At 43.0% G+C, this 288,358-nt stretch overlaps 10 protein-coding genes across 15 annotated transcripts; all 10 read right to left on the bottom strand.

Moving 5' to 3' along the window:
- Positions 1-69,167: 69,167 nt before the first annotated feature.
- Positions 69,168-81,125, bottom strand: LOC311494771 (acylamino-acid-releasing enzyme). The gene is made up of 21 exons (XM_084553994.1): positions 80,715-81,125; positions 78,221-78,356; positions 78,042-78,117; positions 77,886-77,961; positions 77,655-77,761; positions 77,386-77,520; positions 76,361-76,452; positions 75,740-75,777; positions 75,523-75,644; positions 75,382-75,442; positions 75,079-75,173; positions 74,940-74,991; positions 74,259-74,362; positions 72,856-72,988; positions 72,684-72,767; positions 72,510-72,590; positions 71,762-71,850; positions 71,465-71,658; positions 71,254-71,356; positions 70,690-70,796; positions 69,168-70,555 (listed from the first exon to the last, which is right to left on the bottom strand). The coding sequence occupies exons 1-21, from the start codon at positions 80,830-80,832 to the stop codon at positions 70,456-70,458; spliced, it is 2,103 nt and encodes a 700-aa protein (XP_084410120.1). The 5' UTR covers positions 80,833-81,125; the 3' UTR covers positions 69,168-70,455.
- Positions 81,126-81,924: 799 nt separating this feature from the next.
- ifrd2 (interferon-related developmental regulator 2) lies at positions 81,925-97,492 on the bottom strand. 2 transcript variants are annotated; one of them, XM_084553809.1, is made up of 13 exons: positions 96,841-97,492; positions 95,899-95,955; positions 91,138-91,254; positions 90,824-90,908; positions 90,606-90,730; positions 89,186-89,343; positions 88,609-88,662; positions 88,062-88,240; positions 85,580-85,682; positions 85,314-85,448; positions 85,023-85,151; positions 84,461-84,553; positions 81,925-83,647 (listed from the first exon to the last, which is right to left on the bottom strand). In XM_084553809.1, exons 1-13 carry the CDS (start codon positions 96,884-96,886, stop codon positions 83,567-83,569), a joined length of 1,362 nt encoding a protein of 453 aa, XP_084409935.1. In that variant the 5' UTR covers positions 96,887-97,492; the 3' UTR covers positions 81,925-83,566. The 2 variants fall into 2 exon arrangements, with proteins under 2 accessions (XP_084409935.1, XP_084409936.1); XM_084553810.1 differs by lacking the exon at positions 95,899-95,955 and having other exon boundaries at positions 96,841-97,491.
- A 1,122-nt stretch (positions 97,493-98,614) lies between these two features.
- Positions 98,615-106,744, bottom strand: amt (aminomethyltransferase). Its single transcript, XM_084552742.1, has 9 exons — positions 106,575-106,744; positions 104,374-104,541; positions 103,509-103,589; positions 102,268-102,399; positions 102,116-102,194; positions 101,697-101,842; positions 100,577-100,757; positions 100,197-100,352; positions 98,615-99,820 (listed from the first exon to the last, which is right to left on the bottom strand). Exons 1-9 carry the CDS (start codon positions 106,728-106,730, stop codon positions 99,645-99,647), a joined length of 1,275 nt encoding a protein of 424 aa, XP_084408868.1. The 5' UTR covers positions 106,731-106,744; the 3' UTR covers positions 98,615-99,644.
- Positions 106,745-110,805: 4,061 nt separating this feature from the next.
- On the bottom strand, positions 110,806-125,325 carry hyal3 (hyaluronidase 3). Of its 2 annotated transcripts, none has more exons than XM_084553974.1 (7): positions 124,879-125,325; positions 115,589-115,888; positions 114,467-114,902; positions 112,581-112,728; positions 112,354-112,480; positions 112,167-112,256; positions 110,806-111,857 (listed from the first exon to the last, which is right to left on the bottom strand). In XM_084553974.1, the coding sequence occupies exons 2-7, from the start codon at positions 115,859-115,861 to the stop codon at positions 111,576-111,578; spliced, it is 1,356 nt and encodes a 451-aa protein (XP_084410100.1). In that variant the 5' UTR covers positions 115,862-115,888; positions 124,879-125,325; the 3' UTR covers positions 110,806-111,575. The 2 variants fall into 2 exon arrangements, with proteins under 2 accessions (XP_084410100.1, XP_084410099.1); XM_084553973.1 differs by lacking the exon at positions 124,879-125,325 and adding an exon at positions 122,282-122,316.
- naa80 (N-alpha-acetyltransferase 80, NatH catalytic subunit) lies at positions 116,776-126,037 on the bottom strand (the record flags this gene model as incomplete). The annotated part of the gene is made up of 2 exons (XM_084552534.1): positions 116,776-119,841; positions 125,983-126,037. 2 exons carry the CDS (start codon positions 126,035-126,037, stop codon positions 118,865-118,867), a joined length of 1,032 nt encoding a protein of 343 aa, XP_084408660.1. The 3' UTR covers positions 116,776-118,864.
- Positions 126,038-126,342: 305 nt separating this feature from the next.
- prkar2aa (protein kinase, cAMP-dependent, regulatory, type II, alpha A) lies at positions 126,343-175,643 on the bottom strand. The gene is made up of 11 exons (XM_084553441.1): positions 174,952-175,643; positions 173,791-174,076; positions 143,988-144,023; positions 136,321-136,457; positions 135,598-135,704; positions 132,221-132,362; positions 130,331-130,432; positions 129,839-129,913; positions 129,690-129,755; positions 129,230-129,368; positions 126,343-127,728 (listed from the first exon to the last, which is right to left on the bottom strand). Exons 2-11 carry the CDS (start codon positions 174,035-174,037, stop codon positions 127,604-127,606), a joined length of 1,176 nt encoding a protein of 391 aa, XP_084409567.1. The 5' UTR covers positions 174,038-174,076; positions 174,952-175,643; the 3' UTR covers positions 126,343-127,603.
- A 1,608-nt stretch (positions 175,644-177,251) lies between these two features.
- Positions 177,252-222,617, bottom strand: mgll (monoglyceride lipase). Of its 2 annotated transcripts, XM_084553443.1 has the most exons (8): positions 222,518-222,617; positions 220,776-220,911; positions 206,031-206,137; positions 200,969-201,105; positions 192,688-192,798; positions 190,928-191,017; positions 187,786-188,001; positions 177,253-185,629 (listed from the first exon to the last, which is right to left on the bottom strand). In XM_084553443.1, exons 2-8 carry the CDS (start codon positions 220,901-220,903, stop codon positions 185,498-185,500), a joined length of 921 nt encoding a protein of 306 aa, XP_084409569.1. In that variant the 5' UTR covers positions 220,904-220,911; positions 222,518-222,617; the 3' UTR covers positions 177,253-185,497. The 2 variants fall into 2 exon arrangements, with proteins under 2 accessions (XP_084409568.1, XP_084409569.1); XM_084553442.1 differs by lacking the exon at positions 222,518-222,617 and having other exon boundaries at positions 177,252-185,629; positions 220,776-221,479.
- Positions 222,618-228,789: 6,172 nt separating this feature from the next.
- On the bottom strand, positions 228,790-245,498 carry slc26a6.2 (solute carrier family 26 member 6, tandem duplicate 2). The gene is made up of 19 exons (XM_084553317.1): positions 245,424-245,498; positions 245,122-245,251; positions 243,394-243,533; positions 243,123-243,233; positions 241,413-241,588; positions 240,644-240,808; positions 239,519-239,671; positions 239,354-239,436; positions 238,521-238,668; positions 238,324-238,437; positions 236,927-237,004; positions 235,693-235,788; positions 234,952-235,058; positions 234,654-234,723; positions 233,932-234,024; positions 230,576-230,740; positions 230,288-230,428; positions 229,982-230,036; positions 228,790-229,167 (listed from the first exon to the last, which is right to left on the bottom strand). The coding sequence occupies exons 2-19, from the start codon at positions 245,247-245,249 to the stop codon at positions 228,989-228,991; spliced, it is 2,202 nt and encodes a 733-aa protein (XP_084409443.1). The 5' UTR covers positions 245,250-245,251; positions 245,424-245,498; the 3' UTR covers positions 228,790-228,988.
- A 5,841-nt stretch (positions 245,499-251,339) lies between these two features.
- On the bottom strand, positions 251,340-269,201 carry slc26a6.1 (solute carrier family 26 member 6, tandem duplicate 1; the record flags this gene model as incomplete). The annotated part of the gene is made up of 18 exons (XM_084553095.1): positions 251,340-251,369; positions 253,818-253,936; positions 254,242-254,296; positions 255,440-255,595; positions 256,477-256,566; positions 260,770-260,839; positions 261,657-261,763; positions 261,876-261,971; positions 262,541-262,618; positions 262,748-262,861; positions 263,712-263,859; positions 265,036-265,118; positions 266,032-266,184; positions 266,473-266,637; positions 267,383-267,531; positions 268,279-268,389; positions 268,814-268,953; positions 269,056-269,201. 18 exons carry the CDS (start codon positions 269,199-269,201, stop codon positions 251,340-251,342), a joined length of 2,010 nt encoding a protein of 669 aa, XP_084409221.1.
- Positions 269,202-279,440: 10,239 nt separating this feature from the next.
- wdr6 (WD repeat domain 6) lies at positions 279,441-286,809 on the bottom strand. 3 transcript variants are annotated; one of them, XM_084552910.1, is made up of 7 exons: positions 286,376-286,809; positions 286,053-286,173; positions 285,187-285,339; positions 282,257-284,918; positions 282,088-282,165; positions 280,729-280,845; positions 279,441-280,581 (listed from the first exon to the last, which is right to left on the bottom strand). In XM_084552910.1, the coding sequence occupies exons 2-7, from the start codon at positions 286,120-286,122 to the stop codon at positions 279,519-279,521; spliced, it is 4,143 nt and encodes a 1,380-aa protein (XP_084409036.1). In that variant the 5' UTR covers positions 286,123-286,173; positions 286,376-286,809; the 3' UTR covers positions 279,441-279,518. The 3 variants fall into 3 exon arrangements, with proteins under 3 accessions (XP_084409036.1, XP_084409038.1, XP_084409037.1); XM_084552912.1 differs by having other exon boundaries at positions 286,053-286,149; XM_084552911.1 differs by lacking the exon at positions 286,376-286,809 and having other exon boundaries at positions 286,053-286,354.
- Between the last annotated feature and the right edge of the window lie 1,549 nt (positions 286,810-288,358).

Here is a 288,358-nt window from a genome sequence, read left to right as displayed (position 1 = left end):
GTAGCTCCATGAGTGCCTGAATCGTTTATTTTTGCTGGTGCCTTTTGAAATTTTTGTGGCTTATAATTTATTTATCAGTTATCGATTTGCTTCTCCTGCTACACCAGCGCGCCCATCAGCTGCACCCTCTTCCCCTTGCACTTTTTTTTTTCCTTTGGCACAGGAACGGGGAGGCAGTGTGCCGAGGCAAAGGAAAATCCTCTGGTCTCTTTGTGTTTCACTTTCTCTCTCTCTCTCTCCCACACTCAGCCCTGTTTCTTCCGTCACAGCTAACCTTTAGCCGGAGAAGCCTGTGGTTTTCCTTTCATTTTCTTCAGCCTTTATCTAAAATTGCTTCCTCCCCTTTAAATCCCTTCATCGTCCACCCATCCCGCTCTCCTCTCCTCTCCTCCATTCACCCCACCCTCTCTTTGTCCTTCCTCTCTCCATCTCCATCTTCTTTTAATCATTTTGTCACATATTCTGACTTCATCTGCTCCCTCTCCCTGCCGCCGTCCTTCTCCCCCTGCTTCGCTGCCTCCCTAATCCCCCCCCCCTCGGCCTACGCTCGTCTTTGTTTCATTCGCCCTCTTTTCCCATCCATCCCAATTCACCCCCGTTTTATTATTCACCCATACGCCCGTCCGTGCCGGCCAACTCCCCCAAAGTGCCGTACGTCCTTGTTTCCCCCTGTTTTCCTCCCACCTCCCTCGCCAAAGGTCGCCCTTGCGCGCATCCCTCCCTCCTTCCCCCCCTCCGTCTCTATTCTCTGTTTGCTCAAGGCCTCTTTTAAACGAAGCCCGTCTCCTCCCAGGTCTCAACAGGCTATTGTCGGGACGCTGACGTCCGGCCTCGCGAGCACGAACACGCGCACCTTCATGAGTCAACGTGAGCGCGGCTCTCCGTAAAAGGTCGCGCCCTCTTCTGTCCTTTGTCCCGTCCTCTAATCATTCAGTTTAGCCTTTAACACGACACGGAAGGAGTGCCAAGTTCAGCAGGTCTCCTACGCTGAACTCTTTTGACTGACTTGAAACAAGCAACTTGTGGATGAATGGACATTTGGTTTCACGTCATGAAAAGACTGCTAAAGCGATTTAAATAAAAGCCTTAAAATCAACTAGAGTTAAGGACACGCATTTTTAAACATTCATTGCAGCAGTTGTACATATTTCAGTTTGACGGTGCCCACCTGCCCCCACCTCAACACAGAAGCTCTGGAAATTAAATTTCATGGTCAATCGATGGGTTGTCTGGTGTCTGCTGGTGCGCTGCAGAATCTTTTTTTATTGTTTTTATTTTTTCATGCTGAACCATTTTATATATTTATAAGAGGGGCAAGGAATAAAATGAATTCCTCCTGGTCTGTTTGGCCTTGTGAGCAACACCACGCTTAATTCCCAGTGACCATAATCAAACTTGGGTCCTTTGGGGTGTCTTATTAATGCAGAATTTCAAAATAAAAGTATTACAGTGAATAAAACCGATTCTTATTTAAATGCTTTTGGCTCAGCTAACAGCTTCACGAGATCTCTTATGGGTTCCTTTGTTCAAAACTGGAACCCAGCAGAGATATTATAACATACAGTAGCTCCGTGTCCTTCATATTTAGATGAATATACCCGAGAACTTTTGCAGCATCTCTGCAGCATTTTTATTTCTTTCTTTATTTTTTTGGCCAAGCAGGAAGCTATAGGAGTGTTTTTGGAGAGCAGAATCTATCAGCTTTTCTCTTCTCATGCTCATGACATAAATCATTAATGATGTGTGTGTGTATCTGCCTTCACCTCTCCCTGGTCAGTCCAGAACCTGGCGGTGTGCAAATCCACACTCTGTTTTACACCGCACGCCTCTCGATACGATCCTCTTTCTGTTTTTGCCGTATCTACCGCGTGCCGTATACGTGCATCATTATGCGTGTATGTGTTTGGTATTTGGCATGTGTTTGTGCACGAGCGAGCGAGGGAGCGATGCATACGCTGGGGGTCTTTGAAGTGTAAAGTAACAGGCCTTTTTAACTTTAGGATGTGAAATATTAATATGGGCAGGAGTGCTGCTTGGGGAGGATGAGTTGAGAGAAAGAGAGAAGAGGACAGAAGGAGGAACAAGTGTCTTTTGATGCCTGTTCAGAAAGTAGTGTTAATTATTTTATTATCCTCATAGACTTTCATTTAAATCACTGCAGACTACAGAAAGATGGCAATTCATTTACTTACCTCTATTTAACTGAGTGTCAGCTCCAGTTATGTTTTTATATATACGTATATATGTAGGACTATTACCAGTAAAGACAGCTTTTGTGTTGGTGCATATCCTCAATATCTTCCAATAACTTACCATCAGCTACCCCAAAGCGTAGCCTCTGCAACTAATTACCTCAACTACCCAACATACCATAAACCAGTATACACCACTCAGCCACAACATTAAAACCACTGTGAGGAAATAACATTGACCATCTTGTGACAATACGGATGTTACTTAGACATGTAGCACCCACCTAGACCAGACCAGGCACCCCCACCCCATAGCAATGACACTCCTTGATGGCAGCAGCCATCCCCAGCAGGATGCAGCCTGACACACACACACACACGCAAAAACACTTTATGAACAACTAAAAAAAAAACATAAAGAACAGCACAAGGTGTGGACCTGGCCTCCAAATTCACTAGATCCCAAACTGATCAAGTATCCGTGGGATGATCCACAGAGGCCCCTCCCCTCAACCGATAGGACCCGAAGGCCCCCACTAACAACATTGTGTTGCCAGACACCACAGGACACCCTCAGAAGGCCCATGTCCATTCTCTGATGAGTCACAACTGTTTTGGAGGCACAAGGGAGACCTACACAATACTAGGAAGGTGGTCATAATGTTGTGCCTGATCAGGGTACAGAATCTCTTCTCAAGTCAAGCAATCGTTTATTTTATTCGAATATATTTGCTGAAATGTTCCTTCATGACATCGCGTTCTCTGCAGAATATTAGTTTGCATCTACAGAATGGTTTTAATGCCGATGATGTCACGGAACGCCTTACGACACATTTCATGACAGAGCGTTATGAGGAGTGTTGTCTCTTTTTTTAGACTCTGCAATGGGTTGATTATAAAAGATCAGGAAGTCTTTAACGGAAAGTCAAATTAAACCAACCTTCTCAGATGTATGTTAAGTGGTTAGGGGAACATTGTGGTTGTGGCTGCTACATGGAGTTAAGACACGCTGGTCAAAACTGTGACTTCCTTATGGTCCATGTGACAACAGCTGTACTTCTCCTCCAGCTGTATATTCCTTTACTTCAGACTTTCAAGGTCTTGTTTTATTTCTTCTCTGGCAGCCTAAGATGGAGCACTGCATTTTTACTCTCCTGATCTGTAAATACTCCCCGAGACATGTATGGGTGTGAGTGTGTGTTGCAGCACATATCAAGCAGGTGCATTCGCCGTGCCTAATAACAGCCGAGCAGCCGTCCGTCAGGGCCTTTGTAGGCAGATAGAATGAAGCAGGGCTCAGTGGTGTGTTAGAGTCATCAAAGACTCGACAGTGGACCTAAAATCATTTTACTGCTCTGGAGAGCACACAGCTGCCATGATTGGAAAACCACCTGACCTCACTGTGTGTATGTGTGTGTGTGTGTGTGTTCAGGCCTCAGTGACTGAGTGACAGGTGGCAACCGGAAAGTATGTGACTTGGAAATTGTGATTTTTTATTTTTAATTTTATTGCGGTTAGACTGCGTGCTTACTTGATGTTAAGTGTGTGTCTGTGTGTTAGTGTTGTATTGTAGTTTGTGTAGCAGCCGGGCTGGGAAACACTTGACTTTCTGACATTTGAGCCCACAGCAATCTCTCTCTTTTCTCTCTTTCTCTCTTTCTCTCACTCTCACGATGGCAAAGGATGGATTGGAAATGGAGGGATGAAAAGGAGAGAAGAAGAGAAGGACAAAGTGTTCCCTGTGCTCCGTTATGAATCCCAGATCTCAGGGCGACTCTCCCAGGATCGAGGGTCAACTGAGTATCAGGACCAAGAGCCAGCACGGGACAGAACGGCAGTGAAGCTGAAGGGAAAATACTCAAAGAGCCAGAGCTGAGAAGCTGTTCAGTGGAGAATTACACCGGTCAGCCACAACATAAAAACCACCTTCCTAATATTGTGCAGGTCTCCCTTGTGCCTCCAAAACAGCTGTGACTCATCAGAGAATGGACATGGGCCTTCTGAGGGTGTCCTGTGGTGTCTGGCAACATAATGCTGTTAGTGGGGGCCTTTGGGTCCTATGGGTTGAGGGGAGGGGCCTCTGTGGATCATCCCACAGATACTTGATCAGTTTGGGATCTAGTGAATTTGGAGGCCAGGTCAACACCTTGTGCGGTTCTTCTTGTTTTTTTTTTTTTTGTTGTTGTTGTTCCTAAACCGTTTTTGTGTATGTTCCTGTGTCAGGCTGCATCCTGCTGGGGATGGCTACTGCCATCAAGGAGTGTCATTGCTATGGGGTGGGGGTGCCTGGTCTGGTCTGGGTGGGTGCTACATGTCTAAGTAACATCCACACCAATGAATGCCAGGTCCAAAAGTTTCCCAGCAGAACACTGATCATAATGTTATGCCTGATCAGTGTATTTCTGGTATGCAAAGACCAAATGGAATAGTAGACAGGTGATAAAAGAAAAGGAAAACATAAATCTGGAAATAAATCAATATAAATGTTGCTGTAAAAACAAATATGCCAGACCTATCAGTCTTTCATATCTCCGTCTGAACCCTCCCCTTTAAGGGAGGACAGGAATGCAGAATTGTGCAAAGGTAAACACACTCGACTGATCATCCCTCACTCCCTCCATGGTTCGCCGCGCAGGGCTCCTTTAATTAGATAAACTGCATGTCCAAGCAGTAAAAATCAGTAGCTACCATGCCTGAAACCTCACCCTTCCCCTGTCTTCAGCTCCTCTCCTGTCACCTCCTCTCCCCCTTTACTTCCATCAAACGAACCTTTCTCACCGGGAATCCCTTTCCAAAGAGAACAATAGCCTTGGTTGTTTCAGGAAGCATGTTTAGATGACACGAAGTCTTCTGGCAGAGGTGGTAATTGCAACAGAAGCAAAGGAAAAGAGAGGCAAATTCAGAATAGGGAGGAGGTTGGGGTGGATGGATGGGTGAGAACAGAAAACTTGGAGAAAGATCACAATTGTTTTTTTCTGTTTAAAAATGTAAGTCATTGTCGGCATTTTTAAGAAAGACCACAGTCAATGTCCAACTTTAACCACCTTGTCATATAATAAATAATAAATATTGCTAATAATAATTAAAGATCCCCCAACCTTGATGAGATCGTTATCAGGCTTTTCTGGATTTTTTTTGTTGTTTTTTGCATCTTATGATGTAGAACAGGAGCTGTACGAGGCGAATTTCAGCCAAAGACATATTGTTAAGTGGCCGCATGTTTACAAGAAGCATTTTGTGGTCCACCCTCATAAGTAACACAGTGTGCCAGGCGTATTTTGATTTCATTTTGTCAAATTCAATACAGGGATCATGACCTGAACATCACAAACAACCCATTCCCTTTAATTGTTTGTTCTTTTATAACTTGTATGTTTAAAAAATATGGAAAGAACTACTTGTTCTTTTTGAAGGATAGATCTGGACAAAGTTCCTGCAAAAAAAAAAAAAAAAAGATAAGTAAATAAAACAACCTCATTCCATCTGGAAGCAACATAGACTGATATGACTGGTGGAAATTTGGTGGTGGAGGACGGCAAAGGGTAATGAGAGGAACGAAAAAGACGGAGATAGTGATGGATGGAGGAGTGAGGGAGTGGAGGAGATAAAGATGTGTACAGCAATAGAAGGAGCCAAGCTGTCAAAGCTAGAGGAAAAGAGGTACACATGTCAGTTTACACACCAAGTTTTAATCGTTAGAAGATAATAAGTTCTAGTATCAGTTACCACGCTGAGACATGGACATTTCCACTGTGACCTTCTACACGGCTACTAACACTACGACCTGTTTAGATGGAGAGTGACCTTATTCTCTCAGATAAGATTTAGTTTCACAGCTAACTCAAGAGTATCTTCTCTAAAACGCACAAACACATGCACACAAAAATTGTGTGTACCAACAAAGAATTAAAGAGTGCGCCAAGAAAAGAGTAGCCTAGCGAAGCCACACTCTTCTTCTTATTTTGACCACGTCCACAGTTTACATTGCAACCATGCTGTTGCTATGTAAATAACAATCTGCACGACTGTATTTTACCATAGACATGTTCTCTAGTCCACAGTCATATTAATATTTATAGTCATATTTATATTGCATCCCATTCAATTCCATTCGGTTCCATTGTAATTTAGATTTAGATTATATTTTCTATGCCTGTTTTTTTATTTAATTGTTGTTTCTATACTGAGCATTTTGCAGAGCTGAAAACAAAACCTCATCACACTGTACCACCTGTGTTCTGCAATGACAGTAAAGACTACTCTATTCTATTCTCAAAATGTGAGTCTGGTAACACTAAAAATTACCTCTGCACACAACTGGATAATCCAACAAGCAATCAAGCAACAAAGTACTGTATGTGGCATTAAGCGATTGAGACAAAAGCCTTAATTGCAGTTATTGGCTTGTCCTTTTAAGTTATTTTGCTTTTAATATATTTTACGACATGCTAGCGACATTTTTTTTTGTAAAATTCAATCCAATCAGGTGATTTGTAAGACTACATTGACATTCTGTCCATCACCCCATAAAGTCCACCCAAATGATTTGATTGGCCCGGCAGTTCTTGCCAGAGCATAATCAGTTCCTATCGGCGTGACTCCAGACCGATTTTCTGCCACAAAACAATTGTAGGTGGGAGAAGTTGGTCTGCCAGCACCAGCTGTCACCATCTTGTCAGTACCAGACTCTGCTTAACTCCAAGCTTAGTCAAAAATGTCCAAAGTGGAACTGAGCTGGTAGCTACTGAAGAGACATGTTTGTTTCTGTTGTAAAGTTGTGCTTTTAACAAAGAGGTCTATAGACTCTATTGACTCCCATTTGGAGTCAGCCTTAAGTGGTTATTAGAGGAACTGCAGTTTTTGGCACTTTCCACTTTAGTTTTTAAGTGAAGTATTTCCACACGCTTGATGTACCGCTGCTAGTTTGCTGCAACGACCCACTGGGCTCCTCACCTGCCTTCTCCGAGGCGTCCGTGTTGTTATTGTCACGTGATCGGCGCCTAGTTGACTTCTTGCTTATGGCACGGCAGTAAAGTCAACTAGTCAGTACAGCCCCTATTACATATACATATCTATATATGTATCCCCACCCAATGCATACCACACACACACACACACACACACACAGGGCTGTTATGACACGACGGACAGATAAGCCTGACGCTCACAGACCAAATACTCTCCCCCTGCACCGTGGGAAACAAGTGTAAGTGAAACAAGTTTGTGTTTATGTGAATATCCAAGCCTGATACTTTATTTTCTCCAGTCCAACTAATTTGTATTTGTGTGCCTTTGTTGTATTTCCTCCCAGATATTTAGTTTCTTTCTGTTTCGCCTCTTTTTACAACAGAAATGTGTCCTTTTGCTTGAATCGGAGGACACAACAGAGCTCATGGATGTGTACGGTTGACTGCCTGCGCGTCCGTTGGTGTGTGTGTGTGTGTGTTACTCAAGGACACTTAAATGCTGATAAGTGGCGAGACACAACAGCCCCACACTGTGAAACCTTGAGAGCAGTCAGTCGAAGCGTCTCACACACTAACAGATAAACACACTCAGACGCACACGTTCACAAACACACAAGGAAATTGAGACTTATTATGGTTATAAAATCGCCTGCTTCTGGAAATGGAAGACAAATGAAGACAATCGGGATCACAGAATGGGACATAAACACACATACATATTGGTTAATGTCTAAGTGTCTAAATACACAAAACACGACTCACAAGCATGAACAAAAGATTACATTTTCCATCAAATTCACTCTTCTGCCCCCATTTTTATTCTCTCCTCCTCCGTCCTGTCCTTGGCTTTTATGTGTCCCTCTATTCTGTCTTCTCTCATCTGTCTCTCTCTCCCTCTCTCCTCTGCCCTTGACTCTCATCACTCGTTCTTGGTTCTGTCTGCTCCTGTTACGATCTGTGGCTTTCATATAAATATGTATATGTGTGCCTTTGCCTGCTTTGGCTGCACGTACAACCGCCCCGCATACTGAACCCACAATGTGTGCAAATTTATTACGGGTATGATGGACCTATGAAAAAATCCAACTCACTTTTATCTTTTATACCGCTTCTGGATATAAATTGGAAGGCTAACTACCTAGCTTGCTATAGTTTTGCAGCAGCTCATGCGTGGGAAGTTGTCAGACTCGCAGCCAGTCAGTCAGTCATTGTTGTTGTGCATCAACCAGGGAGGATAGACGACCCACAACTTTAATTTAATAGCACACAATCTATCCGGGCTACCTTTGTGATCTACTGGTTGAACGCAACCATCCCCTGATTAATCAAGCTTTTTGGAACTGAAATTTTGAACTCACTTTCATTACTCCAAAAAGCTAAATATGTCTGTGCTGGTCATTGTGCAACTTGTTTGACCCGCCTCTAACAGCAAAAAGCTTTTTCCCCTGCTCCAATTTGATATTTTTCAGAGTTTCTGTTCTGAAACCAATTTTACTCATATGTTTGAGGTGATTTTTAATTCAGCGTGTGAATGGCTTCTGGAGATGTTAAAGGGGCATTTGACCACAAAACTATGTGGAAAGCATGGACTGGAAGTCACAAGTTCAAAGTGGGAGACGCCTCAGAAGGTTAGTGAAGAGTTACCATGAGTCAAGATCGTGTGGGACTTCCAGATACAGACTGACAAGCTGGTGCTGGCTAATCAATAGGACAAACAACAGAAGCTGTCCTGAGTGATAGCAATATCAGGAAGAAGGAACATGAGAAGCTTGAAGAAGAGCTAGAAAAGACGGGGAATAGCGCATCCTGTGGTGACTGGGACAGTTGGGGTTGTGACCCCCAAGAAGCTTCAAGGGACAACATCCGAGCTCTCTTTCCAGGAGATTGCAGGACTAGGAACGGCTAAGATACTGTGCAGGACTCTTGAAGGAAAAAGAGCACCAACAAGGTGAGGGGGAAATTTGTATATATAAAATAAAATTACATTTTGATGTAAAACATATATATACACTGCTTGGCCAAAAAAAAAGTCACCACCTGGATTTCACTAAGCAAATAGGTAGGAGCCTCCTATTGGATAATTACTGCATGGGTGATTATCTTTCAGCTGGCAACAAGTTATTTAACCCCAACTGATGCAATGAGTAGCTTCTCATTTCTTAAACAACCATGTCTAAAGACACATCCTGTGGACATGGAAAAGATGTAAGTCTGTTTGAGAAGGGTCAAATCATTGGCATGCATCAAGCAGAGAAAAATCTAAGGAGATTGAAGAAACTACTAAAACTGGGTTAAGAACTGTCCAACGCATTATTAGAAATTGGTTGGATAGTGGAGAACCATCGTCTTGGAGGAAGTAATGTGGTCGGAAAAAAATCCTGATAGGTCGTGATCTGTGATTACTTGAACATTTAGTGAAAACAAATTGAAGAAAAACAACAGTAGAACTCAGGGCTATGATTAATAGTGAAAGTAAGAACATTTCCACACGTACAATGTGAAGAGAACTCAAGGGATTGGGACTGAACAGCTGTGTAGCCTTAAGAAAACCACTAATCAGTGAGGCGAACTGCTAGGGAGCATAAAGATTGGACTCTGGAGCAATGGAAGAAGGTCATGTGGTCTGATGAGTCCAGATTTACCCTGTTCCAGAGTGATGGGGGCATCAGGGTAAGAAGAGAGGCAGATGAAGTGATGCACTCATCATGCCTAGTGTCTACTGTACAAGCCTGTGGGGGCAGTGCTATGATCTGGGGTTGCTGCAGTTGCTCAGGTCTAGGTTCAGCAACATTATGTGTCCAAAGAATGAGGTCAGCTGACTACCTGAATATACTGAATGACCAGGTTATTCCATCAGTGGATTTTTTTCTTCCCTGATATTCACGGGCATATTCCAAGATGACAATGCCAGGATTCATGGGGCTCAGATTGTGAAAGAGTGGTTCAGGGAGCATGAGACATCATTTTTATACATGGATTGGCCACCACAGAGTCCAGACCTTAACCCCATTGAGAATCTTTGGGATGTGCTGGAGAAGGCTTTGTGCAGTGGTCAGACTCTCCCATCATCAATACAAGATCTTGGTGAGAAATGAATGCAACACTGGATGGAAATAAATCTGGTGATATTGGAGAAGCTTATTGAAACAATGCCACAGCGAACGTGTGCTGTAATCAAAGCTAAAAGCGAAATATTAGAGTGTGACCTTTTGTTTTTTGTATAAACACAGTGTATGAACACAGAAGTCTCAGAAGTAATTTTTAAGTTTTTCTAACAGAAAAATTATCAAACTGCTATTGACTAAATATTTAATCAATTCATCAAGACAATAATCTGAATTTAAAGTAATAAGAAAATGATTCATGAGAAATTTCGGTGTATAAAGAAGTAAGACATTCAGTTTGGTTGGGAAATTCAGGTCAGTCTGAATAGACGACTGAAGACTTGAAGAATGAAGAAACATTAGAAACAAAATATGTAAATTTAGGAGAGGATTCATCACCAGGAAACATACATCCCAGGCTATAAGTAAATAATGAATAGACACGAGAAGGGATTCCCGCAATCCAAAAAAAACCAAACCCAAAAAATAAAAAAAAAATAAAACACAAAGGAAGGAATCAGCTGGAAGGAGGGATTGGATGGGAGTGCTGGAGGAAGGTAGATGCCGTATGCGAGGGTTGAGGGGATAGAGGCGAAGGTAGGATGAATGGGGTTTTATGGAGGATGGCAGAACCTGAATGTGTGCAGAGGGGATAAGGAAGTGACCCAAAGGGGGAAAAAGTGGTTGCCAGATGGATCGGATGAAAGATTGAGACAGAAAAATAGACTGAGAGCGTGGAGACAACAGAGGAGAGACGGATAGATGTAGAAGTACCAGAGACATCACCATTGTTGGAGACTCTGAACTTGTGCCAGACATGATTAAAGTCTCAGCCAAAAAACCCTTAAGCGCGGGTAAAACCCTTCGCCGAAGTCGGTGCGCTGAAGGGATGAGTGGGCGGGTTAGTAGGATCAAGAGTAAGAAGAGAGGAGAGAAGAGGGTGGAGAGGAGGAGGGGGGAGGAAACGAGGAAGAGGAGTCGTGAGGATCCCCTCAGGAGGCTAAACAGGTTTTATGTAAGGCCGCTGCAGAGAAGACAGAAAAGAGTCATGACCATTTACTTGTGTTTCAACCATAGACTGTATATAAATATGGACAAAGCGTCGCCACTTCCTTGCATTGGCCAAACTGACGCTACTTTCCCGGGGATATGGGCAGCGCCATCTTGCGAGTTTGGAGCCAGAGTCTCAGCGTGAACCTCAGACCCTCTCACACTTCCTCCAGACTCACTCGCATTTTCGTTTATTTAATACTGCGCTCTTCACTGCCTCCACCAATTACAAGGAAGTGTTGGATTAGACTGCACTTATTTATTTTTTGATTTTTTCCTATTCTCAGGGTCTTACGGGGCAGCTTCACGGAGCGGTTGGCATGTTAGTCATCATGATGTCACATCCTGTTTCTATAGCGTCTATATATTATATAAACTGAGGGGGAAAGTGCATTTTATTTTATTATTCAGTACGATGGTACGAATATAGGCTAACATGGTCATCATAGTAATGACAATCAAAAATTTACCAAATGTCCCATTATGTCCCCATCAATGTTAAAATCAAATTTACGCTGTGTACAGGAAAAACTTTCTAAGTACAATAATTATGGGAATTGCCTATCTAGACATTTTGCTGCACAACTACCAGTGTATTTGTTTCTGTTCGCATCATGTATCTTTCAATTACCTTAACATCAGGATATGATCCCTCCTCGTCTGTCACATGTTTTAAAGTGTCCCTTTATCACATAGATACTAACCGGATGTGGGGAAGTGAGACGGAGCTGCTGTTAAAATCGCTGCCATAAACTGACACACCTGCAGAAGCACTGAGGGGAGAGAGAGACAAACGAGGCGAAAGCACCGGAGAGAGGCACAGGTGCAGCCAGTAAGAGCAGGTCTTAACGATGGGCCTCGAATCCTGGAAAATCCCACAAAATTTCACCAGACTGTGTTAACTAGATCTAGAGTTCCTGCAGAACTCACTGCAACAGCAACGACACACACATATACACAAAAAAATACAAAGCAACTGAGATGGAAAAACAGAATTGGGGACAAAAGCGGTGTGCTTGATTACTCTGTGAAATTCTAATAAGTTGACTTTACTTAACAAAAAATATGCAAACTCATTGCCTTAAAAAACTAAGTAAACTTAATATGGTTAATTAAAGCTAAGATGTTAACTGCTACTTAATTACTACTACTACTTAAAGATATAGTACAGCTAACATAATGTATTAAGTTTGTTTAACGTGATTTCATTTAATGTCCACTATGTGAGACAAATTGCCTTTCTCTGTGGGCAGGGCAGACGTTAATGGTGTAATTTGAAGGACAGCTTGAAGAAAAAAATGTAAAAAAGCAGCAAGTAGTAGGGGACTGATCTACATGTATCCAAATGGGGTTGTTTTTTTTTATAAAAAAAAGCTCTTTATCCTAAAACTTACTTTTTCTTTGGAGGTTGAACTAAAAATAATGAATTAGTCCAACTTTTTGATCCCAAATCTCCCCAAACTTATTTTTAGTAAGTGTAGACAACAAGTTGACAAAAGTTAGGGCCACTAAATTTATTTGATTAATACTATGTTAGAATTTACAGTGTAGGATAATACTGATTCAGTAGTTAAGGTTAGGGTTATGCTAATGTTTGCGATCAGCGTCAGGGTCAGGTTTAGGGTTAAAAAAACAGTTGCTGTGGTTATGGTTAGTGTAAAGAGTGGCTTATACCTCTGCGGGACATAGACACCGTAACCTACGTACATAGCCTACACCGGTGCGAGCAATTTATACTTGTGCGTTCGTCAGTCTGGCTTGCTCTGTAACAACATCACCCAAACGCCAGTCGGCGCTGTGTCTTTTTTCTCAGTCGAGTTAATTTTTGTTTCCACTTCCTGCTTCACTGTCAACAATGGCGACCGAAATTTTCTCCGGAATTTCACCAAAGACGAGTCGTACGAATGTTTGTACCTCCAAACCTCCTCAGTTAACCTTTCCTCCATGTGTTCCATCTTTATCGATCCAAAATATCAATCAGTCCAACTGAGATGGAGAAGCAGCTGGAAATACTAAAGTGGAAACCAAGCCGACCAATGCACGTCAAGCTACGCCGTCTGTGCTGTTGCTGTAGCTACGGCGTCAAATTGATGCAGAAGCATAAACCGTGCTCTAGGAAATTAGTTTAAGTCTAAGGAAATTCCCTAAATGTGACATTAGTAAGTGTGTACGTGTGTAAGTACATTATATCAATTTATTGCTGTTAGTTTCACCATAAGATCATCAGAAAATGCAAATATGCTAAATTGTTACTCTAAGATGTTCCCTCTCTTCAGAAATTGAGAAATCCTACTTTTCACTAATAATTAATAATTAAATTGGTCCGCCTCAACAAAAGGTAGCCCTGATTCAACTGAAAACTCCTGTTTTACAGAGTAACCAGATGAGACCATGTGAGATTTTAATCCTTCGTCAGATAACCCAGGAATCGGTGCCTACGAGTTTCCAGAGATTCCTTTCAACATCTGTTTGTCCTGTTTAAAAGCGTTCTCTATTTTCTCACCCAGATGGGCAAAAACGGTGGTTTTAAAGGGTTAAACAAAAAATGATTTCATCCAGCCCTTGTTTTTTTTTGTTTTATTTTATAGCGTGCGTGCCCTGCGTTTGGTTCCGACCTCCTTCCTACACACCATAACACTGCTAGCATGACTGCAGACATTACGTCTTGTTTAGTGGCAATTCAAACGCATGAATTTTGTTTGACAGCTGAATGAAAACCAACTATTGAACTGAATTGCTTTGTTTGGTTAAGTGGCAGCTGTGAAATAAAAAATGGGAAAACAATGACCGCTGCGAGATCCCCGGAGAAAGATTGCCTCACGGAGACGAGGGAGCACCAACATCTTTTCCGCATCAGATGTTCTTTTTCCATCACACACACACAGAGAAAGAGCTTCCATGGAGTCCAAAAAGAACAAAACAAAAAGGATGGTGCCGTTCTTCAGATGCTAAAACCTGACAGTCCATGTGAATTACAGTCACTTTACAGTTCATGACGAGTGAAAATGAAACAGCTCGGCACTAAATCTTATCTTCATGAAGGTTCTAGTATCCAACATTTGTTTCAAATAAATGAGAGAGCTGTTTATTCAACTGCGTTTTCACTGGGGAAAATGTAAATATACTCTAACCCTCATGTGCCTCTTTTTGTATAGGCCATACCCAATGTGTATTATATGTACATACTATTTTGTAAAACTTTCACATACACCGATAAGGCAAAACCTTCCAAATATTGTGATGGTCTCCCTTGTGCCTCCAAAACAGTTGTGACTCATCAGAGAATGGACATTGGAACTTCTGAGGGTGTCCTGTGGTGTCTGGCAACAGAATGTTGTTAGTGGGGGGCCTTCGGGTCCTATGGGTTGAGGGGAGGGGCCTCTGTGGATCATCCCACAGATACTTGATCAGTTTGGGATCTAATATATTTGGAGGCCAGGTCAACACCTTGTGCTGTTCTTCATGTTTTTTGAGATGTTCCAAAATTGTTTTTGTGGTGATCCTGCTGGGGATGGCCGCTGCCATCAAGGAGTGTCATTGCTATGGGGTGGGGGTGTCTGGTCTGGTCTAGGTGGGTGGTACATGTCTTAGTCCACACGAATGCCTGGTGCAAAAGTTTCCCAGCAGAACATTGTATTGTCACAAGATGGTCAATGTTGTTTACTTCTCCTTTCAGTGGTCATAATGTTGTGGCTGATTGGTGTATAGCAAAATTGACAATAAAGTTGACTTTGAATAGCACCACACTACCGTTACACTGTTCTAATATAAACTGGACATTAGAAGAGTCATGAAGGGTGATGTCATGCAGGATTATACTGGAATGCATTTGTTTTCACTAGTGTACGTAATGTTTTAGAAAGTGAGAGTATATGAGAAGTAACGGCAGCTAGACCGTTATCAGCATTGTCCATCACGCCTCATTCACTTCCATTCTTTGCAAACCCAAACCCTGCATTCCCATTCCTCAAAGGCTTGTAGATAAAAGATAGAACGATAGCAGCGAGCGAAATAAGTGAAATAAACTGTGATGAGGAGCGGTGAGCTCATCCCTCGGCTGATGAGGTGCTCATGAAACACAACGGGGCTGACGGCGACACGCTGAAACCGCAGAACAAGTCACGAATGACAAAATAACACCCAAGACAAGCGGGCGGTCCGGCGAAGGGGGAAGTCATTATTTTTACCCTGTAATTTTGGACGCCACAGTCTGTTCTTGTAAACATAAACACTGTTTCCCGAAGCTTCAAAACAAACTCGGCGGGTTGAGGAGAGAAACCCGTAGACTGGGCCTTTTTTTCACCCCGACGACAGTGTTGATAACTTCCAATAACATCCCGTAAACATCTCCACAAACAATACAGGCAGTGTCGTAAGAGGTCTGAGCCAGTTATTAGTCAGAGCCACCCACTTTATTCGTGACCCATGAGACTCAGATTCAGCGACAATGAAGTGCCTTTCTGTTTTTTCTCTCACTGCAACTCATTTCACACTTCCTTTATATTCCAATTTTTATCCATTCATCTCTGTAACCTCTTTTCCTGCCTGCAGCTGTCGGGGTGAGAGAGAGCTGTGTGTGTGTCCTTGTGCACATGTGTCACGTTAGCCTCACCACATAAAGGCAAAAGAAAAAAAAAAAGAGCATTTAATTCCAAACTCAAATTCCAGATGACATATTTGTACCTGCTTAACGAGACCCCGTAACAACCGCTTCCTTTTGGAGTTTGACAGGCCTGAAAATTCGATCCAGAACCCGAGGAGAACACCGACACCTCTTGTATGCGCCCGTGTGGCGGCCTCCTGAGTTTAATGAGCCGCGACCAAAGTCCAGAGTTCTGAATGATGTCGTATTAAAGCTGTTTTTTGATTCTCGGACTGGAAAGTTCATCACGTTTACCGCAACACCACATCACCTGCAGTGTCTTACCACGCAGGAACTACACGGAGGGCTGCAGGAAGTGGAGACGTTTTACAGTTTCTGAGCTGCAATGACCTGGATTCCTAGTAGACATTATGACGTTGTGTGGGCATAAAAAAAAAAAAGAAAAAAAAAAGAGTTAAAGCTCAACTTAAAACACTCAATTGAGTCATTTAATCTAAATCACTTAACTGGAGGTAAAACTGCAAGTGAGTGAAACACAAATGCGTAACCCTAACCCTAACCCTGGTGTGTGAGCTAGTAATGGTCACAACTGTTATATTTATATATTCAGTATCTATTGACAGCCCTAGGTTACGGACACAAATACACAGATCAACCATAACATTATGACCACTGACAGGTGAAGTGAATAACATCGACCATCTTGTCACAGTTCATTGTTCTGCTGGGAAACTTTTGGACCTTTCATTCATGTTACTTAGACATGTAGCTCCCACCTAGACCAGACCAGACCAGGCACCCCCACCCCATAGCAATGACACTCCTTGATGCATAAATCAGCATAATAAACTCCCACCATTCCCATCCTCCTTACATTTTACATTTTTTTCCAATTTTCTCTTGTTGAGTCAAACTAAGACCATTTTTTCTCACTCATTCTCATTCATTCTGGTCTTTCGTAACCTCTAGCATTTCTGTATCTCTTGATTTAATTCTTCCTTTTCCATTTTTTCTTTTAAATTTTCCTTGATCCATAAATCCTAAATCCCATCTACGCTGGATATGCTGGTCACAGTTCGAGATCTGGATTCTGGATGACACGCCCGGATAACGCTAACACTGCCGCGTTACGTGCCGCGCGGCTGAAATTTAAAACGTGGGTGACCAATCATCCCCACCGCAAAACAACTTTGAGGAAAAGCAGATGCAGTCAGTTGGGTCTCTGTAATTGATGCTTATGGTCACTTTTCTGGCCAAGTGGAGAAATCAGTTTGTAAAGTGATATCTCTGTTTTCAGGGAAAGATGCAGGACCGAGATCTTGTTTAACATTTCATATTTTTATTATGTTATCTGGCAAATGCTTCATGAAGCGGTGACATGTTTTTCCAACTTCATATTAGTCAAACATATATCCTGACGATGTGTTTCCAATTAAAAGCACTGCAGAACTGATACAGTGTTATCAAGAATGCATGAGGAGCTAACTTGTGTGGACTTGGTACAACCAGGTATCCCAGAATGCATTTCGTGGATGTCATCAAATACCCTTTTGTTCTAATTCCATTCCAGTGAGGGTCCTCCAGAGTCCATACTTCAGTATCAAACTTGTCAACATCAAATGACTGAAGTTTGCATGTCTAAAGTTACCACTAACTACTGATAAATGCTCTTGGTCATCATGAGCATCAGTGATGGGGTGAGTCTTGGGTGTTTCAGGTCGTTACCGAGGGATTCATCTCACCCGTTGGGAGGCTTGAAAAGCTAGCTGGCTACTTCGACACTTGGGGCATTTATCAATATGCGTTCAAGTCTGTACTTGTGCTCTTGTGAAAAGTCAACAACCAAGTACAGTCTAAATACCAAGATATGTTTATGTCTCACTGATGCATCAGGACGTAACTTGTGTGGACTTGGTACAGCATGGTATCCCGGTATGCATTTTTACATGTGTCATGAAGTACAAATCACAGAATGAGCGTCCTCCTGAGTCCATACTTAATCAAACTTGTCAAGTCCGAACTATTGAGTAAGTATGCAAGTTCAGGCATTTGTTAGCAATAGAATAGAACAGAACATCTTTATTGTCAGTGTAACATGTACAACGAAATGAATTGCTGTCCATTCAGTGTAAAAGTTATAAAAAATAATAAAAGGTTATAAAATAATAAAATAAAATATATGCTAAGACATGAAAGACAAACACACAGAGACATCTGCATTCCACAGTTATTGCACAATCCTACTGGATTTGTCTTTAGTCATGATAGTCATGAATTATGCATATTAAGCCTCTGTACCACTTCAGCCTTTGATTGACACCAGCTGGTTTAGCTACTTTAAAACTGATGCAATATGTAAATATTTTTTGTACCTTGGCATATTAACTGGTATATAGTTTCTCTTGTCTTACCTTATTTTATTTTTTGCATTCTCCGCTCTTTTAAAGTACTGCGGTACATAGACAGCGTAAGGTAAGGTTATGCTAATATTTGCGTTCAGCATCAGGGTCAGGTTTAGGGTTGAAGCAGTTACTGTGGTTATGGTTAGTATATAGAGCAGTTTATACGTCTGCGGGACATAGACGCCGTAACCTACGTACGTAGCCTACATCGGTGTGAGCCATTTAAACCTGTGCGCTCGTCAGTCTGGCTTGTTCTGTAAAAACGCCACCCAAACGCAAGTCGGCACCGTGTCTTTTTTGCCAGTCGGGTTGTTTTTTGTTTCTACTTCCTGCTTCACTTTCAACAACGACGACTGAAACTTTCGGTGAAATTTCGCCGGAAGACGAATCGTACAAATGTTTGTATCTCTGAACCTCCTCAGTTAACCTTTCCTCCATGTGTTCCATCTTTATTGATCCAAAACAATCAGTTAGAAAATTGCAGAGATGGTGAAACAGCTGGACCAATCACAGCTCTTGAGGTCTGCGTCGCATAGTTACATTTCTGGGCGAGGTGCACATCAGCTACAGTGCTAGGGTCTGTGAATGCTAAGGCGTCAAATTGATGCAGAAGCCTATAACACTTGAATTTCCCAACGGGGCTAAATGACGTCCTATCTTATCTTATCCCTGATGGCAGCACCAATCTTGTTCTCGGGGCCCCTGGGTTTCAAAACATGCACAGCTCATGGCCAGCAAGTTTTCCTACAGCTACTTTAGTTGCTCAGTTTTATGCCCTTAACAACATCTATCTAAAAGTCCTGTGTGGAGAACCCCTTGGCATTGCAGCTATACAAAGTTGTAATAAATGCTGAAAGCCCTCATCCCTGTAGTCTTAAGCGCCTCGTTCCGTATTGTTAGCGATGCCGCTATGCTTAGCTGGCCCTGCTCCGGAGAAATTTCACAGTCGGCAACCTTTAACTAACCTTTCTCTTCCCCGTTTCACCCAGCCGCATTTTTTCCTGGTCTCTTCCCATCAGGGCAGCCTCTTCGTCCTTTCCAAATATTTTCCGTGATGTAAGCAGCTCTGCTCTGGAAACTACTCCCTCAGCAGTGTCTGTCTCAGCCTCCTTTCACCCCATCTCACCAAGCAGTGGATAAAAATAAATAAATAAAATTACCGCAATTCCGGCTGGGGGATTTTTGATAAGAGACTGGTCATGTAACATTTCTGAGAAAAATATCATGAAGTATTTATAAGAAGCCTTATAAAGCAGGTAACATTTGACATTAGTGCAGCGCTGTAATGCTGAGAGCGCTATAAATCTTCACATACAAGAAATCCCCCAACTGTAACTACCTGTCTGACACTGACACTGACAAATGTACAGTCAATACACACAGATCTGTTCGGATGGCCTTGGAAAATACGTGACGGTGTGATGCGACCTCAGCTCTCACCCTAATCTGTTGCAGCACGCTCCAGTGATTGGAGATCCAGAATTTGTCCAGAGTCAGCAGCTTCGGCAAAACCTCATATTTTTCATTCACGCTGAACTTTGGGATTTTTTTTTATTTTATTTTTTATTTTTCTACATTGTGATAATGGTTGATCCTCGTGGCATTCAGTTACACCTACACACACCCACCCACCTATAACCCACTTGTCCTGCCAGTTTCAACACTTTCTATCTTCTAAGTAAGAATTTAGCACCTGCACCACTTTTCCAGTTTCTGCACAGTGAAGAACCCAGTCCATGTTTACTCTTTAAAAGTAAAATGACTCTTAGGTCTTCCATCTTATTTTTCCCCAACCTGTTATTATTATTTTTGCCATTTGCTTTTCACTGTTTTCCACTTGTTTCCTCTCTTTTCCTCCGTAAGCGTAAAGCCAAAGTGGACACGGCAAGGCTGCCAGGCGCCGCTTACCTCAACCGTCCGCTTGTGGGCAAAGCGAACGTGCTGTGAATCCAGATGTCGTTTACGGCTGCCCGCTGCGGTTCTAGCAGCGTAGGCTCGGATCAGACAAATCGGATCAGTGTGGAGGCCTTTATGCTGAAGAGCTCGGCGAGATGCGTCATGCACGCGTCCTTCTTGCTTGCCTCTGACCTTCTCTGGTTGGCTCTGGGTCGCTGCTGTCCCTGCGTTTCCATTCGGTTTGACTAGATTTCGTTCTTTGTAAATGTCCTATGTTTGCGAATGCAGAAACAGTGAAAGCGGATGGAGACGTGAAGTGTGGGTGATTTCTTTAGTATTAGAGCATACCGTGAACAAAATACCATGGCGATGAAACTGGAATATTAAGCCCCCACACCCAGTATTAGCAGACAAGATGCCTGTCATCTGCACACTAGAGACAACATTTAAATTAAACTTGCAATGTGTGTTTGAGGGTTGCACTTTGCAAGAAGAACTAGGATAACACATGCCAAGCAACTTTTTTAACATTAGAAGAGAAAGAACACAATGCAACTCTGCAAACATGCATGTCTGTATTTTAAAGTAGGCTAGTTAAGAATAGCTGAAGTCCAGTCCAATACAAAATATGTCAAAGTCTAATGAGAATGATGTGATGGTTCTGTGTCTGTGGTTTCTGTGTTCGCGTTTTGAGTTTTGTTCATGTTTCTTGTTTTTCTGTTTCCTGTTTTATTTTGTTAAGTTTTTTGATTTCCTGTTGCATTACTCCCTGTGTTTCCCTGTGTTGATTAGATCATTGGTTTCACCTTGTGTTGTCTCTTGATTTGCTTCACCTGTGTCTCGTCACCCCTCTCTTCCTCGTGTGTGCATATATAGCCCTGCCTTCCCCTTTGTTCCTTGTCGCGTCATTCTCTAGTGTTTTTTGCTCTACTGTGTTTTTGCCACCCCATGTGTCTGTAGTGTTTTTGCTCCTCTGTATGTTACCAGTACCCTCAGCGTTTCAAGTGTTTTTCGCCTTTAGTTTCTTGTTTCCTTTTTTTGTCTTTTGAAAGTTTTGATTTTGTTTGCTGGTGTTCCTGCTTTTTCTGCAGCGCTTTCTTGTTTTCTTTTTGTTTTATTAAACTCAGTTCTTTGCCTACTCCTGCCTCGTCACACTTCGTCCTGCACTTGGGTCCTGCCATCCCCGGATAACCCGTAACAAATGACTTACAATGTGGTTGAGAAAAATTCAACCCACCAATTAGTGTACAGTAATGCCCTGCTCTTAATTATAACAGGATTATACTGTTGATATTTCAATGTAAATTTACAGCAATTTCTGCACTGGAAAGCACACGCTAAGAAAAAGATCTGCTATCAACGCCTTGCTCCCCCCCCCCCCCCCCCCCCCCCCCTTCTTTACTTCACTTTCCACGAGTTCGTCATCTCTTTGTTTGTGTTTCTGAATCTGACTTGATGCATCGAGTTGTTTTCACAGTGGCCCTGTTGAAACGGTGAGAAGAAAAACACAGACGTGACCTCACACTCGTTTCTCTCCGATCCATTTGTTTTTCCTTCTCGCCTGCACTGTAAAACATTAAAACGCAGAAAAGGAAAGTTCACCTGCTGCCTTAAAAACATGAGTAAACTCAACCTGAAGAAAACCTCTGTTTATAACTAATAATCATTTACTTGATTCTATGAGTTAAAACAACTTAGGTCACATTATCCATTGAAGAAATCTCATTTTATCTTGTCAAATTAATTCCTCACTATTTTAACTCACATTTCCAAGTTAAGATCATTTTAACTAAATTCACATCAGCTGCCATTGTAAGTTGAGAGCACTAATGTTTTAGTTTCTACTTAGATTTCTCATCTTGACGACTAATGGCAGGTTTTAAAGTTTATGTAAACTTCACACAGATTCAGCTCACACCTTGTTTGTTAATTTAACGTTTATTTTATTTTAGGCCGTTTAGAGAGGAGGAAATTAAAATTTGATCCACCAAAAACAGCCACTTTGAGATTCATTCCTGGCAGGGAAAATAGTTTCTAAAATCCACCCATCCATTACGCTTATGGTGCCAATATCTTCGGCTGATATTGTAATACCGTGGTTTAATCTTCTTTTGTAGAGTCTTGTTTAGAAGGTATTGCCATTTTATAGTTATAGTTCTGTCTAATTAAAAAATCCGCCTCTGTATTTCCCAGTATTCATATCATATCACCCTTCCTCCTCCTCCTCCATCACTTTTTCCAACTCAAAACTTAAAGACTTAATGAGTTAAATGAACATTGACCACACAGACAAAACTAACAAGAAGTCAAGACAATGGATTAGTTTAAGTTTCATTTTAGAAAACGTATTAAACTGAGTTCAATATCAACAACTTGACGATTTGGAAAAACGTTCACATAACTTAATGGGGCTGTAATGTTTTACAGTGTACTCATGCAGGTTTCCACTGGAAAGGACAGGATAAAGTATTTACTACTAGAATATCACATGGAAAGCAATTAAATAATAATTCTCTACATTGATTATTATGTTTATCTGCAGAATTAAGTCCTTACATTTAAGATGCATGTTTCTGGGTTTTGACTATAACAAAAATAGACTAGGCTTCTTGGTTAGCATGACTGTTCCCTGCCGTTATTCAGTCTTCTCTCTTCTTATTCTTTCCCCACTCTCTCACCATATGGCAGCAGTGATGTGTTTTAACAGTCACTGTGCTCCCTCATTTTCACACTCCCCTCTCTATTCTCCGTTCCCCCGCATGTGGTCGCACACATCTCCGTGTTTTAACAGTTAACCTGCTCCGTAATCCTCCACCACCCCCACCACCCATCCCCACCCATGGCTAAAGCAGATGTCCGCCTGCTCAGTCCATTAACAACAACGGCGAAAAATAATTCTCCTCTTTCTTCGAATTTACCCAACATTTCCCGTCACATTTTCCTTCCGTCCCCTGAAACGTCTCTCCCCCCCCCCCCCCCCCACCACCTCTAGTTTCAGATTGACCAGCGAGCACGTGAGTCATCTGCGCCTGGTTCCATGTTTCCAAAACACCCTAAGATGAAAAAGCAGTTTTGAAATGGCTGCATGTAGAAAAAGGAAAGAAATACGAAGCCAGGACAAACCATTTTCGTGCTAAAAGTGACTCAGTGACTGTATTTACATGAACCATATTTCTTCAACCCAACTGAAATCATTATGATCCGGGGTTCCAGCTCAAATGTTGACATGATTCTAAATTAAATCTGAGATACGTGTTTACATGCACAAAAACACAATTTAGAATTGGTGCATCTAATGTCCACAGTGGAGCGTCAAATCTGCCTGAAATATAAATACATGTTTCGCCAACTTTACTGCCAGCACTGGATGCATTCTGCAGAAGAAGATGACCGAGACAAATTCATGTTTTCAGGGGCGCCCGCTCACAACAATTCTGGTTTTGTTGGTCTTTTCAAAAATGTGTTTGATCTACTTGTTTTGAGCCTTTGGACAATTGGTAACCACGGCCTATTTTTAAGGTCTCCAACAAACTACCTCCACATTTCTTCTCCTCTTGGAAACACATGTTTACCCCAAGCGGGGCAACGATGCTCAGAAATAATGGAGGAATGGTCAGATTTAGTGTTTTCACGGTTTTTAGGAGCTAATGTTTTCTGTCTGTTCAGATTTTTTATTCCAGTTGTGCCAGTGTGTGTATATATATATATATATTTATGGAATTCTGCAGCCTGTGACGTGGAGCTTTTTCCATTTACCTAGCCATAGACGAGAAAAACATATGTTACCACGGTAAACATGCACCCACCAAGATGCTGTCTTTTCAAAATGTTTTTGCTAAGTTTAGACTACCAGTGAAACAATAATTAATTAATTAATTAATTAATCAATCTACAAATATCCAAAAAACGTTTTAAAAAGGCAACTGGACTTGTAGAGGTTTTTTTTTGAGAAGACGTTTCACCACTCATCCAAGTAGCTACTCGTGGTGAAACGTCTTCTCAAAAAAACCCAACAAGTCCAGTTGCCTTTTTTGGATATATCTGGGTGACTGAGAACCTTCACAGACATTAATCTACAAACCGATTCCCTACATAAATGCCACCAACAAGTGTTTAGCAACAACTTAAAGGCTCAAGCCTGGTGCTTGTTGAGCACACATAGAATTACTGGTTACCGTAATTACCGTAAATGCAAGACATATGCATAGCTTGTTGTCTTTTCAAGCAACGCTCACAATAGTGGACATGCTACGTTGCTTATGAATGTTTAATATCGAAGTTTCATTAAGTATCTGGAATGTCCTACATTCAACATGGTTCCTGAATGCACCATGTAATATGTTGAGAATAGGGCGGAGAGGTGAGTTTTTTTTTGTTTGTTTTTTTTGAAAAATGGGATAAACCAGTACTTCTTGGTAAAAATTCAACGCCATCGCTCCACGATACGAAACCTGGCATCAAGCTCCGAGTGCACACATGCATGCAGACAGACTCATGTATATGACTGAATATTTTATGCAGCGGGAATTCACTTGTGCATATAACCGAACGACGACCTTTGGCAAATCTGACATTCAAGCAAGCTATCTCACAGATAAATAATTCTGTCTAGACTTCAGTATGTGTGTGTGTGTTCCTTTTGTTGCCATTTTTTACCCCTCTATCCCATTGCCTTTGAGCATTTATCAATACCAAATATGGAAACTTCAAATGTATTTCCGTATTTGGTAGTTCAGACTTGACGAGACCAAAATTTGAAAATCAGACTGTATATGACGGGAGGATGCAGCATGGTCATTCTGGAATTGGAACAACAGTGTACTTGACGACTCATTGAAATGCATTCTGGGATGCCTGGCAGTACCAGTGTTTCTTTGTATTGGAACAGAACTTGGACAGCGACTGACGACGTTTCACAAGTCCAGACAAGAACAAGACAAGACAAAAAAAATGTGCTTGACTTCCTCACTGTCTCTTCTTTTTCCTTTATCCTCTTTTCTCCTTGCTCACCAGATCATTACACCTTTAACCTCACTCTCCCTCCCTGACATCAGTCTATCCTGCGGCTCTACAGATTGCCGTCCTTGAAAATCTCATTTTCCTCCAGTTTCCACGTTCGCTTCTATCATTCAGTCAATAACCTGCTGGCCCTGTAATGTAAAGTGCACATCGCTGTATCCTTCTCCCTCCTCTGCATTCAAGGCCGAGGCTATATTTGCGCTGCATGTAGAGCAGACATAAATTAATGATTACATTACATTAATACACAGGAACGGATTAAAGGGCTTTGCTCTGAGGTTCAGTTGTAAGGTCTGGATGCAGGGTATTAGAAAATAATCTTTATCTACATGCAGTATGTGTGTTTTAAGAAGTTTGAAAGGTAAACATTTGTTGAGGATCACTTCAGAACAGATCAGTGATACGTGAGAATTATTTAATCACTGTGTTTACATAATCTTTGATTTAAATTACACAGTATACTGTTGTATTCTATATAGAGATATACATTTGTTCCTAAATATATTATACAATATCCAAAAAAAAAGTCGCCACCAAAAAGGTCACACACTCTGGACCGCCTTTAGCTTCTATGTTAATGATACAATGGCTAATTAGCATTCTGTTAATTTACCCACTCAGATGTCATAACAACAGTTTCCCTCCCTGAGAGAAATTGCAGGAGCTTATACGGAGACAGAGATGAGTGCATGAGCCGCTCTTCAGTGTTAACTGCCCATTACGGCGTCAAACAAATGACCTGTGCAGGCGTAGAAATTCAAACCCCCTGACCACACACGCGCTGTTGTGTCTGGAGCAGACAGGATACTAAATGATGTGTTGTCTTCAAGTACAAAGACTCTACTAATGGGTAGTTAACATCCATGATGAAATGACTAATGTTCCTCTCCCTTCAACTGATTTGGTCTTTCGTCATCCATCTGGTCGTGGTGTTGTTTGACAGGTCCACCAGTCGGTGTCTGTGTGTGTTCTCGTTTTTGAGTTGTGGGGTCCAAGCTCTTATAGTGGTAATACTAATATGGGCCCCAAGACTTTTTGAGAGTTACCTGTCAAGACTTCCACAGCACAGGTACTCTCTGTAGATTCAACATGTATCAGTGATGGTGAGGAGGCTGAGTACAGAACTGTGGTGGGAAACTTTGTCACATGGTGCGAGGACAACTTCCTGCAGCTGAATGTGACAAAGACAAAAGAACTGGTGGTGGACATGAGGAGGAAAAAGGCTCCGGTGACCCCTGTTACCACTCGGGGGGCCCATGTGGACATTGTCGAGGATTACAAATATCTGGGAGTGCACACTGACAATAAACTGGTCAAATAACACTGAGGCTACTCTACAGGAAGGGCCAGAGTCGACTCTTTCTGAGGAGAGACTGAGGCCCTTCAACATCTGCAGGACAATGTTGAGGATGTTCTATGAGTCTGTGGTGGACAGCGCGCTCCTGTACGCCGTTGCATGCTGGGGCAGCAGGCTGAGAGTGGCAGACGCTAATAGACTCAGTGATGTTGTAGGGGTGGAGCTGGAGTCTTTGAACACGGTGTCACCGAGGACAATGTTGGCAAGAGTGAAGACCATCCTGGACAAGTCCTCCCACCCACTCCACAACACACTGACCAGTTTAAGGAGTACCTTCAGTAGCAGACTCATCTTACCCAAATGCACCACAGAACGCCACAGAAGGTCATTCCTGCCTGTGGCCATCAAACAACTCCTCCCACTGAGTGTTGGTCGCTCTTATCAGTCCTTTATACTTTTTATTCTATTTGTATTTGACTCTGCCACCTTGCAAATGTCACTTTATAGCAGCAACAGCAACAAAACAATTTCCTTGAAGGATTAATAAAGTATTCTGATACTGATTCTGAAAGTATGGGTTGCAATTAGGTGATTAGGGTTAGGTATTTTCTTGAGATGGTTAGGATTAGGGTAAAGAGCCAGGGCAGGGATGCACGCACTTTATGGGCTTGTGGGCAACTTTTACAACGACCAAGTCGAATTAAACAAATATATATATATATATACCTTGCAAAAGTGCATGAACCTTTATGGCACAATGCATTTTAATACCACTCTGATGACTTGCACTGCATGGAGTCTGCCATAGTCCAGCTCACCCACTCATTTTTATACCTCTTCTTTTGTGGATATTTATTACTTAAATTACTTAGCTCACTAGATATTTGCAGCAGCAAGTCAAGTGTCAAATGCTGTAGTGAGGTCAGATGATAGACTAACATCTATCTTTTGAATAAGTCGCTATATACCTGCACTACTTTCACAATCTTCCGGTCAATCGCAACCAACGTATTGGGAACTCTTGGGCATTATGTCAATGGAAAGTCCTTTTAAAGATAGAAACACAACTTTGTGTTTCTTTTGTCCTTTGTGCGACATTTGGTTCAGATTTGGTTCAAAGATGACTAAAGCGCCACAGACAATCTTGTTTCTATTTAAGCCTTTGTTGTCAAGTCCCTTTCCGTCCAGAATACTGTTCAGTTTCAGTATACTCCCTGTGTGAGAGGAAACAAAGGAGTCAATCAAGGTTCCCATTTAGACTGAAGCGATGAAGGAAGTTCTGACCTTTACGTCCCCTCCACTGTAGGCTAAATGGCACGGGAGAAATCTTTGAATCATCTTCCCACTCAGACAGCCTCAGAAGTGAAAATATCACATACCGGGACGATGCAGTGGCCCACCAACTCAGCCATTTTGGCTGAGTTGAAGCAGAAGCAATTCCAAGTATGTGATTTGTCAGGATGTACGTGTGGTCTGTGTAACGCTGCGTCGTGCTCCCGTTGTGGAGCTACTCGGGGGAGGTCTGACCCCGAGTTCCTGCTCTCACCCCTAAAACACACACCTCCTGCTTCCCCTTTATCACACGCTGTTTTCCTCTCCTGTCGCCGCCTTGGCCTCTCCACTCTCTCTTTTCTGGTTCACCATTCAGCCTGCCGTTCCGCTCGAGTTAGTTCGCTTTCCAAACAAACAGCGTCCGCTTTATTTCCTCTCTCGTCGTTCCCGCAAAGAAACCTCTCCTGGTCCTGGTCTATGCTCTCCCGCTGACTGTGTGTGTGAAAGAGCAGTGGACCACGAACAACTCACAATATGGCAAATTAGTAAAAGCTAGACTACAGCTCAGCAATGGCTACACCTGCTTGCATTCATGCCCGGTTGTCAAAAACACAAAGACGATAACACACCACATTTATAATAGTGTGTTTTTTTTATAGAATCTGCTTTGTTGACCTTTCCTTTTCTTTATGGTGATGTGTGAAGCCCAAACAATACTCTGGATTTTTTTTATTATCCTCTGAAAATGGTCGAACTCGACTAAAGCTTGATTGTGCATTGAAAGAAAAACAACCTCCCCACAAGTTACCAGTTCCAGCATGTGATAGACATAGATCAGGTATTTTAGGTGAAGGTTTAGATGTTTAGGGTCCATGTTTATTAAGCATTACAGACTTACGCCTCAAAATCCAACTCTCAGACAGTCTTCGAAATAATTTAAGATTTTACTTGGACGTGTCCACCATTACTAACAATTATTTAACTATTTGGTCAGTCAACCAGTGTCAGTGGGAGCAACTTATGAAGCCCATAAATATATACAGTATTACCGATCAGCCACAACATTATGACCACTGACAGGAGTAAGTAAGTAAATAACATTGACCATTTTGTGACAATTCAGTGTTCTGCTGGGAAACTTTTGGACCTGGCATTCATTTCAGTGGATGTTACTTAGACATGTAGCACCCACCTAGACCAGACCAGACACCCCCACCCCATAGGAATGTCACTCCTTGATGGCAGCAGCCATCCCCAGCAGGATGCAGCCTGACACAGACACACACACAAAAACGCTTTAGCACATTGTATGTTTAACCATTTGCATAAACACCACAGTCCAGAGGAAAGTCTAGAGTATGCGTTTCGTGAGTGGTGAAACATCTTCTCAAAAAAACTCTAAAAGTCCAGTTGCCTTTTTTAACCTTTGTTGGATACAAAATGTGGATGCACAAAGAGAGTCTGATTTATGACGACCAAAAATGTCTGCTCTAGGTACTAGTACCTTCTGTCCAATTATGATAAAATTGAATGTCATATGCATAATAATTCTCCAGGAATGACACGTATTCACCTCTGCATTTCACATACGCTCATTCTCAGTTCTCTTAAATTTCTACACCACCTCACAAAAATCGACCTGGATCGCCAGCCCTTACAGGTTGAGACAAACATTAAGACACTTTGGCAAAGTTAGGAGAGACTGTGTAATTTAAGAAAGCTCACAAAACAGTTTTACAGTCCTAAAAGCAGGACCAAAAAGGAAAACCTCTGGCCAGTTAGGAATATTTTTTGTACTCCGTGGCCCTACAAATGCAGGTTCGGGTTTAGAAAAAGAATGAAAACCATTAGCAGTGCAACAAAAATGCCTCTTTTACATTTTTCACGTACTGCACAGTATGCATGTTAGAGCGAGAAGGAGAAGGGAAAGAGTTAAAAAGAACATGTCATAGTTTTTGAATGATATCCTGATATCCTAAGCAAACACCAGACACACCGTGGCAAGTAGGAGTTTAGATATAGGTCAGACTCTTCAGCAGAGTCAGCGCTAAGCACTCTCGAGCACACTCACACAGACTGCAGTACTTAATGGGGACAGAGTGGACAGGCCCTCCAGTGTAAACCAATGTCACGAAGCACTCTACATCAAGATTCATGTCGTGTTGGTTGTTTTTCCTCCTATACTTCTCTCCCTCTCTGACAGCTCACTGTACGTGGCCGGCTTCTCGCCGGGGCAGCGTGCAGCACAGAGGGATTTGATGCAACCTAATTACATTCACAGTACCTCCAGAAAAAGTAGCATGATGAACTGGTTGGTAAATACGTTTTAAGTCTAACAGGGGCACCCGCTGGTGCTACCGCTGGGGAGAGGGGTGAATAAACAGAAACAGGCACTTACTGTAATTCACTTAAATAGTGAAGCTAAAATTGAATTTATTTTCCAGGTGCACATACTGAACTGTCTGTATGAAGTCGGATGTTCTGTTTTTCTTTGACTTATTCTGGCTACCACTTCACTGCAGGCTGCACAAAACAAGGAGCTATGCTATACGTGGACACTACGAACGGAATAAAAATGCATCACGTAGCCTCATTAATCAGAATAGATCCGAAGGTGTTTTCACTGAGATCTTGGGTGGTTTCTCCAATAGGATGGTCAGGCGACGCCCTTTCTAAGGAGAAATCAAAGGACGGTGGTCGAATAAACACATTTAACTACAGTGTTTAGCTAGCTCTCTGTGTTGTAGACTGTTATGGTGCCTATGAATGTAGTCCAGTCAGTGTCAAGCCATGTTGAAAGGCTGAACAACCTCAATGGGCAATTTCAATATGGCCACGACCAGAACTTTTCTGGACTCTAGGCTAAGGTTTTTGTTTTGATCACTGCAACGGCTAAGTTAGCTAGCGATCAAGACAACAATGGTCGAAGCACAGCTCAAAATATTAGCTTCTCTGTGGTTGGGATAAATCCCTTCTTTCTGAGCATGTTTTTACTCCATGTGGGGTAAACGTCAGGTGACGAGCTTCCAGGACAGAAACATGGAGGTAGAAACACAACCAGCTCTTGAACAAAGCCAGAATCGATTTCAAACTTGGCTCTAAATTGTTCATCCTCCTCTACTGGATGAGATATGTGTTTTCAATAAAGCTAGGGGGGATTCTTCTGCAATATTTTTTCACGCAAATTCAACTCTCCACAACCGCTTTGCTTCGGGTCAAATTTGTCCTATTCTGATTGAAGGTTTTGGGCCGTGTAATCACATAACTTAGATAATTTTATTTGCCGTCCGTGTAAACATTCTAATGACTGCAATACTTCCTGGACTAGAATAAATTATTATTTTCGTCTCACCAGCATCCCTGATTAAAACCTTCAGTGTGCCACAACACTCGATAAAACAGATCAGATGTTTCGTTGGAGACTGCAGGACTGTTCTTTTACCAACATTTTCAACTCCTACAGTTACACTGATCAGGCATAACATTATGACCACCTTCCTAATATTATGAAGGTCTCCCTTGTGCCTCCAAAATAGTTGTGACTCATCAGAGAATGGACAAGGGCCTTCTGAGGGTGGGGGCCTCTGTGGATCATCCCACAGATTCATGATCAGTTTGGGATCTAGTGAATTTGTTGGCCAGGTCAACACCTTGTGTTGTTCTTAATGTTTTTTGAGTTGTTCCTGGGGATGGCTGCTGCCATCAAGGAGTGTCATTGCTATGGAGTGGGGGTGCCTGGTCTGGTCTAGGTGGGTGTTACATGTCTAAGTTACATTCACGCGAATGAATGCCAGGTCCAAAAGTTTCCCAGCAGAACACTGAATTGTCACAAGATGGTCAATGTTATTTACATCTACTGTTGGTGGTCATAATGTTGTGCCTGATTGGTGTATGTACAACAAGTAATTCTGTATATATTTATGGGCTTCATAAGTTGCTCCCACTAACACTGGTTGACTGGTTGAGAGTTAAGCAGCAAATATTATTTGATTAAAGGGTAGTCCTGATTTCTTCTATGAGGAATACTTATACTCCCAATGCACTAGAATACCTGTTAGTGGTTTTAATGTTGTGGCTGATTGGTGTATGAACACAGGGTTTTCATTATTATTACTCTGAATGTACTGCATCTAAGTTTAGGAGTAACTTTAACTAAAACTTTGCCATCTATTGTTTCTCTGCACTCTCCCGATCCTCCTTCTCCTCTTCTCTCTGCTTCCATCGCTCTGTATCTCTAGTGCTTTCTACCCTGAGGCTACCCAGCCCAGCACAGCCTCAGTCATGGTACACATTCTGTATGTGTGTACCGTGTATGCATTGTAATGAAAAGAGAGAACAAGGACCAAAGTGAGAGGGACAGGAATGCAGGCAGAGACGGGAAAGACGGCTACAGGGAGAGAGAAGGTCAACAAGTAAAGTCTCAGCGGAAACTTGACAAGTGGGAGGAACAGATACGCAATGAATAATAGAGGAGGAGAGGACACACGAAAAACAAATCTTATATAAGGTGAGCGGTGACCAAATTCAGTTCCGTGTCACACATTCCAGTCCTGCGCTGACACCTGAAGGCCTCTACATGCGTCACAGAACACGCTACGACACGTACGCATGTGTGTTAGCATTCACACAGCGTACGAGCGTATGTTTATGAGAGGCCTGCGTCCTGTGCATCCTTGCCTAAGAACGGGCCCCGCCTCCTGTTTCTCCATCTTCCGACACATCCTCTTGAGTCATCCGGCTTATTCCAGGGCGGACTCAAGTGGGCCGATCCACGAGGCTCCATAAACCTGTCACCGCTGACAGGACTGTAAATCTCAGCGTGACGGAGAGGGAAGAACACGGTTGATAGCTGGGGTGGAGGTCTCTCGCGTTCTCTGAAAGCCAACACGTGTGAGTTTACAGCTAGGAGCATTTGGCGGGCTCTCTGACGACAAACCAACAGGCCGCTTTGATGCAGATGTTTTGGTTTTTGAAGTCAAAGATGAAGAAGAAACCTGTGAATAGGACAGGAGCATATATACATAGTGTAGTTAAAGACTTGGAGATGTTTTTCTCACATCGCTGCAGAGTTGTAACCACATTAGAGGAATATTTTGTTTGATGTAGATGTAGTATAAGTAAATTCGATTGCTTTTTGCAACTTAGAATGGAAGTCAAATGTTGAAATATATATTTTTTCTAATGACTACTGGCGAAAAAGCAGATGGCTGTGACTCATTTTTATTGGAGACCTATGACATGAAGCTACATGCGCACGACTCACCCCTGTCATGTCGCAACTAATCCGCTGAGCTCATGTAACCAATCATGCATTTCTTACATGAGTTATACTTTTTTTCATCCCCACCATGATTTAACTTTAAATTAAACATAATCTTGCCATTAGCGATTTCCCGGGGCTTTTTAATACTTCCTCTTTCTTATTTAGTTTCACTGACATTAACAATGATAGGCAGATTGGCAGAGAGTGGCCGATATTGAGGTATTATAAGTGTACATTACATACCCTCAATTTGAGGGTATGTAATGTATACTTATAAACAGAAGACGACATAACATCATCAAGCACTTATGCAAAACCTCAACAGCAACACGGTGAAAATGTAGAAGTCAACTCTTAATTTGGCATGGTAGCGCCCCGGTTGGATTTTATTATAGAATTTCAAAAAATACCTCTGCACGCATTTAGATAGTCCTACAACCAATCACAGCCCGTTTGTTTCAAACTAATTCAACTCCGCGGAACTCAGATGACATGTAAGCCACCACATAAAGCCCCACCCAAATGATTTGATTGGCCCAGCAGAGCTTTGCTGGAGCATAATCGGTTCCCAACAGAGAGACTCCAGACCAACTTTCTGCCACAAAAAAATTCAGTTTGGTTTCGCTTCCTGGATTGTTCTCACTGGAACGTTTTGGAACTTCATCGCTAGATTTTATACCAAGTCTCCAACACTTGGTATAAAATCTAGCATTGTTTCGGTTTATGTAGAGACTATTGTGTTTTATCCATAGACTGTATATAAATATGGACAATGCGTCCTCACTTCCTTGCATTGGCCAAACTAATACTATTTTCCCGGGGATATGGGCAGCGTCATCTTGTGACTTTTTTTAACTAATACTGCGCTCTGCTCTACCTCCACCATTTACAAATAAATGTTAGATTATGCACTGTACTTTTATTTTATTTTTTACAACTCTCACGGGATCTCTCTGGCGTGGCAACTGGTAATCGCCATTATGTCACATCCTGTTTCTGTAGCATCAAATAGCTAACAAAAAAGAAACTTACTTTTTAGATTGACACTCAAACGTGCATCAACATTATATTAACTACCTAAAATGACGGAACATATCCTTGAAAAAAAAATTATTTGGCATGTACTTTAGTGTTTTAGTTTGACCCAAGTCCCATCCACTAACATGGAGGAGGTGGAGCTTATGACCTATACTGCAGCCAGTCACGAGGGGGAGCTCTACTTGCTTTGGCTTCACTTTTGAGGATCAGTTCCAACATCCATCTTTATATAGTCTTTGGTTTTATCTGTTTCCATATAATGACTGACAATTTAATGTTTGGAAAAACCCGCATTACTCTTAATATTCTCAAAAGTTTTACTGCTATCATTACTGACAGGCAGCACATTAACCATCATCACCCACTGTGCAAACAACCATCACCAAGGAGAGAAATTTTTTTTCTTGCCACAGGTCGCCTGCGGTTATTGTTACTGATCCATTGCATGAATTCTGAGCACATATGAAAGACGGCGCCTGAGAGAAGAACCAGGGAAAGAAAGGGGAAAAGGATTTATGACACATTTTTGTCACAGACACTTATCAGTACAGGTTGATTAGGCAGAGTGGGGATCAGTTTACACTGTTTTTTTAGGCCACACGTCAATCACCATAGAGATTTCCAATGTCACATTTACAACCTGTTGTAAAGCAAAAGCTCTGGAAACGTGATCTTCAGCAGCATGTCAGAAAAAAAAAAAGATCCATTTACAGTGTTTTTAGGCCAAATGCCAATCACTGATGAAATGAGGATACCTCGACTCGAAAAACTTTAAAGGATGGTTGCAAATTGGTCGTCAGATTTCAAAGGCAGTTGGGAGTGAGTTGGCCCCTGGTCTTGAAATGTAATAACTTAACGGAATTGATGTATGAACACAAAGAGTGTGTGTAAACATGCATAATCACTGAGGATCCAATGACAGCAAGGACTTTTTTATATACATATTTCTCAAGCACACCTTAATAAAGTCTACTAAGTTCAGTCAGTGCATCATATAAGTTGGTAAATATACAAAGCTCTCTCATGATGGATTTACATAAAATTTATTATATTTATAATAGCTATATTTAATACACATTAAATATAGAAAGTAATTCCAAACTATTGCAATATACAGGTCAAGGAGTGTCATTGCTATGGGGTGGTCTGGTCTAGGTGGGTGCTACATGTCTAAGTCACATCCACACGAATGCCAGGTCCAAAAGTTTCCCAGCAGAACATTGTATTGTCACAAGATGGTCAATGTTACTTACGTCTCCTGTCAGCGGTTTTAATTTTGTGGCTGATCGGTGTTTTTACAGTGAATTGAGTCAATATCAGGGGGAACAATGGTTTAGTGGTCAGCACTGGCGCCACACACCAAGAAGATTCTGGCTTTGAATTCAGAGTTTGCATGTTTTTCTGCGTAAGTTCTCTCCCAGTGCTCTGGCTTCCTCCCACATTCCCAGGATATGCATGTTAGGTTAATTAGAGCAGGTTTGAGTGTATTTGTGGTTGTGTGTTTGTCTATCCACTGCGCACACTGCCTCTTCCCCAGTGATAGCTCGGATAGGCTCCAATCCCCCCACAAGCATCTAGAGGATAAGTGGTAATAGATAATGGATGAGTGAGTCCATGTACTCTAAAATAAACAAATTATGTTGCTTTAAGGCAACATTGTGCAACAGTTTTGCCGTAAAATAAGAAGAAGAAAGTTATTTTGACGCTAGACTGACTTGTAATACAATTCGTTATGGATTCATATGTTAAAATAAGGGATTATTTTCTGATAATAGCATTTGTAGAGGACAAGAATGTTTTAGGTTAAAGTAATCAAAACCAAGGTCTTATCAAGGTTATTTAACTTGGACTGCATGCTGTAAAAATATCTAGTCACCAGCGTGTAAATAAAAGATTATCAGCACAGAGCTCCAGAAGAAGCCAATAGCAGTGCGTTAGCTGCAGACGTGTTGAGGCTGCCGGTTCACCTGAACAGGTAGAGACCTGTTTGGGCCAACAGGAAGGAGGAGAAGGAAGGACTGGGCTGAGGTCACCTGTGATCTCATCTTGCCCGGGGCAGCACAGTCAAAACTTCACATGGATTGAGGGGATGGGAGGGCAGATGTCAAGGTAGTGAGGATGATGGAGTGAGGGAGACCATGGGAGAGCTGGAAAAAAGGTTTTAGGAAAGCACTGGACATTTGACTTTCTGATGCATCCTACCGTGTCTACATTATGATCAATACTCATGCTGATAAAAAGTGACCCAAACAGCAGACGGATTTTTTGAATTAATGAACTGATACTGTTTTGTTTTTGGGGTTTTTTTTTAAATGCAGAGTGGCTTGTTTTGCTGTAACATCATAAATCTGATCCGCAAAAACATTCTGTCACGTCGTCCTGTAGTCCCTGAGGACAACCTGTTGTTTGACTGTCAGCGTGTATTTATGTATAGCACGGGGTTAAAGGTCAAAGGTGGAGGGTTAGAGGCCGGAGAGATGAGCAGGGCGGTAAAGAAAGAGATTTGCACAAGCCTGCCTCTGCACCCCGAGGGCTTGATATCATGTTTATTCTTTAAACACGACATGTGAAGCGCACACAACGGACGAAACGCACACAGAGCACACAGAGCACTGCACTATTCAAATAGAAGACAAACAAGGTAGAAGGAAAGCTCAAACAGGAGCCATGGATCCATGTATTCCCATGCCCTCTAACACTACTATATAATCTATATCGTACTTGAGGCCCAAACTATTCTTACTTTCCAGCGTTTTGAATTGTTATTTTTGTTGCTCTAGAAAGGAAAACACTGCGTTGTATTCCAATGATGAATTTAATTTTCTTTCTTTCTTTGTGTTGGTCCAATGTTTAATTGCCCCCAACCTTTCTTCCATGGCCACCCTGAAGTTGACGGCTTAGGTTTTTAGTGATATAGTTTAATTATTGGATTGGAATTTGGTGCAAACATCCACAGAGCAAAGAGGATGAATCTGGCTGAGTTTGGTGAGCCCCTGACTTTTCATCTGGTGCCACCAAGCAGGTTGACGTTGTTCACGGGGCCATCACAGAGGCTGGAACAGTGAGACCTGGTTGCCAGGGCCCCAGTTTGAAGAAGACCCTTACAGAGCTCTGTCATTTCTGATTGATATTAATTTAAATGTCTCTCTGTCAATTGTTCAGAGATGAGACATTTTGCAAGAGATTTCAGTAAATGTGGTTCTCTGTGTTAGAATCTAAAAGGGGAAAACAGTGACTTGTATTCCAATGACTGATTTTCTTTTTTTCTTTGTGTTGGTCCAATCTTTATTTGCTCCCAACCTTTCTTCTAGTGCCAACATGAAGCTGAATTTTTTTTTTTTTTTTTTTTTTTTTTTTTGATATTTAAATTATTGGTGCAGATATCCACAGAGAACACAAGATGAATCTGGCCCAGTTCATCTAGCCTGTCTTCTTTGTTTTTCTTTTCTTTTATTGTCTTGGTTCAATCTTTAATTGCCCCCAACCTTTCTTCTAGGGCCACCCAGAAGTTGACGGCTAAGGTTTTTAGTGATATAGTTCAATTATTGGATTGGAATTTGGTGCAAACATCCACAGAGCACAGAAGATGAGTCTGACTGAATTTGGTGAGCCCCTGACTTTTTATCTAGTGCCACCAAGCAGGTTGACGTTGGTTCACGGGGCCATCACGGAGGCTGGAACAGTGGGACCTAGTTGCCAGGGCCCCAGTTTGAAGAAGACCGTTACAGAGCCTGAAATTATGACTGATATAATTTTAAATGCCACTCTGTCAATTGTTCACAGATTAGACATTTTGTTCTCAGGATTAATTGTAATCACAGTGATTATTCCTCAGTCTCATCAGGACACATTTATTGTGTAAAACTAGTTAGTGTGACTGTAGGCTATTACAGAACAAGATTGTTTTCTGGCATGAAATGAGCCATGTAGCACGGTTACTGAATATCTTCCTGTTTTTTTATTTTAATTTGAGTAAAACCAAAAAGGCCTCTATCACACAATGAACGATCAGGTGCACGGTTTTATCTGCAGCACAACTAACACAGTTGACACTGCATTCAATCAAAACTGTTTGAGCTTAAAACTGTACATTTACTTCACTGTTCAGAGGATCTGTTAAATCTACAGTGTCCTCTGATATTTACAGAGAAAAGGAGACACATCCAGAGAGTGCCTGCTCTTGCAGAGGCTGTGTTGTTGTTGGGGCCTGTCCGTAAGCCAACAGACATCACGGGCAAAATATGCACTGGAACACGAACGCACACTCTCAGACATTTACTGTTTCCACATTTACCTTGATGTTATAAAAATATACACACCGTATTAACAATCCTGGCCATAAAAGTGACGCGCTGACACGTGTAAGACCTCTGGTAGGTCATGTAACTACAAATATAAAGAGGGAACAGAAAAGGATTTGGGTTCACGCCCAACAGTGCCAAGCACATGAACCCCTCACATTTCAACAGCATCAATAACAATACAAATTGTGTCAAGACGCTTTAGAAAATCCGGTCTGAAACCCGGCCTGAAACCCCCAAAGCAAGACTGATGGTCCTCCAAACTCCTTTTGAACATGAAGAAACCTTGAGCAGAACCCAGCTCATATGGAGGGACCCATCTGCCTAAGGCCAGCCGGGTAGAGACAGAAAATAGCAGGAGGAACATACATCTGTCGTAGATACATACATCTGACTACAAGAATCTGATGATGATACAAATAGAAGATATAGCTGATGATGTTCCATGACAGTTTGAGAACATAAGAGGCATCATAGGCACGTTGGAGAATTGTTCATTCACGTAGGAGTGGGTAACTGCAGGCCATGGCATTTCCTTTTAAGTCGAAGTGAAGACATGCAAAACACAGCGTCTTCCAAAAAAACATGTACGCTCTGGCTCCGTAGACGCAATACTAGTCACAGACGCACAACGTAGAGCCACAAGCTCTCAGACAAACAGATCAACAGACAGAAGGAAAACCTCAGTCACCCTTAAAACACGCGGGGCGCACAAGGTCAGAGGTCGCGGTCTTTTAGAGACCATGGGAGGGCTGCAAACACTTAGCCCGATCCCCATGACTGAGAAAACAGCAGTGACTGATGGGGCGGCGGCACCCCGGCCGAGGACACTGACAGGCCACAACGGTGACTGACGGGTGCTGACACCGTCACCGCGGTAACTGACAGGTGCTGACGGAGAGAGGGTTAAGTGTATAATAGGGTCCGGGATTAGTAATCTAACCACAATAATGTTCCTCCTTTGTCGATGTGACTTATCAGCTCTGAAACGTCAGTGTTTGATTTATTCTGCTCTGATGACTAACTTCTAACAAGGCAGGTTGTTATAGGTGGGGTTTCTAAATGTGCTGTATGCCATTTCTCTGCAAAATTCACAAAAGCGGTATGAACAAATTTCTGAAAATGATTCTTGGCATTGACAAGCTCTTATAACTTTGTTCTAGATAAATAATACTCAGTTACTTTTGTGTCCTCACTCAAATGTAATTGAGCGCCATGACATAAAAAAATAATGTAATGATGCCGAGTTTAGCAGCTCATTATATGATAAATTACAGCTGATGCAGTTTAGAGAGATGCAGTGTGTGAACCATACTCACTGAGCCAACTTAAATTAACCATAAATTAAAAGTAAGGGTCGTGGTGAGAGGTTTAGACATGTGCCGGTGAAGACGGAAGAGTTTCGGTGTGTTTGCTGTGTGCGCCAGCGATAAAGAGTGAATAGAGAGTGAGTCAAGTGTGTGTGTGTGTGTGCGTGTGTGTTAATAAGGTGCGGCAAGTTGCATGATGCTACTTCGCCCTCAGAGCACACAAACCGCAGGCTGGCTCACCTCCACGTGGTGGAAATCACTGCCAACGCTTCCCTGGCTCTGCAAACACAGCTGTGAACACACACATAAACACCTGACACTGAAGACACAAACTAAAACCTAGAACTGAAGTCTGCCGCTTTCTAGATACTCAAATGTGAAATCCGAAAACAATAAGATACACAAGCAAACGAAGAAGCCAATGATAAACATGCATAATTGCTGTAACAGTATTTATTTTATTTCAACATACAATTGTGTTAATGTATTTTTGGTCACTTTTTTTGAAGTCCAAAACTAGCAAAAGTGTCTTTAACCCTCTAATGTCAACTGTGTCATATTTGATCCATGAGTCTCTGACACGTGCTCCACCAACATTATCAGCACTTCCCTGCTGTGAACAATCTGATCCTTGTCATCTGCCTCCTGGTGGACACATCCATGCTCTGCAGTCACTAGCTTTTGGCAGCCGTTTCCAAAATGGCCGCCTTAAATCTTTTCTAACTTTGAAAAAGTTACATTAAGGATATCATTTCTGATAATTCAATAAGAATATCTACTTTATTGAAGCAACCAAGAATTGCTGCATACTTTATTCATTACGTTATAGTAAAATCATGATAAAAAGTTGTAACACAAGTAATAACCTATGTAATATATATTTACCAATTCAGAGACACAGACATCAGTTTTTCAGTCCACCTTTGTACGGAATTAGTCCAATTACATTCGAGCCCTTGATGTGGTTCTCATGATATCTTTGTGCAACCCCTCAAATCAAAGCTGAGAGTCTGCATGTTCATTATATAACTACAACTTGAGCTGAATATGTTTTAGTTAACAGCTAAAATACCAAATTATGTCAGTGCCCCAAACATATGGACCAAGCATATACATGTATATCACTGACTTAGGGCAACTATGCAGCTAAAATTTAATGGAAGGTCCTGCCTAGTGATTGGTGACATAGTAGATAACAATATGACTGCATGTTTTAGATAGATGGCAGTGGCATTTATTACACAGACAAAGGAAAAATTACAGTCAGCAAATATGGTCAAAAATAAAATAAAAGTGAGGTACAATGTATATTAGTATGTATAAAATATAATATACAATATATACAAGGGTGTGTATATATATATGAAGATATATGGTAATATACATATATCAATATTGTGTACAGTATATAGTGAGATATATAAGAGATGTAGTTGTAACATATATAAGATATTAAATATATAATGCTGTGTAAAAATAATATGCTTTTTTTCTGTGGTGGTGCATGCTCTGTTTACTCTGTGTACCCTATACTACAATATGTAAATTCAAAATGTAATGCATGTCTCACTTCTTTTTCTCCCCCCTCCTTCCTCTCACTACCCTTCACTGCCCTCCACCTCCTCTCCACACTCCTTCTCCTCTAACTTCTTGTCGAGAGGAGAGAGAGAGAGAGGGATCATGTCACACGGAAAAGAAAAGGATTATTTGTTGGTTAAAAATCCCTTATGTCTCAACTAATCCCAAGTGTTTAGATTCTGCTAAGCTCTCTGAAAACAATGACAGGAATAGCCTTGTGTGTGAAATATTTGCCATTTTGAGCCAAGTCCTAATGAAACTCCGCTGGTGGCTTCATACCTTGCGTCCCAAAACTGACCAATGGCGCACAAGGTCAGCGTCCAGGCAGAGGGTGGGCTGATCCAATCAGAGGGGGGCTGTGTGGTGGCCAGAGGACATGAGAAGAAAAAGGGAGGAGGAGGAGGTGAATTTGCTCCCCTCCAAAAAAAAAAAAGAAAGAAAGAAATCCTCAAACTCTTATGATAGAGCATAATCGGATTCTGGGGAGCTTAGTGGGAGTTTGCCCAGAGAAATTGTCTTATTATTATGACTTCTTTGTTTAGCGGAAGCTCTTATCTCCAGGCTGAATTAGGGGGATTATTTCTTTATTCCACCCTCCAACTCGTAATACAGGAAACTGTTTCCTTCGTAATTAGGTCTAAGTGCCCTTGTTTGGTTTGCCACATTAACACAATACCTCTAGCAGCGCAGCGGGAAGAGTTATCATCATCTAGTAACCAACAATGGCTCATAGTCGGGAGGTCATAGTGGAGAAATACCTCAGAGTTTTGAATTTTAAATTGTTTTTCAGCAGGAACCTCTTACAGTGTGGGAACGGTCTCTGTATTGTTTCTCTACAATGGGTCGGCACTCATTAGTGAAGCCACCAGGCGCAGTTACAATGTGAAAGTAACAGTAAAGGCCATAAAGGATGAGTGTTAACGGCCGTACCCATAGAAAAGGAGGAAAAAGTCTTGCTTGTGCCTCTGTGCTGGAATGCAACACCAACCTTATGTCGTGTTGGAACACAAATGTCAAGTAACTGGCACAGAATGGCACCGTTTGCTGACAGTAGATTATGGTTAGTGTAAGTATATTGTTAATTTAATGTTCAATGGCATTATTATTTTGTAAATATTTCCTACATATACACTGATCAGGCATAACATAAGACCACCTTCCTAAAATTGTGCAGGTCTCCCTTGTGCCTCCAAACAGTTGTGACTCATCAGAGGATCAAAATGGGCCTTCTGAGGGTGTCCTGTGGTGTCTGGTAACAGAATGTTGTTAGTGGAGCCCTTTGGGTCCTATGGGTTGAAGGGAGGGGCCTCTGTGGATCATCCCACAGATACAGTTTGGGATCCAGGGAATTTGGAGGCCAGGTCAACACCTTGTGCTCTTTTTGCCTGTTTGTGCCTGTGTCATCCTGCTGGGGATGGTTGTGCCATCAAGGAGTGTCATTGCTATGGGGTGCCAGACACCCCCGTCTGGTCTGGTCTAGGTGGGTGCTACATGTCTAAGTAACATCCACACCAATGAATGCCCGGTCCAAAAGTTTCCCAGCAGAACACTGAATTGTTGCAAGATGGTCAATGTTATTTACTTCTCCTGTCGGTGGTTTTAAAGTTGTGGCTGATCGGTGTATGTTTCTCTCCCTTTATAGATTATGTATAGTATGCCAACTGCCTGTTCATTGCTTCTGCAACATTGACATTTCCCAGTTTGGTATTAAGAAAAATATCTGTCTATCTACTCAATACTGTATGGTTCTGCAGTCTTTAGGCTATGATTTATTAATGCTGATCTTGACTGCAGGTGCAGAGTAGCACATCCCCGGTCCTGCAACCTGTTTTAGTATACTGACTCAAAAGACTGACTCCTTTCAGTGTGTTGAACATCCACTACAACATTATGGCTCTAATATCGTAGAGGTCCTGGGTGGCTTTCTCATCTAACTTTTTTTTTTTCTCCACCACCATCACCAGTTTAGACTCTGAAAACGACGGTATCATAGGATTCCATCTCAGACGGTGAAGCTAGATAGGGACAGAGTCTAAACGCCAAACTGTTACCTCACATTTCCCTGATATATGTTCATTTTTCACCTTCTTGATCGCTCCCTATTGAACTACTGTGAGTAATAAAGTCCCACCTGCTTTAAGACAGTAAGCCAGGGACATATGCACACTATATAAGACTTAATCACTGATGACTGATACACATGACTCCAACTATGAATATTCTTTACAAGATACCCAAAAACAGAAACACTGCAATGTCAATACCCAACTTCAAGATGAAAAACTGCAGGACTGAGAGCTTCTTGGAGTTTCAGTTGTAGCACACAATGTTATTCCTCATTGGAAACAATTAAGCTGTGAGAGACAGCGATAGCTCAGTGTAGGGAGAGTGAACTGGATAATCATCCTTTGAGAGAGATGATTATCACACCTGCAAAACTGGCAGAAAATATTTTCCGTGTGAAAATGAATTCTCAAGAAGTCTAGAAAGGTGGTGCATTAAATCTTCTGGAGTAAAGAAAGACAAGAGGGATGGGTCAAAACCAAAATACCTTCACGCATGGGGAATAGATATACCCCAGACCTGGTGTGCAATGCTTTTTAAATTAATGTAAATGCAGCTGCATACTGTACGCAAGTGCACTACAAGTATTAGTATTTGTTGTGGAAATAAGTGTACTGTGAAGGTTCATGAACCCGAAGGAATGTGTGCCTTCTATATCACTTGCTGTTGCATGCTTTTATAACAGATTCATGAAAGGAAAGGAGCAGGTTAAGTGTACAGTTGAATGACTTACAATGGTGCGGACGGGTATGGCTTTCAGATGTTTTCCTGAGGAATGCTGCAAGACAGAGAGGAACGGAAAGGGGGAAATTGGTTTTCGTGGGACAATAACGTCCGTCTAAGTGTTTTATCTCTCGTGTCATTGTCCCTGAAACCCAAGGACACACCGTGGCAGGCCGGTCACAGTCTGTCGGCTGGAGCCTTGTTTGTCGTCTAATGGTTTTCGTCTCGGCATCCATCTCCGAGCGCACGACACGGAACACGCAAACGCCTCAGTGCCTCGACAGCATGCACACAAATGCCTGTGTGAACACAAACATGTGATGACACTGTGAGCATCAGTCTCCAGGTGGTTTTACCTGTCCTGGTTGTGCAGCATCTCATTTAAAGACGCTGCAACAGCTGTTCTGTGTTTCTATCACATTCCTTATCTACTTTTCTTCTTTCTTCACCTCCCATCTCTGTTGCTTTATTATCCAACACCTGTGTAAGGATGCATTCTGAGTGTCTTCTGACTGACTGTTGGTTTAGTGAGTGGTTGCATGTTGATCGGCGTAAGAAGTTCAAACTAATTCTCTTTCTGAATCCCTAGCTTTTTCCGTCCTCTCTTTTATATCTTCAGCCAGTGTTTCTTGACATATATCCTGTGGCTTGACCCACGCCTGGTTTAACTCCTCTTGGCTCACTGTTGAAGGAAATGCCTGTCCCCGGGCTGACACACACACATATGCACTTTCAGAGCCAATACAATCGCACACAATGTCATGCAACTTCACTGATTCCTAACTTGCAACCATTTCAGCCGCTTCAAGAGTGTTAATTAGTCTTTCTCTACTTGGTCTCTTCACTCATCAGGCACAACAATTAAACCACCAACCTGTGAAGTGGATAACACTGATGATCTCACAGCAATGTAATGTTATGGTCTTCTGGGAAACCTGGGTTTAGAGACAGCAGCTTTTGGGAAAAGACATGAGGAAGAGCCGGAGGCAGCATACTTGAAGATGTTGAGGTTTTCTCTGGGCGCGACCAGGATGGATAGGATCAGGAATGAATACATCAGTGGGACAGTGCACGTGAGATGTTTTGGACATAAAGTTAGAGAGGCCAGGTTGAGATGGTTTGGACATGATCAGAGGTGGGATAGTGAGTATATTGGTCGAAGAACGCTGAGGTTGGAGCTGCCAGGCAGGAGGTTTAGAGGAAGACTAAAGAGTAGGTTTATGAATGTATTGAATGACATGAAGGTAGTTGGGGTGAGAGAAGAGGATACATAGGATAGGGTGAGGTGGAAGGAGATGATGCACTGTGGCAACCCCTGAAGGGAAAGGAAAAGAAGAAGAAGACTTTGAGACCTACCACCACCTGAACTTTGTTGCAGACTGAGAACACTCCCATAGCAACGGCAAGGGGGTGTTCCTTGCAACCTGGTGCCTTTGTTCAGCAAATTTGATCTACAGTAACTCATCTGTTGGATCGAACCACACAGACGAGCCTTAGCTCACCATGTGAATCAATGAGTCTTGGCCACACATGACCTTTTGGTGGATGCTTGAACCACTTTTGATAGGTACTGACCATCGCAGACCGGAAACACCCCACAAGACCTTCAGTTTTGGAGATGCTTTGATCCAACCATCTAGCTGTCAGAGTTTGGTTCTTGTCAATTACCCGAAATCCTTCCACCTTCATTTTTTCACCACAGTTTTGAGGACAAAATGTTCAATTGCTGTCTGATACATCCCTCCCACTCACAGGTGCTATCATGACGAGATAATCAGTGTCTTTCACTTGACCAGCGATTAAGACCAGGCACATCATGATCTAATGGCCGACCCGTGTGAAGCTGTTCGAAGACACATTCGTAATTCTGCGATCATCCGACTTTCCCGGCTGTTGCTGTTCCAACTGGCTTGTGCAAACTCACATGTTCATACCTTGTCCAAAAAAAAAGTGTCCGTGACTACTCCTGCTTTCACGCCGGTGACGGAGAGCGAGATCAATGGAGATAGCAGCTGCTATTGTGGCAGCATGCAGGGCCCTCATGTGTCAGCAGCATATTACAGGAGACGGAAGTTGTGGCGGCTCTAGTTTAATCGCTGGAAAAAAAAAAACTGAGGAGTAGTGCATGCCTTTTGTGCATGTCAGAGTCCCTGACGTTACGTCATCCTATGATCTGATTCTTCCTGAAAGACGGCAGGAAATATTCAGACGTAGTTAATTGCATCCTGGTCAGCTTCTTTGTGTGATGTGTAGTCATGCTTTCCAAAGGATATCACATTGAGCTGTACTCTTTTTGCAGTGTTTTTACTTAAATCTGACATGTTTTTTCTAATTTAAAGAGAGATTCTTGAACATGCAAATGTCATAAGACATACACATGCAAAGACAGCTGAAAGATACCGTATATACATTTATATCTTTCAAAAGTCACTGAATCCTCCCAACCATCAAGTCCACATACAAGCGTCCACACATGAAGCCAACCGCAACGCAAACAAGGTGTGTGATATGCTACAAATGGAGAAGATAAAGTGGAGCTGAGTGATGGTGGAAAAGATCTCTTTTCCTGACTTGGCAGGTGCTCAGTCCCGGCACAAAGAGCGTCTGTCACTCATGGAGAAAATCACCCGGAAAGCCCTACAGGAAATTACTGTATGCAGTCGAGGTACAGTGCTGACACACAGACAGACAGCAATCATCTGAGTTTAGAAGTGGTGGTGGTGGTGGGGTTAAATTCACACACAAACACGCACATCAAGAAGTCATAAACAGATGAGGACACACACACACACACAGAGCTATGTCTTTAATCAAACCTAGTGCATCTGTCAACAACGACGCGAATTTAACCACAACAGAGAGGCCCAGCGTGTGAGAGATAGACACAGGGAGAGAGAGAGCAGACATGACCAAACAGCACCCCTCCATTCATCACGTCGACAGGACAAAATAAGTGGAACTGTTTTTTAAATAACGTCTACTGTTAACCTGACACTTGCGGAATGCGGCGCGGTGACCAAAATTATTATTTGCATACTAAGTTCATTGTGAATCATTCATCTGCAGATGCCAGCAAATTCATCTTTTAAAAAAAAATAATATCCAGAACACACCTGAGATGTACTCAGGAAGGTAAATACTACACCGATCAGCCACAACATTAAAACCACTGACAGGAGAAGGGTATAACTTCGACCATCTTGTGACAGTTCAATGTTCTGCTGGGAAACTTCTGGACCTGGCATTCATTAATGTGGATGTTACTTAGACATGTAGCACCCACCTAGACCAGACCAGACACCCCCACCCCATAGCAATGACACTCCTTGATGGCAGCATCTGTCCCCAGCAGGATATACCCACAAAACACTTTCGGAACAACTCAAAAAACATGAAGAACAGTACAAGGTGTTGACCTGGCCTCCAAATTCACTAGATCCCAAACTGATCAAGTATCTGTGGGATGATCCACAGAGGCCCCTCCCCTCAACCCATAGAACCGAAAGGCCCCCACAGGACACCCTCAGAAGGCCCATGTCCATTTTCTGATGAATCTCAACTGTTTTGGAGGCACAAGTAAGACCTGCACAATATTAGGAAGGCGGTCATAATGTTATGCCTGATTGGCGCACATGTGCTTGACTACACCTACACACATACTGTGGCTGTATGCAGAAAGCAAGTGCAACGTGTACATTCTTGGCGTACAGTCCGATGCAGGCGGAGATGGTGCAGACGGGCTTTGATGTGGAAATCAAAGTGAGATGCTCCAAACTGATAAAATACATTTTTGTGTCATGTTAATGTGTGTTTAAAGTGGGATCAATCACAGCGCAAGCCAAGATAAAGACGGACAGTCAATTGCACGGAGGAAAAGTGGTAAAGCTCTGATGTTGAACGGAGGATCAAGGTAGATGGGTAAATAGAAATGCTTTCGATTTAGGATTACTGAGAATCTGCTGTGTCACTTCAAATAATGAATGCAAGTGAAAGCCCAAGGATAAAAGTCAACACATTAGGAGAGACATTAAATAAAACATTATTTAAAAAAGAAACAGCCAGCAAGCAATGTATAAGATTCAAAGAATAACAGTGGCTGAAGTGTGCAGATGTCGCCGTGGTTGGAGCAGCCGTGTCGTAATCAGTATGTGGGTCAACATCCTGATTACAGTCCAGCACTGCATTCCACTTCTGCTGCAGTCATCTGTGATTAGCATGGGGGCGAGCCTGCAGGGCGTGTTTGTGTTAGTGTATGTGTATATTTGCACCTGTATGTACGTCGTAAAATGCCTCCATGTGTAAATGTACGGGTGGACGGACGTGAAACTGCGACTACGTCCGCTTTGTCCATGTGTTTTGCACTTTCAGTATCTGGAGCAGGACTGACAACACAAATAAAGGAAAAGTCATTTTTGGCACGTGAGCTATCGGTTTTCTCTTCGTGCTTCACGTTTTTGGGAACTGAAACCTGTGAAGTAGGACTGCATCTCTGGATCTGTTATAAGAAAGAACCTGCAGTACTTGCCCTTATTGTAGGACTTGTGAAAACTGTCTAATACCCCTCTCACATCTCTTTCACACTTCCCTAATCATAAAAGACCCCGGCTAACAGTAGAAACATATCATGGAGGTCACACTGTAATTTAACAGTTGTGTTAATTCGATACCAGTATGTAGATTTGACAGTCTCTACAGTGGATTGTCCTGACAGTTCGACATGAACGGTGGGGGTGAGATTCATTTCTTCCTCCTTCAAATACATACATTGGCAGATTCCTAAGATATATATATTTAAGATGGAAAGTCTATAAGGTTTTAAGTGTTTGATAATGAAAACGCTGCGATTTCAGCTCCTCATCCCTGGCTCCCTGTAGAACTCTATCTCCCTACAAACAAGGCCTTTAAAGGTCTAGCTCCATCCTATCTCAAAGACCCCATAGTACCACATCATACCAATAGATCATTCTGCTCTCAAAGTACAATATAGTACTTGTGCTTCCTAGAGTTTTAAAAAGTAAAATGGGAGTTGGAGCCTTCAGCTACCAGACCCTTCTCTTGTGAAACCAGCAACCGGTTTGGGTTCAGCAGACAGATGTCACAACCAGCTCTGCAGCACCTGGTCATGAATAACTGTTTCTCTGTATTTTGGGCATTTCCTGTTTTGTTTTCTAATTCACTAAAGCAAGGTTTATGCCTCTGCGGGACATAGACGGCATAGCCTAGGTAGCCACCACCACCTTTCAACAATGGCGAATGAAACTTTCGCTGAAATTTCGCCAAAGACAGATCATACAAAAACCTCCTCAGTTAACCTGTTCCATCTTTACTGATCCAAAACAGTCAATTAGAAAATTAAGGAGATGGAGAAGCAGCCAGAAATACTAAAGAGGAAGCGCGCCACTGTCAGGTTATCGTCCAGACTGTCGTCGTAGCTACGACGTCAATGTCATGTTTTCTGTCATGGTTTGTTTAGTTTCTTAGGTTTCTGTTTATTGTATTTTGGGTTTTCATAGTTTCTTCTGTCTTCATAGTCATGGTTTAGTTTCTTGGGATTCTGTTTATTGTATTTTGTTAAGTTCTTGTTTTTTTCATGTTAATGGTTAGTGTTTAGTTTTTCTGTTCTGTTTCCTGTTTTATTTTGTTAAGTTCTGGACTTCCTGTTTTTGTTACTCCATGTTTCCTTTTGATTAGCTCATCGGTTTCACCTTGTCTTGTTGATTTGCTTCACCTGTGTCTCGTCACCCCTCTGTTCCTCGTGTGTGATATATAGCCCTGCCTTCCCCTTTGTTCCCTGTCGCGTCATACTGTTAGCCACGTTTCATGTCACAGTTTTTTCATGTTCCATGCCACAGATTTTCATGCCACGTTTTAGTTTTGATAGTGTTTTTTGGAAATCCTGCATCATCAGCAGCGTCTTTAGTTTTTGTAAGTTTTGTATTTTGTTAATTAAAAAACTTTATTTTATTTATTTTTTTGCCTACTCCTGCCTCCAACGTACTGCATTTGGGTCCTAAACCCCATGCCCTGCTACCCCTCCTTGACAGTCAAATTGACGCAGAAGCACAAATGGTGCATTACTCTATCATTTCAGATGTCTTCACTTCCCCCCTTGTGGTTGCTGTCCCTGATGTGTCTCACCTATGCCTCATTGGTGCCTTTCTATGTAGTCTCCCTGTTTCCTTCCCACTTTGCCAGTTCATCTTTGGACTCCACCGTTCCAGTCTTTTCCTAGCGTGCTTTGTGCTTTCCTGTTCCTCCTTTCTTTATTGTTTTTTTGTCCATGGCACTGCTGCCTCAGTTCTTGCTCTGGAGATTTTCAGACTCCGGGTTCTGTAAAGTATCTGGAGACAGTTTTGATCGTTATTGACGCTGTGTAAATAGAAATAAAATTGCATTAAATCAATGTAATGGCAGTGATTGTTACCAAGCCTTTAAAGCGCCTCTATTTTTATTCACTGTTTGCAGTTTTATGTTTGCAGTTGATGTGATTATGCAGGTAATACACAGTTTAAAGTTAATTTATACCAAACCAATAATGGATATTTCTTACAGCTTTCAGTCAAGCCACGAATGTTTCTCTCAGGAATCTCCAGTTTAGTTTGTCTTTGTTTTGTTTGCAGATACTACAAATTACAGTTAATGCCACCACATCCTGATTCTAAATGTGTTAAAGTAATAAGTGATTAATCAAACCAGCATGAAATTACCCATAGTAGAACATATTCTGGGTAAAACATAACACAGAATATTTAAAGAAGAGACAGTGTGATTCAGTGTCGGCGCAGCACGCATTAGAAAGAGTAAAAATGAAGGCGCTCAGGAACTTTGTATAAAGTAGACTTTCCTTAAGCTTCCTGTGGGTTCGGGGGATTACCTGCATTACCCCGACCTGATTCCTATCACCTGCGCCAGCTCACCGACACTCTACGTAATCTCCGCGACTGCCAAGATGAAAGATGCTCCCATCTGATGCACTCGCCTCATTATCCACATACCGCAGCAACACCCAGGGGCGCTGTTAGAGGAAGGTTGGGCCGTTTCAGGGGGCTCGCGTTTACATTTATCCAGACTCTGAAAGAACAAATGTAAAGAAAGCAAAAGAAAAAGTTCCTGATTTTGAAAACACATATTTACAGTACATTAAAAGGAGTGACTTTGTCTTGGATTCTAAAAATGAAGAATGACTTTTACACTCCTACAAAGTCTCCCCTTCATTGGGCTGAAACTGTGATTGACAGCTGTCCACCTATCAAGCTTACCTTCTGCACAGAAAGGTCACGGGGAATAAGGAGGAGTGAGATTGGAGGGGGGAGGGCGGCAACATCAGCTAAATTAAAATCCGGGAAGAGACGAGGAGCAGGGGCCCGTAAATCTGCAGCTTTTTAGATAATAAGCCGAGTGGCAGATGAAGAGTGAAGACTTTTCACTTAACCTCTCAGTTAATCTGTCCTCACGTGGAAACGTCCTCCGTCGCTCAGTTTCAGCACAGTTTTACCCTTTGTGCTCGCTGTGCTCCTTCTCTTTCTCGTCCATCCATCCATCCATCCATTCAAGCCAGGGGCCTCCTTCCTTCCTCCCTTTCACCTCTGGTCCCCGTCCATTTGCAGAGGCGAGTTCAGGCAAGCCTTCTCACCGCACCGAGCTTCGGTCTAAAAGGAGATTCACTTGATTGCAAAGATTGGAGAGTTCGTTAAGACTTGCAGTGCGCCAAAAATCTGCAATTATCGGGGAGCGGGAGTGATTTTTAATTTGATTTCCCTCACGACTGTTCCCTTTCAACAAGCGAAGCACTGGAGGAATTTATGCACGTGTTATGTACATTGGTATTTAAGAGGAACGCAGAAAAGCACTCGCACAGCTGTTCTTCAGCTTCTCAGAAAACGTTTGGCCACTTCTTCGGGCTGTAATGCACTTCTCAGAGCAATAACTGTCACTTCTGTTACAGCTCTAAGTGGAAAAATAACCCGGTACATGCCATGTTGTTAGGTTTTTTTTTATTTTTATTTTTTAAGTATTAACACGTTACTCCAGAGCAGAGGAGTTTCACCTTGTCAACTAAAGCCTAATTTTTCAGAATCGCGTTTTTTTCCTATACGTCAGTAAATCCTGCTGTCTCTCATTGAGTCAGTGCGAGGTCTGTTTCCACACACCTGGCAAGTCATAACTCCTTTAAAATATTCTCTTATAGCCTCCACACATGATCCATCATTTACAGCGTGAATGCTTCACACACGGAAGTAGATTAAACGGGCAAACGAAGGGATCACAGTCATACCTGGGGAGAGTAGCCAAGCACAATCAAACTTTTATAAAATCTTCATTTTATAATGAAACTAATAAAAACTGAATATAAAAATGAATAAAAATAAAAAGACATGAACCATAAAACACTCAAAATCTGGACACACTCTGAGATAAAGACTGTCCTAAGGAGAGACTTTAAATATGAAACAGCCAGCCTGATCTGCCAGGGCAGGTTATTTTAAGCCCCTGGGGTCTCGACACCAAACGCTCCATCTTTCTGTTTTTAGCTGACTGATAAAAGACTTCTGCCTGAGGAGTTAAGACTACATACCATCTGGTATGGTACAGAGGGTTCAGATGCATATCTGGCTGAAAGGCTAGGATGCTTAATAGTAATTAGTCGAATCTTATGTAAGATTGTTTTTTGTGCAGACTGTCATAAGATTTTTGAATTAAGGGGATGGTTTGGAATATTTTTTTCTAGGATTTGAAACAAAACCAGACTTTATTTATCTCATGGGAAATTTGTTATGCAGTTGCATCATTACATAGAGACAGGAGAAATTACAGCAAAAATTATTAAAAAAAAAAGTATAGTGTAGTGAGAAAGAATGTTTGAAAATGATGATAAAATATCAAAATCAAATCAAGTTTTATTGTCATTTCATTCTGTAATACAAACAGAATGAAAAGGTGTTTCTCTCTCTCGTGACAAGATCTGTGCAGATGTAGTTAAATAAGCTTAATATTTAAAAGACTAAATTGTGCAGTGCGCTTCCCAGATCAGCAGTCAATCAGCAGCTTGTGGAAGAAAACTCTTGACAAGTATATATGAATGATATACAAAGTATATATAAAATATACAAAAAATGTGTGTGTGAACGCTCATCCTGCTTTCTAAAGAGCAGAGATTTGCAGGTCTCTAAAATAACGTCAGATCAGTGTGGAGATTCAATATGTATGCATAAGAGAGAGAGGGAGACTTCACTGCTTGTTCCATAATTTGTACCATATTCCCAAGTCATGATGCACACGCAACAAACAGCTTGTGGTGGTAGAGATCCATTACAGACAGCAGATGTTACACATTCTGCTGCGCCACAAATGATATTGGTGTTTTTGCGGATGCAGAGTGCGAAGTGCTGGCTGTGGAGACATATTTTAATGCCAGGTGTGAACATGAGTATTTAAAACTGGCCACTTTAGATCAGAGTCTGATGTAGATATTTAAATTGCGTAAGGTTACAGCTTGTTTCTTGCAGTATTCAGACACATTTTACCAGTGGACTGAAAAATAGTGGAACAAACTGGCACGGTCTCTGAAGAGTGTGTTTATGTAACGGTTCAGCCTCTAACTTGTGTCTGAATCACCATTTCTTTGTGTCTTTAGCCTCCGGTCCCCTCTCCTGTTTCCTCCCATCTCTGAACATTTACAAAGTTAACTCCTGCTGTAGCACACTTACTGTAATTTGCACGGCTGAAGGCTTCGTCCGAGTCTTTCTGCTGACCTTACACGCGGTCATGCAATCCGTAAAAATTACCACGCCATCTGGTCCCGCCACACCTTTATGTTCACGTTAGCGTTTACATGGATGATATTTCTTTAACCCAAGTGAAATCGTTCTGACCAGAGGTTTCAACTTTACACGGACTCTAAATAAAAATGTCTGCCACGATATATATATATATGTATTTACAAGCGCTTTCTTGTCATGCGCAAGGCAGTTCTGCTGAATCCATTCATTTTAAACAGATCACCAAGGCGGGCCAAGATGACCCACATGCCTTGCTGCCCACATCGTTTATCTTCTCAAACACCTGCTGTTCTGCTACCTCCATATTTCTGTAGCTACTGGAGACTCGTCACGTCCCCGAGGTTTACCCCACGTGGCTCAAACATGTGCTGAGAGAGAAAAGATCGGATCAAGTGTTTGCATGGTTATTAGGACATCATCGTATATCCTGTAGAACAGATCATCAAAGATTTACGACATCCCTCTCAGTCTGATAGAAAAATCCTTCTAGTCAGGTGACTGTTCGGACTGAGGTGGCCACATGAGGTGTATTTTATTCTGACTGAGCTATTAGTCTAATTATTAATGGAATACTGGAGGCAATGTAAACATAGCTTCTGACGCACATTGGCTTTAGGGTTAGGTTGGGCTTGTAGAGAGACGTTCACAAATAGCCTTAAAGTTTGTACAAACTCTGCCATCTGACAGTTTGACTCTGCCCTGTGACTGGATTTTCACCGTCTAATCAGATTCAAATGTAAAGACAGGGTCAAAAGTCTATCTGAACCATAGATTGTAAAAAAAAGTCTATGATAGCTCCTCCGAAGGGAAGCCAATGCATTTGGGCCAAACTAAAACACTAAAATACACTTCGAGTATTGTTTTTCCAAGGATGATTTCTGTCATTTTAGGTAGTTAATATAATGCTGGTGTATGTTCAGATGTCCTTTTTATTTGAAAACCCTTCAGGTACAGCCGTGGATGGGCATGGACATGCTGTGAGCCATGTTCGTGTTCATAAGCAATAAATCTCCTCGCAGCTCGCCGCACTGACGGTGCAGGGAAAGGTGTGATGGATGGAGCGAGTAATAGGAGAGAAGAAGTTGGGAGGATAAGAATTTGGAGTAGAAGGTCCTGTGTTTCACAAAGTCCAGCTGGGAAAAAGAAACGGCTGACTGGAGGGCAAAACCTGAAAAGCGGTGTGTTGTGTTTGTGCTTGAAGTGCTGACAATTTGTAAATGTCTTGAGTGCTGACAGAACAATGAAAGTCACTGAAAGCTGTTGGAGGAAAATGCAGATCATGAGCTTTCGATTGACACGTGGCACGTTTGGAAAGGTTTGGCCCGAAACTTTAAAATGATCTTTGAGAAATATCTTGCTGAGAATACTTTCATGAAATACATCTGCACACAATGCGGGGGAAAGTTGATATTTTGATTAAAGGGAAAGACCTGGAATAAATCTTTGAGTTGGAAGATTGTGAGATGTTCAGATGTTGGCAGGAGGCACCAAAAAACAATGGTTACAAGTCCAGTGGTTCTTGAAACTGTCTTGGAATGAAAAACTTACAGAGCAAGATATGAATCAATGAATATATGGTTATGAATCACATTAGTACATTGTGTCTGTGCTCTCTATAATGTCGCCTCTATCAGCAGGACACCGATTGTTGGTTACAAATCACTGCTAAAAAACATAAATTTGTTTTATGATCTCACAACCCCATGGTTAGGGTTTGATTTAGGGTCAGGGAAACTTTTGGTTAATATTACAAAGTCTAGTTCTTCATTAAGGTCACGGAGCTTTGGCATCATTGTTACAATATGAAACACTTGGTTAAGATTCATGCATGACATTCATGGTTTAAAAAGAAACCGATGTGGACTGTCTACTGGGAATGCAAATATTTTGCATGCCTTGAATAAAGTCCCTTCACTTCCTCGTTTGCTCTGCTCATAATTACTTCAGTGTTAGAAGGATTTAGAGGCTTTTGACTGTAAACATGTGTTGTTTTTGGGCACTTGCTGAAACCACTGGTGCTGTTGTTCTTCTAAGGGGGGGAGTCTATAAAAAAAAAAAAAAAACAGAAGTGTTCATCTTGAACGGCTGAACATTTAATCTCTGACTTCAGAGAATTACACTGATCAGCAACAACATTAAAACCACTGACAGAAGTAAATAACATTGACCATCTTGTGACAATTCAGTGTTCTGCTGGGAGACTTTTGGACCCGGCATTTGTGTGGATGTTACTTAGACTTCCCACCTAGAGCAGACCAGGCAGATGTCCCCAATGATGGGGTGGGGGTGACATCAGCACCCATCCCCAGCAGGATGCAGCCTGACACAGGCAAACACACAAAAACAACTAAAAATAACACGAAGAACAGCACAAGGTGTTGACCTGGCCTCCAAATTCACTCGATCCCAAACTGATCAAGTATCTGTGGGATGATCCACAAAGGCCCCTCCCCTCAACCCATAGGACCCAAAGACCCTCCTGTTGCCAGACACCACAGGACACCCTCAGAAGGCCCATGTCCTTGCTCTGAGGAATCAAAAATGTTTAAGAGGCGCAAGGGAGACCTACACAATATTATAATGTTATGCCTGATCGGTGTATAAGGATGAAGCTGCACAATCAAAATGTACTAATATTTGTAGGTTGTTGCAGATATCTCCCCTCCAAGCAGGTGGAGAGAAATACACCCTATAAAGAAAGCCCTGCACAGCCTTTCAATTAAGCAGCCGACTGAAACACAACTCTGCCATTACTTCATGTGAAACAAGCTGCAGAACGGACAGCTCCAGGCGCTACTATCTCCTTTCATGTGGACTCACTTATCTTTCTTTCTCTTTCTCAGACAACAGGAGATCCACACTTGCACGCCAAAGAGTCTGGGCAACAGCGGAGGACAGATTTTGCTCCGGGCCTGATGATGGTGGTGATGATGATGATGATGATGATGGTTCAGAAACATGGGCCAGTGCTCCAGAAGAATGTGCCAGAAATATAAGAAAGTGTAATATCGTCATCCTTAAATGTCCCCGAGTGTTTGTCCAACTTTATAACTCTGGACTGTTTCTGGAGGAAGTGTTCTTTGCTGGATTTTGTTCCCATCTCATCTTTCTTGTGAGGATATTTTAATGTTTTCTTACATGATCCCCGTTGTTTTGACTCTTTTTGATGGCTGCTTATAATATTATGTTCTCATTACAGCTGTGCAACCACGTGACACAAGCAAGCATCTTGCAGGAGAAATGAGAGAACATTAATCCATCTGTGACATAAATGAGGACCAGACCCAACCGTATGTTCTATGGCAGGAATATTTATTTTATATTTAATCGGTCATGTGATTTTATTTTCCATTACGTTCATTTAGCAACTCATACTCACTCGCAACAGCTGCTGCTTTCTGCTGGGGCTGGTCAGTGTTTACCCCCCTGTCTGGAGGACTCCTCGAAAACACGAACGCTGCTCCAGGGTAGAGAGTTACAGTACATTCAACAAATATTACTAAGTAATGTGTGTGTTTGTGTGTGTGTGTGTGTGTGTGCTCTTGTGCAGCTACCTTTCTGAGGACCAGATATGCACCCAACAAAGTGAGGACACTTCTGCAAAGTGAGGTCATTTGGCCGGTCCCCACTTCTTTACAAGGCTGTCAGTTAGGATTAGGGTAGGGGTTAGGTTTAGGCACTTAGCTGAGATGGTTAGGGTTAGGGGCTAGGGAATGCATTATGTCAATGAATGAACTCCCAAAGATAGACATAAAACATATGTGTGTTTGTACATCTACCTTTCTGAGGACCACTTTGAGTTTTATACCATCAGAGTGACGACATTCGTGCAAAGTGAGGACATTCTGACCCGCCCTTACATCTTTACAAGGCTGTCTGAGGGTTGAGACTTGATTTTAGGTAAAAAGGTTACAATTAGGCCACGGTTAGGATTAGGGTAAGGGTTAGGGTTAAGCACTTAGCTGAGATGCTTAGGGCTAGAGAATACATTACGTCAATGAATGTCCTCACAAAGATAGTCATACAAACATGTGTGTGTGTGGAAAAGTAGTAGGTTTTAGTGCTGTAATTTGTGTTTGCCAAGCATGACGGGCACCTTTACTGAATCCCCGAACAGAAGAAACTCACACCAAAATGCTGATGATGCAGGCTCTCCAAAGCCAGCTGGCAGGGGCCCACCACTACAACCTCTACACATTGAGGAAAGACATGTTACAACCCCGGGGGCATGTTCATTTTCATCCAGAGTTTCAGCTCTCTCGCGCACACACAGCTAACAGTAATGATAAACCAAATGCAAATAAAGACCTTGCACAGACACGAAAGATCAAACTCTTACTGATACATAAACATGTAAAGACACAAGATACCGAACGATAACACTGAGCTGTATTGATGCCAAAAAAGAAATTGTGTTGTGTGTGTTGTGCGCTATGATGAACTCGCCCTCAGGTGTTTGGCAAGGAGACATCAGTTATGAAACCTTCTTGCTGACTCAGGGGCAGATAGGCCCACATGAATACTCACTGCAGCCCAGTCCCAAACTGTAATTGAATATAGCGATTCTGGGGTACAGAACTTCTTCTGGTGAGAGTGAGGCATCAGCAAGCCTCGGGCATAAATCTTAAACTGTATTTGGAAGGGAATCAGTTAGACACCACTATACCCTAGGAAAGACCAGATAATAAGAAAAACATATGGAAAGCTGAAGATTAAAATAAAATAATTCTGTTCTCTACTTTCTGAATCCAGGTACTATTAATTGAAGGGACATGTTAAATATAAAGCCTGGAGAATCTTGGTTTTCAGATATTCTGGGAATGTGTTGAGTCATGTGTATGTCTGAATTTGCCACAGGTCAACATTTGTGTGTACACCGCAAGTGATGTATGAACTGCATCACATCAATATTCCTGAACTGTACAAAGATTTCAACAGCAGGGCCTGTGTAGTGTAGAGTGTGTGTATTTGTACCAATCCAGTGTGTCCATGTTCAGTGTCTGTGTTCAGCAGTGTGTGTTTTTTTCCCTGACTCAGCTATTTGAGTGATCCAGACATCAAAGTGCGGAGAGTTGGCCGATCGCTGCCGAGAAGTTTGAGCAGCCGATGAATAAACATGAGGTGGGACGTTCATGCACATATTCGCAGCTCTTTAAGAACAGCGGGCGATACATAAAAACCACTGATGCTGCACCGCACATGCACTGCCTGCTGAATCTTAACACAGCCTGTGTGCAGCGTGATGATAAGACACACACACACTGCATATTGTAGAAAGGTTGGCATGCACTGTTTTAGATTATATTTGCTGCACACATATATACCCTCTAACAAAATGTCAACTAAAGACAGAGCAGAAGCATAGCCAACATGCTGTAGACCCACAACAGTGATGTACAGTATGTGTGTGTGTGCAGGTTTGTATATGTGTGGTTCATTAACTCAGCTCCTGCCTGCTTGTCTTTACCTATAAAGACAAGACAACAGAATAATCTTCAGTTTATGAAACACACACATACTCACTCTAGATGAACAAACATGCACCAGCCAAAATAAATGTACAGACACACCAGCATCAATGCACACGTACAGAAGAGCAAACACACAATCATATACTTCCTAATCATCTTTCTCTCTCTCTGAACCCTGTAAGGATCAGAAATATTTGGCAAACTCTCCTGGTGGATAAAGGTTAATGGATTTCAGTAGCCAGTATAAGGTTAATCCACTGCCAAACCAAACAATAGGAGTATTATGACAGAGAGCAGGAAAAGAGGGAGAGGAATGTTTCTTTGAAAAGGTGTAGAGAAAGCCAGTGTTCAAAGTAGGAATCCGTGACTTTGCATGTTTGAAACACAGCTAAACATTGTGTTACATGTGTTGTTTGACAGATATAACACCATAGTCTGCATATCCCTTAAAAATAGAAGATTAACTGGCCGACCATCTTGTGACAATTCAATGTTCTGCTGGGAAACTTTAGGACCTGGCAGTCGTGTGGATGTTACTTAGACATGTAGCACCCACCTAGACCAGACCAGGCACCCCCACCCCATAGCAATGACACTTCTTGATGGCAGCAGCCATTCCCAGCAGGACGCAACCTGACACAGGAAAACACACAAAAACGCTTTAGGAACAACTAAAAAAAAGCATTAAGAACAGCACAAGGTGTTGACCTGGCCTCCAAATTCAATAGATCCCAAACTGATCAAGTATCTGTAGGATGATCCACAGAGGCACCTCCCCTCAACCCATAGGACCCTACTACATATATACATTAAATCTAAATGTATTATTTTTATACATTGTGTCAATAATCGTAGTTACCTTTTGAATGTTTTTACACTGTCCACTAAAAGCATGATGTGAAAGGAATGTCCCTATTTTGCTCTGTCCCCAATTGGTGACTGTGTAATGAGTGTGCGGTCCTCTCTTAGATTGCTACATAGGTACACACACACACAGAAACACAAGCACGCGTAAACACACACTTCGAATCACTGAACAGTGTAATGACAGCTGGCGTTCACAACAGCATCCCATTTGACTAATGAAAGAACCTCCCATCTCTTATCAATGAATTATGTATCACACATATTACAAAATGCTCCACTGCATAGATTATTAATACTAATACACACTCTGCATACGTGTAGACAGAAGTGGACACATGCTGACACCAACACAAAAAGTGCTGAAAGGAACAAAAAATAAAAACTTTAAAGATAAAAAAAACAACAAAAAGCCAAAACTTAGTGCCTAATGAGGGTTTAAATATTAAAGACTAAATATTTAAATACTGACCACATTAAAACCTTCATTAATTGTGTTTCAGTCTGTGGCTCTGGAGCTCTGGTTAGAACTACTGGTTAGAATACTGTATGTGTGTCTGTATTAAGAGAACATGACTCGGCAGTGCAGAATACAGCTCACAGATGTCTGACACGGAAGAAAGAAAGCATTAGCAGACATACATTTTCTCATGTCAAACAAAAGGTTTTAAAGAGACCCACGGAAGATGTGTGTTCACTCCCAGCAGGTTTCTGCTTGTACATCAGGCGAGAGGTTGAACAGTGAGGCCATTATCTGCTGATGAAAGAACTGAGAGAAATACTTACAGTGTTTTATGTCCAAAAGAGAGTAGTTTTAGTTAAAAAGAGGTTAGAAGTCTCAGCATTTGCTTTTAAATCCTCTTTGAAAACCTCCTATCATGAAAAGAAAAGATTTTTATTAGGTGATATTATGTGCATTTTATTTTCATCTTAATTTTTTGTGCAGTCACATGCTAGTTTTAAGAAAGTCACTTCAATCTCCAGTCTTCACACAAATCTAAAAAAACAAAAATCAGTTTGTCAAAGCAAACGCCACAATTCTTCAAGTAAGTTCTAATAAAAATCTCCACATCTTCACATCTGCGCTGAAGGGGAAAGCTTAATTCATTTTCAGTACCTCTGAGGGCGGACTTTAAGAAATGTTAAATACACGTTGGGACACTGAAGAAGGGTAGCCTGAAGAGAAAATATGAAACCAACTTATGCCGATTAATGGTGCTTTCTATGTTGTGGAGATGGAAAAGGGTCCTGGTCGCTGGTGAAAATTGTGAACACTACAGTGACAGAGAGATAAGCCAAAATATTCATGCTTACAGTGTCCAGGTCAAAGTAAAAGTTTCCTGCTCACTTGCATCAGTCCAGTTCAGAGAGTTCATTCCCTTTAGATTGACAGGAGAGCTTTAAAGTGACGACTTAATTTTCTACAGTTACAGGTGTGTGTGATATTTGAACTTGATGGGGTCACCCTAGGTCTCACGATGAGTCTGAGGTTAACTGAGCTTCACGTCTGAGTGATGAAAATGGGGTGACAACTTTATTATTAAAGAAGGTTACGAGCCTAAAAACAGTTGTCAGAAAACACAAGTCTGTGCAGGATTTAAAGACGTAAAGAATTTGTTTAGTTGAAGAGGAGCACGGGAGATTGCAGAGTTTGAGCTGAGCTGAAAAAAACTCCTTAAGTGCATATAAAGTATTTGGGTAAATAAACATTTGACTGTCAGTGGGCAAGGTCAGTAACGTGAACATCTGTATAGTGAAGCCAATGTTATTCTTCCTGTCTTCTATATTTTTTGGTATTATCCTTCCATGGCTGACAGAGACACAATAACTCCAGGAGCCTTGAAAAACACTCAGTGTTATTCTAAGTTCTTGTCATTCCCGGGTCCTGACATTGAAAACTTTTTTAAGATCTCCAAAATGTCTTAGTTCGGAAGCTGAAGTAAATGAACCACAGCCTTAATTGTTTTCCGAGGAGCTGAGATCTGGATAGAACAGCTCCAAATGACTGACAGTAAATGCACAGCTTTGGTTTCTTGCATCTCCTTCCAAATAAATGACACAACGATAACGATCTAGTAAAAGTCAGACTCATGGCAATTAATGTCTACTGAGCCCCTGAAGCTTCAGATTGAAGTAGAGGCTGTGTTATTGCATGCCACATTTGCTGTCAGTCAATTATCAATAAGGTTGGGATGAGAAAGCGAGAGCTGAGTTCAAATACTTTGCATCGTCTACCTCCAGTCCTGCAGGCATACCAGGCTGCTGTGTGTCCAGCTAATTATGGCAGGTGGTACATTAAAATAATGTGCAATATTATTCCATCTTTGCGATTAGTTGTAGCCCCATCTATTCACTGATTGCCATTGGTGTGGTGAAGAGGGGTGTAGTTCAGAGCAGCCAGTAATCTGCTCCTGTAGGTCTCTTGTTTGCCTCTGGGTTCTGTAAAGCTGTAAAGGATATTGAGATAATTCGAGGAAACCAAAGGGGAAAACAAAGGGGCTGGAACCTATCCCAGCTGTCATTGGGCAAGAGGCAGGGTACACCCTGGACAGGTCTTCAGTCTATCACAGGGCTAACACAGAGAGATTCACACTCACACCTACGGCCAATTTAGAATCACCAATGAACCTAACCAGCATGTCTTTGAACGGTGGGAAGAAGCTGGAGTACCTGGAGAGAACCCACACAGACACAGAGAGAACACGCAAACTCCACACAGAAAGGCCCCAGTCGGCTGAAGGATTCAGACCCAGAACCTTCTTGCTGTGGGGCATCAATGCTAACCACCACATGCCTGAGATGGTTGAGATGTTCTTGTGACGGAGAACATCCCTTTCTTTATGCCGTCTTGGCTTCATTTGCCGGATTTCATCGTTCCGCTCTCCCTCTCATGCACTGGTCCGCTAAGCTGAACAGCCAATCAGAGTGGTCCCTCTGAATGACGGGACTCCACCCCCAATACCCAGCGGTATAGGACACATTGCATAAACTAAGGCTTTGACTCAGACTAATGAACACCCTCAACTTTCAAACCCCACCCCCTCAGTTTGTACTCTGTGTCCCCATACAGCAAACATCAAGCAAGCAAAGTGATCATTAGGTACAAATTCACCGGAGTGTCTTCTTTAATTCCACTACTGATACCTCCCTGAACAGCTGTTAATCTCTTCATCATCCAGCCATCCTTTCAATTATAAAAGATAAAGACGGTCATGAACTGTCTCCGCTCCTATCACCATATTCAGGTGAAGGAATGTTGCATATAAAAACACGTTTCTACCTTCCAATCATCGCAGATTCTCAAACCAACAGGTCATTCACGCGTGCATCATCGTAGCAACCGCAACAACAACAACAACAACAACAAGATCAACATCAAGAGATTTCAACATATCACCAGCACGAGGGGGTTGCAGCTGTCTAGTCCTTCTTTGGCGTGAGTTGTTCTAACAGCTAAAAGCCCCCCACTCACCCATCCATACCCACCCTGCTATTATCCTGCATGGCACTCTTACAAAAGTAGCTTAGGACGCAGCATGGGAGTAGGGAGACAGATAACGTGACAAAAGAAAGATGGAGGCGAGCCAAATGGTTGGAGGAGGACAGATGAAAGAGGCTTGTGTGTGACGGAGTTCAGACGGCTCCCACAACTAGAGACTGGCAGAGAGGGAATATTCCCATCATCAGCTGGATACTGTAGACTCATACAGTAAATATAGGACAGACATTAACATGCCAAACATGGATCATTGCAATACTTAAATAAAAAAGAAAAAGCTATTAGCTGTTTAACATGGTTTAAGATGTAAGGATAAAACACTTTAGGGACTGTTCCTCTCGAGTTGTATGGACCTTTGTGTTCTTAAAGACTATTACTCAGAGGACGATAGCCATTGTATTGGAGCAGTTAGAGTTACGACACTGATCAGGCATAACATTATGACCACCTTCCAAATATTGTGCAGGTCTCCCTTGTTGCCTCCAAAACAGTTTTGACTCATCAGAGGATGGGCATAGGCCTTCTGAGGGTGTCCTGTGGTGTCTGGTAACAGAACATTGTTAGTGGGGTCCTTTGGGTCCCATGGGTTGAGCGGAGGGGTCTCTGTGGATCAGGCTCGATCCAATGCATCCCACAGATACTTGATTGTTTTGAGATCTAGTGAATTTGGAGGCCAGGTCAACACCTTGTGCTGTTCTTCATGTTTTTTTGAGATGTTCCTGAAGCATTTTCGTGTGTGTGCCTGTGTCAAGCTGCATCCTACTAGGGATGGCTGCTGCCATCAAGGAGTATCATTGCTATTGGACAGGGGTGAATGGTCTGGTCTTGGTGGGTGCTACATGTCTAAGTAACATCCACATGAATGCCAGGTCCAAAGGTTTCCCAGCAGAACATTGTATTGTCACAAGATGGCCAATGTTATTTACTTCTCCTGTCAGTGTTATAATGTTATGCCTGTCATAAAAAATCCACTGACAATAGTGCTTGTGTTTGGACCAAAAAGCTGCACTAGAAATACTGCAGCCATCGACCAGCTGACACATACAGCAGGTGGCAGTTGTTTGTATTCATGAATCAAAAGGGTAAAGATGAAGCGCTACTATTAGCTTGGAGGCTAGGAAGCCAGGAGGAGCTACAAACCATCATACAAAGCTGGCCTCTCCTGAATCATGCTGATCAGTTGGCCTACAGCTTGTTCATTCTGGATGATCGTGGTCTTCTGGAAATATTTGTGTAACTGAATATTCAGATGAGATGAAGATGAAAAAAGGGAACACCTTCTGCGTGTCCTTTGTCATTTTGTTGACTTTCACCACATCCATTTCTCTTCTTGCACTAGTTCTCTAATCTGACTCACTCCACCACCGACTCAACATGCTGACTCAGTTGCGACAGCTGCAGACAGAGGTCAGACTGGACACACCACCAAAACCAGGGTCACAGATCCTCACCAACAGGCCCAACCTTTGGCTTGGTGTGTCACCTCCATGTAGACTACAAAGACAGCATCTGTACTCTTTATAAATAGATGACAAACCCAGAAGAATCACAGTCCTGACCAGCTGCACCGTTTAAATTCCGATGTGATTCAACTGCCTTTAGCAAAGCAAAGATTTACCGTAAAAGAACTGAGGAAGCTATTCCGACGAAATGTCTGCAAGAAACTCAATTCCAGTGACCTTTCTTTAACATTTTCTGGATTTGTCATGACCTGGATGACTGAGAACCTTCACAGACACAGATAAATTAAGAAAAAGCAGACGAAAAGGCCAGATGGAGGCATGGCCAAAAAGTGAAAAGGTGACAGTAAACGTAGCACTGACATAACGAAGGGCCCCCTGCTTTCCTGAGCGGGGCCCTCGCTGTTCAAACAACGGTTAACAGTTAACGGGTGAATCAAGAGGGAGATGGTAAAATGCTCCTTCCCCCCCGTTAAAGCCTGTTTTCATAGGCTTGTGAACGAAAACAATGTGTACACACACACAAACGCCCTTTCACGTTAAAGAGATGGAGACAAAGAACACAACAGGGATTGAGAGCAGGAAGAGAGTTTAGTAGTCAGGGTCAGAACATAAAGGAATGAGAAGCCACGTTTTATTGAATCGTGTGAAGTCAGACCAGAAGAAAGAGACCATTTTTACCATGTGCCTCTTTTAAAAAACTGCACACTTCGGTGAATGCGTAACATCCTGGCACACAACCAGCGTCCACAGGTGAAGGTCACGGCTGAAGGGTTTGGATTTGAAGAGGGGGAGAAGTTGCCGTTTCAAACTGTAAAGTGATACAGATGTTGAAACTTTGTGGTTGATAATTGATTTATTCACCTTGTAAATCCAGTTTTTTTTACATTTGTTATCCAGGAAATGGATGTTGGAACCATTACAACCAGAAAAAATAAATAAATCCTAGGAGCTCAAAGAGTCTACGGTTTCTTCTTTATCCATGGACGTCAGCAATAGCACATTTGTTTCTCAGTCAAAGTGGTCTTTGGGTCAATTTCCTCACATAAAGCGTTAAGATATGTCAGGGATTCCCTCCAGCGCTATGAAGAGCCTGAGTTAAACTATTAAACTTCCAACAGACTGTGACTCTAATTCTTTCAGATTGAGATGAATCCACCAAACAGCTCCAGGCTTTGTTTCTGGTCATTATGCTAAGATACGCAACTGCCAAGAACCATAGGTCAGTATTTCTAGCATCAATACTTGGTTCTTCCAGTCATAGACTTGTTAATCATGGCTTCCAGTATTGATCTGGATAGCCTAGTCAGTGGCCACAAGTGTGCAGAGCATAGACTGTATATAAATATGAACAATGCGTCCCCCCCTTCCTTGCACTGGCCAAACTGATGTTATTTTCCCGGGGATACAGGTGGCACCATCTTGCGAATTTGGAGCCAGAGCCTGCGCAGTACGGTCCGCGAGTGATGACCCAACCACACTTCCGCCAGACTCACTCGCATTTTCGTTTAATTAATACTACTTTCTGCTCTACCTCCACCAATTACAAGGAAATGTTCAATTATACAGTGTACTTACTTTTTAAAAATTCTTTTTACAACTCTCACAGTTCCACGGGACCGCTTAACGGAGCGATTGGCATGATAACTGGTAGTCGCCATTGACCATGTTTACATGGTCTTTAGTATCCCGATTTTGATCGGGTTTTTGAAGTATCCCGTTTTTGTGTTTGTCCATGTAAACACCATATCCCGAATTCAGAAATCGGGATATGCTCATTTCCCGATTTCAAGAAACCCGGTTTTGCTACCTGGAGTACTCCGATAGAAGCCGGGATACTGGAGCATGTATACACCTTATCCCGATTTCTGACGGCTGCCCACTGTCTGCGCAGGCGCGAGTGACGCCAAGTGACGCACTAGATATACAAACAACATGGCGGCAACGAGAACTTCTCACTTTTGGAGCGACGAAGAGACTGAATTTTCCCTTAAAGTAACGAAAGAACTAAACATAACTACGTGTTTAGATGGCAGAAAACACTGAAATGCTGATGTATTCAAATCTGTTGCGGAAAAGCTACGTGACGCTGGTTTTCCACCTCGCTCCGTTGAACAAGTTAGGTCGCGTTGGAAAACATTGAAAAAGACGTGAAACACGCATGCGCAGATAGGATGCAGTGATCGGAAAACGGGTTACTGGTATTTATCATGTATACGGGGATATGAATAACCGGGTTTCTCTGTGTTCCATGTAAACACCATATCCCGGATATGCTCAAAGCCGGGATAAGCCTCAAAATAGGGAGACTAAAGACCATGTAAACGCAGTCATTATGTCACATCCTGTTTCGTTCTATAGCGTCAAATAACTGAAACTAAACTTATCCAAAAATTTGACACTTAAACATGCATCAACATTCTATTAACTACCTAAAATAAAAAAAATAAATTTAATGTGTATTTTAGTGTTAGTTTGGCCTAAGTCCCATCCACTAACATGGAGGGGGTGGAGCTTATGACCTATACTGCAGCCAGTCACCAGGGGGAGCTCTACTTGCTTTGGCTTCACCTTTGAGAAGCTCGTCCATCTTTATACAGTCTATGGTGCAGAATCATCACGGCCATGCTATTGAGACAACCAGTTGATCTTTTGGGATGTACAAAGCCAGGTTGACGATATTTTGTTAGTGCCACTATCAGGTCAACGTTCAGCAATGACGAATAGAAGAATAAAATCACATTAGCTCCACCATCAGGCCAAAATGCCCCATTTCTTATTCTGAACCTCTCATGCACCCAAGTATATGAAGCCTCAAAAACAATTCATCCTCGCGCTCTTTTCTTTTCCATGATTCTCAGCCTCTCTGTGTTTTGCCTTACTTCATTTTTCTCCGCAGGCGGCTTGAGAGGGGAAGCACCAGAACAAACCAACTCCAAAAAGGCTCTTTGTCCGCCGGCGTCAGAAAACACACTTTCCCTCTTTCCTCCCTTTGTCCGTCCGCCTCCTACATACACCCAGCGTGAGCATGAGTCTTTCCCCTGTCTCCAGCTTTCAACAATGCGTCATCTCTGTGCCCCGGCCCACACAGCAGAATACCACAGAGGGACGCCGTGGACGTCTCTCCCCCTCTATCTGCCTCATTTATTATCTCAAGCACCCAGTCGCCTCTTCAGTCTCAGAGCTCCTTTCTTTATCTGTCGCTGCCTCTTCAACGCAATCTCCACCCTTCCTTCCCTCCATGCGTCTCCAAAATTAGTGACCTCACCCGGCACCCACATCACAGTGACTTCATTGGGAAGCAGCTGCAGTCAAGGCCACAGAGCAAAGTGTTGGTGGAGAGGACAATTAACTCCACCACTGTGAGACTTCTGGATGATATCCATCCCGCCCCCCCCCCCCCCCCCCCCACCGTCTCATCTCAGGCACTTAATCCATCAGAATCTGCATCTGTGAATTTCATTCGTCGCCAGCACCATCTGAAGGAGAGCCCACTTCTGTCGTCTGGGAAATTAAAGTGGTGGGCCTGTTCAAGGCCAGTGTCGAGTCTCAACAAAGCCACCAAAGCTCTGAGAAACTGCGGCTCCTTCCTGCACACTTCTCGGCCTCGTCTAGAAAAGTTCAGGGTCGGTTTGTGAAAATAAAGCTTTACAGCGCTCGGTTTGCTGAGTCCAAGAGAATTAAAGTCCGCAATGTTGCCTCCAGTGTTTGTGGGAAGCTCGCGAATGAAAAAATAAAAATCCAGATACGGAGGAAAGACTTGCCCGGTGCCAGATGGAGTCGAGACAAGTATCTGTTTAAACCTTTTCAACCATAAAGCGAGGCATTTTTATTCTCTAGAGCTGATTACCGTGACAAGAACTCCAAATACGTGTCTTGGACCCTGTTTATATCTATTGACTTGGATTTAAGGTCAGCATTACAGTAGACTATTTGTTCGGGCAGCCCCACAAGGAGGGTGGTCAAAGGCCTCATTTAAAGGCTCCAGATTAGGTTTCAGGTGGTTTCGAGCTCCGCAGTGGGTCTGAGTGGTTAAAGCCTCAGATGTCTCGCAACACTTCTGGTTCTCTTTGATTTCATTCTTTGTATTTCATTGCATTTCTTGTTTTGGATTTTTTAATTTTATTTTCTGATTTTGATTCTTTACTCATGTTAATGCACAGACATACTTAAACAAATCAATGTATGTGCATGTTATTTAGTTGAATATCTCAAAGACTATGTTCAATACCCACACATACAGTACACAATAAAGCCGCTTTAATAAGGATTTCATTTAAAAAGAGAGTGGGAGACTGCCATCTGTTGGAAGTTAGTGCAAATCACTCAAAGGGTCCAAATAAGTTATTCTGCGTTTGTGTTGTTATTCTGCAAAAGTGGTTAAGACTCAACAGAAAGAAGATTAAAATGGCAGAAAATTAAAACCTAATTAAATACAATATAGAATACTTAATAGGCAGCACAGGACACCTCATGTTTTGAACAAAATTGACCCTAATAGATCACGGTTGTGCCTTAAATGTAAATCTAAGGAAGTGACAGCAATATTTAAACATATTTAAGGATATGTAAAGATCTAGGCTAGTTTCTATTGGGGCTGCCACCTCTGAATAGAGTTATGGATGCGAAAAGATCCACAATACTCAATAAACGTTTATTTTTGGCCAGAAAATGCATATTATTTAACTGGATCAGTGAGAAACCTCCCACTCTAACTCAGTGGTACAAAGAAATTCCTATGGAAGACTAAGTGCCAGATTAAAAGGAAATTACGACACTTTCATGGACAAATGGCGGCCTTTCTGAGGAGTGGATTACCTGCCTAAGGACCTGAGTGAAATTATCCAGAGGGGAAACACTGGCTTAGAAGGTCCCAGACTGAGTTGAAAGGTGATAAGAAATATTTCTTAACAGGTACAAGGACACATTTTTCTTCATTTGTTGACAGGCTGTTGAATTTGAATTTTTCTTATTCATTTCCTCCCCTAACTCAGAACACTACTTAATGATGTATGCTTAAATGCATTGCTGATATATTCTGAAAATAAAATAAAATCTGATTATTAAAAATAAAACTAATTAAATACAATGAATATGAAAATACACTGACACTGTTATAAATGTAGCTTGCTTTTAGGTCATCGGAAAATTCTTAAAATTCTTAAAATCGTCTTTATTGTTTTGTTTTGTTTGTTTTTTAACAAAGGGAACACTTTTTTAAAGGCAGTGGCCTGCTGAAGCCTTTCAGTCTTCACTGTTAAAACTAATTTTTAGCTTTTTTTCTCTGAGAGTTCAGCAGAACTTCAGACGTGCTGCTGCAGCCACAGCACTGTGTTGAGGAAGCAGTCGGCCTGTGTGTCCACCCTGGACAGAGAATGTCCGTCCTCTGGAAACCACAACAACCTGAAGAGAGAAACAGAACGACAGGACAAGCTGAATTCAGGATTGTGATCAGACTTGGACTAAATAATAAGAATGACTGAGTGGAATGAAACCCTCTGTTTGTGGGGCTGTGATGTTTGTGCGTTTTTCTGTACCTGACAGGTGATCCTCTGCTCTTTAGCACCTTATAAAGCTCCAGGCCCTGGTGAGGAGACACTCGTCTGTCTCTGCCTCCCAACATGAGCAGCACCGGAGCCTTGATCTGCACACCATCACACAACATTATAAAGACAATGACGCGGATTAGGCCTCTGTAGCTTCTTGTTTCCGTTAAACCAACAGGTATATACTGGCATAGACACAGACAAGAGATCATTTTTCTGGTTTAACTCCTCAAAAAGAACCAAAACACATCAAGTGTTTTCATTCAGGGACCAAAATATTCCCAGAGTGCTTCATGAAAAGACTGGTCCATGTTCCTAACATGTAGTACATGATGTTCCAACGGGTTAGCACCTTCTTTTGGGGCAAACCAGCTTGCAGATGCGTTACCGCCACCTGCTTCCACCACGTATCTGTGCAACCAATGTTGGTTTCTTATTGTAACCCTAGATTACTGTAAAATGGTACTGAAAGCGGTTGTATTGGAGCCATTGAGGGTATGACTTAATGTGAGACATTTCTATTGTATTTAAAGTGGGTTTGAATGTGTGACTGACCTGAGCAGCGTGTACAATGGGTGACTTTTCTAACATGGCAGCCAGTGCTTCAGCAGAGGGTATCTGGCCATATGAGTATTGAAGACCCACAGTGGTGTAACGCCTGCAGGGAGTGAGAGAAGGTAAAAAAAATAAAAATATATCACATTATGAAGTATTGCAGAACAGCAACGGATCGTATGCATCATGTGTGGATAAGCTGTCGTCTCACCAGTCGACTATGTCACTGGTTCCCACTAACGTCGCAGCATTAATGACGGGGTTTCTGGCTACACACGCTCTGTAGAACTCCGGGTACTGCCCAAGCAGGTGACAGGACAGGAAACCGCCGTGAGAACCGCCGAACACAGCCAAGCGGTTGGGGTCAAGGGTCGTGTCACTCTGCAGAGCAGTGAGAACGGCCCTCTGGATAAAAGACAGGAAAACAGATCAATTTCACATTTCAAACGCGGCTCAGAGCTCTAACTCCATCCAGGACACAAGACCTGACGGAAAAAGAAGGGTGTACCTGAACGTCTTTAACGTCCTGGTTCCCGATCCGACCGACCAAGGATAAAATGCTATCTTGGCCGAACCCTGTGGATCCCCGGTAGTTCACTGGATATAGACACAGAAACAGAAAGAGGGAGATGACAGTGAAATAAAAACAGAAATGGAAAAGACGTTCACTTTTTTGGTCACGGTTTTGGTTTATCTATCTATCTATCTATCTATGTCCATAACAGTTGTGTAGGCATGCCAGGATTCTTGTGGATGGACAGTAAGATCAATACCGCTTTGTCTGTTCATTAAAATATGAAGCTATAACTACAGGCAGGAAGAAAGCCAGGGCACACTTTAAATCGGGCTCTTGCTACAAATTTAAAGGGATTTTATTTCAAACAACCTCTGATCTACTTTCAAGTTCATCTGAATCTCTGCTGTTTAAACCACTGTCTTTCATTCCTGCACCTCCCTGAGACGATTAAACATAAAACTCTGCGGTCATTGGCACAGCCATTTAAAAATGGGAGAGAACGAATTGCGAGATCAACATTTAAAAGGTTTCAAACCAGGAAAACAAACTAATGAACCGAGACCAAACCTGCCTACCACTTTCTCTTTTTGCATCTCATTGCAGAGGCTCAATTAAGTCTCCATTCTGTTTTTGACTCCACAGTGACTCCAACATAACACATGAGAAGATATCAAACTAACTCTTTTAAGTGTGCATCTTATTTAATACTGACAAAACAAAGAGACAGAAAGTGTCTCACCCATGAGCACAGCGAAGCCGACTTTGGCCAGTCCAGCTACGGTAGAGTTCCACTCCGCAGAGAAATGTGAATGAGGGCCACCTACGGGGACATAGAATATAAACACAATATAGTACATTTCAAACTAGCTCTCATCCTGAACAATCACACCAAAATATCCAAATGAAAACAGACCGTGGATGAAGATGACCATGGGTATCCTGCTTTTACGGAGAGAGCGAGGCGGTTTAACCAAGATGGCCCCGAAGCCTAAACCGGCTTCATGAGACACAGAACGAGGAACGTAAGCAGAGAGCTCCACCTCAGAACAAAGCTTACACTGACGGAGAGAAGGTCGAAGGCTTACAGTAGAATGTGTTGTCCTCCTCCGGTGGAGGCGTAACATCTAGAACAGTCCAACTGAAATCAAAGGTGGCGATGGGCGGCTGCAGAGTTCTCCAGTTTACAGGCTCACCTGCTGATGGGAGGAGTCCTACCCTCTGCAAGAGACGCAACACCAAGAGCTTCAGTAAAACACAGCTGGATGTGTGTAGAAGATGAATTGGATGAAAAGTAAAAATACATATTGCTTTTCTGTTTTCAGTTGATTGTTTTTGTGAAGTTGTGGGGGCCAATTTCTGCTATAGGGTTAGGATTTCTTGTTTTTGTTTTTTTTAAATAAGAACAGTAGAACTAGAGGTCTGGGACAAAATAGCAGTTTTTAGTAACCATGAGAAAAGAAAATTCAAAAGGGGACACAGGCAAAAAAAAAACATGACAATTATTACACAATAATAGTAAAACACAATAAGAGGTGATAGGGGAGAGATGGTGAGGTTATTAAGGGACTAGATGGTAAGGATGATGCAATTTTCCCCAATATTCACCCCTCCCCCGTTCCCTTCTGCAGTGCGCATTAAGGTAAGTCCTTTTAACTCAAGAGTGTGTGTGTGTGTTCTTGTACAGCCATCTTTCTGAGGACCAGTTTTAGACCCATCGGACTGAGGACATTTTTGGCCGGTGCTCATTTCTTCACAGGTCTGTTTGAGGGTTAAGACTTGATTTTAGGGTTAGGCTTAGGCACTTGGTTGAGATGGTTAGTAGACCCCTGAACAAAATATTAAGCTGGTAGATTGCAACCAGGTTGTAAGTAGTGCTTCCGAGCAAAAAACAAAAAACGCATAGTAGGCAGTTTATTGGGAAATTGCATTTAAACTCAAACAAGCTGTTTGTCAGCTGATCAAATGTGAGCTGCCTCGTCGTTCTTGCTGATCACTTCCCACATCTCCAGTGGGATCTCCTTGTCATGAAATTAACGTTGAAAGCCACCAGGATTGTCCAGGTAAAAATGTTTCTAGTCTGAGAATTAAACTTTCTTCTACCTTTCAATGTCCCATGTTTGGTGCTCCTTGGCAAAGTCCAAACTGGCAAGTATGTGGTGTGGCCTTTGAAGATGTTGAAAGAAAGTGACACTAAAGCCAGGTTTTTGCACAGATTTTAGACATTTTAAGGCTATGGTCTTAAAATTAGTTTGAGTTGAAATGCAGTTTTCAATAAACTCTCTACTCTCTATTTTTTGTCTCTTGCTCCTGTTTCAATTTCTGAATTTTGAAACTCAAATGTGAATACTTGTAGTTTTTCCCCCGGTCTTAAGATTTTGTTCAGGAGTGTATAAGGGGCTTGGGAAAGGGAATGCATTTTCTCAGTGGACGTCCTTACAAAGACAGCCAAACAAACATGTGAGTGTGTACACTGTGTGTAATGTCTGACCAGAGCAGGAGGTGTGTTAGGGCTGGAACAGCAGACGACCATCAGGTCTCTCTGGATTGTCAGAAGCTTCCAGCTGCCGTAAACTTGGGAAGGATCAGAGAGATCTGCAGAGGAAAGGCAGCGAGATGGAAACAGAGCTCCTGAAGAAACAAGGAAAGGTCTACTGAAATGTTTTAAATTATACGCATGCTGATGTTTGCGACACTGTGATTTGGATTTCTATCTATACATTGTATTTTCTTTCATCGCTGGTCTTCGTTGCTCGTTGCCGGGTTTCTGCGACTCTTACTTGACTTTTATTTTGAAATTCCCCAATAAGATGCCAATAAGATGTTGGTGGGTAATTGTCTGTTGGTCTTGTCATACCTTCCAGCTCTCCCTTCTGCTCCAGATGAAGATGAGACGATGGAGGATGAGGAAGGGGGGGAGGCGGAGGAAGAGGGAAGTGAAATTCAGAAGGCAAAGGAGTAGAAGGAGGAGGAGGAGGAGGCGGAAGAAGAGGGGACATGGGAGTAGAAGAATGAGGAGGTGACGGTGGAGGTGGGGGAAAACTGAAAGGGGAAGGAGGAGGAGGGGGAAGCAGAGGAGAGGGAGGAGGAGGGAAAAAAAGAGATGAAGAGGAGGGCAGAAGAGAGAGAGGAGGTGGAGGAGGTGGAGGAGGAGGAGAGGACGGACTCTTACTATCAGAGAGGGAGGTGACTTTCTTTGATCTTCTGTCGAACACGAATAGATCCTAAAAGAAAGGAGTGAATAAGTGGATATGATGTGATGGAGGCAACGTTTTGTAAGGATTTCACAAGCTGATGTTTGTGTGCGTTACCTTCCAGTTCCTGCACGGGCTGCTGAACACGATTCGCTGACTGTCTGCAGACCAGCAGCTGGAAGGAAGAGCTTCATACACACCTGCAAACTCACCTGCAACAGAGAACTCAGACTCTTCAGCTCATTTATCGTCACAGTTAAAAGGCTCCTGCAGTATTGTTGCTTCAAATAATTGTAAAAGTTTAGTATAACCATCTTCTTGATCTGTAAAGACAGGAATTAACATCTGACAACTACACCGATCAGGCGTAGATACGCAATTGGAAAGTCTGACCATCATTCGATCAAAACTACAACCTACCGGCCTGTGGTCTCTTAACAACATCCAACAGTGTGGACGTCTTCCCACTCTTCAGGTCCAGCTGTGGAGAAGCAACAGTCAGGTGTTAACAGAAAGAACAAACATGCATGTATAAAAACACACACACAGACAATTTAGTACCTGCTGCAGACTGAGGCACTGGCTGTGAGGACCAAACACTTCACCCTGCAGGTAGATCAGCGTGGACCCGTCCGGACACAGCCTGGGACAGGACACAGAGACGTTGTCCCCCGTCAGACATTCTGGTTTTGAATGGAGGAAGACGTACATGAGATGGGATCAAATGAGCAGAGCAGAGAGGGGGAGGTGTGTTTCATACGTTAACAAATATTCTCACCACAGTGTCCATCCAGGTCAAGTCTGAACAAGGCTGACCTGAAACAGGAAAGAAACAAAGTCAGGAAAACTGTTTTGATTTCTGGGTAGTATACAGCTCACTATGACCAGACTATACTCATTGGACTGAGATCTGGTGACTGTGGAGGCATTCGAGTCCAGTGAACTCATCATCAGCTTCAAGAAACCAGTGTGAGAGGATTTTTATCTTTGTGACATGGAGCGTTATCCTTCTGGAAGTAGCCTTCAGAAGATGGCTACGCTGTGATCATAAAGGGATGGACATGCTCAGAAACAATAGGTCAGCTGTGGCATTTAAAGCATACTCAGTTGGTTCTAAGGTACTGGAAGAAACCCCGAACCTGACAAGAAGATATGCCCCCCATTACACCACCACCAGCAGCCTTAACTGTTGATACAAGGCAGAATGGATCCATGCTTTCCTGTCATTTATGCCACCCTACTGCTTGAATTTCTCACCTGGCTGATTAGATATTTGAGTTAATGAGCAGCTGAACAGGTGTACCTAATAAAGTTCCAACTCACACTGCCTACTTATATCGTTGCCATTTTTCATGGTGCATGAAGACTGACTCGGAAAATAATAAAGCGGCTCTCTAACCTGCGGTTGGAGCAGAACTTCAGTCCGAGTCTGAAGGGTTCGTGGTACCATCCGACAAAAAATACTGACCGACCGTCGGGAGCCCACAGAGCCTGGAGAAGAAACACACACAAGAGTTTACACACAGAAATCCAAGGGGGCATCCTACTGTTAGTATTTATTACTGTAATTAAAGATAAATCAGTTCAAACAATCTGCACTCATTTATGATGAACACTCAAAATAACATTTTTCCACCACAATACATCATGAGTGGGATTGAATTCAACCAAATATGCTAAAAGTTTACCACCTAGTCGTCCTGTGCATACTGTGTGCTGCAGATATGTATAGCCTGTATAAAAACAGGTAGCAAATCAGCACCATAGCATTTCATAGTACTCCACGTTGCAAGCTGGAAGATGGGATCGTGTAGCAAGATTTAAAAGAATGACGTATTTCTCTGAAACCTTCTCCGTGTATAGCAGCTAAAGGTCTAATAACTGTTAGAATGAAATTCACCAGCAAACTGTTGATTTGCAGCCTCCTTCTCTCTGTTACTGCAGAGTGTTTGTTGAAGTGTTTGTTGAAGTTTTGGGCTGTTCCTCTGCTAGCGTTAGCGAATGCCTTTTCGGATGAGTGTACATTGCAGTGGTACTTTTGTGGTTTTGAATGTGACACTAGTATGAGGTTCATCTTTAGGGAAGTACTTCCACAAACTTGATGAACCGCTGCTAGTTTGCTGCAACAACCCACTGGGCTCGTCTCCTGTCTCAATACGCCTACCTTTGTTTCCAGCCATGTGGGTCAACCAATCAGATGCCAGTAGCTACTTACAAACTCAAGCTAGTAATCCTACTACTGTAGAAACACAGCCACCGAACATGGCCGACCACCGAGGAGGTACTGCTCTCCCTGTACATACGAAATCGCAACGACTCGTAGTTTCAGATTTCTCTAAATCCTACACACTGGAATTTACACCAAATAATCCCAAATACTCCTGCAGCGTCAGATGTTGAAGGTGTAAGGTTCTCTGTCCTCACCTGTCCAGGTGAGACATCGGGAGGCGAACCCTGCAACACCCTGACCGTACCGTTGTGCAGGTCCACCACACAAAGAACAGGGACGCTTTTATCAGTCAGACCCTCACCCCAGTCCTCACAGTACAAACTCCTGTCCTGTTTGGGATCAATAATAACACACACAACAGAACTTTAAGACATGCACACTATTCATTTTCTGCACAGTTAAGGATTCAGTGTGAAAGTAACTCTGTGGTAGTCTGTGTTTTTTGCTCATGCGTGTATAATACCTTTCTGCAATATTCTGCTCCGTCGTGCGTTTCTTCTGTGTTCTTCTTTTCAGCTATATACAGCAGTTTGTTCTCACCCTCCAACCACGACAGGCAGCCGAAGTGAGCTGCAAACGCAGACGCACCAACAATAAGCGTTGCAGAATATAGATTTAATGTGATGTTTAATTATATTGTGATGAAAATACACAAGATCTTCCTTTTCCTTCCTTGTGCCAGTTTCATACTCACTGTCTTCATACACTCTGCCGTGCTGGTTAAACACAGTCAGGTTGAGACACTTTCTGAGGCCGTGGCAGTCCCATATCTAGGTGACAGCAACCACAATTTGTAAAAAAAACGTTCAAAGCGCAATGTTACAGCGCTATTACAGCCCGTTCACCTTACCTCTAAAAGCTGGTGGCCGCACGTCTCCCTGATCACGGCCCTCTGCATTCGAAAGGGAGATACTGCACTCAACAACCTGGAAAAGAGAAATAAATACATAACGTGCCACTAGACTTCATCCCAATCATCTAACAGTGGTTTTAAATTATTAGATTTTTTGTGTGTGTGGTACAACTCACTCTCCAGACACGGGTACACATGACCCTGGTGAGAGGACGCCAGTGATGTCCCTGTGGTTGTTGGTGTCTGTGAACAGCCTCCACTGCTGCATGTAGCGGTGCCTGCAGCCTCGCACTGGATCGTTCTGACTCCACTCTGAATGTGGAGACAGTTTCTAGGTTAGGTTTAATGAAGAAGAGAAGTTAAACAATGTCTAGCGTTTTCTATCTGTGTAGTTGTTATTAAGAGGGAGGAGTCTTCCATGACTTGGCAGATTTTGGCGAGAAAGCTAAAGGATGTCTTGGCTGATAGCAAACACAGGCAGGTATGCATGTAGGACAATGATATAGTCAAGTAATTACAACAAATAAACTTAGCTCAGTATGTGAGAGCATCGGCAAATCAGAGAACCAGGGTTACTAAACCTTAGCCTACCTGGTTACTTTTACTTTTATAGATCTTATAAACCGGCGAAACTCCTGCAACACTTATAGTATATGGGACAACTTTATTAGACCCACAGGTGGCCCTCATCAGGGGCCACTCATAATCACGCACCTCCACCTATATTGATATTGTGTCAGCCTCAGAAATACAGTATCGGTCAAGCTCTAATTATAATGTTTCTGCTATGTCTCACTCCAAGAAGCCCTCGTGCATTTCAACCTCCACTACACTTCATTCAGTAGTAAGTAGCAGTTGTTATAAAGCAGACGTGACATGAGCGTCCCTCACTGAACCCACAATCCAATCAACACTCTGGCTGAGAGGAGGGTTTACACTGTAAACCTTTCTAAAGCCTTAAGAGAAGATCACTGAGTGTCTCTGACCAGCAACAGGAGCTCCTGTCCTCAATGAGTATTATCTTATTCTGGTTGGTTGAAATGTAAGTAACACCCACTTGACCACCTTATTAGGTACACCTTTTCATCTGCTTGTTAAATAACTTATCAGCCAATCAGATTGGCAGGAGCTCAGGCATTAGGCAGACACGGTCAAGACGATCGGCTGAAGTTCAAATCGAGCATCACAATGCTGATCTACTGGGATTTTCGAAGCCATCTTTAGTGTTAACAGAGAAAGGTCTGAAACTGAGAAAATATCCACTGAGCAGCGGAGAAAATGTCTTGCTGATGCCAGAGGTCGGAGGAGAATGGCCGGACTAGTTTGAGGAGATAGAAAGGGAACAGTGACATCTCTGAAACACATCCAGCAAAGGTTAAAAAAGGCAACTCGACTTGTAGAGTTTTTTTTTGAGAAGACGTTTCACCACTCATCCGAGTAGTTTCTTCAGTTCTAGGGGACTGGTGGGAAGTCTGAGGTTTAAATAGGAACTCCTCCTGAAAAAACTTGCTTGTTATGTTGTTGTTTTTCCAGGAGGAGTTCCTAAGAAGCTACTCGGATGAGTGGTGAAACGTCTTCTCAAAAAAAAAAACTCTACAAGTCCAGTTGCCTTTTTTTAACCTTTGTTGGATATACCATGACCTGGATGACTGAGAACCTTCACAGACATCTCTGAAACACATCAAACCTTGAAGAAGATGGACTACAGCAGCAGAAGCTGAGAACAAGAAACCGAGGCTGCTATTTACAAGTTCTCACCAAAACCGGAGGGATGTGGTGGAACTAGAGATTCTCATCATGGACGTGCAGCAACGTCATGACGCTATCAAGTCAGCACGGACAAAACCCTCCAAGGAATGTGTCCAGCACCTTGTTGAATCTATTCCACCAAGAATTAAGAACTTCCTAATATTGTGTAGGTCTCCCTTGTGCGTCTGTGGCTCATCAGAGACTGGATATGCTCTTTCTGAGGGTGTCCTGTGGTGTCCGGCAACACAATGTTGTTAGTGGGGGGTCTTTGGGTGTGTGCAGGTGTAGTTAAGCACATGTACACCGATCAGGCATAACATTATGACCCTAGGTCTCCCTTGTGCCTCCAAAACAGTTGCGACTCATCAGAGAATGGACATGGGCCTTCTGAGGGTGTCCTGTGGGGGGCCTTTGGGTCCTATGGGTTGAGGGGTGAGGCCTCTGCGGATCATCCCACAGATACTTGACCAGTTTGGGATCTAGTGAATTTGGAGGCCAGGTCAACACCTTGTGCTGTTCTTCATGTTTTTTTGAGTTGTTCCTAAAGTGTTATTTTGGTTGCATGGGGGGTGGGGGTGGGGGGTACCTGGTCTGGTCTAGGTGGGTGCTTCATGTCTAAGTTACATCCACACCAATGAATGCCAGGTCCAAAACTTTCCCAGCAGAACATTGTATTGACACAAGATGGTCAATGCTATTCACTTCTCCTGTCAGTGGTTTTAATGTTGTGGCTGATGGGTGTACTTTAAGGAACCACTAGTTAGTTGGCCTAAAACTTAAAAGACCAGAACTCTTTGCATGGGGACATTTGATTGACTCCCAATATGCAGCACCTTAATTAACAGTTAAATCAAATATAGACTTTTATAATGTCACTCCGGAAGTGATTCATTTTTGTGCAGATGCTAGCAGCTAGCTCACCTGCCGTCACCGTGAAGATCTGGGCGTCTGGGAGCAGCTCCTCTCTCACACTAGCCGACACCGGTACGGAGTGTGTGCTGAGCTCCGAGTGCAGCCCGCTTATGTGTCTGGGCTCCATCAGAGTCCCGTGCTGACTGCGGCTCACAGTAACCGTCCTAACGGAAACATGCACGGCCGTTACAGCGCTTCCACTTTTCGGCACAGTAGATTTAAAGAAGTAAAAAAAAGAAAGCCTCGGTTTACTGTATTTCAGTTCATAAATGTATCCACATAACTTCTTGTATGGCCGTGCGCTCTCCTCTGGGCCTAATTATACACTTCACAACACCGGTCTTCCTTGAACTGGAGTTAGGAGTCCATGTTGGAGCAAAGAGACGAGGCCACGCCCCCTTTTAAGTAAAGTCTGCCGTGATTGGCTGTAGGCTACAGGAACGCCCACTTTTCTTCTTCTTTTCTCTAGATTGACTCACTGCCACTTCATTAGGTACACCAGCAAGTACTGCACTAAATCCCCCTTAATGGTTATTTATTTATTTATTTATTTATTTTTGAGGGGGTTTGTGTAATTGATTTTATTTATGCAATTAATTTAATTTAATAGTGTCTACTGTACAAGCCTATGGGGGCAGTGCTATGATCTGGGGTTGCTGCAGTTGCTCAGGTCTAGGTTCAGCAACATTATGTTGCCCAAAGAATGAGGTCAGCTGACTACCTGAATATACTGAATGACCAGGTTATTCCATCAATGTTTTTTTTTTTTTTTTTTCTTCCCTGATGTTCACGGGCATATTCCAAGATGACAATGTCAGGATTCATGGGGCTCAGATTGTGAAAGAGTGGTTCAGGGAGCATGAGACATCATTTTTATACATGGATTGGCCACCACAGAGTCCAGACCTTTGAGACCCCCATTGAGAATCTTTGGGATGTGCTGGAGAAGGCTTTGTGCAGTGGTCAGACTCTCCCATCGTCAATACAAGAAAAATGAATAATACAATAATAATAATAAATGAATAAACACTGGATGGAAACAAACTTTGTGACAGAAACTTATCAAAACAATGCCACAATGAATGTATGCTGAGATCAAAGCTAAAGGTGAATACCAGAACCTTCATGAAGTTTTAGTGCAGGGTTGATTGGAGGAGTGTAGTATCGGAAACTGACCACAGAGGGGCAGCAGAGGTTGATTCACCGTGATTTTAGTTGAGCTTTCACTTTTGGACCTTTTGTAAGTCTACCGGAAATGCTAAAATTAGTAACAGCAACATTCATTTATTACTCTGCATTGCATCATTGCAGCCATGTAATGCATGTTGGTTTCTTATAGTGACTGTCATACATTTCAGCTGCATGGAAGGAATCTTATACACATTATACACAAACACTGGAGCGTCATTTACAGGTTTTTGTTTCAGTGTAAATTAAACATCTGTTTCACCTCGGTGGGTTATTCACTGCAGCTTCTCCTTCCAGGATGGAAATTTTAGGAATTAAAAAGAGCCAAACAAGTGGGCAAGTTCTCTTTTATTTCATTTGTTCCTTTTTTCATCCATGTGTCTGAACACCAGACGCACAGATGAGGCAGTTTAGTGGGGCTACAAGTTCAAGACACTTTTCATTCATAGGGTAAAAGCTGATCCAGTTCAAGTTGGTCTTTTCCTTATTTATTTATTTAACATTTCCAAAAGCTCTAAAGCATTGGATTTTGCCGCTATTCAGTCAGGACACATTGAATTTAATTTGCCAACTTGACTACAATAAAAACAGCAACCCCCCAACCGTCTGATTAGTGACGTGTACACATTTATAACTCATCAGATGGGAAAATCATTTAAAGGTAACTATCATTTCATACACATATATTTCCATAAACCTATATAACCTCATACATGTATGATGACTGTATGACCCCCAAATCCCCCTTTAAAAACACAAACTTCAATTCGTTCTCGTCATCTTTATCCCATAATTGTAAACAGTTTTTTTTTTTTAAATTCCTTAAAAACCCAGCTACTCATTAAATAAATTAGAAAGTAAAATACAATTATTCACCAGAAATGGTTAAAATTGAACATTTCTTTCAAAACAAACAAAATAAAAAGTGAATACAAAGATGACAATACTAACTCCTTGATTTCATTTGTTTAATTAGGCATCCCCCTGTATATTTAAGTGTTTCATTACATGGTTAAATTAAATTAAAACACACCCTCACGCAAACACCACACACGTTTGATTTTTTTTTTTTTTTTTTTTAGGTTGCATTGTTTGTAAAAGTCTGTTTGCGGTTTGGCAGCTGAAGAAGCCACTCAGGACAGAGGACGACTCAATATTAACTTCTTTTTTTTTTTTTTGCTTATTCTCAAACGCAGAGCTTCAAATGTGAACTGCTCTGCGTTCAGTGAAAAACATCTGGAATACAGAATTAAAAACACCTGGGCGGCTGCATCGCAAAGACGACCCATCAGCACCGGAGAGAGCTGCACACAGATCTGAAATGTCCGATTCTTACGGTTCTTTCTCTGTATTATCAATAATAATAAAATGTATTTAAACATCCTACTGTGCGCTCCATTTTATTCCTACATAAAAGACAGCTCATCTTATTTGATTCCATTATGTTGTTTTTCTTTAAAAAAAAAGAGTGACGAGCAAACGCCTGCAAGAGAGAACAATACAACTGCTCCTCTGCAGCTTTTTTTTTTTTGAATGTGGAGGTTAAATTGCACATGAAGAGCACAAGTGAAAAATCCCTGTCGGTTGAGTCTTTGTGTGTCAAGTTGAAGGCATCGTGTTGTGTCCCGTCTCAGCAGAGCTGGACGGGCGGGGTCCTCTCTTACGCCGCCGTCTCACATGACGTCGGCGCGTTTGTCCCTGACTTTGCTCCTCTGTTTAGTTCTGGCTTTGAAGGCGGCAGAGTTGAAAAGATGCTGTTTGAGAAAAGAAGAGGTAAGACGAACAAATTTATAACTCTCGGGACGTCAAAGCAGCCAAAACGATTTCCTAAATCAATCCAGCTCCCAGGCATTTTGACAAATTTTCAGCTTAAAAAACCAAATGCTTTTTTTTATTTTTGTGATTTGTTAGCCTAGGAGCCAGATAAACATCCCAGCCTACACAATGTTTGAGGCAGACGTTGCTCTGGAACTCCACAGCTGCAAGACGATTATTCATTTATGTATTTTATATGATAAAGCAAAGATCTGCCGGACCAATCAAATCGTTTGGGTTAACAACTACATGGTTGCCGTTTTAATAGAAAGCTGTTTGGATCTGTTCTAAAGATACTAACAGCAAAATAATTATAAAACAGGCGATTAAGGTATTAGCTGGGAACACCACCAGTGCTCTGATTGGTTGAAGGACTATCCAATTGCATACAGAGGTATTTAACTCGGAATCATTTGAACCATGGCCCATAATGATATCTAAATGAAGTGTTACGGGACTCATATTCTGAGAAGAAAGAGAGATTAGTGCTATTTTTTTAATGCAGGATTTTCCCTCTGGGTTGCTTTTGTTCAGCTCTTCTATCTCGTCCTACTTTTTAAATCCAACACGCTGCCACGTGTTAGGATCTGATGGTACCATCACAGTCGGAGCTCGTGGACTAGTTTCGGAGACATCTCTGCATGTATTTGGTACATATTCAAAAATCCATCAAAGACTTTTACGAATCAATATTGGATCTTTCAAATGAAGATTGATTTGAACGGGAAAACAGATTTTTCAGTGTATTTCACCTTTTCAAAACGTGAGATCTTGTTGACTCTGACTGTAGCGTCCAGGATGAGAGGAGCACCGAGGCCGAAGATGTCTCTCAGTAGTGGGTTGAACTGTAGAAACAAAACAAATGTCATACACAAAAGTTTAAATCATGGATTGTAGACGTTATGTATCAAAATGATCCACCAGTAAATGTCTTCTTGAAGCCTACTAAGAGTCTAAAATAGCATTTCCTTTCACCATAATTTGTTAAATTTTGCAGCACATGAATACTGGAAGGCGTATCTTTCAGTGTCTGTGCATCACTGCCTAGCTAAGGCATTGCAGTTTGCCCACACATGAGTGGTGCATGTGTAGGTGTGTTCATTGTGCGTTAACTGCCGTGCTGTCAACACACAATGACATCTTCCCTGCACAGAGCCGGCTGATGAAATCTGCAATGCCAGTAGTCTTAAAACAACATAACAACGAGGACGCAGCGTAAGAACCGTCAGGCTGCAGCGATTAACGTCATGCACAGACAAGACTCTTGGTTGGCAGCTTGAGATCGAAACTGCCGGCTCTTATCGGCGCCCTCACCTGTAGATGGTGCCTGACTCCGGACTCGAGGATCTCTTTGAAGGCGTCGTAGATTCTCCTCTTCCTCCAGCTGTCGATGTAAACGCTCTCCACTCCGAACCTGATCTTCTCCTCTGTGAAGTCCTCGTTCTGCAGGAGAGAAACACGGCAACAAAAAAAGAGACATTGAAGAAACCTGCACCAGCAAGAAAAACAGCCTTCAAACAAACTGAATGCGATTCACATATGACTCACATGTGAACAAAACTCATTAAAAACCTGTTTTACTGCTGGAACTATAAAACAACGTACCTCTATGTAATGTAGCACCTCTCTGAAGATGGAGCGCTGTTTCCTTCTGTCGTTCTTGGCTCTGTGCTTGTTTCCGTCCGTGGCTAAACCCTTCAGGCATTCGCACAGACTTTCGTTGTCCTCCACTTCAAACTCCTGTCAACACAAACACGCCGTTGACAAAGCTGCAGTGGGTGTAACGTGAAGACATGTAGACAGTGCATTTGCTTTAAAAGTGTGTGTATTCCAGGACTTTTAAAACCCTATGTGTAAGAATATGCGTTTACCTCTAGTCGGGCTAGCTCCACCAGCAGCGCGATGGTCTCTCCCACGGCGATCCTGTAGTTGACATCAGTGCTCTGAAGACACGCTTGCAGTTTAGGGAGGTGGCTGCAGAGAGGGTGATGGACAGAGACAGAAACAATGTTAGTTACACCATCAGTCAGGATGTATTACTTTGTACTGTACATCTTAACATGGCCCTGTTCAGACCTGGTTGTAACATCTGTTCTGAGTAAGCCGATCACAAGAGGACAGCTCTAATTACAGGTGTGAACATGTTTGGGATCCGATCTGGGCCGCTTGCAACCACGTGCCTTTAAGAGTGTGAATACAAAATGCCTCCTGGGTCGCATCGACTGATCACCCACTCAGCTGACGTCCTCTTTTCTTTCACCCAACTGCTATTATAAGTGGTTATTAGTAAGGAGAGCCTTTTAAAAGCACTTAGTGGCTGTTAACTAGCTAAATAATAAATAAATCTAAACGTGAACTGACAAATTACATTACTAAATATAAGCAGGATGTGTGTAATTCCTCCATTTAAAATAAATACATCAGTCAAAGGTTTGGATCTGAGGTTACGCTAGACTTTTTCGTTGTCTGTCATTTTGACTGACAGGGTGATAAAAATCCCGTCATTAATCTATTTTTACCCGTGACTTTAATTTTTTTAAATGATAATAATGCAATTCAATAGCATTTCATTTTCATTAAAATTTCATTAACTTTAAGTACTTTTTCCAGTATTGACAGTATTGACTTTAAATGGTAGGGAGAAAAAAAAAATGTTTGGGCTGCCGACACGTCTTGTCCGTACTCGGACCAGGACTGCTAGCGCTAACAGCTCTTAGACGGTACCGTAGGGTTGAAGTGCTTCGGTGATATGCAAACTCTTATTTTGCACAATTTGCACAAAAACTTATCAGTCCTAGCAACGTGCTTTCATCCGATTCCTCCATTTTGGTAGCCATTAGCTGCGAAGACAGAGACATATATAGATACATATTGTATATATGTCTATGGTTAGCCGAGCTCTGACGTGTGCATCAGTATAATCGGTGTACCAGGAAGTCGTGCACTGATTAGAGACAAGAGCTAATTAATAACGTCACTCGCCACCAAGGGTTTCAGGCGTGTGAATTGCAATCTGTCAAAATGACAGATGGCCTTCAGATTTTTCCGTCAGTTTTAAAAAAACAGTCAATGACAGAAAATATTTGGTTAACGCGACCCCTGGTTTGGACACACCTTCTCCTTCAATGGCTTTTCTTTACTTTTATAATTTTCTTCATTGTACATTAATACTGAAGACGTCACAATTATATAGCAACTTGTGATATCTCAAGTTTTTTTGCCCTCTAATCTGAAACCGATCTTTCAATATTCAGTATCGGACGAGTCGGGTCCCGATCTGATCTTAAATAAACTAAATTTCCTCCCCTGGAGATTCATAAAAGCTTTTCTGTGTGACTGTAGCCAGTACAGTAAATAGCGCTGGCTGTAGCATTGGATGAAGCCTGATATCAGTTCAATCACTGAGTCAATAAAAATGCCTGGATTGGCCCAGATACTAATCTCCCAATACCGATCGGGACATCCATAGAAGGAACACAAATGGAATTATGTAGTAAACCAAAAAAGCATTCTGCAGCACTATGCCATGGTTTTTATGCTTAGTCTTCAGTATTATCTACTATAATGTAAAATATGATAAAAATAAAGAAAAAACATTAAATGAAAAGGTGTGTCCAAACTCCTACCTGGCACTGGTCTGTAAAATAGCCATGTGGAGTTAAGTCGTGTATTTCCTTAACAATCAGAATTTGTCTTTATTACCTTTTTCACAGCTGCAAACAGTTCAGAAGTGACATTAGTCTGAGTTTGGAAGTTATAGCCTGGGCTTTGTGCTGGTCAGAGACAAATAAATAAATAAATAATATTTTAAAATGTGCTTTCAGTAAATGAGAAAACCTACACAGCTTGTTAGGTTTCAAAATTTTCATTTCCCCATTCTGCTGCACCCACGCAACAAAAAGTGAAGTTTGTGGCTCTGAAACGATGGTAAACATTCAACAGCAGCTGTTTGCACAATATTCTACTGTGCTCTAAATGGTGGTAACTGATTTAAGAGCCCAAAACTGTGATCAGATCTCGAGTGCTGGCTCAAATCACATTTCAATGCCAGATGTAAACACACCTACTCAAAGCTGGACACTTGTGATCAGATGCATGTAAATACCAGGTCTGAACTGGGCCACTGTGTGTGTTAATGTGAATTTTAAGGGAATCTTATGAACGCTACAAACACTTCAAAACACAGACTGTAAATAAAGAATAGGAAGTGGAGACGCGTCGTCCATATTTTTATATACAGTCTATGCTTCAAACTAACATGGTTTCAACAGGTGGACTGATGTGAAGGACACTTTTCTCTTCTAACTGATCGTGTCTTAGTCCATATCTGAACACAGAGTGTGTTTCACTCACAGGTCGAGGAGCACACTCAGTCTGGAAGCGGGACAGAGGGTGACCAGCAGCGACCAGGCCTGCAGGGCTGCACTGTGGAGGCCTGGGGTGCCCGGTTTGGGCGTGGGCAGCGTTCCTTCTCGGTTCGGATAGGAAGACATGAAGACATTCTCCAAAAGGGCCAATGACTTAATCAAGTCCTGGGATGGTTCATTGGCGATGGAAAAAAAAAAAAAAAAAAAGAGAGAGAGAAAATGTAATGAGGGACGAGAGAAAGATAAGCTGTGAATGTTTAACAGTGCACGGATGACTGAGCAAGGATTAGTGCTGTGACTGCTGCTTAAGATGAATCTACTAAATACTGACATGAACGCTTACGCAATCACTTATTTTGTGTGATACGTCAAAACATCCACTACTTTTTATAGACACTGTATAAACTATTGTTAAGCCCATAATTTAATAATCCATGTGCAAACTGATACTACAGCCATGACTCTGTCTGGTTGATATATTACAAAGTACACTTGAAGAACTGTAAGCGCCTCGAGTTGTAAATCGTTCTCACCTCTCCCTCTTCAGCCGTCGACACATAGCAGCACATCCCCAGAGCTCTGGCGCACTGATGGACACAGATGAGAGGGGAAAAAGTCAAACTACAAGACATGTATCAAGTGGAGGATTCTGGTTTGTTTCAACTAACGGTTACTAACTTTGTACTTTTTGCTTCCACAGTAGAAAATCAGGAAAACAGGGAATCAAAGTTCATTTATTTAATGGCGTAGGCATTTACTGGGTCAACTAGTATGAGCTCCAGATGTTTACGTGAATCATTTTAAGCGTTTTCTTACTCTGACCAAAAGTAAAAATGGAAATTATTCACCTGGATTGCTATTTTTGTATTGCTTATGGCTTCAACTGTTTGACAAATGCTTCAAGTAAGAGACAAACTGTAGGCTAAGTCTAAAACATGATATGTCCACATTAACATAAGGAAAGTATTTCAGATTCTGAATTTCTGGATGAACCTGAGGTTTTTGGATTTATTCTCGTTACCCTGCAGCTGTTTTCGACACTGCTCTTTTCTGTGACGTAAAGATAATCCCACATCCAGACATCAGAGAAGGATTTTCGAGGTTACTCACACTCTGGCGAGCTGCCATGCTGGCGGTGTTGTCAGTCAGGATGTCGGTGAGGATGGGACGGAGCATCTTGAAGCCCTCCTCCGCCTCGTCTCCACCCCCGAGCTGGATGCAGAGCAGGGAGAAGACTGTGGCCGCAGCCGCCTGCTCCTCCCCACTGCCTGGACGCAAGAAGGCAAAAGAAGAAGAAATCACAGGATTAATTTATAGTTTATTCATCTGGGCGAGCACGTGGCTTGAGAGTAATCTGTGTTAGTTTTAGGGATGTCCAGACCCGGACCCTGTCTTTTGTATTTGTTGCCCTAAACAAAAACTAAAACTTGAAATTGCACCATTTCTGCATAAAAATTACTCAAAACATCAAGTAATTTTCCCACAAGCCCTGAAAGTAGACAAAGAGAACCCAAACAAACAAATTAAATTGAAATATTATACTTGTGTCTTTGTTTATTCAGGAAAATGAGCCAATATTACATAGTGCAAATGTAAGTGCGCCCCTGGGATTACACGTTAACGTCAAAGACCAAATTAGAGTCCATCCATTCAGAAGTGTCCCGTTCAGTGTCCCGTTTGTCACAGTCTAATCTTCACAACACGCGTTTGTGAAAGTGTACGATGACACGGACAATGGAGCTTTTTGAGGAGCTCAGACAAAGGGTTGTTGTTGCTCAACAGGCTGTAAAAGGTTACAAAACCGTCTCTGAAGAGTTTGAAATCCACAAACCCAACGTCTCAAATTCAACTGATTGACAAGAAATGGAGGAGATTTGGATCAATCAATTTAGCGAAATCGAATGAAAAAATGTCAGGACATCTGTCCATGAGCTGAATCTTAAGAAACAACCCCAGTCACACAAGTGATTGGTTCAAGAAGAACAAATTTAATGTTTTGGAACGGCCAAGTTATGTCCTGAATTTAATCCGATAGCGATGTTGAGGAAGGACCTGAAGCGAACAGTTCATGTGAGGAAACCCACCAAGATCTCAGAACTGATGCGGCTCTGTACTGAGGAATGGGCTAAAATTCCCCCAAGCCGCTGTAGACGACTGATCAGCAGTTACTGGAAATGTTAGTTGCTGCACAAGGGTTCAGTTACTTTTGCAGCTGGCAGATATGTACAAATTAGCAATCTCCTTGAATAAACAAATGCACAAGTATAGTATTTCTGCAGTGTTTGTTCAGTTGGGTTCTCTTTGTCTACTTTCAGGACTTGAGTGAAAATCCACTGATGTTTTGAGTCATTTTTATGCAGAAATGTAAAAAAGTCTAAAGTTGGTGAGTGTTTGTTTCTGATAAGAGACAATATACATGTCTATTCAACTGACAAGCTTATATGCTTGCAATGGATTGACTGATTGATTGTATCTGGACTGCAATCAGGTATAAAAAACTTGATTGTGACATACACCTGCTTTGTATTACCTTTTTTCAGGCTCCTTTCCAAGCAGTCGCTGACAGTGAGGCGTCTCTCCGTCATGAAGTCATACAGTAATCTGGAGGAGAAGGCCTGACGCAGTGACTCCAGGGCTGCTAGACGAGTCTTCGCACTGAGAGACACAGAGGAGGAAATGTATATTATTGACGTTACCTCTTTTTTTTTTGTAATTAAAATAGACTAGATAGGAGCAAAAATAACTAACCTCTTGTCCATCAGGTTGTCTATACACTGTTTGAGTTTGTCTTCTGTTTCCTCCTGGGCGGTCTGCTCATCCACCTGCTCACCTCCTGTTTGGAAAAACACATCATGGATATATTAATTAAGGTTCCTGTGTAACAGTTGATAATTTAATGCTTCTATTTTCATTATTTTCTGACATTTTACAGACCGGCTGATGAATCAATTATCCAAAAACAACTTCAACCAATCAAGAAAATAGCTGCCCTGATGCAAAGTATATGCACATGTACATTTAAAAGGGCGTGAATAGTAACAAGTCGGCATTTCTGTACAAACCTGTGCCCTCATCCAACACAGAGGTGCCTTCGCTGGCACTGCTGTAGTGGCTGATAACATCGGACATCAGCTCGTCATCGCTGGCGGCCGACTCTCCCTTCAACCCATTTTTAACACCTGTGGAAAAAGCACATGTGCAGAAAAAGTGAGACTCTGGGAAGACACTTAAAAAGAATTTAAACCTGTTCACACTTCTCACTTCGACTCTCAGATTTTGGAGTTGTGTCAAGAAAAACAAAAGTGAATAAACGCAAAAACAAGCCGACAGAAATACAAGCCTGAGTGGTGTTATCAGTGCCTGCCATTATCATCGCCACCATTTTGCTGCAGCTCAGAGAAACGACAAGTTCCTCTGAGCTGCAGCAAAGCGGTGGAGATAAGATCGGTAGATATCAGGGTGAAGCCAGAGTACAGATATCTTGAAGTAAATAATGGGCAACACTACGTCAAAAAAAAAAGACATTTCTTCAAACTATAAAGTGCATTTTCTATTTATTTTTAAGCCCTACAAGAGAGAACACATTTGCAAAGCTTTTCATTTACACCTCTTAGTGATCAGAGACATTTTCACTTTAATGTTTTTCTTGTCGCTATTTTATCTGTATGTAAAGACTTTTAACGGTTTCTTTTTACCGTTTCTGTAAAATGGTCAAGACCATTAAAAATACGGGTAAACAGATGCTGCCCGAACTTAACCAGACTCTCCAAGCAGGTGTTTAAGAAAGTTAACCTTGGGCCTACTGTCCTCAACTGCTTTGCTGTGTCAATAACTATACAACAACAGAGTTCTTCTTTTACGCAGACACACACACAAACACACTCAGACCCACATAGAAACGTATAGTAAACATTAACGTGTAATTTACCAACTTGAGCAAGGACATCATTCAACTGTTTTTTACAACCTGGACGCTACTTCTGGCATAAAATACGATCGTTTACTCACCCATATAACTTTTGTGTAATTCGTATTCCTTCAGGAGATAATTAGATCAACGTATATCCATGTAATGGGAGTGAATGGGGCACCGAAACGCAGCCTCAAAATAACGGAGCTAGCTGTTATCATCATCCGGGGTCGACTCCGGACTCAGTGGGGAATACTCCGAGCGTATAATAACAAAATATTGGTGAAATGAACGAGTTTCGCGGCAGATAATACGTTATTTAGAGGCTGCGTTTCGGTGCCCCATTCACTCCCATTATATGGATATACGCTGATGTAGTTAGTGCAATTTCCCCGTTGCGGGACTAATAAAGGTTTTTCTTATTCTTCTTATTCTTATCCCCCGAAGGAATACAGATTACATGGATGAGTAAACGATGGTATTTTATGCCAGAAATAAGGTCCAGGTTGTAAAAAAAACAGTAGTTCCCCTTTAAGACTCAAGCTAATGTGTTAATGTAAACTTATTATGAACTGAGCCAGACTTGTAGTTTGGGGAATCAGGTGGCCAAAGCAGCAGTAACGCTGTGGAAAGCAAGCAGAGTCTGAAGAGGAGTCATAGCAAATATTTTTACCCTGCGGAAGACAGTAATACAATCAGTGGATTGAAAGTGACGAAATTGCAAAAGAAGAAGTTGAGTGCACACTAAACTTCCAGCTATGGTTGAGCCACTGAGTATTTGGACTGTTAGAGAAAACACAGTCTGATTGTCTTGGAGCCTTGGAGCCGTTGTTGTGTCCTCATTTGCTGAGGAACTCAACGAGGGCGGATGCTAATCGCTAGCATGGCAGCGTTGCTTTCCAGTCCGTTTACAAGTTGTAAGCAGTTTGCTCCTGCGCACACAGACACATAAAACTAAACGACAAAGAATGACCCGTTGCTGTAGCATTCATCAAGCTATTTTATACAAATTAGGTTTGCTCCCTAAATAGCAATCATTATCTTTTATTGTCATGGTCCCCCACACACGCACCAAAGCTGATGTTCGTTCCCTCGGTTAATAATCAGGACGCAATTACAGGAAATACCAGATGACGTAAGGATTTTCCATTAGGCAGAGCACCGTCATCTTTTAGGCTTTTAATAGCAGCAGGGGCTCTGTTTCTACCCGGCTCTGCCATGTGTGAATCAGGGTAAGAGTCATGCAGGCGAAGCTAAGCTAACCCTCAGGTTCCTGCTGGCTCAGGACTTTCTACTGTTGCTGGGATTACTGAAGACCACGCTGGCCATTCACTTATTCATTACCATCCAGAATAGTCAGACTATTTGTGTCCAGGTCAGCCAGGACAGCCGAGGCAACCCAGAGGCCACTCGTGCTGCAGCGACGCAAAATGGAGAACGGAGTTGTGATTTACTGTCTTTTCCATCTGCGCTCAGGTTATCAGAAAAGCCCAGGCAGGAATTCAAAGGCAGCCAGAGGAGAAAAACAATGCCCAGGACTAGATATGAGATCCGGATGTGTAAACTGAGCCAAAGTTCAGCCACATAACTGGACCAAATCCAGTTTTGGAGTCATTGTTGTCTGATTTTCAGTTTTCCATTGAACATTGTCGAAAAGTGTAGCATTCAGGTTTGGGTGTGTCGGGAAACGAGGCCAATGACACCACACTGCCGCTGCAGACGACTAGGATTTAAAGGCTCCTCTCCATTTTTCTGAAAGTGTCGCTGCCCAAAGTTTGGACGTGCAGCTGAAGGCTTACACTCGTGTTCCTAGTTTTACATTTTGTACATTAAATTACATTAGACAGTCACTTGTAAAAAACTGGGTGTGCAAGTGCTGAGCTGCCAATACCAAGGAGTACTTCTAGTCTGAGTTAGAAATCACATGTCAGGAAATGTGATCGCACAGAAATAGACTTCCATTTCCTTTAAATAAGATACGAGATGATAGCTTTAGGTTCTTTAATACGGCTCTAACGATACCGTAGGTAGGCCTGTTCTGTGAACTTTTAGAACCTCTGGGGCCTCGACGCACAGTCAGCCGACAGTCAAGTCGGCCGTTGGACGGTGTTGGGTCACTGATGGGCGTCTGTGAGGAAGAGATTTTGAATTTTCTGGTGCCATTAGTCAAACTAGAGTCTGAGACAAGAGACAACGGATAAAAGAATGCAAATGATCAAGACGGCATAGTGCGTTCTTGTCGTTTTCACCTTCATCTATAGTGAAATTGTGAATTTATGTGAAGGTCATGAAGAGACTGAAGACCAACTGATTGGCACGATTCAAGACAGGCCGTAGGTAATTCAGCAGTTCTTTCTCTTCTAGTTTCCTTTTTTAATCGATGAATACAGATCGTTGCTACCTGCAGGAACAGAGAGTTATTTCCTCTCATGCATGCAAATGAACATGCTTGTTGGCTGCAGTTTCCAGAGCTTAAATGTTTCCATTCATTCCCCCCGTGCGATAACCAAAAAATAAAAATGGTGATTTTTTTACTGAGATTTCCTTCTGCAACATTCTGATTCCACCGACAGAGCAAACACGTGGGCTCTCTCGGCCACAAGCCGACAGCTCGCAGTGGAGATAGCGTCCTCCACCACCCTTTAACAATCGGCCCTTTCCCAGTTTTCATCCTTGAACTCCCTAACACGTTGCAGGTTACTCCCCTGCAGCTGAACACACACATCTTCCCACGCAGGCCTGCCCACACATAGCTCAGTTATGTGCACTGTGAGCCTCCTGCCCGACTCACGTGTCGTCTCCACTTTTCTACTTTGTGCTTAGATGGCAATCACTCACACGGCTCCAGCAGTCAGTCGGTCGGTCGGTCGGTCGGTCGGTCGGTCTCTAGGGGAGCACATGGTAGCACAAGCTATAGATGAAAGACACAGGACTCCGAAGACTAAATTAACCTGCGTTCAAGCATTTTTTCAGTTAGGAAGCTCGCACAATACGACTCATTGTCCCACCACCACAATATGTTCTTATTTTATCCTGCAAAGACATGATTAACATCCTTCCTAGTCCAACTGAAATTAGTCCAGAGGTTGGCAGTATAATAAACTCATGTTTACCACTGAAGAGACGTTGAAATGAGCGATGCTTCTCTGGAAAAACAAAGAAGAAGCAACAGGCAATCTGGTGTCTCATAAAACCACACCAACTACAAATATAAAAGGCGCCTCGGGCGTAGGAGTGAAACGCAATCAGAATATACAATTTCTCTGTCAAGTTTATCATACACTTAGGGTTGAAAAAAAGTATTACATTCAAGCCACACATCCCTTGGGTAAGTGTTAAAAATAAACACGTGTGGCAGCGGCTTAGGCAGCGTGGAATAAGAAAACCACGAACGGCACCATGCAGCCGGTGATTTTAACTGTGTCACGAATGTCACGCTGTCATTAAGACACTGCGTACGTAAGTCATCCAGGAATTGGTTGGACGCGTGACGAGATGTCAACTCAGACTTGAGCCAAAGCAGACGACGCTGAAGCAAGTAAGCGGAACAGGTTGGGTGGATGTGGTTAATTTTCCTTTGAAGTTCTGCGACGGCCACCTTTTTAAAAAAAAGCCATCACACCCCGCATGGAGTCATTAGCTTGCGGTGTACGAGCATTACACAAGCGACGAGTTACGAAACTGACGATAAAGCGAACTTGTTGCCACAGTGCTGCAAAACCAGACCGGAGTATGTGGTAGAGTCTGCCATATTAAAGCTAGCAGCCCGCGCGGGTAGCGTGTGACGGGGGTTTTCAAGGCGAAAAGGAGAAAAACAAGGCGAGTTTAGCATGTAAGCATGCACTGTTACGTGGGTGTAGAGCTCACAGGGCAGGACGCTGGCTTCAAGGGGTCAAGGGGTCTGAGGAGTTACCTTTCACCGACGCTTTGGCCGACAGCTGCAGCTGAAGAACCTCCTGACGGAGAGAGCCTGGAAGATGATGGATGTATGGGTGGAGGGTTGACATAAAGGGTGTATGGATGAATGAATGAATGAATGAAAAGACAGGTGATATGAAGCAATGGTCAAGATGGAAAGGAGAAAACACCACAATTCAGCTGCATATTCCCACAAATTCTCAAAATTATCAGAGCTTTAAAAAAACTGAGAAATCTGTGAAATCCACACAACACCTGCAGGGTGTGTACGCCTGCCTATGTGTGTGTGTGTGTGTGTGTGTGTACATATGCAACACGTGTGCTTTTTCCAGGGACACCCCTGCACGAAAACGTGAGGGGGGCTGCAACGCCCTCCCGTGCACATGCGTGCTCCGACCCGCTACTGTACGCTGCTGACACAGACGCGTGGCTGAGACCTAAATGGCCATAAACAGCCTCAGCTCACATGTGCATGTTAAAAAAAAAAAAAAAAAAAACTGGAAGACCTTGCTGCATGGGTGGCTCGTGTGCAGCAGCTTCCACCTGCAGAACATGTTTTAAGTGGGATGTCACCCGCTGCTAAAAATAAACACGATTAACCTAAAGCATGCCAGGGTCCTGAATGCTCCAGGGAAATACCTATGTGCATGCACGGGAATAAGAGCTATTTAAAGCAGCAGCCTCAGCATCAATGTCACTGCCGCACTGCTGAGCTGGAGCACTACTTTTACGCCACGTGGACGCCAAAGTCAGACTCTGATCATTTGAATATCAGGGGAGCAACAGGCTGTTTTGACTTCACGCCATATGGCAAAGCTAGCCGGGTGCTATTCACCCTGCAATTAACACTTTCACTCCGTCTTATCTGTTAATACATCGTGCTGGTTCACTGCCAGCAGCTGGATGGCGAGTTAGCACGGCCGCCATCGCTACTCACCCGGCTTCCCGGAGCCGCCACGTTTCCCCTTTTTATTCCGCGGCATCTCGTGCAGCGGGGTCGACCCACCACTTCACAACAAAGCTAGCCGAGGGTAGCTAGCCGTTGTTAGCTAGCCGGAGTTAGCTCGAAGTCCGCTCCCGGTTTGACAGTTGGTGCGGGGGCAGCAGCGGCAGCGGCAGCAGCGGCACACGGCGGTCTGTTCGTCTCCGTGGTTTTACCTCTTGAGCCGAATAAAAAGCTTTGAAACGCCGCCTTCCTTCACACTTACAGCGACACTTTCGGTTGTCGTTTCGGCTAACGTCCGTTACAAACACAAACCACCACGTTCCGCAACTCTCCGCTTTCTTTTAGTCCCAGGATAAAGAGTTGTCCAGAGGTGGGGGAAAAAAAAAAAACGTCCTCTTTAGTTGTTTTCGGGAGATATTATCTATGATTGTCCCCGGGTAATCTATACCTAACACCAGGTTGAGATGGTAAGTTTTTTTCAAAGTGTTTGGGACGGAGTTTGGAGCACGATGTTGTCGTCAAGTCCACCATCTTCCCCTCAGTTACTACTGAACAGACCGGCAGCCGGGGTAGCCAGGTTAGTTCTGCTAGCATCCCCCGTTTCCGGTTAAGTCTGGAACTTCAAATCACGCCTTATTATTATGTGTCAATATGACGTCTGTGTGTACGGAAGAGGATTAGTATAAAAAGTGTATCAAATTTTTTACAAAATTTTTTCTCGGAAGTCAGAATTAAAAAGTATTTTAAAAAGTCTGAGGAAAAAAAGGTTAGTTTTAGTTTTAATTCAGAGACAGAAAGTCAGAGTTAAGAGGAAAAATTTGTTTGAAGTTTGAGAAAAACGTGAGAACTGACAAAAAAAAAAAACTAACTTCTGAGAAAAAAGACTTCTGAGAAAAAAGACTTACAAAATTTTAATTCTGAGAAAAAAAGTCACAATTATGAGAAAAAGTCAGAGGTCAGAGGAAAAAGTCACAATTAAATTCAGAATTCTTAAATCAGAAGTCTGTAAAACTTTTTTTAAAAAAATCATAAAAAAACAGCATTAAAGTCAGAATTCTGAGAAAAACATCATAATTCTGAGAAAAAATATATTGACGAAAATGTCAGTAAAATAAATAAATAAATAAATCAGCATTAAAGTCATAATTCTGAGAGAAAAATGATAAGCATGTCAGGAAAAAGTTAGAATTACAAAATCTTAACTCTGAGAAAAAGTCAGAAGCCTGAGAAAAAAATAAATAAATAAAAAACAGAATTGAGAAAAACGCCAGAACTTTGACGAACTGAGGAAAAAAATCTGACTCCTCAGAAAAATGGCAGAAAAAAGTAAGAATTACAAAGATTTTATTCTGAGAAAAAGTCGAACTTCTGAGGGTATTATTGCTCTAGACATTCAGATTCAAGTTTAACTTACATTGTATGGACTTACTTACTACACACATACGTAAGAGGAGTAAGGCCACCATATGAAACTTGACTTATTTCTTTCAGAATTCTGACTTTAAATCTGTTTTTCAAAACCTAATTTTTAGACTTTGTCCTTGTTCCATCCAGACCATGTGAGTTATAAACTGTCTAAAGTCAAAATTGAGACAAACTATTGGTTATTTTTTCCACCTATGTGGCCCTTCAGATCTCTGTTAGAAGCTCACATTTTACCAGAATGATGGACTGCAGTAGTGTCAAGAAGAACGTCTCGAATAAAAAACATGTACGCAACCTTACTTTAACATCAGTGTTTTAATTTCAGTGCCAAAATTATAAGTCAAATGAAAACTTCTTTATTAAAAACATACAGTTTCAAATCAAACACAAAGTGTTATTTAAAAATTTTATGTAAACATTCAGGTAAGTACTGAAGTCCTCACACACAGCGTACCTCTGTAAGAATCAGTAGTATTATTGCTCTAGACAACGTCCTAATTTAACACAGTAATTACACTTCTTTCAAGTTAGACTATCATCGTACCGCATGTGGCGTAAACTAGATATTACCACTTTATGAAATGAGCAAGACGAACATACAAATAAGCAAATTAAGAAAAAAAAAGGACAAAACTGAGCTCGCATGTTTGTGTTAATCATCACAGTGAAAGATTGGAACAACAAGCTGGCCCTCCATTAGTAGTGTTTAAAGTTTTCAACCTTATTATTGGAAATTAAACAAACTAAAATGATGATTTAATGTCAAAAGAACCATTTGGATTTTTGTATTTGGTCCTGCTTATGTTTCATTAGCAAAAAGTTAATTAGACAGTAGTGTTCAATTTGGATTTTGTTCGAACAACAAGCTCCTTCAGTGTAACACGCACTTCACTTACAAGGTAGAAAAAGAAAGACAAAACTTGGTCCATGAACCATGTTAACATCTGGGCCCATGCTGTAGTCATACATACATTCAACAACACTGCTTGTAGTTGAGTCTCACCTGTACACTGCTTCTGATTCACTACACGTCCGTTCACACGTAAAATCATGCTAATGCACGTCGCCCTTTCTTAAATGCACGGACTAAATGTGAAGTAGCAAGGTTGAAAATATCCTGCACCATCTTTGTATCGTACGTTTTTCTGTTTTGTCCCCGTACACCGAGACTCTGCTTTAAACATTTAATGTGCTTCACAGTGAAAGCGACTGATCGCAGTGGACCAGCACATGCATCACTGTAAAATTTTTCATAATTGTATTGATGTTGCGTTGCTGGAGGCGAACAGCAGGGGGCAGCATTGGTAAATAAGGGATGCGGTGATGAACGCTCCACTGTGGGAGCACCTGTGTGTACTCGAGCCTGTCGCCTATCCAGTGTAGTAATTGGTGGGGACAAAGGGCATCTTGCTGACGGTGGCCGGCACTGCTTTCTTCCTGACCTCGACCTGGACGGCTGTTCCATTCTTGGCGAATGCTGCGTCCACGTAACCCATGGCGACGTTCTTTTTCAGGCAGGGAGAGGGGCAGCCGCTGGTCACCTCACCTACGTGAAAAACAGAAAGAAAGAGGTCTTTTTAAGGAAAACTGAAGAAAAAAATATATCTAAGCAACACACAGGCTTGTGTATCTACATTTTACTCATATATTATGGGCAACATGCTTTAAACCATGGCTTATGTCTGCAAAATAACTTCATAAATTCATCAAATTCGCACCGTAATGTTAAGTATGATGTCAAACAAATGTAAACACTTAAATTTAATGTTATCCTTAAATGTTACTGGTTGCAGGACAACTGTATAGTCCTGCAACCAATCAGAAAATGTCTAAATGTCTAAAAATTTAATTCCTCTACTGGTGATTATTTCTTCCCAGCACTGTTGCACCTCTGTTAATTGAAATACATTTTGTCCTCTGACCTATGACCTTTCCATCAGGGCTGAGGATGGGTGTGTGCTGTCTGACTGGGGGTCCGGTGGACACCAGGCCGACTCTCTTCCTGGCGGTCTTGGCTTTGATCTGAGGTACGATGATGTCAGCCCCGGGGAAATCTTTGGTCTGGCGCCGGCGCTTTCCTGTGCATGAGGAGGCAAAGCAGTGGAGTGATCTGACAGGACAAACTGAATTAAAGTACAGACGCACACAACAACATCCTGGAGCACCCAGACGTCTTCATAAAGTCCTCAGCAATTCTGCATTTGAGCACCAGCTGTGTCCTTGGCAGATGAAGGCAAAAGGAATCACCCGTCCCGCCACAGCCTGCTACAAAAACACTTCATAACGAACACTAAAATCTCACCTATGGTCCAGACGAGGGTGGCCTCCACAGGCGTGGTCGTCTCATCTATATCGTTGCCATAGAGACAAAGCCCCGCCTCCAGCCGCAGACTGTCCCTGGCTCCCAGACCGGCCAACTTCACCTCGCTGTTAGTCAGCAGCCTCTCCGTCAGCTCAACCACCCTGGACGGAGGGACGGAGATCTAGGACACACAGACACAGGCAATCTGAGCTGGATGTCCATCCAATAAAAATAATGATCTGAAAACTGCATTTTAACTCATCTGACCTGAAAGAAAAAACACTGTTTGTTGAAGAGAAAGCATGTTTTCATCAAACAAGTAATAACAAAGTGTAAAATCTGGGCAAATCCAAGCTTGGATGCTCATGCAGTAAAAACTAAATGACTCACATGAGTGTTAAGGAATGAGTGAAAAAGAAGAGAAGATAAAGCAAACTCCCACCATCCCTCTGTTAGACAGAGAGACACCCACCCACATCCGTCCTGCTTTCTGCACACGTCCAGCACAGTGGGAAGATAAAACGGTGTGAAAAAGAGCAAACCCATCTAGTAAAACATTCATCCTGAATCAGGTTTGCAGGTTCCTTAAATATCTGGACCTGTGTGACAGTGTTACTAAGAGGTGTATCACCATGTTGAAGTAGTAGCAAAAAAAGGGAAGACTGTTAACAAGTTATGTGCTTGTGCCATCATCACGCCAAATCTTTCAATTTGTGAAATGCTAAATTCCTGCAACAAGATTCCACCAAACCTGTTGCAACTTTCTGGTTATTGCTGTTTGCAAATGTTTGCATGCTAATATGCTAACGGATGGGAAACACTGTGGACTGTAGGCCTGCCAAACATGAGCATGATAGCACTGTCGGCGCGCTGAAGCTAGCATTAACTCGAAGCATCCATGAGTATATGTAAGACTGCAACGCCACACAACCACTAGCCTCATCTTGGTCCTTGCCACTGTGTCCATCACACATACAGAAAGATGCGTCGAAGAGTATGGGATGAAAAAGGGTCGACGGGATGGGATGAAAAGGGGTCGACGGGATGGGATGAAAAGGGTTGAGGGGACTGATGAAAAAGGATGAAAAGTTTTGTTTTCTTGAGAAAAAAATCCGCTCACCTCCACCCCGTCCTCTCCAGTGTATCCACAGCGAGTGATCCTGCAGTCAGGAATGCCAAACACAGTGGCCAGGGTGGAGGTCATGAAGGTCAGCTTGCTGAGGTCCTCCTTCAGCCCCCCCTGGAGCACCCGAGACATGGTCGGACCTGGCGACACAGGGTGGATTGGCACGTTTCACATTTCATTTCAACAAAGGATACAAATGGGAGAGAGTGAAATAAGGGGCACCAAACATCTGAGTCAATGAACCAAAAGAAGAAGGAACTCTTGTAGAGGAATAAAAGAAGACAGGCAGATAACACCCAGCTCTACTTGTCTACAAAGCCGAACTCCCCATATCTAGAAGCACATATCAACAACGTCACTTCCTAACACAGCATATGGCCACAGAGGACAAAGCGAACAGCGGAATACTTTACCTTGCAGAGCAATCAGCGCTTCATCCAGGAACTCCAGATCCACATCGAAACCTGCAGCTTTGAACTCTGCCAGTTTGGCCTAAAAACACACACATATCAGATCTGACCGACTCCAGGCCTCTTCTGTCCACACAGAACTCTTTTGCGCTCACCTTCATATGAGCCGAGTCCTTGTCGGCACAGCCAGCGTTGGAGACGACGTAGAGGTAGCCCTGGTCTGTCTTTGTCACTATGAGGTCGTCCATAATCCCTCCTTTCTCATTGGTGAAGAGGGACAAGGTACCCTAAGAGGTGAGGGAGGAGACAGGACGACACGGTCGGACTGGGTGGCTGTCCACATAGGCTGATGTCTGCCTATTGAGACTCCTGGTCCTGTTTTGGTGTGGTGCCACTTGCCACAGAGCGTTAGCGCAATGTTTGGTGTTTGGTTTTCGGCCAGCAAGCAAACTGCCGTTATATGCCAGGACGACCAGTCCTAACCTCTCCACCTCTTTTTCCCCATCTATCCACTCATATGCTATTATGATATGACATAAAAACCCATATGAGTTGGGTTCTGCTCAAGGTTTCTTCTTTTTCCCACCACTGTTTGCCTCAGTGCTTGCTCTGGGGGTTTCAGGCTCTGGGATCTATAAAGCATCTTGAGACAAATCTGTCCTTACTGCAAGAGTATCTTGTTCAACGAAGTCTAGTGGCTTTTTTTAATATGAGAATAGGTAAATACATAGTTATGATCATGCTTACTGGAACACAATGGGACAATTTTGGATTGAAGGATTGAAAAAACACATTGAGGACAATCCTGGATCTGAGAACGAGAGTCGGCATGGAGCTCTGGAGGGCACTTGTGTTTGCAGTGTGTCAGGCATTGTGCTCTGGAGTGCTTTGGCGGTGTGGCCACTGTAGAAGACCAAACTACACTAAGAATGGCGTCGCATTTCTTTGACTGAGACTTCAGAGTGAGTCAGGTCTTGTTGTCCAGCCTGGAACTGTACTGTTTTGCTTTACTCTCACTGCTCTTAGTCTCTATCTGCAGCATGCAGCAGTCTTAAGCAAGAAAGACTAAAATCAGATCGTCAAAATAATAGGAACAATAATAGGAACACGTGTCAGCACAACACAATACAGTTCAATAGTACTACACACTACAGCCTCCACAATGAAAACACAACACAACAAGTTAAATCAACAGCTCTCTCAATCATTTTAAACTAATACTGAATACCAGGACCTCCATGAGGATAAGACTTAGTGCAGGACTGTTGCATTGGAATGCATTTGTTTTCACTAGTGTGCCTAATGAAGTGGCAAAAATCTAAATATGGACCTAACTGTCACAAAAAAAAACAATGGCTCTCAGGGGACAAAACAAAGTTGAAAGAGCTTCACCTACCTGGTTGTCCTTGAGTTCTGCGATATCTGCGACCACCAGAGACTCCATGAACTTCACCCTGTCTTTGCCGTGAACTTTGGTCTGGCAGAAGAAAAACAAAAAGAATATGTACAGTTAAATCTATCAAACAAGCTGCCATTTGTATTATGCTCTAAAGTACACCGATCAGCCATAACATTATGACATGTGAAGTGAATACCACTGATTATCTGGTCCTCAGGACACATGACAATGAAGCGGAATAAGTTGGGCAGCAAGTGGACATTTTTGTCTTCAAATTTGATGTTAGGAAAACAAATACAAGGATTAGTGAGACTCTGACACAAGGGATAAATTGTGATGGCTAGACGACTGAGTGTCAGAGCATCTCCAAAACCACAGCTCTATGGGATGTACCGATCATAAGTGGCCCAAGGTTGGTTTGTGTGGTCCAATCCAATAGACGAGCTCCTGCAATAAAAAGTAAATGCTGGTTTTGTACGGGGCTGTGTAGCTGCAGACCAGCCAGGGTGTCCATGCTGACCTCTGTCCACTGACGAAAGCTCCTACAATGGATAGCGTCATAACTGGACCATGGAGCAATGGTAGCCTGGTCTGAATCATGTTTTCTTTTACATAAGAATGAACTTATGGCTGTTGGTGTGGAGTTGTTCTTGGTCTTCTACAATGTTCAGGTGGTGCTACGTATCAAAGTAACATCCACATAAAATACAGGGTCCGGTAAATACACGGTAACGAGATCATCAGTGTTATTCACTCTGTGGTTTTAATGTTGTGGCCTATTGGTGTATGTCATACTGTGAGGCTGCTGCATGATTGTGCATTTGCTGATCTGTGTGCGTCTGCATCATTGTGCATGTCTCACCTGCAGCATGTGGCTGACGTCGAAGATGGAGCAGTGCTCTCTGGTGTGCATGTGTGAGGCGATGTGGCTCTCCTTGTACTGGACGGACATGCTCCAACCAGCAAACTCCACCATCTTCCCCCCCTGCCTCCTGTGGAAGTCAAACAGCGGAGTCTTCCTCAAGGCAGCCTGAGGAAACACAAACCACAGCACTGAGTGTACAGGATAACAGAAACAAGGGGGGACACACAAGGATTACAACTGAAATACTGTGAACGGTTGTTAACATTAAGCATCTTTAAGGCACCAATATTAGGATTTTTAAATTCAGACAAAGTTTAAAATCAAGTTCCTTTTCATCCCATACCCTCGATCGTTTTCATCCCTTCCCCTTGACCCTATTCATCCACTTGACCCCTTTAATCCCTTATCATCCCATCCCCTCAACACCTTTTCATCCCATCTCTTTGACCCTTTTCATCCCATCCTCTTGATGCCTTTTCATCCCTTCCTCTTGATGCCTTTTCATCCCTTTTCATCCCATCCTCTCCACCTTTTTCATCCCATTCCCTTGACCGCTTTTCATCTTATCTCCTAAAGCCCATTTCATAACTTCCCCTCAACTTTATCCATCCCCTCAACCCCTTTAATCCCTTATCATCCCATCCCATCAACACCTTTTCATCCCATCTCCTTGACCCTTTTCATCCCATCCTATTCATCCACTTGACCTCTTTAATCCCTTATCATCCCACGCCTTTTCATCCCTTTTTATCCCATTCTCTCCACTTTTTCATCCCATTCCCTCGACCCCTTTTCATCACTTCCCCTCAGCTTTATTCATCCCCTCAACCCCTTTCGTCCCTTTTCACCCCATCTCCTCGACACCTTTTCATCCCATACCCTTTGACCATTTATATCCCTTCATCCATTGCTCCGACAACCTGTCTACCAATATTTACGCCGTTGTCTTTATTAGTGAAATGAAAGTAATAACAACAATCCAACCACTGGAGCAAAATAAATAATCTGCAACATACTGTTTCCCATTACCACAAAGAGGAACATACTGTTGCCACGGAAACAAGTCAAATGAAGATTGGATGATTACTGTGTTCTCTATGTAATAACCCATCACTGATAAAGACATGATAGTCTTTTCTCTCTCTCTGTTCATTCTGCTGTTACTTCTGACCTTTGAACCAGCCGACGGCGGAGGGGGGCTTATCAGCGGCAGCAGCCACAGTGCATTATGGGACAGATTGTGTCAGTTTAAGTCCAAAGTCAGCTATTAGCTTGAATGACCACAAGATAGGTGGTTTTACTGAGTGTAATGAACAACTACAGAGCAGGACATTAGACGCCCAACAGCGCAAGAATGAATGAAAGGAAGTAAGCAGGAGGCCGACAGCACAGAAGAGTCAGTCACTCGTGGTTTTAATAAAATCATCTCGTGAGGCTCGGTGAAGTGAACCAGGCAGAGAGGACGACGGTCTGCAGGGAACAGATGCACATTATGTCTGCATGAACCGACGGCCGCTGTGACACACTCCTGTGGCTCTACTGTAACGTGCAGGAACACGGAGAGAGGCTGCGAAAACAGTGTCTACGTTTCAGATGAAGAAAAGAGAAAACCTGGCACATATCTGATCACAAGTTCACATGCACTCACCGGCCACTTCATTAGGCACACTAGTAAATCCATTCTAATGTAACAGAGCTGCACTAAATCCTCCTTCATGACTGTTCTAATCCGAATTAAACACACAGACACTTTAATAGGCACACTAGTGAAAACAAATTCTGACATTACAGTCGTGCACTAAATCCTCCTGCACGTCTGCTCTAATCTTCACTTGAAGTTCAAGATGATGAGTCAGAAACTGTTGAACAATACAGTTCAACAGTTCTACAAACCACAGCCTCCACTGTTATTTTTTTTAGGCTAATGCTGAATAACAGGGACTTCATGAAGACAAGATGGCATGCAGGACTCTTACATTAGAATGCTTTCACTGGTGTACCTAATGTAGTGGCCGAGGTAAGGGTAACTCAGCACACTAGAGGGCCACAGAGTATTTGTGGGGCTGATAACATGAGAAGAAATGCTGAAATGTTCCCCAATGTTCTCTGCTCAGAGATTTCAGCAAGCTGTCACTCAGCTGCATCCAGGAGGATTTTAGGAGAAGTTGTAAAAGTCTTCGTGGTCCCCTTCCCCTTACCTCTGCACTGGAAGCTTGTCTCTTCTGCTGCTGCTGCTGCTGCTGCTTGCTCTTCCCCGCACATCCAGCTCCAGTGACCCGCAGCAAACCGTCTCTGCAAGCCCGCAGCCCGAGCCCCGATCCCCCGACCCCGACCGTCAACCGAGCCCACATCATGCCACCCTAGAAGTCCCGCACACACACGCACACACACTGCTCCTGACAACTCCACGGGAAACTCTTTGGACTCCACTCTCTGGAATTCCTGCTTTCCTGGCAAAAACACATGAAGCGCCGCGAGTAGAGGAAGGAGCAAAGGCTTGTGGGAAATGTAGTTACCCCCCGCAGGATTTGATGAAGACAGTAATGCTTCATTATAACTGTGGAATCTAAGAGTAAGACAGTTGTGGCTTTTTCTTAATATATGCATTTATTAAGTGATGGGTGAGTCAGCAGTGGACTAGTGCTGACATACACCGATCAGCCACAACATTATGACCACTGACAGTAGAAGTGAAAAACATTAACCATCTTGTGATAATTCAATGTTCTGCTGGGAAACTTTTGGACCTGGCATTCATTCATTCATGTGGATGTTACTTAGACATGTAGCACCCACCTAGACCAGACCAGACACCCCCACCCCATAGCAATGACACTCCTTGATGGTAGCAGCCATCCCCAACAGGATGCAGCCCTAAAATGGTTTAGGAGAAAAACATTAAGGACAGCACAACGTGTTGACCAGGGCCTGTATTCCTAAAGATTCTGAGAATCCTCTCAGAGAGCTCCTAACTTTGCCTAAAAATTCCTAGCTAGGAGTGATTCCAGAAAATTCTCAGAGAACTCTTAGCAAGGAATGGACAGAAACTCTTATCTTAGTGAGGAGGTGTGGTTGACCCCGTTGCTAGGTATGAGTCATCATTTCAAGGGGTGTGATTGGTTGATCCTAAAAGCTAGATAAAAATACACTTTTGGTGATGACTGGCCTAGAATGGACTGTCAAATCAATAGACTTAATAAAAGAATCTAATCTCTATGAAGACTGTGTAATTATAAATAATATTTTACATAAAAATAAATAAGTAGTAAGCTATACTATAAATTATCCTATAAAATGTGTGATTAAACTCAGTCCCACTTGCACAGTATTCACATGCTGATAGTTCTATTTATTTGTTTCCATTCATTTACCATGCTGGTCATTTTTGCCCTTCATCCATTTGGTATTAACAAGGGTAAAATGGCTCAGCTTTCATCAGTTTCTGTGATTGCTTACCGGCCTAGAAGAAGCAGTGATGGTTGGCGTTCAAATCTTCCACAAACCGAACAGCAATGGAGAAGAAATGAAGTAGGAAACCAAACTGGACAGAGGAACAGTGTTTGCTTCTGGATCAACTGGTCAATGAGAATAAAAGTATTTTGAGACGTAGATTTGGCCCCAAGTCATCACTGCTGCACTGTTGCATTTTTGCATTTTTCCTGTTGCTAAATACCTCAGTGTTGTGATGACTTTCATTTCCGCTGATATTGCGATCGTATCAAGCTTGATTGTCATTCAGCGTTTGGAGAATATCTCTCCTGCCTCTTCTTTCAGCCATTTTCTCCTCTGCTTAAGAAATTCCTAAGCCTCCTAAAAGTCCTCCTCCCTGCTCTTAACAGATCTCACCTTAGGAGCACTCTTAAGAGCTAAGATTCTTTAGGAATACCTTTTATCTTTACTAGGATCTACTCCTAACTTTGAGAGGAAATTCTTAGAAAACATCCTGATTCTAAGAATTTTCTTAGAATTTGGCCACTAGGAGCAACTCTTAGCGCTAGGAATCTTTAGGAATATGGGCCCTGGCCTCCAAATTCAGTAGATCCCAAACTGATCAAGTATCTGTGGGATGATCCACAGAGGCCCCTCCCCTCAAAGACCCCCACTAACAACACTGTGTTCCCAGACACCACAGGACACCCTCAGAAGGCCCATGTCCATTCTCTGATGAGTCACAACTGTTTTGGAGGCACAAGGGAGACCTACACAGTATTAGGAAGGTGGTCATAATGTTATGCTTAGTCGGTATAATCTTGTCAATAGTCAATAAAAGTGACTTTAACACTCACACTTTTATAAATTCTTGTTGAAGTCTAGTACTGTTTTTTTTTTTTTTTTTTTGTGGTGTGAATTCTTTGGGCATTCAGAGGAAACCACTTGTCTCCCATTTTCTTTTCATTTCAAGGTTCTGCTGTGGCTTTCAGAGGTGTTCCTGCTCGGGTAAACTTGCACGCATGACTGCCATCTTTGTCATCTTGTGTGTGCATGGTATCCCCGTGTACCCAACAGAGATCATTGAGTCATCTTTTTGCCCGAGACACTAATAATAACCCCGTGTCTCTGCTGCTATTTTAGGTTTTGAGGGCCTGCAAAGCTTGGTGTGTGCATGTTTGTTGGGTGGGGGGTAATGAGGCTGGGCAGACATCCTCTCCCTCCCTCCCTCTCTCTCTCTCTGTCTCTTTCCATGTCTCCTGCTCTCCTACAGGACAGCTGTGGGGGGGCTAAATCAGGGCACACAAACATAGTTAGTAGTCGGGAAGCCTTGGCGGTGGAACGTCCTTTTGGTTTGTAGACGTCGAGGACTTTGCTGGAGTTACACATTCGCTGCTGGGATTAAACTGGAGAGGGTCAGATGGATTACTTTTTTCACCGTGTGGATATTTAACTGAATTCACTGCTGCTCCCCGTGGGTGCAAAGACATTGTTTGGCAAATAGGGCGTCTTCGTGAGAGAAGACTGGCTTGAAGAAGAAGAAGAAGAAGAAGAAGAAGAAGAAGAAGAAACAAGCAGACACACATTAAATCTAACACCTTCATTCCATGGTGACTGAAGGTAGGAGGGAACAGAATCCTTTTCAGGTTTTGTACAATAAACCACGTCTCTAGTTTGTGTTGGTAGGCAGAAAATAATCTGTCCATTCATTCTGTTAGTCATTCATTAGACAAGAGCCGGTCCCGTCCTTTGGCCCGCCACTCAAATTCCAGCAGCATTGTGCCTTTATGGCGCTAACAAGCAGCTCTAATATTAGCTCTGATAAAGCAGCTATCTATATGACCTCCGTGTTTTGTCTTCACACGGGCCGAGCTGTTTTCTTCCGCCCTCGCCACATGACACGAGCTTCTGTGCAGCTATCAGCATCTGTCTGAGGCAACCCAACGTGTCCATTAATTACCTTTTTATTGTGTGAATCACTGCCACATTAATCCTCACACTCGCTTTATATTGCACTGCTGACCTTGTAATCTCAAAACTAGCCAGTCTATATACACACTGATTGGGCATAACATTATGACCACCTTCCTAATATTGTGTAGGTCTCCCTTGTGAATCCAAAACAGTCGTGACTCATCAGAGAATGGACATGGGCCTTCTGAGGGTGGCATGTGGTGTCTGGCAACAGAAGGGAGGGGCCTCTGTGGATCAGGCTTGTTCCAGTGCATCCCACAGTTTCAACTGTTTTTGTGTGGGTACCTGTGTCCTGCATCCTGCTGGGGATGGCTGCTGCCATCAAGGAGTGTCATTGCTATGGGGTGGGGGTGCCTGGTTTGGTCTAAGTAACATCCACACCAATGAATGCCAGGTCCAAAAGTTTCCCAGCAGAACACTGAATTGTTACATGATGGTTATTTACTCTTCCGGTCATAATGTTGTGGCTGACTGGGGTTAACGAGGCACTAATGGAACTACCGAGGGCAGGAACCGCAAGGAGAAGCCAATCAAATAATCAAAAGGCGGAAAACACAGGAAGTAAAGCAAGAAACAAAGCCTTATCTTATCTTAATACACTACTTGATACATCTATTATATCATATTACAGACTATTATAGACGATGGATAGCTCGTCGCAGAACATGTCTTCCTCCCAGACCACTCCTCAGTTCTACCGAATCAGCGACAGAGATCTCACAGAGATCGAGCTCCACTCTGTGGACTCCATCAACGACCTGCACCGAACGCACCCCGAGCACAGCCACAAAGGTACAACACACACACAAAGACACACTCCATCCTTACTCAACCACTCACGTACACCTTCCACATGAAGTGTGAATGTGTTATTTCAGGGAGTAGACCTCCTCGGCCTGCGTACACGCCGTCCCCCAACGGGAACCTCTTCACGTGTGATAGGACAGCTGTCAATCAAAGAGGCCATCCGGTCAAATGGCAGAGCCGTCTGCAGGACATGCTGACGCCGAGCTCATCACGGGCCTACGCGATGGGCTGTGCCATTATCACTCTGCTCCTGCTGACGGTGTTGCTCATCTTCTACTTTTTAGGTATCTGGATTTTCTTTACATTAATCAGGTTCCTGTTCTCACATCTCCTTTTTGTCTTATTCTAACTTCTAAGTCATCATCAGAGAAGGATGTTGCCTCCCAAATCGAAATGATCATTTTTGTACTGCTAAAGTGACTCTTCCTCTTCCAGTCCAGCAGGGGGGAGCGATCCGGATGCTGACCGAGGCGGTGAGGGAGAAAGAGGCTGCAGCCACAGAGCTGACCCTGCTCATCCAAGAGCTCCAGGCTCTCAGACTCAACCTGACAGCCACGAGGGCACGGACATGAGGAAGATATGCACAGAAAAACTGTTGCGCGCCCGCGTGTTTAGATGTCTAATAAAACTGTGAAACATTTGTCGGCATGTTCTCTGAATGTGTTTCGAGGTGAAAGGTAAGCAGGTGGAAGGCTTCTCACTGCGTCCTGCCTCGACAGTTAAATGAAAAGGAGTTTAGTTTGCTGATGCCACCATCTCTAGAGCAGAGTGATGGGTCACGTACATGTTACTGTGCCGTTTATTTTGCTGTTGTCTCACAAAGTGCATTTACATGACAAAATATCTTTAAAAATGTGCAAGCTGTTTCAACATTGTGCCGTCAATCATTTTCCTTCCTCCCACAGTCCAGTGACATGTTTGTTAGGTTATTACGTGATTCTAAATTAGCCGTATATGTGTGGACATAAGTGTGAATGGTTAGGAGTCGTTCAGCTCTCCTCAACCTTCTCTTGACACTCCCGGCCAGTCCAGCCTAGGTAGCACTGACATTTGAAGTGTTTGCGGAGACGCTGGAGGACGTTGGCGTCGTGGGGGTCGGAGGTGCCTGCGGAGGCTGAAGACAGCCTGCGACCGGAGCTCGGGCGTCGCCGGGCGCAGCGTCCGTTACCGTGGCAAAGCTGAAGGCTGCAGCGCTGCGTGTCGGACCTCAGCGCCCGAACGAAGGGACCCAAGACGTGGTGGATGTAGTCTCTGAGAAGGAGGCACTGTTGCTGGAGGGTTGGACAAAAGAAGATGGTTACACAGTTTTTCTTATACATACTGTACTCAATCAGTTTGGGATCTAGTGAATTTGGAGGCCAGGTCAACACCTTGTGCTGTTCTTCATGTTTGTTTTAGTTGTTCCTAAAGTGTTTTTGTGTGTGTGTCTGTGTCAGGCTGCATCCTGCTGGGGATGGCTGCTGCCATCAAGGAGTGTCATTGGTATGGGGTGGAGGTGTCTGGTCTGGTCTAGGTGGGTGTAATGTTATTTACTTCTCAGGTAGGTGGTTTTAATGTTCTGGCTGATCGGTGTACACTACCTTGGATTTGGCAAATTTCAGCTGCCCCCAAAGGACGACTCCAGCTGCTCCCAGTGATGCACTTTCCCCGAGTGTGTGCTCCAGGTCGGTCTGCACATAGACACAGGTTTGTCACATGTTTGGAAATCTCACGGTGCCAGGTAGCTGATAAATGTTTTTTTGTTTTAACGTATTTATGAGCAGCTACCTTATTGAGAAAGTTGAGTGTGTGTGTGAATGCTAGCCTGGCGTAGGCTAGGACAGGGGTGGCGTGGTTGGCTTTGTTTCCGTTACGCCAGAGCGACGCCACCCTCAAAGCCTCCAGCAGTCTGTATCTGAGAGGAGAGAAGACACCAGGATGAACAACAGTTTCATAAAGGATAAGTTTTTTATGACAGAGGTGGCGTAATTTGGGTAAGAAAACAGTGTCTGTACCTGACCATCAGAGCTGCATCTGTAGACCCTGCCAGCCTCTGCGGCAGGTAGATGCTGGGGTAGAGAGCAGTGGACTGAGTCCAGAGCCAGGACAGATGGTCATTCTGACGTGTAGTGCCTCTGTGGCAATGTCCGGTGTAGGTTACATCTGATCACACACAGCAAACGTTTTTCTCATGAGTTATAAAGCACTGACACTTTACTTTTGAGCATTTGCGTTAGTAAACCTTACATGGTTGGTGAAGTTTTAGAGTTTCTATAAATGTTGGAGATCATAAACCACCGTTTTTATGTGTCTGCACTGCAGGAACTGAGAATAACTGTAGATCTGAGAACTGTTTTTAACTTTAGGAGTAGGTTGTTTCTCAGCACAAGAGAAACTGATCTTGATGTTTACTGGTTGGGCACATTAATGCACTGCCAGGAACTTTTAGAGTTTTCCATAAAAGTGTAAATACATTGTGCAAATCCAAAAAAACAAAGCTGAAACAAGGGCGACTGGAATCGTTGGGTTTTTGGGAGTTGGTAGCCTGGTCGTTACCATCCTACGTTTCCGCCCGAAATTTGATTTCGGGCGGAAACATGGTTCTCATGTAACCGCGCCAATCAGCGAACAGTTGAGTGATGACGCGGAACTCGCATGCCGAGTTGCTTGTAGTCCAGCGAAGCTTGTAGTTCAACAGCATAGCAACAATGGCAACGGAGGAAGAGACGCTAGAAGCCATCCGCGAAGTTGTCTCAACTCTCGAGAGCATCACGGAATTAAAACCAGAACAAGAGGCTTGTCTTGTCAATTTTATAAATGGCACGGACGTTGTAGCTCTCCTTTAAACTGGCTTTGGTAAAAGTTTGATTTATTTAACTGGAAGCGGAAGTGGTAAGCGTAAGAGCCTGAACTCCGGCGCACAATATACGTCATTACCAAACGTTGCTGATTGGTTAAGGGAACTCCAATGATTTTAAACCTCAAAATAAGCATCGGCCCATTACGGAGACAGATTCCTATTACATTGGGCCAGACTAACGTGCCAGACCGAAATCAAATTTCGGGCGGAAAGGTAGGATGGTAACGACCAGGCTAGGGAGTTGGAGCTTAAACAGGAACATCTGTGGGTGGTACACACCTGAAACTCACATGACTAGGGTCTATACCGACAAGATACTCATCTGTAATTGCATCGTAATCTGCCATCAATTTACAACTGAGTCTTAACATCTGTCCCGAAAGCGTTTCATTCACACTCGTTCACACCTTGAGACTGGAGTCTTTGGCCATTACAAGTATATCCAAAAACGCTAAAGAACACCACTCTTCCAAAAAGCTCCTTTGGTTCTGTAGAAGCTGGAAGAAGGAAGAAGGATGAGTGGCGAAACGTCAACATCAAGAAACTCTACAAATCCAATTGGCTTTCTTTAGCGCTTTTGGATATACCATGACCTGGATGACTGAGGACCGTCACAGATAGTTAACGGGTTGTTACGGGAAAGAAAACAGCATCAAAACAGATTCCTACAATTACAGGTGAGTATTACAGTCCCTAATGATGTGAATTTCAGGTTGTTATCAAAAAGATGTTCCTAATAAATCGTCCGGCAATCATTTAGAAGTGAAGAAGCTACATGGATGAGTTGTGAAACGTCTTCAAGAAACCCAACAAGAAGGTCCAGTTGCTCTTTTTTCAGTCTGTTTTTTTGGATACACCATGAGAACCTTGACAGGCGTGAGCTAGACCAACCGAAAAAAGTGGGTAGTTACCCTCTAGGAGTGGTGTTTGTTGCTTAAGTACCTAAAGTATTGTTTCCTAGTGATCATATTCATGTCCTGTAAATACGGTGTCATGACTCGTCAACCAAACTGCTCAAGACAAAGCCAGCGTTTGCTCTACCTGTCTTCCTCTTGTTCTTATTAAAGCAGGAGGGAAAACCATAAAAGCCCCAGAATCCTTTGGGAAAACCTCTGACCGCCGACCGCAGCGTCTCCCCCATGAACTTCTGAGCGCTCTCCTCAAACTTCTGCCTCGCCAGCGACGTCACGGCCTCCTCTGTCATATGCGGCCTCTCCCGTCTGACCAGCAGTTTGGACAGCTTCCGGTACTTCATCTTGGCCCCGAAGTTTCTCTCCCACAGGGGTCGCCACTCCTCCCAGTCGATAACGGCCATGCCGGAGAAGTTTGACTTCAGCTCGGCGGACAGCTGCGTCTCCGCCAGGGACAGGTGAGAGGCCAGGTCGCCCAGCTGAGGGATTCCTCCGTTCATCTTCCTGCCGTCTCGGGAGAGGTATGGATACTTCCCCAGCCGGTCGCGGTAGAAGATGGTAATTTTCTGGAAAAGGTGGTACAGTGATTTACAGACCATTGGATATAATATACACAATCAGCCAAAACATTAAAACCACCTTCCTAATATTGGGTAGGTCTTGCTTATGCCTCCAAAAGATCATCAGGGAATGGACATGGGCCTTCTGAGGGTGTCCTGTGGTGTCTGGCAACACAATGTTGTTAGTCGGGAGCCTTGAGGTCCTATAAGTTGAGGGGAGGGGCCTCTGCGGATCAGGCTTGTTCTAGTACATCCCACAGGTACCTAATTAGTTTGGGATTTATGGTTTTTGTGCCTGTGTCAGGCTGCATCCTGCTGGGGATGGCTGTTGCCATCAAGGAGTGTCATTGCTATGGGGTGGGGGTGCCTGGTCTGGTCTGGTCTAGGTGGGTGCTACATGTCTAAGTAACATCCACATGAATGAATGCCAGGTCCAAAGATTTCCCAGCAGAACAATAAATTGTCACAAGATGGTCATTTATTAGTTGTTTACTTCTCTTGTCAGTGGTTTTAATGTTGTGGCTGTACCTGTATTGGATGCTACTGCTTCAACATGCTCACCAATCTGGTTTCTAACTCTCAAATCCTATCAAAAGTTTGTAAAACAAAACTGAAATACATGTGGAATACATTTAAAATGCAGAGAATCAAATCCATCAAATGACACCGCTGTCCACCTGACGTCACCTCACCTGTCCCTGGAAGTGCTGCTTGTGATTCTCCATAATATCAAAGTCCCTGAGGTCCAGGTGGATGTTGAAACTTTTCTGGCATTTTGCCGTGGGCATGTTCCACACCACGACGAAGGCCCGGTCCTGCAGGATCGGGCCTGCTGCCGCCACAGCAGGCGGGGGAGTGCGGCTGAAGGCTTCTCCGTGGGTGGACTTCTGCGACCGGAAAGCGCAGAGGAGGGGAGAGTGGAGGAGGAGGAGGAGGAAGAGGAGAGAGAGGTGAGACAGCTCCATGGCTGCTCAGCCCCTGATGTGTCCTTCCTGACGGGAAGAGAGATATAGTCCGGTAAGAATGATTAACGAGACTCCAAGTCCCCATGAAATCAAATCTGAAGTGTTTTTATGCGAGTGTCTGTTCTAAAAAAAAAAAAAAGTAGTATTTTATCGAGTGGAGTGCTTTCTCAAATTTTTCAGTTTCCCCGCAGAGTTGATGCTGAGTTGATGTCAACTAATGGGCACTTCTCAGTAAGCAACGACTAATGGACAAACTAACTAGGGGAAATGAATCACAAAGTGCAGTTCAACTGAACTTCTTCAGCTTGTTGTGATCAGGATAGTGATCATTAGGAAGCTCCACCGAGAGTTTCTTAAACTAAGAAGGCCTGTACTTTTTGAGGAGACTGAAGCAGGCCCGCCTCACTCCTGATGTCCTGACTGCCTGTTATCGGTGTGTGAGGAGAGCATACTAACATCTTCCACTTTTGTCTGGTATGGGAACTGCTGGGCTGACTGGAAGGTGCTGCAACGATTGATAAAATCTGCCCAAAAAATAACCAACAGCAGACTTCCTTCCATCTGGACGATATTCATCTCAGCAGGTGGACCCCACCCACCTGGCACACAAACTGTTCATCCACCTCATCTCAGGTGGAAAGCTTCATAGCCTTAGAGTCAGAAAAACAAGGCTGATATCTATCTTCTTTCCAGAGCCTGAGGATTATGAACTCCAGGATTCTAGCTCTAGGTTTTTATCTGTGTGTTCTACTTATTTATCATCCATTTATTTTAAGCTTTTAGGTTTTATCCCGCTATTTATTTACTGTATGCGCTGCTGGACCTGAGAAACAAATTTAGTTCCTTCATGTTTTTAACGTGTTTGAATGCCAAAAAACAAAACCCTGAAACCTCATTGCAGCTGACCAACTAGAGCAGACTGGGCTAGCTTCCTGTTGTAGCAGGAAAGCCTGCATAAGCAGATAGCATGCTTGGCACTGCTGTGTCAGTGGCTAGATGTGTCTAGCGCTACATGAGTACAAGACCATTTACCGCATTAGCTATTATTAGAACATAAAATATAATATTCACATGCATTAAAAATAGTCATACATTGATTGATGCATAAAAATCCTGATGAGAAAGGTAAGAATAAAACCCAGTAACGTGAATATTTGATAAAATTCTCTTTATTTCCACAATCGTTCACACGTTGGTTTCAAAACTGTAACAAGTCATTCAAAAATCATTCAAAACTTCAACAAGGCACAGCATCTGGTTTAAGATCCCAGTGTCACATAATTTAATAGCAGCAGGTATACCTAGCCTGGATTTAGATTTCTGAGGTGCAGAGCAGCTCAAATGACATGACTACTGCAGCCGAGCTGAGTTGTGTGGACGTCGAATGGTCGCAAAGGTGTGAGTAAATACAAAAAGTTTTCATAAACATGGCACATTTTGAGTTAGCTAACCCGTTAGCTGCCACAGACCAGTGATTTTTCTTCCTTTTGCAGTCCTGATCCCATCCAAACCTCTAAAATATAAAACTATTTCAGTAATTGTGTCTGATGGGGGTTTTCCCACACGACGATTCAATTAACTCTAGATAAAACGCTCATTCTCTTTAACTGTAAACATCCAGAGTCCAAGTCTTCAAATATTTCAGACATCTTGTTTGACACAAAACAAGATTTTCATCCTCCGTGTATGTGCACTCAAGGTTTTGAGTTTCAAGGACCTATATGTTCAGAAGATTCATGTAAAAATAATGTCAAACTTTGCAAGTAAACTGTACGTACCATTCTGCAAAAATAATCTCACACATCTAACTTGAAGTAGTATTGTTGAGTGGAGGGAGACTTTAAAAATTCTGTTTCCTTACCCAACAAAGAACATTACGCTTATTCAACAACCACATTTTAGGCTGAACGGTGCTGGTCATCAGTATTTTACCATCACTACACCGCAGATGTTCAAAGAGGAACTGCATTGACGATACACATGAACATCTCATCGTGGGTGTTGATGAGAACTTCTGCATATGTGAAAAAATACTTTAACCGAGTTTGGCTGCGTTTCTCAGTTACCCAGGTCATGGTACATCCAAAAAAAAACACAGGCTGAAACAAAGGCAACTGGACTTGTAGGGTTTCTTGAAGACGTTTCATCCAAGCAACTTATCTAGTTATAAAAGACTGGTGGAGAGTTGGGGTTTGAATAGGAACATCTGTGGGTGGTGCCCAACGCAAAATTGCATGACTAGGGTTTGTCAACAACCAGATACTTACCCGATGGAGGCCTGGAGGAATCAGTTTACCTTTGGGAAAAAAAACACTCTCTGTACAGGAGAGGTGGACTGGGATAGAATCTGCAATGATCTGCAACACAGTCTTAAAATCAAAAAGTTTCACCCTTGTACACGCCTTGGCACTGGAGTCTCTGACCATTAATGGGTTGTTGGAGTACCATTCATCAGGAAAGGTAACCTGGATGGTATGTACGTAGCCTACCAGTCACTTGTGTTTAAGAAGCTCCTTGGATGAAATATCCAACAAAGGTTCAAAAAAGGCAACTGGACGTTTTTTGAGAAGAAGTTTCACCACTCATCATCCGAGTAGCTTCTTCAGTTCTAGGGGACTGGTGAGAAGTCTGAGGTTTAAATAGGAACTCCTCCTGAAAAAACTTGCTTGTTATGCTAATAACCAGAAACCGGTGCAGCTTAAGTTTTTTCAGGTTGGTTCCAGTTGCCTTTTTTGAACCTTTGTTGGATATACCATAACCTGGATGACTGAGAACCTTCACAGACATCTTAGATGAAATAGCTTCAAAAAACCCAACAAGTCCAGTTGCCCTAGTTTCAGCTTGTAGTCAGGACAGTATCTAAAAGTACAACAGAAGTGTAGTAATGTGTATTTCTTTGGTTTTCAAACACAGTTCTGTGTCTCTGAACTTTTACAGTCTCCATTGTGTGCACTATGTGTGCCACATGTGTGCATGCATTGTAGGTTTGTACTTCCAAACATGTCAAATGTCCTTGTGCATCCAATAGATGGGAACTCCTTTGGCATCTCTGTAGGGAGTTTGATTCAGAGTCTGGACTACAAGCTGTTCTTGTCCTGTAGACTGAGGAGGAGGAGGAGCGTGAGGGATGGAGGGAGGAACAGAGGGAGGAGGAGGTAGGGGAGGACCAGGGATGGAGGAAGGAGGAGGTGGAGGTGGAGGGGGTGGTGGAAGAGCAGGTATGGAGGAAGGAGGCGACAGAGGCATCTTTGTTTGCCTTTGTGTACTCGCTTCTTCGCTTGGCATTCTGGAGAACCTCAGAAGCGTTTCCATGGGAACAAACGCTGTCATGGCGCCTGCGTTCTGCACCGGCGTCGACAGCACGTAGCCGAGGTGTGCGTAGAAGTGCTGCTTGTCGTGGGTGGTCAGGCACAGGCGCTTGAACCCGCGGCTTTTGGCGTAGCGCTCGGCCTCCACCATCAGAGTCCGGCCGTAGCCTTTCCCTCGCTCCGCCTTGGATACAACTACCGACTCGACAAACAGGCTGCTGCCGTGACCCACGACCCGGGATAGTCTGGCGTGGCCCAGAAGCTTCTCCGTCTCCCTGTGGCCCTGCAGGAGAACCAGGCAGACGGGGAACTCTGAGCAGGACTTCTGGAGGGAGTGAACCCGGGCCGCCTGGCTCCTCTGCCACTCAGAGTTGACCAGGTCGGCGCAGGGAACCAGCAGGTCTGGACGACGGTGAATCGGAACCGCACGGATCTTGCCCGGTTCCTCAGAGTCTGTGTGTAGCTTCTTCTCAACTTCTCCATCAGATGCCGAGATCCTACAGAGCTTTTCAAAGTTCTGTGTCTGACTGTCTGACGTTGAGATGGAGTGCGGATCGACAATCAGCTCATCGCCGAGCCCCAGTTTGGAATTTGAAGATGGTATAGGTTCAGACCTGTGGTGATCAGGGGTTTGAGTCAGTCTAACGTGAGCACTCTTAGGACATGCAGTTCCTCAATTTTGAGGTTATTCTGATTACATCAGTCTCTGTTACACAACAAGCAGTTAGAGGCAACCTGGCTAAATGTTCAAAGATGCACAATGAAGTTCACGTTGTCTTTAAAACCAAACCAGAATGACCCTTAGATCAGATGTAAGCATTCGGTCTCGTGACAGCTCCTCAGCACTGATGTTAAAGGAGACACATGCAGGAGGATAAAACTAGAGTTGTTGATCTCGTTCTAATCTCTGTCTATGTTTTGACCTTCACTGTCTTCCTCTCCAGTTTCTGTAATCGACTCTACAAAATCCAAATCCAGAAGATAGCGAGGAAGGAGTCAGAAGAGTTCAGCAGAAAATGGCAAAAAAACAAAGTAAATACTTACATGTAATTGAAAGAAAACATCCAATTATAAGTGATTATCTGGTTGTTAACAGACCCTAGTCATGTGAGATTCATGTGGGTATCACTCACAGATGATCCTAATAGAAAACCTAAACTCCACATAGAACTGAAGAAGCTACTGGTTATGAAACGTCTGCAAGAAACCCAACATGTCCAGTTGTCTTTGATTCAATTCAGTTTTTTTTGGATATACCATGAACCTGGATGACTCGGTTTTATTTGTTGTCAACAACAAATAAACAGCAACAATACCAACTGTCTCAAGGCGCTTTCCAGAAGTAAATTAAGTGTCAAACTCCCTTTGAACAGGAAGAAACCTTGAGAAGAACCAAGATCGTATGGGAGGACCCATCTGTTTGAGATCGGCCGAACAGAAACTGCAATTCTCCAAAGAACAAAGCCCTGCATAGAGCGAACCGATGGACATTAAGGAACGACCGGCAGCAACGGCCGACTGTGACGTCTCCCGTCTGGACCAACAAAGTTGCACTTGAACACCCTACAAAGACTACAGCCAATGTCCAGAAGGGAAATAACACTTCATACCAGTAGGTGGCAGTAGTCTGTATTCATCATTAGCCCGGTTTATGCTACTGGTCCATGCGTTGTTGTGGATTTTCAGATGACATGAAGACGACAAGTTAGAGACTTCCTTTAACTTTATCAGTTTCCTTTAAACCATTTTTTGTTACTTCCTTTTCTCTTCACGTTGTCAACTTCTCTACGCCGATCAGTTTATCTGAGCGACCTCTCTCACCAACTCGTTCCTTCACCGATTCAACACGATGAATCAGCTGAAAAAGCCAGTGACAGGGGTTCGGCTAGTGCCAACGTGATAGGGACGCAGATGCTCACGACGAGGGCCCCACATTAGGAAACAGCCAAGCACCGTGGCCCTGAGACAGCACTGCTAAGCATACGGGACACACTGGGACACCAAGTTTTGACTTTTCAGTGGCTGCATTCAGCGTAGATCTTCACCTATCCTCACTCTTTCATTTCACGTTCTTGTATTGGGTTTGTCAGCACAGAAACATTTAATTCCAGCATTGCATCTGACAAATCAGCTCTGTAGTCGTAATAAAAAAAGATTAAAAAGTATAATTCTATGCTACAAAGGCTTTAAAACTATCAAACTTTGTATACAATATATATTTACTTCTGTCTCTATTTCTTGTACATTTGTTGCTAACTTTGTACATTTGTTGCTAAAACTATTTTACTAGATTTCCACTTATTATATTTTATTTTTATTTCATCTTTCTTTTTACTTGTGGTCCTGAAGAATGTTTTTTATGTGCAACTAAGCTACTGTGACCAAGCAATTTTCCTTGTGGATCAATAAAGTCTAAGTTGAAGAGGAAAACATGCTTTGAAAACAAATTCTTCACAGTTAATATGAAGATTCCCCAACAGGGAATAATCATTTAGGTTTCATACTTGCTCTCACTTATTTTTATATGTACTTGAGTTGTCTGTCAGTTATTGGAAAGTCTGTGTCAGCGCTGTCATCACTCTGAATGGGGAAGTTGTAGTTATCTAACACATCTCCCCGCACATTGCTTGAGCTGCAGTTCACTATCAGTCCATAAAGTATTAAACTAGTGATGCTGAACATTAGAACATTCCTCTAAATGCATAAACCTCGATGGACTCAAACTGCAGTCTCATATCTTCATATTATATCTCGTTATTAGACCATAATGTCAAAAGCTGGCACGCTTAATGGCGTCATGCATTACAAGGTTTTCCAATAAGCGTTGCAAAGACAATTCACGCAGTGTTTTTCCACACATTAAGTATCACAAACCCCATTATGAGCCCGTAAAATCATCTTTAAGAGAGAGAAAGTCAAAGTCGAGTCAATCTTAAAGTCAAAGAGTTTTTTTTTTTTAAGTGTCGGTAAACTGTAAAAGAAGAAATTAAAACCTACAATGTTAGGAAAAAAAATAATACACCCGGAGATGATTTTTTTTTTTAAATTAAATTAGTTTTGCACAAATAAATAACAAACAGCAACTAATAAAATAATAATAACGCCAACTCACCGAGAAAGAAAAGCTGGTGAAAACGTCTGACTGTCACACTGAACTGACAACCCAACACAATTTCACATTCTCTCCTGCAACAGGAAACTGGGAGTTGACTGATAATTACAAAAAATGTGACACTTCAACTCTATTGGTTGTGTTGTTGTTGTTTTTTGTTTTTTTTTAAAGCAGGAAATGCTCGAGTTATTATCTATTTTTATTTATTGCAGGAAATATCTTTCCGGTCTTCATGTTATTCACTGATAAGACGGTTCTAATACAGCAGTCCTGCAAAAAATCTTATCTTTATGAAGGTTCTGGTGTTCAGCATTAGTTTTAGTATAACTGAGAGAGCTGATTCAACCGTGTTTTCATTTTGGAGGCTGTGGTTTACAGAACTAGTATCAATCCAGTTCAACAGCACCACAAACTACATCCTCCAAAATGATCATCCAGTTGAATTTGCACCTTTCTGACTCGTTTCAACGTCAACTGAACATTAGAACGGTTATGAAGGAGGATTTAGAGCAGGACTGTTATATGAACTGGCATGTAGAGTGTATGTTGCCATGATCCAGCAGTTGCTGTTTTCATACGGACAACACAAGTTAAAGCAGTCCACTTTGTTAAAGGCCAGCCAGGTGAGGCCTGTGAGCCACCTTTCACTCAGCGGTATAATTTAAACAGTGGAGTTCTACAGCCATTGTCTGTCTCCCTGTGCTAGCTCTGCGACCACAGACATATATACATAGACGCCTCATTGAGCGCTGCCGCCTACTAGAGCGGCGTGCCTACAGGGCGGCCATCTTGGAACAGGGCCACTCGCTCCTACAGTGCATTACATCTATGGAGGAATGGTGTTCCTACACAATAAAAGTGATCATAAATCGCTCAGTTGAAGTCCGGCATCTTTTCTTTACAATCTTCTGTCAGAAGCTAGTCTGCTGATAACATTAAGTAGAATTTGTATTTGGGTAGTAAAACCATATTTTTATCATATCTACATGTGTGACGTTTTTAACAGTTCAATACGTTTGGAAATCGGTCCAAAATTCAGCGAATAGTTCTACTTTGAGATTGAGGAGTACCTCTTTCCTTCGTAGGTTCATGCACCGCTGCCTCTGCTAGCCCTGTACCAAGATGGCGGCGCTTTAGGCACGTCCCTCCACAGTCGATGCAGAGCAGCGTCTATGTATATATGTCTATGTCTGCGACAGACTGGCGATCTGTCCGGGGTGTACCCCACCCCTCGGCCGATGACAGCTGGGACAGGCTCCAGAGAGCAAGCGGTTACTAAAAATGAATGAATGAGTTCTACAGCCAAAAAAAGTTTCTTGTACCCAGTTTTAAACAGGTTTATTTCTGCTGTACAGTTGGAGATTTGAACATGGAGGTCTACGGGGATTGTGTGTACGTCTGAAATTTAAGTTTCTCTTTGGCCCTGCGATAGACTGGCGACCCGCCCATTGTGTACCCTGGATCTCGTCCAGTGACAGCTGGGACAGGCTCCAGACGCCCCGTAACACTAATGAATGAATGAATGAATGAGGTTTCTATTTATATTTTGTGGCAAGGCACATTATCCTGCTGAAAGAGGCCACTGGCGATAATGTTTCTAGAAAAGGGTATACAACAGCGGCAAAGCAACATCCACATGAACGGCAGGTCCCAAGGTTCTTCCAGCTAAACTTTGGCCAAATCATCACGCGCCTCCATCAGTGTTCCCCAGATGAGCGATGCACATGCACCTGGCTATCCACAACATATAAAAGAAATAGTGATTCATCCAACCAGACCACCTTCTTCCTTTGCTCCAGTACCGACGTAGGAGCAAGCAGCACGGACACCACGACTGGTCTGCAGCTACACAGCCACATAAACTGGGACACACTGTGCGCTCTGACACCTTTCTGTCCCGTCACCGGTTCACCTCTGCAGGTTTGGAGACGTTCTTACCCGGTCATCTCTCCCTTACAATTTGGTCCTTGTCAAAGTCTCTCAAACCCGTCCATTTATCTTAACTCTAATGTCAATCTTGATGACTAAATGTTCACCTGCTGTCTAATTATATCCCACCCACTGACAGCTAGGCGCCATGACAACCAGATAATCAGTGTTATTCACTTCACCTGTCATAATGTTCTGGCTTCTAACATACACAGTAAACCTGTAAGTGTTATTTTCTTCCTAATAAGTTTTATAGTAAGCAAAAAAAAAAAAGGTGGTAGGACAATAAAACTGGGAAAATAAGAAATAAAATACCGCAAATAAAGGTAAATAAAAAAAAGTTAAGTAGCTAGGTAGTAATAAAGCTTTTAGCAGCTAGCAGGGTAGTGCATGTTTGGATTATGGGGTCTCTGTTTCATTTTTATTTTGAACTCTCATTTATTTTAAGATAAATATATCTTGCTCTCTTAACTTCTTCTTCTCCTCTCCGCTTCCATGTAAGGTAAAGCTATACATGTTAGCATGCTAGCTAGCCTGCTCCTAACAGTCCATGTAAGTGGTGCAGTGACACATTAGCAGATATTAGCAGCGACCGCTACTTTAAAGTTTAAACCAAACGACACTTGGTTTTTCTGTCGGTTTCTTACCACTTTCTAAAGTTTACCTACATGTTTAATCTCCGCTGTTGCTCCTCGTCCCTCCTCCGCTGATCTGAGGTCGGTTTTGAGGCTGGTTACACGGTCAGGACGTGTGGTAGCCGTGTTTAAATATCCGCTCCAGTGTCAGATCAGTCTGTGTAACGGCAGGAAGCGTTGGTGCGGTCCCCTGCTGATGAGTCTGCGCCCCCTGCGGCTGGGAGTGGTACTACACATGAAAACACCGACGCCACCTGCTGTCACTGTGGAGTTAGTTAAAAACACAAAGCATCCTGGCAAGTAGCAGAGCAGTCAACAGGCTTTTCTTAGAGTTGAAATAAAATATATAATTACTTTATTACTATACATTCTTTGTATTCCTTGTGGCATAGATTCAACAAACACATTCCTTGGAGAGTTTGGTCCATCACAGCATCCCAAAGTTTCTTTGTTGGATTGAGATCTGTAGATGTGTTTGAGTACTCATTGTCATGTTCAAGAAACCAGTTTGAGATGGTTTTAACCTCATAACGTGGAACATTATTCTGCAGGAAGTAGCCCTTGTGGTCACAAAGGGATATGCTGTACATGATCGGCAACAATACTCTGGTAGGCTCCGGCATTTAAACCACACTCAGCTGGTATCAAGTACGCCGAGTGTGCCTGAACCAGTGATACGAGGCAGGATGGATCAATGCTTTCATGTGGTTTATGCCTTTAAGTTCTGACCCTAACATCCCAATGTCGCAGCAGAAATTGAGACTTATCAGAAAACAGGGAAGGTTTTTACAAGCTTGTATTGTCCAGTCTCGTCACATCCTTGTAAACTGCAGCCTGTTTCCCGTTCTTGGCTGTCAAGTGTGATCTTCTGGTGCTGAGGTCCATCATGTTGAAGGTTTGACATGTGGTGCGTTCAGAGATGCTCTTCTACAAACCTCAGTCTCAACAAGCGATTATTTGAGCTACTTTCAATCAGCTCCAAGCAGTCCTACTTCTGGCATCAACAAGACATTGTCTCTGCTGCTCACTGGGTATTTTCTCTGTCTCAGACTTTTCTCTTTAAACCCTAGAGATGGTCCCATTAGCGTTTGTGAACTACTCCAACAACCATACCACATTCAAAGTCTTTTAAATCACCTTTCTGCTCCACTCTAAATGCTTGGTTTGAACTTCCGCAGATCATCTGGACCATCTCTACGTGCCTCTGAGTTGCTGCCATGTGATTGGCTGGTTAGATATTGGGCCTTTTACACTAACTGAAAGACGAGGATAAGTATGGCAGACTTGAATCACTAGAACAACTTCATGCACTCAATTTGTATTTACCATTTACTGTATTAAAAGGTAACGTTTCCTTATTTTGTCCGACCTTAGCATATGAGTGCATGACTGAGTGCAGACATGTAAGAGAGGCGAGATCTTTAACAAAATGTTTGCTTTATTTTTTTCTTTTTCTTTTAAATCCAGACAACTCATTCAAGGATAATCAAGGAGAAATAAGCACTAATATGTTTTTATTAGATTTTTTTTGTCTGTTTTTACAGAGATGAATGGGTGAAATTTATCAGAATTGGTCAAAGTAAAACAAAAAAAACAAAAAAAAAACAAAAACAAAACAAAAATAAATGAATACATAATAACAATACATTAATAATTAATCCAATACGATGAAGTGTGGCGTCGATGACGGAATAACAATGGCCCAGAAAATGTAGGGTTGTTATCGTTTTCACTGCTTCTTCTGTGGTACTGTAATAATCACCAGCACTAACTCAACTCAACTCAATCAACAACAGTAGAGGAAGAAACGGAGCGCGCTCACAAAGTTCTGCACCCCAGCCTCCTGAAGAGGAAACACTTTTTTTTTTTATTTAAATAATATTTTATCAAAGCTTCTGTTTTTTTTCTTTATTATCTTCATAAAACGTTTCTAAAACTCATCTGTCTTCTTTAAACTTTCCTTTTTTTTTGTTGCATTTTTTGTTTATTTTCATTTTCAGAGATTTTTTTTTTGTGTTAGTTTTTTTTTCGTCGTCTCCATTTTACCACGATGTGTTTGTCTTTGCATGTGTGTGTGTTTGGGAGGGTATGCGTGTGTACCAGTGTGTGTGTGTGTGTGCATGTGTCTGTATGTTGATGTGTCCTTGGCTGAGGCTTGGAACAACTCCTGGGTCGTTTTAAGTGCTCGCGTGGATGCAAAAGCCTGCACGTATGAAGCATGATTTTGTTTTGTTTTTTGGAACGTGAGTATGGAGTGTGTGTGCGTGTACTTTATGTCCTTTCCACTGCTTCACCTGTGTTCACGGTCACCACAGCAAAGACATTCATACTGAGTGGTTGAAGCTGGCTCAAGCGGCAAGGTGTGTGGCCTTTAGCTGGGTCTGCACGTGTGCATGTGTTTGTATGTGTGTGTGTGCATCTAACCAAAGTCGGCTCATCTACTAAGGAGTGTGTTGAGCTAGTGTGTGCATGAGGGTGAGCAGACCAGGTGAAGTGTGCGTCTCTCAGTGCCTACACATGTATGTGTGTGTGTGTGTGTGTCTCGGGGGCCAGTGTGTTCATGATCTTGGAGGATTTCCGTACCTGCAGGTGAGCCAAGTACGCGTTCTCATGTTTTCGCACCGTCTGTGTACAACGTACGAGTCTGTCTAGCCGCTTCATGATGCGGGAGAGAGTGTGTGTGTGTTATATCGTGTACATGTGTGTGTGTGTGTGTGTGTGTGTAATAGAAGAAGGCACGGAGGGTGGTGTGGGAGGCTCAGTCTCTCAGGTCCATGCTGGAGCCGAACAGCGCCACCAGCTGCTCCTCGTAGTGGGCGATGTTCCTCTTCATGATCTCCTTACAAGAGCCCAGGAGGCGCTCGAACGCCTGGATGTCTATTACTGCAGAGAAAGAAGGAGAGAGATGGGGGTGTCAGAAGGATCCCTCAAGATTCATTTCAGCTGCTCAAGTACAGCTTGAAATTCCTGTAATTTTCTCCTTAAAAACCTAAAAAAAGACAAACCCACAGTACATTTAAAGTAGTTCTTGAACCATTTGGGTTTGGTTTTGGCCTCTTTTGAATGATTTTTCTCCCCAACCATCTGTCTAGTACGCAGTTTGGGCTTCTGCGTCAATTTGACGGCGTACCTATGGCGACAGCCCAGACCCTAATGCTGTAGCCTGACGTGCACCTCCCCAGAAAAGTAACCGCAAGAGCTGCGATTGGTCCACTTGGTAGTAGTGTGTTTCTGCTTCGGTATTTCCGGCTGCTTCTCCATATTCGCAGTTTTCAAATTGATTGTTTTGGATCGATAAAGATGGAACACATGGAGGAAAGGTTAACTGAGGAGGTTCGGAGGGACAAACATTTGTACGACTCGTCTTCGGCGAAATTTCAGCACAAATGTTTCAGTCGCCATCGTTTAAAGTGAAGCAGGAAGTGGAAACAAAAATTAACCCGACTGGCAAAAAAGACACAGCACAGACGAGCGCACAAGTATAAATGGCTCGCACCGGCGTACGCTACATATGTAGGTTACGGCGTGTACGTCCCGCAGTACATTAAATGAGCTTTAATTGGTACTGGCACTGAGTAATAGGAGTAGGCGGAAAGAGAAGGTTTTAGTTTTTTATATTAGCCTTTAAAATGACTGAAGCTTGGTGGTGTGGACTGGAGAACACAATAGGACCACAGCTTGAAGTCTTAACCTAGTCCCGTTTCAAATTTGGCAGTAATACTACAGAAAATGAGTATTTTACACCGTGTGGTCATAATGTTATGCCTGATTGGTGAAAACTGAGCACATGCACACATGTCCCTGCTCCTGTTAAACCAACTGTAGGGTAACGGGGGGGGACATACTGAACGACGTGACACCTAGCACAAAGAAATAAATAACCGGTATGATTAAACTAATAAAAGCTGGGTAATTGAAGCTATAAAAAATAAATAAAAGGGCTCGACACAGATTGAAAAACAACAGGAGCACGGCTGGAGAGTGAAGAGCTGCTCGGCCGCGGTAACGGCGAAAATAATTACAGGACGGCCTTCAATCAACAAAAAAAAGTACAAGGTGATGACAGAGGAGGCGAGCAGCCGGATGAGCGTCGAGGAGAATTAATCAAAGCTCGTAGCGGTTCAGTTAGGAGGGGGGAATGAACGGGGCTGGCACTGTTGAAGTGTCGAGCGGTTTAAATTCTGATCAAGAGCCGCTCTTAATTTCACAAAGCTTCACTAAATACTAGGATAAACTACGGCCTACGGAAATTGGCGATTTCTCCGAGAGAGAACACAGAAGAGAAAGTTGTGCAGTAAAGGACAATATAGCGTCTGGCTCCATAATCGTACTCCTGAAAGTCTAAACTGGTTTGACAAGCACGCTGAAGTGGACTTCATCTTACCCAAACACTTGACGTCTCCCACCGCGTAGGCTGAAGCGGCCCGGGGCTTGTTAGTGACCAAGGCCAGCTCCCCGAAGTAATGACCCCTGCTACAGCGTGTTAGCTCCACCTCCGCGTTGTCTGCGTGGTCGGCCTTCGTCTGCAGGGGCGATGATGATGATGATGGAGGAGGAGGAGGAGGAGGATGGGGGGGAGAGAAAGCAGAGGTGAACAAGGATTGAATAGAAACACGTGTGATGGCTGCTGTTGCTAGGCAAAACCAGGACACACTTCAGCACTGTGACGGTTCTTAATGAGGAGAGTGGGCTGTCACTGTCAAAACATCCTGCACAGAAACTATCTGCTGGAAGAATATTCCAGATTTTCCTGCCTTATAGAGCGACGCAGTGGAATAAATCCAACTGTCTACACGTTAGAAAACACGAAACTGCGACATAGAGGGTGAGGGAGAGCGTCTCACTTTGCTCTTCATCATGATCTTGACCTCTCCAGACTCTACGATGTAGAAGCAGTCAGCTCCGTCTCCCTGAGAAGAAAGAACACGCCGTTACTGCGCCGTATGTGAACGTAGAAACCCTCGAATACATCTGATGTGGTCCCGAGTCTCACCTGTGTGATGATGCGCTCGCCGTCTGAGAACTGCTTGGCTCCTAATACGTCCACTATCTTCATCCTCTCTGTAGCCTGGAGGGAGAACGGAGACAGACGTGGAGTCAACATTTCTTTCAAAACTGAAGAAGTAGTTTCCATATTCTCAACGTTGCCTCCCACATCGATTCAAGCTTCCTTCATCTTTTCAAACCCTTGTTTGAACAGCTGCTAGTCTTTTTTCTACCTCTGTGTTTCCATTCCTCCTGGAAACTCGTCACCTGATGTTTACTCACGTGGAGCAAACACGTGCTCAGAAAGGATTGATTTATTCCAACCATGGTTATTATATAGCTAATATTTTCCTATTAAACAGATTATCAAAGTCTGTTCTGATTGAGGTGGTTACGTTAGGCTCTTTTATTCTGATTATCAGTGGGATACTAGTGTCCAAAGCCACTGTCCCCTCATACAGATTAAAGCCATGTAAAGAGCTAAATTAATTAAACTCACCTCCAGTGATTTGAGTAAGGGCACAGACTCGATGAAACACTCGTACATCCTCCTCTTCTTGGCGTTGTTCTTTACAATGAGTCTTCGGAAAGTGGCACGGTCCTAGGTGGACAAAAAAATAAATAAAAAAAATTAATAAACCTTTGAGTAAACAAACACTTCCTAAAGGCTGCTGCTGGGTTTTCTCTGCTCGGCCGCTAGGAGGCGCTGCAGGGGTATAAACCATCAGAGCTGAGCACTGGCTCCATTCATAGATTACTAGACTCCATTCTTAACATGTCTGGGCGCCACGGCTCAGTGAACTGCTTTTTGGTGACACAGACTGTTCTTAACACTCGTAATACTAAAGAGGCAACTGAAGGGAGAAGGAGCGTTTCAGATTTGTTGAGGAAAATGACAAAACTGATTAAAAAATGAGGTGCCAGTACCTACAGGAGAAATTGGATCTAGGGATGTCCTGTTTTTTTTGTTGTTTTGTTTTTTAGACGTGATACTGATCCGATCATTTAAAATTGGCCCAGATACTAATCTCCTGATTCCGACTGGGACATCTCTACTTATTACGGCGTAAAAGCCACAGAAAAGTAACTGTGTGGGGTCTTTCTTCAAACCCCTGACGCAGCTTGTGTCCTGTGACTGTTTATAAAACTAAATGGACATGACACTGTGACATCACCGAGCAGCGACCTCTTCATTGGAGACAAAACAAAACTAGCAAATACAACCATTAAATGTCAAATAAATCAAGTGAGAAGAAGGTTCTTTTTCTCACAGACTTCTTAACGATCAGATTTCAGGACGTCGCCCCCTATTGGCCACCAGAAAAGAAAGGCACGTTCTCATTGGCTTCCCTTCTGGACGCTGGTTATCAGTTTCCAAAGCATTAGGTGCACCCTTCATGACTCTTCTAATTATCAGCTGATGCTTAAAGGTGGTAATTTAACTGGATGACGCATTTTATGGTGCTGTTAAACTGGGTCAAATTAAACATTAGAGTGTTTTATGTTACTGGCTATAATGCGGCTCTCACAATATTAGGAACAACACAATGTGATTCAATGGCGCCGTAAACCACAGCCTCCAAAATGAAATCATAATTGAATCTACAGCTCTCTGAGTTATTTAAAGCTAATGTTGAATATCATAACTTTCTTTAAGATAAGATTTAGTGTATGACGGGTGTGTTAAATTGCATCTGTAAGGTTTCCATACAATGTTAATACTGTGGCGAATTTACTCTGCCATGGTCCCATGGTCTTTCCCTCCCTCTCCTCCAAAAAGGCGCCTCCACCCAAACCCTCCACAAACACCTGTCGCTCACCTGTCCTGTACTGAATTTAACCTGACGGAGAAAACGGCACAGTCAACTCACGTAGCGCGTGAAGCTATTCGTGTTGTTTACTAATAAAAATTTACGTTACTGCCACTTTTTAAAACTCAACGTTTGTGCTCTTGATTTTTTTAAACCATGGAGATTTACAATTATTTAAAGAGAGTTGGTTAAACCTGAAGGAAACGACTCCAGACGTAACGTGAACTAGCTAAATTTTATAAGTGCTAGCTAGCAAAGTTAGATTAAAAGTCAACAGTTTACTATAAATTCGATTTATTCGCTGATACTTTATTTAATCTTTCATACAGTTGTCCATATAATGCCACGTCTCAAAAGCATTGTGTTTAGTATTCATGTATATAAGCTGCACATGCTGCTGCTATTTGTCGCTAAACCCAATATACCCAATCATAATCTTATTCTACGTGCCATAAACTGAATAAATAGTTTTTAATATTTGGGTTAGCATCACAATTAGGGCCTTTTATTGTCATGTAATTTTGTGTGAAACACTGCACTAGTGTATGTTTGTGTGTGGTTTATTTGTTCGTTCTTACCAGACCCCATAGCGCCCCCTCCTGGGTGGCTACGATGGTGGCGGCACGTGGCGTGTTGTACATGAGCGCCAGCTCCCCAAAGCTGCCCTTGTTGTCGTACTGGCCCACACATGTTCCTTTAACCACTATGTCATACACGCCCCTAGAGAAAGAGAGAGAGGGAGAGAAAAACAGTTTATTGACCCACAGAGTATTATTTTAACTCGTTATCTAATCGATACGAGTGTTAACACACAATCTCTGACTGTGTGTGGCCTGCAGACCGTGTTCTCTGTTAATATCTTTTATATATTTGCAAGTGACGGTGCAAGCAATTAGCCTATGTGTCAATACTGTTGTATATCTGCACGTCCAATACGAATAAACTGTTTGCATACGTGGCTGAAGCAGACTAATAGTCGAGCAGAGCAGAGCAGAGCGGCTCAGCCTTCCCTCTCTCTTTCTACTCTGTGTGAGGATTAAACCTCGGGAAGGTAATTTGCAGCGTTGTTGCTCGGCAGGATTAACCACTCACTTTGAGAGCCGGTCTGTCCTCCCATTGGCTGCGCTGAGGGGCTAAAACTCTCGTCGCTGCTGGAGCATTAGCTTACTTTGTCTGGATTACCATGACGACGGGACGCTGATCACCTGTGTCGTCAGCTAGCCGAAGTTAAGCGAGGCTGTCTGCGGGCCGCTCGGTCTTTACGCGGCAGACGGAGCAGGAGTGACAACTGATCAGTGGTAGCTTTCACTCTGTAGATCTGCTTTTAATATCCACTATTAGAGCTTGAATGAAACACAAACCAATCAGCCACCGTCAATTAATGCCCTAACAAAACATGAAAGGCGTTTCTATTGGGTGGGGGTGCCTGGTCTGGTCTAGGTGGGTGGTACACGTCTGAGTAGCATCCACATGAATGAATACCAGGTCTAAAAGTTTCCCAGCAGAACACTGCGTTGCCACAAGATGATCAATGTTATTTACTTCTCTTCTTGTCAGTGGTCATAATGTTGTGCCTGATCGGTGTAATTTGTGGCAGAGACAAAAAAAAAGGATGTTCCCTCCTGCAAAGAGAAGATGTGCATCTATTAAGGATTTTCCCTGTTCACCCTCAGGCCTTGAGTGGTTTTAATCTCCTAAAATAGATGATTTAAATTCTCAATAACAACAAAATCTAATTACGGATATTTTTTGGGACGCTGATATTGATTTGTAATCATCTAAACAGTTCAGCTTCACTGGGAAAAATGCACTAATGTCTGTGACAAATAAAGAAAATTTGAGTATAAAATACAGCTCACTCTTTACTTGATAATAAAAATCCAGCTTTTATGTTTTTTTTTTTAGCTGATAAGAACCGGGGACAACGATCCTTTTCACATCTTGCACGTCATCCCTGCCATTATATATTTACTCCTCGTCCCCGAGGGTTTCAGAGTGATTTGGAGTTACTTCCTGCCTTATAGGCTTCAGGACATGACTGTTTATCCTTTGTGAAGACCGCTCGTATACTATAGCAGCACTCAGCTGACAGCAGAGACGACTAAATCCGTTTATAAATAATATGAAAGGCACAGAGATGTAAACATGTGGCTCAACGATGGAATAAACAATGTGTTTCTTTATCCTGCTTTTCTTTTTCTTTTCCCTTCATCCCTCCGTGTCACGCTCCACCCTCTTGGTGACATTAGCTACCCACCTACACTCTTTACAGGCCTAGGGAAAACCCCGGGATAGTATGCGACCAGGCTGGCGCGCTGCTTTTAAAGGTCATCACGAGTCTCGTGTGCGCGGAGCAGGGCTGAGATAGAGGAGCGTGTACGGTATGGAAAAGATAGCACACAAGTGGAGCTGAACCGCCGTGCTGAACTGATACGCGCCGTGAATAGAGGCTAGGGTGGGATAAACAGTGGCCAGGCACCGGGCAAACACTGGTAGGAGTGAGTGTTGTTTCTCTTTAGCAGCAGAGGTTAAAATTTAAAAAAAAGCAGACGGTAGCTTCAGCGCTCCTGCAGCTTAGCACTGTTCCGGTCCGATTAACCAAACCTGTCCTGTAAAGATCTGTGTACACACCGTTGGTTTACATTAGCAATATTAAAGGAGAACGACACACACAGCCTCAAGGCGTCCATAGGTGTTGTTATGCACGAATCAGGCATAACATTATGACCAGCTTCCTAATATTGTGCAGCTCTCCTGCCTCAAAAACAGTTGTGACTCATCAGAGAATGGACATGGGAACTTCTGAGGGTGTCCTGTGGTGTCTGGTAACAGAATATTGTCAGTGGGGGGCCTTTCAGGGGAGGGGCCTCTGTGGATCATCCCACAGATACTTGGTCAGTTTGGGATCTAGTGAATTTGGAGGCCAGGTCAACACCTTGTGCTGTTCTTCATGTTTTTGTTTTTTTTGTAGTTGTTCCTAAACCGTTTTTGTGTGTGTGTGTCTGTGTCAGGCTGCATCCTGCTGGGGATGGCTGCTGCCATCAAGGAGTGTCATTGCTATGGGGTGGGGGGGGTACCTGGTCTGGTCTGGTCTAGGTGGGTGCTACATGTCTAAGTAACATCCACATGAATGAATGCCAGGTCCGAAAGTTTCCCAGCAGAACACTGAATTGTCACAGGATGGTCAATGTTATTCACTTCTCCTGTCGGTGGTCATAATGTTGCGGCTGATCGGTGTATATCAGCACTAGTCCACTGCTGCCCCATCACTTAATAAATGCATATATTAAGAAAAAGGCAAAACTGTCTCACTCTTAGAATCCAGAGTTATAATAAAGCATGATTCTCTTCATCAAATCCTACATTTCCCACAAGCCTTTGCTTCTTCCTCTACTTGCAGCACTTCATGTGTTTTTGCCAATGAAGCAGGAATTCCTGAGAGTGGAGTCCAAGGGGTTTCCTGTGGAGTTGTCAGGAGCAGTGAGTGTGTGTGTGTGTGTGTGTGTGTGTTTGCGGGACAATATTATTTACTTCTCCTGTCAGTGGTCATAATATTGTGGCTGATAGGTGTATATAGACCGACATACAGTCCTAAACATGAACATTGTGCCAACACAAGGCCCCAGCTGGCCTTTTGCTTAAAGGCTAATTGTCAGATCAAACTGTGTGACATTTTTAATGCACCGTATTTTAAGATAATTTACAACAAAGCTCTTGTCTATAAAGCGTACATTAACATTACATCAAAATAAAACAACTAAACATCTGAGCTCACAACAACTTTATGGAAATATAATATAAACAGGGGCACCGTTCTTTAAAGCGACGCTGCTGCATAACGCTGCCATCTTTTTTCCTCTCTGCCATCCAAGCTTGTTAAATCACACGGGCTGCGTGCGTCTGAATACACAACCTGAACTGACCCGGGTTTAATGATCCAACGCAGGCCTCTTACCTCTCTATGACATAGAAGTTGTCTCCGTCGTCTCCCTGGTCGATGACGTGCTCCTGCGGCTGAACCCTCAGCTCAAACATGGCGTCCAGCACCTCTGAGAACTGCTCCTGGACGCGCGGGACAAAAGAAAAAGGATGTCAGATACAAATGAGGTGGAGAGGCGAGGAGCAGCAGACCCGAGTGTGTGAGTGTGTGTGTTATTTAAACAAGCAGCGCAAAATGCCATTTAACTCGAGTGAACGCTGTTCCTGAAGACGAGGGGAAATTTAATTATCCCAGCAGGGACGCCGTGTGAGAAGGTACACGAGGGGAAACGGGGAGTCCATCATAATGTCACAGGTTTATCAAAGCGGGGGCCAAGTCTTTAAACAGAAATGGGTTTTTAAATATGCCAAATAAATTCTAAGTGCACCGTCTTGGCCAAAACAAATAAATAAATCAAGCGTAGTGGCAACACACGGACGATTGTTGGATTCGCTTTCTGCCGAGACGAACAACTTATGCCCAAATATAGGAGGGTTTCAGCCAAGGAGTTTTATTAGAAATCAAAAGTAAAGCTTGTTTACAGAGAGTGTAATCACTCCAGAGAACTGTACAATCTCCGCCTCATCAAAACACTTGGGGTTCATTTTCCTTTCACACATCTGCATGTGACGTTCTCCTCCTACGCCAGCCACGTGCCTGAACGTGCGTCTTCCTGTGTGACGCGCGACATTTATTTACCTGATCTAGTGTTTTGAAGAGTAGGATGTCTCGGCAGGCCTCTTGCAGTCTGCAGCGCTGCTCGTCTGTTTTTGGGTGCACCACTCTGGGCTCGGTGTCCTCGTCGTCGTCGTCTGGGTTGAACGCCTCCGCGCACACTGCGGGACAGACGTGCAAATCAGCGTCACATATTTCCAAGAAGCAAAACGCAAACCAGGGCGACTTGACGTCTCTTGAAGACGTATCGACGCGCATCCAAGAAGCGGCGTCTTCAAGTAAACCTCACTTGTGACAGCTTTCTATGTCCACTTGTCGCGAAACAGGGCAGTGATTGTGAGTGCAGCCTTTTCCTTAAATATAAAACTATGAACAGACTGCAAATTAATCTGCAATTGCAAGTCGTCAGGCTGACGGTAGGTTGGTTGGAAGAGTCGTATCTTTATCAGTTTTTTTTCCAGACAAGCTCTCGACTAAGACTCTCTTGAGCAGATGCCAATCTAGCGGGGAGGCGCTGCTTTCGAGTACATTCTCAACATTTCCACTATGTACGCCAATCAGTAGTAGAGCATAATGAACGGCACGAGGCTCGGTGAATTTCAAATCTGTGGTTTAGGTCAATGTTCAGGCCTCCTGCAGTTCGTAGCATTCGCCTCACACACACACACACACACACACATACACACACACACAGACGCAGCGTGGCAGTAAGCGGAGAAGAGTTTATTCCCAAAAGAGGAACAATCTCATCATTTGTTTCAGCAGCTCAAACAGACGCAGCCAAGTGGGAGAAATGTTGTCCATTACGAGATAATGCAGAGGCCCGCGGCCGTACGTAGACACACGCTAAAAAAAACAGCCAACGTTAGTGGATTCATTTTCCTATTGTGTCCCGCTGACAAGAAAAGGGGCCCAGTGGAGAGACTTAATGGATGCAGCCGCGATGCATATTGCTAAAGATATGGTGCACATTTATACAGTGGAGGTAAACCGATCAGGCATAACATTATGACCTAATACTGTCTAGGTCTCCTTTGTGCCTCCAAAACAGTCGTGACTCATCAGAGAATGGACATGGGCCTTCTGAGGGTGTCCTGTGGTGGGCCTATGGGTTGAGGGGAGGGGCCTCTGTGGATCATCCCACAGATACTTGATCAGTTTGGGATCTAGTGAATTTGGAGGCCAGGTCAACACCTTGTGCTGTTCTTCATGTTTTTTTTCCAGTTGTTCCTAAAGTGTTTTTGTGTGTGTACCTGTGTCAGGCTGCATCCTGTTGCCATCAAGGAGTGTCATTGCTATGGGGTGGGGGTGCCTGGTCTGGTCTAGGTGGGTGCTACATGTCTAAGGGGCCGTCCACACGGAAACGCTTTTTGGTCTAAACGCAGATGTTTTGCATCGTTTTGGCCGATCGTCCACACGTATCCTGTAAACGCATAGCCCTAAAACGCACTTTTCTGAAACCGGGTCCCAGGGTGGAGAAATTCGCAAACGCAGCTCTTGCGTTTTCGTGTGGACGGCGAAAAACGCATACGGGCGTTTCGATGATGTCATCGCCACACCCCTCGAGCAGCCTTCCACCTCTTATATCCCGCGAGACGTCTCATAACAACATCAACAACAATGGCAGACTACATGCTCGTGTTCCTGCTGGAGAAGATATTGAGCCTATTAGGGTTACCAGGGCAAAATATAATTTCTCCTTGAGTTTGGTTTCTTCTAAAGCCGATTTGTAAACAGCGCTCAAGCTTTATGCGCATGCTCCGCCTCTTCCTCTCCGTTTTTGGTGAATTTCTGAAACTGAAACAGCGCCACCTATAGGCCTGGAATATGAAGTAGCCTTTTGCAGTCGTGTTGAGACGTCTCTGTGTGGACGCAGATATTCTTGAAACGATGCCAGGGTAAACGGAGAGGGAAAAGATCGTTTTCGTACGTGTGGACGAGGCCTAAGTAACATCCACATTAATGAATGCCAGGTCCAAAAGTTTCCCAACAGAACACTGATTGTCACAAGATGGTCAATGTTATTTACTTCTCCCGTCAGTGGTTTTAATGTTGTGGCTGATCAATGTTTTTCCATCAGAGTTCATACGTACGAAGAAAGGAGAAGACAGAGAAGAGCTGGAGAAAAGTAAAGCCGTACGCAGCATGTGACAACTGGAGGTAAAATATTGTGGCAATAACAAATATCACCAAAGACCATTTGTTTCTAAAGTGAAATATCTCTAAGTGAATTGAATCAAACCGTCACCTCGTGAGGCCGAATCGAATTGATTCAAGAAGTCGGCAGCAATATCCAGTCCCCTAGTCCGGGGTGTGTGCTACCAAGCCGGCAATATGTTGCCAAAGTTGCCTCGTCTCATCTGTACAACTGCACATGCAAATAACTCAATTTAATAATCCCCGAAGGAAAAATCTGTTTGTTTTATTGTTAAAATGAACAATTTTTGAATAATTTTGAATATTTATTTTAGTTTTGAACCATTTGTAAACGGTTAAAGAAGATTAAATAATAATAAAAATACAAAAACAGCATGTTTCCTTATTATGGCCACACTGAATCAATCTTTTGTAATTAACAGCATCATTAGGTAAAAGTCTAAACTGGTTTATCAATTTATAGATTTAGTGGTAAGTTAACAAAGGATTAACCGACATAAATGCAGAGTCTGCTATACAGATATGCATCATTGTGGTTTTCAGCGTTAGTGTGTGTGTGTGTGTGGAGCAGCTGACACACTCTGGCCACATGATACATAAAGCACAAACAGATATGTTTCCACACACAGCAGCAGAGATATTGCATCCACCTCATCTTGGTTAAATGTGTCTACACACACACGCACACACACACAGTGTAGGAAAAGGTAAGATGTTATAAAAGCACAGGCACAGTGAGAGGACGTTGTTGTATAACACGATACGAGGAGAAGCCCTGAAGTGACAAGATGACACACGCGCAGCGACATGCTCCGCAAAACACCAGAGGACAAAATCTGACGGGGTCATTTTAAAATTGTCACCGCGTGTCTGCATTTTCTCCGGCGTAGTAGAGAGACACACTCCACTTGTCGCGTGACATTTGACAAAAAATCTCCCGAGTGCATGTGCGTGCAGTCATGAGCGTAAAAAGTCTTATCTGGGAGCGGTCATACCAGTGATGTTTGGAGCAGCGTGACCTCTGTAGCGTCGGCGTGCTAATTCCTTCAGTGCAGCTCCACCGTTACGTTCAGTAAACTGAATAAAAGATCTGAAGGCTTTGACACCCTCTGTGTTGTAGTTAGCTATGCTAGCTACCAAGATACGGCTTTAAGCAAAGATGTCCAGCTGTCTTTGTGTGTGCCCCAGAGTACAGGCAGGTCCATCGTGCTTAGCTTAAGTTGCTGGAATCATATTTGTTTGTTTTCATCATGCTGCGGGAACCTCTTTCTAACCCTGGCAGGATGAGGGTGTAAGGAAATAAATACCGGCCAATAAACTACTTGTGAGTACTTGGTACGTGGTTAACTCAAAAACAGGGCTGCAAGTGATTATTGGACAAATAAATATTTATTCGTTTCTCTGATTGCAGCCAAACTAAATCAACTCAACGGCGCCCAGGTGGCGTGTTTGACTGTGTCGCCGATTCTCTTAAGCCTGACCAAACGATTGGATTGGGATTTGATTGGTGCTGCAGATCCTTGCAGGAATATAAGCATCTTTCAACGGAGCGACTGCAGACTGGCTTTCTTAAAACCTCCAGGCTAAGGGAGTCTAGGTTTTTATGAAACTCACATGTCTAGGGTCTGTTAACAAACCAGATACTCACATGTAACTGGAGAGACGCCCCCAAATGTTCCTAATAATAACTAAATTTGAAATGTATTGTCAGTAAATCCAACAAAGGTTCAAAAAAGGCAACTGGACTTGTAGATTTTTAGAGAAGACGTTTCACCACTCATCATCCGAGTAGCTTCTTCAGTTCTAGGGGACTGGTGGGAAGTTTGAGGTTTAAATAGGAACTCCTCCTGAAAAAACTTGCTTGTTATGCTAATAACCAGAAACTGGTGCAGCTAATTTCCATTAACGACTGGGTACTTACCTGTTGTTGAGGGGGGACTGTTTTTATCCCTGTCCTCTTCCCTATGAATGGTTCTCTAACGACTCTTGTCCATCTGAGGCTCCAGTGTCAAGGTGTGAATGAGATTGAAACTTCTTGGGGACAGAAGTTAAAACTGTATTGTAAATAGACGGCAGATTAAATCTCAGTCCACCTCCTCTGTTTAGTGAAGGTTTTTCCAGTCTGACATATTGTCAGTAAACTCAACATGTAGTCCAGATGACTTTGTTCTGGCTTTGGTTTTAGATGCACCGTGACCTGGATGATCATATTCTGCACTAAATTCTCAAGACATCTGTTGGGCTCACAGGAATATTTGCAGCGAGGGAGACGATGCTCAAAATTTTACATTCAATGAAAAGTCAAGATAAGAGTAACTTTATGTGAGAAGAAGAAAACCTTGCAAGTCTTCTTGTAAACTTCTGAACAGGAAATCATCCAGTTTATATTAGTAAAACAATAAAAAAAAAAATTTGATTTAAAAAATTCATGTTGTTTAACACATCCCTTTGTATTGCTCCAAAATAAATGCAGAGCTTTTTATCAAAATATGTTCTGAGTTACACTGCTATACTGCAAAAAAGACTTGAACTAAACAGTGTGGAGGGCCCAGTCGGCCTGGATTCGAACCCGGAACCTTCTTGCTGTGCTAACCACCACACCTGTGCCGCCCCCGTATTGGACAAAGTATTCAATGTGCTCGCCTGCTAAGGCACTGAAGTCTGAGAGATCACTTTGCTTCTGACGCACAGTGATGTCATGACAGCGCAGTAAAAGTAAATAAGTGATAAAGTTATTGCAGTATTTATATGTTTCATTTATATGAACTGGGTGCCTGTGGTGACACATTAAGTTACCGCTAATGTAATGTCCATAAACGGATACCTGAAGGCAGGGGACAGCCGGTGGGTTGAGAAATCGCGGCCAATGCAGATGGAACATTTTTGACGTACGATAGGAAATGCAGTTTACTTTGTCAGCGAATTTAGCATTTACCAATTTAATTTGTTAAAAATTCATCTATTGAAGAAGACATGCTCATTTTAGCTCGGGGGCCACACAGAGCCCAATTTGAACTCAAGCGGGCCGGACCAGAAACATAACTCCAGACTTTTTTCCATTTGTTTTAGTGCAAAGAAGAACAAGTAAATTAGGAGAATGTTTACATTTAATAAACTATCCTTAAAAAAAATAAAAAATTGTGGGTTAAAATAAGTGCAATTTGAACACATTGCTGTCTGCTGTTAAGCCCAGGGTCCCATTGTTGTGTTCTGTCCACTTCTCTTTCTAAAACAAGAGGACAAATTAGCAATAGAAGCTGTTTTCATTGAAAAATTCATGTTGAGGACCAGATTACACCCTCTGGCGGGCCGCTTTTGGCCCTCAGGCCGTATGTTTGACACCTGTGTCTTAGATGAAGAACTGCACGCATCTTCTTCGCTTGTCAGTGAGGTGACCGAGTCCCTTCACCGAGCCCTGCTGTCCACTCAGTCATGTGCAGAATAAAATCAGATCACAGTCTGATGGAATAAGGCCGAGTGTTATCCCAGTTTGTTTTTTCTGCCCGTAGTATTCTGTGTGACCCGTGACATTAAACTCTATTTGCCGTTAGCCGCCAGTAACTACAGGTGGTGCCAAACCATCCAGGAGTGCAATGTTCAGGATAGCCACTTACAGAATAACTAAAATCAGATAAAACATATGGGTTGTGCACCAGGTATCGGCGAAGGTAACGCAATTTAAAAGCCCTGCAATAAACGCTGCCACAATTTAAATGAATAGCACCTAAAAAAATAATTCAAAAAGCTTTTCTGTGATTTCATAATGTGGTGTTTTATAAGCTTCTGTTGGTGGCGATGCATTCGCAATATATCCGAGAGGCGTAGACAATATTTGCTGATATAAATATAAACAGGATTTATGCTGGATTGCACTGGTTTCAGGACAGTGTGCCGTTGTGACACTGTCCTGGACATTTGATCAATTATCTAAGGAATACTGTATAATAACACCAAAATAGGCACAACAACACAGAGAGCATTCACTGCTCTTTTTTTTTTTTTTTTTTTTTATAAAAATGTGGTGATGAAGGGATGTATTTTTCCCCTGATCTTACTTCCCTTGGGAGAAATTCAAATTCGGTACCCTAATAAAACACCCTTTGAACTCTTTTTCAGCGTAACTTTTGCGGTGACGTCTCTGGGAAACGTGCCGAGCGCCTCACACTGAAGCCGTCTTTGTTGTATCAACGCAACTTAAATAGTTTTTTTTATCTTTTTCTACAACGGCCGATTGTAGCAGCTGATCAGGTGACAGAACAACTCACGAGGTGTTGGCCCAGCGCACATAAAAACGGACTCGAGCCCCAGAAAACTCTTTTGCCTTGGGCTCAGTCATCCGGGTCAAGGTATATCCAAAAAAAATAAATAAAAAAACATTTAAGAAAGGCAACTGGGCTTGTAGAAGCTTGTCCACAAGTCCGGTTGCTTTTTCGGACATGCATGTTATATTGTAGACAAAAGGAGGACTGTGTTTTGTTTCTTCTATCAGCCTCCGAACTTAATTAAGGAGTAAACTGATAAAGACTCTCTCTTTTGTTCTTTAAATTCCAGCATGCTGGGAGGGAGGAGTAAATAGATGAAACAGTTTTTTGTTCCTGCTATTTTTTTTTGGCTTCAGTATAATTTCATTTATTTTCAAACATGGTGTCCTGTGTGCATTTATTTTTTTTTTTTTAATTATAAAATAGTTTATTCGACCGGACAGCAGGGCTATACTTATTCCACTTTTATGTGTGACAAATGTGTCTTATCAGCTGTCCAGGTTGAGTATTACTGAGTAACTGATCTATAAAAAACACATTATAGTGATTTATTATTATTTTTTTTTTACTACCTATTGGAACTGATCTCTTGGCCTCGGCCAGTAGCGCTTCTTGTGACCAGCAATCAGTGATCGGCTGCAAGAACGCTGATCGGAGCACCGCTACCATTCGCCGACCATGTCACAGCGACGAGAATCTCCGTGCAACTAAAAGTCACGGCTACAAAATAAGGTTTAAAATAACAAAAAAGAGGCAAGAAAACGAGAGCAGGTTCAACAGTGACGGTGGGACAGCAGTAAAAAGATAAACATCAGCTGACACACCCAGAGGCTAATCAAAGTGCAGCGCTCTGTGACGGCTGACGACATTCAATCACTCGTATGTAAACACTAGGCGGGCACATCGGAGCGTGAGAAAACAAGAGCGCCGTCCACACAGGACCGCAGACGCCAACGCAGAGACAATGCAGGTACAAAAAAAACCCCAAACACACCACAGGGGAGCTCCTCAACGCCGTGCTGTGAACGCAGGCCACACGCAAACAACGCGCTCGTTTTCAAAACACCGCTTAAACACAGCTCTGACGCTGAAAGCCAGACGTAAAGCAGCCAGGCTACTATTAGGCCTCAATAGAGTCTCTCATGCATGACACACAATAACTGCAGGTGAGCCACTTAGGTGGTGATGTATGCGATGTCGTCCCTGGTGTGGATTACGCTTAGACCTGACGTCAAACGCACACGCCAGTGAACTCACACTCGCACATCTTACCTGACACTCTCCTGTTGAATCTGCTGGGCGGTGGAGCTGTGGACACACAAGAGAGAGAGAGAGAGAGAAGAGAAATTAATGTTTTATAACGTGACATTCATTTAAAAAAAATAAATAAAAACAATAAAACGTCCGTAACAATAACTGGGGAGGATCAGACAATGAGTTAGAGTGACAGCCAGCACTGGAGAGAGAGAGAGAGAGAGAGAGAGCGATAGAGACAAGATAAAGGAAACAAGAGGTGATAAGATAAGAAGTAGGACACGCTCAAAGACGCAGCAGGTGGACAAGAAGTAATGCAGAGAGACAGGGCGCAACCAGGAGAGATGTGAGATGCTGAGAGATGAACCGAGAAAGCAGGAGAGAGTATTTTCAGATCACATATGTTCACTCACAATTTCCCTCTCGCACAAATTTTTTTTTAAAAAAAAGCAGTAATTTCTTTAATGACTGAAAATTAAAAGGTAATAAAAGACAAAACATTATCACAGTCCATCGGTGGAGGGAGGTGCCCACTTGAAAACCCCAATGACATGCTGCATACTGCTGTTGTTTAGGCCAGGTTCCTGATGTCTTCATATTGCTTGGTAGCTATGGTTAGCTGCTGAGTGGGCCATACAAGCCAGCAGCGTTACGTTAGCTCATATTTCACAATGTTCGAATTATCTTCTGCTGCTCTGTGGGCCTACAAGCTAGCAGCATTTACTTAGTTCATTTAGATTGTAGGTTAAGCTAGCCAGCAGTGTTTGGTTAGCTTATATTTCACAAGGTTTGAGTTAGCGTCTGCTGCTGAGGGGCCGTACAAGCCAGCAGCATTTACTTAGTTAATTTAGATTGTAGGTTAAGCGTCATATCACATGACTATAGGTTTATCAGGGTTTCTCAGTTGGACAGGGCCTCTAAATGTGTTTTGCCTTTGATTTTGGCAAAAGGGATTGTAACACCTAATCCTGTGTATTAATGAATACAGCGCTTCTCTACCTACTGGTACTCAAAGCACTTTACCGTCACGTCACACGTCTACATTCACACACCAGTACCAAGCACTGGGAGCAACTCGAGGATCAGTGTTATGCGCAAGGACACTTCTGTATGCGGTGCATGTACTGGGGATCAAACCAGCGAACCCTCTGGTTAACTGAGCTAACAGCCGCCCATAATCATGCAATATTAATCATACAAAGCCTGGAGCCAGACTGATGCGAGAGTATTGACAAATAACTTAAATAGAGCTGCCAAAAGGCGTGTTTACGAGTTTAAATGGAATAATGTATTAGGAGAGACAAAGAATCAGAGTGTGCATTAAATTACTTTACATTACATGTGACTGTCTGAACCAGCAACACATTTTTATTTTTTTTCCCCAAACGTCGACAGGTTTCTGTTTTCATCCGAGGTCCGTGGGTTGTTTATGTTTTGATCTGTCGAGCGGTGCCACCTTCAAGCTGTCGCCACGCAACGTTCGGATGCACAGATGCTGTCGGGACACTGTTAACGTTCACAAGTGATGTGAGAGCTCCTTTAAAAGTCTGCATCCAAGGACCCACAACAGCAGGCGTCTGCCCGCTACCGGAGCGTCTGCTTAAGCACAACATGGAACCAGTCGAGCTGTTGAGCACCTAACCCTAATCCCTCTGCAGATCTAGACAGGCTGCTTAGCTCGTTATGAATGCAAACACTGTGGCACCGAGTGTGTCCATATTCATAGTAATGCTCAAAAGAGGTGCTTAGGAGGGCTGGGGGCTATGTAGAGTCAATGTGATTAATCAAACGCTTCGAAAGATATGAAAAGAATTAGAAACAAAATTAAAAAAGCATTAGTCTAGTTTTGGTCTGCCTCTGTCTCTGGGGTCCTTCCGAGTCCCTAGCACATCAGAGATTAAAGGTGGGAACTGAAAACCGCTTCTGACTTTGAAGTGCTTCTACTTTTGAGGATCCATCAGAATTATCTGCCTCTGACGCGATCAATTCCTCTAAATGATGCTCCCGCTCCCGCTCCCGCTCACGACATGACGTCACACTCCAAGGCTTGGCTGCATTTCACTAAACCAGATGAAAACCATGCTATTGGCAATCAGCGCAAGGTTCTGATTTCATGCAAGCATCGCTGCCAGTTAACTTCCTCAACTATAAGGGGGTGAGGCGTTTGCTACGTGCACCCAAAGGGGCTGGACGCTTCTAAGCCTTCGTCCAAAGCTGCTCACTTTTCACTGACATGGAAATGGTTTGTTTTCCAGTGTCTAACATGGAAGAAACTGCTTAACTTAACCATGAACGTAAGATGTACAGTATGTTCATTCAGGGAAAGCATTAAATGTGACCGATTTGACTTACATGATTACGATAAAACAATTGCCTATAGAGTCACCAGCTTTAATTTAAATTTAAAATATGCCTCAGAAGTTTACAACAAATTTTTTGACCGATACCGTACTAAAACAGCTCAGATATAACCACTAATTACACCACTTCATGGCAGCATACGACACCTATAGTCAAAGAATCCAGAGCTACAATATATAACCAATGACAATATATAAACAATGCAGAATAGGCCCCGCCCCCTTCATGTTACTGTTGGTTACTGTGGTATAAAATGCTAACGTACACTCAAGAGTCAATTTTTGAGAAGATTAGTTATAAAAACAGGATGTGACATCAAGATGATAGCCAACAGTTGCCAACGACAACAGCTGAGGATGTTGTATGTACTGTATGTAAATGCACACACAGGTTACACCAGAATACAAGAAGTCTAACGATTATTAATATTAGAAAACATTCCCAGTGGGTTCAACATTTGCCAGTTTACGATGCCTCACATTTTATCGACACGACAACATTAAAGCGGACGCAGGAAATGCATTCTGTGCCAAGCAGAGGATGTTTCTAGGAAATCGGCTGTAATCAAGTTTAATTTCTAGCCGCGATTTCGGCGCTGTGCCCCCGACATATCCATCAGAGTAAAGGCAGTCTGGAAAACCACTGCTGGAAATTAATATGGATCAGGCCTAATAAAGTGCCATGTCAGGAGAGGAAGAACTGCAGCCATGGGTGAGAGATGAAAGTAGTGGTTGGCATGGATCGTACAGTAAGTGTGGTTGAGTTGTCATTTGTAATACGCAAAGTGCGTGTGCAGCATGTCCTCGCGAGTGTGTGAGGCTGCGTGTTAAGTGTCTTTCATTTACGCACACAGAGGGTGAGGTCAGGGACCTAAACACCTGCTCTCTCACGCCAACTTTCTAATGGTCAAGGTTCAAGGCTGGCACACACACAGCGCGCGTCCTTTGCTACCTTATTACCATCCTGTCAGAGCCCATTAGATCTAGACTGTGAAGAAAGGAGCCTGGGGGAGACCTCACACATATACACCATCTTCCCCGCGGTCACCTGGGGAGGTGGACAGAATTTCACACTCTTTCTATCGCTCAAATGATAACACGAGAGGACGGTCTCAGTTACCGGTGCTTTAAAATCTATCGCATTTACAACAGTTTGTCTTGTTATTTCATTTTAAGTCTAGTAACTGGTTGAAAGAAATTGGGTTTTTAATGGTACACCACACAGAGAAATTGCATTTCTCTTTGTATGAAAGTGTTAACTCCAACATACACACCAGATATTCAGACTCTTCTGGCAACTGCTTAATCTGAAATGTCCTACACATTTGGGCAGTGACCCACCAAGCAGTTTGGTTCCAGTGAAAGGCCTGAAAGCAGCAGCATTATAGATTTAAACACTAAATAAATCCAGTCGGGACCTTGTGAATCAGAATTGAACTGATTCGGGAAGCCAGTAGCGATATCCAGCCATGATTCAGGAGAGGCCAGGCCTGTATGATGGTGTTTAGCTGTTCCTAGCCTCCCAGATAATAGCAGCTCTTTCAGTTTCCGCATGATTGTATTCATCTCACACAGGCAAACAACGTAATTACCAGCTCGACGCTGACTGTAGTTATCAAAGTGCGTTCAAGAGAAGCTTGTGGGTCCCATGGAACGTAAAAAGATGGACGGCTCTGAAGCCAAAGCAAGTAGAGCTCCCCCTGGTGTCTGGCTGCAGTATACGTCATAAGCTCCGCCTCCTCCATGTTAGTGAATGGGACTTGGGCCAAACTGAAAAACTAAATACACGCCAAATAACTTTTTTCAAGGATGGTTTCTGTCATTTTAGGTAGTTAATATAATGTTGATGCATGTTCAAGTGTCATTTTTCTGTTTGGATAAGTTTCGTTTTAGTTTTTTATTTGATGCTATAGAGTTGCCATGCCATAAAACCTTCAGGCTTTAATGGTGACATATCTCTACCAAGTGCTAAAATAGCTCCACCCTCAGCTGAACTTTGCTTTAGCAGGTAATGATTTCTCAGTAGGTTACAATATATTCTTGCCATTAACCAGTCATATAAAAGAAAAACGTGGACCTATTACACAAGCTCCTACTTGGCATCTTGTCAGCGTGGCTCCGCGCAAAGCAGCGGCAAACGATCCCTTGTTCTCTCTAAAAACTGGATGAGCAACGTTAATGAACATTAGCTGAAAGAGGAAGCAGGAAAGATGATCCGTTCTAATTTTGCTAGCACTGATGCCAGAGGTTCTCTGAGTGCACAGAGGACTGATCAATACGGCATCGACACAGAACCCATGTTTGGAAAAGACACAAATGTGTCAAGGATAGATATTTAGGAGACCATTCAAATTGTTCTAAACGGAATAATAGTTACTCAAAGTGTTTCCCTTGCAAACACATATCATTTAATTTCACGTGCCGCATGATTAAAGCTCCCTGTAATGTTTTAGAGGTCCATTAGTGTTATGAAGCGGTTTGTTTTTAAGTGGGTCTAATGCAGTGAATATTAATAGATGTTCCTGCAAATCCACCAAGAGGCATTATTGGGGAGATGAGCAGGATAAAAGAATAATAATGTAGAAGTTATAGGGATCTTAACTCATGCAGATAAAATAAAATAAAACTTTATGTTGGAAAAAGTAATGCAGGACACTGCTGTACTACTTTAGCATCAGGTGCTAGGAAATAAAGAAGCACATAATATAAAATATACAAGGCAGCGAGATTAGAAGTATGCACTCTCTCGAAATACTTTCATTCAGTCTGTGCATCAGTTTTTATGTCTCTAACTGTTCAGCCGCAGGTCACATCTCGGGGCAGAACGTACAAATTGAACAGCTTTCACTTTTAACCGCTTTACTGATTTTTAAGGATAGACAGCAATCTTCAAACTGTGTTTGGCTGCCGGCCAACGAGCCGGGCAGACAGACCTCACGGCCACGGCCAAGATGAAAACAGAAAAAAATGGCAACAGAGTGAGTTCTTTGACCTGCAAGTCTTTCTCTACCTTCGTTTCTTTTACTTTAACACCAGCCAAGTATCTGGATCGAGAGTCTGCTGGAGTGTATCAATGTGACTATTTGGAAATATACCAAAACATTATTACGTTTGTTCTATTTGCTCTGGATTAGCATTACCTGGTCACCTCTAGTATATTGTAATAATTATGGCCATATTATTCCAAACACAAGAGGTCCTACGTGTCTTTTCTCTGCTAATTCATGTTCGTAGGACGTCGCTACAGAGGATGGAGACCCATTCACAAAATAAAACAAGCCGAAAACTGCAAACTCTTGACTTCGGAGTTCATTTATCCGGGGTGACTATACGCCACACGCAACACAGACGGTAATTTCTAAACCACTTTATCCCCAGGTAATTCTAGGTACCATCACAGGATATTAAAACATAAAATGACAATAGATCTAACACTGCATCAGACCACTCATTTCCCATTAATGAGTCATTTCAGTGCTCCATCCACAACCAGAATATGGCCTAAGTAATAGTAGTATACAAGTTCATTACTCACGCTTCCTCCTCTCCGTCATTTACTGTGTACTTCGCCCCCGCAGCAGTCTAAGGAACAGACCTTCCTCCCCCATATTGTTCCCAAAGCTTCATGACTCCTCTTCCTTGTCTGTCTTCTGCTTTGCATCCGACTCTGGATTGTGAACGTTATCTCATTTACCTCGAGATACACACTGTTCTTCTGGGGTTTGTTTGTAACATTGGCCAGCACATTTCGCCTTAACCTGTTCACGACCAAGACGAAAGTCAGCAACCAGAGCCCAGTGTTTAGAGTCTGCTACGAAGGACTTTTAGTTTGGAGCTTCAGAACATTAAAACAATGGCTGCTCCCTATCTTGCATTGCTGTTTTCACCTGTCTTTTAAGACCAGTCAGTTTACACGATATTAGCTTCAGAACTGGTCGCATGTAAAAATCACGAACATTGACATCCACACTTTAGTTCCCCTAATTGCCTCATAGCCTGTTTGCATCCCCACACCTTCATGATCGTTCTAAACAGCTTCAGTGACTCCATGCCACCAAGCAGTCAGCGTCCAGCCAGCATGATCCTTGTCAGTCTTGCTTGGCCCCTTTCTTATGACGTGTGCAGCGGTGCAGCCCTCCCTCAACAGCCCGTGTATAGCGCCACAGGCACGACAATACTCACGGGACCTTGCAATAAGGTAAATAACCGGAGCAGACGTGACTGTCACTTAACTAGAACGCGTCTACATGGACGGACATCTTCTAGGCGTAGTTTTAAGTGATGCAACCAGTGTAAATATTTATCATAGGGTTGACATAGTTGTTTTAAATGCAGCGAGGAATATTTGGGTTTGAATACGAGCCCCTGACCAGTGGATTTCTTCCCCTCCGTCTCCTCTGAAACTCTATTATTAGTAAAAAACACCCACCGACCGGGAGGACACATTCTAAACTGCCTAAACTAATCTGTTTTGATCCAACACAAACTCGCGAACAGGTCAGATCGCTGCAGGTATTGCAACAAAGAGAACAATTATGTGTGTGTGCATTTTGTTGAAGCTCCACACATGGACCAAAAAAAAAAAACCACACACACACACACACACACACAGTCGATGCAATCTCGTCTGTCGAGAGCATTTATTTATGAGCATAATAAAAAGCGTACACTCGCTTTACGTGCGTTTCAATGTGTGGGTGCGTACGTCTGAGCGTGCAAAGTGTGAAGTGCTCTCCCTACAGTCATGTGGCTGAGTGGGGCGGGTGGGGGATCGAGAGTGGGGTGGCGGTAGTGGTGGCTGTATCAAGTGTACGCCTGAAGTTGCCCTGGCAACCTAACACAAAGAAGATCTCATCGCCATAACAACACTACCCCCTTCATCCTGCCACCCCACCTCTCCGCCACCATCCAGCTTGTAACAAGTGGAAGATCACTCTGCCTTCCCTCCCTACGTTTTCTCTCTCTCCATCTCTCCATCCCCTCCTTATACACCCACTCGCTGCTATAACGGCATTAACAGATGGAAGGGGAGAGAGAGAGGGGGGGGGGGGAGGAGGACGCAGGGAGGACCAGAGAGAGGGAGAGAAACAAAAAAAGACAGAAGGGGTGACAGAGGGAGATCTTTTGCAACGTGGGGGGAAAAAGAAAAATAGACGGAAAGAGAGTTTAAAATAAAAATAAAATAAAAAAAACATGATGGGATTTGATGAGCGATGATTACTGGATATGGAAAAAGAAGAGAGAGGAAAAAATGAAAATAGATAAACAGGAAAGGCCAAAGGACAGTTATGTGTACAGGGGGGAAAAAAAAAAAGTGGATAAACAGAGAGAAACTGAGCGAATGAGCGAATAAGCGAAAAAGGAAAAAAGGGAGCAATTCATCCGTCCCTGCCTGGTGCTTTCCATTGATTTCTCTTACAGCCATTCTCAGTGTGTGACCGTCTGTCTGCTCACCCCGTCGATACATCATCCAGTTAGCTGGATGGGAGACCACTGCGCCTCCAAAACTTCACATTTCAATATTTAACATTTTGCCTCTTTCTTTCTTTCTTTCTTTAACCACAGTGACTCGACAAATCACACAGGAAATAAACACACAATAGAAGGAAACTGGTCCGGCGACGCGGTTAACGGGGATTAAACGAACCGTAACTTAAACTGCGGAAGCAAGCGGCTGGCTTTCGAGCGGGAGGGTTAAGGGAAAGTAGGTGACATAAACCAAGTTTGGACAGCTCTGTTATTTGTCCGCCCACCTGTTGCCGCTCACACCTCCTGGCTTTTCCTTTAACCACTCTGCTTCCTGGAATAGAAACAGCGAAACGCAGGGGAAATCTTGGCTTTTAGGGAGACAAATCTGTCCATTGCATTAGCCACTCTGGAAGGGAGTCAACCACCATTTGGAGCCTTTAATCTCTCCAACTGAATGAGTTTGGCAGAAGAAAATAGCGGCAGGGGCTAGATCCTGTTTGGAGATGGATGCACTTCTGGCAGTTTTTGCAGCACATCACTGAAAATAAGTCAAGCTGACTATAAATGATAACGGACTGTTCATTTCTTGCGTTAAATATAGACAATTAAGCTTAAAACTCTTATTATATTGCACGATTCCACAAAAAAAAAAAATGGACTCTCTTGTGAGAATGATTCATTTTCGACATCATATGACATGAGCACAAGTCTGTGAAGAGTAGAGACACTCTCTCATTGTTGCAGCAGCTGACTCAGTGGCATTTTTGTCACCTAAATGGCCAATGTGTGTCCATTTCAAGCATCAGGAGGCAGCTGAAGAGTTCTCATTTATTCATTTATGGTTCTTTCATCCCAACATAAATTCCCGGGCACGGTCCAGAGCACGGCAACAGTTTTTATTTACCGATAAATTTGTGCAGTTTTATGCACGCACTGAGGCACAATCAGCAAAAACTGAATCCTGATTCTACTACTTTTACTCCTAAGGTCTATTTTTTAATAGGTAGCATGGCTTTAGACCGATCAAACACAACATTATGACCACCTTCCTAATATTGTGTAGGTCTCCCTTGTGCCCCCACAGTTGTGATTCATCAGAGAATGGACATGGGCCTTCTGGGGGTGTCCTGTGGGGGGCTTTGGGTCCTGGGTTGAGATCATCATCCCACAGATACTTGATCAGTTTGGGATCTAGTGAATTTGGAGGCCAGGTCAACACCTTGTGCTGTTTTTTTTAGTTGTTCCTAAACCGTTTTTTGTGTGTGTGTGTCTGTGTCAGGCTGCATCCTGCTGGGGATGTCTGCTACCATCAAGGAGTGTCATTGCTATGGGGTGGGGGGGTGCCTGGTCTGGTCTAGTCTAGGTGGGTGCTACATGTCTAAGTGACATCCACATGAATGAATGCCAGGTCCAAAAGTTTCCCAGCAGAACACTGAATTGTCACAAGATGGTCAATGTTATTTACTTCTCCTGTCAGTGGTTTTAATGTTATGGCTGATCGGTGTACATTTCATAGCAAATACAAAAATATGTGGTCCTTCACAATAGAGTAAATGAATCAACGATTATCCAACAAAACTGTGAGTTGCTGCTGGGAAAACAGATTGATTTTGTGATGACGTTTTTCTTTTTCTTAACATTTTAAAGACATTACAAATCAATCTTCCTCCCATCTGCGTCTCTTTCTCTTCACATACAGCATATGCCCAACTCGACAACAGCCCCCGCCATCTGTTCCTCGTCTCCTGCACTCCTGCCCCGTCTTTCCATCTCTGCTTAAGCCCGCTCCTCTCACTCTCTCCTCCTCTTAAGGCCTGATTGATACCAGCGGGGTCAGATGTGGAGCAGGGAGCTTCCCTTCACGTGTCGCCTCTCCTCTCAAAAGCTCGCAGCCTTGGACGTCACCGCCAGCCAACCTGCGCTCGCACGCACTCGCTCGCTCGCTCAGTCAGTCAGTCAGCCGTGCACTTGGACACACCGACGAGTCGTGCAGAACCGACACAGACACATCATCCACGGGAGGGGGAGGACACAAAACAACTGGCAAGCTAGAAAGCAGAATCAATAAGAGCACATCATCAGCTCCAGTCTCCTACTGCACACCCACGTATATACACTGAAAAGCGAATTCCCCCAAGAATCATGACTTCAAAACAGGCATGTGCAGCCTGTTCCTGCAGAGGAGACGGAAAGTGTTGCCATTTTCCTCTTATTCTATTAAACAATTGACTGGCTTAAAAATAATATGACCTTTTCCGTGAGAGCCACATAAAGGAAATGATATTTTCAAGCACCCGTAATTGTTCTCGCTTACTTTCTCTTTCTCTTAGATCAGTCTGATCAGTGCCTTAACATTTGCCATCTCTGAGCTGTTGTTTTTAATCTGTTGTGAATATATCTTTCCAGGTCTCCCTCCTCATCTTTAGCTTCTGCCAGGTTCCTTCTATTTCCAAGACCCAGAGAGAGAGGAACAAGCATAAATCCTATCCCTGCAGGTCCTCCTCCTCTTCCTCCTCAGAGGAGATACATGTCATCTGCCTCTATATGTCAGCAGCCAGTGCATGCAAGCAAAATTCACTCCTCTCTCTCTATAAGCTTACACCACAATACCGGACTAATGTGGAAATTAATCAAATAACACATAATGTCTGCACTACACAATTGCACAATTAAACACGGAGGCTGAAAGCTGGCAGCATATGTAGGGAGACGCATAATAAATATAAAAAAAATTTAAAAAAGAGAGAGAGGCAGAGGCAGCAGAGGACACACAAACACACACACACACAGCCTGGTTCATAAAGACTCACAAGACCACTTTAATCTATTAAAGCTTTCTTTGAACAAGACTGTCCACCCACAGCAGACTGCACGGGGATTTCTGTTATGGGATCGAGGGGACAAAATGTTCCATTAAAATCCTAAAGCACATCTAGAAGTTGCTAATAAACGTTGCACAATGTGGCTCAGTGCTTTCAGATCAAGCTAAATGTCACCGAAATGTAAAGTAGGTAAAGACTCAGATCAATTTTAACATAGTTCTGACCACAAAAACAGCGTACTAATCACTTTACTAATCAGTTACGTTATTTTAAATGTCTGAATGTGTGGATGGTTTCTGGGCCTACGGTAATTTGTGGCCTGTATCCACGGTGAGGAAGCAGACACTAGATAACGACACCTTTTGTGCCTTTGTAGGTAAAATATGTAGTGCAATGCAGGTATCCGGACTGCTGACGCGTCTCGTCTGCTGGCTGCAGTGCGTCACATCAGAGTCAAATTACGAGTGTCAAACAACATGCCAATTACTGCCTGCTGCAAATTGGAGCCTTACCACGTAGACTGAGCGCACACTCCAAGTGCTGGATATTTAAACTGTATTTTGCGTCACATCGGCGGGATTGTGTTTTTTTTTTTGCAGTGGAAGTCTTTTCATAATAATTATAATAATAATAATAATAGGAAGTTAACGTGTGTCATTAGCGCTGGCCGTTTCATGCTAATGGTCGTATCATATGAGAGTCAGCTGGGGAAAATGGATGGCGTTACCTGGGTAGACCATGATGTAATACTGCACAGGGATGTGCGTGGCGGCAGATTAGATGTTCTAGTTCAAAACCTTAAACGAATACGGGGGAAACTATCCCAACTATTTGTGTTAGACGCCGAGATAACTGCTTAAGAAGGCCTGAGGTACAACTGAGAAGTTCATTAACAAAAAAAAAATGCTATCAAATGTTCTCATCAGCTCCGCTTCAGTTGTTCGCCTGCATTGCCAAAAACTAGTTTTAGAGATGCAGAAGATTTACCCCCCGTGTTGTTTTGTTAGCTGGAGGACTGCAGTTGTTCTGAAATTTGAAAGAAGGAACCACTGTGACAAACATGTTGTGCTGTCAGGTACAGTAGTAGTAGTGACGACCTGTACTATACCTTAAATACTGGTGAATTAACAAATGTGCAAATGTCTGCAGAATTCAGCAGACTGCATGGCCTCAACACATGTATTAACTTCAAGTATGCCCTTATCGATGCAAACAACAAGCGTCTCCACATGCGTCTAGGGCCACCCCCTTGAGATCCAATCATGTTTTTTTGCGCTCTGTATGCAAATAAACACCAACACTCTACCTCTCCACTGCACCAGAACCATGAACAGCTGCTTGTTGAGTGTGCGCGTCATGACTTGGGGAGATGATACATATTTTGGAACAAGCTGTAATCTCTCTTACTGACTGTAAACACACAGGTTCTTATTTATGTACAGATCTCACCTATTTTTGGAGACCTGCAAAAAGCTTAAGACTATATAATACCCTGTCGGCACCAGAGAAAAAACTCCATATAGTAAAGGTAAATAAAGATATAGGTCATCCACACTCAACACTACTACTTTGTACGTACGGCATGATTAAATTGTGTGCGTCTCATTTTTTTTGCTTAATGAATTATGCAAAACCCAAGTGTGGTCTGAAAGATTGGCTCTTAAATGCAATTTCAATACGTCCTGGGTGCGTTCACACCTGTAAGAAGAGCTGGCCACTTGCGGATTACTGAGGACGCATGCTAATACCAGGTCAGAACAGGGCCAGAGACAAGGTAAGACATGAACAGGCGACTAGCCGAGAAGTATTTTAATAATTGCAGATATTTTACAAATACACCCAGAAAGCTAACATGATGGGCTGGCAGTCTCTACAGATTTATTTTGCTATACTTCCTCTCAAATGGTATCACACTGAATAACAGAAGCTGAAATCTTCCAATTCTATTGCACACAAACACACACAGAGGAAAATGGCTGAACCTGTGAGTAACAGTGACGTATAATATATGGAGTGTAAATAATAAGAGAATACACTGTTTATGATTTAAATTTGCAAGCCTTTTGTACCAATGTACACTTTCTCAGCTCAGTCATCTATGGTAGTGAGAACTTGTCTGAACGCTGAATTGATTACACGGACGTCACAAACAGAGAAATACAGTGACGAGATATTACAAACACAAGGGGTGTGAAATATATGCTGTAAATATATAAATGTGCCCTTTAAATGTATCTAAATTACATAAAAACATCCCAGCATTCCCACTAAACCTAAACAAAGACTCACACTTGTGATTTTCTTTGCTGGATGAACAGCAGACGTCCATTAGGTTCTTTAACTATAACTTGCCTCTCTAATTGACCAATTTATTTGTCAGTGTTTTCGCACTCTCCTCCATCACACTGCCTTTTCTCATCAAGCAACACTTTTCCTGTACGATAACACTGTCTTTTCTTTATGGCAGCTACAATGCCTGCATCTCTTTGTCTGTCCTTCCCTTGCTTCGCTGCAGCAATGTGTTTGTTTTTCTCGTGTGTTGTACCTGCTGAACTGCTCTCCGGGTCGAGCCCATTTCACTCAGCTCAAGTCTCATCAGCTCTATAAGCCTACAGCTTACTCCTCTATACCATCAAGCTTCCTGTCTCCACGCTGTTCTCATGCTCTGAACGTTTCAGTCTTGTGTTTCCCACCGTGCAACTCCCTTTGCACCCTCTACATCTTACACCATTATTTAACTCTGTCCATTTCTCACCCACAAAACTGTTCTCTCTCTGTCCCCATATATGACTCATTTCCCAGTATCCCAAAGACTTAGGCCCTTAAAAGGAAGTAGCCTTGTCCTGCTTGTAGCTGCACTGGTGTTAACCCTTTCCCTTCACCACCTGATTTGCTGATGGAATTGAAATTGGATCGTCCAACAGCATAAACTTTGTGAACCTGAAACATTTCTCTTCTTGTAAAAGTGGCGTTCAGTGTCTGATGTTGTTGTTGTTTCGGTGCAGCCTTAGTCTGAGGACACATATTCTGTTTTTGTATTCTATTTTTCCTTGTAGGTGGTCAATCAATTTGATAATACTAAATGACAATCTCCTACTACAGCCTGGCAAAATATCCACATTGCAACCGCCACTGAAGCATTGGAGAAGAAGATGTTTTGACACAACAGGGACGTTGTTTTGGTTTATGCCAGACCTAATCCGATCATTTTTTTATTTTTATTTTTTTTAAATGCCTAGATCAGCCCTGATACCGACTAGGACCTTCTTAGTTCCCAACTGGGAAGGCAGATGTCTTGAAAGCTTTGTCTTACATCTCAACTCCCTCATCACCACAATGGTTTAGTACAACATTGTTGCCACTGCTGCAAACCGCCTGTGCATCCCTGTAACTCATTAACAACACCCCAAGATACTTGAACTCAGTCCCTCGGGCCCAACTTGGAGAGTATTCCACCATTTCCAGAAGATATTAGAAATCTCACTTCTGGAGACTGACTTTAAGTAGGGAGATGCAGTAGCTTGAAGGATATTTACTCAACTGAGAGAAGGAAATTGACTTTGCAGGTGTTCGTCAATTTACAGAGCACCACATCAAAGACTGCCTCTACTGCTTGTGTCCATAGTACTGTATGTTTCCCGTACACACAGCCCTTATCACTTTACTGTGTGACCCAAATAGCTAAAAAGCACACATACAACACACACACAAAAAAAAACGTAAGGCTAGCCATCCGCATGCCAAAAGTATCTCAAAGGTTTGACATACAACTCGGCTTATTACGCCATTTGCTAATAACCTAATCTGATTAAGGTGTTTACTTGAGTAATCTAAGTTATCGCAATACACAAACTGAAATTCCACAGCTGGCAAGGTCCACACGGTATCAATACAGCAGCTATTTTATGAAGCTGTTGTATGCTTTGGTAGCAGCAGTAATAATGGCAGTGCACACATGTCGTTCAGTAGAGGTTTGCTCAAAGTATATTAGAGCACCATGAGAAAGGGCCTATTTAAGGTCAGTGGAAATCCTCCCATGACCCTGGCAGTGTTAATACGATGCTACTCCCATTAAGTTCCACAGGCCAGCAGTTGGTGCAGGGAAAGAAGCAGAAGTGGCCGTTTAACAATTTCCAAGAGTGTGCTAGATATCTTTTTAGTTGGACGACACGCCAACAAATAAAAAAAAAAACTGGAGCAAAGAAAGTCTATAACGAATGCAAGACTGACAAGCATTTAGTGTCAACTTAATCCACTAGCAGTTACTCAACCAGATAATTCCTGAGCTGACCGGTCCACTTTCCTGCAGACGAACCGTGGCCTGAGCGTAAGCCAAGTGAGGTCACGGTTCACTGATGACTGCAGACCTTGCTGAGCCATACGAGGGATCAATCATACCGATTTTAGGCGATACAGCAAATGGCAACTTCTTCAGAGCTAATTCACCGTAAAACAACAGCTGCTTTAGGTCTAACCTATGTAAATGAGTGCATGGGTTGCGTCTCCCAGGCTGCTTTTCTCAAGGGGGAGTAGGCAGTTTCTCCTCATTGACATGCTGCCTCCTCCCCAAAGATTCTTGGAAGCAGCACATGAGTGAAAAGAACTACTAAGGCGATACAAACCCTTTACTGATCATTGCTTTGTCCCGACATCAAACCCAACTGATGTCAACTTGTTCCACTGCTGTGGGACGTGCACTGAACAATTCACCTTCTAAATATGACGCCTTCTGAAGAGCTCACAATCGGAAACTACCTCAAATCTGTATAGAATCGCAGTCAAAGTCCTTAACCTTTACTATGAAAATACTGTACGTCAAGAGTGCAACAAATGAAAAACTATTTGGAAAGACCTAGCAATACACCTGACGTCAAACAAGATAGGAAAAATGGGAGGAGCAAATGTTCAAGTCCCTTCAGAAATAGTGCTGAAGATATCTCAGGTGCTGTTGTTTCTGCATTGTAGTCATTGTAAAGTTAAGGGTGGATTTTGTGGGGTCTAGGTATTCCTCAGACCATGTCACTGAGTGGTTACATTAACTTGGGTTTAAGGAAAACGTTTAAGCTCCTAGTAAGCTAATATTACCCTAAACGCAATTCCCTTGTAAGCCTGCATTGATCAAACACCATGGTCGAGAAGGTTTTTGCGAAAACAGCCTAAATATGTGTAGCATGCACCATTACCCTGTAGCTCAGGATGGGTTGTTCTCAAAATCTTCCAAGTTATCAGTGACAGCCTGTACTTTTCTAAACCTGCAGAGTCTGATGGATATCTAGCACCAGTAGAATGTGACACTACAGAATCTAGATGCCAGGTATAACCTTTTGTTATACCTATCTTTCCATCTTATCTAGCGACTGCAGGTTTTACTGCTAATATTTATCAGCGTGCGACTCATTTGTAGTCCCTAGCCCAAGGTCAGGGACGTGTTTCATTAGAAAAATACTGGCAATCATGGCGATGAGATAAAATGTTCAACAGATGCAAACATTAAGCCGGTAGCACTGGGTATGACAAATCCTGCAATAAGCTCAGCTAAAACATGAATGACTATAATCACTCAGTCCTCAACATCTGGGACAAGTCACCACATGACAAACAATGTTTCCTTATTCCAAGGAAGATGCTCAGTTTATTAATTTTGGCTCCCACAGTGAAAAAGAACGTCATTGAGACACAGGTACAGCGTGGTATCTGCCCTCCAGAAGTCCTGTGTGGTGGTTAAACATCAAACTGCTGAACAACATTGGCCGTCAGCATGTGCAGCCTGGTAGGAGAGCGCAACATGTTCTGATCAAGGCACTGGGGTGTAACATAAACAGGGCCAATCTGGTCTCCCATTACATGACCATTTACAGTCACAAAAGAACTCCAAACCTCAAGCTTATGTTTAGAGGCGAGTTATTAAATTCAGCACCATTTCACTTGTAGCTCGTGGGCACTGCTTGCCATGCCACTGAACGTTTGACGAGGTACTTCAATCTAGTCAACAAGTGGGGAAAAAAAAAAAGAAAAACAACTATGTGTATGTCATGCTAATTACGTTTCAAGGAACACATGCTACGACAGGAAGGAAGGAAGTTTATATAATGTACAACTATAAATATACAGCCTAAACTGCAGGGGCAAACAAGTGACAACTTCCTCTAACAGTATTCATCACTGTACTTGGCTTCTCCTCTGTCTCTCAATAGCAAGTTTATTCCATGTTTGACGGACAGTAAACAGTGCAGCTGCCCTTTAAGAAGATAAATAAGGGGGTTAGTCAAACACACATTATCAGAACTGCCAATACGAAGACAGCGATATGAAAGAGTGTTATATCAAGGCTACGCAAATATACAGATAAAGATACTCGCAGCAGCAGGGAGGGCTGTGTGTACTACTAGTGACCTCCTGATTCTCCTTGGCTGGATCACAATTAGACAAGGCCGCCACTTATCACTGTCAGTTCCCGCAGCGATTGGATGGGAGTATTCAAGGCCAGTGGTTTCCAGTTAGGCCATGGCAGTACCAGTTAGGAGCACAATGTTAAATGCACCACCTCCAAAGTCCTAAAAATAATTAAAGGATGTATTAAGGCTGCTCTCTGGCTGGTAAATACTGAAAACCACTTGTATTATATCTAATGACGTAGCTTTTAATGCAGATCAAGATATGACCTCCCTTATTACCTAAAATACAAATATGGGAATATTATACACCGCAAAAGCCCAAAATAAACTACTGCAAAGATGCAGAATTATATAAAATATACCCTTCTTCACATTGTTTTGTTGAGCACTCAACATAATAATTTCTGAGGCGGCGTGCGATACAGCCACAAGCCACGAACTGGTCTTTGTCTCTTCAGCTGTCTGCTCTAACAGCCAATTTGGCAGGGTACCAACCCATCATCCCTTTCCAAAAACTATACCGGCTTCCAGCTGGGAAACTACTTTGTTACTCACAGATGAATATCGAAGTTCATTTATCTCCCAGGTCTCGGTTCATTCAGAACAGGCGAGGTCAAATAGTGCCACAAAAATATACCAGTTGATTCTAAAGAGAACGCAACATCGTGCACGCTCTGACTAAATCAAGACTGTAACGTACTGTGCGTCTTGCCTCAAAGGAAAATGTTTCAAAACAACATTTTTGGCACACAGATGTGAACTGAAATCCATGCAGCCCAGGTCGAGGTTTACCCTGAACAGACAAATTACACCATTCAGTTTTTAAAGAGTTCCACGTCATGACATACATTGACTAAATCCAGGCTAATAATATCTTCTTTCACAGGAAAATCATTTAAAATAGTATTTTTTTTTTTTTCCCAACACACTGAAATCCACATTTAATGTATTTGAAATACTGCTATGTGCCACCTACAAGACAATGTCAGGGCCAACAATGATTTACAAAAAAGGCACGTTGTAGGTGTTCATAATGGTATTTGTGGACGGTACATTTGGATGACTCATCCTGCAATTGATGGCGTATAATAATTTTGCGTCCAATGACACTCTTTCTTGTATTTTCAAGTCCCTCCCTTCCCTGCATCGGTCTCCACTGCATTAGTAGAAGCTGGTGTCTGCTCAAGTCATTAGAGCAAACCAACCATAGCAGACGGGGCTTTTTGGGGAGGATTCCCCAGCTCCCTATTTATTCAGCAAACGCACAAATATAAGGGATGGGTATTCTGATTCAAACTGATCTTCATTTGAAAGATCAGATATCAATTAAAAAAAAAAAAATCTTCGGCTCGATCTTGTACATACGCCATCTCCTGCATAATCTCGTTAGAAATTGTGCAATAACATTAGTCCGTGTGTGAGGGAGATCCAAAACAAAACCTGACTGCCAAACCTGAAAGCTGATTTGTGGCAGCTGGACAAAAGCAAAGGCGTATGATTGCAAGACGTGGCAACTACAGGTAAAATATTGTGGAAATACCGCAATTTTTATTTTATTTTTTAAACCTGTGGCAGCATTAGTTTCTTCGCCTCACCCAAACAAAAACTCTGGAAAGCTGTAACTGTTAAGCGTACTATTGAGGCACATGGATGAACCCAGATGGTCTATCCACCTAAGGACCATCTCTCACCTGCACGTCTCCTCCACTTGTGAAACGGGTATGAAAAAAGGTTAAGAGCGATTACAAAACAAGGAGGCACATTCAAACCATGGTTCTAAATGTTAACAAGAGAATTTATTGTTAATTTGGGACTTTTAAATGCCTCTGAACTGTATTTTCTGCAAACTACTGTTTGCCAACGAGGCTGAAAGGGTAGAGAAAAATCTGCAAATTCAAAATTTAACAGCATTTGGCTGCTATTTCACATTGGCTCTTATCCACTAGTTTCTCTCTCATTCAGTCCCATCGTCTCATTCATGTTCTTCTTTCTCTACACTTCTTCCCCTTCTTAATTCTGTCTTTCTTACAGTGCCAAAGATGGTCCTGCTAAACCGCCCTAATAACCGCTTTCCTTTCTAAGCCATCTCGAGTAATGAGATTGGCCCTCTACATCGAGAGCAACACATGCAGAGCAAAGGAGAGGGAATTGAGAACAGCAGGTTCAGGACTAACATGTGCATGCACTACAGCTAATTGAAAGACGGACACACGGGGGATAACAAAAGATGTTTTCATCAATGAACCGGAATATAAGTGTCTGAAGGTTGAGTTTAGAACGAAGCATAGACAAATATTCAACAGTGTCATAGAGAAAAAGAGAAAAACATTAAGCGTGTCCTGCCACTCTGACCATAGTTAAGGCATACGCAACGCTTCAATGGAGGACAAATATGTGTGGTACTGTGACCTATTTTCACAGTTTCTTGTGCAAGTGTTGGGTAGAAAGGGATAAAAAATGAACGCTAGGTAACCCACTAGCCCCAAAACCCTGGCCCATTCACTCTTATCTCACATTGCGAGGTTGGGAAACGCAGGCAAACACAAACTATTGGTGGCAAGTTCACTTTGTTGAGTAAGCAGCCACTGCATGTAATAATCCAACTATTAATCCTATTCTATATAAGCTCCTGTTTGTTAGCGTCGCACTAAAATTGATAAACTACAACGAGGGCCGTGACTCGTTTAAAACATTTAATCGTGATTTATCGACTGACTGTCCACAGTTAACGCACGATTGATCGCAAATTGTCACATCGTTATCGGTTGATCGCACTGCTTGGGGAAGTTTGGCTCACCAGCCAAAGATTTGCGTCTGAATCACTTCCTGGTTAAATCACAGAACGTGCTGATTCCATTTTTCTATTTGGAATAGAGATGACGTTCAATGATGGCTGCCCCGAGAAAAGATAATCAAGTCGTGACCGCTGGGTCACACTGGAAGCATGTGCACAGAGAACTGATGAGCGACAATGAATTCCTTGGGTATATTACGTTATTTGTGGCTAGTGGACACATGTAAACACAACAGAAATAACTTGAAACTTGCCACAAATAGCCCCATTTCTAATACGTCAAATAGCGTCTAATAGCTTCTCAGGAAAAAACTGGGGACCCCAAACTATGGCCCCGAGCTTCATTTCCAGTCCTCTGAGACAAATGTGGAGCCAGTCACAACACCGCATGCTGGAAGACCGATTCCCACATTCTCTGTGGTGGAATCTGTGTGTTTCTTTTTATATGTTTTCTCTCCCTATCTTTGTCATCCTCCTTGAATTTGTTCCTATCCCATGCCCTTGTTTTTTTCTTCCCCTCTGCGTTCCCCTCACTCTCTCTCGCTCTCTCAAGAGAAGCAGTCGTAAACTGGCGCATTTCCAGTGCCAGTGTTGTATCAGCCAAATGTTAGTTTTACTGCAGTAAATTCAGCCAACGCATGAAACTGCATTTCTGTAATCTTATCTCCAGGACGTTTTTTATTTAATGCATTGATAAAATTAGCAACAGAGGTTTAATGTTAAATAATAATAATAATAATAATCTTTCATCAACCCCTTTTACCCAAACATCTCCCACTGAGAGCCGACTATAAATGTTTACTCTCTCTCTGGACAAAGTAACGGGTCAGTTAAGGTCCACGGCCATTGAGCTTTTATCTTTACACATCAGCCACTTGTCAAGGCTTTGCTATCTCTTGTGTAAACACATAAACCTCAAAAGTAGCAGATCTCCATATGAATCTAGCATATTTCCTTTACAACACAAGGGTAAAATAATTCACATTTACGCTGAACAAATATGGCACTGTCTAAATAAATTAGGAAGTGTTGAGAGTATATGACCTTCTGCACAAAGACGATATGAGACTTTTACCCATTTATCTGTTGTTCACAACAAACACTGCAGTATGATGCGCAAACGTAACACATCCTCTCTTAATGCACCAGTCAGACCAACACAACAGGGATCCATCTGTATGCGTCAACCTGACTCCTCACCACCAGGTTAGGACACAGGATGCTGTGCCCAGACATTTCCTCAAGGCATGAACAGACGTTTAATAAATGAATTAATAAAAAATATGTATATATACATTTTCTTACCGAAACTGATTTTTATTTACAAGATCGGATGTTGATTCACAAAAGCCTTGGACCTATTTTTGCAATTATATGCCATTTCCTGCATCCTCTCATTGGAAATCTTGCTGTGGTCTAGTCATGTGAAACCAATCTTGCGAGACTGTGGATTCAAATTAGTCCATGTGTTATCCAAAACATGACAGGGGGCTCCCACTCTGAGATCACCATCCGGCCTGAAAGCTGGTGTTGAAGCAGTTTGGATTTAAAAGTATGACGACAGAGAAGATAGAAGTAGAGATACCCAGCCCCGATTCAGGAGAGATCAGGTCTGAATGTGGGTTTGTAGCACTTCCTGGGTTCCTACCATCTCAGCTAATAGCAGCTCTTCGCGTTTCCTCCTTTGAATGATGAATGGTTGCTACAGTGTGTTAAAGTGCACCTTGTGGTCCAGACGGAGGCAACGTCACGATCAGCCTCTTCGCCGTAGATCTTTGCTGTTTGGTTTAGCGTGTCCCTACCTTCATGCTTTGATTCATCTCTGCCAGATGCTAAAAGAGTTAAAACTACAACTCAACTTAGCTTTGACAGGTATTGGTTTCCCAGTAGGTTACGATATATTCTTGCCATTAAGCAATCAAATCAAAGCAAAACATGGACCTATTAGACAAGCTCCTAATTGGCATCTCACAAAGCAGTGGCAAATGATCCCTTGTTTTCTCTAAAGACTGGGTGAGTAATGTTAATGAACATTAGCTGAAAGAGGAAGCAGGAAAGATGATCCATTCTAATTTTGCAAGCACTGATGCCAGAGGTTCTCTGAGTGCACAGAGGACTGATCAATATGGCATCGACACAAAACCCATGTTTGGAAAAGACACAAATGTTTCAAGGATTGATATTTAGGAGACCATTTATTATTCTAAACAGAATAATAGCTAATCAAAGTGTTTCCCTTGGAAACATATATCGTTTAATTTTGCGTGTTGCATGATTGAGACAGAGTTCCATTAGTGTTATGAAGCGGTTTGTTTTTAAGTGGGTCTAATACAGTGAATATTAATAGATACTGTTGATAATCCCCCAAGAGGCATTTTTGGGGAGATGGACAGGATATACGAATAATAACGTAGAAGTTATAGGGATCATACGCATGCAGAAAAACAGAAAATAAAGGAAAGAGCTTACTATTGGATAATTACTACATGGGTGATTATCTTTCAGCTGGCAACAAGTTATTCAACCCCAACTGATGCAATGAGTAGCTTCTCATTTCTTAAACAACTATGTCGAAAGACACATCCCGTGGTCGAGGAAAATATGTTAGTCTGTTTGAGAAGGGTCAAATCATTGGCATGCATCAAGCAGAGAAAACATCTAAGGAGATTGAAGAAACTACTAAAACTGGGTTAAGACCTGTCCAGCGCATTATTAAAAACTGGAAGGATAGTGGAGAACCATCACATCAGGGTAAGAAGAGAGGCAGATGAAGTCATGCACCCATCATGCCTAGTGTCTACTGTACAAGCCTGTGGGGGCAGTGCTATGATCTGGGGTTGCTGCAGTTGCTCAGTTACGTTATGTGTCCAAAGAATGAGGTCAGCTGACTACCTGAATATACTGAATGACCAGGTTATTCCATCAATGGATTTTTTTCTTCCCTGATGTTCATGGGCATATTCCAAGATGACAATGTCAGGATTCATGGGGCTCAGATTGTGAAAGAGTGGTTCAGGGAGCATGAGACATAATTTTCAAACATGGATTGGCCACCACAGAGTCCAGACCTTAACCCCATTGAGAATCTTTGGGATGTGCTGGAGAAAGCTTTGCTCAGTGGTCAGACTCTCCCATCATCAATACAAGATCTTGGTGAAAAATTAATGCAACACTGGACGGAAATGAATCTGGTGACATTGGAGAAGGTTTCTGAAACAATGCACGAATGAGTACTGTAATCAAAGCTAAAGGCGTCCCAACGTAATATCAGATTGGGTGACCTTTTTTTTTTGGTGGTGTATTTTCATTCCATCTCTGCAGCATTTTTTATATCCAAGCCTGTTGCGGAAGCATTAACCAAGCTTGCGAAGGAAGGGGACTGCTGTAATGCAAATGGAGAAGACTGGTATCATATTTGGCTTTACTTTTTGAGAGTGTATAACGTAGTTGACTTGGAACACAGTAACAAAGGCTTTAAATGGACTGGTGAATCACCGGTCAGTCATTATATCCTAGAGGGACAGTGTGTGTTGGAGAAAGGGGAACTCCAAGACGGAGCAGGGGGGGGGGATAATGTACAGCGAGCAGCTAAAGCCAGCCCCTGCCATTTCCTCATTTTCCTGCAGTGCCATGAAGGATGGCTTAAGGACATAGAATGAGGAAGTACCAAAGTTCAAATGATGTGTATCAGTAAATACAAGCAAACAAGGTTGTACCACAGGCTGCTCTGCAACCACCTCTTCTCTTTTTCACCAATTCTCACGGTGGGTTTAGTCCCTTTCTATTTACTTTTTCCATTTCCTTTTATTATTGCCTCGCCGCACTCCCGCATTGGAAGATCTGTTTTCCACAATGCATTCATAGGAGCCTAATGACAAACAAATTTGAGGCTCTGTTTGTCGACCATGAAAAATGTCACAGTGGATGCAGAGACACATTTATGGAGATGAGCTAAAGACGGCAACAGAATGAAACACAGACTTCTAAATGCCTCATTTCCACATAATTTAAAAGTGTTCATTTGACTTGAACTGCAGCCCGTGAATGGATGACACTCTTAACCATTACCGTTGGTGTTTTCATTGCCCTCTTCTTTCCTTTTTTTGAATGGATACAGACAGAAACAGACACAAACAAACATGATCCAAAGAGCCATGTATGGATATATTTTGAAAGGGAAGAAAAGAAAAACGAGAGGAAGGTGGAGAACATGTTGACAGAGAGGTGGAGAGATAAGGAAGCAGGAGATATTCAAAGACGGAGACTGAAAAAAGATAAGAGAAGCAAAGGAGGATTGTAAGTTGACAGGCAGGCAGACAAACCAGCCAACTCCTCAAAGGAATGACGCAAAAGCAGGAAAACAAATGAGACTGTTGAAGGCTGGACAACATGCACAGAGCAAGAGACATACCAGGACTCTGTAAACAGAAGAAAAAAATGCAAACAACAGAATCACAGAGCAGAGATTGAGTTCAATGGCAAGACACACAAGCAGGAGACTGTTAATGATGCGTCCACACCAAGCTGTGTACCTTTTAAAAAGTATTTCATGCAAAAAAAAGTCACAGGAACAGATTTAAAACAAAGAAGTCAACTGGTAAGGAGCGACAGACAGCACACAAACACAGGTTAATAATATTTAAAATGCACGACTACTGAAAAAAAACACAGAGGATCTCAACTTTACAGGTGCACAGCTGCACACACGGCCTCCTACTCTGTTTTTTTTACTCTGAACCCGTCAGTTTCACAATTACACGTTTCTGTTTTTGTTGTGGTACAACTTGGCGAGTGGGAAATCCGTTTGCTTGCAGCCCATAGACATTACATGCAAATCTGCCGTCACTCTGAAGCCGCTGCACTGCCGTGATAAGATCTTTATTATATAATCTGCGCATCAATTGACAAAGTCGGCACAAATCACAGCTAATGGCAGCAAGCAGCTCCACCGAGTACAATATACACCCACTTGCCAGGTCATTAGGTACGCTAGTGAAAATGAATGCTTTCTAACAGGGCTGCGTATTGCTACCGAAGATTTGATTTATTTAGAGATATTCCCACTTCGACACAATTTAATCTCCAAATTTACTTACGAATGATATTTTCATAAACCTAATGTTGTAACGTTGTAGAGATTTGTGGCTTTGCCGTTTGTCCAGCTCTCCTCTGTCGTCATACTTTTTTAAAAATCCAAAATGCTCCGGGGTGTCCTCTCAAATTCGCTGGAACTGTAGCACACGGCTCCAAACCCTCAGCAGGCTGGCTCAGGTTATTGTTTTGCTCAACAAAAAAAAAAAATAACACAGGGTTTGACTCACAGCCCGAAATGCATGAGTATAGCCAAGCAGGTGCTTCAGGGTTAGGCGTTCTTGAGGTTTTTTGGGGGGACAAACCCATGTTTTCATTTGGACAGATGATTTGGAAAGCTTGGAAATGTTACAAACTTGGATTTGTAGCAAGAGACGAGTTCTGTAATAATAATAATAAATAAAAAAAAAACAGTCTTCCTGTCTGACAGGTCTCCACGCTAGGCTGCATTAGGTTCACCCTCAGGCTGAAAGCACACTGGACATACACTGCTACCTACTAATAAGGTCACCTGTTGCACAATGCTGCAGTGACACCTTCCACACGCAAAGACCTGGAGGTATACGAATGTACCCGCTCGCTGTGACCGTGACTATTTGTGCACGACAAGCGCTCCCTATACTTTTTAAATGGCTCACACAACCGTGCACGCAGACACACACACACACACACATGCACAAAGCCTCTGGAAGAGAATGAATGCAGACATCTCAGCTCTGCTTAGGGCACTAATTACCAGAGAATATAAGGAGCATGAGACTGTGAGCATAATCATCGTGTATCTGGAAACAGAAGGGAAACGAGAGAAAATGTTACGCATTAAAATAAAATAAATAAATAAGAGACAGAACAGTATGGGGCAACAAGGGAGGGACGGGGAGTGCAGGTCAGAAAGATGTTAGAAAGAACAATGAGAGAGAGAGGGTGGAAAAAGAAAGAGGTCAAAGAGGCAGAATTTCACCCCGCTGTGTGTGAACACGCCCGGCAGAACATTTAAGTTTTGGCTTGTTCACACATGTGCGATACGCGCGTTCGCACATTTGCGTACGCACTCGCACACTTTGGGGCCGACTGCGAGTGAAACTTTGGGCAAATAACTGAAAGAGCTGTTGATTCAACCGTGTCTTCCACCGTGGAGGCTGTGGGTTTGTGGTGCTACTGTGTTGCACCATCACATGTTTTCTATTATTTTGGCAATTTCCTTCAGTTTAACAGCGCGACAAAAACCTCCAAAATGATCATGCAGTTGAGGAGTCGGTGGGTTAACACAGGAAATATTTACAGATTCTCTGAGGCCACAAATGTGCGCTGCACAACCTTGTGGGAAGGTGCCACATTACTGTATTCTTTGTGAATGAGGCTGTAATTGGGTTTGTCAGGAATGAAAATGAATGAAATGACTTAGGCTGCCCCTAAAAACCTTCATTTTATACAAGTCCATCAATCTGGTAAATAAAGTTTAAGATTAAGTTTCCACTCCAGAGCTGCTCAGGAAGTTCTCTATGTGTCGTGCTTTCAAGGATTTAGTTGGATTACGCTGCATGCATTAAGCACCGGGTAACGTCATAATTTACGCGAGTGTTTAACTACAACAATAGATCTGGATTCCAAAATGAAATCCAAGGAAAATTTCTTACTGTTGCATCTTAGAGGGCTGCTGCACAGAAAAGATAACACGGACTTCTGTAGACGTTCAGAGTTTCCTGAATATCTGTAAATATGAGTTTTTTTAGCTAAATCTTCCAAAGGTGCAAGATAAACAAAGTTAGCTAATATGTCCCATAAATCTACGGCAGACCAGCACTCTTCAGAATCAACAGAAACTAAGCTTCACATCTGTTGCGTATCCAGGTGAGTCTGTCGTCTAGCCGTTACTTCCCCAAGTCTCTCTCTCTCTTCTCTCAAAACACTTTGTCATACAGTCCCGGCTTTATCCCCGCCGTCTTCATTATAAAAACACATTTAATTCCTTTCTATTATCACCCCTGGGACGGATCTAACCATCCATCCATCCGTCTTTCAATAAAAAGCCTCTCTCATTTCAGTCACAGACACATCCATTCATGCCCTCCTGCTTCTCTTGGTGAACACGCACAGCCAAACCGACACTAGACAGACCAGCTGGACTAAAAAAAAAAGACAAAAACTTAACTTAATATTATGAAGACACCTTCTTTTGCATAATACTATATGCATATCCTTAATCCATTCTTTCTCTTTGACCTAGAAATTAAAAAAAAATATTGGATGATGGGTTTAACAGAAAACTATTTGTCTCCGTTTCATTTCTACTTAATTTATTCTTAGATTCTTCAACAAAGCTTTAGGGCCTAAGTCAGCTGTTCAGTAAAATACATCAGCTGTAAAACAAAGGTTCAATCCATCGGTATACCCGTTCTCAAGAGCAAACTCTCTGGCCCAACAATACCACGTACGATGGAGGTACAACAGTTTGTACTGAACACAATGGCGCCTTGTGCTAAGCGGCTTAGGCCTGAGTAGCGTTCCTGCTGTGGATTTAGACAGCAAGAGTTAGGGGAAAAACAAAGCTTGTAAAATATGACGTCGCGTTATTAAGACTGTGCTGTTAACCGAATATTAAAACGAGCTATTCAATTCATTTACATATTAGGCGTGTAGCCTGCACACTCACGCACAAAGATTTCCTGCAGCGCAAAATAAAGGTTAAGAGCACGCTGGTGAATCATCACAACTGTGAGCCGGCAAATGATGGAAAACAAAAAATGATTCATACACAACAAAATACAGGTTGTGTTCATGTGGCACAACTGGCATTTCACCTTGAAGTTCTCAAGTCTTAATCACAAGGTCCGACAAAACTACTTCTTCATTCTTCATTCATTCGGATCGATACGCGTTTCACTCTGGCCGTATTCTTAATGAGGGAGCCGAACCCCAAAATGAGTCATTGGCCTACTTATACTGGATCAATGTACGATGAAAGCAGCAATATGTTTTAATTACTAAATGTCCCCTAAATGTGAGGAAATGACTTTTCGTCCTCGGCAGGGTTGACCCTCAGCTGGCCTTCTGACTGGTTGCACGGTTGGGGTTGCTAACGCACTTCCTGTTTGACAAATAATTTAACAAATGGGCTAACAGGATGACGTTTTAATGCCGTTTGGTGCTTGCAACGGCAACTCAAGATATCAGGAACGCTATCCTGGAGTGGTTTTTATTCCTTTTCCACCAAAATGAAGGGAAACACTGAGAAAAGATTCAACTGGATTATGCCGTGTGGACCACACCGGCAACTCAACCCTGAAAAAGTCTGTAAAAAATACCTGAACAGGGTGAAACTAATACACAATCAGGTTCATACAAGTCACCTAGGGATATAACAACACATGGCAGTCATTTGTTTTGGAGTTTAAAAGGCTGAAGGGGTTACTTTGCTTTTCTGCATTAGACTAAACTGTTTTGGAGCATGTGTTGCTGAACTAGTGGAACTATGGCGATCTTTATACCTATAGGCTACAAAAGTGGTCAGGCAAGAGCACATGATTTCTTTCATCATACAGGCCTGTGTTGTTCCCATCATAAGTGAACGTCCCCCGGGGCCAGCGCACACAAGCCTGGCTGGATAATCTAATGTCATGGAAGTCATGTGTGCGACCTACAGCGTCCAGGCAAGAGACTCTCCCCGGAGCACAACTGTATCAGCGCTCCAATTTATTGCCCCCCTCGGACGAGGCGCGGAAAATAATCACTGATCGATTGCTAAACGCGCCAGAAAGAGCGGCTTCGTGGCGTCACCGGGACGCAATTTCGAACGGGTGTGAAATGAAAGTTCACAAGCAGGCGCAATGCTGCTCTCAGACGCATGTAGATACAGCGCGAGGACGCACACCGCAACCTCAGCTGAGGTCACAGCTGTTCAACAGCAGCCAAACTCCACTCGTACGAGCACAGAAGCAGAAATTCCAAATCCCCTTTTTTCGCCGTGAGCCAGCTCCTACCAAACTACGAGGTTGACAATGATAGACACGTGTAACCTATAGTTGAGTTTGATAGATTTCAAAAGTATCTAACCATATCTAGCCATAGTTACACTGACATAAAACACAACAAAAGAGTAGCTTAAGAAATTTACATCGTGGGATTTTAGATACACCTAGGATATATTCAAAGCTCTTCATAGTAGATCAGCTCCCTAAGGAAACACAAAACCCCCATTCATGAGTAACACACCAATGTGATCTAGGCCACAGCGCTCTCAGAAGCACAGAGAGGAGCCGAGCTACAGAGCGGCTTACATCTCCTGCCAGTTTGTCGAACACAGGGGAGTGAAAAGGGGGGAAAAGAGGCATGGCATCGCCGCTACTCAAGGTGACAGGGTCGCAATAGTTGCAACTACAGAACAAGACAATCGACAAGACGACAGAAAACACGCAGCACATGCATACACTTTACATTCCAACTGTACTTTGATAAGTCACATACCCTGGCCTGTTTCTGTTTTTGGGAAGCATGTTTTTATCTTTCAGGGGCATGTCCGGCTTAAAATATTTACAAAAGTCTGAGTAGCCATGGTGTAACTATCACTTCAACGTCTGCACTGCAAAAGTTTATTTTTCTGAGGCGATCCGACTGGAAAGCTATGAAGTAAAAAACAAAAGTCGGACCTTTTAAGGCCTTGAGACTTGGTAGTTTTAGATCAGAACTGCCCGATAATGAGAACAGGGAAGATCTAGATTAGACGAGCGGCAGTCAGGGGCTGCCTCACCGAAACTGTGTAGTTAATGGGACTGTCCATGTGTAAGATGAAACAGCTTCTGACTGTATCTATTCTTTTCACCCTCCGGAAAAACACGCACTCATTCGTTCCTCCCAACTTCTCGCTATCCCAAGAACAGAACGCGGACTTACGCTCAAAGTCGGAATCGTCGTCCTCGTCGTCATCCCCGTTGGACTCCGTCTGCATCGGCTCCCCGTCGAACATCACCCCCTTCCCCGTCTTGCCACCCGTGCCGGACCCATCCTGACCCCTGGAGTCCCGCAAGCGGGTGAAGTACTGTACTGCAAAATCCACCAGGTCCGACGGCCTTTGCCGCAGCACTTCCACAGTGTAGCCCTGCAGCAGTTCTGTCAACCCCACCGGTATCTCAATACTCATGGCTGTGTGCGTCTCGGTGGCAGCGTTTTTCTTATCGGTCTGCAAGAGGGGGGGAGGACAATTCACCAGAGTTAATTTGGATACAGACATAGTTGCGTTTGAATTTTTGGCTGTGGTGTGGTTAATAGTTGCCTAACTACGAGCTTTAAAAAGCTGTTACTTTTACTGTGTAAATAACACTGTGAGTCTTTCTTTGGCCTGTTGACGTGAACGACTGGTGACAGCTCTGCGTGGCAACAGGATAAGAAATAACTGTCAAAAAAAAAAAAAGGTACTACACTGACATTTGTGTGCACCAGAAAGCACATGAAACACACGAAGTGCTGCTGCGTGACATTGTCACTGAGTGGCCACTTTATCTGGGGCTGAGCCGAGGAACGCAGAGTTCCCACAGCTGCACAGAGCAGATATGAAACTCACATTCGCTAAAGAGGTTGACACTCTGTCGGTGCTACTGGCTGGGTTTCACCAACATCAAAAGTTTCTCATGGTTAGAAGCGAGGCTGTCAAACCGTAGTCGGTGTGGCCGACTGGGACTAGCTAGCAGAGCGGCTAATGAGCTAACACTCACAACAACAACTAGCTTTGTTTTAAGCGACCGTTACATCCACGGACGCGACTTCGCCAAACTCGCCCTTCTAATTTGGCGCTGATTTAAAAGGGAAACGGTTGAAGGAGACGACGCCGAGGCTTGAGCGCGGTCTCACTTACTTTCTTTCAGCCCATCAGAGCATTAGCTGCCTCGCTAGCTAGGCAGCCACCTTCAAGGAAGCCCCCGGTTAAACCGTTAGCTCAGTGTGGCGCACACTGGATGTAGCGGCTAATCCACAGAAAGATAAAACGCTGCCGGTGCAAGCGCTGGCAAAGTTGCACAGCTGTTTTGTTAATTGTTAACTTCACTATGAGTCACTTACGTGCGTTTCTGTCTCCCCGGCTAAACTAGCCAGTCCCCTCCTCGGCGTCTTCCTTGTTCTCTCTTGTTTCGCCTCTTCTTTTTAGCCAGTCTCCTTGCCAGTGTAGCCGCCGTATTCCCTTTCACAGAAGACACCACCTGTCGAGCATGAAGCTAACAATTTCGGCGTTAGCGTCGCCTATCCTAGCTAACCTCTGAGTGGGTATTCTCCCTTGACAGCCAGCTGTACAGGGATGCTGGCTAAGTTGAGAGGGAGGAGGAGGGAGGGGGGGAGAATACTTCGCCGCTGCAGCCTTTACAAACGTCCACGCACTTCAGCGAGGGTGGGACTTGCTGCTCGCCGCAAGGGAAGCGGTTGCTAGCTGGCAGGCTAAGTGGCTGGCGTGCTAACTAGCGACCGCCTGTTTTCTTTTTGACAACTGCCTGGCAACTCCGCTCTCCGCAAGACACAAGTCAGCTGCTGCGGCCAGGTGACAGATCCTAAGCTCGGCGTTAACAGCGTTGCGCGCGCACACACACACACACACACCGCGGTTAAGTACCAACGCGACGCGCCAGCGAAGAATGCCGCTTTTGTAAAACGTTACTCCAGCGACTTGACCGGTAATAAGAACGTGAAACGCCTGTAAAAAAAAAAATTAGCCGAAGAGCACGTTTCCTCCCACCCGGCGAGGTAACCCCCTCAGTTCTGCACGCACGAATGAACCTCTGGCTCCGGTAAGCGTGAGGAGGCGTGGTTAGTCAGTGAGCTGAACGCGCTTGATGTGGATTGATGGGAGGTGTTAGCCAATCGGAGTAAAGATGTGCAACAGTCCAGCCAATCGAACGCAGCTTTGGAAATGGAGGCGGGGTTTAAGGCAGAGCCATATAAGTACACTCAGAAGAGGCCCACACCCACAGAAGGGGCCTTGACAGTTTGGTAAAGACATTCACAAGTATTAAATGATAAGAACAGAAAAAATAAATAAATAATTACATAAAATTATATATATACACAAAAGCTGCAATGCAAATTAATGCAATGTCTCCTTTAAATCATATAATAGCCTGTAGAAATCAACTTTATTTGTATTATTAACCACATATATGTGGTATATGTACAAGGGATTTGTTCCCTGCTTCTAACTATATACTCTTGCTGGCCACTTCATTAGGCACCCTAGTGAAAAACAAGTGCATTCTAATATAGCAGTCCTGCACTTAATCTTAGTTTCATGAAGGTTATGGTTTACAGCATTAATTTGTTTGAGAGCTGCGTTTCCCCAGCAGTTTTCCAATTTTCCAGTTTAACAGATCCTCCAAAATGATCATCCAGTTGAATTACCACCTTTCTGACGCCGTTTCAGCATCTGCTGAAGATTAGAGCAATCATAACGGAGGGTTTAAATGCAGGGCTGTTATGTTAGAGTGTATTAGTTTTCACTCGTTTACCTAATTAATCAGCAAGTGAGTGTATACACATCCACTTTAACCACAGGTCCCTAGTAATAAGAGACTCACGTCAAACAAGGAAAATGTTCAAGTCTGTTGCACTTTAATCTGAGTAATTTATGATTTCATCCCAAATTATTATTATTGTTATTTAATTAAGTATGGTTTGACCAAATAGCAAACTAATAACGCACCTATTCATCATAAAAACACTCAAAAACTATCCATCCATCCATCTATCCATCATCATTTCCTTCCTTCCAGACTTTCTACAGCTCCCTTCATAGATCTGTTTAGGTTAGACAGCACACTCTGGTACAATCTTCGTGTTACCCTCTATTGCCCAGTTCTTCCTTCTGTTTTTGCACACACAGCTTCGCCGCTTTGCTCCCCGTGATCGCCGTCTCCCTGCTCCCCACGCCTTCGCTCAGCTTTTCGCCGAACATAAATGAACCAGTCAAAGTGGAATGGGGTCAGCGAGGCTGGATCTAAAGGTCCCTATTCTGAGAGGTCCGCTAAGCACCACTAGAGTCCGTGCAGCATCTCCTCGTCCATTTCTATTTCTCAGCTGTCACCGAGGTAAAGCCGTTGCCATGGCCACAGCAGCCCGGATTTAATTCCTTGAACCGGTTTCTGATTGGCTTAGGTTCCTTGTTTCCAACAAACACACAGGAGGAAAGAAACATATATAGACCTACAGGCTCCCTCTGCTGGGTGAATACAACAAATAACAGTTAAAGCAATTAAAATCTAACGTTCAAAAGATTTGACATTGGATTGCAACCAAATCTAAACTGAAAAAAAGGATGATGGTGCTCAAAATAAAGCACATCATGAGCGTGACATTTGTCGACGTGTTAGATAATAGAGGCTGAATGCACTGCTGAAATCAATTAGCGTACAATTCTCCCTTGCCGTGAATAATCCCCTGTGTATATGCTGCATGTGAACTGGCCTACTCTAAGGCTCATGTGCATATTCCCCATGGGGATGCATTTTCCTGTGAAGGGATTTCCCAGCGGAACCGTAGCAACGTGCACAAGTGACGATGCAATCCGCACTAAAAAGATGTACATTCACATGCAGAGTGTGGATTCAGGTCTTGGCTTTCCTAGAAGTTTCCTCCTCTGGGGGTTGCTGCTGCTAATGCGGTTGCAGCGAACTCCTAAAAATGTCTCGAGGAGAGCTGCTAGCCTACATTTTCTGGGTGAAGGCGGGAGGAGAGAGACAGAAAAGAGAGCAGGGAAGGAAGGGAAACACAAAGAGAAATTGCAGTTTGTGCACAAGTAGCGTCTGGGTTTAAGTATCTCCATATTAGGCACACAGCAGTTTCTTTCTTTAGTTGTTATCAGATGCTGATGCGAGGATGGATGAGGGCGAGGAGGATTAGAGAAGAGGGATTTATCAAGAGCAAACAGAGTGATGAGGAGTAGTGTACCATATGCTTGCAGAGATGTGGGTTGTCAGGTTTATGAACCTTGTTGCATTGCATCCGCACCCTGCCTCCCCTGTGCAGTCACTCCAAAATAAAAGCAGCAGTGGCTTAATGTCTAAAACAATCACGGCTCACAACCGTTTGACAGCAAAAAAAGATTTGATTACTTGCTATTATTGTTATTATTTAATCACTGTTTGAATAAGAGTTAAGTCAAGGCTGATTCACAAAATTCAGAGTGAAAAGCTGCAGTGCAAAAACCAAATATAGCTCAATGAAAATATACTGAAATCTCAACTAAACCCTTGGTTCATTCATGCCTGGCCTTGCACCACATTCATATAACCGAGCAGCTGCCTTCAATGGATTTCATGATTCAATATTGCCACCTACTGTCTGATGTGTGCTTTTTTTTTTAACTCTCCCTGACAGCACACCGCAGCTGCTGGAGCAATTTGTGCCTCTCGGATAAACGCCGTCTTCCATGTTTTATTTTATTTTATTTATTTTTTTATGAAAAACCACCAGGAATCGACCGAGTCCAGAATTCTAATGAGCCGTGCCGTGAAAAAATGAACTTTCAAAGGTTCATTTCGCCTGCAGCAGAAGGTGAATCAGTGAGAGGCTGGCCTGAATCCAATGATGGATCCCAAGAAGTTAGATTTGTGTGAAATGAACATAATAAAAACGCTATGTTAGCCCAGATGTTGCACAGAACTCTGTTTTTATAGCCACGCATTCGCTGGACTCAGTCCACAGGAGAAAAAAACCCAAAAACATTCCTCACGCTTGATGCTTGTTCTTTCTTCGGAAGTTCTTACAGCACTGTCCAAATATGCTTTTAAGAAAATGTTGTATCTCTGGATCAACTTCACCCGCAACCAGTGTCCGTGGAGGAGGACAAAGACTTCAGCAACACTTAGTCCACTGCATTTTAAAATATGCATGAAGCTTAAGTGCTTTTATAAATTAACCTAATCACGAGACTGATTGAAAACATTCAACAACACGGAGACGGTATGAGGAAAAAGCCAGCCTGCACGGTTAAAACAGTCATGTAGTTTATTCTGTAAGAGAGTATGGACATTATGAACAGTCTAGTAACAAGTAGTTTGACATTCGGCGATTCAGAAGTCATTCCGTTATTACATTTTAGAGTATATACATCCTATTTGCAACATTTCGTCACACTTGAAAATGAATCGTCAAATGCTGACACTCGACAAAGTCAAAAGGAGGTTTGGGCTGTTTGTGGCTTGATACGTGAACGTCAGCAGTGGACCATTCATATTAAGTGTGATCTGGTACTCAGTAAACAACCAGCACACATCCAAAAAAATAAAAAATAATAAAGAATACAAGCTGATATGAGAGCAACTGAACTTGTAGGGTTTGACGACCAGATATCTACCTGGACTACAAGAAATAATCTCAAGTTTCTGATGGGCAACACAGAAACAGATGTTCTAATTAAACCCCAACTCGCCAATCAGTCATTAAATGTTTTCAAGAAACTCTACAAGTCCAGTTGGCCTTGTTACAGCTTAGTTTGTTTTGTTTTTTTCTTTTTGGATATACCACGACCTGGACGACTGAGACCCTTCACAGACAACCGACGCGCACCTTTTACAAGGAAGACTCAAGAATGTGATAATGCGCAATAAACTTTGTTTTTTCGATGAACACCCAACTCCTGTTCGACCGATCGTTTGTCAGGGGGGGGTGAGGGTACGCTGGGGTTCGGTTTAGCATTTAGCAACGTCACAGTTTCATACTGCAGGCCTCGCTGGAATGAGCATAGCTTTTTCTTGACCACGGTCCACGCTCCATCTTTCAGCTGACTGAAATGAGTAATAATAATAAAATAAATCTTCATATAGATCACTATATAGGCATTTGCCAGTAGCTATGACAAGACAAGAAGGGTCTATTTAGTATTAGTAGAGTATTTTTCGCCATCAGACGAAAGTGATTTATGTCCAGCTCTGCCAAAAACTCTAGATAAATATTTCAGTGCAATGTTGCGTATAGTTTTTGCGTGAATAAAATCCCAACTGCACTGATCAGGCACAAGATTATGACCACCTGCCTAGTATTGTGTAGGTCTCCCTTGTGCCTCCAAATCAGGGTGTCCTGTGGTGTCTGGCAACAGGGGACGTTTGGGTCCTATGGGTTGAGGGGAGGGGCCTCTGTGTATCGGGCTTGCTCCAGTGCTGGTACATGTTTGGTTGTACGTGTCTAAGTAGCATCCATGCAAATGCCAGGTCCAAAAGTTTCCCAGCAGAACATTGTATTGTCACAAGGTGGTCAATGTTATGAACTTCTCCCGTCATAATGTTATGCCGGATTGGTGTACATTCTCCATCTTGGTAAGTGAAAGTTTTATAAGTTCGGTTTGTTTCATAACAGCATGGATGGAGTCCACATCTGGTTCTTGTTGCATTACAAATTCTTGGTTTTATTATTATGATGTGTGGAACTGAGTTTCTTGTTTTTTTATGGAGTTGCCTTTTGTCTAAAGTATCATGTTTCTCAGTTTGTCTAAAGCAAAACAGGTGTTTAAAGGATCTGGGAGGTATCTATGTGCTGTAGATTGGCCTGTGTTAAAAGATTCAGAAACAGTTTTTGACCCTATATGTGCTTAGACCCCCTGATTGGACAGAGACTCGAATGTACAGACACAAAAGGAAGCAGGAAGACGAGGAGGCAGACACGACTACTGAACCAGAAACAGATGTGACGACAGAGATCCAGAGTGAAGCGGATCTGCTTATCGCAACGCTTCCACGCTTCATGTCTGTCACACAAATATGCTCAGATACACATTCATCGGCGCAATAAGGCACAAACAACACCAGGACACAATGAATGTACAATACACACTGTCACGAAAAATCTCTTAAAGTGTACGCCACTCTCTTTTTCTTTTTTCCTTCAGAAAACCTGATACCTGCAAAATCCTCAAAATATTTTGACCAAATGTTTAAAGGCTCATGCCCAGTTAATTTTAAAAAGAGATGCTTCAAGATGCAAGAGAAATTAAGTTCCTAAAAACATTGGAAAAGGGTACAAGACAACACCCCCTAGCTGTTAAGATCTTAAAAAACTAAAACATTTCAACATCTCATGGTTTAAATATTCTAAGTTCTGTGACTAAATTATACAGTAGTAAAATTTTCTCTATGCAAAATCTTATCAGAAACGTCGCCACACATTTTTTGGGGGAGGGGGATTGCTGACTGCACTTACATACAAAGTGTTGTCTCACGTAGCGGAGAGTGACTGGGTTTATAAAAAGTGCCTTTTCATAATGCTTAATTAATACATCCACGTAAAAGTAGTTTCTATATAAATAAAGGATATGTAAAAATACAATGTGAGAGTAGTTAGCAATGCGATGTCATTATACAGTGTATTACAATTAAGTTCAGCAATCAGGCAGTGTGACACTTGATTAAAAAAAAACAAAAAACAGCAAGGTTTGAAAAGAGGTTTTGTTCCAAAATGCAGCATCAGCTGTCTGAAGGTCCCATCTGAAATGTCATTAAGTATACGACTTAAATGCAGTGTAGTCCTAGTAGTGTTCCAATAGCGTCCCAGTAGCGTCCCAGTATCAACCCAGTATCAACTCAGTATCGTCCCAGTAATGTCCCATTATCATCCCAGAATCGTCCCAGTAACGTCCCAGTATAGCCTCAGTAACACCCCAGTAACGTCCCAGTATGGTCTTAGTATCATCCCGCTATCGTCTCAGTATCGTTCCAGTAATGTCCCAGTAACGTCCCAGTAATGTGTAAGTATTGTCCCACTATCGTCCCAGTAATGTCTAAATATTGTCCCAGTAACGTCCCAGTAACGTTCCCAGTAATGTCTAAGTATTGTCCCAGTATCGTCCCAGTAATGTCCAAGTATTGTCCCACTATCGTCCCAGTAACGTCTAAATATTGTCCCAGTAACGTCCCAGTAACGTCCCAGTAACGTCCCAGTAATGTCTAAGTATTGTCCCAGTATTGTCCCAGTATTGTCCCAGTAAAGTCTCAGTATTGTCCCAGTAACGTCCCAGTAATGTCTAAGTATTGTCCCAGTATTGTCCCAGTAAAGTCTCAGTATTGTCCCAGTAACGTCCCAGTAATGTCTAAGTATTGTCCCGGTATCGTCCCAGTAAAGTCTCAGTATTGTCCCAGTAACGTCCCAGTAAAGTCTCAGTATTGTCCCAGTAATGTCCAGGTATTGTCCCACTATCGTGCCAGTAACGTCCCACTATAGTCCCAGTATTGTCCCAGTAACGTCCCAGTAACGTCCCACTATAGTCCCAGTAACATGGGATTAATAAAGTGTTATCTATTCTTAATTTTATTTTTTCCCGCCTGCTTCTACAGCATTTTGCAAAAGACTCTCTTCAATTCTTGCTGCCACTGACTTCAATCATGCAAATGCTGCACTGACTCATTACAGTTTCACCTCATAAAACCACAGAAAGACTGGCCAGCGCCAATCAGCAGTCCCCCATCGTATCTAACAGTCATAAAGTCAAGATTTCTTTAAAAAAAAAAAGAGAGAGAGAAAATTAAATACATGGCCCCATTGACAAACAGTAGGCCAGTTGAATTCAGAATCAGTTATCTCTCCTTTACTTAATATAGACCCTCTGTCCTAAGCAACAAGGACCTTAACAGTCAAGTGGATGATCAGATATTAATAGTCAGGCGTCTGTGCATGGCTTTGTCTCAGTGTGGCAAACCTGCAACACAATTCATGCTTGTACAACAACTCATGCCAGTGAAAAGGGATATTGGCACGGACGGGGGAGGCTTGCAAGGATTTACAAGATGTGAGGACCGCATCAGGGATTGCACTCTTATCAGGAATGAAGTTTAGTGGAAAAATACCTTCATCTACTACTTTTTAATCAAGACATGGAATGGAAAAACGGCAAAAATAAATGCCTAAGAAACACAGATGTTTTCAGTTCTAACAGCAGAGCAGTTTTAAATTCACTCAGCGTGTGCAGCTCTTATTATTCACTGTGAGCTGATGATGCTAATTAGTCGCTCTCTTATCTCAACGCTAGCACAAAAGGGGAATCCTCAGAGCAGCAAATGGACAAGCAGCCCTGAAAGCGCAGAGGAACGTCTGCCGTACTTCCCGTAGCATTAATGACTACACATTTTTCACCGTGTGATTTTGCTGTGGAGGAAAAAAAAAAGAAGAAGAAAAGAAGTAGTGCTGCCATGGTTACTGACAGCTTCTCTCCTCTCTCTGCATCTCCATCTCTCTCCCACCCCCATGGCTAATGATAGCAGTAATATGCACTCATGTAGGCTGACAGGTAGAGCTGTTGAAATTTAGCGTTGCATAGGTTCCTGCGATGCTGAAGCCCATTGTTGCCGATGCGGAGCGGCGGGGGTGCCATTACGAGGCTGAATACAACTGGGACTGTGTAGCCTTTGTGCGCGCCGTGCCTGCTGCAGCCTAATCAGGAGTAGATTGTGTTTGAAGTGCTCGTGATGAAGAAAAGAAAGAGAGAGAGAAAAAAAAAACGCGGATCTGGTGGAGGTTGAGGGTCTGATTCCCACTGGGACTGATGAATGCATTACATCTCCATCTATCACTGCGCACATGGCAATGCAATCTGACACTTGCTCTTGTCAGCATAAAGAGAGAAGAGGATGCACTTTCAAGCGCAAGTTCCTCCGATTTATCTCTTCCTCTAAATGCCCCAGGATGTGTTTCTTATTTGATGTATTTTACACCTCATGCAAAGCACTATTTTCCTGCTGATCACAGCGAATTAATGTCGTTATTCAATGCAGCTAAGGTCTGATGAAAAGCAATAAAATTAGTTCCCACTCTTGCTAACAGAGTAGTAAGGAACCACTCTCTTTATAATGTAATTTGTTGCTGTTTGGGTAACTGACCACTAGGGGCAGTGTTGGTGGCTGTCAGCGCAGCATGTTTGAATCTGTAGTAAAACAAGGGCCTGTGTGATGGACAGAACAAAGAGCGCTGGTTTCCACGGCGCCAGAGGCGACCAAACAGGGTGACACTGGGGGACAAGTTAGAAACTCGAAGCCAGAAATTAATCTCATTCTATCGGCCTAGTAGTGATCACCTCGGCGACTACGCATCGGAAGGGGAGAAAATAAAATTCTGCCCTGCAGGCGGACCGCTGTTGTGGTTACACATGAGTAACGGTCTCCTTGGATACCACACCGGGCTTCCGCTATGCTCTCTCTGCGTGAGTCTGTTTGAACTCTGTGTGATGGTGGTGGCGCAGTCAAACCTCTATCCAAAATAACTGCACGACGGCTGCACTGGTGTTTAAGACAAAGCTTAGTGCACGTAGCAACAGCTGCTACTTATAGCCTGCATGCCCATATAAAACGCCTGACCTAAATAATAGGTATAAATAACAGGCTACCAATGATATAAGCGTCCGTGACATTTTTGATGTGGTTTAGCTGGACGCTTATTTGGAGCCAGGGTTGACTTCAGGCGTGACACAGCGTTGCTAAGTCTCTGAGAAGTAAAAATTGAAAATTCCCGCCGTGGTCGTCAATGCTTGACTTTAAAATGACTTGTGAACGTATTTACCAACCCGAACAGAGACCATTTGTTTCCCTTCCTGCTTTCCAGCTGTGCCCTGGAGTCTGAACTTAATGAAGGAGCGGTGAAGTGAACTGTGGCCTTCTGGGCAAACTGTTTGACCCGTGACCTCTTCCTCTAATTCCCTGCAGAGCGAGTCGGACCAATTTCACCTGGCCGATTCGTCTCCTCCACTAACACTCTTAGCTGGGGTCATTGAAGAGCCTGGCCTGACGAGGAGAGTTATTAGGAAACATCGTGGCTGGATTCCGGTGGACAGAACATTTGTCTTCAGGATATACAAAGGAGAACTCCGGATTAAAACACCGGACTTGTTTTTACGTCCACAAAGTGAGCTCTACAGCAGCTGCCTGTATCTATAAACTGGTTATTTATGTCATTTGTAAAACAGTGCGACGTAGGGGGAGGCAGGAGAGGCGGAGGAGATCAGATCCTGAGCTGTCCAGTCCAGACAGATGTGGAGCTACCTAGTAAGTATTCACCCAGCCCTGAACCCGGGACCTGCTGTCCTCCTGCTATCCCTGACCTTTAACCTCGTTTGTGAACAGCTGACGAGCCAAAGGGACACATTCCCTTTCAGATCGATAATGTATTGTGTTGCTGTTAGTACTTGAGAGCTCGGGCCTGATGGTATAAATGAGGACGCTGGAACTACATTATTGCACTTTGAAACCTTGCGTCCTGTGACTTAACCTTTACTTGAGCTACACATGAGTGCTTTCCAGTGGAGATAATGAAATGGTAACAAAATGAGCCATCTAGCAGGAACACGTGAAGATGCACATCCCTGATCATGCGTCATCTTGTGAAACAGACCACTGCTGCTCAGTATCTACAATAAGAAATGGTTTCCGACCCCCATCAGCCAATTGAAATCAGTGGTCTGACCGAGAGATACGCAGGAAAGGGGGCAGGTTTTGCGGCAGTCTTTTTTTTTGTTGTTGTTTTTTTGTACAGTATATGCCCAAAGGTATCTCAAAGTCAGGAGAGTGCAGTAGTGTTGTTATGCCTGACGGACAACGGGCCCCTCACGATTGTGGCAGATCCCGTTGACGGCGCCGTGCAGGTCGCAAATCTACGAGCCTTGCGGTGGCGGCGACGCGGCGGCGGGGAGGCGCTCGGCGATCCAGCTTGTCACGTCCTTCAGCACCGACTCAGCCACCTCGGGGAGGTCGTGGTGGAGAGCGTGGTAGCCTCCCTCGTAGATCTGAGGAACGAAACATTTAAGAGCAATGAGAACGACTCGGAGAGATGTGGTGCGTGCAATAAAGAAGCTGCCGGGTGAATCATTTTCCGCCTCAGCGTGTTGCAGGGCTCGAAGTGCACAGGGAGGTTTGTTTTTCAAAGGTAAAGTGCTTTATTTGTCATTATACAACGAAATTGCATGGTCGGGTGGAGGGTTAGTCCTGAGCCGCTGCGGCCGAGTGCGCTGCAACCTTGGGCCAACCTGACCCGGCGCCTAGCACCCATGTTTTTTGATGATGGTGGGAGGAAACAGGAGTGCCCGGAGGTAACCCACGCAAACATGCAAACTTCACACAGAAAGGCCCTGAGAGGCACCAGCGCTAAAATCTCTTCCACTGTGCCACCCAGTGCACAGAGTGATGTGTTTTTGTGTTTCTTCTCTGAACATTTTGTCCTCGGGAGTAGAGATCTACACTATCGACGGAGAAGTTTCACCCTTGAGCCTAACCCTTTTACAACGATCTTCTACAGTAATTTTATTTCTTTTATTAATTTTATCTTTTTTTATTTTTTTTCTTTATTTTATTTGATTTTACTTTTTAACTGAACCAAGTTTATTCAGAGGAGACAATAATAAGGTATTTTATACATTTTATTCCCCTGTGCCAGTGCCCTCCGCAGTGCTCATCTGGAGCACTGCGACTTTTCCCTAACCTAACCCTAACCCAAGCATCAGGTATTTAACAGATCACTTATCTCTTGTCTCGTTGTTTTGACAGTTGTTGTCCTATTTTTTATTTTTATTCTTTTTAAGGGTAAAATGCTTTATTTGTCATTATACAACACTGTACAACGAATTTGCATTGTCGGGTGGAGGGTTAGTCCTGAGCCAACCTTGGGCCAACCTGACCCAACGCCTAGCACCCATGTTTTTTGATGATGGTGGGAGGAGGTAACCAACGTAAACATGCAAACTTCCCACAGAAAGGCCCTGAGAGGCACCAGCTCTAACCACTGTTCCACTGTGCCACCCAATGCACAGGGCCATGTGTTTTTGTGGTCCCCCTCTGAACATTCTGTCCTCGGGAGTAGAGATCGACACTATCGACGGTGAAGTTTCACCCTTTATAGTCTCCGGCAAATAAAGGGTTCTTAGAGCAGCATTTACTAGAAAAGGAAATGGGATCTAAACAGAGTCCGCCTGTTACAGGTGCAGGCATCTGGTATTTAACAGACCACTTCTCTCTTGTCACTTCTCTGTTGTTGTCCTATTTTTAACCCCCAGCATGTGACAATATAGCGCGTGAACTTCCCCCTTTGCAAATGCGTGTTCTGTAGACGAGGGAGACTTTGTAGAAGTTAAGCAGCCTTCTTTCTGTCCCTCAGACAGACAGAAAGACAGAGTAAGCGTTTAATCCGAGGGGTTGTAGTCTATTTAGTGACTGAAAACTACTAGTAAACAGTATACTGTAGGTAACAGCAAATGGAGCTAATTTTAGACACATAATCTCAACGTATTACATGCTGCAGGTTTTGGCCTTCCTTCCTTTTCAGGAAATAGTAGTTTTTGTATCAGTCAAACCACAGAAGCATGAACGTTTCTGACCGGCAACGTCCCATTAAACTACAACAAAATGCTAGTTTTGGATGGTCACATGCCTGTAATGTAAACGACCACAACGTTTCCTAACAATGTCAAATTCCCTTCAGCCATGTGAAACTGGATGTATTTCTTACGAAGCAAAATCTGAAACAATATACTTATAGGCTGTGGCTGAGTGGCTAGAGCACTTGATCAGCCACAACATTAAAACCGCTGACAGGAGAACCAAATAACGTCTCGTGACAATTCACAAGTGTTCTGCTGGGAAACTGTTGGACCTCGCATTTGTGTGGATGTTACTTAGACATGTAGCACCCACCTACACCAGACCAGGCACCCCCACCCCATAGCAGTGACACTCCTTGATGGCAGCAGCCACCCCCAGCAGGATGCAGCCTGACACAGACACACACACACACACACACAAAAACGCTCTCTCGCATTCTCTGATGAACAACTGTTTTGGAGGCACAAGGGAGACCTACACAATATTAGGTCATAATGTTATGCCTGATCGGTGTAAATACAAGACCAAAGTCAGTCCGACTGAGTTACAGTGAACAAAGCACACCCACCTTGATTTTCTTGTCTGAGCTCGAACAGTTCTCATACATCATCTTCGAGCCTCTGATGTCGCAGAGCTTGTCAGCGTCGCCGTGGAGGAGCAGGAAGGGCCAGCTGATGGATGGGATCTCCCTCTCGATCCGCGCTGCCGCTCCCATCAGCTGCATGCCGAACGACACCCGTAACCCGCCGTGGAAGCCGAGCTCATCGGCGTCGTACGCCTCCACCTGACAGGAGACAGGAGAAAAAAGAGTTCAGGAGAGAAGAGGACGATGCTTTATTCCCCTTCAGATGCTGGGCTGAATATTATTTTTCCATTAAATGCACAACATTAGTCCGGAAACCAACCTGACTTCCTCTGCTGTCAAAAATTTTGCAGAGGAAAGTTTGTTGGACTTGCTCCATTGGGAACTGATAATGCTACGCCAAAGATCTGCAGGGCCAGTCAAATCACTGAGCGCCAAGGAGCTGACTTTGTTTGAATGACAAAATTGCTCTGATTGGTTGTAGGACTATGCAGTTGTGTGCAGAGATATTCCATAAATAAATATAACCTTTCATAATGACTGAAATTTAAAATCTTGTTCTTGTTACATAGTCCTCTAAACAACCATGGCAACAATATTTGTTGTTGCACATAGAAAGCACTGGAAAGCGGTGGCGGTCAGCCTGGATTTCTGTGTGAAGCTCCTATATTTAACAAGTGGAATACATTTTTCTCCAAATATGGAATAAAGTCAAGCGAAGTGGTTGCGCTGGGGGAAAAACATGGCCACATAAAAGGAGAGTCGAGGGAAAATGATTAAATACAAGGGTGCAAGAGGCTAGTTAATATATGGGTTCGGTGAGCAGAGAAACTAAAAGCACGAGGGAGGCAGAAAGATGAGAGGAGGAGAGGTCACACCGAAGCAGACAGAGAGATCAGATGAAAGGAAAAAAGTGAGTCTACGTTGGTTTAACTCATAGCTGAGGAGCAGAGGACAGTTCCTCTGACATTAAACATGTAGTTCCACACATCTGCTCATGTCTATCCAGCCTCTGTGTCAACACGGCTGAGGCCCACTTCCACAGAAGCAGCTTCTCTCTAGTGTCACGGGTGTTCTCAATACTGAACGCCTGTAAGGTGAGCTGCGACACAGCATGACCTCCTCCACTCAGTAGTCGGTCCGCCTACACCTGAAGGACAAGGGACACTCCTTTGAAGGCAACAACGTCCACATTTTAGCCAGAGAAGACAGATGGCTTGAAAGAGTAAAGGAAGCCATCAATTCATCAATACAGTCTTAACCTCTTTCCCCAAGAAGTTTCACCCACATTCACACTTTGGGAGGGTAGTCTCTGGCTGATAATGGGTCGTTAGAGTACCATGCTTAGGTAAACAGGACAAGGACAGTTAAACTTTGGGTCATTGAGAGACACTAGTCAAGCGAGTTTCTGTTGGGTACACCCACAGATGTCCCTATTTAAACCTCAGCACCCCACCAGCCTATTATAACTGTAGAAGCTACTTGGATGAAACTTCTTCAAGAAACTCTACAGAAAAGTCCAGTTGCCTTTCATGAACGTTTTTGGATGTTCAGCCTCCAAACTGAGGTTAACTAAGATTCACCGAAACAGAAGCATCGACTCGAGAAAGCCTCAAGTCCGGCTGGCAGGACTTTGAAGCTGAATTTGCTGTTCTAGAAACCCATTTCTTTACCATTTCTACTTGTTTGTTTCTGCTTGTTTTCTTCTGCTGCTTCATTGTTTGTGTTTTGTTGGCAGTTTGGACTGTACAGGGCCCACTACTGCCCTTCACAGGCTAAAATGGTTTACTAAGACCGCACTTCAGATTCTACTTGCTTTCCAAAGCGCTACTGCTGCTTTGATCAGTTCTTGATTTCACAAACTACAGGAGCCCCACAAGGTTGTGTCCTGAGTCCCTTCCTCTACACCCTCTACACCAATGACTGCATCAGCCCACCTCACCCATCACCATATACGCGCACTCCTTAATGACAATAATTCTGTCTTAGCCTATCAAAACTCAATCTCCCACTTCAAACAGTGGTGCAGTGGGCGATCACCTGCAGCTGAACGTATCAAAGACCAAAGAACTGGTCATCAACAACTCCACCCACAACACTACCTGCAATGAAACTGCTGAGGGAGTGCAAATATCTTGGACTCACCCTGTACAATAAGCTGAACTTTGAGCAACACGCCACTGATACCTACAAACGCTGCCAACAAAGACTTTCTCCCATTTACAACCTCAAAGCACTTTCCGTTGTCCCCCCCCTCCCCCACCCCACCTGCTACTGTTGCGCTACAAAACTATAATTCATCTCATTCTCCTCTACTGTTTCTCTTGTTCCTTTACCATGCATCCAACAGGGACAAACTCATACACATTACATGCGATGCCGCCAAAATGACTGGCCTCCTCACGCCAAACATCTCAGACCTCAACAACAAAGCCATTACACAAGACCCAAGGCACCTTCAGATACAGATCCCTGGCCTGGAAACAGGTATGTCATGGCAGGAGTTTTGTCCCCTCTGCCATAGCGGCACTTCGTATATATGTTGTCGTGAGAGCCTCTGCGCAGACTGTGGCAACAAACTTCCTTAAAAGGACAATAAAGAATCTCTCTATGTATCTATTCATTGTTGCACCTGGTAGAACGTTACTTCCCTCAAAGGACAGTAGGAAGCAGAAGTGGTAGCAGGACGTGCAAGTGTCGGTAAGTACAGTTTCGTATGTACACACACAACCATAAATACATGCTCACTGAGGCGTGAGGACGTGTGTTTATGTCTTCTGTGGGTCATCTAGAGGTTATACATGGAACTTGGGTGTATACACAAAAGCTGTCCCTTTGTCTCGGACGTGACACGTAAAAGCAACCTGTTAACCTAATTACAAGCAGTGGAACCCACCCAGTACACTGAACAAACACAAACTCGCACAAACATTTGATATTTGGAAAAGGTTCAAGGTGTCTTTCATCCTGGCATTGTCCAAAAAAATGTTGGACTTCGCGCCTGTGCACAAACAAACAATACAATACGTTATCCGATTTCAGACCTCGCCCCTCGCGCACCTGTCATTTCAATGACAGACGACAATACCCAAGAGCACGCACCGTCGCCAACATCGCCGTCTCTCACCTGCTTCTTGTCCCGTGAGATCCATTTGGATTCGATGGAGCCCAGAGTGAGGCTGGGCAGCATGTGGTTCAGGAGCTTCGCCAGGAAAACCTGCGAAAACGCAACAGGATGAGCATTTCGGTTTATTTTTTTCACACAACATCAACACCTTCAGGGAGAATGATTCTATCACTATTTTTTTTTTCTCTTCTGGCTAGTATTGGAGAGAAACACTGCTGTTTGTTTGCGAGTGTTTCTACGGTTTCTGTGGCAGAACCAGATTCAAAAAACACATTTCTTCTTGTCAAAGATGCAAATGGTGCTCACAGATGGTTCCAATATTTGTAGCTCTAAATTAACCTGTAAAATACATCTGCATGAAGAAAACACTGACAATTCAATGACGAGGCCGCCTTAAATTACACTGCAGGTCCCGAAAGTTAAAGTAGGCTTTCTGGTAGGATTTCTTTTCATGTGATGCGCTAATACTGCGTTTATGCATTTCTGCTGTAACTTCATAAAGTACCTGCTAAGGTAATAAACAGTTAAGTTAATCGAGGTAAGTGCAAGACATTTTCAAAGTTGGTTGAACCAAAACTAATGCAACAAAGTTAGGGGTCTCAATCCATGCTAACCTTTTTCTTTTTTCGTCCATCCATGAACGCAGTAAAATACCGTCATTTTTTGCCAGGTTTCAATTTTGTGCAACATTTCAGGACTTTTTGAGCATAATTAGGACATGAGAAGTCCAAGTGCATTTCCAAAATAAGAAAAAAAGAAAAAGGATCACAATAATTCCCTGAAGCACAATGGAATCCTCACACTCTGGACCTAATTAGATTTAAGAAGAACTGAAGTGGAGCGGCTGTCTTTCTGTTTTTTTATTGCCCAATAAATTATGCACATGCTATCATTGTCTTCAACAGGCTTTCTTATCGTTAAGTACAGTATGTCATTTATTTATACAGCTGGACAATTGAACGTAGAATACCACGAACATATTTGCATGCTGCATAAATACACAGCATGTGAAATGTTGTATGGTTTGTATAGTTTTCATGTTGTTTTCCTCCTTTATAGTACACTGATCAGGCATAACATTGTGACCACCTTCCTAATATTGTGTAGGTCTCCCTTGTGCCTCCAAAACAATTGTGAGTCATCAGAGAATTGACATGGGCCTTCTGAGGGTGTCCTGTGGTGTCTGATAACAGGATGTTGTTAGTGGAGGCCTTTGGGTCCTATAGGATGAGGGGAGGGACCTCTGTTGATCATCCCACAGATACTTGATCAGTTTGGGATCTAGTGAATTTGGAGGCCAGGTCAACACCTTGTACTGTTCTTCATGTTTTTTTTAGTTGTTCCTAAAGCGTTTTTGTGTGTGTCTGTGTCAGGCTGCATCCTGCTGGGGATGGCTGCTACCATCAAGGAGTGTCATTGCTATGGGGTGGGGGGTGCCTGGTCTGGTCTAGGTGGGTGCTACATGTCTAAGTAACATCCACATGAATGCCAGATCCAAAAGTTTCCCAGCAGAACATTGTATTGTCACAAGATGGTCAATGTTATTTACTTCCCCTGTCAGTGGTTTTAACGTTGTGGCTGATTTGTATATGTCTGAGGAGCCTCCGTAGCTCTCGAGCAGTGGTGGCTTCATTTAGTGTTCACTATTTCCAATGGTGTAACCAAAGCTGATTAGTTATTTTTGATGGCAGCATATCACAGCTCACTCCTGGTTTCGAAGACCAGTTTAGAGAACAAGCGGACAAACGATCACGCGGTACCTTGAACGGTGTAGCCGAGTCTGGGTTCATCTGGACCATTGGACCAATCAGAACCACTCCAGCAATATCACCGGGTCTCTCGCAGGCGGTCAGGATGGAGATGGCGCCGCCCTAGTGGAAGGAAAGCAGAGTGCATATGAGGTAAGTGAAACAGCAAGGGAAATGCATTTAAGACTAAATCAAATATTGCGCAAGAGTCACATGAATATATTAATTTCAAATAATCCGGATAAAGCTGTTGATAACAGCGTACCGAAAGAAGAAACTTGACTGATTTGATTTGATATTGCGAAAGTTACATAACTTCTGACTCTACCCAGAGATAAAACCCTTTTGATGTGAAGAAAGACACATCACTACCAAGAAAACAAAACGCTAAAAAAAGAACTACAGACTTTTCCATGTTTCAAGGATAAAAGGAAATCCTTGCACCCTTTCAATGACAGGAAGATGATATGTACGACTTCCTCAGTCTGTAACAGAAGAGAGGGAGTGTCCTTTCTCCTGCGACAGAAGTGGGAAGGCCTCAGAGAAAGTAGGTGAAAGGTTCTGATGCGTGGAGCAGTGGGAAAATTACTCAGAGGTCAAGAAAAAAACATGAAACAATCCATCTTTTGTTTAGACGGACGTGATTTTCCACCCCGCTCTTTTTGTTGCCGCTGCTCTCCGCGGACTGGGACGGGGTCTTGAACGTGAACCCACGGCCCCTCGGGGGCCACAGTGTGATGTGAACATCGGTGCGAGGCCACACCTTGGCACCCAGGCTGACATTTTCGCGATTGTGATTTAAATCCCGCGATGTAGGGCCGCCGTAATTAGCAGCTCCGTGGCGGCTGGGGCCCTAATCAATTTGCCACGGCTGACTCTGGCGTAGTTTCTATTTTCGTATGCAACAAGTGCACACACACACAAACGCAAGGATTCTGCGTGGGCGACTTAGCCTCTCTCTCTCTCTCTCTCTCCCTCTCTCTCTCTCTTTCCCTCCTTCTTTCAGGAGACTAATTGGCTTCAACTTTGTTTATGTGAGCATTCATTGTCACTTGTGTGAATATTCATCAGGTCGGGGCCGATGACAGGCTCACTTCATGAAAAGAGGCACTTTTCCCACCAGAAAACTTTCTAAAGACTCACACGGCAGCTTGAACGCAAACACACATACACAGACACACACACACACAGGTTTAAAAAAAGCCTTGTTTATGTTCAAGTTTCTCCCTTAACCGCGCTGTAAAAGACGAGTTCGCATGCAGAAACACCCGAGTTTTCTGGGCAGCCCTAAACTGGCAGATCGGTTAAACACATTTGAATCTGTGTTAAATCGTTAAACGTAATTTTGTCCGGTGGCCTGATAGAGAGAGAAAAGTGTGAAGAGGGGGGGAAAAAAAAGAGAGACTGAGCAACAGAAGGAGGATTGAGACAGAGGAGCTCTTTCAGAAGCTGATTAGAGGCCTCCTTACACTCTCTATCTCTTGGGTTGACGGGATGAATGCCACTATTGTCCGGCTACATGCAGTGGGGTGGACGTGAACTGTCCGAAAGTGCCCGAGGAGCTAGCACGCTGACATTATATGGACCATGCAGCTAAGGACTATATTTGAAGTACGCTGGTCAAAACCGGCCCGCCAGAGTGTCCAATCCGGCCTGGTGGGATGAATTTGCAAAGTGCAAAAAAGACGTAGAAGACATGAACTGCAACCTATTCATAATTTGTTCATGAAGGTCTTTCAGTAAGAGCTGCGCACACAACAACGACACTGAGAGCCAGAACTAAACAGCAGAAACAGAGAAACAGAGAAATTTCAGGTTGTTCCTGAGTGTTTTGTAAAAGATTTTTTTATAATGTACTTGTATTTCTTTGCGCTAAAACAAAAGGAAACATCTAGAGTTGTCTTTATTTATAGGTTATTATGCTTTTATGTTACTGGTCCAAAGCCCTTTACTTGTATAATCTATATTTCTGTACTTCTTTATCCTTTATGTTTTTTTATTTTGTACTTCATTGCATAATGATTTGTTTATGTGTGTTTCTGCACTGCATATGGCCAATCTATCTATACCAGTCTATCTATGATCTAGACTTTAGGAATTAATTGATTGAAAGCTATTTTCTCAAATGCTTCATGTTGCGATTCATAACTCTTAGCTTTCATTTAGTAGCATTGTAAACTCAACATACTGGGACACAGGTGGAATTCAACAAAATAAGAGAAAAGGCTGAATCCACAAAATTGGTCTCACGTTTTGATTCAAAACGTATCTCCTGTTATTCGAGAGTAGATTCCAGATTGAAAAATCCCCGCCACCACTAATGTGCAAAAGACTGCAGTTCCCCCAATGACCACTTGAGGCATATATGTTAAAGTGGAACTACTGTTTTTTACAACCTGGACTTTATTTCTGGCATAAAATAAGATAGTTTACTCACCAATATAACTTTTGTGCAATTTGTAGTAGTTCAGGAGATATTTAGATCTGCGTATATCCATATAGTTGAAGTGACTGGGGCACAGAAACGCAGCTTCTAAATAACGCATTATCTGCCACAAAACTCGTTCATTTCACCAATATTTTGTTGACATCTACAGACCCTGGACGATGACAACAGCTAACTCCGGACTCAACAGGGAATAGCACTAGCATACAATAACAAAATAGTGGTGAAATGAACGAGTTTCACGGCAGATAATGCGTTATTTAGAGGCTGCGTTTCGGTGCCCCAGTCACTCCCACTATATGGATATACGCAGATCTAATTATCTCCCGAACAACTACAAATTACACAAAAGTTATACGGGTGAGTAAACGATTGTATTTTATGCCAGAAATAAGGTCCAGGTTGTAAAAAAACAGTAATTCCCTGTAAAATGTAATTTTTTAACAGCAGAAAAAAACTCTACTTCTAATTTATCCATTGATGACGACTGTATGGGCAGAATTTTTACGCTTAAATTACGTCTTGAAGTTATGCAGAATTAAGGACTCCACTCGTTACTGACCATTTTTTTAATTAGCTGCAAGTGATGTGGATTCACGCCGTGCTGAGCTTCAAAACCGAGATGTGTTTAATCTTTAAGATATTACCGCAAAAGCTAAAATAATAATAATGAATGGAATAAAGTAAGGCAAAGTTTACTGTGGTGTAAGAGGGTACTGAATTAGTAATAGGTAGAATGAAAGCTGGAGGGTTAAAAAAAAAAGCTGAACAAACAGACTCTAAGCAGTGTCGAAGCATTACATAAAACGCTGGCACAGAGGAAGTAGGCCAAACACGCCTCGGCCACAAATACTGATGGAGAAGGAAAGAAATGAGGAAGAATGGGACAAAGCCACAGCTGAAGGCATTCGTGAGCATCCCAGTGAGCTGATACCACACTGACAAACAGATGCAAATCTTAATTTACTGTTTAACGAGATAAAATTGGATCGTTTCACGCAGAATCTTAATTGTTTTTTATTCCACATTTTAAAACTCTTGCCCATGAGTTGGTATTTAGTTAACAGCAGGGAGGCAAATTGCAGACTATAAAAGTATTGCATAAGATTTTTCTTTTAACAGCTCAGTCTGCGTTGCCGTTACTGGGGAGGCTGAAGTATTTAACCGCGGATAAGGACCATAACATCTTAACATCTGATCCAACCTGAGACAGTGAAGTGTTGTGCTTCCTTGCAAAAAAGAAATCCACTGAATTCAATATTTTTTAACCTAAAATGGCCCTAACATGACACTGCTGCTACAGTGACAGACAGTCTCCTCAGGATGTTATTACTGGAGTAGCGGCTCATTGCATACAGTGGAATCAACAGGTGGTTTCCATTGTCTTGCAGTTTTCTTTTTTGCGTCATCTCGGCTCCATTAAACAGAGATTTATACAGACGGAGGAGCAGAGGAACAGACTAATAGAAACAGGATGCAGAATCACAACAACAACGCTGGGAAGCTGGGAAATGACGGCTGTAAAAACAGAGTGACACAACAGTTGATTTTGGCCGGGCCTCTTAAACAGCGTGTGGTTTTCGGTGGAAAAGGAAAATAGACGAGGTGGAAAGAAAAGAGATGACGGCGAGGTTGAGGAGAAAGTTGAAGATAGTGGAGGCATGCGACTGAAAAATAAAGTGGAAGACGCCTGGAGGAAAACAGAAAGAGGCAGGAGGAAAGATAAGACCAGATGATGGAAGTGCAGGTGGACGGGCTCGGCTGACGTCAGAACAGAACAAGGAACATCTGATGAAATGACTAACGGGATGGGATGAACAGAAAAAGAGGGCAAAGATAGAGGAATGAACGGATATTCTGTGACTGTGTTCCGCTGCGTCTTAATATTTACAGACTCTGGGGTCCAAGCGGAGCAGTTTACACAAAACTATTTACATCTGTGCCGCTACAACTTTTTTTTCGAAACGCAGCCCTAGTCTTTGTATAAATACAAAGTAGTGGTGCATTATAACGCATTAGCCGTGTACGGTTTGCCAAGCTGGACGCATTAATTCAGTGGAATGTTGTTTAAAGCGTCTAAAAGCCCGAGCGAGAGCAATAAATACACATGACATCTTGTACAAGTGGAAGGACAGAGGAGAAGCTGTGGATCTTGAGAGGAGGACAGTTTGATGTAAAGCAAAGGCCTGGGAGCTCCACAGACGATAATAATACATGGGGTAGTAAAATAAATGACGCTGGGAATGACTGAAGCTGCAAAAAGCTCGGGATCACACAAAGACATGTGTGACTGCAAACAGCCTCGCGTGCAGCAGTGTGGAAAATTCATTAGCATTTTCTCGCTTTTCAATAAACCATCAACTCTGCAGAGAATTCGAGTCATTAATGGAATCAATCTTCATAATCAGTGTTAATATCAGTGTCATTAATAAAGGGTAGGAGTTGCACGCCGCTGGTGACTATAAACTAGGCTTTAAACAACAAATCTGATTTTATATGAACCTTGCAGGCTACTATTAGAAGAGATACACAATATATAAAGCACTGAATATTCATTCATTCATTTTCTGTGCTCGTCCTCTTGATGGTCGCGGGGGAGGGGGGTCGTCACTTCGTCACTTCCTTGCATTAGCCAAACTAACACTAGTCATTTATTTATTTATTTTTTTACAACTCTCACGGTCCCACTGGACCGCTTTACGGAGTGGGTGGCATGGCAACTGGTAGCTGCCGTTATGTCACATCCTGTTTCTATAGCGTCAAATAACTAATTAAGACGCAACTTATCCAAAAAACAAAACTTGAACATGCATCAACATCATATTAACTACCTAAAATGTCAGAAACTCATCTTGAAAAAAATGTATTTGCGTGTTTTAGTTTGGCCCAAGTCCCATCCACTAACACGGAGGAGGTGGAGCTTATGACCCATACTGCAACCAGTCACCAGGGGGAGCTCTACTTGCTTTGGCTTCACTTTTGAGGAGCTGTTCCCCCCTCAATCTTTATGCTGTCTATGCCCTGGACAGGTCTTCAGTCTACCATTCACACTCACACCTACGGCCAATTTAGAATCACCAATGAACCTAACGAGCATGTCTTTGGACGGTGGGAGGAAGCCGGAGTACCCGGAGAGAACCCACGCAGACACAGGGAGAACATGCAAACTCCACACAGAAAGGCCCCGGCATTGTACAGTTTACACAGATACACAGTGTATAAATCTTTCATATGTCTTGATACACATGGTTATAAATAATGAGGGCTGCCTTGAAGTTAAAGATTACAAGTCTCTGAAAATTGTTCTGAAGAGATTTTGCTGCCAGCGTTTCCCTAACAAGCACGACTCATCAGATAATGCAGACACGTCTCTCTTTTAAAACCTCATATCAGCTGTAAAAAACGAATCGAATCACCGCTGCGCTGCAACATAACACAAGGCACGACTCGTCTCGCTGCAAAACAGCTCTGTAACAAATGTGCGTTTCTTTTCTGTGTTCTCTGCTTGATGCCAGTCCTCCCGTTGTGAACTAAGAGACTAAAAACCGTGCATTTGTGTTCAGCCTGAAATTAGTCTGACTTGCGCAGGTGGTGCTTTCTGCAACATGTTCAAAGGAACTCTTGTTTCATGTTTTGTGACAGTGAAGGCAGCTTCTTCGTAGAATACAAGACACACAGGACACTATTGAGCAGCTTGTTGATCCATCAGAAACAAGTTCATGGGAGTACAAACTGACTCCACCTACAAACACTGACAGCAATGATTATGAATTATATAATTCATCACTGCTGTCTGTGTTCTGCTAGCTGTACTAAGAGTTAGTGGGTCACAGAGTACAACAAAGATTCTCTGTGATTCTGAATGCAGCTCTGTGAAAAGATGTGGCAGCCAATCAGTTAAAAATAACTTCCTCCTTTGGTCTGGAGGCTTTTTGTATCCAGGCATTGAGCCATTCTGATTCAATCTTGTGTCTGTAGATTTCAGTTATTTATCATTTTATTTCATCTGAACCCTACTGAGTAAAGTTTTGAAGGAATTCAAGGTAAACCCTCGCCTGGAAGCCAGCCCGACTTTCCCGGGCCACAAGCTTTTTGCAGCGGAAACTTGGTCTGGAGTCTCTCTGTTGGGTACTGATTAAGCTCTGGCAACGATCTGCCGGGTCAGTCAAATTGTTTAGAAGGGCTATATGCCTCGATGAACAGAAGAGTAACGGCAACGTAGTCATACAGCGTTTCAAATGGAACTTGTTGCCGTCTACGAGCAACTGAGGCTAACAGTTAGCAAGCTAATTATCAGCTAACTCAGTGTAGAAAAATGGGAATAGCAATGCACTTCTAAATAACAATACATTAACTTATCACCTTACAGTGTCTCTGAAAACATCCACAGACATGTCTCAACTTGAATTCTGACCTCTCCAGAATTTCAAGTTTCAAAGTAAGGTTACATACCACAAGAAGGTGTTATTCATGTTCAGGAGTAACACCATATGAAGGCAGCATCACTACCTTTAAAGTGGAAATGTTTGGAAATCTGTGAGTTCAGTTAAGTTAATATATTGTTATTAATTATTCTTCATTCAGTTTTATAACACGGCCTGAGGAAAATGTTGATATTCCCAACGGCTTCAACCTTTCATTAGTATTTCCCGCATTAAACTGTTAGCTTCTGTTGCTTCTCGACACCAACAGCAGTGGTGTTCTCACCTGCCAAGCATTTTATGTACATGACTCACGAGTTCCAGTTGAAGGCAGCACCAGTGCGCAAAAAGAGTCAAGTGGTAATTAGCTTAGTATAGAGGCAGGCAGAAAACTGCTAGCCTGGGCCTCCGAAAGTTCAAAATCAACATGGTTTGTGTTGGATGTACTGTATGCTTAGTAGATTTACTGTTGTAAATATCCAGCATGTTAGCTAAGCTTAGACATGCTGATCGATTGACTAGCTGTTTTTGTTTGGGCGAAGCTAAGCTAACTAGCTGTTAACTGTAGTTTTATAGTTGGTGTAGTGTATTGGTATTGTATTTTTCAATCAACTAACTCATGAATGGCAATGGCAATGAACCATCATTCTCACAGAAAAAGACTTTTAGATGTACATTTATACTTTATTTTTCACTCATTAAAGTCTTTAAAATGTTATTTATATATGGTGAAGAAGCTACAGCCATTGCATGAAGAAGATTCATCTACATAGGAATCATAGCTGTGGAAAGTGTGCACACTCTCTTCTCTCTGTCTACACATACAGCAACATCGCCCTTGAGTAGGTCACTGAACCTGTTGGAGGTTTTCACTAACCAGCAGCAGCTGCAGACTGCGGGGAATGTGTGCCACTGTGTAAAAGGTAAAGAGCAAACATAGCAAACCTTCGCAGAAATGTTTTCCTGCGGATGTTAAGTGGAATTCTTCAACTTAGAGACACAACTTACCTGGTGCTCTGATTATACCAAACCAAATAAAATGTAGTTAAAAGTTAAAAGTGACAGTAATATTAAAACTGATCTGATTGTGTTGTTATTCTGCTATAGTTTTATCCAGATCACATCCAGTTCTGAGCGGCAGAACACCGTGAGTCTCCTTTCACTGAAAAAAGAACTTGTTCCATTCTCTTATTTGAATGTCACACGAAACCTGAATTAGTGTACTTTCAATTTAAATGCTTGAACAGTGTCTACCCTTCAGCTTTATACCTCTGTATAAAGTACACCACCTGCATGTATTATGTAATTTCACATGAAACCAAACAGGAACACACACCGAGAGCAAATGTTTCATTAACCCCAGAGCTGTTATCTGAAACAGACGTCATCTGCCAAAAACAGTTCCAGACCTGGAAACAGATCCTACCATGGAGTGGCCCACGATGAAGACGGGCAGGTCGGGATAGCGGGACTTCATCAGGTCGATGTGCTGCAGGGTGTCCCTGATGTAGATCTGAAATTCTTTGATGACCATCCTCTCTCCTTCACTCTGACCATGGCCGACTGTGAACGGCAAAAAGACAGCCGATGTTAGCAAAGAGGTACAGCCACTAACACTTATTGACCAGCACAAATACAAAAAAAACTGAAGTAACACTAATCAGGGCAGTCCCATTATAGTTTCAGCTCTCTTCTTGAGGGTTAAAATGAAAAGTATAGCCTCACATAGCTGCATTACTTTGCAGAGATCAGGCTGTGAAACATCAAGCTTGTGAAATAAATTATATTTATATAGCGTCAGACGGCTTACAGAAGAGTTAAACCCCCAGAGCAAGCACTAAGGCGATGGTGGTTCAAGGAAGAGCTCCCTTTTAACAGGAAGAAACCTTGAGAATAACCCAGCTCATATGGAGGGACGCATCAGCTCCAGGCCAGAAAACGAGAGAGGAGAAGCAGGAACAAGATGATCTGACTAAAGCATACATGCAAAATCTAAGTATGATTCAATCAAGAGTACAAAATATATGTGATGAATGTTACATGGGAGACTGATAATGAATAAAAAATATTCATTATGGTGGGAGGAAATTAGAGGATAGGTGCTCGGTGCATGTGTGCATGTGAAGTCCCCCAGCAGCCTAGCTCTATAGCACCATGGCTAATAAATGGTTCAGGTTTCACCAGAGCCAACCCTAACTATGAGATTTATCAAAAAGGAAGCAAAACCTTAAAAGTAGAGAGGGTGTCTGCCTCCTGAACCCAGACCCAGAAGATCAGCCTGGTAGCCAGGCTCTACCTCGATTTTCTTTTTTGAAACTCTGTGAGGTCTTCAAGGCAAGGAGCTCTGCCTTTAAGAGCCTTGTATGTAAGGAGAAGGAAAAAGGAGACACGCAGAGGACAAGATGAAGGACAGGAACCAGCATGAAGATGAGTGGAGGAGAAAGAGAAAGCGGGAAAGGGAAAAAGAAAAGATGGGGAAGAAGTAGTGGAGTGTGGTGGAGTGGAAAGGGAGACACAGTGGGGAAAAAGACAAGTCAAAAGAAAGGTGACATACAAGAAGATGACATAAAGAAAAACGGCAGAGGACAAAGAAGTGTGACTGACAGATGGAGAGGAGGGAGGACACCTGAATATGTATGTACATATTTCATATGTGAGCTCTCTGCATCAGTAACCGAGAGGTGAGGCGGGCTGCCATGGCAACCACCGAGCCAATAACGCCGGCCCCTTAAACGTTCACAACATGAGCAGCTCGCACCTTCCCGCTCTGCAATTTTCTCTGTTTATGTACGTCCCATGTGTATAAAAGCGTCTCCTTCCTCTGCGTTTTTTCCTGCTCATCAATAATGGAGTGATCACCGTGGAAGGGAAGCGTGGAAATCAATGTGCAATCGCAGCGAGCGATGGAGCCGCTGCAAACCCTCAAATCGACACACCCTAAACCCCTGACGTTAGATCAATGGCTTCACACTCCCACCGAATCCACGCCTTTGTTATTCCACCCGATTAAACGCACACACAGTGAGATATTCACACTTGACCATTGAAGCGCGAAGACGTCTAAAAGCTGGTGGAGGCAGATCTACTACTGCACGACTAGAACAGGTTAAAAAATATATATTATTGATGTGTTTCTTTCCTTTTCTTGGTAGCAATCACCAAAGACAGCAGGACAAGGGTCAGTTAAGAAGCCAAATCAATGCTATACTCTTGAAACCGGATCTTTCGTGCTAACAGGAACAAATTGTCTCTCCGTTGGGAACTGATTCTGCTTCGGCAAACGATCTGAAGGACCGGTCGAACCTGATTTTATGTGGTGACGGACAAAAGAGTAACAGCAATGTAGTCAAACGTAGGAATTTGCTTACAACAAAATGTCTCTGATTGGTCGTAGGACTGTGCAATTGCATGCAGAGGTACTCACTGACTCTGCATCAGTTGAAACATAGTGAAATCTAAATGGAATGCATGGCTACGTCAGGCTAAATAAACCCTGTTTACAGTACGAGGCAAGATACATGCCTTTAAATGGGGTCATGTTTACTGTGTTCACAAGAGGAGTCCATATGTCCATGTGTCATGTGAGGTATTCAAACCGCCTTCACATGATACTCAATCAACTACTGGTGTCTAGAATGAGCCGATTAATGTAGAAAATACAAAGGGAGTAAGGAAAGGACGATGCAGTTGGGAATAGCCACAGAATAGGAGATGTTAGACATCTGAGGGCCGTGGAGCAGATTTTGTTAACAACAAAATATGAGTCTTTTGGAGAGAAACAGCAACCCGATGCTCCGAGGCACTAGGCGAGGGCCGGTATCGATGGAGGCACCATCAGGTCCTTAAATCCATTGCAGAGGCAATCAAGGATCAAGGATAGCCGATACCGCCAAGCCACAGCCAAGGCCACTGAGTTTGTCAAGAAAGGACAAAGGCCAGAGAGGACACCGAAAAGCTGCTCTGCTGGTTTGCTCTCCACGGCCTGAGACTGGGTGATGACAGTTGTCCTAGAGAGGCAATTGAGGATTCCACCTCACATCACCAACTACACATTGAAACCTGACATCACCTTTGTCTCCGAGGCCACAAGACAACTGATCCAAGGCCGGGGTCGCCTGGAGGAGTGTGTCTGTTGCAAGACCCGGAGTGCCCCGTGAGTCCAGGAAACAAAACTGATGAAGTGCCCAAGGTTGTGCATGAGAAGATGTTTCTGTAACTGATCCTGCGTGGCATGGTGGAAGTTTGGGAGTCCGACAAGTCAATTTTTGCTATTTATTCACTGCCTGATGATAAAATAAAACGGTCCAAACTCTTTTGTCTTGTTGCCTACATCAAAACAATCCACTCACCTCTAATTACAGTCGAGTAGTTGGCTGGTAACAGAATCCAGTCATGTCAGTTTCATGTGGGCAGCACCTACACATGTTCCTAAAAAAAAACCCTGAACGTCCCATCAGTCCTTTACAGCTGATGAAGCTACTTAGATTCTACAAGTGTTGTGGAGCTTAGAGCACTTAATACTTCTTTTGCTCCCGCAATTACCATGGACGTAGGAGACAATGTGCCATTGTGCTTCTGGTAACGAGAAGGAAAACTTCATCTCACTTTGGTATCTTGTTTAGTTTCATCTGAAGACGGGTAGGCAACAAAGTAGAAAAGTGTTTGTCAGGGATTTGCAGTTAAATTTAGAGGTTGTTGATCAGCCACTACCGGAGGAATACCTGTCGTTTATACACGGATCTGTAGCTAATGTTGACTGATAAGTCGAGGCAGTGTGTGCCAGATGGAAGAAACCTCCAGGCTGTGCAGGGTGTGAACGAAAAAAAAAGTCCTATAATTAGAAAGGAATACACAAGAAATAGATGAAGAGTGAAAGATCTCAACTGCTGAGGTCTATCAAGAGCTCCCCGAGGCAGTGTGTGACGATAAATGATAGAGATGATAAACTATTCTCTACAGGGACTTGTTCCAGTTGAGCGATTTCCATTTAGCAGTGTGACATTTTACTGCTCCTGTGTGAGCAGCCTCGGTCCTCCTCGTAATCCGCTCTTCTTTTTTTTTTTTTATTATCTCTGTCAGCTCTTTATTGAGATCTCCACTGCTATAAATGTGTCCACATTTCAACATCTGACATTTTATTCTATTTGCCATCTAAGTGGGGTTGGGTCTCGCTAATGGCTTCCTGAATCGATTAGATTCCGATTCGCAGCGTCCAGATCTGATTTGATTTGACTCAGTATCAATTCATCAAGAGATATTTCAGTCATCAAAATGTACTTCAAGCTAATTTTTTATAAAGAGATTTGTGGTACACCTATCAGCCATAACATTATGACCACTGACAGGAGAAGTAAATACCATTGACCATCTTGTGCAAATTCAAAGTTCTGCTGGGAAACTTCTGGACCTGGCATTCATTCATGTGGATGTTACTTAGACATGTAGCACCCACCTAGACCAGACCAGGCACCCCCACCCCATAGCAATGACACTCCAGGATAGTCTGTTCATAGAACCCAGATTACATTTGTAACTACCAGGCTTTCCCCATGCTTCAGGTTGCTGAAGGCCACTTTCAGCTCTGCCAAACAATAACTGCGGATTTACCTAAAAAGCCTCGATGCTGGTGCACCAGCAGCCATGCCCAGCAGGATGCAGCCTGACACAGGCACACACACAAAAGTGCTTTAGGAACAACTACATGAAAAACATGAAGAACAGCACAAGGTGTTGACCTGGCCTTCAAATTCACTAGATCCCAAACTGATCAAGTATCTGTGGGATGATCCACAGAGGCCCCTCCCCTCAACCCATCAGACCCAAAGGCCAAACACTACAGGACACCCTCAGAAGGCCCATGTCCATTCTCTGATGAGTAACAACTGTTCTGGAAGCACAAGGGAGACCTACACGATATTAGGTCATAATGTTATGCCTCATCTGTGTACTTCCATAATATCTTACCCCTAGTTGGCACATCTTGCACATAGCTTTAATTTTCAAATGATTTATGTTTTATACTGTATGCCTAATTTGGCCTGGAAAGGGCTAGGGATCTCCCAGGAAGAACGGTAATGTGTTGCTAGGGAGAGAGATGTTTGTGATTTCCTGCTTACCCGACCTCGGATAAGCAGACAAAAATAGATGGACGGATAAGACTTGACTTGATGTGCTCTTGAACAAATTGCTAAATCTATCCTCTCCTGCATGGTTTCATTAACACTGAATGCAAAGTTTTCCTTGACAGCACATTAAAAGCCCACCACCTACACATTTACACACACAGAGAAAGAGAGGCACTGCTGCAGAACAATAGCGCAATGTATCGCCAAATTAATTGTCTCGGGATTAGTTCTGCTCAACAATTAACAAGGAGCGTTCCCAAGCAAAGACCAAGAAGATGGATTTTTCCGCGAATCTCGGCACAACCTATTTTGCATGTGAAGTACACGCATGGCAGTAGTGTGGTATGTGCGTTTGTCACTCACCGTGGTCGTGTGCAAATACCAGCAGGGACAGTTCCTTCAGCCTCTGTGCAATCTCATCATACGGCCCACAATGCTCCGCGGCTCCATGGGCAATAAACACAAGACCCCTGAGAGGAAAAGACAAACACAAACCATCACTAGGCCTATTTTCTTTCTCATTATCTCTCACACACAGAGACAAACAAACAGAAAATATTTGCTCGCAGTTTTCAGCAAGGGGCTGTCATGCTTCCTTGATCTTCTGCACATCAAGGAACCATGACACCCTAATAATATTCATGGACGAAATGTCATCAGAGAGAAGCCATGGCTAGACCTTTGTGGCATTATTAAGGGTGATTTAGTAAAATACATATACTGTATGCATCTGTACATCACTGTTTTATAATTGTACATGTACGTTTCTAAGGAACAGGGATCAAGAGGCAAGCGGATGGAAGAAATGGTTGATAAAGAACGGCAGAGAAAGGCAAGCTGAGAGCGAGGCAGACTGTGTTTGCAGAGATAACAGTTACCACCCATCTGTCTGTCTGCCTGCCTGCCTCGGCACACTCCTGCCTGCCCGAATCAAAACACACACTGAGGAATCCAGTGAAACACAAGAGACCCATAAACAGCCAACATGCTTCTGGTATGTTCCAGGAAAACTATGGAAACACTGGTTGGGTTTTTCTGAGAACCACAAAAAAACAGAGATAGGAGGCCGTCCTCAAGGAGGCTGCATGGGGAAAAAAACCCAAAACACTTCCGATATAATATCCCAAAGTTCCCCGGAATTTCAGGTAAAACCATGAGATTTGACTTTTCACCAAAATGACAAGGTAAATGGGTTTTCTGTTGAAGAGTTAAGCCATGGACATGGATAAGGTAGATTTCTCTATGTCCTTTTTACACCGAGCATGCATAACATTATGACCACCTTCCTAACATTGTGTAGGTCTCCCTTGTGCCTCTAAAACAGCTGTGACTCATCAGAGATATGGACATGGGAACTTCTGAGGGTGTCCTGTGGTGTCTGGCAAGAGAATGTTGTCAGTGGGGATCTTTGGGTCTTACGGGTTGGGGGAAGGGGCCTCTGTGGATCATCCCACAGATACTTGATCAGTTTGGGGTCTAGTGAATTTGGAGGCCAGGTCAACACCTTGTGCTGTTCATGTTTTTTGGAGTTGTTCCTAAAGCGCTTTTGTGTGTGTGCCTGTGCCAGGCTGCATCCTGCTGGGGATGGCTGCTTCCATCAAGGAGTGTCATTCCTATGGGGTGAGGGTGCCTGGTCTGGTCTAGGTGGGTGATACATGTCTAAGTAACATCCACATGAATGAATGCCAGGTCTAAAAGTTTCCCAGCAGAACACTGAATTGTCACAAGGTGGTCAATGCTTCTTTCAGTTGTCATAATGTTGTGGCTGCTCTGTGTATATGTTGCCAATTAATAGTTTAGGCTCTGCTAGCTCTGAGACAAGTTCTTCTTTGAAGGTGTTCTTCTTCTGTCTGTGCATATCAAGCAGCAGAGTTCTTAATCCAAGCAGCAGCAGCAGCAGAAGTGCTGAAAAGCCCGTGAGAGCTTCAGTCAGCAGCGGCAGACAATTAGCCAAAATGTATTCAGTGACAGAGGGGAAAAGGGAAAGGAGTGAAACGGCGAAAAAGTGCGAGGCAAGCCGAGGGCTGGTGGTGGAGTGATGATGATGAAGAACAGAAGTAGCTGTTCATCAGGCTTCATTAGCAGATTTTACTCGATGTTCTTTCCTTCCTTCTCAGAAAGCCGTCGCTTCAGGCTGACTTCCTCTGCACTAACAACGAGCGCGCATAAACGTGTGTGAATGAGTCTTTGTAAAGGCATAGTGTTCTGTGACACACGAGCCAAGGGGCAGCAGAGGATTAATGGTGCTAATCTGGGTTCAGTGTACGGACAAATGTAAGTCGAACAACACATTCCATGGTCCATTTATAATTTTATGCCTTTCTGTCTGTCTAAGATTCTCTCCATCCATCATTCGCCATACACTCCCTTTTCTCCTTTACTCTTTTCTCCGTGTCACTTCCTGCTTCCTTTTTAATTATTCTAGCTTCAAGTATTGCTGGGTTCTCAGAGAGAAGAAAGAAGAAGAGACGGAACCGAAGATAATGTCTGCTGACAGCCAACAGTAAGAGGCGTAACGACTGCGGTTCTTAAAAGTTTGAAGGATTTAATAGCCAAGAAATTGAATCTTGACAGATGTTCACATTCATTCAGCTACAGACATCTGCAGACAAGTGACAATATTCAGGCATCATCAGTATGTTGGCACAGCCGTGCATAGCAAACACACTATATCCCCTTTGATAAATAAAGGGGCCTGGTAATGCTCAAGAGACATCTGCTAAGAAAGTGTTACTTCAAAAGGCTGTGACATTTTGACATTTTTACTCTTTGACTATTATATATATACAGTCCCTGACAAAAGTCTTGTCACTTATCCATTTTGTAGAAGCAACAGTTTATAACCTGACTTTTAATTAATCCATTGGTTTTAGAAATGGCTCATATGAAAGCTAAAACCCTCCCAAATTATGTTTGATATGCTAAAATAAATTTGCTTCACTGAAGAAAGATTGATCATTTAATGAACACAGAAAGGTCAGATTTTGGCAAGACAAAAGTCTTGTCGCCTACAGAAAGTAATGTGAAAATTGAACAAATCATTTACTTCAAATACAAAAATATGATGCATAACATCAGTGAATGAAGTACTGGTGCTGTGAGATCCATATTTAATATCTTGTATGACTTCCATGAGCTTGAAGGACTGCATCCATGCGGTTCGACAATGATTCATACAATTTATTGATGAAGTCATCAGGAATAGCAAAGAAAGCAGTCTTACATGCCTCCCAGAGTTCATCAAGATGCTTTGGTTTCGTCTTCCATGCTTCCTCTTTCATTCTTCCCCAGACATGCTCAATGATGTTCATGTCTGGTGACTGGGCTGGCCAGTCCTGGAGCACCTTGATCTTCTTCGCCTTGAGGAACTTTGATTTAGAGATGGAAGTATGCGATGGAGCACCATCCTGCTGCAAAATTTGACCCCTTTTATGGTTGGGAATGTAAGAGGTAGCTAATACTTCTTGATATTTTACGCTATTGATATTGCCTTCCACCCTGCAAATCTCTCGCACACCCCCATACTGGATGTAACCCCAGACCATGATTTTTCCGCCACCAAATTTAACTGTTTTCTGGGTGAATCTCGGATCCATGCGAGCTCCAGTAGGTCTCCTGCAATATTTGCGGCGGCTGTGATGTAATTCAACCGAAGATTCATCTGAGAAATCCACCTTCTGCCACTTTTCCAGCGTCCATCCTTTTAGCAGGCTGTGGGCCTTGGCAAATGCCACACGTTTTTTTAATTGCCTTTTGTTTAGTGCTGGTTTCTGGGCCATTTCGAGACAGAATTCTACAAACTGTTCTGGTTGACACGGGGACTTGAGGTGACAAGGCCTGGTGGAGCTCTGCTGCAGTGGAAAAGGGGCTGGCCTTGGATTTTCGAGCCAACAAACGGTCCTCCCGAGCAGTTGTCTTGCGGGGTCTGCCGGACCTGGGCTTGTCAAAAACATCTCCAGTCTCTTCAAATCTTTTTCTTATTCTTTGAGGCTGTAATCTAGGATTGGGTGCATCATATGACAATCGACAAGACTTTTGTCTTTGCAAAAACTGACTCAGTGGGCTTTACCAAGCTGTGAACGTTAGAATGCTTTTCAGAAGTTTTGTTTGGCACCAAAACATTATTTCAAAAGCTGTTGGGATTGTAATTAGCCATTGCTTGTAAAACAAATTGATAATACATATATTTGAGGGGCACTTAGGGTCAACTTGTACCCAAGCAACAAGACTTTTGTCTTGCCAAAATCTGACCTTTCTGTGTTCATTAAATGATCAATCTTTCTTCAGTGAAGCAAATTTATTTTAGTATATCAAACATAATTTGGGAGGGTTTTAGCTTTCATATGAGCCATTTCTAAAACCAATGGATTAATTAAAAGTCAGGTTATAAACTGTTGTTTCTACAAAATGGATAAGTGACAAGACTTTTGTCAGGGACTGTACATATATATGTATATACGTCCTTCACCTGGGTGGAAAAGTGCACCGCTCTGTTATAGTCTTAATTACAGAAGTGTCACAGAAACATCCCACCACTGAAACAACCATGGACCAAACCAACCAAACCATTTTTTCCTTTTCAACGCTCTCCAACAAGACAAAGCAACACCAGTGGTAAACTGTGTTTGTCCTCCACAAGGACCTCTTGGATAGTCTGTTCATAGAACCTAGGTTACATTCGTAACTACCATGCTTCAGATTGCTGAAGGCCACTTTCGACTCTGCCAAACCATAATTGTGGATTTACCTAAAAGGCCTCGATGCTGGTGCACCAGCAAGGGAAAGTCAACCCAGACACAAAGTTTAAAACTGCTGGGTACATTGCGAAATACACCGATCAGCCACAACATTACAGCCACTGACAGGAGAAGTAAATAACATTGATCATCTTGTGACGATAAAATGTTCTGCTGGGAAACCTTTGGAGCTGGCATCCGGACCTGGCATTTGCCCATAGCAATGACACTCCTTGATGGCAGCAGCCATCCCCAGCAGGATGCGGGATCCCAATTTAGATTGGGAAGAACTTGAATGTAATGGACGCTTATATGTAAAAGTCACACCCTATAGCTTTAACATATAGCTTACCAAAAGAGTTGATTCAGTTTGTTTTCAGAAACCAATAAAATGTTCGGTTAGCACATTCAGAAGTGGATGTTTCACTTTATCCTAAATTTGTCGCTAGAGGAATCTCTGTTCAGAGATGTTTGATTATTTTACCAAACTGAAAAACTTCCACTGCAAGAAAAAATACCTCATTATCTTTTCTCACTCTGTCTTTTTCTCTCACGGGAACTGGAGACCCACTTGCCTCTCACAACATTTCCGTCGCTGGAACAACATGGCTTTATAAACCAGCCTTATTAAAACAGAGCCAGAGAGAGTTTAGTCCTCCCTCTGGCTCCGCTCGCAGCTACTCCAAACAACCACAGGCCCTAAACAAAGCCAAGACCCTAATCGCCCCTAACACAATGCTGACGCCCCACTGCAAGATTATACAACTCATAAACCCACCCCGGTGGTGCTCGAATTCTCTTTAACGGAAAGTTAAAACTCACCAGCTAGATGCATTTCTGGAGGCATTTTGGAGGAATTACAGAATCTTTGCAAACATTTTCCATGGAACGCATTTTGAATGTTGAGTGTCTAACTTTCACACGGTCACGCCTTAGCTCAATAGGACAGTCCTCATTTGCTGCATGTTAATTGTGCTTATTCATTAACACCACTGCAGTGCTAAAGCAACTCTTGAACATAGATCTAAAAACAACTGAGCCACGGCCACATCAAATGGTCCATTAGATCACTATTTGGCATCCTCGGTTACATTTAATCTGACGTTTAAAAATGCTGCTAGCTGTTTAGCACTGACATCACTTTGTGGTATGTGTAAGGTGTTAAATTAGCTTTTACTGGTGCACCCTTGTGTATATATACACTGTAGTGTTAAATGAGAACACGGGACTTTGGTGTCAATGTGTCGGGACTGAGCTGGAGCCAGAGGACGGGACAGAATGACCGAACACTGGCATGTTAACGTGATTAATTGAATAAGACAGTGTGCAACTTAAGCTCGTTACATACTCTGCGAGAAGCGAGAAATTTGTTCCTGTTCTCGAAGGTTAGGCTGGGGAAGAAGAAGTTGAAGTTAGGTTAGGAAGAAGAAGTTGAAGTTAGGGTTAGGGTTAGGGTTAGGGTCGGGCGAAGTCCTCCCAGTGCAGCATACGCCACATGCACTAAGAATTGTGGAAGATGCGGGAGACGGACGACAAGAGGCACTTCTCTTATTATTTTCTGATGTTGATCAGTCGTTTTGACGACCGTGTCCGTCGGATCACGCCGTTGCACCCACACACAGTACGACGATCTCTACACCAGGAGAGATTAGCACTTACACTGCGAATAGAGTTGCTGCTAGCATTTCTGCCTTTCCGCATTAACCATTCCAATTTTCAACCAATCACAAAATAGTTGGCGGACACAATCTGAGACAAAAGTTCTTCCCGGTTGATGTGTAGGGAAACAAGCCGCGAAAACTCCCAAACGAGGGCTACAAGAACAAATTTCTCGCTTCTCGCGGGGTATGTAACAGCCTTTAGTGCAATGTGTGCGTACTTGAATTGTGGGGACATGATAATTCTGTATATGGCTAACAAAAAGCATGTTTCCATAATGTGACATGTACATTTTAGAGTGAAGACCTGGTTAAAAGTCTGGTTAGAACATGCTGTACATGGAAGCCTCTGTAATATCCTTTGAAGTTACGGAAACCGGCCTGTGTGGGTGACCATATGTGTGCTGTTAAGTGCAGACTCAGGGGGGAAAGTGCACATTATAGAAATAAAGAGGCACAGATTCAAGGAAAATGGAAAGAAGAGAGGATCAAAGGTGGAACCAGCTGACAGTCTACATGAGAGAAAAGAGAGAGAATGCAGACAAGGCATCAATAGCCTTTAGAAAGCTACCAAAGGAAGCTGTTTTTTTTTGTTTTTTTAGGCGCTATCCAGGTTTATTTCACCTCCTTTTTTTGGAGTAAAAACTGCTCCAGGAAAGACAAGTTGATTTGCAGACAGGAGTCTTTTCAATAATTCTTTTTTAAATGAAATTTTGTACAAATGTCACCAGTGCCATTCCCAACAATTCAATAGCATACCTTGACAATTATTTATTCTCTCATTAGAATAATTCATGTCTCTGCTACTGAAGGTACTTTTTTGTCTCTTTGTCAAATTAATTAACAGTATAGCCAACACAGAAAGGGATTCTGGGAGTTATTGGCCCTCACCTTTGAATAGCGTGCCTATTTTTCTCCTATAATGACAAGGTAAATTCTTACGTTACGCCTAACTCAAGACATTTCAGTGCGGTTTAACTTTGTATGAGTGTGTGAGCTCCCACGTGACAAGATGAGTCAACGCATCTGGAGCAAAACTGAGTGGATATGACAGAGAAGAGCAATGCGACGGATGGAGAAAGACAGTTTGAGAGAAGCAGCGAGTGTGACAAAGCGGCAAGGAAGAAGAATGCTAGGAATGATTACAGAACATGTGTGAGAGTCTGCAAGAGAGCGACGGAGGAAATTGGAGGTGAGGCAGACTGCAAGTAGAAGGCACAGAAATTTTCCAGAAATGCAATTACGATGCAAGAGCTGTGATTGGTCGACTTGGTAGTAGCGTGTTTCCGCTTTAGCATTTCCCGCCTCCTCTCCATCTCCTCAATTTTCAAATTGATTGTTTTGGATCAATTAAAATGGAACACACCGAAGAAAGATTGACTGAGGAGGTTCGAAGGTGCAAGCATTTGTGCGATTCGTCTTCGCCGAACTTTCGGCAAAAGTTTTAGTCGCCATTGTGGAAAGTGAAGCAGGAAGTACAAACACATATTAACCCGACTGGCAAAAAAGACACAGCGCCAACTAGCGTTTGGGAGGCGTTACTACAGAGTGAGCCAGACTGACGAGCGCACAAGTATAAATAACTCACACTGGCGTAGGCTACATACGTAGGTTACGGTGTCTATTCATAAACGCAGATTCATAAACTTCGCTTAAGTGTCCTCTCCTGGCATTTCAATGAAAATAATTTCTTTCTGCCTTAAAATTTCTTAGATGTAACTGTCTTTGCAGGAATTATCGCCTTAGCTTCTATCTCTACCCACGCCTGCAGAACTAGTCTGCAACTCCAGTCTCTTTCTGGACACTAGTTGTGTTTCCATGTGTTTTTAAATTCTTTTTAAAGTACCGCATTAGAAAAAGGACACAACAAATTTTAGTTTTTTGCCTTTTTGAAAAAGAGCTGCACTTCATTAGAGATGGAAACACCTTTAAACCCATTTAAGTTCTGACACACTGAGCATGTGACAAGTCGTTTCCATACGGTCTTTTCTCTGTGCATTAGTCACTGCATTTCTTTGTCTTTTTTATCTAGAGTGCTGATTGGAGAGTTGTTCAACCAATTACAGAGATGAAATGAGTCCAGATTTGAGAGTAAAAGCTTTGCTAGAAAAAAAATAAATGTGCGTATTGTAGACTCTCTACAGTCTAGAGAGACTAATTTATAGTCTCATTAGTGTAATTCATGCTTCAGCTTTATTTCGTAGTGATGTATTACCGCAGGAATTTCTCATTGTTAAGTAACAGACTTGGAATCAGTTCTTCTCCGCCTTTTTTTTTTCCAGATTAATTGACAGTAAATGGTCACAGCTGGCACCTGGAATCACCTACTTAGTGGATTTTATGGAAACACAATTGGCCCTCATCTTTTATAGAGACTGAATTACTCAGGCATAATTCGCCCCCAAGTGCAAACATTGAGAGATCAGTTTATGGTCCTTTAGTCTATGTTAAATATCCTCCACAGACGCCGCGGATATGAGCGGCAGAGAAATTAAATAGCCGGTCTCCGGGGGCGTGAAAGGAAACTCTTCCACACACCGTCAGTGATAACAGCCTGACCCATTTACACTAACCGTGGGTGCAGTGCGATAATACAGGTGTGCATACAAAGCTGCAAGTGTGTTTGTGAATGGTACACTGGTGTCTCCACGGGAGTTCAACGCCCCAGTTAGACGGATATTGGAAGATTTGTCAATCATTGTTTCTATCCGCCGCGCTGCCTTTCACCTACTTCCTGTTTCTAGTGAAAGCGCCCTTCGTGAGTCCATAACCTTTGACCGGGTCTCATTTAAATAAATATAAAGGAGGAAATATTTGCACAGTTTTTGTTTTATGCAGCCAATATCTCAGGAGAACATGTTTAATCAAAGGAAATGACGGTAATATGCAGCCACTACCCGAAACACAACACACAGAATCAGGTTTCCAGTGAATTTACATTGAAAATCAATATCAGGAGGGTTATTCTGATGTTTTGCACACTCACTGCAGGTCAGCGATTCAGGCTACTACCCCTGCTTAGACGTTGGTGAGCCTCACATTTACAACCTGGCGAAATTTGTCCTAAATGCCGTTTTTTAAATTTTTTTTTGAAAGAGCTTCTTGAGACTCAAGACTTTTGATTCAACACCTGCGGTATCATGTTCACGTGACACTGTTTTCTGCTTGACATGACTGTGGCACATTCTCGTTGAGATTTATGACTTCCCAAAAATTTACATTTTAACTACAACGGCTTCTAAATGGTCGGAGTTCTGCTTCTAAAACAAACCAAACTTAAGAGCCGGCCTCTTATAATCTCATTTGCATGCTAGCTGCAGGTGCTTTCCCCTCTTTGCCCCTTTTTTTAAAATCAGTTACACTCCACTTGTTCCTCTTGCATTCAGTCGTCAGGCCGCCCTGCTGTTATACACAAAGGTCACCCTGAACACACTTTGCATGGGTCCTTCCCTTCCACACAATGTGGGACTCCTTTTTAAACCACTTTTACTTCGCTAAACAAATAATCTATGCAGCTTTCCCGATTAATAATTGCAGGCCTGGCGCAACAAGACGCCATCACTTTATGTCAAGTGTTAATGCTAAAATGTTGTGCTGCTTCCTGACTGATGTGACTGTTAACTGTACATGTCTGGTGTTGTTAGATAAGAGAAATACGCCCCAGCAAAGATCTGCCGGGCCGATCAAATGGCAAAATCAAGCAGTGGCATAGTCTTGCTCGTCATGTGAGCTTCTTGGAGTTGAATTTCTTTACAAGAAAATGGCTCCGATTGGTTGCAGGACGATCCAAATCTGTGCAGAGGTACTTTTTATCTCTGTGTCTGTTGAAACACGCCCCAAAACGAAATCCAAATGGCGCGTTAGCCAGGCTAGCAAATACAGAAACATTCTACAAGTATCGACAACGGGAATGGTTCAAGGGGAACCCAGACAGTGACGAACCTGACCGAGACGTACTTGTTCTTCAAAGACTTGTGCCTCTTTGTTATTTTTGGAACCACTTCCATCATTGTTTGTGCTTCCTGCTCTAGTTTCTGTATTTGTTGATTTCATAAGTATTTGCAGGTGGAACAGTGGGGTGGTGGTAAGCACTGATGCCTCACAGCAAGAAGGTTCTGGGTTCAAATCGAGGCCGACAGGGGCGTTTCTATGTGTGGCATGTCAAACTATGTGTGGCATGTTCTCCCTGTGTCTGTGTGGGTTCTCTCCGGGTACTCCGGCTTCCTCCCACCGTCCAAAGACATGGGAGGAGGATGGCTGACCAAAGCCTGACATTTCATCAGTTGGTTTTTCTGACCCGCCGTGTCACTTTGCGTTAACGTGCTAATCTGACTGAGTGGGTGGTCTCTGGGTCCATCCTCCGCAGAATCCAAAGAATCCCTCTTTGTAAAACAGAAGAGTTTGTGTTTAAAGCAAGAGAATGTCAGAGAATGTCTGAAGTGTAGGCTGAACGTTAGACTTTTCGAGATGCATTTGAGCCCCTCCACCATTAAAACCCCACATCCAGACATGATGGGAGGTGAGGATGTGAATTTTACCGAACAGCTTCTGCTTTATCAGCCCGTAAAACCTGCAACTAAGCGACCTCACGCAGCTTCCAGGAGCTGCTGGCTCAGCTAACCGACTGTTATACGGCTGAGAGGGATGCTGTAAAAGTTTAAATGCAGCCCCTGAAGCTTTCTCACTTTGGTATGCATCAATCTTTTTCTGAGGAACTGCTGAACACGAAAGGCGAGGAAAGTGAAACCAAACAGAAGATTGAGACTTAATATTGGCTCAGATATCATACAAATTACATGGGCCCTTTTTGCATGTTCCTCTGCACCGGGCCTGCATGCATCGCTGGCATGCTCACTGGCTGCCCTCCAGCGTGAAAGCTCTTACATAAGCCATCCAGAGCTTCAGCTCTACAACACAGAGGGCTCTGCAGCTATTTTAATCCGGCCGTGATTCGACTTTTTGCTTCCACTAAAAATAATTAGCGGGAGAAAAATATAGCTGCCCCTCTAGATGCATCTGTTATTTGGTGCTGGAGACATTTTTAGAGTCGGTTTTGATGTCATGGTTTAAATATAGGAGCAGGTAGGTGTATAAGTAGATTTTGGTTCATGCGGGAGTGTGTCTATTGTGAGCTGACACAAAAACAACATCTCGAGGTTTGCTACTCACACACACAAATATATGTACAGTATATACCATGTGGAAATGTAGAATAAATCAAATGTGCATGCTGCTGTAAACTTGAAGGCAGGGTTTATGGAGCAGTTACACAGCAGAGGCCCGGCCACAGCGCCGTTTAATAAATCACTGCTCCACTGAGATGTGTGAGCCAGCCTGTGCGTGAATTGCACTTGAATCTTGAATCCAGATGTTTTGTGGGACTCCGAGTTCTGCCACATCTCCTTCCTTCTGCACGCCGCCATGTGGTTTGTAAGCGAGTGCACCATCTGTTTCACGCGCCGCCGCAACCACATGTGTGGGGACGGCAGCGGGTTTTAAAAGGCCGAGAGACTGAAGGGGGGGTGCCTCCAACACAGGCTCCATCCACTGGTTGTGTTGTTTGATGTCCTGTCGGTCACGAGACAAGAGTGCCATTTACACTCTTTCACACACCAGAATGCTGGATGAGTCAGGATTTCGGGCTTGATGCTAATCAGCCATGATGTTATTCAAAGGTGTGACCGGGAGAACAAGGCTTTCTATATGGACACAACCGGCTTATCCTCATTCTTGGGAAGTTAAGCAATAAAAGAGGGGTTATGTCATTTCACCTGACTGCGGTCTGTGAGCTAAAAACACTAAATATAACCAGAGATGGACTCAGACTACAGGAATTTAAAATCCTACTCGGGATCAGGTTGCATACTTTTCACACATAAGCAGATAACAGTCACAGATATTCTGAGAAGGTTCACAGTCATCCAGGTCGTGGTGCAACCAAAAACACAAGCTCAGATAAAGGGAACTGGACTTGTAGAGTTTCTTGAAGATGTTTGGCCATGTCCTAGCTTGTTTGTTTGTTTGTTATAATCTTGTCTCTTATCTCAAACGTGAACATGATATAATATTCTAAAGTACCAGCATAACACCCACTACAGCATATAATTTGGATCGTAATGCCAGATAAGGGAGCACCCATCCCTTATCGCCGCATCTTGTGATTTCATAGTTGATGCAGCCTGACACGGACGCACACACTAAAACGGTTTAGGAACAACTAAAAAAAAACATGAAGAAAAGCACAAGGTGTTGACCTGGCCTCCAAATTCACGAGATCCCAAACTGATCAAGTATCTGTGGGATGATCCACAGAGGACCCTCCCCTCAAAAGCCCCCCACTAGAAGGCCCATGTCCATTCTCTGATGAGTTTTGGAGGCACAAGGGAGACCTACACAATATTAGGAAGGTGGTCATAATGTTATGCCTGATTGGTGTATATTTGACCTGTAATAGACAAGTGACCATTTCAGGACGTACTCCACCTTTTGCCCAATGCCAGGTACGGGATAAGATTAGGGAGGCCCAGACGACTCTGTGAGCAGTTTTGGGAGGTTTGAGAACGGATCCGTAAACATCTCACACTACAAGATAATCTGGGCTGAATCTCGGTACCAACTGAGCTCTAAACCGGACGATTTCTCGGAAAGGGGTGAATTCTGGGTGAGTCATCCCAAATACTGGTGTAGTCCGAGCACGGCCGTAGCCTCGGTTTCAGAATTACGGAGGAACTTGCTGCGAGGACATACAAGCATTCACTTGATCCACCCACACACACAAACACAAACACGCAGTGGCGCCAGTGATCAGGAGAAAGTTGGATATCTTGGTGTTGTACAACACTGTAGCAGCACCAATAAGAGTCATAATTGGCTTTTATTATATACACCTAAAAAAAAAAAAAAAAAACACAGAGGACCTTGTTTTGACCTGAATGGTGGTTACGGCCATGAGTCTGAGCCAAGCACAAGCAAACTTTCCTCTACATACTCCTTAGGTTTATATAAATAAATCAGGAATTTGTCTCGGATTATTTTCAAGTCTTTACATGAACTGAAAACCAGGACATTGTGGAGTGCAATAAGTGACGAGACAAGAGGCGGAGATGTGTCGAGTCAACTTTACTCACCACTTTTTGTATACTCAAAAATACTGTACAGCAAGTGAGGTGAAAACTGCCACGCAACGTAAACACGGAACTAAAAACTCAAAAATCCTCACTTCCTTAAAGGTACAGTCTCTTGGTGAATGTCTCTCACAGTGTTCATTGTGGGTCACCACAACATAATCATTCAACCAAAACTGATACGTGAGCAAAATTCTGTTTGTTTTTAAGGACTGAAGAAGTAACTAATCTTGGATCTATTGTTTAACGGGGTCGTGACCCAGTATGAGTGCATCTGGCAGAGGAGATTAACATAATTAACGCAACACCACACAATGAGAGCAAACTGTCCAGATTCACCGCCCACCACTACTGTATTAGGGCTTGAACGGACTAGTCGACAAGTCAGTTTGTCGACTTCATTCCTGCGACGCTTTAGCTAGACACCGAAGCAAACTAGCAGCGGTTCATCAAGCGTGTGGAAATACTTCACTAAGGATGGAGCCCATTCTGCCGTGACATGTCAGTACTGAAATACAACAAAAGTACTACTGCAATGCATCTGAGAAGGCATCTGCTAACGCTAGCAGAGGCACGGTACAGATCCTCTCAACAGCAGTCAGTTAACAACTTCACTAAAGGCCCTGCGGTAACAGAGAAAAGGAGGCTGCACATCAACTATTAGCTGGTGAATCTCATTGTCAAAGTTAGCAGACCTTTAGCTGCAGTAAACAGAGAAGGCTTCAGAGAAATACTGCATTTTTGTGAACCCGGCTACGTTATCCAATCTTAACAAAATGCTGTGGAATACTATTAAATGCTATTGATGGTGCTGAGGTGCTGCCTGTTTTTATACAGGCTATACATACCTGCAGCACACAGTATGTAGCACATGAGCTGTCTGTTCTCAGCCTATGTATTCAGGTCAATAATATTGATTCCACTGTTGCAAAGCTTTACCTTCTGCTGTGTTTTTTACAAGTGAATAGTCTGTGTCAACTTGACTTTCATCACATAACAGTCAACTTTAAAAAAAATCTGAAATTGTGCAACCCTTACATTAGGCCTACTACATTTGCTTTCTTTAATGGTTACAGCCAGTTTTATGACTCATAATGTGTCTGTATATTAGTTACCTGGTGCAGACAGTATTTGGACAGTGGAGAGTGCTGATTGGACAGTGGTTTAACCAATTACAGAGTTGACATGAGTCCAGGCGGCCGTTTAAGAGCGAGAGCTTTGCTGAAACAAATAAATGTGTGTATACAACACACCCATTTATTTTTATGGTGCTGAGTCCGGCTCTCGGAATTAAATCTGCACTGACCATGCAGGGTTATTATAGTGAACTCGCATGTGAAGGCTGTTGTAATTGCAGCGGAATCCTCCACTGCACAAGTCTAAAGATTAACAGGACTCTGTTAGAAAGCTGAAGTCATCATGTGACACCACGGTTGAAACATGTGGATAGGATTACTTAACTTCTCCTTAAAGAAATGCTGTTATAGCAGCCTATTACTGTTGCACGCACGCACACGCGCGCACACACACAATTACACACACAGAGAGAGAATGAAAAGGAGACACATTTCCGCTATTTTCTGCACCGACCTTGGCGGGCCGGCCGGCTCCCAGTAGCGGCAGAACAGGTGCAGTCCGTCGGCGTTGACGATGTGCTGCAGGTCGGCGTAGGGGACTCCCTGCGGGCTCCGCCGCGGCGCAGCTCCCGGCTCGGGCATGGAGGGGTCTGAAACAGAGGCACGGAGCAGCGATGACAACAAGTCGCTGCCGTAGAGGTAGCAGCTGAAGCCGGCGACGAGCAGGCAGGTTGCAGCGGTCACAGCGTTCATATTTTTTAATTTTTTTTTTTTGTTTTGTTTTAGTCGCGGTTGCTCATCTATTTCTCGTGCGTAATTTTAGAAGCACGCGTGTCCGTGGTGACAATACGTGCGGATCTGGATGCCAGGCTGAGCAGGGCGCACACACGGACACGCACACGCGCTTAGAGGCGGTGTGGTTGGAGCGGAGTTACGTCACCAGACCATATACTGAGCTTTCTGTGGTCTCTCTCTCTTTCTCTCTCTCTCTCTCTCTCTCTCTCTCTCCCTCTCTCCCTCTCTCTCTCTCTCTCTGTTTCAGATTATGTTTATTACCACAGCCACGCTATCCAGACCACTTTACTTCACGCACACAACGCAACCATAAAAAGATAAGATATATGATAAAGATATATGCTATGATAATAAAAAAAATAGATCAGAACTTTTTATTATTTTTACGCACAAACCCAGTTTTCATCTATTAACCTGCTCTTTCATTCCAGTTATTACTTCCCTCTCTGCCTCCGTGTGTTGCAGAGCTGCACGCACATCCATAATCTTTACGTCTCCTGCAACACTTAAGCACCCCACCCCCTTCTCCCGCTCTCTCTCTCTCTCTCTCTCTCTTTCCCCTCACCGGTGAGGTTTCTCTGGCATCGCGTCCAGCTGGGAACTCCACTGTATCCACATCGCGTTAATGACACCCGCTGCATCACAATGAGAGGGGTTCGGAGGGTGGGAGCAGTAGTTGCGCCGGGCAGGAGTTAAAAAATAGTCCTGGTGCGAAGCTATTTCCTGAGGGGGGGATCGGGTGTCGTCTTTCAGGTTGAGTGACCTGCCAGCATTACAGGTTACAGCCACTGACAGAGGGTTCGGTTAGTCCAAAATGTCCCGCTGCTGCCTGTCGATGCGCACGGAAACGCTTTAATTTACGCGCAACGCCTGAAGCATCTCCTTGGGGTTGTTTCCATCCATGACATCTTTACACTGGACACCAAACCGCGCGTACGCTGGATGTTTCTGTGTGTCTGTTTTGCGTGAGGAAAACATGACGGGATCACAACAGAGCACGCGAATATAGCTCAATAGTGATTCATGTGCACCACACATGTGGAAATAATAATCGACGTTACTTTGCGCTTGTGTTAGGGCATCGTTATCGTGCGTGCGTAAAACCTCCTTTCCATCTCCGCTGCAATCAAACGCACGACAGGACAGTAGGAATGACAGAGGAGAGCGAACGATCCCCCGCGCGAGTGTCTCTAATTCAGCTGACATAATCTATTCATAAGATCCGGCTGCTCATATCGACAACAGCGCCCGGGGTTAGTGGACGCGTGAGCAGCCTGCGGGATTTATGAGTGAAGCCAGAGGGGAAAAAAACGCTTCATGCACAAAATAATAATAACAATAACAATAGAAAACAGCTCAGCACAAGTTCTAGGGGTTCTAGCAGCAGGGAGCTATTATGCTGATGATGCGGATGAAAGGATGCAAAAGTAGAGGAAGAAAATGATAAGAGATGGGACCAACCTGCACAGGAGCGTCTGCAGCGAAGTTTCAGCTCCAACCTCTCTCCCTTAGTCAATCTCTCTTACTCTGTCACTCCCTGACGCTCCTCTCTCGCCTCCCGCCAGGAGAAGAATGCAGTCAGCGACGTTTGCGAAGAAACTAAATAAGTATTCACACACACCCTCTCTCTCTCTCTCTCTCTCTCTCTCTCTCTCTCTCTCTCTCTCTAACACACACACATTTCCCCCGGCTCTTCTATCGCCCTTTCTGTTTTGCCTCATTTAACTGTCAAAACGCCAGTCACGTGGCTCGGACGCGCTGATATTCATTTATCACTAATACCACAGAGGTCCTCTTCCCCTTCCTTCCTTCCTCCCCACGTTAAATAACAATTTAAGTCTTCAAAAACAGGCACGGTCGGTTTCAAAGTCCTGCTCTCCCGCAGTCCTCGATGGACATCTCATTCTGGAGCGCGCGGGGAGCGATCTGTAGACGCAGCGCCTGGCACACAATAAAGGAGGCAAGGAGGAAAACAAACGCTCAGTGGAAGAGCGGCGCGGATGGAAACAATGCGGGTTTTAACAAAATGCTTTTGCAAACATTTTGTGACAAAGGAAACGCGTCTGGCGGCTCCTAAATATGCAGCATGACAACGCACTGTGGCGTGTAACACAAACGAAAACACGAGCGACGTTGGCATTCACTTGGAGGTGTGTTTCCAGCCTGACAACAAATGTATACCGATCAGCCACAACAAACCACTGACCTAAATAACATTGACCATCTTGTGACAGTTCAGTGTTCTGCTGGGGAAACTTTTGGACCTGGCATCCATTGGTGTGGATGTTACTTAGACATGTAGCACCCACCTCGACCAGACCAGGCACCCCCACCCCATAGCAATGACACTCCTTGATGGCAGCAGCCATCCCCAGCAGGATGCAGCCTGACACAGGTACACACACAAAAACGCTTTAGGAACAACTAAAAAAAAACATGAAAAACAGCACAAGGTGTTGACCTGGCTTCCAAATTCACTAGATACCAAACTGATCAAGTATCTGTGGGATGGTCCACAGAGACCCCCCTCCCCTCAACCCATAGGACCCAAAGGCCCCCACTAACAACATCCTGTTGCCAGACACCTCAGGACACCCTCAGAAGGCCCATGTCCATTCTCTGATGAGTTTTGGAAGCACAAGGGAGACCTGAACAATATTAGGAAGGTGATCATAATGTTATGCCTGATCGGTGTAAGCCACAGTTTTAACTCCATTTTTGGTCTCCACCAGCTCCCGACCAGAACATGTTCCCAGATACATTTACAACGTGATCATTAGTGTCATTTTTTAAAATGAACACTTTTCTGTTCATTTTCAGTGGAAGTCAATGGTTAACCAAAAACTGAAATGAGTCCAACAACAAAATATTTCTCAGAGGGTTTGTCATTTAGAACAAATGCTTTCAAAACACACTTTAATTTGATGTATTATTCATATGAAATACTGAACTGACAGTTCAGTCTGATTGATGATGACTTGTAGCAGCTGAAAACCTTATTATTGCTGACCTCTGCTGGTTTACATGTTCACCTTGCTGCAGCGCTGTAGACGTTTCCTCTCAGATGTAGTTAACACACAGCGGCATCACAGGCGCTGTTTTTCACGTGGAACCGCAACAAGATAACGATGTGTAAAAGGCTCCTGGAGGAATTGGATCATCGTGTTGTTTGGACTCTGAATGTGAGCCCACAGAAAACAGGAAGATTGTTCTGTGCCAGCGAACATGAAATTCATTTAAATCGTCACAATTACTGGAAAATTTGTTTGGTTTTTGGTTCCAACTAGAGATAATTCACCGCGTTCCTGCACAAGTACACAATGACTCACTATACCTGGTTTTAGTTAACAGAAAAGTCGTTGTGGTTGCAAATCTCAGAGCTGGGACACGAGAAATGAATCACTCTCCACTGAGAAGCACATGCCCACATGTGTTTTTGTTTTGTTCCTCTTACCTAAAATCCGCTTTTGAATCATGTGTTTTTGTTCTCCTGTCCATGTGTGACTTTTAAATAGTGCAAAGTTCCCAATCAAAACAGGATGGATGGTATCAGTGCGTGCTACGAATGAGGGCGTCAGGCATCTAATCCCAGCGAGACGGGAAATGAGAACGTCCTGCAGCCATGTTTGAGTCACCAGTTTCATCTGTGCAGAGCTTTTTTTTTTTTTAAAAGCATCCAGATTTCCCGTCACGAAATTAAAACGCGTTCCACGGAATAATCGAAACTGGCTGTGCTTGCAAGGGAACTGAACGCAGAGGAGTGAAGTGATATTTATCTATCGTGTGAATACATGAAGTCAGTTTTTAGATGTTCATAAATAAACCATGCTCGCAAGCTTTATTTATTCAGAGATCGAAATATCCCGCGAGGCCTTCGGCTATTTTCTGACTATGAATCGACATCTAGGAGGCCGATGTGTAGCCGGCAGATCTCCAGGCCTGAGAGTTCCCGTTCCAAGCATCAGTCGTTGTTTACAGTCTGAGCTTGAAACGAAACTGGAGCTGAGTAATGACTGGACTATTTCACTAATAGCCAGCTGACTTAAGTGATATAGTCTAATTTACGTACACAGTCAACCTGGCTTAACTGCATTCCAGTAGGACTATTTGGAAAAACCAAGATAGACCACATCATGTGGTGTTTCATGTGAACAAACACATCAACAACATACCGATCTTAAAAAGTCCCGTGCATGTGACTGGTTTGACAAGACGATACCTACAGCGATCATTACTGTTGATGTGAGGAGCATCTCATCTTTGATTCTGAGGTCTGGGTTTGTGACGTTCTTCACATTTAATTCCTGAATCATGTGTCTGACTTCGGATGGCATTCCAGCTGTGATTTCAGGTAACTCTAACTTCAAATGAAATGCAACCTGCTCAAGAATGATCTGTCAACAACAAACCAAAAAGCTTCTGATTCCAAACTCTCGTCTCTTAACTCACAGGTACAGGCCTTTCTGTACAGAGTCTGCCTGTTCTCCCTGTAATCTGCCTGCTCCAAAGACATTCTTGTTTGGTTTGTTGCTGATGTTATACTGGCGATATACACCAAACAGCCACAACATTATGACCAAATGACATTGACCATCTTGTGGCGATTCCGTGTTCCTGCTGGGAAACTTTTGGACCTGGCATTCATTCATGTGGATGATCCAAATTCACGAGATCCCAAACTGATCAAGTATCTGTGGGGTGATCCACAGAGGGCCCTCCCCTCAAAGGCCCCCCACTGGAAGGCCCATGTCCATTCTCTGATGAGTCACAACTGTTTTGGAGGCACAAGGGAGACCTACACAACATTAGGCAGCTGGTCATAATGTTATGCCTCATTGGTTTATATTTGCCCTGTAATAGACAAGTGACCCCTTCAGGAAGTACTCCACCTATTGCCCAATGCCAGGTATGGGATAGGATTAGGCCCCTTAAGCAGGATAAGCATTTAAATGGAAAACTGTATCAAGTTTTTATTTATTTGATTGATTGATTGATTTTGGTCCATAAATTATAATTAATACACAGTATATATATATATATATAACTATACATAGCTTAGGCTACACTAATGTACACATACTGCATCAATACTGACAATAACAGCTACAACAAAACAGAATCTAGTACTGATCGTAAATATATTTTTTCTCTTCTTCACATTTTTGAATTTATAAAAGCTACTCAATCAGGACAACAACACATGGTCATGGTCATGATTAAGATTAAGATTAAGGTCTCTCGGCCAAGTATACTTGTGTATACAAGGAATTTGGTCTCTGCATTTATCCCATCCGTGAATTAGTGAACACGCAAAGCGCACAGTGAGGTGAAGCACACACTAACCCGGAGCAGTTAGTCTGCCATGCTACAGCGGCACTCGGGGAGCAGTGAGGGGTTAGGTGCCTTGCTCAAGGGCACTTCAGCCGCTTTCTACCGGTCGGGGGTTTGAACCGGCAACCCTCCGGTCACAAGCCCAAAGCGCTAACCAGTAGGCCATGGCTGCCCATATGCATATCCATATCCATATCCATACACATGGTGTACATTGCTGCAGTGTGTGTTCCTGCAGGTTTTTGCGTGTCTGCGCTTGTGACAGTCTGGCGTCCCGGTTATCTGAAGCTCACTGGCGGAAATCCTCCTGCTGACGAAATGCCTGTCGGGTCTCGCTCCTTTTAGGACTCAGAAATGTGTCCCGGTGATCTCCTGTGAAGCAGAAAGGCAGGTGAGATGGAGGCGGCGAGGGAGAACAAGACACGAGAAGACTGGACAGTGACAGGGAGATGAATATATCCCTAACATTCCTTCTTCCTTCCAGTGGCACCGTGGTCTCAGTAGTTGCAGTCTCAGACGTTGATGAGGCGGGACGGAACAGGACTGTGAACGTGTTGCCTAGAACTGTAGCTCAGCATGCAACAACCTCAGAAATAATGGTTCTGAGAGAAACTGTACTTTGCACCGTTTGACTGAATGCGTCCTACAGAACTTTATGCTCCGCTTGCTTTCCGATTTGCTGAAACACCACAGAATTTAATTTATCCCAGTGAATTTTTCTTGTGATAATGAGTTTAGTTAATAGATTTAAAATGAAGTGAACACAGAACTGCAAATGAAATTCAACACCAGCATCTTGCTTCTCATTCTATCACTCGAGAGACCCCCCCTTTCTCTCATGCAAACCTATTCCTATAGTACGTGTCCCGTGTATATTAATATACATATAGATGTGCACATGCCTGCATGCACGTTCGCCTGACTAATCCCATGCTCGTCTCAGCGTCTGTGTTCCTATTTCACCACAAAGAACAAAAACCTTTAAACCGTATCTGATGGAGCCATCAGTCTTTGTTCTTTGTTAGTTGTTCTTCAGTGGGAGCCAAAGCATTGAGGACACAACTAAATACTAAAACAGAGCAAGTAGGAACAAAGGCATGCTCTGGATAATACGCGGATGTGCATGCAAGCACAGGTGCATAAATGAGATTAGTGCAGACCCTCATATACGGACCTACACGCTGCCACAAGTGTAGGCAGGGAATAATCCGCCTTCAGTGCGCTGCGTGCTGGGAGGGACGGTGTTTCTGATGCTTAAACGTGTGAACTGTGTCGAACAAAACGTTACATGAAAAACCCCCTCAACCGTGTCGGTGTGTGCAATCAATTTTTCTGTCCATGGCATGCTGCTTGGGCAGAGAAGTGATCAATGAACCGTTCCAGAGGCTGCGTTTTAATTAATGTCCATTAAGATAAGCTTAATGCATCATTTCCACTCCACAGGCTGCAAAGTGATTCAGTAGCCAGGCTCTGGTTATGAATGAGGCCGGTCAATAAAAATATGAAAATGGTGTTTACTTACTTTAGATGTGACAAACTCCTCATGCATACGACAGTCTGAACAGTTGCTTTGTATAAATGGACATTAGTGCTCCACTAATAATCGGAATAATAACGCCTTATATAGACTGAATCAGATGGAGAGGGGTGACGTAAACCTAGGTAAATATTAGCGTGTTTTCTTTTCTTGTCTGAAAAGGGCAACACAGTCGGAATCAATACAGTGAGCGCTATTGATAACGTGGGTCAGTCTAGGTCAGGGGTGTCAAACTCATTTTAGCTCGGGGGCCACATACAGCTCCAACTTGATCTCAAGTGGGCCGTAACTTGATAGCATAATAGCCTGTAAATAACGACAACTCCAGATTGTTTTAGTGCAAATAAGTACATTACGAAAATGTTAAAATTCGAAATCTTTCTAAATCTTTTCACAAAATCATTTTATAAACAACCTGAAAATGTTTAAATAGGGGTTAGGGTTAGGGTTAGGGTTAGGGTTTGTTCACTTTGCTGCCATCTGTTGTTTAGTTCTGGGTTTTGTCATGTCCGCAACTCCGAATCAAACGGTGTGACCTCTAGTGGACAAATTAGGAATAGCAGTTGCTTTTACACTTAATTCATCCCACAGGCCAGATTGGACCCTCTGGCGGGGCAGTTTTTGGCCCGCGGGCCGTATGCTTGACACCCCTGGTCTAGGTCACCTTCAAATGTATGAATTTGTCAGTTTTAATATAAGGTTCTATTTACAGATGATTTGATGCTTCCACAGCGTGGTGATAGAAAGGATATACATAAAATACATAATATATATATAAATGGTGTTTTTTAGGGGGTGTTATGCACCGTGAGTTTGTCCTACAGTGTGTTTCCAGTCTCGATGCTACTAAGCTAACCATCTCCTGGCTTCAACTACACATTTAATGAAAGAGGCTAGTATTGATCGTCTCTTCCGACTCTCAATAAGCATAAGAAATGTCAAACTGTCCCTTCACAATTTTACATCCACTAACAAATGGTAGAAGTCGAGCTTTTGAGACCTCTGAGCTGCACAGAGTGGAGTATACCAGCAAAGAGAGGACCAAACACGAAGTGGAAAACGCTTCATTTTGTCAAGTCTGTTTTGCATTTTGATGCGTGATGGCGTGTACGCTCGTTTTTCACCTTTTCGCTTAACGTAAACTGACAGTGTAGGACAGCGTCATGGACGCTGGTGAAGAGGCAGGACTTCGTCACTTTTTCGTTAAAGAACCCTCCAGTCTGTAGGTTGTCCACCACACCAGCTACAAAGAGAGGGAGAGAGAAGTTATAATGGTGGCAATGAGACGATGAGATGCAAAATGTCGGTGTGGGAAGAAAGAGATGGAGAAATAGAAAAATAGAAGAGGGTGAAGTGGAAGAGTTGGGGGGAAAGATGCAAGAAGGAAGGGACGGAAGCCGTGAGAAGAAAAGTCCTTGTTTTAAATGAACATGGACGTAATTCCTGGCTGTATAAAAATTCTCTTTTGAATGCAAACACTCACAATTACATGCCTTAAACCCACTACGGACTAATTAGAGCTGCAGAGCCTCTGAAATAAACTGGATGGCTCCCAGGATTGTAGTTGTAAGATTTTTTCCCCCTCTGGAGAGTCACATTTGTTCCCCATCTGGCGAGTAAGACCTACATTTAAGAATAAAAACGTTTGCTACTGTAAAAACACAAAGGGACCCTCCGGATTTCAGCCGTATTATTATTTTTTTCATATTTATAGATGACAAATTACGATCTCCTTGTGACCCGTGATTGCATGTCAAGCCACACATCCTCCGGAAATCTTATCCTGGCTTCCTTTACCCAGAAACTCTGCAAAAACATCAGCTAAAACAACATTCAGTGTTACTCACTGTGTGTGCGTGGCGGGTGGGTCTGGAATGTGTAAAAATACATCCACATGTGTGCAGAATATATAATCATAAAGGGATTTTGGACAATTTGGATAAAAAAATTTCCTCTAATCAACACAACTTTAAACAAATTTATCGAAATCCTCATATTTATTCGTCTAAAGTGTTAATACAGTGTTTTATATTCTGTTCTAGTATAGCTGGACTTACTTTGGCAATTAGCGAGAACCACCTCTATACCAATTTCTCCGTAGTCTTTCCGAATCTGAAACAGAAGCACAGAACAAAGGTCAGACTGAGGATCATTTAATTAGCCAGACAACTCAATTTGCACTAAGTGAAAGCGTGAGGAGCTAAAGGGCAAGAAAAGAGACCAGGGAGGATGAATGGATGGAGCATTTTAAAAGGAAGTAAGAATAAAATGTGGGGAGTTTAAACCTGGAACTACCAAGTCAACTGGATACCTCCTTGTTAAAAACGACAGTGTGTGTGTAAAGGTGTTTTCCGTGTTCGTACATTTCGCAGCGTCTTGACTCCCACGGTATCCAGGAAGTTGACGGGGCCGAGGTCCAGCACGATGAATCTCGGGAGCGAGGGGTCGGGCTCGGCATCTATCTGAATGACGGAGATGTCCCCCGTCCTCGTTGGCTCCACCTCCTGGGAAGGAGGAGGCACGACACCAACCAAAGAAAGAGACAAGACGGTTAAACAACAGGAGCTTCAGGAGCTACAGGAGCCTGCAGGGCCGTAAAGCCGTCTTGGTTAAAGCAATAGAGAGTAGAATATATCAGCTGTCTTCCTCACCATATCTCCTCCATTCCCCACCGGGTCTACTCCATTCTCCACCGGGTTTCCTCCATTCCTTTTGAGTGCCTTCTTAGCTTTCTTGGCAATTTTCTTCTCATGCCTCTTCCTTTTGGCCTCCAGCTTCTTCTTTGCAGACAGGCGCTTTGTAATGTCAATGCCAGACTAAAAGACACAGCAAAGAACGGTTACATGAAGACAGACAGATGGGTACAATGTTATATAGCTGGTGTGGGACACGTGCCCTCCTAAAATTGACCAGCGGCTCTGTGCCTTTGATGTAGTCTAATTTACGTACACAGTCAAACTGGCTTAACTGCATTCCAGTAGAACTATTTGGAAAAACCAAGACAGGGAAATATCAGTTGACAGTAACACATCATGTGGTGTTTTGTGTGAACAAACACGTCAACAACAACATGTTTACCCATCTTAAAAAGTCCCGTGCATGTAACTGGTTTGACAAAACGATACCAGATACCATGTGCTAATAAACAGTCTATTATTACTACAGCGATCATTACTGTTGACGTGAGGAGCATCTCATCTTTGATTCTGAGGTCTGGGTTTGTGACGCTCTTCACACTTAATTCCTGAATCATGAGTCTGACTTGTGATGACATTCCAGCTGTGATTTCCAACCAGGTTATTCTAACTTTTGACTTCAAATAAAATGCAACCTGCTCAAGAATGATCTGTCAACAACAAACCAAAAAGCTTCTGATTCCAAACTCTCGTCTCTTAACTCACAGGTACAGGCCTTTCTGTACAGAGTCTGCCTGTTCTGCCTTTAATCTGTGTGCTCCAAAGACATTCGTGTTCGGCTTATTGCTGATATTATACTGGCGATATACACCAAACAGCCACAACATTATGTAACAATGACCATTTTGAGATGATTCAGTGTTCTGCTGTTCTTCATGTGGATGTTACTTAGACATGTAGCACCCACCTAGACCAGACCATATATCCCTACCCCATAGCAATGACCCAGCAGGATGCTGATTGGTGTATGTTTTTGTACTTGTAAACCCCAAGAGCAGCTAATACTCTGTCCAGATGTCACAAAGAGAAATGTGTTGCAACCAGCAGTAACAGAACAGGAGGTGGGGGAGATGATACTGTTCTGCTGCAACTAATAAGAGGAAATGGACATGCCCCCTCCCTCCCCAAAAAATAAATAAATAAATGTGGGTCATCAGCCATCGAGATCGTATTATTTCATTTTTTTTCTTTAATGAATAAAATGTCTGCCTTCAAGTTGCCAAAGTGTATCAGAATTTAATTACAGCTATTCAAGCCGTCCTACGACTTCACAACAGAACCGATGGCAATTAGTATCAGAATGTTTTTGTGCTGCTCGACATCATTAGTCGCCTCAGTTACAGCACCTATCATGTCCTCACCCATCGTCTTAGGCTACTGGCAGTGAGAATGAGCAGCAAACAGTCCTAAATATCTCCAGCGCCTTCCACTATTCGACGTCGGTGGAACAGAAACACCCCCAAAAAAGTGGCAATTTCTCACCTTGCAAACAAACCTGCAGCCTCTGGCAGACAGCTCAGTGAAAATCTTACTTGTGCATCAAAGATAAGAAAGAAAGGAACGACCCCGCGGCTTTGACATGCTGACATCATAATGAATGAGACGTTCCATTATCTCCCCCCAACCATTCACTCTCGGCTTCTCCTCCTCTCGCCGTCTTTTGTCATCTTTTCTTTTTTGTTTTGTTTTTTTTATTCCGCCATCTCTCGATCTGTCTTCCCATTTACCCCAAGGAGACGTGACAGGAGAAGAGGAGGAGGAGGAGGAATATGAAGAAAAGGGGGAGGAAGGAGAGTGGGTGAGGTGAGGTGGGGGGATTAAACAAAAGCAAGCGGAGAAGAAAGCAGAAGGGAAAATAGTGGGATGACATTTTTGAACAATGTCTGTCACGGTCGTGATGTGTGAATCGGTGAGGAGCGGGGTCAGTTATTAGTGTGTCAGAAATGATGTTTGTAAGAGAGGAGTTAATTGCACGGAAAATGCGACAAGATGGATTGCTGCTGGAGTTTCTTTCTCCTGCGTGTGTTTGTGTAGCTCTGGTCGCGTCTATCTGAATGTTTCATTTCAGTCTGAGCTGGTGCGTCCATCATGGCGTGTTTGTAGATCTGATACTGTTTTTTTGTTTTGTGTATTAATGTATTAATATACATGATGGTGCTGATTCTTTTCCTTGCACGATCGAAAGTGAGGAAGTGACATTTTCTTGTCAGAGCTGTTTGAGGCATAAAGACTTGTTCTAGGATTAGGGTAAGGACTTGTATTCAAATTTACACTGATCAGGCATAATATTATGATCACCTTCTGAGGGTGTCCTGTGGTGTCTGGCAAGAGAATGGTGTTAGTGGGGGGGGGGGGGGGGGGGGGCTTTGGGTCCTATTAGATTATATTAGATTCGACTTTATTGTCATACACATGTACAGGTACAGAGCAATGAAATGCTTTGGGTTGAGGGGAGAGGCCTCTGTGGATCATCCCACAGATACTTGATCAGTTTGGGATCTAGTGAATTTGGAGGTCAGGTCAACACCTTGTGCTGTTCTTCATGTTTTTGTTTTTTAGTTGTTCCTAAAGCGTTTTTGTGTGTGTGCCTGTGTCAGGCTGCATCCTGCTGGGGATGGCTGCTGCCATCAAGGAGTATCATTGCTGTCCTGGACAATCTGACCACCATGGTCTAGGTGGGTGCTACATGTCTAAGTATCATCCACACCAATGAATGCCAGATCCAAAAGTTTCCCAACAGAACACTGAATTGTCACATGATGGTCAATGTTATTTGCTTCTCACGTCAGTGGTCATAATGTTGTGGCTGTTTCGGTGTATGTGTGCGGTCTTGTCTATTTAGTAGTGAGAACAATTTTTCATGGGATACTAACACTTTGGGGGCATTTGCTTGACCTGGTTTTAGGGTGACAGTTACAGTAGAGTTAGGGTAAAAGGGCAAGGATCAATGGATGATCCTCACATAGAGTTTGAGTGTGAGTTCTTGTTTTTACTTCAGTCGTAGGCTAAAACTCTTGTTGAACACTAATGTTGTGAGGTAATTTTCCAGGGCCCCACAACCTTTTGAGAGTTAAAACCTGTGGGTGGGGGAAGTCAGGCTGGCTTCCAGGCTAGAAGCACATACCATGCTTTAAAAGGATTGTGTCCTGTTTTGTTCAAGTAATTCCACCACAAATAAGTTTTTTTTTTTTCAGTGTAACTGAAGAGAATTCAGTTATGTTTAAGATTAGGGAAAAGGGCCCGCAAATGCATTATATCAATCAACGTCCTTACAAAGACAGGGACACAAGTTTGTGTGTGTGTGTCCTCACCTTCTCTCCCAGGGCCTCTTGGTACATTTCAGCATTGGCAAAGTAGAGGGTGGCAGAGGAACGAAAGATCAAAACCCCAGGCACCTCGTTCACCTATAATCAGTGAAAGAGTTAATAAATGAAACGGACAAGTTAGTCAATCCATTTCCCATACTTACAGACCTTTATATCACTTTGCAGAAAAAAGGCACAAGTTCAAAATTAAGGCAACACTGGAGCAAACGGTCTACAAAGACACTTACAGCAACGGGAAACTCCGTAAATAAAGTGTGAATAAACTCGTGGACACTGAGAGTTGCACATCTGTAAAGTATAATAGGGATAGATCGCCATATTTGAGCAAAGACTTCCACAGCAGTTTTCATGGGTTAATTTGCTCTTAATTGCAGATTGGTGAGGAATTAGTTGCCTCTGGGGTGTTGTTGTATTAACTGTTCGGTGACGTAGTTTCTTCATTAATTCCAGTTGTATCCAGGGTTTCATTATCAGCCACTCGGGGAGATTTTTAACATCAACATTAAAAACACTGTACCTATATATTTTTTTAAACTTGCAATGACCTAGTTCCAAGTATCTCTTTCAAAACTGGCATAATTAACACTATTTGAAGTCGAGCATTGATTAGGAAGCAAAGACGGTGTTTTTTACCTAACAATTCACTTTGTCAATCTTTGGACTAATACGAATTTTTAAAGATGCTTTCAGGTCATATCTATACATACTTGACTGTAGTCCTCCATTGGCATGTAAATGTCTGTCTCATTGAGCTGCCCTAACAGGGAGTATTTAGGCCTGAAACACACAAAACAGAAGATTTAGTAAGAATTAGTTCAGATGTGGTCTGAAGAACAAGGATTAAGGAAGTTCATTGTTGGGTGTGGTGACTGATAGCAGTGTGCAGTATGTTTGTTAATCCATCATGCACCAGGGTAGACGCAGACGGGTGCAGACTTGCACATGCTCATGCCCATATTACAGTTTTTTAGGTGGATTTAGCTTAACATCAAAAAGTGTTCCTACAGCTGCGTTCTGAAGATGACAGTGAGCATGGAGAAACCGATGGCAGCAGCCAGTCCCAGGTCGGGGTTCAGCAGCAGGGTTAGGATGAAGGTGACCACCCAGATCACCTAGAGAGAGAGAGAAAAAGAGAAAAATGTTAAGAAAATGCTACCCTGGAGTGCAGACCAACCTCCCCGCTGACAATTTTCATGTAGTTGCACTGTAATTGAGGTGTTTTTTTCTTCTCTTTATTGGCTGAAGTACAGCCCGTAATGAATTCCAAATGCTGCATTAGCCACGCTAGCAAAACCCCATAAAATCAAGCAAATACAGAAACGTGCTACGAGTCATGTAAACAGAAATGGTTCAAGGGGAATCCAGAAAGTGGTGAACCTGTGAATAATGTTTATTAAACTACCATTAAACACTTCCTTGTGTACTTTAGAACATTGGTTCTCAAATGGGGGTACCCCTGGGGGTACTTGAAGGCAACCGTTAACCATATGTGAAAACCTGCTCCTTCCTGCTGCTGTTGTGCTAGCTGAGACAATGCTGGAGAAAAATGCAGTGGAGAAATTAAAGACTGTGCCTTTGTCAGAGTTCATAAAACGGGAACGGATATTGTCACACAAGTTGTGGAAAAAACCTAATTAGACACTGATGCTACAGTGCTGTGTTTTGTGTCTTTTTTTCAACCAGAAATGCTTTTCTCTGGGTGCATCTCTGAAAAAAGGTTGAGTATCACTGCTTTAGAAAACTCACCATGTCTATTTTGTTGCTCCTCCACAGAGCAGGGATGTCCATAAACTGCTTCATCATGCCGTGGAGGTTGACGAAGATGATGGCCGCCAGTACTGCCTGTAAAAAAGGGCAAACAATTTTGAAACATGACGGTGAGTTTGATTATCCTTTCATGATAGATTACTATTGATTTTTTGTGTTTTTTAAGATTTAAAAGATGTGAATGCGTTCTGTTTTACACAAACAAATCAAATGCTAAATGTCCTATTTGATGTGTTTTATGTGCTTCTGTTGTAAGAACTGTGAAGTACTGTTTAAATTTAACTCTCACAGCGTATTTCGCAGCTCTAACTTAAAACAGACACTCTTTAAAGAAGAAGGTAACTTTTAGCCCTGGATGTCAAAGCAACTTCTTGGCCCAAAGATTTACAGTGGAAAGTTGGTCTGGAGTTGCTCCATTGGAAAACTGATTACATGGCAGCAAAGCTCTAGCGGGACAATTGAATCATTTGGGCTGGGATTAATGGTGATGATAATGGTGACGGATGAAAGAGTAACAGCAAAGTTGTCATTTTCATCTGAACGCACCAGGCTAAGTAACATTAGCTGGAGGCAGAAAATGTAGTCGTTGGAGGCATTTTGGGAACAAAACTTAAATTATTTTGTATTTTTCACTTTGGGTGAGCATTGAGGAAGCTATCATTTTGGAAAACAATCTCATTTAACATTTAGATATAAAATTTAACATTTAGATTTAACATTTAACATTTAGATATAACATTTAACATTTAGATTTAACATTTAACATTTAGATTTAACATTTAACATCTAGATATAACATTTAACATCTAGATATAACATTTAACATTTAGATTTAACATTTAACATTGAGACTTAACATTTAACATTGAGATTTAACATTTACCTTTAGATTTAACATTTAACATTTAGATATAACATTTAACATTTAGATTTAACATTTAACATTGAGATTAAACATTTAACACTGAGATTTAACATTTAACATTTAGATTTAACATTTACCTTTAACATTTAACACTTAGTAAATGTGATAAACAAAAAAAAGTGACTTTGAAAAATTGTAACCTAATTTTTTAATGTTTTTGGAGCTAAATGTGGGAAAAATTGCGTGTTCATTTTAACATGCACAACTTTACAAATGGCACCCCATACTCAGACCTGTGCTTTATGCTACCTGCTAGCACACACATAGACACAGACACACACACAGTACCTTGGGCAGATCTTCAAAGAGACGTCCAATCCATAGTGTGATGATAAGGATAACTACTGCCGACAGAGCCCCAGCAACCTGCAGTGAAGACAGAGGGGAGACAGACGCATGATGAATGAAAATCGGGAGAGAGAGAGATCAGAGGAAGAGAGTTCAAGAAAATGATGTGGGGGTTATTAGTATGAAATGATGCGTGATTATAAGAGCAGTCAGGTCAACGTCAGTTAAAGTCTTTCCTCTCGTCTCCTCTCTGCTGATTAATGCTGGTGTCAGACTATATCACTTTAGCCTTTGAACAAATCTGTATCTGTGTCAGTGGAGATGGCTGATGTGAGCAAAAATCGATTCTTAATTTTTTTTTGGTTTTTAATGAGGCCGTTTATCAGGCTAACGCCAATTAAGATGGGGTTTTCTCCGCATTTAACCTTTAAGATTTCACTAGTTTGTAGCTCCAGGCAGAGAGAAGGGTTGGGATAAAAAAAAAAAATACTAATGAGAAGATCAAGCCATTAAGTTTAAAACTTGTAATGGATTAAATGCAATCAGCTCGGTTTATAATTTCAGTTGGATGGGAGACAGGAGAAGCCAGGAGATACAATCCAAACTAATTAAAGAAAATAATTATTACAGCTTTTTAATTTAACCAGTTTCACTTTAGTGGATTTATTGGTCTAATTCAGTGTTTTTCAACCTTTTTTGAGCCAAGGTACATTTTTTTCATTGAAGAAATCACAAGGCTCACCACCAACCGAAAATGTTAAAAAAAAATGAAACTCTGTAGCCTACATTAACAATATAAAGTCATTCTTGTCAAAGTGTCTTGAATAGGAATCAAATAAACACAAAGAAAAAAGTCTAATGATCTTTCATATTTCTACTCATTCACTGTGAAACCTTGGCCTGTTTGGATGAACACATCTCTTGGCCTATAGGTACACAGATATATATACACAGACACTTGACAATGGCATATTATTTGCAGATAATAATTAATTCGCTTTCAAAAAAATGTTTTTTAGACCAATTAGGTAAAATTGCATAATTTCCCACGGCACACCTGACGATCTCTCACGGCACACTAGTGGTTGAAAAACACTGGTCTAATTAATGGCAACATGAAGTTGACCCCTCCAAAAAAGCAAGCATAACAGATGCATTTGGTTTTTTAATGTCTTGCCTTCATATTTCATCACGTTTGGGTTGATTTATGAAAAATTCATGTGGTACAAGTTTGGCCAAGGCCCTCCTAAGGGAGATATTTTCATCTCAAGAGTTCATATCGGCAAACTGGTCTATTTTTTCTTTCTGTGATATGGCTGACTATATCTTTAAAAGTAAAATACTTTCTAATTTTGTCAAATAAAAGAATCTTAAGTGCAAGTCTTGCTCATACCAACCTGCGTATTCCCTCCTGTGCTCTCCTGGACCAAGCTGCGAGACATGGAGCAGCTGACGGCAAAACACTGGAACATTCCTCCAACAGAGTTACTCAAACCCAGGGCGATCAGCTCCTGTAGACCGTGAAAAGGCGGTGTTTACATACAGCACACTAACACCTCTGTTCATCCTTGTGCCCATTCGCCCACCTCCCTACCTGGTTGCTGTCCACCTTGTATCCATACTTCAGGCCGAAGATTCGTCCCAGAGAGATGGCGATGCCGTAGCCGACCACAGACAGGGCAAAGGCGTCCCCGATCACCTGGCTGAACAGCGAGAAAGTCGGAAGAACAGGCGGCTGGAGGCTGACATTGCAGGGACAGAGCAGAACACATGACGCTTTACAGACTGTTTGTTAAAGTTTGCAAGAAAGGGGAAGGACACAAATGCATTACACAAACAATGAATAAAACACAGCAGTTGTGTTTTATTCATTTTTTAAACGAATAAGGCGAAACACCACCTATTGCTGTTGAGTATAGGAGGTCTTCCATGTGACCCAGGACTTGGTACACACTACCAAATGAATGCAGTCAAATGCATCCCAGACCACCTCCAAATGTGGTCAGAGATCAGATCACTCGAATACCTCTGTAATGTGTTCTGGGTGTGTTCACACATGTACTTTAAGTTGGTCAGATTGTCCAGGACAAATATTAATGCAAGGTCTGAAAGAGGCCAAAGTACAAGGGAAGAAAGAGGACTTTACATACAGAGAGAGAACTAATGAGGGAACAAGACACAGGAGAGCTTAACGATTACACAGGCAGGAAAACACAAAGACAGACAAAAAGACACAAGTACAAGGATCTTAAGAAGTAAGAGGAGTAGACAACACAAAACTCATGCAAGGAAACCTAAACTGAATAAAAGTCCAAAACTGAAACTCGTGGAAAAAAAACAGAACAATAAAAAAAAGAGGCAGAACTAAATGAATCAAGTTCATATTCTGACCCAAACGAACACTGTATAATTGTATGTGTTTCTCACCCTGAGGGAATCACTCCCACCACATCCACATCGTAGGTCTCCTTCAAGTTAACTTGCCAGGAGACTACTGTCGCTATAACGATCTGGAGGAAGACATAATAAGAAATGCACTGTCCATAGAATACATTATATGTGCACATACCGTGTGTACGCATGTATACTCACAGCGATCAGCTCCACGGGTATAGGAACAGGTAGCTTTTTACCCAGGTATATATTGAGCTCCTTAGCCGCGATGAGGCCAACGATGGCGACGGCGCTGACCACAAGAGTGCCGAGGTTTGTGTCTGGAATGAGATAGCACAGCTCCAGCACTGTCTGGAAGAGAAGGAGAGAAGTATTTAATTATGGTTTAAATGCACGTCTGGAAGAAGAACCATTAGAGGTAAATAAAAAATATTTATCATTGTACTTTTACGTGCACTGATATAAGAAGTGTCAGCTAGGGTGAGGGTTAACAGTCAACATGTTCCAGGACTCTTGAATGGATCAAAAATGCAAATACATATTTGAAATAATTAACTTTTCAGCTGGGTTACTCATGGCAGCATAACTAATAGGCGGGTTACACTTCTACGTCAAGCTGTAACTACGCGCCACGTCGACACATAGCTCAAGAGCTGTGATTGATCCGCTTGGTAGTAGCGTATTCCTGCTTTAGTATTTCTGGCTGCATTTCCATCTCCGCAATTTTCGAATTGATTGTTTTGGATCAATACAAATGGAAAGGTTAACTGAGGAGGTTCGGAGATACAAACGTTTGTACGACTGGTGTTTGGCGAAATTTCAGCGAAAGTTTCAGTCGCCATTGTTGAAGTGAAGCAGAAAGTAGAAACAAAAATTAACCCGACAGGCAAAAAAAGTCACAGCGGCAATTAGCGTTGTTACTGACGAGCACACAAATATAAATGGCTTGCACCGGCGCATGCTACGTGCGTAGGTTATGGCGTCTAATTCCTGCAGTACTCTACAAACGCCTTCAGGTAAGGACACTCCTAAAACACAGCCATAGCTGCCTCAAGGGAAGGTTAACTGGTCCCCACAACTCTGTGGATCAGCCACAATCACACAGCTTGAAGCCAACCAAGACGGATTGTTTGGTGATCCTGAGATCTGTCAAATATCGCAAGTAACCAACACCCTCACAAGGTAACCAAGGTGATCCTGTGGCTATAACACAATCAACACAGTCTCCGACCAAATATGGTCGTTGGGATAAAAAGGTCTATCATCGACTCCGGATTGCAACCTAGAAGTCATCAAGCGTTGACAGTCTGTGCCCTTTCTTACATATATCAGGGCAAGAGGTCCGCTGTGCCTCTTTGGGTTGATGCCAAAGGTGTATTTGAGCTGGGACACGATCACGTGGATGGCCGCTCCCGTGGTGTAGCCTCGGACCAGCGGGTCGGACAGGTAGGTCACCACGAAACCAAACTGGACAAGGCCGAGCAGAATCTGCGCATGCAAAGAGATTCAAAAGACACCAATTACATTGTTATATGTGACGTAGGATTGCCAACAAGTTGCTTCCTTGTGTCTTGCATCACATTCCCACAAGGAAATACTTATATACCGAAAAAAAACCTGTGTTACCGTAATGTTTAGACTTTGCTGAACTAGTTAAGCAGGACGGACAACATTTTTAATGTAGCTTGTTTAGTCTGGTCTGGTGAATAACAAACCTTTAGAACTGTTCCATTGGGAACTGATCCTTCTCCTTCCCAGATCTGACCTGAATCAGTTCCCCCATAATGAAATCCTAATGGTGTGTTACCAGACTCATACTCTGATAATACCTGAGTCTGACTATGCCAAGCTAGGCAATATCTAGACTCCATATAAACTAGTATGAGACAAAACGACAGCAGGAAACTTTCAAAGTGGTCATTAGCATCTTGAAATGGATTCTGTAAAGGTTAAAGGCTTCTGTTGTTACTGTTTGTTTTATTGCATTCATTGCTGTTGGTGCCTGTCGTCGGTGCTGTCGTCTGACCAGATGTCAATAACTCCAAAATACTTCACTTCCGGACTGAAATGTTGAATTATCTCGGACATTTACCTGAAATATTCCGGATAGAAAGGTGACAGCCACGGCCACTCTGACCCTCTCTGCATCACGTAGATCTGTGTTAACTATACTGTTGTTGCTGCCATTGACAAATGACATAAAGTCTGAGTCTGGGGCCAGTCGCTCGGTCACTCCTCCTATCATCACGCTCATCACAGCATATGTTCCTGAAGGTGGGGAGACACAGATAGAAGCATTTACAGCGCTACTGAAGACCTGCCTCTATCTCAACCTCTGGGGATATTCTTTCTCTGTGTTTAACCCATCCATTCATTCACAAAGCAGTGTGTACACTCAAAGCAGTGCTGCAGGCAATGTGGGTTAAGTCCTTGCTCAAGGCACCTCATCCTTGACTGACCTTACAGGCCCACATCTGCTTCTCTAGCCACTATTCCATGGCTCCCCTAATTATTTTATACCAAAATGCTAAGAACTTCACATTGTGACCATCTTTTGATCAGTGTTATTTCTCTTGCATGTTTGATGTTCACTGTGCAGACTTACATGTTGTGTGTTCAGAGTTTGACCTCTGATTCTTCTCATTTTAAGCCATGTACTGACAAGCAGCATTTGCTTTGTGTAGCTTAGAAGCCAATCCTGTTCCAAGTGTGCATTGCACATACGGTACATTGTAGGAAACTACTAACTCAACTTTTGCAATGACAAATAATTGCATATTTGTACATGTTATTGTGGGAACATCTAACCAGATACTTTTTTCCATATATCTCTGAACATGCATGGAAGTGATCTTAAATATTATACAGATGCTCATTAAAAAACAACAAAAAATTCTGAATTATTGTAATAAACATGAACTGATTACTGTCCAATTCATTAAATTCTCCTTCTAGCAAAGAAGGCGATGCTTTAGTCCTTCAGGAGAAGACCACATATTATACACATGTCTATACATAATCTAATCATCTAAATCTGTGCTAGCAGCAGCTAATGTGATGCCTTGAGTCTCAACCACAGCTGTTGCTGCTTCACCAGATGATTAGTTTTCATGTAGCTCCCTCTGGAGCCACCAGAGGCTTCATACAACTTCTTAGAATTAATGTGAAACTCAGTAAAACTAATCTTAAATATCACAGAGAACATCAAAACATCTTCTCTGGTGTACTTCAGTATGTCTGTGAAGGTTCTCAGTCATCCAGGCCATGGTATAACTGCACTTGTTCAGTTTATTGAAGACATTTTGCTTCTTATCCAAGTAGCTTCTTAGGTTTCAAATGATTGGTGCTGATTTGGAGTTTAAATGAGAGCACCTGTTGGTGTTCTCTACCTACATATAACATGGCTATGGTCTGTAACGACCAGATAGCCACCTGGAATTGGAAGAAACTTTCCCGGTCCTGTTTTCCTTTTCCATTAAATGGTTAATGTACTCCAATCATGGGTCATAAAAGTATCACTGGAGAAGGAAAACAAAGCTGATTCCTCCAATCACAGGTGAGTATGTGGTTGTTAACTGACCCGACTCATGTTCCCAGCTCCCCACCAGTCTTTTAGAACTGAAGAAGCTTGATTTAATGAAATGTCTTCAAAAAGCCCAGCTGCCCTTGTTTTGCTTTTCTTTTGTTGTTCTTCTTTTGTTTTGTATCTGGATATCAGATGTACTATCTATGCACTTCATGGCGGTTTGATTCTGAATAACCCAGAGAGCACGTACTGTAAAGAAAATAACAAAATGCATACCAACTGAGATGTGCTTAGATGTGCCAAAGATGAAGTAGACTAGGACCGGATAGAAGGAGGAGAACAGCCCATAGACTGCAGGAACAGATGCCAGCAAGGCGTAGGCCATACCTGCAGAGATAAGAGGTTAAATATGTTTTCCTACAATACTGTGATACCACAAACCACCATCTTAATGATACAATTTTCAACAGTATTGCATATCTTCCTTCAGCTCCCCTAACGACCCTTCCCTCTCTTCATCTCCTCATCTCTTGCACCTCCATCTCACCCTGCGGCAGCTGCATGATCCCCACGCTGATCCCAGAGATCAGGTCGCCCAGGGCGTTTTCTCTGAAGGAGTAACGAGGCAACCACGATAGGACGGGAACACTGCTCAGTAGGCAGCTCTTCATCCTGGGACCAGAACACCTGAGCATTTGTGACAGAAGGGAGGGAACACAGAGGGGGGTGATATTTTTGTAGAGATTCACTTTGACATCATTTGTGCAGCACATATAAAGTCTATGTGAAGTGTGACCTTCTCGCCCACTCCTGGTTCATGTCTTCATGTTGTTTTGCCCCACCATGTTGCCTAGATTTTTTTTCCAATGAGTTCATAAATCCCTATTATCTCTGTGTGTCAGCTGTTGGTTAAGTTTTCTGGGAGGATACCCTGGCATGCAACCAAACTTTAACTACTTTCTAAGAAAAACCTCTAGGTAATCATTATAGAGGTCATCATGCCTTATTCTTTCATATACGCATTAATTTCTTGCAGCCTTTTCCTTGGCCTTTACCCTGTATTTGTAGTTTTGTTTTATTTCTACACATGCTTTATGTAACTGCACATATGAGAGCCTACACCGATCAGCCACAACATTAAAACCACTGACGGGAGAAGTGAATAACATCTTGTGACAATTCAATGTTCTGCCAAGAAACTTCTGGACCTTGCATTCATGTGGATGTTACTTAGACATGTAGCACCCACCTAGACCAGACCAGGCACCCCCACCCCATAGTAATGACACTCCTTGATGGCAGCAGCCAACCCCAACGGTTTAGGAACAACTCAAAAAAACATGAAGAACAGCACAAGGTGTTGACCTGGCCTATAAATTCACTAAATCCAAACTGATCAAGTATCTGTGGGATGATCCACAGAGGCCCCTCCCACTAACAGCATTCTGTTGCCAGACACCACAGGACACCCTCAGACGGCCTGATGAACTGCCTGATTGGTGCAAGTTAGTCATCTGATCTGTTGCTGGGACGTGTTCAGACGACCTCTTGTCTGCAGTGCTAGAAGAGAAGCTGATAGCTGGTAGAAAATACTGTGGGTCTTATCAGCTTATCTATTTCATTAATTATTATCTATAACCACTTATCCTCTAGAGAGTCTCACGGATGCTGGAGCCTATCCCAGCTGACATTGGGCAAGAGCCGGGATTCACCCATGGACAGGTCGCCGGGCTATCACAGGACTCACACAGAAAGACAAACAACCGTTCACACTCAATTTAGAATCACGAATTAACAGGACAAGAATGCACAAGGAAAACACGCAAACTCTGCACAGAGAGCAGTTTCAAACCCAGTCCCTTCTTGCTGTGAGGTGACAGTGTTAACCCCTGCACCACAGCACTCTATTAGCAGTGATTAGTTAACACAAGTGAGCGAGTTAGCCAACGCCTACGATCGATAGTCCTCTTGCAAAGTGCAACACTGCTCAAGATCTTGCAATTGAAAAAGTATTGTATATTTCTGAAGTTGATCAACACTGTTCAAGCTCAGCTTGTGTGCGTGCAAACGGGCTGATAGTTGGGTGTTACGGAAGAAAACTATTTAACTCACTAATGTAAGGTGAAGCCCACCACAACACACACTTTGTCCTCTTAAAGGAATCTGGTGAGGGATTAGTCTGAATGTTCATTAATGATTCTGAATAGATTCGGTGTAACTGTTGGACGCTTAGCAATGATGCACAGTGGATTATACAATATGTGGAGGGGTTTACCTCATTGACGATTTGACCTTCTGACACAGAGATGTCTTTGTGTCAGACTTCTGTGCCATCTCCTCCACTGTCTCTTCATCCAGGATTTCCCTCTGGACGTTGTAGCCCATACGTCTTCTCTCCTCCATGGCTGAAACAAGGTGCGACAGTTAGAAATATTTATTTTCCCGCACGCTTGGCTTGTTATGATATTAAGACGATATCCATATATCTCGTATTTAGATTTTACTTTGCAAGCACCGTTTTTCAGTTTCATCATGTCAAGATAGCACAGATCTCAAGAGGGGAGCAACAGTATCTACCTTCGTGAGTTTGCAGATTTTTACAGAAAGCCGAGATCCCAGGAAGCCTTTAGAAGAACCATGCAAGTTTTGTCTCCTGATGTCTGTTTTCAGACCTCTGGTCAAGACTGTTATAAAAAAAAATCTTCCACCAAAATTTTGAAAGAGGTTTCCCCGTTGCGAGAAATAAATCCAGTCGGTGTCCCTGTCATCGGACTGAACCAGCTGTAAAGTTTTCAGCCAGATCCCAGAGCAGGTCCTGACCGTGTGCTTGCAGCAGCCAAAGCAAAAAGGTGAGGTTTTATTTTGAACAATCGTTTCCTCCTCTCTCCTGGTGAGTCAGTTTCCGCTGTTGTTGTCTCCGCTGTCGAGCCTTGAGACCTCGGAGAGCAATGAAGATATGAAACTGGACATTGTTGTGGAGAGAGAGGGCAAAGTTCCCAAACGACGTGCAATAGAAGTTAGAGATGAATGCGGGGTCTGGCCTCAGTTTCTCATTAACAGAGTAGGTCAGTGTTTCATTTAGAGTATACAATAATGTCCTGCTTCATATCTACTTTAAATAAATGTATGTAGCCCACCATAAATGTGAGCGAGAATAAATCAATATAGACAGACTTGCCGTACAGGCTGTAATATGTTTTATTTTAGCCTGTCTTATCTTACGTCTGTGAGATTAGACTATTCGCGCATGATCATGATAACATAACAGCAGAGTGAATGAGAGCCCTGATTTATCACTGATACTGGAAATAAATGCACAGTGTTTTATAGATTCATCTCCAGATAGTAATCCTGTCATAGTTTTGTCTAATTAATTAAATCATAGAGCTACAGTTAGCATGGAACTTCAGGTACATTTCATGGACTGCATTTTAATGTTGTTGCACATTATTTAATGGTGTTAAATGACATGGTGAGATGGTTAGGGATATGGTTAAGGACAGGCAGCCGTCTACAGATCACACAGTAACACACTTTTTTAAGAAGACAAGGATCCAAGAGTTTAATGTCACTCGTCTGCTTTTTTAAGACTTGTGAAATCTTCTGGCTTTACTCTTTATTCCTCTTGGGTCTTTGAATAGGTGCATTTATTTAGGGAATATCTTGAGACAGCTGAAGCAAATTGTGTAGGATTTGCTTGTCGATAATAACTCTCTCTTGGGACCGTAAAAGACACACGAGATGTTCGGGACTAAAAAGTAGTGGTTAGAAAAGTTATGGTGAACCAAAATGGAGATTTTACCTGGAGAGCTACTTTGAGGTTTAAGGCAGTTGAAGTTAACTGTAGCTACATGATTCTCCACAGTTTGGACTTATTTTGACCGCAGTTCATGAATTAAAATATATATATATATTAATAACAATAATTTTCATGCTTCTGAATCATCTGATTTATGAATCTGAACAAAACCGAATTCGTTACCATCAGTCACCTCCAATACATCTTCAGTTGCAGGTCAGTTATCATCAGTGTTGCCAGATGGGAAATGAAGAAATATCCTCCTGTCGCTTTAAAATGACTTTGATCTGAACTGTCATAAGTATTAAAACAGCATGGAGAAAAAAAAAAAGCATGCGCTTGGACAGTGCATTCTGGACTCATCAGACCACATGACCTTCTTCCATTGCTCCAGAGTCCAATCTTTATGCTCCCTAGCAAATTGAAGCCCTTTTTCCTAGTTATCCTCACTGATTAGTGGTTTCCTTAAGGCTACACAGCTGTTCAGTCCCAATCCCTTGAGTTCCCGACCACATTTCATCCTGGAAGACGATGGTTCCCCACTATCCTTCCAGTTTTTAATAATGCGTTGGACAGTTCTTAACCCAGTTTTAGTAGTTTCTTCAATCTCCTTAGATGTTTTCACTGCTTGATGCATGCCAATGATTTGACTCTTCTCAAACAGACTTAACATCTTGACCATGACCACAGGATGTGTCTTTAGACATGGTTGTTTAAGAAATGAGAAGCTACTCATTGCATCAGCTGGGGTTAAATAAGGCTCGTACCTATTTGCTTAGTTAAATCCAGGTGGAGACTTTGTTTTTCTCCAGGCAGTGTACTTAAACCCTACACACTTCTTAGCCTAAAATGTATTTATATATGTATAAGAGACATTACGGAAGGGACTTAAAATCCATTTTGTAACAAAAATTAAGCTGTAAACTGCATGTCTCTTTATTTAAAAGTAGCTACATAGATTTTAAAATATCTCAGAGTATACTGTATAGGTCACTTGCTTCAGTGAGCATTTAACTGTGATACTGTTTTCTGTATTTTGTCACCTAAGTTCATATCTGGTGGTGTTTCATGCTCAAGAGAGTTGTGGTGTGTCTCTGAGCATGGCCTCAGTGTTTACTGTTAAAATAGTTTCTTAACCGTTATTTATTTTTTCTTCCCCAAAGCTTTAACTTGGAGTAAACCTCCGTGACAACATGCTTATTTCAAACATGGCAGCGTTCAACCTGTGAGCTTCACTGAGGTCTGACTTCTGCCCCCTATTATATCACAACACACACAGACAGGGCTGGCAGTAGATAGGTGTTTGGTATTTATGAGACTAATAATCAGTTACGACTGTAATATTAATCAGTCAGCGGTTTACTATATCGACCCACAGTTGCGCAAACATTTCATATTCTTTTTCTTTTCTTTTTATATGAGATTTAATCACTCAGCATGTCTCTTTTTAATTTCAGTTCTAGCATAAACGGCCTGTGTGGCGTCATGACGTTACGCTCGCTGTTGACTTGTCAATCCAGATATTCCTGCATAGGAAAACAATGCTTGTAGCAACAATCATATGAAGATAATGTGATGACTTTACTGAGTATCCAAACTGTTAAATATAGAAACAAAAAAACCACACCCAGAAGGAGGTGCAGCCAAATGTTTTACGATTCACACTGTAAAACATTACAGCCCCAATAAGTCACATGAATGTTTTTCTTTCTTTAACTCCAATGGTCATGGCAGGTTTTTGAAAAATTGATGTAGGAGGAGGAGGAGGAAGTGTGACAGGATTTGAATACTGGCAAATATAGAGGCTGCTGCCATTTTTTATTAAACAGAACTATTATTATAAAATGACGATAGCTTTGAAACAAGGCTATACATTCATTCATTCATTCATCTTCTATACCCGTTAAGTCCTGTTGAGGGTCACGGGGGTCTGCTGGAGCCTATCCCAGCTGTCATCGGGCGAGAGGCAGGAGTACACCCTGGACAGGTCGCCAGTCCATCGCAGGGCCAACACAGAGACAGACAACCATTCACACTCACACTCACACCTACGGCCAATTTAGAATCACCAATTAACCTGATGAGCATGTCTTTGGATGGTGGGAGGAAGCCGGAGTACCCGTGGAGAACGCACACAGACACAGGGAGAACATGCAAACTCCACACAGAAAGGCCAGCCGGCCCATGGATTCGAACCGGTGACCCTCTTGCTGTGAGGCATCAGTGCTAACCACCTCGCCACTGTGCCGCCCCAAGGCTATACAACCACAGTATTAATTAATTAATTAATTAATCAAACCACAGTATTACAACATCAGTAGAAATATTGGCACCATAGGCATAATAGATGTGTGGATTTTAGAAGCTGTTTCTCTGCCAGGAATGAATCTCAAAGTGACTGATTTTGGTGGATCAAATTTTAATTTCCTCCTCTCTGGACGGCCTGAATAAAATAAATGTCAAACTTCTGAACGAACAAGTTGTGAGCTGAATCTGTCTGAAGTTTACATAAACTTTAAAACATGCCATTAGTGGTCAAGATGAGAAATCTACATAGAAACCAAAACATTAGTGCTCTCAACTTAAAATGGCAACTGATATGAATTTAGTTAAATTGATCTTAACTTGGAAATGTGAGTTGAAATAGTGAGGAATTGTGAGTTCATTAGTGGGAGAACATTAGTTATAACTTAGCTTCTTGAGTTGAAACCGGTTTTCTTCAGGTTGAGTTTACTCACATTTTTAAGTCAGCAGGTGATCTTTCCTTTTCTAAGTTTTACTGACTTGGAATGTTTTATAATGCACAGGAAAACTGTCACCCTCTTTTTATCTAAAAACCACACCGAACAGAACAAAATGGGACACGATTATGAGAATAACTCCATACCTGAGCTTCATGAGCGCAAGTTTTTGTTTGTTTAGCTGGGCTATTGTGCGTCTATTGTGATTGTGAAGACACATTCAAAGTGTGTCTGCTGAGTTTCCCTCCTTTTCTTTGCTGTCATCAGGCATGTCACTAAATCCCCTGGGGCTTTATGTGTAAGGCAACGACCTCCTAAGCCAGGGTTTATGGGTTTGGTCCTGTCTGGTGGGACACAGGTATGACTTACCTTTTTGTGCATGTAAACACGATATCCTATTACCTGGGGGAGTTCTTCTCCTGGCTATGCCTGCTGGACTTCTCTGAAAGAAACTGTTGCACCTATGCACCTTATCCAGGCTTCTGATTTTGGCTGACTACCAGTGCAGACATGGCTTCAGGCAACAGTGGTTGAAACAATGGCAGCAATAAAAGCGATAAAGATGCTGGGGTTTTGTCTTTTGATAATGAACCAACTGAACAAATTAAGTTGGCAGTTTGGGTGTGATAAAGCAATACAATGCTGAAATATTCACGTTTGCATTGAACAGGCTGTACGACGCTGGTTTTTCCAACACAAAAAGGGTAGACAGTCAAGTCACAGTTGAAAAGGAAAACTCTTACATGGCCAAAGAATAAAACGTGGTCCCTAAGAGGAGTCTTATAGTGTCCATAGATGAGTTGCTTAGCTAATGTTACTCGTAGGACTTCTTGAAGACTTTTCATCCAAGTAGCTTCTTTGGCTCTAACTGACTGATGGTGATGGGGAGTTGGTATTTGAATAAGAACATCTGTGGGTCTGTAACAACCAGACACTTATCTATAATTAAAGGAAACAGTTCTCCTTACCCTGTGTTCGTGCTCCAACAACCCATTGCTAATTTGATGTCCTTTTTATGTAAAGTGTCTTTGAGTATCTTGAAAAGCGCTTTTAAATAAAATGTATTATTATTATTATTATTATTGGCCACGGACTCCAGTTTCAAGGTGTGAACAGGGGTGAAACGTTTTGGGCACGGACGTTAAGACTCCCCTGTTCAGAGAGGGTGTTTTCCACTTTGACATACATGGCTTCCTTTACTCTTCTTTCAAACCATCTGTCTTCCCTGGATAAAATGAGTACGCTGTCGTCCTCAAAGGAGTGTCCTTTGTCCTTCGTGTGTAGGTGGACAGATCCTGAACAGCTGGCTCTCCTGTGTTGAGCCCTGAATGGGTGGTTTTGTTTCCGTAATGTCCGTAAAAACCCCAACTCCCCACCAGTCTTTTAGAACTAAAGCAGCTACTTGGATTAAAGATATTCAAGAAAGTTTTCCAGTTCTATTGTAGTTGTTTCAGCTTGTTTTTGGAAATTATGACCTGGATGACAGACAACTGTATTTTTCATTTAAAGTAACTGGGATACCAGCAGTTATCATGGATACAGGAATATAAATAGCCAATTCCATGCATCCCATGTAAATGCTATGTCCTGCATATGATTAAAAAAATGGGATGAGCCTCATAACTGGAACATGTAAGATCAATCACTCTAGTGTTGCAGCAGAAGTGTGCTGAGCTGTAAACCAAGCGGTCCATCTAAACTATTCTCTGCTGTGTTGTGTCCTTAGTCCTTCAAGAGAGAACAGTCAACAATGGTGCAAGCTGAAGAACAATTACATTTATTGTGTGGAAATGTGTGAGGAAAAAAAAAAAAAAAACTACAGGAACACACACTCACACACCAGGAAATGTGTTAATGGCTTTTTTTTTTTGTTTGTTTCACCTCAGGGGTTCGGTTCCTTTTGAGTTTGTTTTCCTGCAATTTACATTCAAACGCAGACGTGGCCTCGTAGCTTCAACAGTCACTTGCATCCAAGCTGATTTCCTGAGTGGAGAGATAGAAACAAAATGGACAAACGGTTCAGCATGTTTAAATGTTATTCTAAATTCTTTTCTCTCACCATGCATGCATTTGTGTGCTACCACTGAATGGTACATATGTTATTAGCCGTGTCCCTTTCTACATGAATTTGCTCGCATCTGCTGCTTTCTGTCTTTCTTTTTATCCAGCTGGCCTCAAGCTGGCCTCAAGCTGGTCTCAAGCTGGCCTCAAGCTGGCAAGCCCCAAGATTTCTTCCAGCTAAAAGGGAGATTTTTCTTGCCACCTTTGCTTTAGCACTACGGGGGTTGCAGGCTCTGGGTTTGCAATGGGTCATGAGTTGGTATTGACTCAGTATATACTGCTCAGGCATAACATTATGACCACCTTCCGTATACTGTGTAGGTCTTGTGCCTCCAAAACAGTTGTGACTCATCAGAGAATGGACATGGGCCTTCTGAGGGTGTCCTGTGGTGTCTGGCAACACAATGTTGTTAGTGGGGGGCTTTGAGGGGAGGGGCCTCTGTGGATCATCCCACAGATACTTGATCAGTTTGGGATCTAGTGACTTTGGAGGCCAGGTCAGCTCCTTGTGCTGTTCTTCATGTTTTTTTAGTTGTTTTTGTGTCTGTGTCAGGCTGCATCCTGCTGGGGATGGCTGCTGCCATCAAGGAGAGTCATTGCTATGGGGTGGGGGTGCCTGGTCTGGTCCAAAAGCTTCCCAGCAGAACACTGAATTGTCACAATATGGTCAATGTTATTAACTTCTCCTGTCAGTTGTTTTAATTTTGTGGCTGATCGGTGGAAATAAAACAGAATTAAAGAGAATTTGGCTTTTGCAGTCCTGTAACACTATCAGATTCATGATGTGCCAAAAATGTCTCCGGATTGTTGAATGACTATATTTACTGTTTAATTGTGCACACCATATACACATCCACAAATCTCACAAGAGAACAAAAAGTCCACAGCATGTGCACTAATTTCTCCTAACGACAGCACAATGTAGTTTTAGACATGTGAAAATTACTGTTGGACCGAGAAGCTGTGATTAAGCAAAGTGACGTTAATAAGTGGGTGTCCGAAATCTCCATTTACTGCTCGCTACTGAGTAAACAGTTTACTGCCTGTTATACGTATAGGGGGCAGTGAAAGAGTGAACAGAGGGCTGATTTTGGACATCGAAATAATCTTTTCAAGACCTTGCATCTACTTTACCCACAATGCAATTCAAGGATAAGTGTGTGTCATGCTAATGAGCTAATGTAGCTTCTGGCTCATGTCTGTCGAACTTAACACAATTTATTCATGTGTCCTAGCTGATTCAAGTGAAGCATATTATCAGACTTAATGCAGATCCCTCTGGTGCTGCTAAAATTTGATATAATTTGCTTCACTTACGCATTTATATATTACCCAAGACCTGAAAATAGTTCAGCTTTAATGTGGCTCCATTAACACTCGGATCTTTTTATGAAAACACATAATTAAAACCCTGATCAGACTCCTGTAATATACAGGGAGTGTTCCTGCAGAACATTATGATCAAACCTTTAGAATATAAAATGTGGCCACTTCTACATTGCACCCTAATAGCTTGACACAATTAGCGCATGAATTCTTGAGTTATGCCACTGGGATCGCTTGGACCACTGGGGCCATTGACCGCAAAACTCTAAACACTTCATCCGTGAGTTCAAGTGAATTCCTCAGAGCGTTCTTGATTTTCGCTTCACAAAAAGGGCACTATTGCAACGCACAAGCAAGCAAAGGAAACGTCTTCATCAGTTTGACACAAAAACAGCTAATACAGAAACACACTACAAGAAGCACAAACGTTTCCAGGGGAGCCTAAAACATGCTTGTTCTTCAATGTTTTATGACTTGTGGAGTTTTTTTTTTTGTTTGTTTTATCAGCATTTTGCTTTTTATTAGCGTGTCAATTTGAATAATCTGACGACACAATTAATTTTATTTAAACATGAGCCTTTTCGTCACTTTTTGGGGTCCACTGGAAATATTTCCACTGTTGCCTGTGCCGCTTGTAGCATGTTTCTACATTTATTGTTATAGCATTTGCTGTAGTTGTGAATATATGTATTTAATAAAGAAATGTTCCTACTCTGCCTTCGTTTCGTCTATTTTCCTGTGATTACTTAAGTTTCAGTGTGTTCAAATATATTAAATTTAATTTTGTTGCATTTATATAGCGTCAATAACAATACAAATTGTCTCAAGACGCTTGCAGAACCTGGCCTGAAACCCCCAGAGCAAGCACAGAGCAGTACGGGACGGACAGATGGACAGTCCAAAAACCTAAATGGCGATGGCATGGTGGCATAAATAAAATCTCAACTGCAAAATAATAAGGAAGAGCAAAACTAACAAGTTTTCTTTCACTGTTTAAAACACTAATGAGCGAGACTTGTGTGTACTTGTGTGAGACATGTGTACCTCCAGAGCCCTGGGCAGGACGCTGAGACAGTGCTGGACGGCGTGATGGACCGATGGGAAGAAGCAGGAGCTGGGGAGGCTGTCTGGTATGCAAATCTGGAGCTGGGATAAAACTCTCTCTGTCGACACAAAGGAACTTTGTGTTTGATATGTGACATCTTTTTAAATGCAAGCTGCACAGTAAATAATTCTGCACTGCAATGACTCCTTAAAAAACAAGAAGACACTTTTAATATGAGCATGTGTTGCTGGGATGCCTTTATCGAGAAAAAAATAATACTCAGGATGTAGGGGTGGTGGGAAAATGACCTGTGGTAAGAGCCTGACACTAGAGAAACAGCATGTGTGTTTGTGTGAGAGAGAGAGACAAATAATAGAAGAGTGACTCTACAGGAGATAAGCGAGCATGAAACATGAGGCTGACCTGGGCACGCCGCCAGAAACACACCAACACCCTGGACGTCCAAGTCTTCCACAACCTGGTGAACATGCGCATGAATTCAGTTGGAACAAACATCACAATTATCTGTTCATTGTCTATTTTATTCAGAGCACGTGCTTCTTCAGTGGGCCTGATGAATGCAGGATCAAAGAGGAGGAAGAGGATATAAGACAGTCATATCACTTTTACTGGTAATTATTACTCCGAAGCTGGGCATGAGTGTGCAACTGTGAGAGACTGTTTGTCATATTTTTATCTGACGTGCATTTACCAGATATCAGGTCTGGTCTTATCTTACAAAATAATGTCTTGGAAACATCCGACCAGCAGAAATGAGTTATCGTGGGGACTAATGTTGCTTTGTCATAATTTAACTTTGACATTTGGGAGCTCCCGGTTTCAGCTCAGTACAAGGATTTTGTTTTAACATTTAGTGTTCCTTAACTTTTATACAGTAGGTTGTGTGTGTTAAATTCCTGCTATGGATGCCAGTCTGGGAAGCCAGTGTGAGAAATGACAGACATCGTCGTTAGAGAGATGTCACCTGCAGAAACTTAAAGGGGAATTACTGTTTTTTACAACCTGGACCTTATTTCTGGCATAGAATACGATCGTTTACTCACCAATATAACTTTGGTGTCATTTGGCGTCATTCGGACGATATTTAGATCCGCGTATATCCATATAGTGGGAGTGACTGGGGCACCGAAACGCTCTAAATAACGCATTAAACTCGTTCATGACGGGATGATGATAACAGGTAACTAGCGTATCATAATAAAATATTGGTGAAATAAACTAGTTTCAGGGCAGATAATACGTTATTTAGAGGCTGCGTTTCGGTGCCCCATTCACTCCCACTATACGGATATACGCAGATCTAAATATCTGACGAACGACTCCAAATGACACCAAAGTTATATGGGTGAGTAAACGGTCGTATTTTATGCCAGAAATAAGGTCCAGGTTGTAAAAAACGGTAATTCCCCTTTAAACCTAGTCAAAAGAAAATCCAGGTAAAAAGCCACTGTACTAACATCTCTGACGATGTTTGACGAGCTTAAACGCAGAATCAGCTCCAGTGTCAAACAGCAAAGATAAATCCTTGCATGGGCTTGGGGAATTTCAACAAAAACTGAATTTGAATTTTAGCCGCCAAATCCCAGCTCTCGTTCCTCACCTTGCAAAGTGCCGACATGGCCGCGGAGTCCACGAAGGCAACAGAGCTGAGATCCAGGACCAAGCAATGAGTGCGTGTCTGGGTTGAGGGGGGATGATGGGAGGAAGCAGCGGTGTGGACTCCAGCTGGGTTTTCCTTCTGGCAGTGACTCACCGTCTGGATGTAAAGAGAGCGAGAAGACGAAGAGGAGAGGTTACATTTCAGCAGCCGTGGAGAATTTCTTCAAATTTCTAATTCAGCCGGCAGGATCAAAGTGCAGAGACACAGACGCACATAGAGTGCTTTGCATATTGCCTAGTGAATCTCAGAATATGATGTCCACGTACTGACGGACTTACATATGAGTAAAAAAGCTAAAGGGTTGTTCGTCAGGATTCATCTACTCACTTAATTACAATTATAAACTCTTCTCAGTCTCAAAATTATTACCTATTTTACAAGTGACGGCTACTCTTTTATAGACTGTATAAATATGGACGGTGGAACCAAAGCAAGTAAAACCCCCCCCTGTGACTGGCTGCAGTATAGGTCATAAGCTCCACCCCCTCCATGTTGGTGGGCGGGACTTGGGAAAAAGTAAAACACTAAAATACACATCAAATCATTTTTTTTTTCAAGGATGGTTTCTGTCATTTTAGGCAGTTAATATAATGTTGATGCACGTTCAAGTGTCAATTTTTTGCACTAGCAAGTTTCACTGAAGTTATTTGACACAACAGAAACAGGATGTGACATAACGCAGACTACCAGCTGCCATGCCAACCACTCCGTATAGCGGTCCCGTGGGACTGTGTGGCCCACAGGGGGACTATGGCGCTGCCCGTATCCCCGGGAAAAAAAGAGTAAATTTGGCCAATGCAAGGAAGTGGGGACGCATTGTCCATATTTATATACAGTCTATGCTTTCACCACGCATATATGCTGTGTACATAAGAGTTTGAGACTTGTTTGTATGAACACGTGGTTTAAGATTAGGATATTGGTTACATGTAAGGGATATCTGCACAAAATGAATGTAAATCAGTGTGTGTTGGCACCTGTCTCATCTCTGTGAACACCAGGTCAAAGTTGGCAAAGTAAACTGGACTGGAACATGAGAGTATAGTCACCCCAGGGACTGGCTTAGCCTGTTAGAACAAAAAAATTATAAAAATCAACAACAGAGATACAGTGCTTAACAGATCCATATACTGAAGATATGTCTGTAGTTCTCGGTCATCCGGGTCATATAGAATTTCCAAAAACAAGCTGAAACAGGGGCAGCTAGACTTGTTGAATTTCTTGAAGATGTTTCATCCAAGTACTGTAGCTTCTTCAGTTCGAAAAGACAGGAGGGGAGATGGGGTTTTGATCTGGAAGTCGCATGACAAGGTTTTTTTAATGACCAGATTACAGATCTGTAAATAGGGGAATTAGTTTTGATCCTGTTTTCCTTCCCCAGTGAATGCTACTCTAACGACCCATTACTGGCCAGAGACTCAGGGTGTTATAAATTGATGGCCAAGTATATCTCAGTCCACCCCTGTTCAGAGAGCCAATTTTACAGAGGGGTCAAGAAAGCTATCTAACGACTTTCTTGTTGTTACAGACCCTAGTCATGCACATATCAGATGGATACCACCTACAGATGACTGTGACGGTTCTTCTAATATAACAGTCCTGCACAAAATCTTAGCTTCATGAAGGTTATTGTGTTTAAAATAACGGAGAGAGCTGTTAATTGAACTGTGTTTTCATTGTGGAGCCTGTGGTTTGTAGTGCTATTGTACGGTATCGTGTTGTACCGACACATGTTCCTATTATTTTGACAATCCCATTTTAGTCAGTGTTCCAGGCTAAATAACAAAAACAAACCATTAATTTAATCTAGTTTAACGGCACCACAAATTACATCCTGCATAATGATCATTACATTGAATTACCACCTTTCTGTCATTATTTCAAAATCAACTGAACATTAGAACAGTCATGAACGCCCACAGATGTTCCTATTTAAATCTCACCTCCCCACCAGTCCCTTAGAACTGAAGAAGCTGCTGGGATGAGTGGAGAAACATCTTCAAGAAACTCCACAAGTCCAGCTGCCTTTCTTTTAACTTTTTTGGATAGTCATGAAGGAAGATTTAGTGCGGGACGGTTAGAATGCATTCATTTTCTGTAGTGTACTTAATGAACTTGCCAGTGAGTGTCTGGAGATGAAGGAAAGTTTGACAAAGAAAGTCTAAATGCCAAGTGGTTCGTTTCATGCAGTGAAGCTTCGGCAAAGAAAGCCCCCGAATAATAATAATAGCATCATTAATGCATGATAGATTGACAAAATGCACAGACGGGAGTTGTGCAGCAGTGTAACAGACTGAGGAGAGACTTTGGTGGAGGGATCAGAGAGCGAGAGCTTGACAGGAACTCACTGATGCTCTGAGCCCAGACAGATTGCCTTTGGTGACAGTTTGGTATTTTGATGTGTGACAGATGGAGGAGTTTCAGCCAGGGATTTATTTTTAGTGTGTTTAGGCTGCGAGACAGTCGCACCGCTCAGAGTGGTTCATTAAGTTTTTATAAATGACTGACCTTCACTGGAAAATCATGTGTGCCACATGGTGTTACCTTGAGTTTTTCTTTTTGTTTTGTTGTCATTTCAACACGGGCGTCAAGAGTTTAGTTAAGTGAGTTAACTGTCAAGTTATGTTTGCCATCTATACCCACCTCACCTGTGCAGTAATGAAATTTGCTGATACCTTGTTGGAGCTCATCCCAGGAGGAGACAACACTGCTCACAGGGAGGAGGTGCAGCAACTGACAGAATGCTAGGGACTACTAAAGACTTAAATCTTCAAGGACTTATCCTGGTAACAGGATGGTCTCTGGCCCCACAGAGACTCCATTTCCTGAGAGTACTGAGAAGGAACTGACTGCTGGCAACCTTTGACTTCCACCACAGAAAGCGTGCTGGCGTACTGATCATCACCATGTGGCTTGCTGGCTGCACACCAGCTGACAACACTAAGGTCAGCCAAAAGGACTACTTCTTGTACTCCACACCCTCTGGATGACATTGCTATCTCTCCTTGCCTCTCCAGAACCAGGAAAATAAATCATCCGTGACCAGCTCCATCCTGGACAACACCTGCTGCCCTCCGGAAGGAGATGCAGAAGCATTAAAACCAGAACAAACAGCCATAAAACTGTTTTCATCCACAGGCTATAAACACACTCAACTACCTTATCAGCCACTAACCTCCCTCAGCTCCTAATCCACATGTGCAACACTAAGTAGATCTGCAATATATTCAACTTACTACCTCATACTTATTATTTGACACAGTCTGTCAAGTGTTTATTTTTGGTATTGAAGTGTTTTTATACTTGTTTACTTGCATTACCCCTTCACAGCAGTACCAATCACAATTTCATTTTATAGCTGTTTTTGGAATGACAATACAGGCTATCTCATCTTAACTTAACTATGAGGCGTGTCTCCTCAGCCATAATGAGCAACAGGTCCCACTGCCTTGCCAAGAAGCCGATTCCCTTCGTCAAGGCACGTGAGCAACCCAAACCACAACGCAGGGCTACATCCAGCCTGTTCTCCACTGCACCAGACCCAGGTGGGTACCACCCACGGATGTTTATCAAGGTTTTGAGTTATCTAGGTTATGGTTTATCCCAAAAATAAGGGCAACAGGACTTGAAAGGTTTCTTGAAGACATTTTGCCACTCATTCAAGTACCTTCTTCAGTTCTAAAAGACTTGTGTGGAGATGACGTTTCAGATTTGAAAGCTGATGGTTAACCTGAGTAGACAACTGAAGTTCCTGGCACATATTATCTGAAACAACACAGGGCCAGACACTGGTACCTTTCTCTGAGGCCTCAAAACAACTCATCACAATAGAACTGACTGCGGCCCCAGTAAGATCAAACATAGGAGGCTTTCAAAAGACAAGCTGGCAAAGTACCAGGCAGTTCTAGAGGAGTGCAGGGGACAAAGGTGGTGCATGCACATTACACAGTGGAGGTGCTAGAGCAACGAAGGCAGGTTAGAAAGCCTCTAGGCATGGATACAAAGGGGGGGACCAGTGGTTTCGTGCTGCTGGGACACAAGTCAGGTTTGATAAACCCTGATAAAACCTGACTGAGGGTGTATGATGTTGCAAGACCCGAAACACCCAATAACCCTAGGATACGTTGCTGATGATGCGCCCCAGAGCAAAACAGGTGAAAACACATTTTCTTTTTTGTGCCAGACTAACACTGCTGGAGCTCTGTTGAAGTGCATTTGCACTGAGGATGATGTCATACAGTTGAAATCAGGTCAGTGCTTCATGTGGAGACAAGCTGTGGAGAATTGATTATCATACATGTGCTAGTCCACATCCTGCAGTCAGCTAGGATTTGTCTCTGCCAATCAACAGCATCGGCTCTCTGCATACTGGAGGTGAATGACAGCCTGCAGCACAATTATGAAGCATTACATTATGGGCCACTGTCTTATTTTGCCTCACTAACACAAAAGAAGTCTCAGTAGTAGTGAAAAAATCAGCCCGTTTCTGGAATTGATGAAATACAATATTAAATACAAATTACCGGCTGCATGTTTCTGACTTTAACTTGTGTAAATTTTGATTATTAGAATAAAGAGTTCATTCGCTTTCTGTAACCGCTTGTCCTTTGGAGGGTCGCAGTGGGGCTGGAGCCTATCCCAGCTGTCATTGGGCGAGAGGCGGGGTACGCCCTAGACAAATCGCCAGTCTATCACAGGGCTAACACAGAGAGACAGACAACCATTCACACTCACACCTACGGCCAATTTAGAATCACCAATGAACCTAACGAGCATGTCTTTGGACGGTGGGAAGAAGCCACTTATTGTAATGCGTCAGTGCTAACCACCACACCACTGTGCCGTCCAATACAGAGTTCGTGAAATAGCTAATTAACGAGAAATGTTGGAATACAAATTTATCTCTTTTATTCTTTCCCCCTTTGCAGACATATACCTACTGAATAAAGTTAAACATCTAAAACACAACACACCTTCATAAAATCACATTCAGGCTAAAAGAGAAAAGAGGAGTAAGCTTTGCGGCTTATTTGGTCTGACTGGCGGCAACCAGCTCAGCTCCATCTACTTTCAACTACACTGTTCAAATATGGATTGTCAGGCAAGGATGTTGCAGGCAAGTAAGAATCATCCGTATTTAAAAAACGTACAGTCAAATTACTGAATGCATTAAGTACATAACCTTCTGCAGAGCGGACGCATGCAAAGCACATTAACTTTAAACAGTCTTAAACATTTAAACATTTTCCAAAACTTTAGATCGAGTTTACCTCAAGGAAGAGTCCAACATCTCTGTAACAGTCTGTGCCAGGAATACGACCCAGAACAACAGTGGAGGAGCTGGAAGATGAGGACAAGATGAAAGACAGGAGAGAGACAGAGGGGAATATTAATGAGTGTGACAGTCTGACTGGGAGACAAGTGAGAGGAGGGAAGGAGAATTTAGGTTAGGAAGGTTTGGAGAGTCATATAATATTCCATGTAGCACATATTCATTCACAGTCTCAGTCAGAATTACAAACCAACAGCAAAAACTGATTTCTCAATACCGTGTTAACGTGACACTCCCTTTAAAAAGGGAAGACACTTGCAGGCAAAAACACAATTTTTTTTTGGACTATTTAACTTTCATAACATCCATCATCCAAAATTTACAAATACCTAAGGAATGCGAAGTTATGCATCTATTACATATAAATGACCTTTGGGTCTTATGGTCGGGGGGAGGGGCCTCTGTGGATCATCCCACAGATACTTGATCAGTTTGGGATCTAGTGAATTTGGAGGCCAGGTCAACACCTTGTGCTGTTCTTCACATTTTTTGGCTTGTTCCTAAATCATTTTTATGTTTCTGCTGCCATCAAGGAGTGTCATTGCTATGGGGCGGGGGTGTCTGGTCTGGTCTAGGTGGGTGCTACATGTCTAAGTAACATCCACACGAATGAATGCCAGGTCCAAAAGTTTCCCAGAAGAACATTTTATTGTCACAAGATGGTCAATGTTATTTATGTCTCCTGTCAGTGGTTGTGGCTGATCGTTGTATATAGAGCAGATGATGCCAGATGCTGGCAGTTTTAGTGTAGAAAAAATTAATTCAGTTGTTTGTTTTTTTTGGTGTAAAAAGCTCCCCTGGGAGTATATAAAAGAATTTACTGACTGTTGCGTCCTGTAGATGAGTGTGAGCAGTGAGAAGATGACGGCCACGGCCAGGCCCAGATCCAGGTTAAAGATCAGAGTGGAAATCAGTGAAGCTACCCACACCAGCTTAAGAGGGAGGAGAGAGAGGAAAAGGTCTTGGGTCAGAGGGGTGCAGAGTTTGCAGCTGGTTCTAGGCTTTAGTCTCGAATATTGATGCGTGTGTGTGTGAGGAGCTCACCAGGTCTAATCTGTCAGACTTCCAGAGCAGACACACATCTTTGATCTGAGCCAGCAACCCCTGCAGGTTCACCACGATGATGACTGCCAGCACGGCCTGGAAAACACACAGCAAGCCATCACTGAACACAGTCAACACTCATCCTGACGGTGAGTCTTATCCAGCTGGAGTGACTTGACCTTTCTTAAAACATCCTTACTGATGTGCTCTATAATTCATAGCGGGGGATTAAGGAAAGCCACACTGACTGAAGAACTGCAAACCCCCACTTCTGCTCCCATTATGAAAACAGTAGTGCAGTCACACCTCTTCTGTTGACTGCTCGGGTTCCCTGAGCTGTGCATTGAGTGTTTGGCTAGTTCATGTCTTTTAATTTAGTACAAACCTTTGGGAGCTCTCTGGAAAACTCTAATAGTTGTGATGCACATGATTTAAAGTAACATAAATTACATTTATTCAAAGGAAATATAAATCTAAAAGAAAGGTCACTGGAATTGTATGGTTTCCTGAAGACGTTTCATCCTGGTAGTGGACATGCTGCCCACCTAAAACTCGCATTGCTTGGATTAGGTTTTTTGTTGTTATTGGATATACCAGGACCTGGAACCTTCTCAGACATATTGCCTATAAAATAAATAATATTTGTTATCTCATGTGAACTTTACCTTAGGCAGCTGCTCAAAGAGATGACCGATCTTCAGCAAGATGGTCAGGATCATCAGAGCTGACACTAAACCTGCCATCTATAACAAGAGAGATTAAAAGACAACAGAAGGCAATATAAATACTTAATTCCATACAAATATGTGTATCCCATCTGTAATAAAGCTTATGGATGAAGATGGTTTGTGTTCGGATGTCTTTTGGAAAACCTGTGATTTGACGCCAATGCTGTCCTGGACCATACTGCGGGAAAAGGAGCAGCTGACGGCGAAGCACTGGAACATTCCTCCTATGGTGTTACACAAGCCCAGAGCCAGCAGGTCCTGAGGCAGAGACAAACAGCTGAAATTTGTGAAGTGCTCGCTGTGGGTGTGTGCAGCATCGCACGGTGAGTGTATTCAGGGAACAAGACAGGCCCTTTATCATTTAGAGAATAGCAGCAGAACCTTTTTGCTTTGTAATGATCCATGGTCTTCAATGTTGGAGCTCATTATGTTAGGTTACTAAAAAGTAGCTCTTAAATAACAAAGCTCCAGGATCATCATTTCAAATATTCATATGTCCATCATCCAAAACTGTTTATCCTGTAGCTGGCATTGGACGAGAGACACCTACAGATAATGTAGAATCAACCAAATAACCTTATAAGAAAGTCTTTAGGTTATTTCTTTCACAAAATTCAATCTATAGCGGTAATTGTTGCCATTTTCAGTTAACAATACCTGGAATACTCATGCTTACTTGGAGCATGTTCTGTATATACTGTATGTTCTATATGTTTTCTCCTCACTTGGACAAATTGACAGGGTAAACTCTGAGTGACTCTGAGCTGCATCAGTTGAACACAGTTCAAAAAGTTTTCTTTCCAGTAGTGAGGCTACAGTGGACGTCTGCAGTCACTGGATCAAAGAAGCTTTAGAGAAGAAAGTCTGGCACACTTTGAAATATGCAGCTTTGGGAAGGGAGCCACGCTCTTGCCTTGATGCTATATCTAAATTTACAGAAATCTTCAGACTGTTCTTTTCATTTTAACCCGAATTGGTCAACAAGAATGGCAGCACAGGTCTCCCTTTCTCCAAATAATAAGTCAAATCTAAATCATTGGTCATGTGTTTTACCTTGAACGCAGTCTTTCCCCAGTTAAATGAAGTGTTATAGATGCAGTGATTGTACCTGACTGGAGTCCACCCGGTAGCCATGTTTCTGGGCAAAAACTGAGCCCATGGCTGAGAGGAAACTGAAACCAACCAAAGCTGTAGACAGAGCTGGGATGAGCAGCTCTCTGAACTGAGACAGAGAGGGAAGGACTGGTGGAGACAAGCTGGAGAGGAGGAGGAGGAGGAGGAGGAAGAAGGAAAGAGAGGACAGGTTGATCGACAATGACCAACTGATAAAGGATTATGACTCAAGCCTCCTCATAATTACACAAAGCATTTCCTTAGAGCTCTCAGTCATAACACAATAAAACTAACTGCATTTTTTCCATTATGAAAACAGAGGCATGTAGAAATGGAGGTGAAAAGGGAATTCAAAGTTTGATCATTTGAAGTGAAGGTTCTCAGTCATCTAGGTCATGTTATATGCAAAAAGCGTTCAAGAAATACAACTGGACTTGTGGAGTTGATGAAGTCTCTAGAGTTTTCAATACCGTGAGGAGTATTGCCCACCAACGGAGACAGGATGGTTGCCAGATGCTTAGCGATGTTATAAGTGACCGAGTTGCTGACGATGGGTCTGAGTGGGGCTCCTTCCTTGGGTATTCTACAAGTCCAGTTGCCTTTCGCTTTTTGGATACACTTGAAGATTGGCTGACCTTCATGTCTTACAATAATGACAGACTGACGTTTCTCTTTACATAGTTGAGTGGTTCTTGACATAATCGAATAGGACTATTCACTGTAGAGAACTATGTACAAGCCCTGCCTCTGTATAACCCAACTGATGGAATAAAACACATAATTCACTCTAAACAGGGCACACCTGTTAATTGAAAACCATCCCAAATGATTACTTCATAAAGCCAATTTACAAACATTTGTGAATCTGTCATCACAGCAAAAGGTGGCTACTTTGAAGAAACTATAAAAGAAAATACAAAACTGGTTTGTTCCTGGTTGAATCCGCATGTGTTCCTTCATGGTTTTAATATTTTCAGTATTAATCTACATTGTAGACAATAAATAAAGTATAGGAAAACCATTGAATGAGAAAATATGTCCCAACCTTTCACTGGTAGTGTAGATATTAAGCTCAACTGTTAAGTCTATTTCTTTTATATTATAAATATATTTTAGTTTAAAAAACTGAGTAAAAGAAGAGGTACAACATACTTCACCATGAATGCAAGGATCTTCATTTAAGAAAAGCATTACGTGTGACCCTTCCAATAAAATATCCACACACAGAGTCATCATCTTCAATCTAAATTAAATCCAATGAATGAAAAATACCAGATTCAATAGCAAAGACAAGCAGAAAATAACCCAGTTCCACTGACCCACTGGGTATGTGTCCCACCACCTGGACTCTGTGCAATCCAGCCAGATCCATCTGCACTGACAGGACGGTGCCGAGGACGATCTAGGAGAGAAAAACAATGACGTGACAGTTTCTGAACAGAATGTCCAAGCTTGGAAAAGAAGAATGTAAAATATTCTGCATCTAAATGTCACATAAATCAATCTGTTCACACACACATAACACAAACACATTATCACAATCAGACTCATATAATCAGCTTTTCAGAAGATATGAAGCTATTTTACCTGTCATAATATACCTTAATGTTACAATAACTGGACAGATCATGGGTAAAGGGGAAGGGTACAAAGATGGCCGACCTGGCATCTGCAGTTTGTTGGTGTTTGACTTTGGGTTTGTGATGTTTTCTGTTATTGTTTACCCCAGCAAACTATTAAAATATTGCTTTAGGTTGAAGACAACCTAATTTAGAACTTGTTTAAATAACAATAGGACAGTTGTATTTACCTATTTAGCTACAACAATGGACATGGGTTTCTCTGAATTATTAAATAAAATACCTAAAATAACTGACTATCTGAAAAAGAAAAAAAAAAAAAGATAATATAGGCCACATTCATCAGCACCGTCCAAGGACAGAATGTTGATTAATCAGTGGACAGGTGCAGATATTATATGTGGGGATTAGTGGTTTGGGAGATAAAAGCAGATTATTATATAATTATGAGTCATTCATCAGTTCATCACTGTGGCATCTGTCCATCTGGGTGCATCTTGTGGATGTGAGTCTACTGTGCGTGTGTGTCTTCTTGTTTCTATTACATTGTGGGGGCGTTGCAGAAAACCAACATTATGGGGCCATATTGACCTTTTGGTGCCCTACAAATTTTTGAGTTTTAAAACCTGTTAAGACTTGGTTTTAGGGTTAGGGGTAGACACTATATTACTTAATTGAGATGCTTAGGTTAGGGTAAGGTGCTAGGGAGTTTGTTTGTGGTAGTGTGTCAGTCACCAGTATAAGTTCCCACGGTATGACGACAGGCATCTTGTTCCTAAAGCGCTCATTCAGCATCTTGCCCCCAATGAGTATCACCAGAGAGACCAAGGAGACTGACAGAGTTCCTGGTACGACACTGGTCACTCCGCACAGGACATCCTTTAAAGTCTGAAAGAGAAACACAGTTATTTAAACATTATGCATGACGTTAAAAATCTAAACTTTGTCTCTCCAGCAAAATCAACGTTAACACTCAGTATATTCTAATGCTATCACTGGGACATCTCCATCTATCTTTCAAACTCCATCATCAAGTTTGCTGACGTACATGGTGTGGTATAGTTTCAAAGTCTTGGTCAAGTGTCCTTGACCAAGACTTTGAAGCTATACCACACCATGCTGACATTAGTGAGTGTGTGTGTGTGTTTGTGATCCTACCACAGTGTTTCAACTGACCCAAGCTGAAGCCAGCAGTCCAGTGTATCTCTGTGCAGGTATTCCAGTCATCAGGGGCAGCTGCAGGACGATCACATGCAGAGCTGCTGCTGTGGTGTAGCCTCTGATGACAGGATCAGACAGCCAGCGACACACACCACCTCCTCGCAGCACGTACAGCAGCAGCTAACACACACACACAGATATACACACATCAGAGGTACAGAACACTTTAACTAACACAGTCTTAACATTTGTCCCCAAAAGGTTTCACCTCTGTTCACAGCTTGGGAATGGAGTCTCTGGCCAATTAGAGTAGCACTCAGTGGAGAAGGAAAACAGGTTCAGAACAAATTCCTTCAATAACAGGTAAGCAGTTGGCTGTTAACAGAACCTAATCATGTTTTTTCATATTGGGCAACACCCACATATGTCTTTAAGTCCTTAAGACCTGAGAAAGCTACCAGGGCTGCCAGTTGCCCTAGTTTCAGCTTTGTTTTTTGGATATACCATGACAAGAACATTCACAGCTATCAAGCCTCACCTTAGCTGCTGGGTCTGAAGCACATGGGTAGCACAGTCTGGGCAAAAGTCTTTCCAAAAGAGAGGGTTTGAAGTTTGGGCAATTCACTGTGGTTGGGATTTGGTTGAAATTCCCACACAGAGGATTAAAAATATACCAAGATGGACTCGGGAATACATGTTACATCATTGAAACCCTTTTCTGCCTGAATTTTACATGTGTAAACTTTCATTTAGAAAGCATTTCAGAGAGAATGCTATGCATGATGAAATGATCATATATAAAAAAAGACTTAAGTGATTGTCTCCTGCTCATTTCTGTGATGGAGTCAGAGGTCAGAGGTCCACCTGCACCACAGGGATTGTGAGCATGTCCATACTGTGTGTGTGTGTGTGTGTGCGAACGCACCTGTATGAGGCCACAAAGGAAGGTGAGCTGCACTGCCACGTTCACTTTGGCTGCTTCCAAAGCATTCTGACTCTCTTCATCGCCGTTGCTAAGCAACTCCACGTTGGCTGTCACAGACCCAATCATGATGGCCAGGACGGCAAAAGTACCTGTCACACATGAACACATGCATTCATAAACACCCACAAAGAAGTGCAGAAGTCCTTTACTCACTACTGGGGTGCTCAGTTGTGGTTATAGGAAAGATAAATTATTAAATAACCTAATATTAGAAACGCAGCTTATTAAAAAGAACAACAAACTGCAGTAGTGAGAAAAAAAATGCAAATAAACTAGTAATTAACATATTGTGAGATGAAATTTCTTGTTTTTTAAAATTATATTTTAGCTGATTTATAAATGGAACCGTATAAGACAACATGCTTTTCCTATAATATGGGATTTACCTAGTTTGGTGGAAGGATGTAAATGTGATGCATCATCTGACAAAGGACTAACAGTTGCTCCGTTATGGGAAGGAGTGAGAAAAAGTTTTCAGCTGTGTTCCTTACTGTAACTTACGACCTGGTAGGGCTTTTAAACAATAAGTTAGTTATGGTAGAAGACAGTCTTAACCTTACAGTATTACCACTTTATAACCACTCAACTTACTGTTGCCAAAATATAAAGGGTGTCTGTCATTTCTAGAGATCATAGGACTCAAGAGGTGGATAACAAGCTTATTTGGACAATTTTCTGTAATATTGGTGAACAGTTAATTGGACATTACTTCCTGGGTTCCCAATAAACTCTAGAATCCCCTCTGTTTTCAGGTACACATGCCCAGTTGCCTATAGGAGCAAGGCACGAAACCAAGGGAAAGATTGAAGGGCAATAAATGAAAAACTGATAATCACCAATGGAGATGTGTTTTGAAGTGCCGAAGATAAAGTAGATGATCAGAGGATAGAGAGATGTGTACAGACCAAACACTGGAGGAACTCCTACCAACATGGCATTGGCCATACCTAGAAAAGAAGAAGAATGGTGGTTGTCAATGGGCTGCTTATAGTGAATAAGAAGTTCAGATTTCTTATAAAATCCTCTCGTAAAGAAGTTTCTCAAATTTTTTTTATTTTTAGATGGGTGGCTATGAACTTTAAGAGGATATAGAGAGAGTTCATGGTCATTCTCAATCATCAGAAGACCACCGACATCTAAATGCCAACTTGGTGTTTCTCAGATGGTTTCTCTGACAACTATGAGCCTCTCAGAAAATCAAAAAGGGCGTTGCTGCTCTAAATGTCCTTTGTTTCAACACAGGATGTCATCTATGGTGACCATCAGCTTCAAGACATACTGTACTAGATTTGTTCTTGTGGTAAGATTTGGTCATTTTCATCTCCAAGTCAAGATTCACTCTGTGATTATTACCCATTGCTGTTACCTCACCTTGTGGCAGCTGGATGATCCCAACGCTGATTCCGGAGACCAGATCTCCAAAAGCATTTTCTCTGATGGAGTAGCGAGGAAGCCATGACAGGATAGGCAAAAACTGCAGCAGGAGGCTCTTCACTCTGGGACCAGAACACCTGGAGGAACATGCACAAAGTTTCAAGCGCAGATGAAGGGTTAGCAAGTTAGGCCTAGAGTTAGTGTAAGGGGCCAAGACGCTGACCTACCCTCTGACTCACCAACATTGTGCCTTCACCCTCTCCAAAAATGACAGGGACTTCTTTCCCACCCGCTGCCCAAGGACATCCAGCTGTGTTTCGTCCAGGGCGACTGACAGATAAGGCTGCCTGTGGTGAGGAATGCCATTTTGCTGAGCGCTGTCCATCTGAAATCACTTTGTACTTATTTGAACACTCAGTGTTTGTTTAATGTGTACCACTGAACCTTCCGTTTTTTTATGGGTGGAAAGGGTGTGTATGAAATTTAAAAAAAAAAAGCAAGTAACTGGATAGTAAACCAAAACAAACCAGAGCAGTGAGTGAGAGAGAAAGAGAAGGGCTGGCCTAATCTGTATCAGCTAGGAGCCACATCAGTACAAACAGTCCACATGTGTGACAGCGAGCGTGCACACACAGCCACAGCACACGTGAGTCGGGGAAGGTGGAGAATAGCCTTGAACTCTGCACACTGCAGCGAGTTTACGGCCCCTTTCTCCTCCCCTTCACCCCATTCAGCACTTCTGAATGCCTCTATTATCCCAGCTCAGCTTTCAGAGACTCGTGTGTGAGAGAGAGAGACAGAGAAAGAGAGAAAGAGAGAGAGAGAGGTAAGCACAAAGAAAGTGAGAGCGAGAAGTTTTAATCCGTGTTAATGCACCACGTTTTTAGAAAATGTGAAATGAAGCAAAAGGCAGATATGGAGGGAACTCCTGTTTTAATACTGGCATACACACTTTATTCTACTTTATTCTCCATAATAGTATATAATATTACACCTTGTAGTTAGATTGTCTTCTTACTCATATTGCTTTTCATATCTTACTTTACCTTTTACTGCTATTTGCACAATAAAGATATGTCGCAATTCCATTAAATGATGTGTGAAAACTCTTGTTACTGCACATATGAATGAATCCCTGTTACACATGAGTCATTACCAAACACAACAGCTGCCAAAGCAACTGTCGCCAACAAGCAAGCAAGTAAGTTCTACCCTTGGCTGGTTCCCTCTGCAACAACATCAGTCCTGTTGTGAAGAACCTTGGTGTCTGGTGTCATTCTGACTTGAGTTTTGAGTCTCATATTTCTAAGTTAGTCCAAACATGTTTCGCAATCTGAGGAGAATCCAACACATTTGATCTTTTAAAGACAGAAACTATTTCACACACTTTTATTTTTCATCGGGTCTGGGTTATTGTAACAGTCTTTTCACCCGTCTGAACTACAGATCAATCTCAGGACAATCTCAGATGGTGTATGTTTTAGAATAGATTTCAAGGTCTTACTGATTACTTTTACAGGCCGGCACGTATCTTGAGATCCTCATGTAGAGGTCTACTGTCCGTCCCAGGGGCCCGGCTGAAAACAAAAGATGACAGGGCGTTCGCACTCAGGGCCCCTCGACTGCCTGAGGAAATCAGGTCAGCTGACTCTGTGACCTCTTTCACGACAAAACGTTTATTAGTCTGGTGTGCGTGGCAACATCCGCACACTTACACACCCATAGCGATGTGTTGGACAGCAGTACAAAGTCAAGTAACTGTTGCGGCTGAGAGAGAGTATTCTACAACAGCTGGACGCATGGAGGAGAAACCAGGGTTGTAACCAAAGTTCTGTGAATTCAGGAAGTAACGATATAAAATCTAGAAACTGTCCCCAAAATGTTTTCGATGCGTTCAGAGGAAGGGTTGCAGTCTAAAATAGATGATCGACGACAAGGACAAACACAAGAGAGAAGAGTTGGGACTAAGGGATTTATACAGGGATCAGCCATAACATTAAAACCACCAACCGTTGAGTTGAATGACATTAATGATCTTATTACAATGTAACGTTCTTCCGGGAAGCCTGGGTCCTGGCATTAATGTGAATGGTACTTTGAGACCTGAACACTGTTGCAGACCAAGCACCCTCATGGCACCTGGGGGGTGTGCTCTGTCTGCAAAGATCTTGCATCCTGCAAGGTGCCATATGACCTAATTCATCAGACCAGACCACTTTCTTCCATTGCCCCCTGGTCCAGTTTCTGATGCCAACATGTCCATGAGGAGAAAATTTGCTCGAGGAGCAAATGTTCACTTGCTCTATAACCCACCCACTGACAGGTGGCATGATAATAGGATATTCAGTGTTATTCACATCATCTGTAAGTGGTCATAATGTTATGGCTAAGCGATGTGTGTTGTATGCACCCTTCCAAGCACATTTTTAATTATTCTAAAGTGAAATTCAGGGCCCTACTGATTCTTAAGTCATTAAAAATAAATCTTTGCCCCACACAAAAACCATCAATGTAGTAAAAGATTTCAAATACCTGCACAATGTTCAAAAGTTCAAACCCTAAATGCAGTATTTTAAAACTGATACACAGAGATTTAACAGAATGCACATATAATCTCATTCATATATCTAATACTATACAAATACAAATCTCACTGCACCACTGCTGACTAAATAATGAGATTGTTTGCAGACTCCCCCGTCCTATCAGCAGGAACAGGGACCAACTGTCCCGTCAGTAGTGTATCTGTTTCAAAAGCAGCAAGAGGTTTCTGACGCGTTCAGCTCGGCAGCGAGGAGACTGGTGCAGCGGCAACTCGAAGAAGGAGAAAGTGAAGCTCCGAGAGAAGCTGAGGTTGGTGACCGGACGCAGGGGCGGGAGACGGGCAGGACGGGGAGCCCGACGCTGAGGCAACACCCTCCTCCTCGCCCGCAACCCTCTGCCCACTCCACCTGCGCAGACAAGGGTGACAGAAGATCTTTGGGTTAGGGCCCATTGGTATGGCAAAGCTGGAAGGGTGTCTCCATTCAATTAAATTCAATTCAATTCAATTTTATTTATATAGCGTCAATAACAATACAAATCGTCTCAAGACGCTTTACAAAAACCCGGCCTGAAACCCCCAGAGCAAGCCTGAAGGCAACGGTGGCAAGGAAAAACTCCCTTTTAACAGGAAGAAACCTCGAGCAGAACCCAGCTCATATGGAGGGACCCATCTGCCTAAGGCCAGCCGGGTACAGACAGAAGAAAGAGAGAAGAGAACAGCAAAGAGAGAAGAGAAGAGAACAGCAAGATAAACATACATCTGTCATAGATACACATATCTGACTAAAGCGTACATGTGGAATCTTATGATACAAACTGATGATGTTACATGACAGTTTGAAAATGTAAGAGGAATCATAGGCAGGTTGGAGAATTGTTCATTCAGGTAGGAGTGGATAACTGCAGGATTCCATGAAGACTGGGCAGGCTGATGAGACCACGACAACAGATGTAGTATAGAGCTCCACAGGAAACACACAACTCCAGGCCAGAGATACTCACAAGAAGAGGGGGGAAGAGGGGGGAAGGGGGGGGGGGGGGGGGGGGCACAGCAGTAAACATTCTACATAGTAATAGCACAGAACTGCATGACGAGGAGTAGATAGGAAATTAGAGGGCAAGAGCTCTGTGCCAGAGAAAAGAAAGTGGAGGATGCGAGAGAGGAGAGAGAAGAAAGAAGGAGGACATGTGTTTGGTGCATCGTCCCCCAGCAGCCTAGGCCTATAGCAGCATAACTAAGGGATGGTTTAGTCCAGCCCTAACTATAAGCTTGATCAAAAGCTCCATCACAGCTTCACTCAACTGGACTTTTCTTGTGAACTGCTGCCTTGAAATGAGGTCGAGTTTTTTAGTGTGATCACAAGAAAAAAAACATTAAGGACGGCGCCCTCTTGTGGTATTCACAATTAGTAAAGTCCGAAAAACTTCCTTAACATCTGAGCTCAGGAGTTGTGTCGTATTTGCAGATATTTTCAGATACTTCAGAGGTGAGCGGTAAGTTAATACACCAATCAGGCCACAACATTATGACCACCTTCCTAATATTGTGTACGTCTCCTTTGTGCCTCCAAAACAGTTCATCAGAGAATGGACATGGGCCTTCTGAGGGTGTCCTGTGGTGTCTGGCAACCAAATGTTGTTAGTGGGGGGCCTTTGGGTGCTATGGGTTGAGGGGAGGGCCCTCTGTGGATCATCCCACAGATACTTGATCAGTTTGGGATCTGGTGAATTTGGAGGCCAAGTCAACACCTTGAGCCGTTCTTCACGGTTTTTGTTTTCTTTTTTAAGTTAAAGAGTGTCGTGTGTGCCTGTGTTAGGCTGCATCCTGCTGGGGATGGCTGCTGCCATCAAGGAGTGTCATTGCTATGGGGTGGGGGTGCCTGGTCTGGTCTAGGTGGGTGCTGCATGTCTAGCAGAACATTGAACTGTCACAAGATCGTCAATGTTATTCACTTCTCCTGTCATAATGTTGTGGTTGATCGGTGTATAATATGATTTAGTCGTATAGAGTTTTCTTTTTAGGAGTTAACAAGTGTCAGCTCTTGAATCCAAAGCATTTTGTGTATACGGTACAACTTCCCGTGTTGGAATCACAGTTCCTCGAGTCCCATTTTAAGTTCCTCTCCCTGTACATCCAGTATAATAGCGAGACCCTTAACCTGAAGCAGCTAATTGGAATTCAGGTGGATTATTTACACCCGTGCTTCTCCTTTGGCCTTGTGTTTGTGAAACCAACCCAGCTAAAACATTTAAAATATTAATGTGTTGCACGTGGTAATGGTAATCCATTTAGCATTAATAATAAATCCAATCTGTCTTCTACATGACTTAAATTAGTTAGTTATAGTGTTGTTTAGTAGGCTAGGGTTCATGTTATCCAGTTGAGTAAGGTGACATGAGAGCGGTTACATAAATACATGTTAGTATTTAAATAAAACTGAAGGATTGGTATAACACTACAACATGAACCCTTGGAGGGATCTAGAGACGGACTTATTCTCCAGTTAATTTAAAACAGTTAAAATAAAACATTATCAAAGGTGTACCTGCGTTGTTCTGAGGAGCCACCAGAGCTGGAGATGGAGTTTCAGAGTCCATACTTGAACTTTCTTCGTCTTCCTCCCGTCTCCCACGATAAGGAGTGGACGGCGTGGGCTGAGGAGCAGGAGGAGGTGGAGGTGGTGGAGGCGGGGGAGGTCGAGGAGGAAGTGGTGCGGGGATTGAGGTAAAGGAGGATTCAGAGAGATCCAAGCCCCCCCATGGTGTCATGGTGGTGTCAGCGAGGAGGATGGTGGTGGTGGTGGTGGAAGGTCCTGGTTTAGGCTGAGAGGAGGAAGAGGAGGAGGACGTCTGCTGCTGCTGGTTGAGTCTTCTGTTATTGGTCTGGTGGTGGCGCTGGAGAGTTGACTTGGCTGTATATATTAAAACAAGAATGAGTGTACATTTGGTTGATTTGAGCGTCAATAATAAGGTGACAGATGGTGTTTGGATGGAGTTTTCTTTACAAATTCACTCAAACAGTGCTGCCTCAGTGTACTCATGGATATATTTTCATTTTCCAGAGTTACGCATCAAAAAAACCTGCATTTGTGCATAATGAGGATATCAGTCATTCAGTGTGAAAACCATCAGTAGATGGCAACAATGACAAATTCACATTTAAATAACATTATAGCTTCTAAGTGTAGGAGTTTAATATTTAGCTCCTGGCAATGCTTCTACTTCTACGTCTACAGCTTCTACTGTACTTCCCTTTGTTTACTGCTTATGAGTTGAGTTGATTACCTGTCGCTTTACTCCCTGATGAACCAATGAAAGGCAGCCGTTCACGTGACATTACCAATCTGAGAGCCTGAGGGCAAAAAAAAACAAAAAACAGTTGAATCAACATGCTCCTAGCTGACGCCAAAATACGTGCGTGCGGTTTCTCAAATTGCTGCCTACTATTACCGATTACTTTTTCCAGTGTTTAGTTTATAACTGTGGCAGTGGCATGACTACTTATTCCACACGGAAATATCGAATCCATTGTTGGACAGAAGCCCAGGTTTGGTTCAGACATTTTGACGTTTTCCAGAGAAACTCCAATTGACGAGGTTGACAATTTTGGTTTTGGGTCAAACGTGGAGGTCTTAAATGGACTGAACCTGTAACAGCATCATGAGATAATCATTTCCACTTGTCCTATCATTTTAGATAATTCTTTTTAATTTTGATCGTAAAAATGACCTGTAAATCTGCAGACCATGCATTAGCATCCATCCCAGGCAATCGGATCACAGGTGGCCAGCTTAAAGCACAGGTGTGAACACGCCGTATTTGAATGACGGGATCTCAGTTCACATTTGGAGGTGGTCTGCATTCCTGTTGTAGAACACAACTCGTCCTGGGACCACAGTAAAGAGCAACAGTGGTGCTCTTGTGTATACATTCATTCATTTCTTGTAACCGCTTGTCCTCTGGAGGGTTGTGGGGCGGTTGGATCCCAGCTATCACTGGGCGAGAGGTGGGTCTATCGCAGACAACCATTCACATGCATGAGCTTCGTGCAGAAATGAGATAATTATTTAAGATCTTCCAGAAAGCGAAAGTTCCAAAATATGCATCATCTCCCCAAGTCATGGTGCACACACACAACAAACAAGCTGTACATGGGAGATCCATTAGGGACAGCAGCTGCTCCTGATGATGTTGATGATTATTTGTATCCAGCGCGCTAAACTCAGATCGTGGCATGGGACGTGTGGAGACGCATTTCAACACCAGGTGTGACCACAGATATTAAAAGCTAGCCACTTGGAATCCCTGAGGCCAGGTCAGACATTAATGCAAAGTTTGATTGGGTCCTTTTGGATCCACCAAATACCTTGTTCCAGATTCAGACTGTTTACACATGTTATTTTGTGCAAACTGCAAATGGGGTAAACCTGTTCAAAAAACTAAGCTGAAACTAGGGCAACTGGACTTGGTGGGTTGCTTGAAGACAAACTTCCACCCTGTCTTCACTGGCTTTTAAATTAAAAAAACTTTTAAATGAGGAAAAAAGTCCCAAAAACATCCTGATCAAAAGAAAAGAAATCCTTAAAAAAAGGAGGATATCTTCTTGACACCACGGTTTTACAAAGCAAACATTTCACAGCGTAGACGACAGGGTTGTCAGAAGCAGTGAGTGAGTGTGTATACCTGTCTGATGGATGTCAAATGTTACTCTTCCTGCACCGGGACAGCTGCACTCTTACGTCGCGTTCTCCTGGGTTAAGCGAAACATCCCTCACACACACTCACACTCACACACAGGTTGTCGAGATGATGCAGGGACAGTTTTTCTCTACTGGCACTTCATCGCTGCAGATGGTGAGGATTTCTCAGGCTCGAGTCCATAAGTTGTTTCCTCCCTCGCCACATGTTGCTTGAAGGCTGAGGGGATGACTCAAAAACGCTGCCTTTCCATCAAACTTAAAAATCCTGGTTTTGGACAGCATCTCATCTCACACTCATCAGTCGGCCTGTTTGCTGCTTATGTAACCCAACAGAAATCAGAAGCGACACTCAGCGCTGCAGGTGCCTTTCCCTTTCTCTGTCTCCCCCTCCCCTTTTCTCCCTCCTCACCTTTCCCTTGTCAACACTGGGTGCTTTCACTCTCCCTCATCCTTTCTTCCCTTTGTGAGTTAGTGGTGGCTACAGAAGGTACTATGGGAAATAAGATGCTGGAAGCTTTCATTCTCTCTTTCTCTCTTCAAGTCCATCCTCTTCTCCACCCTCTAACACTGCTTTCCTTCCTCCCTCTTCCTCTTCCTCTTCCTTTCTCATCTTTCATTGCGAGCGGCGGGCGGTGAGATGGGTGCTTGACAAAAAGCAACGTGAGACGAGACTGAAATATTAAAATATTCATGGATACCTGCAGTCGGGCCCCTTCACGGGATCTGACCTCCGTGCAACCCTCAATGCACACACACACACACATCTAATTTAGCTAATGTCAGACATGCACCGATCAGGCATAACATTATGACCACCTTCCTAATATTGTGTAGGTCTCCCTTGTGCCTCCAAAACTCATCAGAGAATGGACACAGGCCTCCTGAGGGTGTCCTGTGGTGTCTGGGAACAGAATGTTGTTAGTGGGGGGCCTTTGGGTCCTATGGGTTGAGGGGAGGGGCCTCTGTGGATCATCCCACAGATACGTGATCACTTTGGGATCTAGTGAATTTGGAGGCCAGGTCAACACCTCGTGCTGTTCTTCATGTTTTTTTGAGTTGTTCCCAAAGAGGTGTTGTGTGTCTGTGTCTGTGTCAGCCTGCTGCCATCAGGGAGTGTGATTGCTATGGGGTGGGGGTGCCTAGTCTGGTCTAGGTGGGTGCTACATGTCTAAGTAACATCCACATGAATGAATACCAGGTCCAAAAGTTTCCCAGCAAAACACTGAATTGTCACAAGATGGTCAATGTTATTCAGTTCTCCTGTCAGTGGTCATAATGTTATGGCAGATTTTTTTATTTAGCATCACAAACACACAGTTGCATTTCCAGCACTCCTGAACACATGATATGGACTCCCGGAGTCTTCACCCTTAAAATAAATGATTTATTACATGAGGCCTTGCAGTCAATCCCCAAAACTGAAGTCCCCACAACGTGAGTAACACAAGTAACGACACACACACACACACACACACACACACACACACACACACACACGCACATTTTATCTGACATGATTTAAATCCATGCAGTGAATCAGCACACTTCCTAACCTACAGCGTATGTGACATTTAACGTGGCGGAGGGTGAACGTTCCGCGGGCCGTCTCACACCTCATCTGACACGGCTACATTAGCATGCCAAGCAGACGCACGCACGCACGGCAAATATGCAAATAATCGAGCGCACAGCTCCCATATATCAGCGCGCCACTTAAGCAGCGCTGGCATTTCTTTACACAAGACATTCGTCTTCCACACTGCTGAAAAATGCACGCCAAAATGAGCACGGCCTCCTCACAGCATGAGTGGGCATGGTTATACCGTACATGTACAAATCCCCGGGCGAACACACACACTCCGCGCTCACCCTCTTGACTTGTTTGTGTACATAACGGAGTCCCAGTACAAACAGAGTTTCAGAAGCTGTGAGACAGAGGCTCATGCTGTACCAAGCAGTCAGGCCTATGCGGGGGTTTCCATCGTTATGACCATTATTAATGGGACAGTTTGCAGATAAATCTTACCAAAGCTTTTGCACCAGTTCCACTGAAAAACCAATACACCGATCAGCCAGAACATTATGACAGGAGAAGTAAATAACATTGATCATCTTGTGACAATTCAATGTTCTGCTGGGAAACTTTTGGACCTGGCATTCATTCTTGTGGATGTTACTTAGACATTTAGCACCCACCTAGACCAGACCAGGCACCCCCACCCCATAGCAATGACACTTCTTGATGGCAGCAGGATGCAGCCTGACACACACACACACAAAAACGCTTTAGGAACAACTCAAAAAAACATGAAGAACAGCACAAGGTGTTGACCTGGCCTCCAAACTCACTAGATCCCAAACTGATCAAACAGCTGTGGGATGATCCACAGAGGACCCTCCCCTCGACCCATAGGACCCAAAGTCATGTCAATCACTGACACCACAGGACACCCTCAGAAGGCCCATGTCCATTCTCTGATGAGTCGCAACTGTTTTGGAGGCACAACGGAGAGCTACGCAATATTAGGAAGGTGGTCATAATCTTATGCCTGAACGGTGGTGTATAGTCCAAAGCATTAGATATACCGTGGAGCAAAGTGAAGACAGTCTTTAAGTGGAGAAAATGTGGCAAAACAGTGACATTATCAAGAACGGGACGTCCCTACGAACTCTGTGAGTAAATACTGGTCACGGGGGCCAACAACAACAACAGTGAAGCAGCTGCAGCTCTGTCTGGTAAGAACTGGTTGTTGCTCAAGTCACTCTGAGCTGGGACAAGGTGGCAAGACGCATAGAAGATTAATGTTTTGGAATAGCCCAGGTAGAGTTTGAATCGTTTAGAAAGTCTGGGGGGGGGGACTCTGGAACGTGGGTTTCAGTATCAAGGTTGTTAAATCTTATAATAAAAGGCACAAATCCTCGAATATGTTAACAGTCGGCCTGGACTTGTTATATATCCACTGTATCATCATGTTGTCCACCGGCCTTAAGTCAGTCGTGACTGGTTTGTGGGGGCATATGTAATTGGAGTAGGTGGATTATATATAAACCACAAATTTAATCATTATCTGGATGGTTTGACTGGGTTCTGTAAATCCGACGATTTGGTTTGGTCTGGTTCATACAGAGTCCCAAGGCTTACCTCAAAAACAATAAAAAAGGAGCTTTATTTCCTGGCAGCATGTGACGTAACACACCATATTTTTTTTTTTTTTCATGTACTGCCTGTGTCTTACCAGGAGAAACAACTGCAGACACACGTCGCTGCTCAAATCGATTCTTTCAGGCTCAGTGGGCTGCTCTATAATCTGCAACTCAGTGAGTCAAGTTAAAGTGATTACATTTCACTTATACCCCATAAGTAATAAGAAAGATGAGGAATAAATTATCTTTATTTAAAAAAAAAAAATAAAAAAATCAGCAGTTAAAAAGGTTTTCATGTCTCCTCTTAATTGTTTTCATTTCATTTCCTCTGACTTGTTTTGGAAAGTCACTTTAACTCGTTGGTTCATCTTGTCCTTTCCAGTTTTGTCTCTTTTCTCTCCGTCTGGGTTCCTGACCCGTAGCAGCTGGAAGCCCTGTCCACAGACCAGCACCCATCCCGTCTTCTCCGTCCTCTTCCTGCCCTCACAGGAAGCTTTCAACCCTGCCTCAGTCTTCACCTCACTCGCCGTCTTATCTAAACCGTCAGTCTCTGTTTGACTTCTTGGATCACCACTTGTCTCACCACTTGTCTCCACTCCCTCTTTATCACAGGTCTCACAATCTGGGTCACCTGTCTCCCCCGCTGCCTCAACAGGTTCTCCTCCCCCGGCCTCGTCAGCCGGCTCCTCATCCTTATTAAACCTCCCACCTGTCTCACCCTCTGTTGTTAATCCTGTCTGACTCCCTTTTCCTCCCCAAACAGCAATCTCCTGCTCAGTCTCAAATCTTGTCGTCCCCTTTTCATCTCCTTCCTCCCCCTCCCACACCGCGAGTCCCGAAGCGTCCGCAACGTGGCAGCACAGCGCCGCACTGTGGCCGACGCCGGCGCTGCACACCTTCCACAGGCAAACCCTCTGATCTGAGGAAGTGGAGACCACGAGGCCTGGCCTCAGGAGCTTCAGGGCAGTTAGAGGGGCAGCGTGAGCCAGAGGGACGCGGGACTGAGAGCGGAGATGAAGCTGGAGCTGCTTTGAGTGTTGGAGCTGCAGCAAAGTCTGGGACTCAGAAATCTGAGAATAGCCTCTGCTCCCCTCGGCCCTCCCATCTTCTGGGTACTGCACCCTAATGGAGGACACGGTCAGCTGCCCATCATCCCCGCCGCTAGCAACAGTCACCAGGCAACCGCCCTCTTGTTGTCCCAGTTTCTCTGCCCAAACGGCCAATGAGTTGACGCCGCTCTGGTGGGCGGGGATGTTAAGGCAGGGGGTTGGTGGAGGTGCAGGACTGCTGGAAGTATTGCTCCCAAAAGATAAAGCTTTGGTCAAATCCCACACTGCAATTTTCCCATCTGTGGCAGCGCTGAACAGCAGCGTGTACCTGAGAGGAAGGCACAGCAGAGATCATCTTTACTTTATTATATTTGACTTTTAAATATTTATCTGCCAATCTGTTCTTTAATACAACCTAAAATCTTCACAAGTTTCCACAAAATAAGTTGAAAATGAAAATTAAAGACAAACCCACCTGTTGCCTTTGTCATCTTCCAGGGTGGAGGTGGCGACGCTGAGCACGCAGCGCTGGTGGTGAAACGTCTCCCACAACAGATCAACTCGACATTTGACTTCGCTGACCGAGAACAACCTGGAAAACACAGTGAAGGCGTGAGAAAAGCAAAGAAAAGTTAGAAAGATCAGAGATCAGAGGAAAAATAAAATGACACAAGAGCTTTCAAGATTGACAAAACACAGGATAAACCCCATCGCCTTTATGTGGATTAAACACATGCATCACGTGCCTGCACAAGTTCTATAAATGCAATAAAGATGGAAAGATCTATCACATACAGTGGCACTTAAAAGTAGTTTGTCCTGAAAGTAGACAAAGAGAAGCCAATCAAACTAATGAAACAGAAATATTATGCTTGTGTATTTATGTATCCAAGAAAAAATCAGTCAGCTTCAAAGACAGACCTGGACCAGATGCAGCAAAACAGGCCTGAACAAGAACATTAGTACCCCCATGTTTCTCCAGACATGATGCCTCTCGTTTAAACCAAATAATTCTACTTAGGTCTCATCCATCTACAAAACATTGTCCCAATAGTCTTCTGGCTCGTCCACATGACGTTTAATAAAAACTGCAGACGGGTAGAAACGTTCTTTTTGCAGAGCAGTGTGGTGGATTCATGAACATTAACATTAGGAAATGTGAGAGAGGCCTTTAAACCTCTCAGACTATTACGTGTCTTGCTTTTGGATTGATCTTTGTGGGCGGACCAGTCCTGTGGAGGGTAACGGTCGTCTTAAACCTCCTCCATTTGTTCTCAATCTGTCTGACTGTAGATTTAGTTGATTCCAAACTCTTTATATACGGTTTTGCAACTTTTTTCCAGCCTGATGAGCAACAACAGCTCTTTTAAAGAGGTCCTCAGAAAGCTCCGTGTCCTCATACACTGTCATCAAACATGTGTTGTGAAGATCAAGTTGTAATAAATGTCTGTTTTTTTTAAGAAGAAAGGGGAACTGAACGCCACCTGGGTCTCATCACACTGATTGGAAACAGATGAACTCTAATTTGGACTTGACGAGTCTCTTTGTCTAGTTTCAGGACTTCTATAAGTAATCCGCTGATGTTTTGAGTCATTTTTATGTAGAAAGGTGCAAATATTTTCAAGCGTCAATGTATATGTGGAAATATATTATTCATTCATTCATTTTCTGTAACTGTTTGACCTCTGGAGGGTCACAGGGGAGCTGGAGCCTATCCCAGCTGTCATTGGGCGAGAGGCGGGGTACACCCTGGACAGGTCTCCAGTCTATCACAGGTCATAAAGATCATTTATCTGCTCATGAGGAGCGCTTGATTTTCTCTCATCACACCGACCTGACAGCACCGTCACTGCAGGACAGAGCCAGGAGAACGCAGTCTGAGCTTTCATCCACCACCGCTACGGACATGTACCTAAAAACACACAGACACACAACAGCTAAGACTTAATCAGAGGTAGATTTACAGAAAAGCTATAGATCGTGATTTTATACTCGGAGCTCGCCTCGTCTCTGGGTCCATTTTCACCGTCTTGTGCCGGTTCCGCTTCCTCTCCCACTGGTCGTCCAGCCGGTGACTGGCCACCTGGATCACCTGACAGGAAGGAGCCTGCAGCTGCCCGTCCCAGACGACCAACAGGCGGTAGCACTCTATCTGAGCCCGGCCGCCGGCGGACACAAGCAGCGCGGAGAGAGACTCTCCCTCTGGACGCGTTATAGCGGCCACCGTGCGAACGCTCGAAATGTGGTCGGTGATAACTGAGAGAACTTTAACGCTGCCGGACGCGGGATGCACAGCCAGGACAGTTAAGCTAGTGTCCTCTCCTCCTGTCACCATGACTTCCCAATGAAATTTACCTCGTTTCACTTCAGTTTCAGTTTGATTTGCAGTAAAACTCGTTTGAATCCCGTTCCCAGGCTCCTCTATTCTCCCTAGCCTGCACACGCAACCGATTCCTCTCCCGTGGACGCCCTCTCTCAGATCCCATCCTCCGGTCCTTCCTGCTTTTTCGGCCTCCTCTCCGGGGGGTTGCGAAGCCAGCACAGCCCCCTGCTTGATGAAGACCAAAGCTCCGTATCCGGGCCAAAGCCCTTTGTGGGACGGCCAGAGACTCCAAGAGCGGTGCCCCCCGCCACAGGGCACCGCTAACAGCCTCTCCTGCTTCACAGGGTCCCAAACCACAAAGTGGACAGCGTGGAAGCCGACGATGGCAAACCTGGCCTCTCGTCCCCTGTTTTCCTCTTTTTTCTCCCCTGCAAACTTTTCTGTCCAACTCGACTGCTTTGCCTCAGACCGATTCTCACACTCCTCCTTCACCTCATCCTCTTCATCGTCCTTCTCCAATGGAACTTCAGGCTCGAGAAATAAAATCCTCTCCAGCCACTCCATACCCTTACAGGCCCGCTGGACTCTGAGAACCTCCAGCTGAAGACCGTCTTTGTTCTCTACAGTCTCCCCAGGACTACTCCGTCTACTCTCTTGCACTCTGCAGACCCTCACACAGCCGTCCCTGCCAGTGCTGTAGAGCAGCCCTTTGTATTCACATACTGAAGTTACCCCCTGTTTCCCATGCACGCCAAACAGGCAGCTCAGCGGCTGCAGCCTCATGTCATGCACTTCCTCCTTCGCCACCATTCTTGAGTTTCCATCATCGCCTGACTCCTTCTGCTCAGACTTTTCTCTCTCCTGAAATAAAAGCAAGGACCCTCTCCTGTCTCCGCAAACCCAGAGCACCTCCCGCGGCCTGGAGTGGAGGCCCACCGCGGCCGTGAGCCAGCGCTTAGCGCATGGGGGGAGGAGGAAAGTAGGAAGAGGATTAACGCTAAGAACTAAGGAACAGTTTTCATCTAGTTTTACGTCTAAACGCCAGCGATGGACAAGCCCTTCAGCGCCAGACGCGAGCAAATGCACGCCGTCTTTTCCCTTGAGCCAAATTAAACTGTGGACTTTCCCCGAGCCGCATGAAAGCAGAATCCCACGTTCAGGTTGAGAAGTGGGAAACACCTGTAAGGACCCGCTGAGGTTTCCAACAGCACACAGGTGAACGCTGTCAGCTGACTCTTTCACGCTGACGGTGACCGTTTCCATCACACAGTAGGACTGAAACTCAGCAGTCCCCTCCCATATCGCCTCCCACTTCCCCTCGCTGTATTGGCAAACTCTTCCTTTATCAGTGCAAACCACAATTTTACTCCGACTCCAGCTTGTATTTCCGTCCTCTCCTCCTGCTAAACAAACTGCTTTAGGCGCACCTTGATCAGTCAAAAAATTCAGGTCAGTTAGCTTCTCTGTTACTACCTCTTCCAGACTCTCCTCCTTCTCCTCGCCGCCTTCAACTTGCCACAACCTCACCCCTCCATCAGCGCCTCCTGTAGCCACCCATCTGTCTTCATCTCCTGTTCCCTCACTGACCGCCAGCCCACGAACCCCGCCTGCTCGGTGCCCCTTCAACGTGCGAACCACCTTCCCACCTCCGGCCCAGTCCCAGACTAAACAGGCCCCGTCTTCCCCGGCACTGAACACTCTCCCCGGGGAGAGGCGCACCGAGAACACCCTGGCTTGGTGTCCGTATAAGACCCTTAAGCAAGCCGCGTTCAAGTCCCCGCATTTCCCTCCGGCGCCGCCTAAAGCGCCAACGTCCCACACCCGCACGCTGCGGTCGTCAGAGGCCGAAGCCAAATATCCTTTCTCCTGGAGGTAAGAGATGCTGAAGATGACACCGCTGTGGCCCAGCAGGCGCCGCTCAACCGGAGCTTTGTGCTCGGAATTAACGCTTTCATCTCCTCCTCCAGGCTTCCAGATTATCAGCTGGTTGAAAACAGTCCCTCCCACTAAGACTGTATCAGCCCAGGATTCATGTACCAGAAGGAGGGCAGAGTACAGCAAACACCCCTCCAGACAGGAACGCTGAACCAGGGCATTTCCTGTGACCACGTCCAGGAGGAGAGCGCTGTTGTGGGCTACAGCCACACAGAGCAGCGACTGATTGTCTCCAGAGAGCCAGCGGACATCCAGGGCCCAGTCCTGCAGCTCCATGAGGGGTCCCGGGATCTCAAAGTGGAGGCGATGCCCATCTTGGAGATCAGCACGTAGCCTCACCAGTCTCACAGCCTTGCCTCCGAATACGGCGAGGTCGTAGAAGTGCGGCTCTGCGGTGGAGCTCGGCCCTGGGGAACGAACAGTCGAGAATTTATGCGAAGAAGCGTGTGGAGAAACACAAAAACAACAATTAACCAACAGGAATTGAATGCACCACATCCAAAAGTACTTTTAAATTTAGATCACCATCAAAAGAAGCGATCATTCACTCAACACTTGCTTGTCTATTGCTTTTCATTCACACTGGCTAGTAAGTATTTATGTATTTATATAGAAAGACAGGCTCCTTGAACACAACACGAGACAACAGTGAAATAAGCATCTTCTTCTACTTACCATCTTTCCTTCTCTGGCACAAAGCGGCTGAGCTTTGTGCCGGCTGACTTCTTGGCCTTATCCCATGGATCCTGTGGTGCTGGAGGACACTGAGCGAGGCGCAGGCTTTAGGACGAGGCTGGAGACTGTACACGGACAAGACCGGACCTTCACCTTGAAGAGAGTATGAATATGTTTGTGTTAGGCAGACATTTAGAGGCTTTTTACATCTGCAATTAAACAAATCACTGATGGTTATTGACCAAACTGTATTAATATATTTAAATATATGTAATCTTGTACAGTTTTTGTTCTCTTATCTTATTCTATATGAAATCTAACTTGCATTTTTCAACCTGCCTGTGATTCCTTACATTTTCAAACTGTCATGTAACATCATCAGTTTGTATCATAAGATTCCACATGTACGCTTTAGTCAAATATGTGTATCTATGACAGATGTATGTTTATCTTGCTGTTCTCTTCTCTCTTTTCTGTCTGTACCCGGCTGGCCTTAGGCAGATGGGTCCCTCCATATGAGCTTAAGGTTCTGCTCGAGGTTTCTTCCTGTTAAAAGGGAGTTTTTCCTTGCCACCGTTGCCTTCAGGCTTGCTCTGGGGGTTTCAGGCCGGGTTTTTGTAAAGCGTCTTGAGACGATTTGTATTGTTATTGACGCTATATAAATAAAATTGAATTGAACTGAACTTACCCTGCTGCTGTAACACCTACATTTCTCCAGGGGCAACAATAAAGTCTCTTATCTCAAAAAATAAATAATAATAATAATAATAATAATAATAACAAAACGCTTATCTCTATGAGTCAATGTGAAAAAACAGTGACAGACATTACAAGAATAATCACCTGTATGCTGGTTCCCATCTCACCTGTTAGCAGAAATGCATCCTGAAGGAAATCCAGAGCTGTGACTGGAGCTACCAGCGCCGCTGTCTCCATCTCTTTATAACTATTTGACAAGTTTCACTGAAGGCACATTATGAATGGTGCAGGAAAAGATAAAGAAAAAGTAAATATAAAGTCATATTAAAATATTCCCTCAGTGAGAACTGTCACCGTTAGCCTTCAGGTTAGCAAAACAAGCTAACAACAAGAGCACTTTTCGTGTTATTTTGTAAATAACAGGACATAAAAAGAAAGAAAAAAAACTCCTTTTCATGGTAAATAACAATATCGCTTCATGTTTACTTACGCAAACCACCGAACACTGATGAAACATGTCTCAAATCCGCATTAAATTGTCTTTAAATTAGAGCCACGAAGTGAAGTCCAGTCCCCATGTGTTTCTATCAGGTCGTTCCGGCTCCGTTTCAGCCAATCACGTTTCACTACTGGCTTCGCGAACGCTGATTGGTTAACAGGAAAGGTTTGCCGCGTTTGTATTGGTGAAAACTACACATGTGACCGCGGAGCTGTGCTGCTTTCAAGAGCTTCCTGTAAAAGTGGGTTAGTGGCCGCTGTCGTGGACAGTTAAGTTAAAATATCCGATGGAGGAAAACATATTCTTTGTTTTTTATCCCTGAAACTGTCGCTGACACCGACTTTGACAAACTAGTGTATGCACCATCTTTCTAACCTTTTCAGTCACGTTTTACTACGGGATGTGTGCAAAATGTATTATGTGTATTATTTAGCGTGTGGGCAAGATTCTTGTGCAAATTTACAGTTGTAAGTTTATTTGTTATAATTGTGGGGGGCAGTCATGTGCAGGAAAATATCTCTAAGTTAGGACAATAAAAATGTTTTAAATTCAGTAATTTTAGAATAGTAGCCGAACCTTAACCCATTTTTAATCTGTATAGAAAATGTGGTATCTGTAATACATCATTGTACAACGATCGTACAGCCACAATTTTTTCTTCCCACAGCTAAAACATGTTGTACACATGCATTGTTTTGTGTAGTTTTATGTCTTAATGTATTGTAGTTAGGCAGACGTGAAGAACAGTTTCTCAGCCCAACAACCTCTCTGCCTGAGTTTCAACCACATCAACAATTTCAGTTAATTGTTGATGTAAATGACCTACCTATACAGGATGAGGTAGATGAGAAGTGCTGGCACAAGATCATTGGTTGCTTTCTGTTCCATAAGCCTGTAGTGAATTGGGTAAAAGGGGTTTTGTCCACTCTGCACATTTTTCATGGAATACTCATTCATTCATCTTCTGTAACCGCTGTGAAGGGTCGTGGGGGGCTGGAGCCTAGGAGGACAGGTCTCCAGTCTATCACAGGGCTAACACAGAGAGACAGACAATTTAGAATCACCAATGAACATAATCAGCATGTCTTTGAATGGTGGGACGAACATGCAAACTCCACACAGAAAGGCCACTCAGACTGGATTCGAACCTGGAACCTTCGTGCTGTGAGGCATCAGTGCTAACCACCACACCACTGTGCCGCCCAGCATGTTGGAGTTAAAAAGTATTTGTAATGTATTTAAAATGCATGCTTGTGATCTGCTTGTTATGTATTTGTATACAATTTGCACATCACTGTACATAATATGTGTATATTCCATAGTTACATTCCCTATTCCACAGTCATTTATATTCATATTCATATTTCTAATCATATTTATATTCCATTCCTCTCTAATTTAGAATAAATATTTTTTTCCTACTATTTTTTTAATACTGTATTTAAAGGGGTATCCCAGAGAGCTAAAACAAAACATCGCTGCACTGTACAACTTGTGTTCTGCACTGACAGTAAAGACTATTCTGCTCTATCCAAGCAGAACAGTCAGACTATGAATCATAAAACTTTACAATTAAAGGCACATGTGAGACACAAGACACTTTTAAAGAACAACAACAAAAACAATATGTACAAAAACTGTGATATAAATGTTTGAAACTTTCCAGACTGTCCACAGTGGATGTAAACATGTCTGTAGGAACAAAGTGGGTGAATCCTGGACTGTCCTCTGGAGTCAACGGAGCAGGTGGGGGAAGAGGAGGATTTTGGCCAAACTGTCAAAATATCAGGAACAACTCACCCCTCTGTGTGAGACAGTTGGGACTTTAGGAAGCTCCTGCAGCCAGAGACTGCTGCACCCACAGAGCAAGAAGGAGCGCTTCAGGACGTCCTTTGTCCCCTCAGCAGTCAGACTCTTTAACATCAGCATTTCTTGGCACTGCTGCTGCTGAGCTTCTTATTTTGGACATACAAG

The sequence above is a fragment of the Chelon labrosus genome, assembly GCF_963514085.1.
Source record: "Chelon labrosus genome assembly, chromosome: 10".
In the NCBI taxonomy this organism is placed as follows: Eukaryota; Metazoa; Chordata; class Actinopteri; order Mugiliformes; family Mugilidae; genus Chelon; species Chelon labrosus.
The sequence above is the reverse complement of the archived record's forward strand: the minus strand, read 5'-3'. Positions and strand labels throughout refer to the sequence as shown.

Bases quoted from the DNA above. Each gene is read 5' to 3' on its own strand.
- hyal3 (XM_084553974.1), bottom strand. From the start codon at position 115,861: ATGGAGCTGTCTCACCTCTCTCTCCTCTTCCTCCTCCTCCTCCTCCAC. The intron at 112,257-112,353 runs GTAGCTGCTCAT...GTCTATGTGCAG, and splicing joins CACTCAACTTTCTCAATAAG to ACCGACCTGGAGCACACACT. The intron at 111,858-112,166 runs GTAGTGTACACC...CCAACCCTCCAG, and splicing joins TGAAATTTGCCAAATCCAAG to CAACAGTGCCTCCTTCTCAG.
- LOC311494771 (XM_084553994.1), bottom strand. From the start codon at position 80,832: ATGGAGCCCAGACACATAAGCGGGCTGCACTCGGAGCTCAGCACACAC. The intron at 75,443-75,522 runs GTACTAAATTGT...GCTTCTCCACAG, and splicing joins AGTGCCTCAGTCTGCAGCAG to CTGGACCTGAAGAGTGGGAA. The intron at 71,851-72,509 runs GTGAGACACTTT...GTCTATATCCAG, and splicing joins CGGCTTCGCTGTGCTCATGG to TGAACTACCGGGGATCCACA.
- wdr6 (XM_084552910.1), bottom strand. From the start codon at position 286,122: ATGGAGACAGCGGCGCTGGTAGCTCCAGTCACAGCTCTGGATTTCCTT. The intron at 285,340-286,052 runs GTGAGATGGGAA...ACTCTCTTCAAG, and splicing joins GGATGCATTTCTGCTAACAG to GTGAAGGTCCGGTCTTGTCC. The intron at 284,919-285,186 runs GTAAGTAGAAGA...TTCGTTCCCCAG, and splicing joins GTGCCAGAGAAGGAAAGATG to GGCCGAGCTCCACCGCAGAG.
- prkar2aa (XM_084553441.1), bottom strand. From the start codon at position 174,037: ATGAGTATTGAGATACCGGTGGGGTTGACAGAACTGCTGCAGGGCTAC. The intron at 129,756-129,838 runs GTGAGACTCGGG...CTTTCTTCTCAG, and splicing joins GCGAGCGCATCATCACACAG to GGAGACGGAGCTGACTGCTT. The intron at 127,729-129,229 runs GTAAGATGAAGT...CTTTCTCTGCAG, and splicing joins GGGAGACGTCAAGTGTTTGG to TAATAGACATCCAGGCGTTC.
- amt (XM_084552742.1), bottom strand. From the start codon at position 106,730: ATGATGTGGGCTCGGTTGACGGTCGGGGTCGGGGGATCGGGGCTCGGG. The intron at 102,400-103,508 runs GTAGGTGAAGCT...CTCACCTCTTAG, and splicing joins CAGAACTCAAGGACAACCAG to GGTACCTTGTCCCTCTTCAC. The intron at 102,195-102,267 runs GTGAGCGCAAAA...GTGTGTTTTTAG, and splicing joins AGGACTCGGCTCATATGAAG to GCCAAACTGGCAGAGTTCAA.
- ifrd2 (XM_084553809.1), bottom strand. From the start codon at position 96,886: ATGCCGCGGAATAAAAAGGGGAAACGTGGCGGCTCCGGGAAGCCGG. The intron at 91,255-95,898 runs GTAACTCCTCAG...CTTTTTCCACAG, and splicing joins GGCCAAAGCGTCGGTGAAAG to GTGTTAAAAATGGGTTGAAG. The intron at 88,241-88,608 runs GTGAGAACGATT...GAACCATCCCAG, and splicing joins CGACGGCTGAAGAGGGAGAG to GACTTGATTAAGTCATTGGC.
- mgll (XM_084553442.1), bottom strand. From the start codon at position 221,014: ATGAACGCTGTGACCGCTGCAACCTGCCTGCTCGTCGCCGGCTTCAGC. The intron at 192,799-200,968 runs GTAGGATCTGTT...TCCTTCCACTAG, and splicing joins TCATCGTGGGCCACTCCATG to GGCGGCGCCATCTCCATCCT. The intron at 191,018-192,687 runs GTACCGCGTGAT...GCGTTTTCGCAG, and splicing joins ACTCGGCTACACCGTTCAAG to GTTTTCCTGGCGAAGCTCCT.
- slc26a6.2 (XM_084553317.1), bottom strand. From the start codon at position 245,249: ATGGAGGAGAGAAGACGTATGGGCTACAACGTCCAGAGGGAAATCCTG. The intron at 243,234-243,393 runs GTGAGATGGAGG...TTATCTCTGCAG, and splicing joins GATCATGCAGCTGCCGCAGG to GTATGGCCTACGCCTTGCTG. The intron at 239,437-239,518 runs GTGAGTATACAT...GTCTTCCTCCAG, and splicing joins TACCCGTGGAGCTGATCGCT to ATCGTTATAGCGACAGTAGT.